The following is a 288,358-nucleotide window of genomic DNA, read 5'->3' as shown; positions in this document are numbered from 1 at the left end:
CTTTTAGATGAAATTCATCACTTGACTCAACCTTGGTACAAAAAAATTCCCGTTTATCTTTTACTTTTATAAGCTTTACATATTTTTCTTTATTATATTGATAACAACACATTGCCACTCGGAAAGTATTTAGCTGCAATCTTACTCAGCATAGGAAGATATATAAAACAAAATTATAGTGAAGCTCTCAACTTTAATTGAATTTAGAGCTGACAAATATGTTTTAAATAATAATTAAGTCAATAATTCCGAAAAAATGAGAAAACGACGAACCGATCGAACACACGGTCAGAAAACCGTCAGGACATCTTACTTCAAGAAAGAAAATTAAAAAAGCAAAGTGGTTTTTCCTCCTGCTGCTCCACTCTACACCGAAAGCTGCATGCTAATGATGGTGGGTGTGCAATCATTAATCATTTCCAATTGCTGACCCAGCCCCAGGCCGTTGCTTGGTATGCTGGTCGGTTGTTAGGGAGCGGCCATACACCAGCTACGTACATCATACCCCCCGACCTCAGCACTGTAGTGCCAACCAGAACGACTCAATTACCCCTCATCGAGAAATATATTTATCGCCAAAGGAAACGGAGAGAAATAATATTGTCCAGAGGCAAAGGATGGCGTGAGGCAAAAATATCAACCGAAATTAAACGGTGAATAAAAGTTCAATTAAAACGAGACGACGATTTGCAGCCTAATTTATCTTAATTCTTGTTCAATTTGCACATAAGTTTTTTCAGATAGAATGGTGCGCTAGACACTTTCTTTGCAGTTACCGCGATAAAGGACAATCGGTGAACAAGGATTGAAAATATCACATAGCAATAACCCGTCGATCTTCAATTAAAACTTTACACTATTTGGTAATTTGTAAACTTGAAGAGAATGTCATGCTGTTTTCCTGCATGACATAACCACTTATGGCCGATTAAAAAAAGCATTCAAGTTATTTCCATCCTAAACTTCGCGTTAATTTTGGTATAAATTCTAGGCTATCAAGTCAAGCTGATGCAGCAACATTTTATGACATTTTAATTAATGTTATCGCGTCTAGAAAAGTTATTTTCTTCGCTCGTGCACTTTTTCACGATTTCCACTTCTGGATGGCGCCATAATCGCTGCAGCATAATGAGATTTTTGCCCCGAGTGTATTTCCCAGAAAAGTTGCGGTATCTTCACACAACCTATCTCGTGTTCTCGTTTCTCGCCTCTAGCGCACCCGAAGAGAAAAGGCGCACGATACAATGAGGCAAATATCGAAAAGATTTCCAACAGCCACCCTCGCTAGCTCGAACTTGTTCTGTGACTTTTTTGCACCCTGCCAACGTCTCTTTGTAAAGCATGACTACTATGTATATAAAAACGGTAGCTACTAGTGAGAGCTTTGTGCAAGTACTAGCCAACAAGATCGCAGTCGAGAAAACGTGCTCCGAGGCGTCAACTAAGCGAGATCATTTATCGCAGCCACCACCCCTTCCGCTAGTCTCTCATGGCTTGCAATTTTCCTTGCGATTTGTACACGAAGTCACTAGCTGACACAGAAATCTCAACAGGAGTGCAAATGAATGACTTATCACGTTCGGTTGGTCAAAGACGAGCGGTGGATGGGAACGTTCAGAGAAACAGGAAAGCAAGCAAATACCTAGTAGAAGTGAAGTTCGATCGATATGCGCACTAACTACTCTAAAGACGATTGATTTGCATTTCACAACAGTCAAACTGTTGAACATCTACAGCACATATTCGACACCGGGATCCTAAAAATATGTTTTTTTTTTGTATCTCAATACATTTTTGCGATACTCGCTGTCTATGCTCTATAATCCAACTCTATCACACACTAGTGAGGTACCAGAGACAAACAGTTTCCATCTGTACCGACACGCACATAAACCGAACAACCAGTGCCTGTGAAATGAGCAGAGGATTAAGATTTTTTAAATTCATTAGTCCCTACAGCTCGAACGACAGAGCGACATCACAAGACTACTCGAACCAGCAGAGCAATCTAGAGCGATGTTCTTTCGATAGTGGTTCTTTTCCAGGGATGGGCAACTTCAAATAGGTAGTCATTGCTTCACTACGAAAGCAGTGATGCATTGTGGGATTTTCTCCGGTCGATTCTGTACGCTTTTTTTCTGCTAAACTTCACCTACTCTAGGGAGCCCAACCACGTTGTATTAAAAGCATAAAAAAAGTATAAGTAGATAGATATACGGGAAAATCTTTAAAATGAGATTGCTTCAGCTTGCCTGGCGAGATCTCCAGTTGGTTGACGCCTTTTTCCGCTTTTCCTGAGCCATAACCATATTCTTCACATCCCTTTATGATTCTCAAATGAATTTCTTGGCTCAAAAGCGACGGCAGCACCCGAATCGGACGAAGGACTTGCTAACCGATGCGTTGTTTAGCCTTCCTTTCGAACCGTTCATCCTAGCTCGGTTCAAGATTATCCCTCTCTGATTCATATTCAGAACATCTTGGGGAAAGAAAACAACAAAAAACAGCTTCGAATCCACTAGCGAACGAGAAACTGAAACCGTTGGTTTCGGACACGCCAAGATGAACGGAAGACGGGTGTTGACTAGACGAATTTGGTGTAGCAAAAAGTGCCTCATGATTCGTTCAGGCGAAGCGTTGTTTCTACTTTACGTTATTAGCTTGTGAGAAAAAGTTACATCTTAGCATTGAAGCTTTAAGTTATGTGGCAGTTTAGCTAGTAGCTTCTGGCTGAATACCCATTTTCCTGCTGTTCTATACGAATAAGCTATTTAACCTAATGAGCGTGGGCTTCTTTTGGATCTCTACATGCCTTCGACCGGTTGCCGGTAAAATAAGGTAATATCATGAGAGAGCGAAAATTTTAAATTTCTACAAGCAGTAATCAATATCTACATTTGCTGTGATGGTTAATCCGTTAGTTACTTTATTGATGATAATAGATATCATCCATCTTTCCATCTTTCCATCTAAGCACAAAGTGATAGGTGGAAGTGATAGAATTCTAAGTGCAGAAAACTGAAAGTATAATTTAAAGTGTGATGTTTTGCAATGTTTTTTTTTTTTGCAATCGTGTACTAACCTTGCAATTTTGCAATTTTACCCGCAACCATAGGAAGATATGAGTTTTTAAAAAAAAGGTCTATCAAATCGAAGATTTTTCAAACCACAGCAACTCAAAAAAGTCACCCTGTGCGTAGAATAAATTAAAGTTTTGCCGTAAGAAACAAATACCCAAACAAAAACGGTGTGTTGACATTTTTAATATCGAAGTTTTTTTAGAATTGTTCAAAAATTCAAATAAATTCAATTTTTACTTGTGCCTATATGTGACAAACAACATTTTTCATTCTACATTTTATTGTTCGATATTACTTTGAAAGCATCTTGAATCTTATAGGTATTTGATACATCTTATATAGAAGAAGTGTATATATATATATATATATATATATATATATATATATATATATATATATATATATATATATATATATATATATATATATATATATATATATATATATATATATATTTATTAATTTATTTCAATAAGATAATACAATTTAAACCAAAACTTTTTTAAACTATACACTTTAAATAAATTTCTTTTTGAGCGTCTTAGTAGAATGGAATTGAATATTGAGAATAGGTTATTATTCCATTTAATGCTACTACAAAGTAGAATTAAATGAAAACATAACCTATGCTCAATATTTAATACACTTTAAAGTTAGCTGTTCGAATTTCAACCTTCAGTGTATCAAGGTCGAGTTTTTCACCATTCAACTATAAACTTTAAGCTGCTTACCTTCACTAAAACAGCTAGTATGCGTTATTTAACTAATAAAATCAAAAAGTCTCATCGCAAAACTGTAGACAATAAGCGCTTCGAAAAATTGTGCTTACAATATAATATTGATTCGATCTTTTGAACTAGATTTAAGACACAACGGATGACAACAACTAATCAAGTTAAATTTTGCATAACATTAAATCGGTTCCAAACGAATGCATACGAAGAAACTTACTTCGATTCATCGAAAACAGTTACGTGGCTCTGACTTATAACTCGAAACAGTTGCAATTGATTTACTGGCATCCACAATGGAGACAACATCTCACATTACACCCAGACTAATTCGGAACATCTAACCTCACACGACACTAGCAAATACTCGGCTCTGTCGCATCTTGGAGCAAAATCTATGAGACACTAACCGGTGGTGTAAGATTTTGGATGGCGAAAAGCAATATAGATAAATGTAACATAATGGAAAGTTATTTCCGTTCTCGTGCTGCTGCCCGAGGAGGAAGGTCGAACGAAAAGTGCCATCGTCTCTAAAGTCAAGTCACCAGACGACGGAGACGGCAAAAAAGGGCTTCTACTGTGGTCACAGCCGGATTACGGGTAGATAGTCCAACTGGAGTGAACAACAGGAAAGCAATCAAGACTTCGGTCTTTCACTTGTCCTGGCGTGCTATTGGATCATTTCTTGGTATCCAACCTAGAAAATTGCACTTTATATCCTCCGGCTCCATATCGTGAAGCCAACAATCGAAAACAAACTGAAATCCGGAACAGTCAATGGGTGAGTTGATCGCTGGAGCACTGATTGCCAGTTTCGCTTCGACCGGTTAAACTTTCGCGGTCAGTGTAATTGATGATCTTAAAATTAGTTTCGAAAGAAAACAATAGTTCTTTTTTTTTTGAATTCCTACAGAAGTTTTGGAGACGAGACTTGATTCCTAACTCTTCCTAGTCCATAATTGACGGGAAACTGATTATGATGATGGAGCAAATGGAAGCGTTGAAAAAACATGTAATTTGAGGCAATTACCGTTCTCCTCCTGGTCACATTCGTTCCCTCCTGCTGTTTGATGCAGATATCAACCAAGCAAACAACAGGAAAAGCCCTCTTCGCCGTCCGCCTTGAATATAATGGTTTTCGGCATGGTTACGGCTGGCTACCGCTACGGTTGTTGGATGAACCTGGTTTGGTGGGTGGCAAAAAAGGAAGCTGCATCATTACTGTACACTTTACTTCAGCTGCTATATAACGGATGCTCTTAGTGTTCGCTCTTAACGAACGAAGCGTTGCAAACGAGCTGCCCGGACAACCAAGAGAGGGAAGAAACCCGTTAAAACGTGCTGCTTTCCGGTGTTGTTTTAACGGGTCGCTCGCCTTTGTTACTGGCTTTGGTTGTTTTTATTCACTACTCATACAACCAAACAACATCCTTTTACTACCGAAAGAAGTGCATGAGAAAAAAAAGGGAAAGTTCTTGCTCGGGGTGAAAAGTGAGACGATAAAAGCTTCTTTTATTCGCTCTTTTATTGCATTAGAACATTTTAACGCATTTATGGTCGACTTTCTCCCTACAAAACCTGCTTCAAAACAGATGGTTCTGCGAGTATAGATTCCTGCTTCTATATGACCCCGATGTTTAGTCTGTGTCTTTTTCTCACACACAAAAAAAGCACACAAACAAATTCAGAAATCTGATCCAGTGCTATAGAGTTATCGCGCAATGGATTAGCACACAGGTAAACAAAAGTCAATGATATTTTCAATTAGTTACAATATTTGCTTAATTAAACTTTTTTGGTGGAATAATGGGGCTTCCGAAGCTATCTATTGGCACAATCAGTGTTTATATGTAAATTTGATAAACATTAGCAGTGATATAATTATGTACAGCGTATCAACCAACAGTTACAGGCTGGACTGACTAAAAGCTTTGATTGGCTCTAATACAGAAATGAAAATATCAAATTAACTGCAACGAGGCATTGTCATCACGTGTGTTGTGTGTCATCAGCATTATTGAATATTAGTAACCGTTTGTTCCATAGTACAGATTTCTATAAGAGTCTAATGATGCAAACAATGTCTAATAAAGCGACCGTGAAATGGATTACACCTCGTACTGTCCCCGTTCGCCGTAGCAGCACGAAACGTTGTTGATATCATAGTTTACAGGTTGTGGTCGGCCCAAGACATAAATCTGTTTCGATTAGATTTTCCGAAACAACACTTGGATTTCCATGTCGACACATGTGTTACAGATTCACAAGTAGCAACAAAATAAGGTTCTAGCACAAGCCATCCAGCCACAAAAGTATCCCATTACTAACCGTCAGTGTCCAGTATCAACTGAGTTACATCAAATTATATTACACTCTGTTAGCTTTATAGATGCCAGTAGCTGCACCATAACCTCATTCATCAACGGGCTCAATATACCGGAAAGCAGGAATAGAGATTGAATCATCTTCTTCGTTCGATCAATATTGTATATTTTCTGGAAAGTATTTCTTCTTGCTACACTATTGAAGAAAAGCGAGATGACATACCCTGGTTCTTGAGGGAGACTAGACCTATGAATATATAATGTTTTGCAGTAGTGGCCGACGCAATTGTTGATGTCATTGCTATCGTCGGCAAAGCCCTGGTTAGCTGCACTTAGAGGTCCACCTCCGTTAAAAAAAATCAGTTGTTAAATGTTGCTTTTACTGTACAATTTATGCTCAAAAAATGCTTTCACTGCCGTCGAGATTGTAACTCTACTTTGCTAGTTCAAACAAAATTATATTCATGAATAGCAATTGATTTCTAGGAAACGAACTAGCGGAACAGAAGAGAAGAAAAATTGATGGATTACTAAACATTTGATCCCATTCAGTACTTGAATACCACCAACTGAATGGCGAGCGGAAATTGACCACCAAGTAGCTAAAGGAGCTAGCTAACGTCCTCTATTGAAAATCATTTATCTACTAACGATGAGAATGACGTTGACTTTCTGTGAAGAAAACAGAGTAAATCATCACTCAAATCGGACGCCGCTACAGTGCATACGCCTGCTTCTCAAGTTTTCCTCTATCCCCACCATCAACATTATTGTTATGACCAATTATGGTGGTTTTCGGTTAGCCCGTATGATGAGGTATGCAGAATTTACCATTAGTGGCATTATAATGACCATTACGATTGACAAGACCAACAAGACACGTTACTCATGATACTTGTGCACTAAAAAATGTAATTCAAATTGGTGAATCATTAAAAGCAATGAATGTAGCAAACAAAAACATTGAGATGCCATTTCATAATATGATATCTTAGTAAAATTTCAGTAAAGTTACAGAGAACTAACTGCTCAGGTAAAACCTCGCAGAAAATAAGTGAAAAGCACATTATTATTAGATTGGGGCACGGCTATATGGGTAGAAAGTGATGATGTTATATTTTTGCGCCTTTTTTGAGGTTTCACGCTGTTTCATATAGAAAAATCCACTTTTTCAAAATTACTTCTCCTGAGATGTCCAGCTGACTCCTAAAAATCTATCATTACATGATATTTGTAGAAATTTACTCTGGCCGCCGTAAGGCGTTACAATGCTTAGAAAAAAAGGCAGTAACCTCAAAATAATTGAATATCTGACGAACGGATCAACGTTAACATGGAGCCGTTCGTCAGATATTCAATCAGTTTGAGGTACATAACATTTTTTCACAAACATCGTAGCACAAACATCGAAAGATCGTTTTCTAGGAAAATTTTCTTTTGATATCATGCATTGCATTTTTAGTAATCAACTGGACATCTTTGGAGAATAAAATAGTATGAAAACAAAAAAAATTGGGAGAGCATGTGGTTTGGTCATGCCCTGTACACCGTGACGCCAGGTCTAAATTAATAGCTTCCCTGCAGGCCGAGGGTAGACAGCCGGCTGTTCCTGTTCGTGATGTCTTGGCGAGCCGTGACCTATCCTACATGTCCCTTATATACGTTTTCCTGAAATCCATCCACGCCCCAGTCTAGTCCCGTTCCCCTCCGTCTACACCCAACAAAACGACAAGAACACGTTTGAACCTTAAGCACAAAACCAGCAACCAGACCCCGCACAACAGAACCAGGACCCAAGGACTACGAGCCTCTGTCCCAACTCACGACATCGTGGCTCAGCAGAACGAATCCATACATGCCATTCGACGATTATCAGACGACCATTGAACAACAAAACACTGATTGGAAATCCCATGCTAGTTTTAAGTTAGACTTAATTTCACCTCGTAGTCGGCAGCGAGGATAAAAAATTTGCTTTAGTTTTTAAGTCATCAGATATAATTGGCGCCGTTAAACATTAAATTGTATTTGTGCCGTGTCAAATAAATGTTATGTGAAGAAAAAAAAAAAAAAAAAAAAAAAAAAAAAAATTGGGCACAAAAAATACAGTTCCACTGATCAATCTGAAAATTTACACAGTTGTTAAAGGACCCACAGGGAACACGAATAGTGCATTGGAGCTGGCATTTATTTTTTGTCCCACCCTAATGTTTATGCAACATATATATTAGGGATGTAACGGATATCCGCATCCGCATCCGCAAAGGCGGAACATCCGCATGAAAATTGACATCCGCATCAACATCTGCATCCGTAATCACATATTCGCATCCGCATCCGCATCTGCAGATGTCTGAAAAATCACATCCGTAACATCCCTGATCTATATACACAATATACGATTTTGTATTTTTGATTTTGATAACCTGTTGTTTTCTAACAATGGTTGCTATTATACTGTTCTATATACTTTAGTAAAGTATGAGATGGGTTTGATATTAGTAAAATCATTTCTATGACAATTTCTGTTATTTTAACATCTAACGGGATCAAATTGAGAACACAACCTGAAAGATTTTTCCATAACAGACTTACAGCTTCTGTTATATTATTTTCTGATCCGTGGACAATTTAATTCAGGTTGCACGTTCTTTTTCACCATTACCATGCAGTCCCCCAAAGTAGTAGCTTCAAATTTATCTGCGAGTCTAAACAATGCACTGAAACTTAAACTGCAGGGAAAAACCAAGCGCCACAAGTTCGTTCCCACTCGTTCTGATAACAAGCTGCACTGCCAAGCTTCAAACTATCATAATCCTACGTTAGCCATGCGGTTGTATCTAGGACACCACCTTCCTACTTCCTATGATTGTAAAGCATAACCCGTTCAGTAATTTTCAGCACATTTATATGAGCATAAATATAACAGTAAGATAAAAGATATTAAAATTTGAATTGTTCTGTAATGGAAACTTTTCTTATAACGCGCTGTCATATCATTATTCTACAATAATTACCGTCGAAACAAAGTAAGTGTGTAAGCGCACTGAGACCAAAAAAACGAAGAAACTGCTTCAAGAAACTCATTATATCTATCTTGTTATTGAAAAAGTTTTCTAATAATCAATGTTTTTCATGTTTCAATTTTCTGTTTCCCGCACTCCAGTTGCTGAGGTTTCCCATTTCAATTTCCTCCCCTTTCCCGAACGACTTTCCGATGTTTCTCCGCATCACATTCTTCGACGCAAATTGAGCGTCACTCACCTACCCAGGACTAACGTCGACGTCGACTGCACGACTATACTGATTTTCGTTTTTTTTTTTCCTCAATCAAAGATTTCGATCTTCGTACTTGGGCCAAGCTATTTACGATACTCGTGAAAAGTTTGCCGCCGACTTTTCCTACTGCGCCTTGTTTTGTACACGTGAACATTTTATCGAGTAATTCTTTGGGCAAAGCTCACGTGCTCTTAGGAATTCAAGAGCAAATCGCATTAAACTTTACTCACTGGAATGACTCTGGCAGAGCCGTAATGAAATCGGCGGTGTGTTTGTTGATTAGACAACCTAATTAAAGAATTAAATATTGCTCCTTATGGGTTTGCCAAATCTGTTTCCCAGTATAAAACAAAAACAAAACAAAATCTCTTCATCCTGAAATCAGTACAGTTGATGAATTAGAAGTTTAATTGTGAAGTTGGGGATAATTACCAATTACTCAGCATTTGTTAAAAACGACGGAATGTTTGCAATGTTTGCAAAACAAAAACTAACCATTATTTATAGTAGAATATTTTTGCTCCATTCAATATAGTAAAAGTTACACGAAAATATCTTTTTGTTTTTTTATAAATATACCACATTTAGATAAAAAATTGATACTTTGTTGTAACAATTCATAAGGTACTTTTGGCTGCGAAGTCGAAAATCCATTTATAGAACAAAAAACCGACGGGTTCAATTTTCGAACGAAAGCATCCGCTGAATTTTGTCGCTTATAAATTACGCATCTCCTGATAAATCACTCGTCATAATTTGCAATGGATAATAAATGGCTTTTGTTGGAAAACAACCTCGTGGTTTCGAGGACCACCCCGCTCTCTTTACACTCTTCCTCCCACTACCACTTCAAAAAATTCAGCAATCACTGCCTACACGGCGGAAATGGATGTTACCGGCCGAAAAACCACCCCTGAAGCGTTTTTATTTTCGTTTCCCTATGGTCGTGATTGCGTACAAGGGGCACACCATTTCAATGATTTGCAGCTTTTTGTGTAGTTGTGCCTGAAAAGTTGCGTCACAGTACCTAGAAAGCACAACCTTTTAAGTGCATTGGTCAAACGAGGGGAAGAAACAGCCGGACAAACGAAATGGAGATAAAATAGGAACGTAACTTTTTTATCATTTAATTTTTTTTTTTTTTATTGCTTTATTATGGTTCTGCTTCCGCGGTATCTTACTTGGTTGCATTCTCCCAGCAGACTCTCGAGAAAAAGGAAAAGTTTTTCATAAATGGCCTACCTTAGTAAGTTTGCATATTTTGCTTTTTTCCTTCGTTTCTCCAGACTAAGTGAGTTAATGACAAAGTAGGATTAATGGATCTAGCAGCAATGCTCCGGGTAAGTTTAAAACAAATCGCTTTTCACTTCTTTGTACTACATTGCATTAAATTTTGTTCAACATACCACTTGTTATATGAGCTACTTAGCTGAACTGTACAACAATAAGGGGCCATCCACATACCACGTGGACAGTTGTGTGTAGGGGGGGTTGGGTAATGTTCACGGTTCATACAATATTTTTAGAATTTATATGGGCAGTTGTCCACGGAGGGGGAGGGGGGGGGGGCAAAATCGTTAAGAATCTGGCCACGTGGTATGTGGATAGCCCCTAATTTTAAATGAAAAGTACTTTTTCTTAACGAAACGAATTTAGGTTGCTTCAGTAAAGCTCCTTTATGAATAACATTCAATGTGAAAACGATCGAAAAAAATACCGAAATGTTTCCGCGTGAATGATTGATGCACTTGACTCTCTCTCTCTCTTTTTTTCTCTCACAATCTCTATTGCTCTTTTTCTCTCTCCTTATTCCTGTCTACTTCTTGATCTGACATTTTTTGACAAAGAAAAAATGGAAAACGTTTGTTTCTGTGGTTTAGTTAGAGATTAAAAATAAAAAATGTCGGCAAAAGAATAACAAAAATATTTTCAGATCATTAATTTGTATTGTGCCGTGTAAAATAGATGTTGTGTGAAAAAAAAATATTTTCAGATTTAGCTTAAAACCACCTAGACCTGAAAGAACTGAGAAACGCACCAAAAGATCAGAAAAGAGAAAAGAAGAAAGAGATTCTAAATTTTGCCTGTAAATGGTTCCGAAGATGGAAGAGACTGAAAACAAAAATAACTTCCAAAAATATAAATACCGCTACTAATAGAAGAAAACACAAAAAAATACTCTTATTCTACCTGAAATTCTTGGAAGTCTAAATACGTCTGAAAAATCTTTCCAAAAAAACGCAGAGACCACAAATAACATGATTCCAAATTTACAACAACGGTTTTAAAAACTAGAATGTCTGCAAAAAATTTTGTTGTAACCAATGTACAGGGGATAGGCAAAATAAGTAGGATAGGCAAAATTTTGATACAATTTGAAGTGCTGTAGCTTTGCCAAATATTATTCGATTTTAATAATTCGAACACCATTAAACTGGAAAACTTTCATAGTTTCATTTTCTGACCACTAATGTGGCCAAGGTCACCGGATGCAGGAAATATTCCTGAGTATATCAAACCGGCTAATGTTTAGATGGATTTTTTTTTTTTTTTTGAGTGTATTAGGCACCTTTTAACTACTCGGTCATTCAGGTGCTTCGAGTATTCGTTATCTTAATGTATAAAATGTATAATAAGTTTCAATCAAATTAAATTTTTGTATACAAATTGATGTTTTTCATAAATTTTAAAACTGTTTCTGCCCTCTCTTTATCGTCCGCTAGTGCTTCTCTCAAGTTGTCCGACATTCCAACTGCCCTGCGTCCATTGTCAAGTCCTGGACAAATCGCGATGATATGCTTTACTGTCATATGTTCGTTGCAGTATGGACATCTGGGTACACTCTCTTAGATGGATTTGGTAATGGGTTACCTGATAAAAATGCTTATTTGCATCATTGGCATAGATGACAAAACCATTTCTGAAGCGAATGGTTCATCAAGATCCTGAATCGGCCAAGATCTCATCGATAAATGGCTATTTTTCATCCGGAAGTCCCCAGAAGAACCTGTAGTAGGGGACATTTACATTTTTGCATCAAATATAGCGTATGACACCTCTATCTTCAGGATATTTCATCAGGAATCTTTGGAAAGACATATTTTTGAACATGGGCTTCATTGGCCACTTCCAGAACAACCTGGATGCCGCGAAGAAACCTGTAGTGGGAGAAGTTACATTTCTGCATCAAAATATATGGAATGCGACACATCTATCTTCAGGATTTATCATCAGGCCTCAAAACATATTTCTAACTTAGATTGTGAAAGGTAAAGTTTTATATTATCTCATTTTCGGGACATTTATTATATCGCTATGTTTGCACCGATCAGAAAGCTGCCTTTGAAATGGCTCAGTTCAGATTAATGCGATACAGCTTTTTGGGTGGAGATTGATTCCCGCTTCTCGTTCCAGTTCATCAACTTGTACGATGTTCCTCAAGGCAGCAATTCAGGACCCCCACTGTTTATATTTTCCTTTATCGACGTTGTCTTGCGACTTGCGGTCGACTATAAATTTCTCGCGTTTTTATTTTTTCTCTGGCTCCTCCTTCTCTTTCCCCAACTCTCTGTTCTTCTCTTTTTATTTGTTGTTCTCTAATGTAAGTGAAGAATAATGAAGGTTCCTCCGATATGCCAGAACCCAGATATATGCTATGGGTCTCAACTAAAGGTTATAGACAGAACATACTCTTGGATGTTATTGTGATCAGTAGTTTATTTTAGAAGTTATCAATGATTTTTTTGTAGTAAAAACGGAAAAAAGAAACCTGCTTTTCAGGAACACATAATAAGATAATAATCACTTATTCAGAGCAGTTCAAGGATTTCAGCGTACTCAAAACTAAATTTGAGTTCTCGTCAATTTTAAGCATTTTCGCAATTTTCGTAAACGTTAAATGGGAAAATGGGACATGCTGAAGAAATTAAGTTACATATCAAGCAAATCAATTGAAAACTCAACACAGAACAGAAACTATGAGTATAGATTTCAGTGGATGCTGATTTTGAGAAATAACTACTGAGTTCAAAAGTTCTCATTATATATGAATGCAAATTTTCAACAAATGTAATTCTGTTCTGAACTGAGGTGCTGTCATGGTATACCAAAGGTACATATCACCGCTAGGTTAATTATTTCTAGCTAAAATGAAGAAAACATAAAATGAAAAAAAAATCTAGCAATCGTTAATAAGCTAATTAACTTTCAAGTGATAATGATCACTACCTAATTGCCCAGAACTGCAATCTAATTTCTGGAAAGCGGCCCGCTTTTGGTATCTCTCTTCAATTATAATCTGATTGCAAATCAGTAGCACTACAAATCCAATTACCACCAGCCAGAGAACGATTATCATCCTCGCCGTGTCAAATAGAATATGGTAATGATACGCGAGGAACCAATTTATGATAACCGACCCCAATGCGTACCCCCACCCCTCAATATCATCTTATTGTCTACTGATTCTGATCAGTGTCTGGGTTAGCAATACTTAGCATCTAAGCAGCTCTTAAATTGCTCTGCATCGCTGCAAAACACTTCACCCTTCATTTCTATAAAATCGTTGCAACCACAATCGAAATTGTCATTTCCGATACACAGCTGCAACATCGGCACAGCACCCGGCCTGCCTGTCTGCCTAGTTTGAGGTAGTGTTCATATGCCCGTACTATGTGTGCTATGACACGATTTGTGGTTCAGGAAGAAAATCCGGCAAAACATGAAACTTCCTGCCAACCTGCCCCAGCCGGCTGGTTAACCAACCAACAAATCCACTACTACCGGCGTTTCTCTCGTGCATCAAATTCTTGGCCTGTGCGGATAGTCGGCCGGATTAAATGGAATAAGCACCGAAAACACACTATAAAGCCAATTTAATGAACAAATTGGTGTCAGCTTGTATTTGTAATCAAATTCCCTCCACGCAATCACCACCCCACACCTGGCTCTTTGTAGCAAAACCCCTCGCGGAGGGTTGGTGGAAAGATTCTATGAAAGGCGTCGCAATTCCGCTCAGGATGTGTATGAATATAGGCTGACTGGTATCCCGGCTGCCAAGTGAGGTGCGAGATGATTTTGGTCCATTGCGGATAATCATAACAGCAAATATTAACATTTGATTGCTTGCGGGTCGGAAAATAAATTTGGAGGTTTTGCCCGGTACGGTCGAGTTCGGGTAAATTTTCCATCCAATTCCGTTTCACACCTCATTCTTCACACCCACCGTGTGTCATGTTTATGAAAATGACCATCGGTCACCTCGCGCGGAAAAATCCTACCCTACTTTGCAGTCCGGGCCAACCAATCCAGCTTACCTGTACAGTCTACGATCATATTGAAATAAAGTACAGCCAATCCGTTTCGAACCAGACATGGAGACCGAATAGAAACGAATTATATATGCGATTCCAATTACGGACCGGTCAGTCCGAGTTCGCCCGACTTTTCGGGAAGAAGGGTGCTCCGGAACCTCAAGCCAATGCAATTTAAAATCAATCGTTTAATTGCTACGCAATCATATCAATTTATTGACGATCGAATTATGCGGCCGGGATGTGACGGGGTTGCTACGGCTTCTCTGCGATTCGCTTTCTGAACATCGCGGTCTTTCGCAATAACGCTCGCATTGCTAATTTACGTTTCGCGCAATGTCCATATTGCTGGCAGGATGATTTTATCGACGCTGGGGTTCGGCCTATTTGTAGTTTAAGCCGATTAAGCTACGTAAAAGTGGTTATTGGCTTAACAAATCACCCAATTATATTAAATAATTTAATACAAGTTTTGTTCAATTTTAGAGTGAAAATAATTATTATGAATTGTTTCGCTCGAATCAGTTTTTCCCGTATGTTCTAGTTCCCTGAAGGGCGCTCGATCCAATTCGTAACGTCCTGAATCTTGACATGCCTCTGGTAATAATTTAATTCCAATGTCGAATCAAACATTTTTAAAGAATTTGACAAACCAAGCTGAAAAAAAACTGATACTTCAGGAAACATGTATACCGGTTTCAATAAAATTATGGTGGTTTTATATTATGTTACTTGTAAAAACCTGTTTACTAAATCTAATTAACCTACTTGCATCGTTGAGAATAATATAATAAGGTGAACGGTGAACCGTACTTCCGTGCCTGTTGGCTACCATCGGAGGCATCAATTACATTCCTGTGGTATCTTTCCATGGCTTTGGTCACAGTGAAGTTGATTAATTCATTTGCTTCTTCACGGGAGAAGCGCACGCTGAGAATCATGGGGTGGAAATTTATTGCAGTAGATTGCCTTACCATTCTTTATCGTTCTTAGCACTGAGGGAAGCCACCTCATTCCGAACGGGATAATTAAGACAGCTTCCAAGAAATAGAACAACAAATTGATCGTTTTGATTGACTCATCGGTAATAAAACAAAGAGGGTTTCACTATTATTTGCTTTCTATTACAAAGAGAATGTGGATGTTAGCATTAGCATTAAGGGTACTAAGTCTTTACATGTTAACGCTCACGTGAAATTTACTGAGTTGTCCTAAAATGGGAGATTTTCATGTATTTTGCCTTTCTCTGAGAAAGGTTAAGCACTGTGAAAAAGGAGTTCTAAATGCTATTCTATGGACCGGAAGACGTTATCCCCTCGCCTTAGTGCAACGCACTGAATTTCATTGTAATCGCACTTTTATTTTAAATATTGTGTATTGATATGAGTGAATAGTGAAAATATTATCTCATAGACTTTACGATCAACTCAAGCAAGATTAGTGTCGAATAGAGTTATTATTCGTATGGTGAAGTATTTACAAAAAGAACGAGACTTAAACAACGTTGCTGGTCATACATTTCAGGAACCCTGTGACCCTCTGAATGATGGAATACGATGATGGCTTTCAGCAAGAATAATGTGAAAATGGCTAAATTTTTAACAGACATTTTTTATTTGTCTGAATCCTGTAGTCTGAGTTAATGAAATTTTGAAGAGGGATCTAATTTCAAGTTAAAATAATATAATTTATTATTTATTTCTAGAAGGTTGAGTGCTTTAATTTCAGGTTTAAAAACCTAAATTAGTCCACCTAGCGGTCAGACCCAGCCTTTCTCATTCCAACTTTTTTTGTAAAAATAGATTTACACGAACGCTTCAAACCAATTCACTATTCACTCTTTAGTTTCTAAAATATTGATGTTGTTATCTATACATATGAAAATGCAGTCCAGTCTGTCTGTCTGTCTGATCCATATAGGCTCGAAAACTACCGCACCGATCGACGTGAAAATTTGTATGTAAGGGTTTTTGGTGCCAATAAAGATTTCCATGATTGTTTGAGACACCTCCCTCTTCTGGAAGGGAGGGGTCCCATACAAATACAACACAAATTACTGCACAACTCAAGAACAAACCAAGCAAATTAAACCGAATTTGGCATGTGGATGTTATAAGAGGTAACAAACATGTCCATAATAGTTGAACGCCCCTCCCTTTTCTGAGAAGGAGAGGTTTCATACAAATGAAACACAAATTTCTGCACAGCTGGAGAACTAATCAACTAAATGGAACCAAATTTGGCAGGTGAATGTTATTAGGGGTAACAAATATGTTCCATAATCGACCTCAGGCAACATTTCAGATTGTAAGATAACAACTTCCGGTTTCTGGAAAACAGCCCAAAATGGCCGATTTCCACCCAATATAATAATATCCGGATCTAGAATGATACACAGGAGCTAAAATCGACCACAGATACCATTTTGAATTCTAAGATGGTGACTTCCGGTATTGGGTGTTTTTCGATCATTTTCGGCTGTTTCCTAGGATCATGTGCTTCTAGAAGGGGGAACCATTATGGACATATTTGTTACCTCTAAAAACATTCAACCAGAATGACGTTCAGAGGCCAGAAATTATCTTAAATACCATTTTGAAATCCAAGATGGCGACTTCCAGTTTGTAAAAACAACCTAAAATAACCAAATACCATCCAATATTAGTATTTCTGGAACCAAAATGTTGCAATGAGCTAACAGTTGACCTCAGGCTCCATTTTGAATTGCTAAAGGGTAACTTCTAGGAAACAGTCGAAAATGAGCGAATAATACTCTATATGGATATTTCCGTAATCGAGATGATGCATAGAAACCAAACATTGACCCTTGACACCATTTTGAATTTAAAGACGACCACTGTTAGTTTCTGGAAAACATCCAAAATAACTAAATACCTCCCAATATGGGTATTTCCGGTGTCAGATTGATGCCAGAAAATCTGCTGAAAAAGACCGAATACCACCCAATATGAATATATTCAGAATTAAGGCGATGTACAGAAGCCAAAAGTCGAGGATATTGTCATTTCGATAAAACCAATCATTTTAAATGATTTTTTATTTGACTTTGATCCTATCCTATAGCCGATTCGTCGGGCATTTGCAGACTTTAAACAGATCGCAAGGAATCAATGAATACGATACGATACATTTAAAATCTGTTGAGACCACATATATCGATCAAAGCAGGTGTAGTTTGAAATAGTCTTTGAATTTCTTTTCTTTTCATAACTTTTGAGCCACATATCAAATTGTTATGAAATTTGTTATTTGTAAGTTCGAGAGATGACTCGTTCGTATGACAATAGTTATGTTCAAATAAGCTATGTAATCTTTGAGATAATAGACATTCGTTGTTTTATTAACAACTAGCTGACCCGGCAAACTTCGTACCGCCGCCTTGAGTTTTATTGACTGTTGTATTGCAAAAACTGAAAAATCTAACTGCTGCTAAAAAACATACCTACGATATGTTTCGGCTCTCATTTGTTTTTAGTTTTTTTTTTTTCAATCTTGCGCTCGTAAAATTCTACGTTTTTATTTCATTGAACATTATGAAGCACCTTTCAACCATAATCAAATCATTTCAATACATTTCTGAAAATAAACAGTCATTTTTTTAAATATTCTGAAGGAAATTATTACATTATTTTTTCAATTATTCAAAAGCTTGGCCTCATGCAAATATAGTAATACCATTCTGCCTGGCCAATCTCACTGGAACAGATTTTATAAAAAACTTAAAAATTCAAAATAATTCAAGCTTAAAATTCGGAATATACGAAACATGTGAAAGTGATCAAGGTGGCCTTAGCCACTAAATTCTATATATTCCACAATTTCGGGGTCAGGGTCACGTGAATATGCGACATAGAGCTGTCCATGTGAGAAGCATGAATACTCGGAGTTTATGCCACAAATTTTCAGTGACTGTCCTTGGGTTTTATCAATAGTCATCGCGAATGCGCGACGCACGGGAAATTGCAGACGTTTAAAATTTAACGGCAAATCGGTAGGAGTAATCGAGATACGCGGGATTATTACGACTTCTCCTTTGTAGTTTCCTGTCAGAATTGTCGCTTCAAGGACATTTGCTATCGGGTAGTGGCAGCAATGCCACTGTTCGGTGGTAAATTTGACCTTGAATCTATAAAGTAGTAGTATTTGAAAATATTTGATTAGCATTTTTCTGTCAGTTGAGTGTTTTAGTTTTGTTTTTAAATAGTTTATTTGACACGGCACGATACAATTTATGTTTAACTGAGCCAAGTACATTTTTTTTTTAATTCTAAATTAGCAGGGAAAAGAGGGAGGCCTTTTCTTTATTCTCGCGGCCGACTACGAGCTAGCGGGGATTTAAGGTGAGAGGAGGGGTGTTACAATTTAGTTTTTAACTATTTTATATTACAGAATGTATTCATTTGTACGTGGCTAACCAGTGATGTTCTATTTGAGCAGTTTTGGTCTGAGGTGTCTGCGTAAACATAGAGATGCCGAGTCTTCGTTTTAGTGTCTCCAGCCGGGTGTATGAGATGCGTGTTTAACGTGTAGTGATTGGACATAAGTCTGGACATCACGCGAATGAAGTCCCGACCTACATCCAACCCCTTGAACCATGCTTTCGTCGATACCTTAGGAAAAATGGAATGTAGCCACCGTCCCAGTTCATCTGAGTTCCATGATGATTGCCAACTGTTGAGTGTTCTCTGACGCAAAATGCTATAAAATTCATCATAAGCATTTGATCTTTCATAAATATCGCCATCAATAGCACCCACCTTAGCTAAAGAGTCAGCCTTTTCGTTACCCGGAATCGAGCAATGAGAAGGGACCCACGCTAAGGTAACCCGGTAATTTTTTTCTGTTAAAGCACTTAAAAACCGCCGTATTTTCCCCAGGAAAAACGGGGTGTGCTTCACAGGCTTCATTGATCGCAGAGCCTCAATGGCACTGAGACTATCTGTGAAGATGAAGTAGTGGTCTATGGGTAGGGTTTCGATGATTCCAAGAGAGTACTGAATAGCAGCCAGTTCTGCGACGTACACGGAAGCAGGAGCACCGAGTTTGTAGGAGGCGGTAAAATTTTCGTGGAAAACACCGAAGCCAGTGGACTCATCTAGATAAGATCCGTCAGTGTAAAACCTTTTATCATAACTAAAATGTTTAAACTTATTGGAAAAAATCTTAGGGATCTCTTGGGGTCGCAATTGATCCGGGATACCAGAAATGTCTTGTTTCATGGTGGTGTCGAAGAATATAGCATTATTAGAAGTAGCTAAAAGTGCGACATTGGAGGAATCGTATGAAGAAGGATTAATATCTTGAGCCATATAGTCAAAATATAAAGTCATAAATCTGGATTGAGATTGAAGGTCGACCAACCTCTCGAAATTTTCAATTACTAATGGGTTCATAACTGTGCATCGAATTAGCAACCGGTAAGAGAGATTCCAAAAACGATGTTTCAACGGAAGAATACCCGCTAACACTTCAAGACTCATCGTATGGGTCGACTGCATGCAACCCAAGGCAATACGCAAACAACGATATTGTATTCTCTCTAATTTTATAATGTGTGTGTTCGCGGCGGAGCGAAAGCAGAAACAGCCGTACTCAAGAACTGACAATATCGTTGTTTGGTATAACCTTAGAAGGTCTCCTGGGTGAGCACCCCACCAAGTTCCGGTAATCGTACGAAGAAAATTAATCCTCTGTTGGCATTTTTGTGTCAAATACCTAATATGACGAGCCCAGGTGCATTTAGAGTCGAACCAGACCCCGAGATATTTAGCTACTAAAACCTGAGAGATCGTTTTACCCGTTAGTAGAAGCTGCAGCTGAGCTGGGTTATGCTTCCTAGCAAAAACAACCAGCTCAGTTTTCTCCGGAGAGAATTCGATACCCAGCTTAAGAGCCCATTCAGACAAATTGTCTAAGGTATCTTGCAATGGTCCTTGCAGATCGCTAGCCTCGCTACCAGTAATGGATACAACGCTATCGTCTGCAAGTTGCCTTAGCGTGCATGAATTTGCAAGACATTCATCGATGTCATTGACGTAAAAATTATATAAGAGAGGACTTAAACATGAGCCCTGGGGGAGGCCCATGTAACTGATTCGGGAAGTTGTCGAATCGCCATGTGAGAAATACATATGCTTTTCTGACAACAAATTTAGCAAAAAGTTATTCAAATTTGGTGAAAGTCCCTGCGAATGAAATTTCGCGCTTAAAACTTCTACAGAGACAGAGTCAAAAGCCCCCTTAATATCCATGAACGCAGAAGCCATTTGCTCTTTTCGAGCAAAGGCTAGTTGAATTTCAGTAGAAAGCAACGCTAGGCAATCGTTCGTCCCTTTGCCCCGGCGAAAGCCAAATTGAGTATCTGAAAGTAACCCGTTTGTTTCGACCCATTTGTCTAACCGTAAGAGGATCATTTTCTCCATTAATTCCGGAGGCAAGAGAGCATCGCAATCGGCCTATATGAATTGTGATCAGAGGCAGGTTTCCCGGGTTTCCGAATAGCAATGACTTTTACCTCCCTCCAGTCATGCGGAACAATATTTAGCTCAAGAAACTTGTTGAACAAATTCAACAAGCGTCTTTTTGCAGAGTCGGGTAGATTCTTCAACAGGTTGAATTTTCTTCTATCTAACCCTGGAGCCTTATTGTTGCGCGACAGGAAAGCCATTGAAAATTCCAACATCGAAAATGGAGGCTCTTCCGTAGTTACTAATAACGCGTCGCGAAAGGTTTTCTGTTCCGGTACAGAGTCCGGACAGACCTTTTTGGCAAAATCGAGTATCCAGCGATCTGAATACTCCTCACTTTCATTCGAAACGTCACGGTTCCGCATGCGCCTGGCGGTATCCCAAAGAGTGCTCATTGCTGTTTCCCTCGACAACGCGTTTACGAACCGCCGCCAATACCCGCGTTTTTTCGCCTTTACTAAGCTCTTCATCTGCCTGCCCAGTGCCTCGTACTTTCGAAGCAGGTTGACAGTGCCGTACTCCCGGTAGTCCTTATACGCCGCGGACCTTCGCGCGTACAGCTCTGAGCATTCTTTGTCTCACCATTTGTTGGGAGGGCGCTGTCTAATCGTCACCCCGGGTATCGGTTTCGTCTGAGCTTGAGTCGCGGCGTCGATTATCAAGCCAGCTAAGAACGCGTATTCTTCCTCCGGAGGAAGTTCCTCGTGAGTCTCGATAGATTGCGCTATAATAGACTCATAACACTTCCAATCAATATTACGTGTAAGGTCGTAGGAAATATTGATTGGGTTCGGGGGAGTTGAACCATTAGCAATTGATATAACGATTGGAATATGATCACTACCGTGGGGATCGTTGATTACTTTCCACTGGCAATCTAGCGCTAGTGATGTCGAGCAGAGGGATAGGTCAAGCACGCTTTCACGTGCTGGAGGATTAGGTACACGTGTCGCTTCCCCAGTATTCAAAACTGTCATATTGAAGTCGTCGATCAAGTTACAGATTAAAAAAGATCGGTTGTCGTCGTACAGCGACCCCATAGCGAACAGTGAGAATTAAAATCTCCCAATATCAAAAAAGGCGCGGGAAGCAACTCTGCTATATCAGTGAGATGCCTCTGTTCAATCCGCGCGGATGGAGGGATATATAACGAAACAAGGCATAGGTCTTTTCCATTCATATTCGTTTGAATGGCAACGACTTCAATATGCGAGATCGAGGGGAGGTCGATTCGGAAGAAGGAATAGCACTTTTTAATCCCTAAAAGTACCCCTCCACCATGTGAGTCTCGATCTCGACGAATAATGTTAAAATCGTGGAAATTGAGTTGATCGTTTGAATTGAGAAAGGTTTCACAGAGCGCAAATGCGTCACAATTGTATGTATTTATTAAATGAGAAAATAGATCGAATTTGGGGATGATACTTCTGCAATTCCACTGTAATACAGTGATAAAATTCCTAACCTCTTTCGCCGTATTAGTCATCGAAAGATATGATAGCTGAAATGAGGGGCCAAGTTGCTGCTAGTTGCTTCAAAAAGGTTTTCACTGTAGGAAGAAGGGCAAGAAGAATATTTTGTAGGGGATCTGGTATGTTGAATGTTTTAAATATCCAGTCCACAATATCAGAAAATTTTATGAACCCTGTTTCTTTTTTATCTTCTGATCGAGAAAGGGTGCACGAGGGGTTTTTGGTGCCCCAGGAAGCGGTGGGTACTCCTGGTTTGATTTAAAATTAAAACCGGGAGGTACTTGCTTCGGTTTTTCCTCACCGCTTCCTTTTTGTGTTGGTTTATTGGTCGTTCCGCTAGGGGTTATCTTGCGACCTTTGCGAGAAAGATCAGGAGAGTTGATCATTCTCCTCTTCCTAGATCCTTCTGGCATGGCATAAGAACACCCTTCGACGGGATCGTCAGATGTACCCTCATCGGTTAGCAAAAAGGAAAAGATGTTTCCTGTCGAGGGTGGCTCAGCACTCTTCAGCATTTCTGCGAAAGAGCGCTTTGATCGTTCCTTGAGGGAACGCTTAATTTTTTCCTCGCGCTGTTTGTACGCGGGACACGCCGAAAGGTCATGCCGAGTTCCCTCGCAGTAAAGACACTTTTCAGTATCCTCACTGCAAGCGGTTTCAGCATGATTGCCTCCGCACTTGCTGCAGCGTGCCTTGTCGCAGCAGTAGGTGGCTGTATGACCACACTGCTTGCAGTTTTGGCAATGCATGACCCGCGGTACGAACAGGCGTACAGGCAGACGAACCCTGTCCAAAGAGATGTAGTTCGGCAGTGCGGATCCGGCGAATGTTACACGGAAGGAATCCGAAGGGAAGAATTTCTTCTTCCCTTCTTCGATGGATACTGAATGCAGTTGCTTGACATCCAGTATCTTTACATCTTGAATCATGGGGTTCTTGAAGCAGCCAACCCCGTGACGCAAAATGTCATCGACCGTGAGGCTTCCTTCGGTAACCACACCGTCGATCTCCACGTCCTTGGCAGGGATGTACACGCGGTACTCTCTCGTGAAGAGCTCGTAGCTAGCAATTGCGTTTGCTTGCTTCAAGCTACTCACAACACCTCGCAGTTTGTTCGGTCTAACCTTCGTAATTTCGGTTACGTCCGAAAACTGTTTTGCCAGGTCCTTGCCGATTTGAATTATATTTAGAGGCTTCTTTATGGGCCTGAAGTACGAACGGACCTTTCGAAGCATCTGGGTAAGCTTTCACCCGTGTTGCCGGTACCCTTGGTACGGGGCTAGGTAGCGGGGAAGGTAGAGGGGAATTGATGGGGGAGATCTCAATCTCTTCCCCATTTGTTTCCACATCCAGGAATAGTTGCACCTGCATGTCGTCCATTTTGCGGGAGCGTTACGCTCTACCGCACACAAACGATAAATATTCGAATGTGGGGGGGGGGGTCAAGTAGTTGCTATTAAATTTTAAAAACAATTTTTCAAACTAAAATGGATCAAAATAAAAAAAGGCAGTAATACTAATACTATAACAATAGTAATAATAATAATAATAATAATAATTATAATTATAATTATAATTATAATTATAATAATAACAATAATAATAATAATATTAATAATAATGATAAAAATTCTAAAGTGAATACTTAACCGAACGTCTAAGTCACGACCTCACGGCTGATAGAAGGATTAATCGAGCGTCTCCGCAGAACAAACAATGACGATCCAGCTTCGTGTTGTGACACAGTGGCCGTATCCTACACGCGACCTTGTAGATGCCACTTGTAGTTGACTTCCACTCGCTCGATCGTATGGTGGTTCGTGCTGCTAGCGGGGTAACAGCGGTGCGGGAGAATTATTCTTGCTGATATATCAGCTGCGTATCAGATCACTGGCGGGGTAGCCTGCCCCTACCAGTGTGCAGAAGATGTTTCTGCCGATAAACTGCCGGCTATTGTTATCGCGCAGCACAAGAACTAATCGACAAAAAAAAAACCCGTACGATAACTCGTGTATTGTTATTTTGCGAACTCAAACGGAGATGAACAATTTGCGTCTAATTGAGACGAAAGCAAAACAACGAATGAGTGTTTTAGTTATTATACTTTATTTTTCTATTGTTCAAGACTCGTTTAAAGACTATGGAAACTAAGTGTGTAACTGACGATTTTGAGATATATGGGGTGTCGAACGTCGTGCATTTCGAGCTCGTCTTGTTCTTAACCGATCAACTTTCCTTCGCGACTCGTATATTTCCTGGCTTTTTAATATTCTATCTTCAGTGTTGCGGAGCCTGACACATTTATTGACCTGCTACTACTCGTGTCTTAACTCGCAAAACTGGAACAAATACAACGAATTTAAATTTAATTCAACGGCATGTTAAGTATTTGAACATTCCACTTACAACAACTTCATCTGAACAAAAAACACTTCGACCACAGCAGAAATTTGTCAAAGTCAACTGGAAGATAAGCAAGAATCAGTTTGATCATGTAGATTAGGGAACATTCCTTTTATAAAATACCCTTAGCGGCATCTTCGTTAGGAAGCATTCCCACTACATGTGAAAGAAAATTATTCGAAACCAACTGAAACCAGTATGAATACTCCTCAGAATTCTTGCAAAAACACATTATTATTTTTAATCTATTATGTTTATTACGTACCGACAGTGTCTTCTTCTTTCTTGAAAAACAGTCACAGAACAAATTAACAGAAACCGACGTTGAATTTAAATGGAATCAACAGAAACCAATACGAAAATCGCATAGAACTATTCCATAAAATATTTAAAAAAATGAAGGCTATCGTTTAAGTACGCCCCGGTGATGAAAACTTGTTTCGAATTTTTCCGATCAAAGGCAAAAAAAATCGTTACTCACTAAAACTCACAGAAAACCTCTCAGAATCTCAGAAGGGCGGGAAATATCAAGGGTTGGTTTTTTATTTTATGGAATAGTTCTATGCGATTTTCGTATTGGTTTCTGTTGATTCCATTTAAATTCAACAATTATAGTTTTCAATTCAACATTCAACAATTAATTGTAAATCCAGAGATTTGTAGGAATGCAATAGTGCCTATTTAACGAAACATGAACAGAAATCAATGTTTTTTGAGAAGCAAAAACTACACGTTTCTTTTACCAGCTAACAGAATCATTGCAGCATGAGCAAATGTCAATGATCTAAGTCAGTGTGCATTTTAGAGAAAATTGAACAGATTGATTAGATCCGAGCAATGGAAAATAAATCATCGCACATGTAGTGTTATGCTTGTTTTTTTTTTTTTTTTTTGTGTGGACCCCACTGCGACCAGTAGTTGTTTGATCTATTGTGGCATTGTCCGGACGTTTTTGCTGTTTGCACATTTCTGTTTTTTTTTTACCATTTTGCAGTGCTATTTATTGAGAAGTAACCTGTTCCGTGTTATAGTGCTTTTTGTCTTCTCCTTCAGACTTAGTAACCTACTACCTTCCTTATCGACCTTATCATATCCTCCTGCAGGCTATCACTCTAAAAGCATATAACGTGCTATAGTCTATGATATTATCGAAGCTTTAGATCAGTGGTTATTAAGTCTGGAGGGAAGTTATAGTACTTTTTGTCTTCTCCTTCAGACTTAGCAACCTACTACCTTCCTTATCGACCTTATCATATCCTCCTGCAGGCTATCACTCTAAAAGCAGATAACGTACTATAGTCTATGATATTATCGAAGCTTTAGACGAGAGGTTATTAAATCTGGAGAAAAGATTTGTGTGGAAGAGCCTGAGAATAAACCGATACTTAAAGTCTTTTTTGCGAACGAATGGTTTGGTTCTACTAAGATTCGAACCTATCACCATTCGCTTGTCAAAGCGGACTCTGTAACCTTGCGGCTACGAAGCTCTAAAATTCTTGTTCTATCTTTTCATTTAACAGATAAATAAAACGAATAGAGTGCTTTTTCGATTTAATCACGGTCAAAAAAAAATTTACCGTGAATTTGACGAAACCATGAATTTAGCGAAATGATAAAAATTTAATTTTTTTGTGTTGGATTCAATTGAAATTTATGATATTTCGAGTAAAATGATGCACTTTTATGATTGAATGTAATATAAGTTTAAGATACAAATAAATAAACAAGAAAAGGCTAGTTTATGATGTTTCTCTCCATTGCATTTTCGCGAACTTTCTCACGGCTATTATACATGCAATATCAATATGATATGTACTGCCCATTCTTTAGCATAGCTAGCAGAGTCTAATGCTTGTTTAGGTGAAATTGTGGAACCGCTAGATTTTATAAAATTTAAATTCACGCTCTCCAAACCCAAACTGTAGGGCTATTTGAGTTGTTAACAGCTCTTTTTCTCAACTGCTCGAATAATACGTAATTTTTGCTTCAAAGTCAATGAAATACGTATTTCACGGTTCACTTTTCTCAAAATTATGACACAAATTATTTGTAACAGATATGACACTTGGTTGCCTCAGAAAATTGATCAAATCAATTGAGTTCATAAAACTATACAGATGCAAGGACACAAGGCACAAGTGAAAATGATGTTTCAAATACATTTTCTACAAATGGAAGTACATTATTCTTCATTTAAAGTTTTTCTTTAAAAAGTGTGATGAAAACGAAAAAAAAACGTGAGAAAATCGAGCGTGAATTTGGCGAGTAGTGAAAAAAAAAACGACTGTTGATAAAAGCGAAAAAGCACTGTATTTGGAACTTTACTCAAAAAAGCCAGAAATTATGCCCTTGAATAAAATCGAAGCCACGTTGAGAGTATTCACATGCTTGTCGAGTTTGTTGCTACCACGCTATAGCTCTTTTGCATAGAAAAGGTGTAGTGGGCAACGAAAACGAATATCACTATGTGAATCAATAACAGGTGCTTGTTTACTCAACGACGACGCCTCAATAACGACGCCACAACAACTTGTCTACCGGTCATAGCCTGCAATCATAGTAATCTAATGACGTTGTTCTTTGAGTAAAAGGCGGGAAAAACCGAAAATATATTTAAATTTTTTTCTAACTTTATCAGTTGATTATTGTTATTTTTATGGCCTATTAACTCGTCGAAGATGAAGACAAAACAAACACAAAAAGAATCAATCAAATCCGTTGATTCTACTTCGAGTCAAACGCCGTTATACAGACACCAACTTATTTTTATTTAATAGATTTAATACATAACGGTTGCTTTAGTTCGATTATAATCAAATGAAATGGAAACGTATAGGGCACCCAAACTTTAAAACTATGTGTTCAATCATAATTCATCAAATAACCCTTAACAAGCCCGCTCATCTGATAATGATATTGATCAAATCGGTTTTGTAGTTTCTGAAATAATGAAGTTTCGTGATTATCACATTTCGGTACATTACAGACGAAGTTACAGTTCGATTACAGTCACATTCAATGGGGTGTTATGAGGCAGCTAGACTTATTAATTGACACTAATTTCGTGGAAATCGGGTCAGCCATCTCTGAGAAAAGTGAGTAAGTTCAAGTAGTCTTCGGAATATGTTCCTATGAAAAGCTGGATTTCACATTTTTGAACATAACAGGCAAAGTAATAGTCCGATTGCAAAACAAATCAATAGGTTCTTATGGGGCAACTAGACCTTCCATTTGACATTGATTTTATGAAAATCAGTCCAGCCTTCTTTGAGAAACATGAGTGAGATTAAACAGTCTTCAGAACATGTTTCTTTTCATAACTTTTGAACAACAAGTTCAATCTTTATAAAATTCAAAAGTTAAAGATTTTTTAGGTAGCTCGTTCATTTGAAACCAATTTTGTTCAAATCGGTTGTGTAGTTTTCGAGATAATGATGTTTCATGATTTTTACAATTTGATACATAACCTTTAAACTAAAAATCCGATTACGATAAAATTGAATAGGGTCTTATGGGACAACAAGACCTTTCATTTGCAATTAATTTCATGAAAATCGGTCCAGCCAATCTTTGAGAAAAAGAAGTGAGAATAAAAATCTGCACATAAACACACACACACACACACACACACACACACACATACAGAAGATGCTCAGCTCGTCGAGCTGAGTCGAGTGATATATGCCATTCGGCCCTTTGGCGCACTTTTATACTTTCGGTTTTGCAAGTGATTGCTATACCTTTCTAGGAGAAAGGCAAAACTATGACTTTAAACTTTCCAAATAGAAATTGAAAAAAATCAACACTTTAGATTTTATTCAACGTTTGGTGTTTATTAGATTTTTATTAAAGTTCCCAACCAAAATGTCAGAACGATCCTAAGACAGGCACCGTTCACTACCATTTTCGTCATTCCACTGTTGTAATTAAAGACAACTTCTCAATCAATAAAAAAAACTCGGTGTGCAAATGCTCCAGAGTTACTATACCAACCTTCATTTGGCAAAAATCCCCAGTCCAATCAACCGAGGAGCCCGCATGGTACGCGATACGATCTATCGAATGGCGCTTCTCAATTGCGGTGTAACTGACATTATACTGACTGCTATTATCTTTGCTTAATGCGAGTAATTGCTTCAAGACCTTTTAAGCGGTAGCAACGCGTAAATAAATTAAAACTCAATTTCCTTTTTAGTGATCATCGCCTAATCATGCTTCCTCTGCCGCTGCTGGCAGGCTTCGCATTTATTGTATGGTGTATACAGCCTCAAACTGAAGCTCGTTTTTAGCGGAGCCCGATAACTCGAACACCACGAAGCCACCTTGCCGAAAAAATGTTTGTTTTCCCGCACATATGCAGCGAAGCGTTTCTATTTCCACAAATCGTTCCCGCTTTACGATTGGATATGATTTGAGTTAAAAGTGGAAGCAGTAGCAGTAGCAACAGTATTAAACCAATTCCAAGTCCTGGAACTGGTGAGCTGCAGCAGGCCGACTCACCTGTACTGGAATTCTGTAGTAGTCGACTAACGAACATCCCGAAGGCATCGATTGCAACCAGAGAACTCGGCGGTGAAGCGAGCTAGAGAACGTTCGCTAGGCAGCCAGTTTTCATCTTCAGCTGATGCTCATAGCTCGGTTTTCACATTCACACCGAAGCAGAACGGTTTTGCAGGATTAAACGATTTAACTATGGGAGGATACGCGTTCAGATTCGAAGCCACTCTACGTTGTCAGCTGCAATAATGGGCACGACGGGAAGGGAGTCAGAGTCAGCGTGGAGCAAGTAAGGTTGACAGGAAATCCCACTCAGCGGTAGTGGTGGCAGGTGCTTCTATTGCCATCAGTGTGATGTTCAATTTTAAACGCGTCGCTGGAGCTGATAGTGGCTTCAGGACGGGAATGGGAAACCGACAATCTAAAGGTAGATTAGTGGTACAGTCAAATTCGCTTCACTTGCTTTCATGGAAATTGAGTTGATCAAGGCATGAAGCTGTGCTGCATATGTAGCAATTCACCGCTGCCCGTGGGTTGACGTCTGGTAGAATGGACAGCATAACTTCCTGACTACTTGCATTAACCGTTTTGTGAGCATCTTGTACATATAATATGATATGATGATATAATAGCATCAGTTAAAAAATTGTACATCTCGTACCAAGGCCCATATTTGGTTCTATACATAATTTCAGTTTCTTTCGCACGAGACTAATTTTCAGTACCTATTTACCACATAAATGTGTATTGGTTTCTTGCATACAAAAAATTTGCGTTCGTCCAAGTATTAATAAATTTATTACCAAATTCAGAGCAAAATGGCATTTCGTTCGTCTGATTAGCAATCGAACTGGCTATCTGTACTAGATCTCGTATACTAACCAGTCAACAGGTATGAGTTTGAAATAAAACAAAAACTGATTTATTTTCTTTTGTTCTACGGAAAGATGCTTTGCAATAATTCTACTACACGCCATTTTATATTTTTGCACATTACGATCAGATAGAAAGTTGCCTTTTCATCGTAGTTGCCTCATGTGGAAAGAAAACGTTATACATACTCGGAAAAACGTGCGTAAAACAGCAGTGTACGTCATTCGCAATGCTTTTGGGGAGCTTTTGCAACTAAGGAAAAACACGATGAGTTTTTATCTCCGTGACCAATCGTCGTAGTTGGGTAATTGGTAAAGGAAGATGCAAAAAACTAGCAGCAAACTGTCATGTATAAAATGTAGCATTCGAGTATGCTGTTTGGCGGAACACTAAAAACTAACTATAGCAACCAAGTAATTAAGTTTTCATGTTTAGTCGGGTGAAAATTGTATCTGCTTTGTCAGCGAAAAGCGTTTTTGCTCTAGATGTTGATAACACCAAAACAAAACTGCAGATCATGACATGACTTAAGAAGTGGTATTTTTCCAATTTGAAAATAAGTTATTATTTCAATGTATGCCAAAGAAGTTTAAACAGGAAAATACATGACCTGAAGTTATGTTAAAAACTGCGTTTAATTAGTCGTTCCATTCCACTGTTTAGGGAAAAAATCTCGGAAAATTTCTAATTTCTGTTCTTGCTTCACTTGGAGTTTGGTCGACATTTTTCATAAACCATAAACTTACAAAACGGTATAAATTAATTTTAACGGTTCGAAACTTGCGAGCGTATTTGTCTTCAAAGAAAAAATTGAACTTAGCCGTAGCATCTTCTTCCGTTTAGTTAGGTATATTTTTGGGCGTGAATTGTACAAAGTTCATTTTACATAGATTCCATTGCCTATCAAAATATATCTGTTGTAGTTGATCAAAAAATTTTCAGACAGATTTCTTTTACGATGTTGGCAAGCACGTAGATTCACCGAAAAGTCATGTATGAAGCAGAAAACTAGATCCCGGATCTTCGCTCGTAGTCTCCGATGATATGTTTCCAACATCTCCTGCGTTCCATTCTTGAAAACTTTTTAACTAATTAATTTTCACCACTGAATAAACAATGCTTCCAGATCAGGACGACACAGGAAGTACTAAGCAGGGCAGACTTTACATAATCCACATTTTAGATTTGACATCTGAAAAAAAATCCTTCATTGTTGGGATTATTTTGTAAATGCATTGCAAATTTGAAAAGTTCTTCATTAGTTTCTAACTGTAATTGAGTTCGAGCACTTTATCAACACAAGCTGACATCTAATTGCTGATTGAATATTTCAAGCGCAGTTCTGCGTAGCGCTAGTGTGCCAAATCCTATTCAATCAACAACAGCTTCATACGACCCTCCGCACATCAACATCATCACCACTCCTGAAAATTTACTCGCATGCAGACCCAGTAAGTGACAAATACCGCAAATTTATTCCATGTTCAAATCGCCTAATTCGCTGACATTCTAGTAATAAAACAACACACCGAGTTTAATTATTAATTTCCGTTGTCGACAAGCACCTCTCCGTGATACACGCGCTTTCAAACGCTAATAGCACGGTTTGTTCCATACAAATGTGGTGTACACGAAAAATACCGGAATGGAATTCTTGTATCCGATCCGTCACGTGTATGTCTTAGTACCGGGTTTCACTGCGTCTCAGATTTTATTTCCGTTCATTTCGGACCACCGCTAGAGATGTGCTAGAGAAGTTGCACAGAGAACCACCTTTGGATGGTTAATTTGGGAATAATTTACCATCTTCAACGTTCCACAATTCATTTGCTTTGTATAGATCGATAACAGCGCCGGCTACGTCCTTATGGTCGAGTTAAGGAAGTGTTACAATCGTTGTTGCCAGAGACCGAGATCAATTTTTATACTGCTTTTGTTTACCGAGCGTGGTTAGTTACCCTGCCAAGTATCGGCAATTATAATTGTATTCATGTGACTGATTTTTTCTAAATAAGGCGCGAGGGGAATGGAATGGCAAGAGCCTGAGAATAAACCAATGCGTAAAAGGCTCTCTGACACCGGACAGTCTAATTCTACTGAAATTCGAACTCATGACAATTCGTTTGTCAAAGCGGACTCTGTAACCCTGACGCTAAGTGCTCCCTTTCTTCTTCGTCTTTTCGTCGTCGATGTCTCGTTCGTTTTCGTCGTCTTATTTTCATAGGTCTATATGTTTCATGAGTGCCCAAGATGCAACAAAATCTTGTACGGTAAAATTTTAGCGTGAACACGTACCAATCATTTTTCCGTTTCTGTTTTTCGACACTCAGCCTAACATTGCTAATGGCATATAATATCATCCGATTTTCCCGATATAGGCGGGAGTACGGAGGATGATAAGCGGTGAACTCCATCAGTGTGGGGTTACAGCTTAAAACTAAAACAGTAGGTACCACCAACAACCAATTGGCGAGGATAATGAAATTCAATTTTGCAACAAGCAAGCCACAAATAAAGGCGAAAATCGAATTGCCGTGGTGTGAGAAACCGACACACACGCGCACGCATGCTGTGATACGGATAGGAAACGGATTTACAATAACAGGGGGACAACACAAACAACAACTACTGGTGCACAAAAACACGTTCTGCTGCTCTGAACTAGGGATAAAAACATGTGTCACCCGAATGGGTGGAGGTTTGTTGTTTGTCCAAGAGTGCGGTACAGCAAACCAGCGAGGAGTGGAAATGAACCTCGTACTTAATATTCTAGTACATGATTTGTGCCTTTTTCCACCGTAAATTGAACATGGGGGTGGTTTGTTTCAACTTTGTTTCATTACCAATTTTCGTTTGCTGTCAAAAGTAGGAAGGGAAGAAGCTTGTGTTGAAACATAAAAATTAAACATTAAATTGATGTTAAATTGAAAAAAATTCACAGGTTTACCCTCGAGCAAGTCGGAACAAAGTGGAGTGCTCCGAGGGCTTAAAAAGGCAAATAAATTATCATTATTTGTGCAAACTACACCCATAAAACATTAACGCAAATGGATAAATCCCTGTATCTTATGGGCTCGTTGTCACATTCAACTTTAGAAACATAAGGCTAAAGAGAACATCTGTTTACTCATTACCGCCGTGATTTACGACCCACAGAAAGTTATGTAAATCGCAAGTGGTAAGTTTAACTCTATTTGAAATTTGACATCTTCATAGACCGTGCATGTTTAGAGTATTAACACTGAACTAAAGGCTGGTTACAAAGAAAAAATTTCAGTTTTACAAGATACTTTATTGTTTGAAACTAGTAAACATTTGAAAACAAAAACGTGAAAATTAAAAAACTTCTCGGCTTTGGTTCGAATGTAAGTCCCCGCATTCGTTGAAAAGAAAAGCTCCAACTACAAAGGACGACACAGGTAAACACTTCAATGCACGAAAAAATAATCACAAGAGACGGTTCATTTCAGCGGATATCCAATCGTGCGAGGCAGACCGGAATGAATAAAGTTATCAGCTTTTCGGAAACGCCAAATCAAATTCTATGACCGATGACGAAGCACGCTCGTGCTACATTCCCTCTGCTTCCACATCCAATTTTTGCTCTACAGCAGTAGCTCAAATGAGAATGGTCTTGTATGTTTGTTTCCTTTTCTTCTATTTAGTTCCGCCGCCTGGACATTGATTTTTCCACTCGGCGGTTTTCTGAACGCAAAATTTTATTGACAAGGTAACATTGACAGCAAAACGTTGTACAAACAAAGCTAATATTGCGTCGACTTCAAAAGAGACTTTAATCATATTTACTGTCCAAGTCCTTTTCCATCATCAATCCTGATTATCGACACTATCGATCAATTTACGCTTGCTTTAACTACATGAAGTCAGCTTTGAAGATGTAGACATTTTTCATGTAAGCAAACTACCGACCAAGCTAAAGACTGTTGAAACTCTCCCAAAGTTGATGGCCTACATTGTTGCAGATGTTTCAAGCCAAGCCCTGGCTCTGCATTCACTGACCGCCGTGACATACAAATTGTTACTATCTATATTATCGTCACCATCACCAACCAAACAAGGGTCGTGCTCCAAACCAACGCAATGATTCAAAGCAACTTGTTTGTCGCGAAAAATGCAAATTAACGATGTTGTTTATTTACGGGTGACAGTCAACATGTTTCGGTTAGTATCCTATGAAGATTCCCAGCAGGGTGGAAACTGAAAACGTTTGGCAGATGCTCTGCTACAGAATTTAGAATATGGCCGAGTTTTTTTTTTTGTGTTCAAAAGTTGCTGTATCCTAACACGAATAATTTTTAGTATCATTGTGAATCTTTATTTTATTTCTTCAAGAGTCTATTTCATTTATATTAATCAAACTCTCCGATGAGCAAAGGGCAAGTGGAGATGAGTCGTTTTTAACTGTCCTGCTGCGTTTAAGTCACTTGTTTGTACTGCAAAACAATTCCCCCAGCAGAGTTCATGCACAGTAGCATACATTCGCAATCTTTTCTCGGTGTGCGTGCCTTCGAAAGTGTACATTCGCATTTGAATTGGTAATTCTATTATTTACATACAAATGATAAAATGAGTTGTTTTTTCTCTGCCGTGCTCCTTTGCTGAGCCGCTTTTCCTTCCGTTCGACACGATGGCCAACGTGTGAATAGACTGATTTGCTGGTGTTTTACTTCCGACCCTCCCACCTACCCACATTTTCCGAAGCAAGTAGCGTCGTTTGTTTTTGTTTATTGGGTGCGCACAGTAAATCCAATCAATGCACCTCCGTGATTGATCAATTCATTTCTCTGTTTGTATCATTACAGGGCTTATTTGTCTGGTCCAACGAGCGTGATGGTGAGTAATTAATGCTATTGAAAAACGACTATATCGGTTATGTCGGTAAAGTGTCAGATTGGCTACTAACTAGTTCCGTATCATTAAGTTGGGACATTTGTCTAATTATTGTATTTGTTTGAAACAAAAATACGAAGATTATGTTTTAGTTTTCCATGCCACAGATTCTGAATTTATTTTACTTCAATTTGATCAATTTACAAGCAGTCATAGAGTTTACTAATTATGGCTCTTATAAAATATTGGAGATATTTTTATTTTAAAATCTGTTTGCTGTGCGGTCAACAGAGTTAGAACTTAAATGCCAAATAAACGGAATATAATACAACCCAAATTAAACCATCGCTCTACTGATTTTATTATTTATGAAACATACATGCATAGTTACACATCAATTCTGAAATTTTACGACCAGATGATATATAATATATTTTCTATTAATTTAATATATGTCTTATTCTTAATATAGAGAAAATGGATTCAAAATTTTTGTCATGTTCAGTATGCAACTTGCATCGTTTACAACTTGAAAGTTGAATAAAAATTTAATTGGAACTTCTCTTTAAAACATATAATTAGTTTGTGTGATTTTCTATGTTGGTCGAGTATTTCAACATTGTTTAGATCAAATGTGTGTTGGGTTCTAATACAGTGGTGCAAGAGTGCTGTCTTTTCACTTAGTGTTGCAAATTGTGGATCTTCTATGTAGGTGCCTGTGTCAACAAGTTTCTGCAGTGCATTCAAGTTCGATCTGTGTCCGCTAATTCGTGTTTTTAACTTATTTGTAGTCATGCCAATATACTCTTGCACCACTGTATTAGAACCCAACACACATTTGATCTAAACAATGTTGAAATACTCGACCAACACAGAAACACAACACTACCGATTCTGGAAATATGCCACATAGCAACGAACAACAATACAGTTAACAAGAAAAGTGATACAGACGGGTTAGGTTCTATTTATGCAGGTGTGTTTAACACAATTAAAAACAATAATAAACAACATAAAATTCATAGACGTCATGAAACTGACAATCATGCGCACTCAGACAATCTGATCTAGATAAAATTTCGACAACACACTAGTAGAAGATTAACAATTGTGACCATAAATAAGGTTTTTCCGAGTACAAGTTTTGTTTAATTATTCAATGACAAAAACTATTTAAAATAGTACCATTTTATGTGATAAACGCGAACAGACCACAGTTAATTATGTATTATATAAGTTACAAATAAAAACAAAACGAAAAGCTTTAGTAAGTAGACAGACAGACATACGAGAAAGGTTTAAAAATAGGGAAAACACATCTTTGGTTTTTTTTTTTTGTAGACTTCTTGATAAAGACAAAATATATTTTCGAAACGTTGAAGGAAAAGAAGCAGTACTTCGTTTAGTTCAGCTTAAAGACTGATGAGCCGAAAATCCAAGCAATAATAGATACACGTCACAGTCGATAGCATTCACATTATATTTATTATTATTATTGCTTCAGAGAAGCAAAGTTTTTATTATAACATTTATTATCGATGAATATCAATACAAGCATTCAATGAAATGCAAAGGTCTTAGATCTATGTAGGAAACCACAAAAGACTGTTCACAGTATCGCATCATCGATAGGTATCAATTCCATTATACTCAGTGCGACGCAATGGGTGACATAGCGGAAAAAACTCCCCCAAATGGAGCGGAAAATGTCGCTTGGCTCCATTCAACCGAAGCTGCGATGTCGAGAGTATCGCGTTGCAGCTGTTGGTGACGAAGATAAATAGCGGCGAAACACCTTCTGCCAGTTGATTTCACAGCGTTGTCGTCACTTTCTATTCGACACTATCGGGACACAGATCTGCATCTGTGCATATGCACCAGTGCTAACATTCAAATTGCTATTAATACTATCCTTGCCATTTCGCTTTATTCATCGCAGGTTTTTTTTTCGTGATCACACGTTCTTGAAAAGTATGCCATTTCCTGATGAAAAAATTGCCAACTCCAGCAATGGAAAATGCTTTGGAAGCCAACACGAAAAACCATCTCTACGAAGCACCTCTTGCATCCCATATAGGCCACCAGTTTCCATTCTTGCATTTCATTTCCTTTCCTTACAAACTGTTTCCGGTCCAAACCATGCAGAATAGCTGTGCTGAGAGCCTGCTGTTCAGAGCCTTATTTGCTGCTTCTAAGCCTTCAGCTACCACCCTTGAAAACTGCAGACAGTCAAACAGACAGCAGGCAATTTTTCTTATGCCCGCACTACGAAATGTCTCCTCCCTCTACCTGCCATAAACCTAAAACCGTGCCAGCATTCAGTGATGTTATTCACGTACGACTGGATGGAAAGCTTAGTTATCTGAAAGGGGTATCGCCTTCAAGCTTTCGTTCCATTCTCATCCGTGAGAAACCGACCGGGACTGAAACTAAGCTTCTAGACCCAAACCCCCCGCAATACCAAGAGATGTCGCAATCGAAACTATTAATATTACTTTAAAGCTTTTGATAAATTATGGCCTTCAGCTAATTCCTCGTTCATTCATTTTCTGCTCAGTTTGGTATTCACCCGAGCAACTGGCAGTGTTTCACACGCATCGCACAGACAACTCAAACCATTTGCATGATCCTCTTGCTGCTGCAGACAGTTTGGCACAATGATGCATCATTATTTCTATTGCCATTCAGATTTGGGTATAACTAGCTTTTTTCGGGAGACAACTTTGATTCGAACCTCTGAAACCTGTTTCATTCATGAAGCCCAAATCCATCACATAAAATTTGCTCACAATCACAACAACAGTGCAGCTTCCCTCAAAGCATGTTGAGTTTTTTTTGCGTCACCATCACTACTCCCACTAGAGCTACATTGAAAAGTATAGTGGAATAAAACTATCAATTTTGATCCAATATTTTCCGACAGTAAATGTTTGATGATAAGTTGGTCGCCTTTTACTGCTGCCCAATGCAGTTGGTCCCTATCTTCACCATGGTGATTGCTGGTGTAAAGAAGCTTCTGACTGCACGCTTCCCTTTTGATATAAAATCTTGTTCCAGGAAGAGAGCTGCTGAAAGCGGAATGATAGATGTGATACAAAATAGACAACTCTCGTCAGTTGCAAACAGCACACTTTACTTGCAGGCTACTTTCATCCAGTCAGCATGCTCTCTGATGCATAATAAAACCTCGCTTATCCTTCTCCATTCCGTTCTAGGATTTTATTTTGCTCTACCTCTTTTTGCCGTTGTCGGGCTCAGTACGTGCGATCTTCGCAACTAGAAATTAAATAAATGTCTCTTGAACACTGCCAGACATAGTGTTCTGTCTTCTTGACCTTCTGCTCAGCCTTAAGCCAACTTTTCCCTCTTATCACACTTTTCCCTGCTTAACCTACATACATAAGTTCCTCTCACAAGCATATGAAAAACGGAAGCACCAGCGGCGGTAAATTTATGCTTGCGATTCACAGCAATCATGTCGCAAATCAATTCTCATTTCATGCATCGTCAAAATGGCAAATTGTGTCCCTGGTGCACTGTTCGCCGCTTCCAGTACTAGTCTCAAGTGGCTACTAGCGCGCAAAGAGGCGGAAAGAATTTGCCCGTAGCAGAAGACACCGAACCAACCTACTGCCAACACACCGAAGACGACACTGACTGATGGAAAAGTGCTACGTTGGTCGTTTTCTTTGGCCGGCAAATATTTGTCTTCGTGTCTGTTCTGGGACAAAATCGAACCGAACACCAAATGGCATACGAAAGGAACCAAAGCATCTTTGACTTGTGAGTCGGGACCACTCAGTGGAAATAAGGTGAATAAGTATCTTCACCATGCTATACTACAACTTACGCTGACACTTTCTAGTCAAATTTGACTGACTGATGACTGCCGGATGATGATGCTGCTAAGCGAGAAAAGAGATGGTCAAAGAAATCCAACCGAAGCTGAGAACCAGCGTCTAATTTGAATATTTATATTGTAACTGAGATGCAAGAAAAATTTGCATAAACCTTTTTTGATTCCATTTTCGTATTAATCAGATCAGATGCTCAAAACATTTGAACGCTCATACTATTTAATTTAAAAGTGTTCGTTTTTTGTTGCTGTATTCGAATCATCCCAAGCATAAAACTTTTAGAAACTGTAACTGAATCGTATAATGAGGAAGTGCACAAATGATACTCTACACATCTCACCTAATTCAAGAACATTGAAAATATCTAGCAATTTATTTCAATTAAAAGTTATCCTGCGATTCATCCAAAGTCAATTCTGATATGATCCAGCTGAGTCGATGAACTACGAATAAAATTATTTATATCTGAATCGCAAAACTATTATTTTCATTAGCTTCTATATAGGTGAAAAGTCAGCTTCAAGGGTGAAAATCTAAAGCAGATCTTGTATCCCAGCCAAAATAGTTGTGATCGTAACACGGAATAGGGAGAACAAAAATAATGCAAACATTTTTAGCAATTTGCTTCCATACTGAAGTTTTGAGCAATCATTCGAAAGCACAGATAACCTCAAACATTCTGGAGAGATACACGCAAGTTTAAAAATGAATTTATTTCAGTTTGTATAGGCTCAACAAAAAGATGTGTCTAACTGAGTGGTAAAGTCGACACTAGCAACAGACACTAAGCTGGGATATTACACCCGTCCTAAATCAATTCCAACCAACGCCTCCACCCAACCGCTCACGGTGAAAGTTTGACAGGAACAGGTGTTGAGAATCTTACTGCCGTCCGCTTACCCTGTTGCTTTAGCTGCTATGCTAATCGCCCCAAGGGATTATTCACTCATCTTTAATTAATTTCTCCTTCTGCTTTTACCTGGTTCAACAGACAGCCTGTCCAAATCCTTTCGCAGGGAATGAAGCCTCGACCGCCAAGGCGTGCCGACAGCAGAAAAGAAATAACGCTCAGTAAGGGCGGCTTCACTGCCACATGTTTTATGATGTAATATAATTTCATCTTCTTTCTTCCATGAGTCTTCCTTCTCTTTGGGCGACGAAAGTCCAAAGGCAGATTGAGAGCTTCCTGTAGTCGTCCCTGAAAAGTCGGCCGCCCGGAACGACTGAAACCAAAGGAAAAATCGGAAACGAAAATCCAACACCACTTACAGCAATGTACACAATGCTATTGAGATAAGCAGGAAATTGAATTAAGGCCACATCTGAGATTCAATAGCGGTGACAATTGGGACCAGTGAAAAAGATAGTAAGAACAATACAGGGGGGACCCGTTTGTCCCCACTGTTCGTCGAAAGGAAATGACAAATTAAATCGTGGCAAGGAAGTGGCGGCACAGTTGTTGGTGAAAAATGAAGGCTAGTAGGAAGAGATATTGAAGGCTATTTTTCTTATTTACTCCCGATCAAGTTGCCGACAAACAATGGGTAGCACATCACACGAGCAGTACCAAATGGCAATGATTTATTTCAAACATTATCGCATTATACAAGTATTTGGGGAAAAAGGTGCCAGGGCCAAGATGATTAATAATAAAGTTTTCCCAAAACAAGCGATGTTCAACAATGAGATCAGACGTTTTTTCGGTTGCTTGTGGACTGGTCTTTGACTGCCTATAGCTTCAAAGTTTGTGTTTTGTCAGTGTGTCTTTTAAAGACTACCTGAAAGTTATTTCCCATCAGTCTTCCTCAAGACTACCTACTTTTGAATTTAACATTTGTTTTAACTTTTTTCGTATCACCTGAAATGGCTGGACGGAAAAAGAAACCTCGCATCGCTGCGGGGAGGAAAAGAGAGGCATCTCTTTCTGACACTTCGAGTGTCTGTAGTGACAATCCTTTTGATATTTTGCCTGAGCAAGAAGCTGGTGAAATGGAAGTTACCTATAATGAAACTATACAAAATATAAAATCTTTAAAAAAGGAGAAAGTTCCACCTATTGTGGTAACTATTTCTTCTGAATTTAATATATTCAAAAAGGAACTTTCAACGTTTGTTTCTGACGTTAAAGTTACCTATCAAATTGGCCGTAGAGGTGATTGCCGCTTATTAGCCACTCAGTAAAGGGTCGTGATCGTCTTGTTCAGTATTTAACTGACAAGATGTACAAATTTTTTACATATGACACCAAGAACGCCAAACCGTTCAAGGTTGTCTTGAAAGGTCTCACCAACGATCAAACCGTTGATGAGATCAAACTTACTTTAACAGAATTACTTGGCATAGCCCCTACCCAAGTAATTCTAATGAAACAAAAATCACGAGGCGAAAACAGTCAGAGAACTGGAATTTCCCTTGTTAATTATTTAATTCATTTTAACCGCAATGAGGTTAACAACTTAAAATTTTTTGAAAAAGCACATGCTTTGTATAATGTGCGTGTAAAGTGGGAAATTTATAGGAAGTATGGCGCAGGTGAAAAGCATATCACCCAATGCCGTACTTGCCAACGTTATGGCCATGGTTCCAAATTCTGTAACATGGACCAAAAATGTCTTAATTGTGGAGACTCTTCTCACAAAAAGGACACATGTCCTGTGAAAGAGAGTAAAAATTTTCGCTGTGCGAATTGTAACGGCAACCATATGTCAAATTTTTATCAGTGCCCAGTCCGTTTAGCAATTGTTAAGGAAAGGCAAGGTAAACAAAATTCAATTTCTCAATTAAAACCAACTTCAAAACAAAATTCTCCAAGCGTACCAGTGACGCATAGTTTACCTACTCCTTTGCATACCCGTTTAACTTATGCACAGGTTACAGGTAGTTCGAACATTATACCGCCTAATGTTGGTAGCTTGAAAATGACCGTTAATATGGGTAAGCAAAACACGCTAGAAAATAATTGTACACCTGTTACTCCAGCTAATATTGCTGCCAAAAATATTTTTTCTAATGTCAACTGCCTGGGGCCTATTACGGCAGGTAAACTTTCTTTTTTGCAACAGGCAATGTTCGATCTTATGAACGCCATGTTGCAGGCAAAATCAATGTTTGAAGCCATTCAAATAGGCACAAATTTTACTATTAAAATTGTTTCTAATTTAAAATTTAGCAATGATTTTAAATAAAACAATTAAAATATTAAATTGGAATGCTCGCTCATTGAAGGCCAATGAGAATGAGCTTTTTAACTTTTTAACAGTAAATAATGTGCATATTGCAATTATTACTGAAACATTTTTGAAACCTAACATAAAATTAAAATATGATCCCAATTACGTGGTTCATAGATATGATAGGATTCAGGGTTCCGGCGGTGGAGTTGCAATTGTTTTTCATCGCCGAATCAAACATCGTGCTCTTCCCCATCTTGAGACGAAAGTTATTGAAACTTTGGGAATTGAAGTTCAAACTGAACTTGGGATTTTATTTATTGCCGCAGCATATTTACCATTTCAATGCACACGCGAGCTCAAAAATTATTTTAAAGGTGATTTACAAAAACTCACCAGAAATCGTTCGAAATTTTTTATAATCGGCGATTTTAACGCTAAACATCGATCATGGAATAATTCTCAAAGTAATTCCAATGGCAAAATTTTATTCAATGATTGTTCTTCAGGATACTATTCTATTTTGTCTCCGAATAGTCCTACATGCTTTTCTTCTGTAAGAAACCCTTCAACAATTGATTTGGTGCTAACAGATCAAAGTCACGTATGTAGTGATTTGATCACACATGCTGACTTTGATTCTGACCATCTTCCAATAACTTTTTCTTTATCACATGAATCAGTTTTAAACCCTATGAGCTCTGTTTTTAATTATAACAAGGCTAATTGGGAAAGATACAAAACTCATATTGAGAGAAATTTCAATAATGAGCTTGATTTGCAAAACGAAGTGAATATTGATTCCGCTTTGGAAGCATTAAAATGTGCAATTGTTGATGCCAGGAATTATTCTGTTCCAAAGGCTCAAGTGAAATTTGATTCATCAATAATTGACGAAAATCTTCAACTTCTAATTCGTTTGAAAAATGTCCGCAGACGTCAATATCAACGTTCTCGTGACCCTGTTTTTAAAACTATTTATAAAAATTTACAGAAAGAGATTAAACATAGATTTACTCTTCTGAGAAATCAAAATTTTGAGACTAAAGTTGAAAAATTTAATCCATATTCAAAACCATTTTGGAAGCTGTCGAAGATTCTTAAGAAACCTTCAAAGCCTATTCCAGTTTTAAAAGATGGTGAACGTTTTCTTGTATCCAATGAACAAAAGGCTCAAAGACTTGCTCAGCAGTTTGAGAGTGTTCATAACTCAAATTTGAATTTTGTGAGTCCAATCGAAAATGAAGTCACACGTCAATTTGATTTAATTTCTTCCCAGAATTTTTTACCTGCAGAAATAATTGAAACTAACTTGAATGAGATTAAATCAATTATTAAAAATTTCAAAAATATGAAAGCACCTGGTGACGATGGAATCTTTAATATACTAATCAAACATCTCCCTGAGAGCACAATGGAATTTTTAGTGAAAATTTTCAATTGCTGCTTCAAAATTGCATATTTTCCCAAATTATGGAAAAATGCAAAAATTACTCCCATTTTAAAACCGGATAAGAACCCAGCTGAAGTTTCAAGTTATCGACCAATCAGTTTGGTTTCTTCAATAAGTAAACTGTTTGAGAGAATTATTCTTTACAGAATGATGTCACACATCAACGAAAATTCAATTTTTGCAAATGAACAGTTTGGATTTCGCCATGGGCATTCCACAACTCATCAATTGCTCCGAGTTACTAATATGATACGAGCTAACAAATCTGAAGGTTATTCCACTGGAGCTGCTCTTTTAGACATAGAAAAAGCATTCGACAGTGTTTGGCATAAAGGTTTGATTGCGAAATTGCAAACTTTTAATTTTCCAATTTTCCTAATCAAAATTTTAAAAAATTATCTTACTGACCGAACTCTGCAGGTTGTCTATCAGCATTCCTAATCTGATAGATTTCCTGTCAGAGCAGGTGACCTCAAGGTTCAGTCTTGGGTCCAGTCCTGTACAACATATTCACTTCAGATCTTCCTGATTTGCCTCCAGGATGCACAAAGTCATTGTTCTGCGATGACACAAGCATTTCCGTAAAAGGAAAAAGTCTTCGTGTCATAAGCAGTCGATTGCAGAAAAGTTTAGATATTTTTTCTTCCTACTTGCAGAAGTGGAAAATCTCTCCCAATGCTTCTAAAACTCAAATGATAATTTTTCCGCATAAGCCTAGGGCTTCTTTCCTCAAGCCAAACAATAATCACGTTGTCAAGATGAATGGGGTTATTTTAAGTTGGTCCGACAAGGTTAAGTACTTGGGACTAATTTATGATAAAAAACTTATTTTCAAAGAGCACATTGAGAGTATACAAGCCAAGTGCATCAAATATACGAGATGTTTATATCCTCTCATTAACAGGAATTCTAAACTTTGTTTAAAGAACAAACTTTTGATTTACAAACAAATTTTTAGACCAGCAATGCTTTATGCTGTACCGATCTGGTCAAGTTGCTGTTCAACAAGGAAGAAAACGCTCCAAAGGATTCAGAATAAAATTCTTAAAATGATTTTGAAGCGTCCTCCTTGGTTTGGTACACTCGAATTACATGACTTACTGGTGTTGAACCATTAGAAGCTATGTCAAATAAAATTATTAACAATTTTCGACAAAAATCGTTGCAATCCTCAATTGCTACGATAAGCTCTCTTTATAGCCAATAAGTTAGCAATTAAGTTAGTTGTAAGTTTACTTCCCCTTTTCTGACAAGTAGGTTTAAATCCCTACGAATGATAAGTCCTAATTGCGAAAGCAAACAAATCCTAACAATTAAAATTACAAATTTCTAACAGTGTTGAGAAGTCACCATTTGTGATTGGACACACATACTCATCATTTACTAATATTTATCATAAATACTTAAGCTACTAACAAATCCCCCCTTAAAAAAAATAAAAAAAAAGCGATGTTCAACAACTAGATAGTCCAGAAAAAAAAGTTGGTAGGAGAATCAGAACCTCTATGACAGTCTGTAAAATAAACGGGGGTTGTGACACCGAATGAGAATTATTTGCTTAAAAAAAGCACACTGATTAAAATTTATACTAATCACAAAAAATACCAAAAAAATGTTACCATTTTTGGTTCATTTTTGTTTATACATAAATATACTTATTATTCATTGATTGCGATGTCCAACGTATATAGTGGGCAGAGGCATCGGTGCCTCGATCTTTGGCAACATGCACAAATCGAAGTTGCGAACTCCAGCAGTCCCAACGGTTTCCCGCTGCCATGTCGGTCGATACAAACGGGAAAGCGAAAGAAATCTTTCTTTCCCAGACAGTCACCGGTGCCTCGTCCTGATTGTGTTTATTTATTCATACCTCCTTAGAAACTACGAAGGGTCAAAGTTGAATATTTTTCTCGGCAATACCAGATTGTCGTTGGCTCGAGTACAACTTAGGTGTTGGGAAAAGATTTGGATTGCTAACCAGATGGAAGTTTAAGACGTATCACACCTTTAGCAGTCACAATAATATCTCCCTACCGACTTCAAGTTACTTTTTCTACTAACAACTTCGTTTACCAGCACTTTTCGCTTTTCTTCCGGTTCCATTCCATGGCTTCTGTTGTTGCACTTTTTGCAATGAAGCGTTTGTTGATGTTATCAAATAGCTCCCTCCGGTGAAAACTGCAATAAAATACCAGCAAGTGCAGACCGAAGTTCAATGGAACTTGACATCGTTTATCGATTTCAATCAAACCCTTTTCAAACAGGCTTCAACCGGAAATCAACGACAGGATTGATACTGATGTTGGCCGGCCATTTTGCCACCAGTCCTCGTAATCCGCTTATTACATTCAACAGAAGAAAGACCATTTGCTTGTTTTGCCTGCCGAGTAGTGATGGACTCTAGGGACGATCGAAATCGTTATGTCTAATCCGCCTACGGATGCTTCTTTGTGGGTTTTCTACGTTACTGGAACTGATTTACCGTGAACGGGATGATGTTGGTACCGATCGGAGACGAGGAACCAAAAGTGACGGGGAAAAGCATTTAAAATCGTTTTTCCAAACACATCCTCCCAACCGACGCATTGGTATACGCACCAGGTGTAGCTGAATGCTGATGCTTCTGGGAATCACCGAGCTCCAATCCGGATCAACATTAGCCGTTGTATGGTTACAGTGATGGGTGAATATTTTCAAACATGCTCCTTGGAAGTAGATGTAAAACATGCTGCAATTACATATAGAAGACTCAGCTAAAACACCAAACTGATGCATCGTTGAGCAAACCAACATAAAGAAATTCTAACTGAACTTTAATTGTAAGAAAGTCGCAATAAATTACAGTTTGTAAAAATACACGATTTGACGTCTAAATTAGATAAAGTGACCAGACGTCCCGCGTTTCTATAAAATATCTCTGAACTGTTTTGAGTAGTTTTTAGAAAAGCTATAGAGTTAAGACAACATTCTCATGCAATAAGTTTTTGCCATAATATTACCTACACAAAGTTGCAGAGCATAAGCTAAAAATACTAGGACTAAAGATAGTACTCAAGTTCCAACCGTAACAGTTGAAGCGAGTAAAGGCGCTATATCCTTGGTTTCCAAACCCGAACATAAGGAGAATATACCTATGTTCCATCCCAGGAGATTGGTCAATAAAGGAGTATATTTTCTTAACTCTATCACTCCCAACGAATTAGATATATTGCTTCTTACATACGGATCGGTTGGTACGGTTTGTCCCCGTTCTTAGATTATATTGAACTATATTGCGCTACACGGTAGGCCTGGCCGTTGACAAGAAAAATGTATGGAAATCTTTTTTTTAACTGGTGGATATCATTTTTCAGGATTCTTTCAAGTACTGGCTGTGTTAGTATAGACTAGACTAGACTAATATTACCTACACAAAGTTGCTGGGCATTTTTACCAAAAATTACCAACTACCCTGTACCCTACCGAACATATCATGAACTTCATCAGTCAAAAAAGTGCAACTCTGCTCGCTTTGAGGTACCACTTCTCGAAATTCGATTGATCTGAACTTTTGTATAAGAACATGGCTCAAGAATACGAAACTTTTGAAGCTTACTGCTAAACGAAATTCGAAGGTTGAATTTTCCCCACACAAAACATTGCACCCTACTATGCACGTGCCATTTCGACAATTTCGAAGAAAACCATTAAACCCCCCTTACCCCCTTCCCTCATTACAAAATTAAGTTAGTGTCCCGCGCTTAAACTCTGACTATACGGTCACTTTAAAATTAGATATCCTAACTTTTGTTGGCCTCGCTGTAGCTCATATATCACTTTCAAACCACGATGCAGCACCGTACCGTTGAAAGCCTTTTCTGGTTCTCTGCGATGCCTACACGCACTACAGTGAGTATTTGATCGAAAAATATCACCTGTTGACTGCAAATAACAACGGCTTACCGTTCGTTCCAGCAGAAATTAACAACGGTATGCCCGTTCGAATGTTTTGCATTCGCATCAGTCACACATACACATATCTTCCTGTGCTGGAGGATATTCGCTTTGTTTACGACTAGGTTTCCCCTGACCCCACACACAAATAACCTTGTCGGGTCATTGTATTGTAGTGCTTTCGAGAACGCATATTTAGAAATTGCATCCTAACTATAGGTTAGATGAAAGTTCTACTAATAGGTGACATACAGGATTAAATCACGAACCTTGCGCTGCAGCGCTGTGGCAACCACAGGTGTACTAGGTCCATAGGATTATATTCCCAGAAATCCGTTTAGAAAAGCATAATCCCAGAAATATGTACAATTATAATATAGAGAATAAATTTTATCGTTCACAAAAGTTACGATAGATCTCTGATAATTATGTTTCTACCCGGGTAGAGTTTGGCGACCTTTGGACAATCGTAAATTTTAATAAATCAGGAACGCAAATTTTCCAGGTGAAATAAAATAATTTTCCCCGGTTTTAATAATGTGGATATAATGTATATCCATAGTTTTAACAACAAGGACCATTGCTCCTTGCTCTGCCGAAAAAAGAATCTAAAAAATGATTACTAAATTGAATGATTCAATTTAAATTTGCATTGAGAGTAATACAAAAAAGACTTTATTGATGGCCAACCAATTATACATAAATAAAAACTCAAGCCACGATAATGCTTTGAATTTTTAGCTATCTTCTGTGTATTAGGTTGCTATCTCACGTCAAGAAAAAAGCTCTCTATATAAACTAAAAAATGAAGAGGTTGGAGCGTTTTGGTCTGCATCAAATTTTCCTTCGCCCGGCCTTGCTCACGGATACACGCAGATTCAACATCAAGTAAGATGTTAAATGAAGCTAAATTGATGCTTAAATATGTTCTTTCACCATCACTATTAACATCATTATACTCGCACATCCTCAAGTTATCTGAGTGAAAATGAAATGAGACAAGTTTTGAGCGGGAAAGCTTCCCAAAGCAAATAACCCCCAATTGCTGATCATATCGCATGTGCTAGGACTATTATTTTCCTATAAGAAACAGTATTGTTTTTTTTTTTTGCATCCCTTGACCATAAGACACCCTCCGGTTTTGTTTTTGTGCGGAAACCGGAACCGAGAGCTATACTTTTTCCACCTGCTCCCCGCGTAATTGTTTGTGTGCACTTCTGAAGCACTCCTTCAGGGCTTCCGTGCTGGCGCACGTTATGAAAACATAATAAAAAGAGCAATATAAAAATTAACTTCTCCTTTACTACCTCGTCATCATAAACGGTATGCGGATAGATGACAGAGGCGCGCTTCTCGTGACTTTTTATATGTGAACATAGGTACGATGGTAACCAACAGCGAGGGCACCGACAATGACGAAGTCGTCGGCTGTGCTGACGATGATGATGATTATTTTCTCTCCCACCTCCACTGCTTACAAGGTAGGTGTTTTCGAGGAAGGTATTTTCCGTGAAGCAACGTCGCGGAAAAGTTGCGTCGCAAGTTGCCCTCCAATGCTAAGCATTCGTGTCCACGGCTTCTTCTTCTACGGAAGGAAAAGGAAACGAAGAAGGAAGTTGTAATAATTGTGATTTTCACGAGAGCTTTACACGAGGGACTCGTTGTGGCAATGAAAATTCATTGAAAAATATGAAGCTCACCTCAACGCGTGTTTCTACATGGAAGAACTTAAAGGTGCGAAGAAGAGAGGGTTATCCAAATAACGGTGTGCCTTATGTCGACGAACTTAAATTAAGTGTTGTATTCAAGAAATTCAAGAGTTTAATTATAAAATGGGTTAGTTTCAAACTAAAATTCACAGGAAGTACAGGAGAAAATTAATTCACACTCATATGCACTGGTCCACAACAATGTAAATACCGAAAGTCATTCTAATGAACTTTCTAATTCTTCATTCAAACATGAATCTTTCAGCGCTGTTGAACTGTAGCTCCAATTTGCAACTCACGAGCTAATCTCAGCAGCGTTCCTTCATGAAAGCACAACTCGAAATTTTGCCTCGTCAGCAGGAAGATCCTTCAATGTTCATTCGCTCTTGCCTAGCTCGCGAGGGGTCGTAAACTTTCCTACATTCGGGCACCACACGAACAGAACATTGCAGTCTCTTGCATCTTGCATCGTCGTCAGTTAGAGTGGTTTCTCCCACGATGCTCAGGAATTCTGCCACTGATCCATCATCATCGTCATCAGCATCATCATCATTATCATTATAGTCGTCGCTGATATCTTCGGTGGCATTCGAGAAAATGACAATCACTTCCTCTATGTTGCACCATGTGCTCGTAACGCGGTGTAAGAAACGGAGTGGCTGGTGTAACAAGATGAAATCACAGTGTGACAATGGCAGCAGCACAAAGTTCAGGAAGCACAAAAGCATCATGTCATGTGACTGAAACATCACGCGTCTGCCACATGATTCCGCCACCAATCCTTCTTGGTTTTCCGCTTACAAAATGCGATGACGGCAGACGGTAGCTCGGTCGGTCAGATGCATGGTTGGTTAGTTGGTCTCTTGAATGGGTGGAATTTTCCTCCTCCAGACACTTTCAGTTGCATAGTAGATACATAGCCGTGAAGTGTTTGCTGCATTAAGTTTGCACGGTGGAGAAAAGGGCAAGCGGTGATAATATTAAAACAACTTCTGGCGAATGTTGGCAGCAAATATTACGTACATATTTTATGTTTATTAAATGTGAATAGATGACACAGAAGTAGAAATTAACATTGTTGGTACTGCTTTCAACTGAGATTTGACCGGTTCTGCCACACTACTTGCTTCACAAGTTTTCCATCGTCAGGCAGCTCTCGGAACCGCTTGAGCTGAGTAGTGGATAAGCTACATTGTTAGAAAACTGTTTTGCGATGTGGGTATTAAAAACGGTGACAGATTCCTCATTATTTTCCTTCTGCTTTAACATGTGATATGTACTGCGTATCACTAGGCAAGCTATTAAAAATCGAATATTGGAAGAGATGAAGAGAGCGCGAAAATTCTCATCAAATATAAAAATTGAAAATATCTAAATGACGGGAACATCCTAGCTTTATAAAAATGAAACTTATAGCAAAAAATTGAATCCTTTTTGATTTTAATAAAAGAAAAGAAAAACTACATTACCTAGAACGCAGATGATTCTTTATTCGGTATCCTATAATTGACTCCACATCATATTCAGTGTAACATCGAACATTCACCTATCGTTTTAGTGTTGGTTACTCCTTCAATTAGTATATGTTTAATGAAAAATCCACTCTCACATGGAGTTATTATGAACTCATAAAGTCCACCTCAGTAGCCTCAAAGGAGTTAAACTTCATAAAGTTCTACCCATATGCCATCAATAAGCCACACAGGTTTAGTTGTATTCGTTAGTTTACTAAATCTTCATATCTATTGACCATTGTAATAACGATTCCATGAATGCCTAACCTGATATGAGACGGGCTTTAACTCTTCAAGCTTCGCGACGATAAATGTGTCATTAAATGGTTGAAGTTGAAGTCTTTAAGCGTCGAAGCCTACCATATCCGTTTTGAGTGCTCAAACCACTAACCTCTTACGATTGCTTCGAGTGTGACATGTCATTTTTAGGCTGCACAAATTTTTCGGTATAGGATAAATCATTCAGTTGAATACATCAAAGGATTCTATTCTTAAAACTAGATTTTTTTTCCTGAAGAAGCCACTAACTTGTGTCGAAACGTTGGACAAAATTAAATAACTTGGCTGTGGTAGTTTGGTAATAAACAGACTTTGCAGTCAACTGTTAATGTAAAGGACAATTGCGGGAGTGTTAAAATCCTTCTGATTCCAGCATTCTCTCAAAGTCGAGATTCGAACATACCCCCACTGGCTTGTAAAAGTAGTATTGTACCGCGAGGCCGTTTGCGATATCTGCGTTATTACATTTTACTAATACGATGAATAATAGTGAAGGACTGTTATAATTTCAGAATTCCAACATTCAGCAATCTTTGTCACTGTAATTGGTGTTACCACAAAATAAGTTTAAAATACGTGTCAGCTTCTTCTGGTAAACTTTTCACTCATTCAATAAAATAAACACAAACACCATTCAGAATGAACAATCCCGTGGAAATAAAAGCGCAAATCACTCGGAAGTTGGTCAACGAAAAAGCGTATGACCTCAGCTTAACACTTTATTCTCACATTCGTGACGGCTATTGTTTAAATATGAAACGTCAACAAAAGAAAAAAATCGAAGCAATGAGCTCGTGGCACGATGCCACAAAGCTATTTTCTCGTTCCTACCCCTAGTTTGAATGTGTTTAACGAAACAACTTTATCTGCCTTCATTTGCAGCGCACTATACTGTGCATAGTAAATGCGAGAACAAATTGCGGAATTGCAATGAAATAATAAACGAAGGACGTTTTAACGGGAAACAAAAAGCCGGAAAATGTACTTTCCATCGATAAGAACATTTACCGCTTACATCCGCAAGAAAAGCATGCGAGCAAAAATGTTTTGAATAATAAAAATAAAAACTAATAAATCAATTTGGGAACAGATTAATTTCATCCCAAGAATGTAAAAAAAAATTTACAAAGCCGCCAATGCCCTATAACGGCACCATATTGCATCAATAGAATCCCATTCCATTGAACGCGTTATTTTCAATGTTTCAATAAGCACCCACTTCCCAATCGGAGGCAGCTCATAAAACACTCAACACTCATAAAATATACTTCTCTATCATTCCAAGAGCCGGTACAAAAAATGTGATGATGCTTACTTTAAGCACGGACAGACTCTGCCCCGGTATATTCTATAAACTCAGCACTTAAGCTCCTACGTCTGTGATCACCAATTCCAGAGGCAGAACGAGCAAACGGGAGGACCCCATAAAAGGCAAATTAAACCTATTTTATACCGAAAGGCATTTCCTAACACTGTTCTCTGTGGCAGCGAAGGAGCGGTTTGAACAAAGAACCGAAACGTTCTTACTGTGCTCTTCTGGTCGGTGCTCACACACAAAACAATAATTTTCAAACGATAAACTTTTGAAAACGTTAAGTGATGATTATATTCACTTTCCGGCACCTCCGAGCGTAGTGCGACACAAACGTTTCGTCTTTGTATCGATACTTCTCTTTTCCTACTCTAGTTATTCCTGGAGCCAAATTCCTTTCAGCATTCCACAACCGACAAGTTGCCTCGTTTTTTGAATGCAACGCAGCAGAAATGATTTAACCTCAATGATGGACTACTGCAGAGAGAAAGTTGAAGTTTCTATCGTTGAAGTTTCCCTGCTCGAATACCGCCGGCACTCGTTGCCTTTTTACTGCTGAGTACACCAACCAAAAATATCGGCACAATTATGAGCTGGATGTTTTACCCAAAAGATACGGAGTGGATAGAAATTCTGATAAATTTTCCATTGATTTTCAGTGGGCAATTTTTCAGCACTGATAATGCAATTTACAATTTAAAGTTATTCTTTTTGATAATTATCTGTAGTGTATTTCAATAACAAGTTATGTGACCTAGCTACCCAAAAGGTAGCAATTATCCTTCTTACATTTGTCGTATGCAAAGAACTATCCGAGATAGAAACATACCATAATCGTCATTTTAGAACGACGGAATAGAAAATAACTCTCCAAGTTCCATTACATGCACCACCCTGCGTCGAGAAATCCGTTCGAAAACAACAGATCCTGTGTTTGTACAAAATATCGTGTTTAGACAAGTGTCTAGCATTCGAAGCGTGTTGTCATCCGCAAGGGGCGAAATGTCTAGATACTACAGCTTCGAGGAAAATGTGTTTATAATTGATCACATTTGCTCTATCTTCCTGCCGAGATATGTTTTATCCTCCTGAATACGGAGCAGTATTGCATGTGAGATGCTCTTTCTATGCATTCATTGCCATATTACAGGTCTGTAGCGAGGTCAAGGATTTCAAAATACGTAAATTGTTTTGCAGTATTTTTTTCTTAGTGAATGCATGCCATATAAAATTTGTTTCTTCCGGATAATATTAATATTCTGAATATTTTTTATACCTAGATCAACATTAAACTTATGAAGTATGTTTTAAATTTCTTTGAAAAAAAAAACTCGAATGATTTTGTTGGAATTTGATAATGACGAATGTTGTGATTCAAATATCTGTTATCGCCAATAAGTGGTGTTGCAGAATCATCAACATTATAGGATACCCTACAACCCTTTAAACTCCTAGCTGCGAACTTAACCGTAACATATATTACATCAAACCACATCAAGTTTGTAAACGCTGCACAGTAAACCAAAAATGTTGACTGGATGGAAATTTCCGAATCTGAACAAACTCGGTGCGGCAGGAATCTTTAATTTTGTATTTTCGAAGCTCTGGCACTATGTGTCAGTCAACAAAGAACTCAAGAGACTAAAGATGAGGTCTAAATTCAAAATTTGTTCGAAAGAAAATCACCAATCACGAAAGGGTAGAAGAAAAGACGTGCTATAAATTCACTTCAAAAGCGACCTGTCACGCACACGATTACACACATGCACATGCACATAAGTTGGGCGATACTGCAGGGGTATGAAATATCAGGACCTACAACCAGGAATCGGAAATGGCACATTAGAAAAGTAAAGCTTTAGAAAACGTATGCCTTGCGGTGGGTCATGCATTCGTATTCACTGGACAATTTTGTGGTGTCCATACCGAGCCTTCTCTATTGGGAACAAAGAAAAACGAATGACGCTCCACTTCAATTTAACTTGTACTTGTCTGATTTCTGTCTATCCGCACAAAAAGTCCCTGGCGTACCCAGGGTGCGAAACGATGAGGGAAGTATCACAATTGTTAGTATACTTAAATATCAATGTGCATTAAGAAAATCGTTCGACGTTTCCTTTTTGTCAATTCTGTTAATGGTTCCTCTAAACTTCCTATTTACAGTTTAATTTCTTGGATTCTAAGCTGCCAGTAATTTAAGTTGCCAGCTTCGTAATCGAATCTCTTAACATTGGTTTCAACCTAACCTGACCGAAAATGAGGTACTTGATAGTATCACTTTTTATCATAAACGACATCAGGCCAATAGAAAGTCACTTGAAATGCTTTAAAATTGATCGAAAGATCACCCAATCAGTAGTGGAAACGAAGGCTCCTGTTAACCTACCTACCTTTCTCTAGATGTTTTCTCTATGCAAGCATTCCCATGCAAGCATTTTAGCTCAAATCTTCAGAGTATTCGCATCGAAACCTCTCGCTTGACAGCAGCAGCTTCGCAGGTATGCCATTGTGCAATTTGTACGGAAAAGAAAACTGAATCCACCTAGAAGTGCATGTTCACCCTCGCAAATCATGGCTCAATATAGTTAATGATTGCCTTACCACAATACATAAATAAAAAAAACCTTTTTTATTCCCATGTATGATATGTGAAACAATGTATCGCATTACAAGTTTTCTTTCCAAGTGCTGTTCTAAAATCTTGAACCAAAAACATTTTGCTATTATTTTTGGTTATAGCAATAGTATACCCTTTTCTTAAGAAAGGATCTTCTCTATACACAGCAACAACGAAGCAGTAGCTGCTCTCGTAGCTGGCTCTCAACAAGAGAAAAGAAAAGCAAGAAATATGCACATAATATATTCATTTCTGCACAATAATGTTGAAATCGATCCGAACTAAAGCAAATTTTATTTTTATTAACTAATCGAATTGGAACGAGTCGGTGTAACAGAATGAAAAGAAGAGAATGATAGGCGGAAAAGTAGGTTTACTCATTGATATAGCAAAACAGAGGTAAATAAACTAAAACCTTTATCTTTCGGAATAGACCTATTTAAATCTCAAGTAGTGGGTCTCAAAATGATAGTTACTCAACTACTATTCGTACATGTAAGTATAATAGTATATGCCTTACTTTTACTTATAACGTGGAAGTTCCACCTCAAGTATACTGCAGCGAATTCTTCGCCAGAAATCGCAAAGGTACGCACTCAATTTAAAACGGTTCAATTGCTGTAGTTTTGATCAATATACCACAAAACGAAATCCCTGCAGGCGTATAAAACCATTAACTACCACTGCTGATCTGGCATTTAACATGAATCAAACATAAACTTTTAACTTACCACCCACTGATATTATGCCACCTCCAAGACAGGAACCCTCGCTGCAATACTGGCTCCGCTAGGGTAGAGCAGGTAAAAGTGATCATTAATTCATGAAATAATAATACACATGCCAACCAGAAATTGTTTCCGTACATCAGAGTGAGACTTTTGCAAACACACCCCCAAGGGTGGTTTAATGGGATTAAGCAAGGTTGGTTTTTGCGACAAGCTATTCCCTGTTCTGCTAGGCTTTCGTGAACACGACGAGATGTATGTCTGTCTGTTCTGGGCTGAGATTTATGATTAATTCGCAAGATTGATGATGAACAATAGCGCCTGCAAGCGGAAAAGTGTTTCCTCCGGTTTGAGTTTTGTTGGGAATCTATTAGACGGCGACGATTACATTTGCTAGCTAGGTCACGAGGTGTTTGAATCGTTACCGGGAATATAACCTTGATATTGGAAGTTTGTTATCATGCCAAATCGAGTCAATACAATGTTTAACATCTTTTGAAGGAACTGAAGACTGTTTCAGAAACTTTTTTACAACAACGGTAGGGTTTGAATTATTTTTGGTGTTCACTGTATCTCTTCTGAAACAAAATTGGCTGAACAAGAGAGGGGGATAGATTTACACTTCAAGTGTTTCGAATACTCCTTATTTCAGATTTTTGTGATATGAATGTTTTTCTCGAATTTTTTTTTGCGATTTCACTGCACCAGGACTACACTTTTGCACTGTAGCTTTTCGTTTTTACTTTTCGAGCTACACCAGAGCTATTTTTTCCATCCCGTATAATACGCGAGTGAAACAGAGTGTAGATTGAGAATACCAACAACAAATACAAACGCTGTCAAGTATCGTGCGAAAAACTGAATACTGAGTGTAGTTTCATTTGTCCGTGCGTATTTCAGTCGCCGAATCGGTTGAAAATGTCCAAAAAAATCTTTACGTAACTTGAGGATGACGCCCTAGCACGAATTCGACATATGAGTACTAGGGTGGCAATGGCGTGTCTGGGAAAAATGTCATCAACGAATTTAAAGAACCGATCACGTACATTTTCTTTGTTGGCCCAGAAAATGATTTGTCTAAATTTTCCGGTCAAACAGATATAATTTAGTGGTGCCTCAAAGCGCTCAAATTGTTATGTTCCGATCCTAGGAAATTGACGTCTCTAATGAAAAATCATGTTTAAGTTGTCTAATGCACATTAAAAGGGAACAAAGTTTTTTCATTTGGGTGGTTCATTTTCGAGGGTGAAAAGATCGAAGCTTTGATCGCTTTAGGGCGCCCCTAAATCGATTGAGTCCGATTGAGCTGAAATTTTGCAATCAACGCAATGTGCATGGTCGATTTTGGGAATTTGACATGACCATTTTCGTGGTTACCCTAATGAGAACGCATGATAAAATTTATACGTCGTCAGAATAATGTATATCCGTTGATCCGGCACATGCATTTCACTACATTTAAGTAACGTTCATTTGAAATTCGTCGTGTATGTTCTGCCTGTTGCCCGCCACTTTAAAGTGCTGCATATTACAATTTCAGCATCGACTTAGATGTGAGAAATATTGCACATCTGTGACTAGCATGAGTTACAAGGATGTGCTCGATGTATGATTTAATTTAAAAACCTAAATTAATCCACCTAGCGGTCAGACTCAGCCTTTCTCATTAAAACTTATTATTTGTAAAAATAGATTTACATGAATGCTTAAATGCAAAAAGGTATATTCACTCTTTGGGTTCTAAAATATTGATGTTGTAATTAAAGTATAAAATATGAAATTTGACGTAATGTTAGTGCTTCATAAATAGCGAAATATAAGAAATTACTCTTAATTTCGAACAATTTAATCACGAGCGATACCGGGAACGTTCAAATAGTACGATACCACATTTAAATCATGTTGAGGCCATATATATTGATCAAAGCAGCTATAATAGCTATAGTGAATTTTTTTTCTTTCCAAAACTTTTGAACAGTATATCAAATTTTTATGAAGTTTGTTATTTGTAAGTTTGAGAGATGACTCGTTTGTATGACACTAGTTATGTTCAAATAAGTCGTGTAATACTTGAGATAATAGACTTTCGTTGTTTTACAAATTAAAACATAACGGTTGCTTAAGTTTGATTACAATCAAATGAAAAGGAAACGTATGGGGGAGCCAAACTTTGAAACCACGTGTTCAATCATAATTCATCAGTTAACCCTCAACTATCCCGTTCATTCGATATCAATATTGTTCAAATCTGTTGTGTAGTTTCTAAGATAATGAAGTTTAGTAATTTTCACATTTCGTTACATTACAGATGAAGTTACATTCCGATTACAGCAAAATTCAATAGGGTGTTATGAGGCTATGAGCTAGACCTTTCATTTAATACTAATTCTGTGCAAATCGGGTCAACCATCTCTGAGAAAAGTGAGTGAGCCCAAGTAGTCATTAGAATATGTTTCTTTTCATAGCTGTAATAAAAAAATAAAAATAATAATCCGTTCGCAAAAAAAATCATTAGGGTCTTATGGGGCAACAAGACTTTCCATATGACACTGATTTTATGAAAATCGGTCCAGCCATCTCTGAGAAACATGAGCGAGATTAAACAGTCTCCAGAACACGTTTCTTTCTGTAACTTCTGAACCATATGTTCGATCTTCATAAAATTCAAAAGTTTAGGGTTTTTTAGTAGCCCGTTCATTTGAAACCAATTTTGCTCAAATCGGTTGTGTAGTTTCTGAGATATTGATGTTTCGTGTTTTTTACATTTTGATACATAACCTCTAAACTAGAAATCAGATTACAATAAAATTCAATAAGGTCTTATAGGGAAACTAGACCTTTCATTTGCAATTGATCTCATTGAAATCGATTCAGCCATCTCTGAGAAAATCGAGTGAGATTGGGATAGCGTTACACACACACACATGCAGAAAATGCTCAGTTCGTCGAACTGAGTCGAGTGGTATACGACATTCGGCCTTTTTGAGCACTTTTATACCTTTAGTTTTTGCAGTGATTGCTATACCTTTCTAGGAGAAAGGCAAAAAGTGAAATGATAGAAATGTATTTTTATTTCAACTTCAATCCTGAGCAAGGCCGCAAACATTGAAATAGTACAATGTCAAATTTAAATGATGTTGAGGCCACATATTTTGATCGTAGCTATAGTTTTAAACAGTCTGCGGGTTTCATTTCTTTCTATAACTTTCAAACCACATGTTAAAACATTATGAAATTCATTGTTTAAGGGTTTGAAAGCCCATTTATTTGAATTCAACTATGTTCATAGCTTCTGAGATATAAGAGCGTTTTTCACATTCTGACGCAGCGCCAAAACTAAAAGTTTGATTACAATGAAATTCAATAGCAACCTAAGCGGCGAACAGACCCTTCATTTGACACCAAGATAGAAAGAATCGGTCAGACCATCTCTGAGAAAAGTGAGTGCGAAAGAAAGGTGTACATACACACGTACACACCCACACACAAACATATACACCTATACATGCATATATGCAGAAAATGCTCGATTCGTCGAACTGAGTTGAGTAGTATATGACATTCGGCCGTTTCAATCATTTTTCTACCTTTTAATTAGCCAGTGATCGTTAGGAGAAAGTCAATATGTTTACTTTCATTAGTTGATTTCACATTTTTATGAACAACAGACACAGTTACAATCCGATTGCAACGAAATTCAATAGCAACCTATGGGGCAACTAGACCTTTCATTTGACACTAATTTTGTGAAAATCGGTTCAGCCATCACTGAGAAAAATGAGTGAGTTTAAACAACCTCAGGATAACTTTTCTCTACATAACTTTTGAACCATATATTCAATCATAACGAAATTCAAAAGTTAAGGGTTCTGGAGACAGCCCAATCATTTGAAACCAGTTTTATTGAAATCGGTTGAGTGATTTCTGAGATATTGATGATTCGTGATTTTTACATTTTGATACATAACCTCTAAACTAAAAATCCGATTACAATGAAATTCAATAGCAACCTATGGCGCAACTAGACCTTTCATTTGCAATTAATTTTATGAAAATCGGTCAAGTCATCTCTGAGAAAAGTGAGTGAGAAAAAAAAGTTGCACATACACACATACACACACACACACACACACACACACACACACACACACACACACACACACATACACACACACATACATACATACATACAGAAAATGCTCAGTTCGTCGAAAGAAGTCGAGTGGTATATGACATTCGGCCATTGGGACCACTTTTATACCTTCGGTTTTTCCAGTGATTGCTATACCTTTCTAGGAGAAAGGCAAAAAGTAGCACAGTTTAAGTCCTAAAACTGTCGTAGTCCAGAAGAAATCCACGGCCGGGCCTGTTAATGCTTATGGATATGGATAATGCTTATGGATATAATTTGTAGTTGATAATAATTAATAAGTATTTCAACAGTCCTTCCAATGCGGTTAAAAAAAATATGCTAATAGAACTATTACACACGTATTCTATCGCTTTTAGAACGACGTCATGTTAAAATCGTTTGAAATAATCGGAGAAAATGTACAATCGACCAATAATATTCTATGCTATTTGTTCTTCTGCACAAGGTCCTCTAGCAAATAGCAGCTCACTCGAAGAAGAAATGATTAAGCTCAGTTCGACTTTCAAAACAACCGCAGGCCAAACAAGTGATAGCACTTCCTATCGCAATCACACACATGAGTTCGACCGGCAGCAAAACTGGAATCGGAACCAGAGAGCAAAAGAGCATCAAGAAATCCATTCCGTTTAAACTTTATGATCCTTTTATTTGAATTTCCTGTGCATCAGTGCTTGCTCCCCCACACCGGAATCGACAACGTTTGCTGGTTGGTGGCAACGATAGCAGAAAGAAAATGTTTTTCATTGCTCTTTTTTTGTTTCTGTCCACCTCCGTCCCATTTTTTAGACTTTGCCAGTGAAAAGACTTTCTCATTTGAAATAGTTCAAGCTACATTCAGTCCTTCCACCGAATTGGATCTAGCACCAAGTATGTGCTACAAAGTCACATGTGTGGCTTATGTTGTTCTTTATTTTCCACCCTGGAGGGTACAAAAACAAAATGATTTAGAAAATTTGTCACCATCGTGCTCTGTACCTTTCTTCCTCGCAGTGAACACTGTCCTGGTGTGAGAAGGAATGAGGAAAATGCGTTCAACCAGAATCAACCAACACGATACGGTTTCGGTGTATTACTTCGTCTGGTATTGGGGGAAGTTAGTGCACCAGTCACCGACGGCCGCTAGCTGTAATACAAAAGTTAAACTGCAGCCCAATTTTCTCCGTCTTCCTTGGAAACGGATGGCAAAACCATAAGCCACATTCCACTTTGCGGTTACCGTTACCTTCTTCCTTGGTGAGCAGCTCTCATTCACATTAGCATAACATCATAAAACTTTATTAAATATTTCAGTTACTGCTTCTTGCTCATTTATGGAAATTTTGAACCAACAGCTCAACGGCAACGGAAGTAGAATCTATGACTTTTGCAGAACAGTAACCATAGAAGCAACGTTGCATTAAATTTATTATTCGATTGTTCACCCGTATAGTAGGCAATAAAAGCATGATAATACTGATCTACTCAGAAAAACTAAGCATATACTGTTACCTACACCCACAGTATGACTTCATTGAAGGAAGAACTGCACCCAACAAAAAAATATGAACAATTACGTATACAGTTCTGAGCTACCAGTTCACATAGCTGTAATATCGGTGTCAAAAATCAACAAGCATTCGATTAGTAGGACGATTTTTTTTCTTCTAAAGATTAAATCGAAATGCGTAACAAAAGTCGCAACTTCAAAGTCATTACGCTAAAATAAATCTTTCGATACCTACCGCATCAACTCTGTGATGTGATGGCAACGACACTACCGACGGCAGCAAAGTTATGCAAAACTATACTGCCAGCCGTCAGCCGAATACGTACGTGAGATGCAACCAGATCGCGACTGATATCGATTTGATAGTTCAGTTTAGTTAGTAAGGCGACACGCCCCAATTATGCAATTTGGCGAACAAGAAACTAGAGCTACTGACGTGCGGTTGGATTTGCATTAACTTGAGGATGTGTAGAATGACTAGTTATCGTTGCGTAATGAGAAAATTGAATTCAATTGTTTCCGAATGACGGTGGCTGAAAATCAATATAGAAAATAGTTCATTCATGCAGCTAGTATTCAATAGTTAGCGAAATGCAAAATAAGAACAAAAAATTACACTCTCGGTCACACGAAACAATTGAAGCCGATGGCGCACACATATAATAATGGGTTTCCAAGAGTATCGATGAACGGTAAATATATTGCGAATAGCTATGCCAATCATTTTTGATTTTGGCAAACATTTCCTCATTTTGAAAGTTTGGTTGGCCTTATTATTAAGCAATTCATTTCGTTAAATTCGTTTATTAAACTTTTCGTTGCCATGTAGAAAACTGGTATGAACACCAACCCGACAAAGAAATCCAAACCAACCAACCAAAAGTTTTTAACTGTACAATAAATTCAATTACAATTTTAATACTATTTTTTAATGAACTATGTGCTCCAAGGTTGCGAATCAGATACGATTTTTTATAATCAGTGTACGTAACATAGGTCGCGTCCAATGTATACGAACTCAATCGGGAACTCTCTCACAATTTAATCCCAATTTTCATTTTGAATTCGATCATGCCATGCGCCAGACTGGGGGGCAACGGTGATATATTTTATGCGGTATTTCCTAACGGTTAACAGGTTTGCTCCAGAATCGACTTTAAAACCCGTCGGAACAACACAACTCGGTGCGGACAAAATAATGATTAAAATAATTGTGATCATATCAACATGTTTTTTTTGTAATTTGAACCTACACTTTACTAACATTAGGCACACTTTTAAACTCAATATTTTACCTCAAAACAGTTTGTTCGTTATGTACTTTTTTGATCGTTTACATTTATTCACTTTTTTCCCCAGCAGAGTCATCTATTACGCGAATTTCAACATATTTATACAGCCTGCAAGCACTGAATTCATTTCTAAAATATACCGCTTCAGAAATTTCATCTGGCAATCTGCAGATGGGTTTTCTAGAATCAGAGGATTAATCGAGTGTCGAAAAGGACGAACATTCATTTCTGAACCCGTTGTTCGATGCACAACATGACTATACGGACCACAGCGGGTTGCTATGCGACTTAGTGATGCAGTGGTGTCTGTTTTAGGCCACATCGAGGACGCTAATGATTTCGAAACGAACATATGAAGCACAATATATTTATGAAGCAAATTCATTTCAGGAACACATTTATTGTCTACGACAAAATGCCGCCCGAAGTTTCCACTTAATACACTAAGCCGTAGTTGCTTTTAACGATCAATTTTAGATCTGCGTCTAGCCGAATGCCCGCAACATGTTTCAAACGAAACTTCTGCAAAAGTAAACGCTCTGGCTACTTAGTTGAACTAATTACGAACATTTCTAGTGAAACAGTTTTCGGGTTTAGAATCAAACATCAAATAGTTTCCTTTCATTATTTGATACAAGTGGTGTCTGTTATTCCCCACATGCGGTGGTGTCTGTTATGGCCTACACTGCCGTGCGATGACAAAGTGACGTAAGTGCCACTTTCTCGAATATGAGTTTTTCATGCCAATTTGTTCATTATTCGAAGACCTATCGTTTGGTATCTTTCTTTTCGTGATTACTTATTCGTTCGTTGCATAAAATCAAAAAAAAACAAAGTGACGTTGGCACACATTTCCATTCAAATGTGACGAAGAATTCTTTCGTTTTTGGGCCGTACTGAAAAACTGATCACTTGGATCTACGTCACAATGTCATCTCACGGCAGTACAGTGAGGACGCTAATTATTCCGAAACACACATACGAAGCACAATATATTTATGAAGCAAATTCATTTTAGGAATACATTTATTGTCCACTACAAAATGCCTACGCCCGAAGATTCCACTTAGTGCACTGAGCCGTAGTTTGCTTTTAGCGATCAATTTTAGGTTCCGCGTCTAGCCGAATGCCCGCGACATGCTTCAAACGAAACTTCTGCAAAAGTAAACACCATAGCTACTGAGTTTGAACCACAGAAAACAGACATCTTAGCTAATTTCGCTTCATGCGTAAAAAGATGCAACGATTTGTTAGCATTTCGTAATACGCAATATGGTAGCGCTAAGAACACTTAGTAATCAATGATTTGATAAAATCGATAGTTTTTCAGCTCTTATCGATATTATCCCAAGGAGAAGGGTTGCCGTTTTTTTATGTAGAAATTTTGAGCAGTCGTAATTTGTGCATAACCGACAATTTTATGCACTACCAGTTTATATTTGGGGGAAATTTAAAAACCCTCCCAGCTGGTCTCGTGGTACGATGCTGGCCTAACAAGTCAGTCGTCGTAGATTCGAGTCTCGGCTCGGGAGAGACTGTTAGTATCAGTAGGATCGTAGCGCTAGCCCCGCAATTGTCCTGTACACTTAACAGTTGGCTGCGAAGTCTGTGTATAATAAACAGGAGGTCGAGTTCCGAATTGGAATGTAGCACCCAAGGCTTAGCTTTTTTTTGAAAAAAAAAAATTTTTTTGAAAAAAAAAACTCAAACCATACAAAATCAGAGTTATATCATTGCAAAAACAGCGACTCTATAATCTGTGAGAATTTTTAATGCGTCTGGCAGCTTTTTAATCCAGCGCTGCCATCACTAAAGTGGTCAAAGTCGCATGTTGCAGAAGGACCTCGTTAGCATTCCAAACGAGTAAAAATTTGAAATCTTACACGCGATGCCTGGATTTTTTTGTTCTAGCTTGGTTATCTGTGGTTGAACTAATTGCGAGCATTTTTAGTGAAACAGTCTCCGAGCTTAGAATCAAACATCAAATAATTGAACATGATACAATGTTAACATCTCGCATATTATAAAATACTAGCTAACCCGGCAAACTTTATCCCGCCGATTGTTTTCTTTATTTAAATAATTTTAAACATTATAAATTGATTCGACGTATATCCTAAGATTGACCTTGCGATTTGTTTATAGTCTGCAAAACTCAAAAGACAAATCGTTTGAAATAATTGGTTTCATCCGGATGACAACATCCTCGTTTTTTGTTACGGTTCACCATCTTGATTCAGTCATTTTTGGTTGTTTTCCAAAACCGGAAGTCGCCATCTTGGGTTTTGAAATGGCGTTTATCATCACTTTCTGGCCTCTGGGTGTCAGTCTGGTTCCAGAAACATTCATATTGGATAATATTTGGTCATTTTCGGCTGTTTCCCAGACACCGGAAGTCGCCATTTTAGAATTCAAAATGATGTGTGTGGTCGATTTTTAGCTTCTGTGCATTATTCTGGTTTCGGAGATACAGTCAGTTTTTTTTACGCGGTTTTTTTATGAGGTTTTTTTACGCGGATTTTTGAATTAACGCGGTTTTTTTTACACGATACCGCGCTAATTCAAAAAAAATTTCACGAATTTCCGAATTAACGTGTGTTTGGAACCAGAAACGTTTAAGTGTTTATCTAGTAAAAGACATAGTCCAAAAAATACTCTCCGCCCTCCGAAAGATCCGGAATGACCGTCAAAGAGGACAATTTTAAATACTGGTTCTAGAGTGTCTCGGGTTTTTTCTAAAGCCCTTCTTGCTGGACTGCTTTACGCGGATTTAAAAATAAAACGTGGTTTTTTTACGCGGATTTTCGAATTAACGCGGTTTTTTTACGCGGATTTTTGAATTAGCGCGGTTTTTTTACGCGAATTTTCAAATTAACGCGGTTTTTTTACGAGGTACGTATCCCCCACGTAGAAAAAAACCTGTTCCAGGACCATCTTGGAATCCAAAATGGTGCTTGAGTTTGATTTTTGGTTTCAGTGCATCATTACGATTCCAAAACTACTCATATTGATGGTATTTGATCACTTTCGACTGTCCAGACACCAGACACCGGAAGTCACCATCTTGGGATTCAAACTGGCATTTGGAGTCAATTTCTGGCCTTCGAGCGTCATTCTGTTTTAGACAACACCCATATTGGGTAGTATTTGGTCATTTGAGCCGTTGAGAGCAAAAGTGGTACATGTGCCATTGAGTAAATTTTTCAGGAGACGCGATAAACGAAAACACTCTAATAGTAAATTATTTTCAACAATTTTTTCCAACATAACTGCACTAAATCATTGCTGGAAAGGTTTCATAAGACGGTACATGAAAGCATAACGAGTTCTGGTTGAGAAACTTACACAAACTTCAATGGAAAAACATGTACCAATTTTGTTCTATGGGAAAAATAATGACAACCAGAAAACGTTGAGAGCAAAAGTGGTACATGTCCAGTGTGAGAATGAAGGATGCATTATAGTTCTCTAATCTTGGGACGTAGAACATTCATGCCTTCAGCAGAGTTGTCCAAGGGATTGAGTACTATAGAATGATGATCTGTTTGTTAACGAATTCTGTCGCTTCGTGGCGCTAGTGTATATGTATTTGATAACAGCATACGAGTGGATACTGAAATAGGTGAAATGTTTTCTGTTACAAAATAGTCACGGGTACACTAGCGCCACGTAGTGAGAAAATTCCAAAGCAGACAGATCAATACTCAATCACTTAACAAACTTTGCTTAAGACATGATTGTTTTATATCCTAAGATCCTCGACTTAGAATTCATCTAACATGCACAGACTGGACATGTACCACTTTTACTCTCAACGAAATGGTGATTATGTTAATTACCGAAAATTGTTTTGGCTGTAACTTTGGTTTAGGTTATCAGATCTCGGTTTTTCTTGGATATTCTAATACATGATTGCGTTCTGCATCAATTTATGCAAAAAAACCAAAAAGTGTAAAAATGGCACATGTACCACTTTTGCTCTCAACGGCTCATTTGTAGCTTCGTAGCTTCAGTTCATCCTAATCGTTTTAAACTGTTTTCCGGCAAAACTGGTTGACATGGGTATCCGTTTAATTTGTCTGGGAGACCTGCCCCTTTACAGGGTGTCGAACCACCCTAAAAATGTGTATTTGATTTGTATAAGAGCCCTCCCATCCAGAAGAGGGAGGAGTGGCGAACAACCATGAAAATATTTTTAACCCCCAAAAACCAGCACATGCCAAATTTGGTTCAATTTACTTGATTAATTCTTGAGTTGTACAGAAATTTGTGTTTCATTTGTATGGAACCCCTGCCTTCCAGAATATAAAAGGGTTCCGAACTATCTTAGTCACCTTTCTCGGCCCCAAAAGCCCCTATATACAAAATTTCACACCGATCCGTTCAGTAGTTTCCAAGTCTATATGGATCAGACAGACAGACAAGGCTACATTTTTATATGATTAGATCTGGCGCTCAATCCACTGAAAATAAGTGCAATTAGCAAGAATTTAGATTTAAACTCATCATTAGTACACCTTGGTCGACAATGACATATTTTCATACGGCGACAGAGTTCGTTTGCAGAACGATTCATTATATGACCCCAAGCCATCGGTCGGCACTGACAAACCGTCCACATCCGCACCAGTTAGATGATAGACCGAAGCTATTCGCTATTCCAGAAAGAAAAAGCTGAACAGGGTCGACGATTCCACCTAGTCAAATTGCCGCAATATTGGTACCCTGGGCCATTAGTTCCAGATAAGAGATTGCAGGGAAGCCTATTCTGGTTTCGGTTGGGTTGCAGGCTGACCATTTCACCCAGTGTAACCACTATCGAATATAAAGTAAAAAGGAGGCAGCAGTAAAGGATCCTGCCGCCATTGTCCTGTGTGCAATGCAGCATTATTCTGGCTCACGGGGAGAGTCGCAGTCGATAAAGTTTCATTGCCACACAGACAGACCGTGCTTTTTTCTGTCGATTCCAGCGCGACGATGGCCGTCGAAAAGTATGAATCCTTTTCGTGTAGTCTGGCTGTTGCCACCAAGGAAAAAAAGGTTTTGAGAGAAAAATTTGCATACAGTCTGGTCGCTTCTCGAGAGAGAAGGGCATTTTATTTTCTGCACAAGTTGGGATCCAAACTAAATCGACTCTTGGAATTTTTATCAAGCATCGTTTTCATTTTCGGCCCTTTTGTGCCTGGATGTAATCTACCATTCGAGTGACCGCAGGCGATTTGGTGTTGCTCTCAGATCCTAGGTTTATTGGCGTAATAAAATTTTACCACCCAAACTTGATGTAAGCGTTGTTTTGTGGGAAAAACATTTTGACGAGGGGTTCTTTGGAATACGACGCTAATTCTATGACATGGACAAACTGTTGCTCGACTACGCGTTTTGTGACGAATTCTGCGTAAATATCGAAAGCAAATATATATATATATATATATATATATATATATATATATATATATATATATATATATATATATATATATATATATATATATATATATATATATATATATATATATATATATATATATATATATATATATATATATATATATATATATATATATATATATAGGAAAGAATCCTTTTTAACGCGATGGGGCGTCTAAAATATAATAAGCTTTTTCAATCAATATGCTTAGGAAACTGTGATGTGTCCGCATTTTCTCTTACGTCCCAGATTAGCCATATTCGTTGCCAAATATATACAGGCAAACTTCGATATAAGGTACATTTCGATTTTCAAGTTGTACTTTATATCGAATTGTACCTTATATCGAATCATGAAACATTTTCAACAAATATATTTTCAACAATACTTCATTTTATTGTCATTTGTCTACGTATAGTTTATTTTGGAAATAAAATCCAACTATAAGTGTGAACCAACTTGTTTCAAGTACAATTTGAAACACATAGTTTTTTTTTTGGCTTTCTAGGAGACCTTTAGCCGCGTGTGATAGTTTGTTTCCAAAACGTATGTCATCCAGAAAAAAAGGAAAAAATCGAGCCGTTACGTTATTATCACTCTTTTTTTTTCAACATTAATTTACATTCATACAGACTTTTTATTTAAACTACTTTTTTTTCCTTCTCGTTGTTATATATTTTTTGGTCCGATGTATAAAAACCAAGAATATCTGCTTACAGGTTGACAACTTTTTCAAAAATTTCCTCTTCCTTCAGGATTCTGCATTTTCTTCATAGCATTTAAATATGACCGTTTGAACTAACTTTTTTTTACACATAAGGGTGGCCTAAAGTTGCACTTTGCACACTGGTTTAAAACATGAAAAACGTGATCGTCAACCTTTTGACCGTGAAAATGTTTTTGAAATGCTATAGTGTATTCGACAAAGTTTCTGTTTATCTTAAGGGGAAACTTTCAATGCAAATAGATTTTTGATTAATCCGCCTAAAAGTGAAATGATTTTTTCTAATTACTTATCAAATCAAAGTGAAGTTTTTAGCAAAGTTGTAGGTAATCTTATGCAGAAAAAAATTCAAAAATACCAATCAACTTTTTTGGGTGTGATTCCAGAGGCCTACTATAATGTGAACATTTTTTCATATTTGAGAAATACACCATTCTGCCAAACATACCTCGAGGCGTCGTACACAAATGACGTAACGCTAAAAATCTAGATTTCAGACACCCTCCCTCCTCCATATGTAACGATAGGTAACGTTCGGCATGACTCCCCCCCCCCCCTAAAATTACGTAACGCTGATCAGCTTGTCCCCTCTCCGAAATTTTCAATTTCCAGCAAACATCACAGTTACGTAACTGTCTCTACTACACCCCCCCCTCCCACCTACGTAACAATAATTAACGCAAATTCAACCCCCCTATCCACCCCCCTTCATACGTTACGTTATTTGCGTACGACGCCTAAGCATATTTCCAACTTTTTCATAGGTTTTATAATGTTTTTGATGACAAAATGCGCTTTTTTTAAACATTTTTAGCAATTCGAGTTTTAATAAAATTTTGTCTTTTAAAATTTCAAACAAACCTTCAGGGATCAAACTTTAAGTTAAGTTATCAACTTATCCGTTTCAATCTATGTTAAACCACGCTATATCACGTTTTTTCATCAACAATAAATTTTTCTGACGGGTTTTCAAACTTCCGCTGAGTGTGGAGTATTTTATAGACTATCCCCAAATGATCATTAGTAACCAGAGACGCTGGCAAGATAACCAATATATTATTTAAAGAAGTTTCCATACCAATTTCTGAGTTATTTGCAACATAATAAAAATATGTACCTTATATCGAAGCAAAATGTACCTTATATCGAGTGACGCTATATCGAAGGTACTTTATATCGACGGTTCCTTATATCGAAGTTCTCCTGTATATGCAGTCTACGAAAGGGTGAGTGTGTGGAAGGAAACGAAGAATAGATTATGAGCAAAAAAAGGTATTCGGATGAGAAAAATGATAGGCATCATTAATATGGGGGTTATGGTTTGACACCCATTCAAAAGTTCAAAAGCATAAAACTTTAGATGAGGAAGTTTCGTTTTTATGACTCGAAATTCGAAATAAATCAAGGAAATTGTCGTACACAAACTTATGCACTCAGTGAAGCTCTGCAGTAAACCACTATACCTACTTGGAAACAATTAAAGCGGTATCAAAATGTTATTAAAGCACATTTTCAATGTACAGCTCCCCAGTGTGAAACACAATTAATTCCAACAAATTGCCCTGCAGACACAGTATTTTAACCGGAGTGAGTTTGGTCCACTTAAAATTACACTTCAACAATGCGGTTTGCACACGCCACATACCCCTCCGTTGCACAGCAAACCGAGGTATTTTGGTGCCACCAATATTAATGACATTCACTAGTACCCTGTCGGCAGCCAATCCAGGGCAAACACAGGACCTCACAGATGGAGTCCTTTATCGCCATGTGCTCGAAACGGGAAAAGTTAGGTGACAAAGAATCATCGCACCTAACTCAGCATCCGTCAGCGAAAGCCTATTGTTGTCAGTTTGCTCTGGACGTTTTCTTCTTCCGCACAGCTCCCACCGTTTTGTGGCCACAACCAGTAACCCCGCGGTGGGACATATTCGACGCTCAACCGAAAACTGGAAAGAGTATGTTCATAAGTGTTGCTGTTATTTATGCTCCTATATGTGGTGACGTGATTAATGATCAACTCCTATTCAACGGTAAGTCGGTACGAGTGACGACGCGGCACAGTAGCACCTTTTCGAGGATGATGACCACAAGCCTGCAGTGAGCTGGGCGCCAATGGAGGAACCCTCTACATGCCACGATAGTGATATGAGTGTATATTCAAACTAGAGCTTTATTTTGCGGAAATGTGCTTTAATTTTGCTCAACTGTGTTTTTTCTTGAATTTTTCTTTGTTTTTTTTTTCTTAAATTTATCAATAATGAACCAAAAAGATATATATATAATTAGTATATCTGTGTAGAAAACGATAAAACAATCAAATTGTCAAACAGAGCTTATTTAACTTAGTATGTTGGTCAACACTGCTCTGTTCTCTCATACACGTTCTAGTGCAATCAAACAGCACAAAGCGCGCGTTACTGGCTATGCAAGGACCGAGTGGGACTGCACAAAAAAGTCCATTAAATATATCGACCATTTTATGCACCGCTATATATGTTCCATAACGAAAGCGAAAACAAAACGAAAAAGAATGAAACACAAATGGTTCACTCGGGTACTGTATATGACCACCCATCGCCAAAGCCCACATTCGGAAACAACAAACCAGCAAATAAATCGCTTGAATTAAATCCAAAACAGGCACTGCCTGCCTTCTTGGAGTGCACCACCTAGCCGCTGCAGAATATGACCCTCCCTAGAAAAAAAAGACAAACAAAAGCGAAAAGCCGCCAGCCAAATCGAAAAATCGAAAAAAAAAACACACATACATTGTGTCCTTTAACCTTTTCATATCGTGTAGTGCTGTGGGTTCAACCGTTTTGAGGTAGTGAAATGCATGAAAACAAGCGCACAACAAAAAGCTTTAAACTGACAGGATAACGACATATTTTTATAAAGACTGTCATTCTGATAAAACTGATGAAAATCCATTGATACTACGCAAATGGACGATTCTCAGATGCAATTTACTGAAAACTTAAGTGATAGGTTCATTAACTGTCTTCTGCTGACGCGGTGATGTCACAAACAACACATATGTCACCTTCCACATGATAAGTAAAGCAATCATCCTAAAGTGATATTTATATACTGTGTTTTAATTAAATATAACTCTATTCTTCACTCTCTTCTGTGTAGGTTATGAGCCAAGCACTTCATACAAATCAGTCCCGATATGTATAGTGCGTGTGAAAAATCATTCTCGATCAAAGATTTAAATGAACAAATATAAAAAAAGTTAGTTCACACCTTAAATTTAAACGTCCCTCGTCCCTCGCATTTCTTTATAAAAAGAAAAACAAAAAAAAATAATTTTCTGAGAAGAATCAAACCGTTTATGATTGATAAAAAATATTGTTTACGTTATCTCACAGTGTTCTACACATTTCGCAATGTTAGCAGCTGAAGCCACGTGGTAATGGGTTTGTTTTCCACATATCACACGCAGACTCCGTTCCAGGTTAGGCGTACCGTCAATCCTGGGACGGTCAGTCAAACAAGCCTTTACCCGGCAACAGACACAAACAGCAGACGTGCTCTCATTAAAGTTTGATTGTTTTCGATTGCACTGTTCATCACTGGTTTGCACTTCCAGAACTACGCTGTAAATGAATAAAACACCGGTTGCTAGCAGAGAATTCGATCGATTCCCGGCTCGCGGTACGTGGTGTAATGAAAACTTCCTTGTCCCGGTGCATGTTGGAAGTTTAATAGCACATACAATTGTTAAACTTTTCGTACACCGAATTTATTTTCGATCCTGGAAAACTCTCACTAAATAATTGAACAATACATAGTCATACAACCTGATTCCATTTATTGATTTGAATATAGTGTACAAAAAATATCTTTTAGTTTCCGTGGTACTATCCAATCACAATTTTGGGACGGATTTTTCTCAGCCTCTTCTTCCACCCTTTCTCCGTCCTCCTCGTCCTCCCCAACCGAATCCAACGCTTACCGACCATTTGTACGGTGTAAGTATGGGACCACCGTTCAAGCACTTATCAACCGATGCTTTTAAATATGAAACCTGAGTCATAACCTGTCTCAACGTTGTCACCATACAGAAGTTGTAACGCTGGGCACTGTACGAAATTTCATTTCGAAGTAAAATCTGATAATTCGCCATCTGTTGAGTATAAACTTCTCGCTTTTGAAGGTACGATCGTGCGTCATTCAGACAAGAGGCAGCCTGGTATACTGTCATTTCCGGAGAGGTTCGTGAAACCATGTTCGTACAGCGTTCCACTGCTTGTAGTCCATTGTTCAAATCAACAAGAGCTAATTGAACCACATAATTCATATTAAGCGCAGTGGTAGTAAGATCCGAAGCAGTATCCCAAACACACGTGTATACCTGACTATAGGCATTGCGAGGTATTCGATCAAAGTCGCTGTTGTACCGAGAATAGCATGTGTCCGCGAAACGAAGCCGTTGTGTTATTGACATGGTCAAATTACGGCTAGCCTCCTTTAATAACCTTTCAGTTTCGTTCATTAGCACATAAGGCATTGCTTCATTCACTGTAAGCCCTGATACTTGCTGCAGTAGGATGTTCGCATCGTTGGATACTTTCTGGGCCAGTGCTTGGATCACTGGTATAGTTTGGTTTGCTGATGCACCTAATACATTCGATTGCATAATGAAATTTGAAAGGGTTACTGCTGCCCTAGAACTTCTGCTAACTACTTGTGACTGCAACCCCGTTAGACTACTTTGGAAACGACTAATCACATTCGATTGCAAATAGGGAACTATACGTGCCAATGTTGAGTTCAGATATTGACGTTGTTGATTAATTGTATTAGACATTCGACTTTGAAAATTATCGACCGATTGGACTCGATTTACAATAGACCTGATTTGGGGGATTGCTGCATCTCCAGTCAAAATATATTGCCGAAGAACTGCGTTCAATGCTTTGATGTCGTTATTTGGCAATAGAGCCCTAACAGCCGCTTGAGACTGCGAGTTCTGACTTTTAATTTCGCTTATCGCAATTTCAATATTGTTCAATATTTCCGTCATATTTCTCAGATTCGAAGCCAGGCTGTTCAAGATTCCACCAAAATAAAGAGTTGAATTAACTCCTAAAATTTGCATCGTCATATTCACTAATCGGACGTGTTCATCATTTATCTCTATAGCAATATTAACATCATCCTTGATTCCTTTGAAGGCTCGTGTTATATTTCCCGAAGATATCTTGGCGACTGTTGACAATGACTGGAATACAGGGTTCCCAACTTCAACCAAACTATCCATAACATAACGGAAATTCTCAGCGGCTTGACCAAGTTCCGGGGTCTGAATATAGTACAAACTTTGTACGATCGATTGAAACTGATTGAGAATATCCTGGATACGATCCACATTGGACACGATGTTACCGGATATGTCCAGACTTCCACTAGATACTCCTGGGATAGTGCTTGGGATTGTCAGATCAGGTCTCACAATCGGCAAAACCAACAGCAATGACAACGATATTAATTTCCTCATCGTGAATGTGAAGTTCAAAGAAGAACTGCTGACCGATTTACTACGAGACGAAAGTATTTATAATAACTGCCTAGTTGAAAACCGGAACATCTGTATTTAGTCCAAACAAATACAGCAAGACGCGGCGTAATCCAGCTACTGCACAAATTATTCAAACAAATAGCTGCACAACGTTTATCGTACGATCAAAGTAAACTGTTTAAAGAAAGTGTGTGCCATTGCCAAATCGATTCATAATCGATTACTTGTCACGGTAGAGATGCACCGTTACAAGGAGTGTATTTGAGCTACATATGTGATGAGGAAAATTGTATCTGGGGTTTAACAAGACGAATCGAAATAGCACATACGTACTAGTCAGGAGCAATTCAATGTAACATAAGACAACGATAATTGCCTATATAACTGAAACTTTGCACGGATGACTCTATAGCTTACGAACGTATACCGTTTTCATTAGAACATCGAACACTTCAGAATAAAAGTCGAATTATTATAGCTAGTGTACCACCAAATATTTTGGAAACTCCTGTACTAGAGTATTCCAGCAGGGAAGAGACGATTTCCAATAGATTTAAAAAACACTAACTGAACTGAGGTGATGTTCCAGGAAAAGTAAATTTCAAGTCCGCCATCATGACTAAAACAAATATAAATCTTCACTAACATATATTTATTCAGAATTTATATTGTATCAAGCAAATAATAAATAGAACTTAAACCCAATCTTAAACCTATTTCACTGATTATAAAGCGAGCTAATCGTTGTAATTGATTGTTGCAACGATTCATATCAGAAATTTTGCAAACCCTAATGGATTCGTTTGGTTATTGGGCTAGACATAATTATCAGATTCAATCTAAATAAACCTAAACTATTGTCTACTCATTCTATTGATTGTAAAAGTAAGCTTTTTTGAAGCTTGTTTGAATAAGTAAGGTAAAAACCTGGATTGAGGCTCAATTCCTCACTCTACTACTCAATCCGAAAATTGATGACATCCCGTTAAGCATACAGACACACGAGGCTTATGAACGCGAGGCCGAATGGATGCAAGGCCGAATGGATGTCAGGCGGAATACGATATTATTGACGATGACATTTACCCAACCTGTATTTCACATCAGAGTTTTAGAGCGATTACTGTTCTTACTCGCTACCGCTTGTTCAGACTTAACTGAGGGAAAGAAACTATGTTCGAGAAAAACCTAGCAAGCCATAAGTTCAGTCGTTTGTATGCGAGAGGCCGCGGCTTGTAACGGCGGGTCGGTGGCCGACTCAGATTGCTGAAACCACAGCGGCTTCGTGCTACCTCGGTTCCTTGTCCTCGATTCGTCCTCGATTCTTGTCGTCTTCGCCCCATGATTTGTGAAATAATATTACGCCCAACCTTAACTCCATATTTGCAGTTAAACTACATAAGCAAAGTATAAGATATCTATATATTATATATAATTCATTGCATGTCGCTTTTTGTTAATCATCAAACGTGTGAAATATTTCCAATAGACATTCTGGTGCAAAATGGATGTTACAAATCTGGGATACTTAGTTACGATATTTGGATCTCAGGCGATAATATGATATCGTATTCGACCTCTCGTCTTTTAGGCCTCTCGTTCATTCGGTTTCGCGTTCATTTGGCTTCGCGTCCATTCGGTTTCGCGCCCTTTCGACCTTGCGTCCATTATGCTTTATGCCAGTATGCCGCGTATCCATTATGCCTCTAGTCCGTTAAGCCTCGCGTCTGTATACCTAACATCCATATGCCTCGTCCTCCGTGAACATTAAGTATGTCGGTACGCGTACCCCAAGTTGAGAACCGCGGCTCTCTATCTTATTCTACATTTTATTTAACATATTCCCGGTTTTGTAAACCTGCGTTTAGAAATTTTGAAATTTGTAGAAAATTTTTCTGGAAGGAAAAAGTATGCAAAAACCTAAATTAATCCACCTAGCGGTCAGACCCAGCCTTTCTCATTCTAACTTATTATTCGTGAAAATATATTTACATGAACGCTTAAATCCAATAAAGGTATATTCACTCTTTGGGTTCTGAGTATTGATGTTTTAATTGATGTATAAAATATGAAATTTGACGTTATGCTTAAGAAATAGCGAAATAAAAGAAATGACTCTTAATTTCTAACAATTTAATCACGAGCGATACCGGGAACGTTCAAATAGTACGATACCACATTTGAATTACGTTGAGTTCACATATATTGATAAAGCAGGTATAGTTTTAAATAGTCTTTGAATTTCTTTTCTTTCCAAAACTTTTGACCCACATATCAAATTGTTATGAAGTTTATTATTTGTAAGTTTGAGAGATGACTCGTTCGTATGACACTAGTTATGTTCAAATAAGTCGTGTAATACTTGAGATAATAGACTTTCGTTGTTTCAATAATTTAATTAATACCGGTTGCTTATATTCGATTATATTCGAATGAAAAGGGAACGTATAGGGCAGCCAAACTTTGAAACCGCGTGTTCAATCATAATTCATCAGTTAACCCTTAACTAGCCCGTTCATCTGATATCAATATTGTTCAAATCGGTTGTGGAGTTTCTAAGATAATGAAGTTTCGTGATTTTCACATTTCGATACATTACAGGCGAAGTTACAGTCCGATTACAGCAAAATTCAATAAGGTGTTATGAGGCAGCTAGACCTTTCATTTGACACTAATTTAGTGGAAATCGGTTCAACCATCTCTGAGAAAAGTGAGTGAGTTTATGTAGTCTTCGTAATATGTTTCTTTTCATAGCTGGATTTCACATTTTTAAACATAACAGGCAAAGTGATCTTCCGTTTGTATAAAAAAATCAATTGGGTCTTATGGGGCAACAAGACCTTCCATATGACACTGATTTTATGAAAATCGGTCCAGCCATCTCTGAGAAACATGAGTGAGATTAAACAGTCTTCAGAACACGTTTCTTTCAATGATTTTTGAACCACATGTTCAATCTTCATAAAATTCAAAAGTTAAGGGTTTTTAGGTAGCCCGTTCATTTGAAATTAATTTTGTTCAAATCGGTTGAGTAGTTTCGGAGATATTGATGTTTTGTGATTTTTACATTTTGATACATAACCTCTAAACTAGAAATCCGATTCGACCTTTCATTTGCAACTAATTTCATTGAAATCGGTTCAGCCATCTCTGAGAAAATCGAGTTAGATTGGGAGAGCGTTACGCACGCATACACACACATACACACACATACACACACACATACACACACACATACACACACGCACGCACACACACACACGCACGCACGCACACACACACACACACACACACACACACACACACACACACACACACACACACACACACACACACACACACACACACAGAAAATGCTCAGCTCGTCGAACTGAGTCGAGTGATATACGACATTCGGCCCTTTTGAGCACTTTTATACCTTTGGTTTTTGCAGTGATTCTGATTGCTATACCTTTCTAGGAGAAAGGCTAAAAGGATTTCTTATCATTTGTTTATTTGACTTCGTAATAACGTAAGAGCAGTTTAACGATATGTATTTAGCCAAACAATAAAACATATTACAATCACAATTCGTCATCCACTGTAAATAGTTACACCCAACCGGCCGACATGGAAGGATTTTTTTCTAATTATTTTTTTAAGAAATATAAGTTTTAGTGTCTAGTTCAGTCTTGTTATCGTTATGTCTACTCTTGAGAGAAAGTTTCGAAACCGGAGGATTCTGTGGTGAGATGGTTCATCGCGAATATGATGAATCTCCATACAATGTGATTGCTACGAATTCTAACTACAAGCACAAGCATTTACCAGTAGCGTGGCACCGAATAATAGGGCTGGGAAAAAGTATTTTAACGGGAAGTACCGAATTTTCAGTTTAGAGAATAATGGCTTCAACTTAAGTTTGGTTTTTAATTTTCCTCATCTTATCATCATTTTTCGTTGAGTATTCGACCGTCTGTCGCCTTGTTTTCCTATTCAGTTTCGCCCTAATCATGAAGTAGTCAGCAATTTACAATGCGAACAAAACGTGAATGATGTGAATGATGGCAAACAAAGTATTTTACTTGTATCCTTATTCTTTCAATTCTTTATTCAAGATTAATTTTATTTTATTTATTTTTTATTTTATTTTGAACATGCTGTAGACCTTTGAAGCAGGAAATATTTCAACTCGGAGACAACTATAATAACCCGTGGATGTTATATCAATTGAAGTGCATTTGTTATACATAAATCGAATTAGAAACATAAGTATTATTCCTTAACCAGTTTCCTGTTCTCTTATCGGTTGCCACTAAACCTTTCCACCATCACTATTATCCTTTTCTACCACTTCCCCCTCTACCACTTCCCCCTCTGCCGCTTTTCCCGCCACTTTTTCCTCCTTTTCCGCTACTTCCTCCTTTCCCTTTATTTCCACCGCGTCCTGCCTTACTTCCTTTTCCACCAGCTTTCGTTCCACCCTTTCCTCCCTTAGTTTTTCCTGCATTTGCTCCTCTCGAACCATTTGATCCGAAACCAATACTCACAGATCCCGACCACCAGTAAGGTGAAACGACAGCGCCAACATTCAAACACTTGTCGACCGATGCCTTCAAGTAAGAAACCTGAGTCATAACCTGTCTCAACGTTGTCACCATACAGAAGTTGTAACGCTGGGCACTGTACGAAATTTCATTTCGAAGTAAAATCTGATAATTCGCCATTTGTTGAGCATAAACTTCTCTCTTTTGGAGGTACGATCGCGCGTCATTCAGACAAGAGGCAGCCTGGTATACTGTCATCTCCGGAGAGGTTCGTGAAACCATATTCGTACAGCGTTCCACTGCTTGTAGTCCATTGTTCAAATCAACAAGAGCTAATTGAACCACATAGTTCATATTAAGCGCAGTGGTAGTAAGATCCGAAGCAGTATCCCAAACACACGTGTATGCCTGGCTATAGGCATTGCGAGGTATCCGATCAAAGTCGCTGTTGTACCGAGAATAGCAAGTGTCCGCGAAAGGAAGCCGTTGTGTTATTGACATGGTCAAATTACGGCTAGCCTCCTCCAATAACCATTCAGTTTCGTTCATCAGCACATAAGGCATAGCTTCATTCACTGTGAGCCGTGATACTTGCTGCAGTAGGATGTTCGCATCGTTGGATACTTTCTGAGCCAGTGACTGGATAACTGGGATGGTTTGGTTTGCTGATGCCCCTAATACATTCGGTTGCAGAATAACCAAGTTGGAAAGGGTTACTGCTGCCCTAGAACTTCTGCTAACTACTTGTGTCTGCAACCCCGTTAGACTACTTCGGAAACGACTAATCACATTCGATTGCAAATAAGGAATTATACGTGCCAACGTTGAGCTCAAGTATTGACGTTGTTGATTAATTGTACTGGAAATTCGATCTTGGAAATTATCAACTGATTGGACTCGACTTACTATAGACCTGATTTGAGGGATTGCTGCATCTCCAGTCAAAATATATTGCCGAAGAACTGCGTTCAATGCTTTGATGTCGTTATTTGGCAATAGAGCCCTAACAGCCTCTTGAGACTGCGAGTTCTGACTTTTAATTTCGTTTATCGCAACTTCAATATTGTTCAATATTTCTGTCATATTTCTCAGATTCGAAGCCAGGCTGTTCAAGATTCCACCAAAATAAAGAGTTGAGTTAACTCCTAAAATTTGCATCGTCATATTCACTAATCGGATGTGTTCAGCATTTAACTCTACAGCAATATTAACATCATCCTTGATTCCTTTGATGGCTCGTGTTATATTTCCCGAAGATATCTTGGCGACCGTTGACAATGACTGGAATACAGGGTTTCCAACTTCAACCAAACTATCCATAACATAACGGAAAGCATAACGGATCCATAACATAACTCAGCGGCTTGACCAAGTTCCGGGGTCTGAATATAGTACAAACTTTGTACGATCGATTGAAACCGATTGAGAATATCCTGGATACGATTTACATTGGACACGATGTTACCGGAAATGTCCAGACTTCCACTAGATACTCCTGGGATAGTACTTGGGATTGTCAGATCAGGTCTCACAATCGGCAACACTAAAAGCAATGATAACGATACTAATTTCCACATCGTGCAGCGAAAGATCGATGTTAAGTGAAGAAACTTTCTACGAAATTGTTTTTATAGCAGTCTATGGAATCAGAACAAACAACACTAGACAGCATGTAAACATGCCACATTAGGAATTATTCAAATAAATAATTGCACGAGCTCAGAGTGAATATATTAAGAAAGGCTGTATGACAAGTTATTGTATCTGACTATTTATAAATTGGTTATTGATTCAGCTGAACATGTGGAAGGATGATAACCAAACATTTACATCCATTATTGTACAAAGTAAGAAGTTGTAATTTGGTACCGTAAAACCGGGTATCATTGATCAGCGGGGTAACATTGATCAGTTTTACCCTTCTCATGAATAGTTGGAATTAAACTGCTCCGTGATTACTTTTGCTAAAATTGAGTATAACATCTTAGTCTTGTGTCATTCGAGGTCTGAACAATATTGTATAGGTTGAAACTTTTTATTGTTTTGATGACCAAACTTTAAAATTAATTCGATCGTTATATTTCTTACTCTCAGTAAGTGCCAGAAAAAGCACTTTATACTAGTCGAATATTGAACATTTCGTATTCATTGACATGTTTTCCGAATTCGTTATTAAATTTTCTCAATCAACCAGAAAAAATTTTAGTCAAATTTATTACATTCAATATTAACTAGTTTATATTTGTTAAGAAAGTTTAGTTTCATGCTCTAGCCAAGACAACATCCTGCCCTACGCCAGGATGTTGTCTTGGCTAGAGCATAGAACGTAAGAGGCTAGAGCTGGCCTATTGATACTTCCGTTGTTGAAAAGGCCTTGCATATAAGATCAACATACGTTTTCTGAACACAAAAATTTTACAACGATTGTTGACTCATAAAATACTTCTAGCAACTTTCGCGACCAACGTTTACGTTTTTCATCATCGAAAGGTAAAATTACATATGGCATAAAAATGCCTCGCAGTACATACCGCGGCTAAATGCAAGGACAGGACTATCCTCCGCAGTAGAAGCAGTCAAGGAGAACGGGAAGCGTCTCTAAACATGTTATCAAAGCATTATCTAACATTTTTAGTTCAAAAAGGTTTCAAAACTATTCAAAATTGAAACTGATTAAAGTTACCCCAAATAAGGAAAATTGAAACAACGTCGAAAAATAAATGTTTCACGATTTTCGAAGGGCTTTGAAAACTAACTTCTCAAGTTCTAAGGATGCCAGTACTGGTTTTAAAAATATGAAACCTGTAATTTCAGTTGTAAAATATATAAATACTCACGAAAAGGTGAAAAAAATGATCAATATTACCCCGTTTTACGGTACTAATTTTTGTTTCTCAGTTCAAACCCATTTCTCTGCACTAGAAATGTTATTTTTAGTTTTTTATTACATCTACAAAAGCAGAAAAACATATTATGAAAAAAATTGAGCCTGGTGTGTAACTCAACTCCAGAGTAGTCGGGAATCGTACATATGATGATTGTATTGTTACTTGAGCATCGTACTTCGAAACCAACAGCAGTAACTCCTATCCACAATAAGTTTAATCGTAAATAAATGAAGGTTTGACTCCCTCAAGACTTATCGTCATGTAGTTTCTAGTTCAATTGTTTTAGCTCCACGAACTACTATAGTTCGATCTACATGAGAGAAAAAAAATCTAACGATAAAATTGTGTCTCCGGAATGTGCCATAAATCCATGCAAATTTGTCAAATCATTTCCGCTCGATTTGTTAGCGTACAAATTTCCGCCCTCTGTTCAGTGGCGAAAGATATGCTGAAGCTTTACGCTTATAAATTAGGCGCTGAAATTTTTGATTGATTAATAGGATAAAGTATTCTCGCTCGTCACCTTCATCCTCCAGTCAGCGAGTGGCATAAGCTCTCATGCACCTATCAACAAACGCGGCACCCGGAATAACAGGGAAAATTTGTTACCGGCACGGTTTATTTTTTTCTCTTTGCTTGTGCTTTTTTCTCTTCACTTGAACAGTGCACTTTCCAGCATCCGTCGACATCGTCATCTCGTTTCGTCAGCACATTTTGCTCAAAATTTATATTCTAGCCAGTCGTCGTCTTCTTCGTCCCCCAATTTTCCGTTGCCACTTACAAGCGATCGCGCGCAGAGCAGACCATCAAACTTGTGGAGAAAGAAATCCGCACGCCGCTGAAAGTATACACAACTATAAGAAGACACGACGATGGAATGACAGGAAACTTTTTAATCCGGCTTCATAAATAACGCTTACGACGCTGCATGGAACGGAACGAGTCATCATTGCCGCGCTGGATTCGTCCTAGTGCGCCCAAAAATTCACAACATCATGCCACTAGTGGTAGGCGCGAGAAAAATATTTGTCATATCCTCCGGGCGACAAGCTAAAAGCATCAAAACTTGGTCTTTCGAATGGGTTCAACGGGAAAATTTGCACTTTCGAGGAGTCAAATATTGATAAACGCTCAGTCATTTCCGGCAGCAATACAACGATTACTTTGCCACCCTATAAAAATACATTAGGTGTAAATACTTGATTTGGCAAATTATTGTTAATATCATTTCAATTGAGATAAATCGCACTATTGCACACCTTGTCGTGAACTGTTTTTCTCTGCATGTACATTGACGACGTTCGTCAAAGACAATTAAATCAGCTTAAAAATGAGAGTTCTACCTGTCATATGTGTACCTACTTCCCAAACGGTACTGGCCAACACAAAAACTGTCATAAACAATACTTTATTCCAAACTTCTAAAATACCCTGTTTTAATTACAGACAAACTCGCACGAACAGACAACCAAACTTTGGCCAAATCTATCCAGACGAAAGAAATTGTTGGTGGTTGTGCATCTGGCGGCACGGTAGCTACTACTTCGCAGTGGTTTGTAGAAAAGTGTAGAAAAGTCCAGTATTTTTCAATCTCAGAAAGTGAAATGTAAGCACTTTGAAGCTTGTGGTAAATTGTTTTTCATTGTTTTCGAACTAACATGAAAAAAATACAGCTAAAATAAAAAAATAACAAATTTTCTCAGAAATTAAGGCAATTTTTTTCTGTGGTACCTACCCCTATTTACTCTAGAATCCGTAATCTCTCTTTCATTGAACTTTATTTTCTGCGCCATCAACACCAGCCTGTCTAGCTTTTGTTGTTAGAGAACAATTTAGTTTTTGTACCCTCCGGCACAAACACTGCACTGCAAAAATAAAGCTCACTTTGATGTCAGCTGAACTACTTTGCGCTTTTAATTCTAATAAAATAAAACTGTTTTGTAATCCAATTATACTCAAAATAAATATAGTTTGTTTATTCACACTCTCAAGACAAACACTCCCTCTACAACCCGATTGATTGACTCAATAACAGTAGTCAGTTCACATAAGTACGTGCATCATTCCAATGCAACAATACTGTTTAACCACGTACCCAAGCCATCAAAATCACCGCCAATCACAATTAAGCGGAAAATAGCATAGCTTAATCCACTACGATCAAGGATTCCAGGATTCGTTCGGAGTCCCACGAACAGAACAATATGTGGTAATTTTAATCGGTTTATCACCATTATTGCCAAGCCTATAACCATATAATCACGCAAAACACATTAAACGGAGCGTGCAGTTTCAGCAAACTGACACATACGCAATAAAACCACCAATGAAAAACGTTAATAACTGATGTAATCTCTTTTTCCGTTTGTTTCAGATTCAGCAGGGGCATCCGCGTGATAAAAACATCTGTCAACGGGAGATAGCTGCCTTTGATGGCTCACACGGTTGTGTCGTTCGTGCTGGAAGGACAAGCTGGAAGGTTTCGTCGTACGAGCGAGGTTGTAAGTTTCAATTATTGATAGGCTTTTAGCACCAATCCCTCTCGAGAACTCATCAGCTACTGCCTGCCCGCTCCTCCCCTTCGCTGTTCCCTACCATTGCACAGTTCGTGGGCAATGATAGCCAAACGCATCAGCAACAGCGAATATCAATTACGGGTAAGTGAATTTTCACTAAATCTATAATTAATTATTATTAATGTGTTCATAAATTTATAATGATCGCAAACTCGGCGACCCAGCGATAACGATAGCCCAGAAACAACATGTATGAACGTGGTTAGGTTGGACCCACTGAATGTAGGCCACGTCCTCAGTACGACGCGTGGGTGCTTTTAATAGCTAAAAGCGGTCCATAAATCGATTTAACCCTACACATGAACCAAACACTAACACAACCCAAATTCACCGCGAAAGTGCAAGCAGCCGAAGCACTCGCACATATGCATATATAAATATATTTTACAATTCATTCACTATTCTGTGGCTTTTGATTAATTTTTATTTTCGCCATAAATTTTCTCTCCGGTTATATGTTCATCCTGGTCAGAACAGGAACAAGGAAAAACTGCACCAAAAAAAGTCAACCTGTTCCTCTACGGGTGAAAAATATTTTTAAAAAAGCAATTCCACGAAATATCGTGCCGTTGATAGTGGGTAATCCCTACCCCGCCCACTAATAGAAAATGTATGCAACCGGCACATAAATATTGAACGAAATTGATCAGCTTCCGCCCGACGTACGGTCAAACGTTCGGCAATTTTTCGGATCGAATTAAAATGTTTTTTTTCTGAACTCGATAACGACAAAACAAACCTCATTATACAGACTTTGAACGGTTGGCATACAGTTCGAGTTTTGACTTGTAATTTGGTGCATGTGTGAAACTGATCTAGCAACTGATATTTTTGCTTTTACTTAAAGTAATCGAGAACGTTTATTTTAAAATTGTATAACGATTGAAGCACTTGAGCTAAATGGTGGTCAACATGTTGATAAAAACATATAATTCTTTTGCAACCCACGTATAGAATTGAACTGAAACTTCGAATGATCATTTATTTTCGTTGAACACTATATTTAATAATTACTAACAATAATACTTTGGCGAATAGGTATAGCTGGAAAACCTATAGCCGGAAGTTGCTTATTGAATGGTCTGGTTATGTGAAATTTTCTTTGTGTTTGTACTCGAACTTTTCATGAATCTAACTAAGCGTGTTCAAAAATAACAACCTGTATTGTGGAACATTCAAGTTGAATAAAACATAAACTATTTAAATTAAAACCCCTGCTTAAGCATACAAAACCTGACTATCAGGATATCTGTGTGTAATTCGGGTGGGCTGAGCGCAAACGGGGGAATCTCGTTTCCCGAAACCACAACAACTAAGTGAATCGGCTTCGATGCTGTGCAGTTTACGCCGCTTCGGGCAAAATGGAACAAGTTTAAACCGAAAAATATTACAAACCCCGCAAATGCGATCGAATGCATTCACTCACTGTGGCACCACTGGCAAAAATAAATTACACCACACCATCCCTCGGTGGTGCACTTCGTTCCGTTTCCCTTCTTGCAGGAATACTGGTGAACGAACGACCCACACCCTACTTATTCGCTCTACATTTTCCCACTCTTGGATATAGTATATGTAAAACATTCACTTTGTTTTCAAATATTAATTCCTATTCAGGAGAACAAAAATTTAATTTCATTTCAACAATGTTTTTCATTTAGATTGTTTTGATTAAGTGGTGTAAATGGTCATATGTGGTATTTGCCAGTTGATGGTGGGAAAATTCAATTCGTGCAGAAAGCTGCGGGCAATTGGTCTTCGCCGCTTTCAACCACAGTGATAAGGTAATTACAAAATTGGTAACAAAAATGAATTTATTCAGTCTATTTTGGAATCGATTGTACTAACCAACCCTCTTGAACGATTGGATAAATTTAACCCCAAAAGCTCTTCTTGTGCTGCTTAATGTGAACCGTGATAGGGACGGCCTTTTCAACGTACACTGGTTTGCTGATGTACACTGGGACATGTTTTTCAACATGCACTGCGTATGGTTTGGGCACTTCGACATACTCTTTTTGGATCACGGGGACCTTCACTTCGACGGGATAAGGCACTGGCCGGTCAATATGTACGGGAACCTTCTTCTCGATGTAGACCGGTACATTTTTCTCCACGACAACTGGAACTTTCTTTTCTACTTCAACCGGATAGGGGACCTTCACCTCGTAGGGGACATGCTTCTCAATTGTCACATGTTTCACTTCTGGCACGTGCTCTGGAAAGACAAACGGTTCATGATGTTCCAAAAAACTACGCTTGTCCTTTTTCGAGCTGTCGACTGCGGAACTAGCGGCAATTGCCAGAGTGATGGACAACACAATAAACGCCTGAAAGGCAAAGCAGTTTAATTAAAGAATTTGGATATGTAAGAGCACTTCTTTCTAAATTACCTTCATGATAACCTCACTTCAAAATTGCCCACACAGTGTACACAAGTTAACACGAATTGGCGGTACTGAACCGGAGAGATGAGCACTGGTGAATGATGGTTTTCCCTCGGCCAGCCAGAGGTTTTATACTTACATCACCTCGGACTCTCACTCTAAAATCTACAGATCTAAGTCAACTTATTTCGGCAGTGTTCCACAGCCATTACTTGCTACTTTTGCTCGCATACCACATTGTGACCATGGTCGTCATTCGTGCGCTCTGTTGCACCAACCGAACCAAATTACCCACGCGTCATAGCACTCTTCTGGGCCGCACAAAGCGACGCAGGCTGATTCCTTAGGGGTGGGAAACGCCATATGCAGAGCATTTGCGTTGGAAAGCCAACGATAGAAATATAGTATGGCAGTATAGGAGTCGCCATGGTGGCTAATCTATCTCCCGAGCTACGATTTGTTCGAGAAATCAAGAACTTTTGCCATCGAATGCAGCTGATTTTACTTTGTGGGGGTTTCTTGGCTAAAACGTACCAGGTAACGAAAGCAGAGTTTATTCTTCTAAAGCTGACATATAAAGCTAATATTATATACTGATCAAAATATCAAATTCCCTTCAACGACTAAATATGTTGAACCTCGCATCAGGTGCTGAACATTATAAAAAATGCATAGCACACGTTTTTCAAGTGAATGTAATAATTTGAAAAGGTCACTAATCGAGGCAAAATTCACTCTTGCTAGGGTAAAATGCACCTCAACAAAGGCACAAGAAGCACCATGAATATCAGGTAAAATAAACCCTTCCAAAGTGGCAGAATTTACTACCATAATGAGGCGGTATGGCTCATTTTGTCATCTAACAAATAATGATAAAATGGTTTTCTTTGGAATTCCATACATTCGAGCGGCATGGTTTTTTGAAATACCGTTTTTATTGCCTCTAACACGGACCGTAGCTGTTCAGCGGACCATGACCGCCGATTGGACTTCCGGAAATTGCTGGAAACGAGATGCAATGTGAGCAAAAAATTGTTTACAAAGAGTCCTTTTGCCTCAAGCTACGGGAAGCGTTATGCCCCGAACGTAACAACAGAATGTTTCAGGTTGCATAATGGTTATGCTCATTAAAACTTACCAATATTTCATCATAAAAATAATGCTCGACGTTTATTCGATGCAATAACACTTTTCGTTAGTGGAAACTCGTAATCAACGAAAACTTATTTTGTATTCACTTACATTTTCTGACATTGTAGTGCTGCCAAATTGGCAGGGTGATTGAAGAAAACATAGATTTAAATAATAGAATTGTTATTTTGGTAATTAAGTGTTTCTTCGTTGATCCCTATAGGAAAAATAAAATATCATTCTACAGAATTACACCACTTTTCACCAAAGGTATACCGGCACTTACCCTTGAATCGTCTACAGAATCGTCATTGAAGTTTGTTTTTGTTACTTTCCAAATGGCAGGAAGGCATCGTTATTCAACTTTTCAGTTTCCTCTCGTGTTAACATCACTGTAGTCAACCCAGTATTGTTCAAAAGCGTAATTCAATGCTAACTGTGAAGAAGTATTATACATGCTGATATTTTTCAGAAAATTATGTTCAGTGCTAGTAATTTTACGAGCAAGATTCGAGTATTTTCCATATACCAGATTTTCAGTTTCTGGTTTCGAACTGAAAAATAATTTGCACCGACAGTTATGAACCAATTAATTGAAAAATCTTGTAAAATTGCTGATCCTACAAACGGCTAGAAATGTTTGTTTTTTATATTTACCAAAAACGCCGAATGTTTTTCCTTTTTTTACTGCATTTGATTTATGTAGTAAAATAAAAACTCGATCATATATTACAGCACAACCTAATCTATAATTTTAATTTGTTAAACGAGTTAAAATTACATACATTGCCCGCTTTACTAAAACGAAAAATGACGTCCAATCCTTTTACATCATGAAAAATTGGCCCAAAATATTCCGAGTGGCAGTATCACTTGGTGTCCAGGACAATCGTCGTACTATTTTTTCTAGCAAGTTTGACCATAATAGTAAAAACTTACCAATTTCTAACTACCACACTATTCATTATAGATACAAAATAAACAAAAAAGTATATCTACCGGCAGGCCAATAACCTAAAATGGCACCTAAATGAGAGATTAGTCCCAACATGCGTCTGATGCAGTGTTGTATCAAATTACAAACAGTCGGTCGCTTGACTTTGCCTGAGACTCCCAATCCGATCCGATCGCTCAAGATCGAAGTTGTTTTTTTTTTCTATTTTGGTTCATTTTTAAGTTCGCCATCTCTGGTGCATATTGCATCACGGTTCGGTGAACCATGATGGAAGTTTTTGTTGGTCACGGTCACCACAACGCACCTCTGTGAACTTTCCATTTCGCTTTACAGCACTGCATCACATCATGCAAGCGTACAAAAGTCCATTTGCACCTTCTTTTTGTTTCATTTTGGTCTCCCCTGCTTCAGTGTCAAAACTCACAGAACCAATCAATTTAGTGGAAGATTGAATCGTCAAAATGTTGCCTTTATCCGCAACAAGAGTAGTAGCAGTTCATGTATTTGTTGCTGTCTGAGCATGAACCATCAGCATACTGATTGCTCCACGCGTTGGCCCATCGAATTTGAGTCAAGAAACTAAGAGTAAACAGCAGACGGATTTTAGTGGCACACGCGCTTGATTCCACCGTCCAAAAAAACTTTATTTGTTGGACGCAACCAGTTTTACCAATTGCTTGTGCAGCAATAATTGCATGTTTCTGAAGGTACGCTACGATCGTGATTGGAAAGACTTAGCCAAAACAGGTAAATCGAACGAATTTGACAGGTTGTTATTGCGGAACAACTTTTTGAGTGGGTTAGTTGTTCTTTGTGATGCAATTGGGAAACAACCAAACAACAGGTTAACTCCATTCTGTGCCGAACACGCATCAGCATCGGTTGTGCTTCGAAATCGCTCCGATAAATTTCAATACGTGTGTGCAAGTGGTGGCATTTTTTGACTGGTGTCTTTTATCTAGATTGCTGTATCGCAAGGTCAAGCGCCTTTGTGTTACTGTGTCGCTTTGTAGCTGCCTGCTGTCGAACGATTTGGTGGTGAGTGCAGTGCACTCCAACACGAAGGAGAAAAAGAAAGGAAGGTACGTGCTTCTTGTCTGTCCCATCGGCGCGCTAGGTTTAGCGCGATGGATGTAGACCCCCCACCTCCCGCACCTCCATCCTCGAATCCCCTCGACCCTGTCCCTCCTGCCCCCCCTCCTAATATTAATTCCTCAGCTCCCCCACGTGTCAGATTGTATCCAGATGGATCGACTCTTCCTGTGGCAGTTTACCTCAGGCCTAAAGCGGGGCCGAAATCGAAATCTTTAAACATTCTACAGATTTCGAAAGACCTGACGTCACACTTTAAAGCTGTGACTGAAATTTTAAAAATCAGGCCGAACAAGCTCCGTGTTGTGGTCAATGACCTTAAAGAGGCCAACGATATAGCTTGCTCCGAGCTTTTTACACGAGAATACCGTGTCTATGTACCCGCTAGAGATGTGGAGATCGACGGTGTCGTGACCGATTAGAGTCTGTCCGTCGAGTGTATATTGAAAAGTGCTAAAGGGTGTTTTAAAAACAACACATGTCCCGATGTGAAGGTACTCGACTGCAAGCAATTGCGGTCGGTATCGATCGTCGGTGACAAAAAAGTTTACACTCCGTCAGACTCGTTTCGAGTTACGTTCGCCGGGTCTGCACTACCAAGCCACATCTCGATCCACCAGGTTCGTCTCCCTGTGACTCATTGTGCACTCATTGCAAGCAGTTAGGCCATACAGCCGCCTACTGCTGCAATAAGGCACGTTGTGGCAAGTGTGGGGGGACTCATGCGGAAGATTCTTGCAGTGTTAACGCTGTAAAGTGTATTCACTGCGGGGAAAATCTGCATGAGCTCTCGACATGTGCGGTGTACATGCAGCGCAGGGATAAAATAAAACGGTCTCTCAAAGAGCGTTCAAAGCGTTCCTACGCTGACATGCTGAAGAAGACCGTTACCACTTCTCCCGTTACTTCGAACCCCTTTGATCTGTTGTCCTCTGATGAAACCGATTCTGACGATTCACCAGCGGGAACATCTTATGCCAATCCTGGGGAGTCTAGAAAGAGGAAAAATATTTCCTCTCCTAAACTTCCCCGAAAAGGTCCTAAGATTTCCCAAAGTGAAATGAATGGTACAAACAAACCTAAAAGTGCAGCGGAAAAACCGAAGCAAACCCCTCCTGCAAATTTAAAGTCCCAGAGGGAGTTCCCAGCACTTCCTGGAACATCTAAAACCCCAGTTGTTCCTTTTGCACATCCAGTTAAAAAATCAAATGCTGGACTGGTGAAGTTTTCTGACATTGTGGACTGGATTTTTGAAACTTTCAATGTACCCGATCCAATAAAAGATTTTCTTACAGCATTCCTCTCAACAGTTAGAGCATTTTTGAAGCAGTTGACTGCTCAATGGCCCCTCCTTGCAGCGATCGTATCCTTCGATGCCTTTTTGAAACTTGATTTTTGAAACTTTCAATGTACCCGATCCAATAAAAGATTTTCTTACAGCATTCCTCTCAACAGTTAGAGCATTTTTGAAGCAGTTGACTGCTGAATGGCCCCTCCTTGCAGCGATCGTATCCTTCGATGCCTAATTCATCTGCTTATGTGAAGGATTCTATCTCTGTCTTACAGTGGAATTGTAGAAGTTTTTTACCAAAAATTGATTCGTTTAAAGTTTTTATAAATAAAAACAAATGCGATGCATTTTCTCTTTGTGAAACTTGGCTAACTTCGAATACTGATCTAAACTTCCATGATTTTAATATTATTCGCCTTGATCGAGACACCCCATATGGAGGAGTACTTCTAGGGATTAAGAAGTGCTATTCTTTCTATCGTATTAACCTCCCCTCGATTCCAGGCATCGAAGTTGTCGCATGTCAAATGACAATACAAGGTAAAGAGCTTTGTATTGCCTCAATATATATTCCTCCCAGAGCACAGGTTGGGCAACGGCTGCTCTTTGATTTAATAGAACTTCTTCCCTCGCCACGCTTGATTTTGGGAGACTTTAACTCTCATGGCGTGGCTTGGGGTTCCCCTTCTAATGATAACCGCTCCTCTTTAATTTATAACCTTTGCGATAACTTCGACATGACTATTCTAAACAACGGTGAAATGACACGTGTCCCGAAACCTCCAGCGCGCCCAAGCGCTTTGGATCTCTCTTTATGTTCGACGTCGCTACGGTCCCATTTGCTACGGTACCATTTGCCTATTCTTATTTCAATTACCAACGGGTCAACTCGCATGCGGCCAATTGACATTCCGTATGACCTCACACGGAATGTTGATTGGAAGTTATACGAGGAAATGGTTTCAGAAGCTGTCCAGTCGATTCAACATCATCCACCACTTGAAGAATACAACCTCTTCGCGGGCTTGATTCTCGACGCCGCGTTGCAAGCCCAAACGAAGAAATATCCCGGCGTAACGATCAAAGAACGGTCTCCCACTCCGTGGTGGGACCAAGAGTGCTCCGATGTCTACACGCAAAGATCCGACGCGTTTTTGGCCTATCAGAAGAAAGGTATACCTGGCGACTATATACGGTATTCGGAGCTTGATACTAAGCTTAAAAGCTTGGCTAAAGCAAAGAAACGCAGATATTGGCGTCGATTCGTGAACGAGACGTCGAGGGAGACATCGATGAGCACTCTTTGGAACACAGCCCGAAGAATGCGGAATCACGTAACGGTCAACGAAAGCGAAGAGTCTTCAAGTAGGTGGATATTTGATTTTGCCAGGAAAGTATGTCCGGACTCTGTTCCTGCGCAAAACTTTGTTCGCGATGCGTCTCCGGGCCACGACGCGATAGAATCACCTTTTACAATGGCAGAATTTTCAATTGCCCTCCTGTCCTGTAACAATAACGCACCTGGGTTAGATAGAATCAAATTCAACTTGTTGAAGAATCTACCCGGCAATGCCAAGAGGTGCTTGTTGAACTTGTTCAATAAGTTCCTGGAGCAAAATATTGTACCGCAGGATTGGAGGCAAGTGAGGGTGATCGCCATCCAAAAACCGGGAAAACCAGCCTCTGATCACAACTCCTATAGGCCGATTGCAATGCTATCCTGTATCCGGAAATTGTTGGAGAAAATGATACTCCGTCGTTTAGACCACTTGGTCGAATCAAATGGTCTACTGTCAGATACTCAATTTGGTTTCCGCCGTGCCAAAGGGACGAATGATTGTCTTGCGTTGCTTTCAACAGATATCCAGCTGGCGTATGCTCGCAAAGAACAAATGGCGTCTGCGTTCTTGGACATTAAGGGGGCTTTTGATTCCGTTTCTATTGACATTCTTTCGGGCAAACTTCACCGACAAGGATTTTCTCCAATTTTGAACAATTTTTTGCACAATTTGTTGTTCGAAAAGCACATGCATTTTACGCATGGCGATTTAGCAACTTTTCGAATTAGCTACATGGGTCTTCCCCAGGGCTCATGTTTAAGCCCCCTTCTTTACAATTTTTATGTAAATGACATCGACGAATGTCTGGCAAATTCATGCACGATAAGACAACTTGCAGACGACAGTGTAATCTCTGTTACAGGAGCCAAAGCTGCCGATTTGCAAGGACCATTGCAAGATACCTTGGACAATTTGTCTGCTTGGGCTCTACAGCTAGGTATCGAATTCTCTGCGCAGAAGACTGAGCTAGTAGTTTTTTCTATGAAGCATGAACCTGCTCAGCTCCAGCCACAATTAATGGGTAAAACGATTTCTCAGGTTTTGGTACACAAGTATCTTGGTGTCTGGTTCGACTCAAAAGGCACCTGGGGTTGTCACATTAGGTATCTGATGAAAAAAAGCCAACAAAGAGTGAATTTTCTTCGTACAATAACCGGATCATGGTGGGGAGCACACCCGGGAGACCTTATAAGGCTTTACCAAACAACCATATTGTCGGTAATTGAGTACGGGTGTTTCTGCTTCCGCTCCGCAGCAAACACACATTTGATCAAACTGGAGCGAATACAATATCGTTGTTTGCGTATCGCCTTATGTTGCATGCAATCGACCCATACGATGAGTTTGGAGGTCTTAGCTGGAGTTCTACCATTGAAAAACCGCTTCTGGAGCCTGTCTTCTCGTATTCTTATCAAATGTGAGGTCTTGAACCGTCCTGTGATTGAAAATTTTAAAAGCTTAATCGAACTTAATTCTCAAACCCGTTTTATGACATTGTATTTCAATCACATGTCACAAAATATTAACCCTTCTCCGAATATTCCAAATCGTGTCAACTTATTAAATACTTCTGATTCTACTGTGTTTTTCGATACATCCATGATAGAAGAAACTCGTGGAATCCCGGATCATTTACGCGTGCAGCAGATCCCCAAAATTTTTTCCAATAAATATCGAAACATCAACTGCGACAATATGTTCTACACTGACGGATCACTTATCGATGGGTCCACTGGCTTCGGTATCTTCAATAACAATTTAACCGTCTCCCATAAGCTCGATAATCCTGCTTCTGTTTACGTCGCAGAATTAGCTGCAATTCAGTACACCCTAGGGATCATCGAAAAAATGCCCACGGACCATTATTTCATCTTTACGGACAGTCTCAGTTCCATTGAGGCTCTCCGATCGATGAAAGATGTTAAGCACTCTCCGTATTTCCTGGGGAAAATACGGGAACATCTGAGTGCTTTATCCGAAAAATCTTTTCAGATTACCTTAGTGTGGGTCCCTTCTCACTGCTCGATACCGGGCAATGAGAAAGCGGACTCTTTGGCTAAGGTGGGCGCTACAAACGGTGAAATTTATAAAAGACCAATTGCTTTTAATGAATTTTTTGCATTTGTGCGTCAGAATACGATCATCAGTTGGCAAAATGCTTGGACCAGAGGGGAACTGGGAAGGTGGTTACATTCCATTATACCCAAGGTATCGACGAATCCGTGGTTCAAGGGGTTGGATGTAGGTCGAGATTTCATTTGCGTGATGTCTCGGCTTATGTCCAATCACTATAGGTTTGATGCGCATCTCCGTCGTATTGGGCTCGGAGAAAGCGGTATCTGTGCCTGTGGTGAAGGTTATCACGACATAGAGCACGTTGTTTGGTCATGCCCTGTCCACCGTGACGCCAGGTCTAAATTAGTAGCTTCCCTTCAGGCCGGAGGTAGACGGCCAGCTGTTCCTGTTCGTGATGTCTTGGCGAGCCGTGACATACCCTACATGACCCTTTTATACAGTTTCCTAAAATCCATCCATGCCCCAGTCTAGTCCCGTTCCCCTCCGTCTACACCCAACAAAACGACAAGAACACATTTGAACCTTAAGCAGAGGTTTTGGAATCAACAACTGCACCCCACACGAATTCACCAGGACCTGAGAACCCGAGGCCTTCAGTAATATCTTGGCTCAGCGGCACATACCATAGGCCACTTGAACACCAGCGAACAACAACAACGAACCATAACCAGCAACTAGCCCCCGCACAATACCTTCAGGACCCGAGAACTACAAGCCCCTCTTCCAGCTCATGACATCGTGGCTCAGCAGAACAAATCCATACATGCTGCATATTCATGGCCATTCGAAGAGCATCAGACGACCATCAAACTACAAAACAGTGATTGAAAAATACATCCTAGTTTTAAGATAGACTTAATTTCAGCTCGTAGTCAGCAGCGAGGATAAAAAAATTGCTTTAAAATTTTAAGTCTTCAGATATAATTGGCGCCGTTAAACATTAAATTGTATTTGTGCCGTGTCAAATAAATGATATGAGAAAAAAAAAACAGGTTAACTTCTAATTTATTTTTAATTTTTGTTCGCTCTGCCCTCGGATTCTGTTTTGATTTTCTTTCACAGCCAACTAAGTTAAAAAAGTTTTTTTTTCTTGAAATTCAATTAGTACGATACAAGCAAGAATCGTTGAACGTAAATCACTATCGTCTAGCAAATTATCGTTAACAAAATCATGTAATTACCTGCTGAAGGAAATCTTTGAGACGCTGTCTTTTATAACAATCAAAGCTCCAATTCAAGCAAAAGAGTCGATAACATCGCTTCTTCTTTGCTTCCCGTCGGAAAACGTGTTGCTACTCAATCCTTTATTGAATGTATAAATCCGTTCAACGTCACGCACACACAGACCTTCACTGCTGAATACTTCCACTAAGCTCGTGATGAAAAGGTATCTTCACCAGCAAACCAAGGACCTTACCACACGATGAATATCATCCAGCTTTGAAATAACGGTTCGGCGATGAACTAAAGGTCGGAGCGGGTTATATTTTCTTTAATAAAATTACAACCCGAATACGTGCTCCACGTGCTTAAGGCGGATAACAAGCATCACTCGCCACAGGATTTCTGTTCCAGTGGTCCCTTCAGCGCGGTGGTAATCACCGTGAACTTTTTCACCTTTCCTTTCTCTTTTCATAAACTCAAGTAACATCCGCCAGTTGGACTACCTACAGCGAATAAGAAGATAGAAGCAGACACGATTTGCTGCACCGTGGTGTGGTTGAAGCGAAAAAACCAACCACTTCCGATTCCGATCACGCACGCCACCTGTATATGCCCGTTATAAGATTGTTACTGTATACAAGCGCCCCGCCAAGCGACAAAGAAGACAAACACCCGCTCAAGCCATTTTAGGAAAAGATATATCTAGAACGATGTTGGATTATATGCGGAATGCATACAGGGATCGCTGTAAGATACCATCGACTAGCTACTAACTACTCACAGGCGAAGAAATATCATAAGCGGTGCAGATTTTTCCCCCGAGGGGGCATTCAATTTTCCCCGATTCAACTTTTCGCTGACATGGTGAAGAAGTGTGCCTCAGAGACCGGCATGATTGTTCTATTTGCACACAACAAGAAGCATATGTGAGTCATGATAGTAAGCGTTAAGCCCATGAGTTTAAGTATAACCCCAAGCCTTTGATACTGATTGTGAACATCTTAAGCAGTAAACATTCGGAAACCTACATTCTGCATACCTTGCAAGTTACATTTCTGTTTGTATCATACATTGAGTTTCTTTCAGTATACAATTATTGCCAGAGACTCATCCTCAAGCAGCTCATTCAAATATTTTGAATCCGATTGGTTCTACCTCAGCAGTGCAATCACATTGGTCAACAGACCTTACCTGGTCACTGCACTTCATGAAACGCTAAATTATCCTGTTTGTTCCACTAAACGCTGTACAATCAACTATCCAGTTCAATTTCACACATATAGCTTTCACACCATGTCGACCACATTTTCCGCTCAATCTTGATAATAAAGCGCTTAGTAATTTCTCCTCGTCGTTCCTTCAGCGCAATATCCTACCTACTTGTCCAACCAAAGCTCAGTCAGGTTCACGTGTGAAAAATCTTTCAACATATGTACCTATTAGCTTTCTGCCCCCCTCTCTCTCTCCTAGTTAGAGCAGTCAATAAAGGTCCTGCAGAAGGGAATAAACCGTCCGCAATCCCGACAGTTGAAGCATTTAATAACGTGACCAAGTGTAATTTATATCTTTCACCTCTTGATTTTTATCTCACCTTTCTTACGAGTTTTTCCTCCTGCATTTCTTCCTGCACTAGCAACAACAGAATTGTATTGCTCACCGGACACAATCCGACGACCGGTAGCGAACCCGAGAAGCACTTTAGCTCAGGTGTTAAATGATTTGTGTGTCCCCTTGACTTGGCTCGGTATTTGGATATAAAACAACACGCTGTCGAGGCTCTCTTTATCCTAACCAACAACGGAAGGAAGTATGACAATAAAGGTAAGGAGGCATTTACACGACGCAGGACCTTTTGTAAGGCACGGTTTATTAAGTGAGCTGAGATTGACTTTTCGGCTTTTTCGAGCTTGAAATGGAAACGACAGATTCGGGGGAAAACGTTGTTTCACCTGAGAAGGGTCAACTTTCCGAAAGGACGCACGATTACTGCTTTTGTTTTTGGTGTTGGTAAGCGAAATATAAGAATTAACGTCTTAGTGTGAGCAATTCATAACGCTTTGCCTAGAAAGTAGCTTGAATTATTCTACTTTTAATTATTGTTTTGTGTTATTTTTCAAGCATTTTTCAGTTCCGCTTTGAAATATGTATATATTCTTTTGTTTATGTTTGCGCCTCGAATAATAGGCGTCAAAGAAACTTTTCCGGAAACTATCCTCTAGTCCACATAGCTACATTATTGTCGTCGCTACGAAAATGTACGAAATGTAAATATTTTGTCTCATAAAGATTTATTATTTCAACAATCTTAAATAAATTCCCTAATTGGTGTCTTAGTAGAATGGAACTGAATAATGAGATTACGTTATATTTTCATTAAATTCAACTACAAACTACACTTTTATAGTAGAATTAAAAGGAAACATACCCTGTTCTCAATATTCAACGATTTTGCTTAGAGAAACTGATATGTCTAAAGCTGTACAAAACTGAAGCACTTTCAATTTGTGCAGTTTGTTTCAACAACGGCGCTTACGAAAACGTTTTTCAAAATTTGTTTGTCATAATTCATAACAGTTTCTTAATTCGAAAATATCGGTAGCCTTCTAGCTGGTCTCGAGGTATGATACTGACCTTACAAACTAGTCGTCGTTACGTTGATACTTATAAAATAGTTGGCTGCAAGATATGTCTCCTATAAACAGAAAGGCCTAATGTAAAATGTTGGTACACAAGCTTTATTTTGATTTCCGGTTTCCTGGTTTCTAAGCTCGTCAGAGGAATGAGATATTGAACATATTATAATATACACTAATCGCTGCGCTATACGTTACATAACGTTAAAGCGACGAACCCGTCGAGCAAATACTATACGACACTCTCACGTAAATTGACGCGTTTTGGTAAGAGTTTGAGGCACCAAAATTTATAGGAATGGTTGGATAGGTATAATTTTTTATTTTTTACCGGTTTAAGTTTTTGGAATGCACTTTTTTTTATCTTGCAAGTAAAAGAACAAGACTGAGCATAGGGTGCCCCAGCCATAATGGTTATCTCGAATTTCAACAAAAAAAAACCCTATACAAAATGTTCACCTGCTCAAAAAAACACCCTGTGCAAAATTTCAGCTCAATCGGACTTAAAATGGGGTGGCGCAAAGCGATTGAAGTTTGGCTTTCTTGAAAACCGAAAAATCACCCAAGAGGGGGGGGTACGTGAAATTTCGGTTTTCGAAATTTTTTTTTGATGCCAAATGACTTGAAAACGCATGAAACGTCGGGATTGGTGTCATCTGAAATTTTTTTTTTGCAAAAATTTACTCTCTGGGACTTAGTCGTTTTTTCAATTGTGGAAGGCGGAGTTCAAAATGTTTAAAACTAATTTTTTGAAATTGATCACTAGTCTCTCGAAATAGCTTGTATAATATAAAAAATTACACTCAAATAATTATTCGTTCAAAAATTAGAAGAAAGATTAAAAATTAATTATTAAAAAGGGCTCCTTTTTTAAAAACTTGATTTTTTTAAAAAAAAACCTACGAAAGATTACCAAAACAATGAAACCAGTCCGATCATATAGAAATCAAGAAAAATAAGTTATCATTTTTTGAAAAAAAAAATTTTTTTTGAAAAAAAAATTTATTTTCAATTATTTTTTTTTAAATGGCATATTTTTTTGGAAGGACAAAATATTAAATACAACTTTGCCGAAGACACTATGCCGTTTCGACTGTAGACATATTTTTTATTTCCAATAGAGCACTCTATGACGAATCAAGAATATTTCTACAGTCAATACGGTTTATTTGATTGGCATAGTGTATCTGGCAAAGTTGTAAATAATAACTCCGTTCCTTCAAAAAAAATGTACCCTGCGAAAAAAAAAATAAATTCAAAAAATATATCTTTTTTTTCTGACTTCTCCATGGCCGGTTTCTTTGTTCAGGAAAACTTTCGTAGTTTAATGGGCTGTTTTCGATAATTAATTTATAACTTTCTTTTATTTTATTTTAAATTAGTAATTTGTTTTTAGAGTGTATATTTTTTTTGAAAAACAAAACTATTATCTACAGCTTTGCCGAAGATGTCACACCGCTCAAACAAACCGTGTTGGCTCTAAAAATTTTTGTTATGATCAATACCTATCCGAAATAGCATTTTCCAATAGCTTTTCAAAAATGAGTTGTGTTTCAATAAAATAAACCAATAGCATAAAATGGCATCTTTTGCCTATAAAAACGTCTATGCAAAGTTTCAGCCAATGGGCACGTTCACGTTCTGATGATGTGAACTTGACAGAAAATGTATAGTCGAACTGTCAAAACGACGCAAAACCCAGAAACAACGAGTCAATTGTGTTGCGTATCTGATTGAGATTCCTATACTCTCATTATCACTGAATTACCTAGATACAGTTTATTGTCCAACTATAAAAGCCAGAGCACTGTGTGTTCAATCAAGTGTTGGCAAAGGACATTATTGTGGTAAATAAAACAAATAAATTGTCTGGTACAACATTCGAAAGACGAGCGCAAGTGTCTTAGAGAGTAGATTTTTCAAACAAAGTGATATAAGTCGCTACAATAACATATTCCATCAGTTTCCACCGTTTCATTTAAAAGCTTTCCCTTGTAGGAGCTTATGACCACTGCTACCATTAGTTAGATATATGTGGTATTTAAAAGCTTAAGACACTTGGAATCGAAAACATTTTTCAAATAATAAAATTCCATGTACCTCCGGTGTGTGATTTTGCAAATGACATGAAAGCATTCAACATTTTCCACGAGACACAATCTTAATTTTGGTTGAGATATTTTTTTTTTTGCACAGAGTAGTTTGATACATTTTGTTTGTAAATTTGTTTTGTAATATTTTGCCATTTTACTCATAATTTTTCCAATTCAACATTGCCACCCTAGCGACAATGATATAACAAATAGTATATTTTCAGGAATTTTTGTATTGGTATTCAGAGAAAAGTTATTTTTTTCATTTTATACTCATTTTTACACAATATTATGAACCACCCTATGTCGAATAAATAAACCACCCTAATGAAACATAATGTATTCGATGCTAGTTATAGTGTATATCATTATACAAGCTATTTCGAGAGACTAGTGATCAATTTCAAAAGATAAATTCTAAACATTTTGAACTCCGCCTTTCACAATTAAAAAACGACTAAGAGAGTAAATTTTTGCAAAAATTAATTTTTCAGATGACACCAATTCTCGACGTTTCATGCGTTCTTAAATCATTTGGCATCAAAAAAAATGTTGGAATACCGAAATTTCACGTACGCCGCACCCCCCCCCCCCCCCCCCTAAGGTGATTTTTCGGTTTTCAAATAGCCAAACTTCAATCGCTTCGCGCCACCCCATTTTAAGTCCGATTGAGCTGAAATTTTCACAGGGTGTTTTTTCGAGCAGGTGAACATTTTGTATAGGGTTTTTTGTTTTTTTTTGAAATTTTCTGGTCACTTTTTTTCCATACGATGATTGGCGCCCTACTGAGCACGAAATCAAAATTATATAATTTTATTGATCAGCATAATTTGTTCCTGCGGCTATACCGTTCAATAATAATCCTTTTGGGTAGTGTTCCATGACACGCAAGGCATTGCAAAGCTCAATTCTGTTTATCAGTAGAGCCTTCAATAACTAAATATGTCTCTCAATAACCAGTTGGTAATTCATTCACAGAATAGAGCAAAGTATTGAACAGTGACACAAAAACACCATCGCCCACACCAATAATAATTTATTAGATTAAAATAGATAAATAATAGTGATCTGATTTAACTTTCTTCGGCATCGATTCGATTGCATGAGCTCGATATTTTGCATACAAAGACCACAACCAAGAGAAAGACCCTCCGCTCGATTCCGAACCACACCCAGCAAATCTCACCGATTCTCTCTGTGTACACACCGAACCGGAGGACCGCTGCGCCGTTATTTGCTTCTCCTACGATAGATGATTTAAATGCACATCGCGTCAAACGGCTATCGGCCGACGGTAGAAATGAACATCAACCGATCGACCTAGTCGAACAATTCGAATCAAGCACAAACCATTGGAAATGGGTTTAAGGAGGAATTGTGCGGTAAAGCGAGATTGAAATTGCATTTTAATTTTATTTATGGAGTGAATCCCAACAAACCACACGAATTAAGATACATGAAACCTGAATTCTGCATCTTATATAGTTTTGTAAGTTAGCAAGAACCAAACTCATGTCATTTTTAACTGATTAATGTTATCTACACATAACTCAAACTAACCTTTTGAACATTGTTTTGACAAACAATAAGTGTTGTGACCTGTCTCGGGTCGCGTTCCTCGACTTATCGGTCGCTGGCACAAACCAATAAATATTGTGACATGAAGATGTTTGTCTTCTCATTTTATAAAACGCTTGTTGTTTAGAGCACGTTTGAAAAAGATTTTTTCTCTGAAAATTTGCTGTATCGAGTGACAAATAAAATTTAAGATATCTTTTTATCAAAAAAATGTAGCTATACTCGAAGCGAAACTAATCTTTTTTTCAAAAAGATACATTCAGTTTTAACAAATTAGAAAAAAAAGAACATTTATGAAAGACCCGTAATCGACTCTCCGACGAAGCGACGACGATGATACCGGAATATAAGCGGTATACGGCCTCTACATCGACTTTACGAATGCATCTCTTGATTCTACCAACAAAATGTTTGCAGTTCCTTGCTGTCCAGTTATTTTTGTACACTAAAGAACTCAAAATCCCATGGGAAAAGAAATCTTCGATTGGGCGACTTCGTTGGGTTGCGTTTTTGGGGTACAAATGGAGTCGAGTGGTTGTTCGGAACGCTTGTGTTTTTTAACGTAATGTGATGATGTGTTATCTGGCCAAAACACATACCTTTCCTCGGTACGGTGTTTTTGAAGAAATGGAATCAAAATCTTGTTCAAACATTCCTTTTGGTATACTTCTTGATTGATAGCCAAAATGTCCGTTTCTGTCCAATAAGCTGACTGGTCTTACACTACTTTTCTGGCGTATTATTGTTGACGTTTGCAGGAAATTATACACAGTCGAAACCGAAAGATTTTCGCATTCCAAATGGTTTATCGTGAACTTTTTACCATAATTTTTGTGCACTTCAGTTAGAACTTATAGTGAAATAGTGTATGCAAGCAGCTTACTTCGGTGGACAAAAGCAATTTGTACCTGGCGGTGAATGGTAAGATACCACACAACAAACTACTCCTAATGATGCAGAGAGCTGAGGCTGCCGAATGCGCTCATTTTAATGATCATGCAGAGGACTCAATGAAACATTAATTTTGTTCCTGCACTCGAGTTGGTCCATCCTGGGAACTCCCACAACAAAAAATCACCACTATTTTGAATGGATGGAGACGATTCCTTTTCGACGACCTAATCAAACTAGGCTTCAAGGAGGATTAATCAAAGAAGAAAAGAGAAAATCATGAAAATTTTTATCAATTATTTGTACTATATTAACGTTTGTAGTAATGATATAATTATAAATTATATAAAAAAAAACTCTACACACTATTGACAAATAACACTACCCAAATCTACAAAGAAAACTGTACAATGCGCTTACGCAACACTTGCTGTTTCGACGCCATTTTAAACAGAACTGTGCATGCATAAACAAAACAAAAATACTGGCATGAAGAGGAGAGAGAGCTTTCATATTAATATTCTCAATTTTCTCTGAGCGTGTTTGTTGTTGAATAGGTATGAGCGCTTCCAAAAATTCCAAATACTTAGTTGTAATCCGTTATTTTGCAAACAAATGAGGTTCAGTCCTAAGCAACCAGGAACGTTTGCGTTTTTTTTTTTTGCGTAATTAGATGATGGTTTATCTTGCCAAAACACATACCTTTCACTGGCAAGGGTTTTTTGAAGAAAAGGAACCAAACTTTTCTTCAAACATTCGCGCTGGTACACATCTTGATTAATAACCAAACCACTGGGCTTGAACTATGACTTGAACAAGAACAACGAAGTCCTTTTTAGTTCGTTACTATGACCCACTACTTTACTTGCGATGCTTGCGAAGATTTTTGATTTAAAAACTGGGTAAAACTGACGAGAATGCTTCCCAATATTAATACTTCCGGAACTGACATGACACCAAGAAACAGCGAATTCATGTGTAACGTCATTTTAAAACCCAACTCGCATCTTACGAAAAAGCTATAATCTCTATTTTTGATCTCTATCAGTTTGATCTCTAGGGCAAAACTTGTGTTTACCAGTGTGATCGTACAATGTTGAAGGCCTAAAATCAAAAACAAGTCCATCGTTTCCCTTTTCCAAGCCGAGCTGAATGTAATTAAAATTTATTGCCGTCAAACCACTCACCTAATTTACTACGAGTGCAACTGTCACCCGTTTGGGTGGTTAGTACATTTAAAATCCATTTATTACATTCGAAGAATTATCGACAAAATGCGCAGTACTGTGATTAACTTTTCAGTACTGATACCGGGAGAGAATGATTTATGAGAGCAATTATAATAATTCAGGTTTATGTAAGTTTCACGCGAGCAAACACCAAATAACTTTGTCACTTGGATGAACTATTCATGATTTGAAAGCTCTAGCATTAGTCCAATCAAAATCGTAGATCATGAAACACTTGTAACATTCGATTCTGGATTCACATTATATTTCTGGTTGCCATGCGATCCAGCGTGACAGTTTCGAAATTCAATTAAACTAGAACTTAATAAACGAATAATTGAAATTAATTATATGCCAAAATACTTGAGGCAGGTGGCCTTTCCCTCCATGAGAGCCAACAAATAACCCCGCCGAGACGCAAACCAACGAATCGATATCACACTTCTGACGGAAACGACCGCTGGGAGAAGAATTAGTACAACTGCGATGATCCAACCGAGGACAATTTGAACGGCCCTTGCCTGACCACTAACAGCTCAAGTAGCAACCTCACTAAAGAAACAGTGGAATGTTTTATCTATTGTCGGTTGATTGTTTTTTATTATACGTTGCGTGGTATAAGCCTTAAAAAACAACTGATTGGATGTAAACAATTCTATTTATGCTTCCAGTTAAAAAAAAAACACACAAATATAAAGCAAATTAAATTGTTTGAAAAAACCGGAGGAACACAATGCACAAATGCACCAAAATCGGACCCTCAATTTGATTTTTTTTTCTACTAACTAACAAAATAACATTTTAAATTGTGTTCTTCTAGGCACAAGCATTTTATTTCACCCCAGCAGCGCCCATCTAACGCAGCGTGCCAAATAAATGATGGTGGATGCTTTTGTACTCACTTAACGCGAAGCCTTCACACGCGCAATGCCTAGGTACGTGTTTCGACGAAGCACGATGCCGTCAATGGAGGTGCAGGGTTACGGGTAGAAATTTATGAGGATCCTTGTCTGATTCCTGGCTTCTGTGCAGCTACCAAATGCCCATTGCTGCCGTGTTGGAAAATAGAAGTCGAACCCCGTACCCACCTCCGGCTGAGCGTGTTTTATGCGTGTTGCTGTAGCAGTTCGCTTCACAATTCCAGAAACGCCATGGACGACATACAAAAGTTAGCTGTATTACAAATTGGGATATGGAAATTGTGATTCGGGGACAACTATAAGCAAGCAGAGTGTCATGTACAAAGCAGCAGGACGGCAGCAAAGGCGTGCAAGCGTGGATAATCTCGCTTCCATCAAAAGTTGTATTTAAAAGTTGGTACTGAAACGAATAATTCTCACAAGAAGTTCTTTCGGTGCTATTTGTATACAATAACGAAGTGCGAACATGTTGCAGAAAAAGTTTCTCCTAATTGAGAACTTTCACATATAATATGGAAATAATAACTACACCACAGCTCGTGATAGTTTATAACAGCAAATTTTAAATTCCGACAACAACCATAGATACGCGGGATAACTCATTCTGTGGAATCTGTTTTTAAATCCAACTGAGAAAGCACATTCTCTGCAATTTATTCCCGACTATTTGTGCAATAATTAAAATGAAAAATTAAATTAAAATTTTATTGTTTTTATTCCACTCTGCCATCTTCGGTCTCAGCTTAACAGTGTCTAGGAGATGTAATCGCTCTCTGACCGAGCTTTTATTTTTCCGACAACTAATGCAACAAGCATACGGTAGTACAGTATGCACCCGCAGCTCAGAGTGGGTCACTGCCGGTTTCTCTACCGATTCATCGTTACTCGGTATTCCCAGAAGTTATTTAACAGTCACGGTTTATGCCAACAATCACGATCGACGGGAGCATTGAGCCACCACCGATGGAATAGTCAGGTTCAACTTTCGCAATTATTTATGCACAGTTTTATTATTACTTTCGCATCCTCTTCTCCGCCACTGATGTCACGCACAATTGATCCTTCCGCGTTTTTTAATTGTCTCTCCCAGTGCTGTTAAAACTAGTTTCTATAGTTGCTTTGGGACAAAAAGCTGTAATCTAACTGAATAACGAAAAAATGCAGATTGTCGTCCACTTCCACATAGCTATCCTTATTTTAATTGCGAAACTTTCCTTTATTTACGCTTTGCTTTTAGCTTTTATTTAAAGTACAAACTCAAATCAAAATTCCCAACAAATTTGCTCACTGACATACTATACCTATGCCGAAACTACAGACTGCAGTTAAAGGAACAGCTTCGTTTGAGTTCATCGTCTGGAAGCTACGACACAGGAGAAAGTCTTCGACTTCTTGCTCCCTCAGTCTATGTAAATAAAGTGTATGTACAGCATGTCGAATTTGCATAATCTGTTCTCTAATCCCTTAGGCGATGCAATCTAGCTGAACACCGCACAACATTATATCATTCATTGAGCCTCGACTCCTTCCCGATCGTATGCTGAGCAATAAAATGTCACCAACGCTTGGCCGATTGGCTCATTTTCCTTATTTGCAGCAGGTTTGAAAATTTCAGAGTGAAGAAATGCATTTCTAATGCAATATTTATGTAAAATGACATCTCGTATCAGAGTATAAATTACTTATTGAAACCAGTCAGGCATTATTATAGATTTTTTTTGCTCAGCTGATATTTGCATAGTTTTAGGGTACGGATTTGTAACGTTAAACTACCGGAGGTTGTAAAATATTGTTTAAGATCCGTTATCCCGTATTTACGCACCCATCCCGTAATTGTTTGCATCGTTCGCGAATAAGCAAGCATTATCATGCCGAAATCTGTACAATAACACTACGAGAGCAATAAAATATTAAATTGTGATCGACCAGATCATAAACTCCATGGAAGTGCAGTGAAATTGGACCAAAAACTGCGCTCTCGTGTGCACACAATTGTTGTTCAAATAAGTACATTGATAGGAAACAAGAAAATTTCAAACAAATAATAATTTGTAACAACTATTTGAACAAAAATCATCATTGAAACTTTTTCCATTTTTTCTAGGCTACACCCTTTAATGTACGAGTTGGAATGAGGGAGATAAATATCATCACCCAAATCCTACCAAACACGGTTGCGCAGATTCAACGAGCAACGCCCTGACAATGCCATCGTGATATCGCCTGCTCAACGCTAATCCAGGCCCGGGATCATTAGACGTCATCTTCACCGGAGCGTGAAAGACAAAGTGAAATTTTCAAATCCTACATATCCCACGATTGACGCACATTTTACTTACTGATGCAGGCAACTGTTCTTGCTGATTAAAGGGTTTTGGTTTGATGCTGGATCCACTGCTTCACAAAGTATGTAGGATAGGAAACCTATTTTAAGCAGCCGCTCCATAGGCCGGTATATTGAGACGAAATACTCGAAATGAGTAAGGTTAAATACAAACATAAGTAAATCACTTTGTTTACTTGCTTTCTCTCTGTCAGCACTCGTTTTCAGATTGTCGAACTGATTTAGCAAACTTTAACAGTAAATCAAAGTTTTCGTTCTCGTCAGTGAAATTGTCGATATTGAACGAAATTCAGTAGTTAAATAGGCACCATTGCTTAGGCCGTTCCTTACCCTATATGTATCTTTGAGCGTTACGATTTGTTACATAGGAGGATGGGGGAGGTAAGATCAGCGTTACGTAACACCAAAACTTTGGAGAGACTCTCCAAAAGCGATCACTTTTACAAGGAAAATTCTTCTACAGCGTTACGTAATTTTTATGGGGGTTGGCGTTACGTTCCGTTACGGGGGTTCAAAATTGGTTTTTTGTGTTACGTAATTTATCCCAAGCAGCAAAATTTGTTTCGATTAAGAACTTTGTGCATCACAGCAACAAATTCTTATGCGAAATTAAGTTGCAGTTACATCTCAGTTTTTATACAATGACAAAAAAGCGCAAGAGGTGGAGCCAATTGCAACATTTTCGTTGTTTCAACACAAGTTTCAAGAATGAAACCGCAATGTGTATGAACTAATGCATGGAACTTAATAACAACATGGTAAATGCTGCATGGTAAAATTTTAGCTACAAACATGCATCATAACTGCAACAAGGGCGCAATAGAAACTTCATGGCGTTGTGGTAAGATTGTGAAACGGCAAATGGTCAGAATGGAAAGAGATTGTCTGTATAGCGATTTATCTTTGATTATTTCCAGAGATTTGAGAATTCAACTCCAGTTATCAATTTCTATTCACTTTTCTCGTTTGTACTATTTACGTCATTTGCTGTAGAAACACTTGCAAGTTCATGGCTCAGTTTTAAATATTGCTTCCCTTATCATGCTAATGGTCATTACCAGTTTTAACTTTGCTTCTTCAATTCATCAGTACCTCAGCATGATAATGAAATTCAAAGCAATTTATCACATTTCATTTTAGAGACCCACACTTTTTGGACGACTTCTAGTCCAAGTACCCAAAAGTTACAACGCAGTAAATAACCTCATCTCAAAAACAAATATAAGGCGAACGATCGAGCAAAAGTTGCTGTTACATGGCTTCAGAACATGACAGCAACTTTTAGAAGTATTATTGTGTGTTTGTTTTTTGTATCTCGCAAGCATCACGTTGGCAACCTATATGCTCCACCCACTAGATCTATTCAGTGAAGGTTAGGTTTTCAAATGCCGTTTACACGTTTCAACAACAAACCCAACCTCGCGAATTACGTTGTTGATGTTGAGATTTTTGAAGCAGCGATGCAACTTTAGTTGTTGCTTGTTTCTTTACAATTTCATCGTAGTAACAAAAAATGTTTCTTAAAACCTCGGAATTTCATTACTGCAACAAATGATCACAATTTATTTTTTTATTATGTTTCAATTGTTGCTTGGGATGGATGGCGCCTAAGTAAATCTTTAACTCATGTGTTTACACAATATTATTCTGTCATTACTATTCGAGGAAGTCATGGGTGGATTCATAAAAACTAGTTTATTTAAAAAATATTTGGAGTTGAAAAAAGGGATACGGAGAAATAGTTTATTGCATTTATTTAATTATTGGATATTGGATGGATAAAAATTTTTCGATCGGAAAAAAGCAAAACGGTAAATGCACAGACAAACAGACATGCCTCTTCGAACGAAAATCCTGAAAAATCTTCGTCCTTATTCGAAACGTTACACTCATTGCCACCATGTGAGCTTATTGCCTACTAACTTATTTTCGTAAAACGGTTTTTGTCTTTGATAATGGGTGTGCACGCTTGCTTAAATGAACACAAGCGGCATTACTGATGGTTTTTGTCTTTGATAATGAATGTGCACGCTTGCTTATAGCGACACTAGCGGCATTATTGCCTACTAAGCAAAATTTCAAAATTATCTTTATTTTTTTGGTCGATGAAATCGCCATCGAGTGGCACGTCTGTTTGTCTGTGGTAAATGTTTTAAGAATAATCTACGGCAACTCGTCGCTAACAACTCAAACTGGTTAAATAATTTACGATTTTCTTGTCACCTGTTATACATAATAAAAAAATCATATTCGGGAGGGTCTTCCACATATAATTATACACTTTTGTCAAAAAGTAATGCTCTATTGTCACTACTTTTCACAACAGAAGCGTTAAAAAATGTTTTAAATTCATATTTTCAATAAATCTGGAGGAATAGTTGTGTATTTAAACTACACTGGTAAACAATGAAAAACTTCAGCTTTTGAACATTTTCTGTGAATTTTGGTCTCTAAGGGGCTTTTTAGCGACTTAAATGAGTTTTCCCGTAAGCCATACCATAGGAGCGACGAACCCGACCAGTAATTACTTTGTAGCCTTTTGACGCACCTCTACATTTACTAGGGGCATCAGAAATCACAGGAATGGTTAAAAAAAAATATAATCTTTTTAGGGTAACATGATAGTCAGAAGCATCTCTTAGCAATTTGATAAATGAAGAAAATTATCACAAAACTATAGTCATATCACATCATCCCCTATCCTACAATAAGTGTTGTAGGTATCAATTGTCTACAAACCATTTTTGAAAACTTGTGTAAGTAACTTATTATAAGTAAGCAGTTCCAAAATTCCAAACATGTACCGGCAGTGAAAACTAATTATAAAATGTGTGTGTGTGCCTTCTCGTCTGACATTTTCTAGCTCTGATTGTCCAAACGCAATTCTTGTTTCATAACGATTCAATATTCAAGAGTTGTGACTGGACATCCGTGGCTCGGAAAACAGGAACCAGCGGAAAAAAGAGGCAACAAGTCTGTATTGATTTTAGAAAACTGTGTACTTACGTCTACCAAATCGATAACGGAAATAACAAAAAACAAACTTCGGAATGGTATTGTCCATGACAACTCGATTTTGATTAATAATAAAAATCCAAACAATTAAAAGGTTATGAGAGAGTTTTTATATTTTTTATTCGTACTTACTTTACTTTTACTTTATTTGGCTAACGGACCGTTCACTGGTCTATGGCCAAACGAATTAAAGATGTCCAGCTTCTTCTGTGTTGGGCAGCCGTTCTCCAGTCTTCTCGTACACCAGCAGATCGTGCATCTTCTTCCACCGCGCACATCCACCGCGTGCGAAGCCTACCCAGAATCGACGGCCTCTTTCTGATTCTCTACTGAAGATAGTTTTACTTGGTACAACTCGTGATTCATGCGTCTGCGCCACACTCCATCTTCTAATTTACCGCCAAGTATCGATCGCAGAACTTTACGCTCAAAAATTCTGGGCACTCGTCGATCAGCTTCCTTCAGCCATTCATGTCCGTGAAGGGCCACCGGGAATAGTTTTGTGTGAGTTTGCAAACTACGGGACCTTAGCGGGTTACGTAGTCCTTAGAAGGTCCTGTTGGCAGCTACAACTCGTCGTTTCACTTCACGGATTATATCGTTGTCACATGTCACAAGCGTACCAAGCTAAACGATTTCGTCAACCACTTCAAATCGTTCCCCATCTATCTCCACCTCAGCACCGACACCAAAGGAACTCCCACACTTCCTGCCAGCTACGATGTATTTCTTTTTTAAAGATAGTTAATGACGAATCCCAATCCACGGCTGATGTCGTCCGCAAAACCAAGAAGCATGTGAGATTTCGTGATGATCGTACCGTTTCTTTGCACGTTTGCTCTTCGTTGAATAGTAAGTTAGAGAGCGTACCCTCCTGCTTCAGTCCATCCAACGTTAAAAACGAGGGTGCATGATTCCCAGTTAACAATTTGGTCCGTATATTAAAAGATATGCAGATATATATGCAGCATTTTTCAATCGCATTAAATGCAGAAAATGTCAATATGCGAACCAATTTGGAGGCCATATACGTACTTCATGAGCTCTGTTACAAAAGTATCGATTTCATATGATATCATATATGATTGATCGTGTCTATTTGTAAAGCGATACTATATCACCTAAATTGCGATTTTTTTAATTTTCGCACTATGGTTAATTCCAACATCAATGTGGTATTATTTGCGACTCTAGTTTGTTTTATATAAAATAAAGGTAATAATGTGTGTTGCATTTCTAGCAATGATGCCAGTTGTTCTAATAAAAAAATTAATTTACTTTTATGTTCTAAAATGCTAAATAGTTTCATGTATAAAACAATCCGAGATTTAAAATTAGTTGATCTTCCGAATTACTTGCTTAAATTGAGCAACCAAGTGTGTCGATAATCACAAAAGGAATCTCAACAAAAAATCTCCGAAAATTCGTCATAACTAATTTCAATTTATTAAACTGCCAGCACTGACGCAATACAGTAAACAAAACAAGTTACATACGAACTGCGGCGGCTGAAATTGTTAGTTCTTTCTTCAAATCTATTCAAATTTTGTTCCAAAGAGGTAAGCATTATCACTGATTCCAGCTAAAATGTAAATTTATTTCATTTCTGTACGTTTCAGATGTATACTGTTGTGCAATTTATCTAAAACCAAAAGTTTAGGGTGATGGCTGTACCGTCAGGATGGGTGAAGAAAAAAAAATTGTTTGTTTTGGCCCAAACTACCGAACGTGAAGATAGAAGCCTTGCGTGTTGGCGGGAATTATTATGAAGGTCTTACGAAGAAAATAGCCGTTATAATTTACAAAAAGTATAAGAAACGGGAAGTGTCTGATATAGAAAATAAACGAAAGCGGCTCAAACCGACTCAAAAGATAAAGCTTTCAAACACGAAAGACTACAACTGGATGGCGGAAGGTAAGATACATTTTCTATAAGAAAAGTTTGATACAAAACCAATATTTTGTGTAGAGTACAGCAGCAAGAAACAAGAGGTTAAGAATGATATAAAATCATCAACAGAAACCGCAAAACCGAATGTGCAACCTCTGTCTCACAACTCAGCTAATGCTGTTGCACAACAAGAGAGTCCTTCTGTGATTTCGCAAATGCCTATAATTTCAAATGTTGAACTGAGCGACGATTGTCATAATACGGTGGAGCCAATTGCTACTTCCGCGCATGCAGATGGCGACACCCTTCACGGTCAAATTCGATGCAACCACCGCTCCAATCTGCCCAACCAACAAGCCAAAATAATATATTGACAAGTATTGGGTTGAATAATCGATTTTACAAATGCAAGCTCAAGGTTTTTTCTCATCAGCAGAGTACGAAACTGAGCCTATGTATGTGGATCATAATGGAGTCATGTACTATTCATCAACTGTCGAAAACGAAACCACGGACAACTTTCAGCGGGTACACCAATTATTTATACTTTGTGTTTTCTCTGCTCCCTATCATCTCAAGACGCAAATAACGACGCGAATTTATACGACTATATTATTTTTTCAGTTTCACTCTTTGCATAAGTGTTATGTTCACGCATTTCCTGTCATAGTAGATGACAATGCGACAGGCGATATAAAGTTGTGATAAATGTTTTATTTTGCAGAAACAATGAGCTACGACCAGATGAAGGCTGACTTGAGGGAATTTATTGAATCGGCTGTCGAGCATGTTGGAGAAAAATGTTTTCAAACCAACTTCGCTCGTTTTGCTGCGTTATTGGAAATTCAAAAAAATGATGATTTCTATTGTCCAAAATCCGATGATACGGTAGAAAAACATTGTCGAATCAATACAGAAGAAGAATTAGCCGAATGGAACATAAAGCTCAACAGTAAAGCACTACGTCGAAGATATGTAAGTAGGTGTTCCTTTGAAGAAATCACCGTTTTTAATTCATATTTATATTTTAGTTGGAATATTTCTCAAAAATTATCATTCCCAATGCCTATTGTGAAAAAGGCGATAATGCGTGTTACACTTTAGTAGATTGCCTGTTAACTCGAGACTTTTGGACGAAGATGACGTGGACCGGAATAAGTCGTCGTGGCAATAAGGCAAAACGAGGATTCCGTGAATATGGAAACGTGACCCAGCTTCTGTGCAATATTGTACAGATTGGAGATCCATCATATACTGCCTGTAAGCTGGAGGTTTTTTGTCGAAACCGTCTCTTCATATATTGTAAATCTCGTTCGACTAATCGTCAACTTAGAAAGTCTGCCTGCAGAAATCAACGTAGCTCCAAGTCGCAAGCACTGAAGGAAAAAAACGAACACCAAACTGAAGATCAGGGCACATTTAATTCGAATGAGTCGGACATTTCCGAAAAAATAGAAAAAGATGCTGAACTCAGTTCAGATGATGATAACGGAGATGATGAAAATGACTCAATCGACGATACAAATGATGATGAATGTAGCACTGCAGACGTTTAACTTGGCAATAGATTTTATCATACTAGAACTGTTATTCAACATGAGATTAATTTGAAATGTTACTTTTTAAACCTAAAACGATTAAAAATAGGCAATTTTTCCAATGAGATATATCTATCAACAGAATTAAAACAAAAAATAAGTCACAGGCAATCACATGCTGCTATTTGTTTATTTGAGAGGTATAAATATAATTGTTTCTGTTCTAACAATTGGAACTAGCTTACAAAAAATATCATTACATTTAAATAAAACGGACGACTTTGTTATATTTTCTAAATTTAACTTTGCTACATATATATTAAGAAACGATGATCGGAATGGCTTTTGGAAGAAATCACTTTTTAATATTACTTTTTGGCCCTCAATTATAAATTCTCCATTTTGCTGCACAGCTCCTAAAAATTTTATTAACTCGAACTGTTTTGTCAGAAACCACATGTCTTTAAAATCAGTGCTAAGTGAGAAATCTAAAAAAAAAATTAATCTTGAGCCCTTTTCTTTCAATTGACATTTGAATCGCTATCTTCTACGCGTCGTACCTACCACCTCTCTCGCAGTCGTTTCGATGGCACCGTGGATACTGCTCCACAGCCCATTCATGTCTTCCAGTCCTTCCTCCTGTTGTTCTGCGATCCGTTGATCCAGCTTACTGGCGTATTCTGCAGGCTGCCACGTTATTAGCTTTTAATCGCTGAATGTTTAAACGCGTCGTCCTTTCTGTGCGAGATTCCAGCACGTTCGACAACCGTGCGCGGATCTTACAAACGACGAGATAATGGTCAGAGTCAATGTTTGTTCCTTGAAAATACCCAACATCAGTAACATCCGAAAAGTGCCGACCGTCAATCAGTACGTGACAGATCTGGGAGCAGGCTTCTCCATTTGGATACCTCCAGGTGTGTTTTCGAATATTCAAACATGGGAAATAGGAGCTACATATGGCCATTCCTCTGGCTGCGGCAAAGTTTATCCGCCTCAGGCCGTTATTATTGGTTGACGAGTGGAGGCTATGCCTTCCAATGACCGGACGGAAGAATTCCTCCCAACCTGTGCGTTTGCGTCTCCGATGAAGACTTTTACAACATGCTTTGGACATTTGCTTTTGCATTGCTTTGGACTGTAGTTTAAGAATTTGCCCTTAATCCTTAACACGCATATACGGTCATCTACGGGCCTTCACCGGATGACTCTCGTTCTCTAATTTCGCTGCGATTTTGACTCCCTGCCACTGTAGTTCTCGAGCAAGCAAGCCAGCCCGCGCCGGTTCATGGAGAGATCGGACGTTCCAAGTACCCAATTTTTCAATCGTTTACCTCAATCTTTTTCCGTGTTCGTAGGTCTTTGCCGATTGATCCATTCCGTATATCTAATTTCGTTGTTCGTGGTTGAAGAAAGGTTTCGGTATGCTACCCTACCAGGGTCGCGATACCTACATCCTGCTGATGGGGCTGCCATATTAGGTGTAGCTGGCGGGTGTCGTGACGCTTGGAGGCCATCTCTCTTCCAAAATTTCTACGTGTGACTGCTCGCTCTGAAAATCGTACAAAGAATGAGCCTGAGGCATCGAAGATCTTTCTTTAACCACAATCAGTCGCGATGGCCGTATGGAATTGTCTCTTTTACTCTTTTTGATGGATCTGAGTCTTTCTCAGATAGCAGCACTGCAGTATCTGCATAACGGATAAGAAGAGCCATTCGATCTCTCTCTTTTGTTTCAGCGTGTTACATCACTCTTGTTTCAGCTCTACACATTATATTTAACTTAGCAATAAATGGGTATCTTTAACACCCCCAGTGTTGAGTTTATGAACTTATTAGGTGACAATCGATCATGTTCTTATTATATCCCACAGCATTCCATAGTTCAGCTCCGGGTCAGACGCTGTTGTACGCCGCCCTTATTATGGGGACACAGCCGCGTACGACCCCCTTCCCAATCAGCATACGACCATAATTTCCACTCGTATCCCAGTCTGCACCTAGTGGAGGTTGGGATAGGAGTTGCTGGACAGAGGTGAATGACCACATTAGGGTCTCAAGTTACGTGTGTCCAACCATTTGCCAACCCCCCTGTACCTTTTTATTTGTAACGTATTTAATTAATGTACATGGTGGCTTCAGCTATTATTCAGGCCTTTTTTTATATACAGTAACTGTTCGCTAACTGGGCGACGAGCACTCCCAGTTATTAAAATCAGCTCGCTAACTGGGATATCATCTCAACGCCGAGGGGGATTTCGATGAATAACGCTGCTTCGCGACAATTTCATAAAAGGCTTTTGTTCTCAAGTTTTTTTTCTTCACATATGACTGTTCCCAAATTGATCAACAAATAGGGAAGCCACACCTACAAATTTATCTCTCAAATTAAGCTTTTTAACTTTAGTTTTTTAGGATGTATTTTTCTTTTCGAGGATTCCCATTGACCTATCAACCAAATAAGTTAAGAGTAATTTTCTGAGAGGTTGTGTGCATTTTAGCTAACTCTTTGTTTAAGGCATTGAATCCCAGATACCCTTGGATGTATAGAAACACTATTTAAGAACAAGTGAAAACGCTTTTTAAACATATAACTACGAAAAAAATTAGGCCGTTATCACTGCATATCGAACACTTTTAAATTACAAAACATGTGCTGTTTTTTCTTTATGTGATAATTCGGTCGATTGAAATTGGCCTTTCGTTAATACTAATATAATTCGACCGTTTTAAATTCGACCGTTAATGTTTCGGTCGTTTATATTTGGCCATTTGAAGCGATCCCAAAAATTTTGGCAGACAATTCAGTATTTGATGTCGTTATACAGAAAGACATACACTACTTCGCTACATATCTTCGGGAATCGTATGTTTATCCAAAAATATTACAGAAATTGTTTGAATGAAATAATTTAATAATTTTAAAGCATGTTTTAGTTATACTTAACTGTAAATCAAAAAAAAAATAATCGCGCACGGTAGAAGACCCTACGTTGTATTTTAGTCCAGAGGCAATAAAAGCCTAGTAAAGTGCTTCTTCGTGAAACTACGACACAGCACAAATTTTCACTATACTGCCCCTGTTTACATAGTTGACGTAAGAGCCAAAATGACCGAAATGCACTTTTTCGTTGATTCAGCTTCCTTTTCTTAAGATACATACACTACAAACAAAAAGAAAACCATTTTGTTCTGAAACTTTTGAGAAATTTTGGAAAAACGTTTTGGCGTAACTGCCAATTGGTTGCAAAAACTGGCGTCACTCCATACAAGGTGCAATTGTTTATGTTAAGTCGTTTAATTCGACTGTCTAACTACTGTCTGTTTGTCTAAGTTAAGTCGTTTAATTCGACAAATATTCCATGGAAAGGGGTAAAGGTGAAAGTGGGATTGAATAATTGTATTGTAATTGTATTGTATATTAATATTTTCACAAAACACTCAGCCTCAGGAAGGTGTGAAGTTACCGTGTCCTTTCCCCCTACTAATTGAAACGTGTGTGTAAAATACGGTGGGTAAACTTAATCGATTTGCCAGAACGTTTTTTAGGTTCTATTTGGGGCCCCAAACAATCATGACACTACCGGAAGTGAATTGATCGATAGCTCTCTGTAAAGAAACATGCGCAAAAGTTTTCCTATACTAATTTTCATACAAATTTATGTACATGCATATATAATGCACCAATCAGAGGCACGAGAAATCCATATTCGGCAGGTTTAGAATTGTCTGGGGGCCTAAATTGAACCAAAGAAAAACTTTGTCCTGGCTCTGTGCTGTCAAGTTTGCATTTTTCCTTGTAACGATTACCCACCTTAGCGTAAATGTAAGTCTTTATGCATGTGTTTGTGTGTGTGTTTGTATGTGTGTTTGTGCGTGTTTGTCTAATTGAAACTGCCGATGGACAATAACTGACGTTTGACCGAAACACGGTTGATAAAACTGAATCAACTGCGAGGCATAGTAGGAAGTAGTCAAGTTTTTACGCCGAGCTATGCGAACGACCTGCGAGAAAAATACATGTTTATTCGCATAAACTGGCGTAGCGGTTTTTCTGGATCAATTACCACGGGCCAACTCATATAATCCATGGGGCCTCTTTTCAAACATCAATCTTCATAAAATTGACAGACTATTTTATTGAAATTGTATCTCAATATAATAATTTGGGTTAAAATAACAAAAACTCGTTTTTCTCGCAATGATGGTGTTGGTTGTTACGTCAACTATGTAAACAGGGGCAGTATACTACGTTACATTTTTTCTAATTCATATACTGCCCATAATCGCATATTTGTAACATTTGCAAAATTGGTTGTTCGAGCAAATCGCACTTTTATATTTTGACCTTAAATGCATTGTTCCTAATATATTCTTGCAAATAGACACTTTAAATTAACTTAGTATCATGAAGAAAGCACTACTTTACACTATGTATACATTGAATATTACTTTTGAAGTCAAATTGGTTGAAATTTTTGCAATGATACATTTATGCCGTCACTTTCAAGCCACTTTTGGAATATATCACAGGGAAAATAAAGTTTTTCATGTATTCAACAAGCATGAGCTGAACATCAGAAACGGATCACCGGTGGTTGATTACCGGATTAGAATAACTTCCGAGTGTCAAAGAATGCAGATGTGAATTTGGGTGGAAACTTTTTTGACAAAGAAGTTGAAAAAGTTAAGAAGTGTGACAATTATGCGGTTATTTACGCTATGGAACAAAACAACTTGGTATTTTTTACGACTTTTTTCAAACAAACATAAGCATATTTTTACAGATGTAAAAAGGACATACTATTCTAAGCATTTCTCAATAAAAACCACGAAATCCATAAAATGTCGAATGTTACAATTATGCGATTACAGGCAGTATATACAACAGATAAAAAATAACAGGGTATAATTTGAAGGAAAATCTCCACTCTGCTGCCGCTCTTCGCATACCTGCCCCATATCGATTTTCGATGATTTTGACTTTTTCGTGGGAATCTGTTTAAAATCATCTCAAGCTTTAAAAAAAATGATAAAATAGTAAACTTTGTTCGTGAAATATGAAAAATCAAAACCCGTTTGAGTTGTCCCATGTCGAAAATATTCGCATAACAGTCACGTTCATTTTATTGGTCGTGGGGGGGCTAACTGATGTTCTAAAGTGTCCTTTTTTGAACAATACTATGCAATGGAAATGCTTATTATTCTGAGTTAAACTCTAATCATACTCATTTAACACAATAAATTTAATAATTTACTTGCATGCCGCGCTATTACTAGGACAAGCTATGCGGACACGAAATAACCGAAAGTTGCTTAAATAATTCAATCGACGTTTTCTCCATTTGAGTTTTTTTGCCATGGGACGGACATGCGAAGAGCGACAATGTGATATTTAAATAATATGAAACTATATATCTCTGGGTTCTAGTAACTAACTAAACATTTCATTTTCATTTTCATTTTGCGGTGGATGGTGGGGCAGTTAGAGCCAAGTCTGTCCAGCCCCGATAATTAAGGAAGGATAATGGCTGACTGCCACATGCGGGACTATATGAATGCCATTGGAAGGGATTAGGGAAAGATTGGGAAGGTTTTAAGCGTTTAAAATAATAATAATGCTAATAAAAATGATAGTAATAATAGTAATGATAAAAATAGAAATCGATATATAATTAACAAATAGAAGAGAAACTACATACATGGTTTTGATGATACTTCCCTCTGTTGTCTGTCTTGGATCTGGTGATTGCTTGGATTGGTTATGGTTGGTTGTGTTGTCTCTTCTCTCATTTGCCTGTCCTCCTGATTTGTTGATTATCGAGGAAATTCCATATTGTATGCACTGAAGTAAATCTGTGAGTGATAAAACTGTTACCTCTCAACGATATCAAACTCAAGTTGTCGTGTTAGAGGTTGGAAATAAATCCGAAAAATAATAAGAGAAAAGAAAAGAAGAAGAGAATAATTAGTATAATGATCGATGGGAGGCGTATGATTATGTCAATAGTAAAATGTTATGGCGCGGTTTTATATGTTTCGACTACTCAATAGTATAAAGATAAATAGACTAAGGTGGGATGCAAAGAAAAAGGGATAAAGGGCAAGTCAGAGGGGATATAAAGACATGTCATGCTTAAATCCATTTACTCCGCATCCACTGGTAATGTCTTATAGTCGTTTGGTCAGGTAACTTACTGCTTTTTTCTATTATTATTATTGTTCGTCCAAAAATCCTTCAAAGATTGAAGAGTCGTCGCTTGATAGACCTTCGAAGTCCAAGGGAAGCAATTCATCGTCAGTGTTATTGTCATTTAGTTCCTCGTCTTCGCTGTCGTCGTCGTAGTCTGAGTCCTCGAGTTTTTCGAATAGTTTTCTGGTCTCTGTGTGCATTTTATTTTTGTCAGATGCCCAATCATGCCATGTTTCGTATGGAATTCCGCTCCTTTCAATATCTTGTTTTAGAAAAGTTTTTCATGTGAATGATGGTCTGCCAATTTTCTTCTTATCGTTGATTTTATGTCGGAGGGCTGTTCTAAGTATTCCTTCGTTTTGGCTTCATATTATGTGTCCATAGAATTTTAATCTTGCGATTCTTATCTTATTGTTAATTGTTTTGCCCTCCAACATTTTTGGCACTGTGAGTGACTCGGGCAGTTGGTTTGGGTTGGTCTGTTGATTCTTTTCTCGATCAGCATTTCTTGATTCTTCGTTGTATTCCTCCCATTCATATTGCTCTTCCGATATTTGTTGGATATCACTGCTTATTCCGTCGTTTTCTTGTGGTGTAGTCTCGTTATCGTTTGATGTCTCCTCATTTACTCTAGGGTCCTCATGTTTTTCCTTACAGAGTGTTAGTTACTTTCTAAGCATTTCCTCCTCCATTGTGCGCAGATCATTACGATTGCGTTTAAGTATTGCTGATGTCTCCATACGTCGCTACTGGTGTGATCAGCGTGTGGTATAAACGCTTGACCACCTCCCAATTCAATTTATGTTTCTTTAAGGAGCATAGAACATAAAAAGCTTTTTTTGCTTTTTTTATTCGTTCAGCTGTAATCTCTTTCCGTATCAGATTGCTCGTTATATAGGCTCCTAAGTATCGAAGCTTTTGTGTGACCATGAGCTCATATTTCCCGAATTTTCGCGTATTTTCTGGATCGGAGCAGTGGGTGTTAAATGGGTTTCGTATGAGGACTTTAGTTTTGCTGGTATTGATTTCCAAACCAACCGAAACCAGTAGTGGTTCAAGGATTTCCAAGAGTCTTTCGATATCCTCTTCGTTTTCGCATATGAGCAAAATATCATCTGTAATGCTAGGATGCATGGTAGTTTCAGGTTTGTCCTGTGCTCTAAGTTTATTTCCGGCATGAATTCTTTCATTGTCATTAGTACATTATGGAGAATTAAGATGAATAGGTAGGGGCTGAGAGGACAACCTTGTTTTATGCCTCGTCCTTTAGACATCGTTGGGGTGCGTTGACCAAACCATTGTAAGGATGTCCTCTCCACCAAGCAGGCTTCAATGATTCTGTTGATGAGAGCTGGTGAAACCCCCATGTCGAGTAGGATTGTGCCCAGCTTCGAGACATCTATAGTGTCGAAGGCTTGTTTGAGGTCTATTGATAAAAGTATTGTCATGCGACCCTTTCTCCTGTGGTAGATGGCTCGGATAGCTGCGCGGTGTGTGGCGTGTAGTTCGGTCGAGCAAGCGATGGTTCAGCGTGATATGCCGACGTAGGCGTAAAGCGACTGTACTGCCGTCATGCGATCGAGCACTTTGCTGACCCCGCGTTATGCTGCCGGTCATCGCCAGTGGTAAAGTTTAAGCGAAGAATAGAAATAAAGAAGTGAGTCAGTCCCGTCCAGACGGGCACGCGAGAAGGAAGTTATTAACTCTCTGTTGTGTATCACAAAATCCGAACCAAATACAACATGGCGATCCTGCCAGGAGCTAGTGAAGCTAGTGAAGTTCATCGTGATGAAGAAAAATCTATTTTAATGGTATGAAAAGCTATCGTTTTGGCAAAAAGGAACGAATTCTTGGGAAGCTATGTTGGCAGTAAAATGGCAGAAAAATACACTAAGATTATCAGTTTTAACATCTGCTAGTGGTAAAAACTCAGAGTGCAAATGGTGAACCAATAAAACATTTCAGTGTTACGAACAGTTAAAATGGGTTGGTTTTCGGCCGATGAAATTATCGCGCCAGTAACCAACACTAATAGCAGCGAGCGTAACGAAACCGCGATCGCTGTAGCCGCCTGTGTGTTAGCAGCCGTCGCCGTGAGCTATATCGCGGTAAAATTGCTAGCCAAATTGCATCGGCAGCAAACCGAGCGGGTAGCTGACCGTGCGGTGCGGTTAAACAATACTGTCGCGCAAATATGAACAATAAGTAATAAGCCGCGAATATACAAACAATAAGTGAAAAGTGACAAAAAACAAAAAAAAAAAGACACACAAATGAGCCAAATAAGTCGGCACGACTCAAATGTGCGAGTGCTAGAACTCGCATATCGAAGAACAAATGGATAAACAGCTGCATGCACCAGGGTCATCGATTTCGGCTGCCCGAAAGACACCGTTGAAAAGGCAATCATGAGCATTAACGCCTACGAAGACATCCTTCTGGGTTCGTTCGCGAACTTCCCAGCGCTGTCGAACAAAATCGGAGGAGACGTTGCTGCCCAAGCGGAGCTGGTCAAACAAGCCTTCAATGCCCTGTTCTCGTTTGTGCGGACTGCAGCCGAATGCAGCGCGCCGTCCAACAATAGTGACCTACAGAACCTGCTCAAGCCGACCTCGGATAAGATTGCCGCCAACTGAGCTAAGTATTTCGAAGCAAGGAAAAATAATAGACACTAAAGTATATTTTGTTTTAGGCAGAAATATAGCTCTCCAAATATTAAAGTACCACAGAGTACCTCTCAAAATATTAAAGTAGGCAACTGTAAGTAAAAAAAAAAATATAATAATAATAAAATAACAAAATAAAATTACTACCTATATACAATAAATATTTGATAATACCTATATAATAATCAAATAGCCATATGGAACAAATTTTCTCATATGGAAAAATTCTTCGAAGCGGGTGACACTTTAAATAAGTTGCTTGTAAATTTGAAAAAGTTTAAAAAACTAACAGCCCCGACAAAGAGGGAGAAGGTAATATTAATTAATAGAACACTAGAGAAGATTAGAAGGATAGTTCTGGAGTCTGAAGGGACTCAAAACTATCCAAAGTTCAGAAAACAGTACAAAACCCTAAAAGAAAAGGCAACGGAGTGCCTAGAAATACTTCAAGGCAATTTAGAAGACACGACGACTAGTGAATCGGAAAATTCCGATTCTGACGAAATACAAATGGCAGCAAAACTCGACCTTTCGCTAGCCCTGAAGGTTGTATCCATATTCACAGGAGACTTCGCAGAGCTAGGTCATTTCCTAGAAACCGTAGACCTCCTCAAAGCGTACTCGGAGAATGTTCCCGAGACAGCTCTATTAACCTTCCTTCGGACTCGTTTGACTGGGGCATCACACGGAGTGATCGAGAAAGCCAAGTCGATCGACGAAGCGAAACAAATATTAAAGGACAAATTTTCAGTCCGAATCACCCCGAAGGCGGTAGAGAATGAACTAAACCAAATGAAACAAACTAATAAAACTATTTCCGAGTTTGGTGCGGAAATAGAAAAGCTAGCTACAAACTAGCATCGACGCACGTTTCGAACGACACATTCGCAACGGAAGCAGCCGCAGCTAATATAGTACAGCTCATTGCTGTACAAGCATTTATTAATGGATTAAAAATCATCAATCAGCTTTTTTCTTAAAGGCCAGAAACCCAGACACCCTAACAAAAGCAATTAGCGATGCACTGGAAGTGAATGATACCAGCGACGAATCCATAATGTGGATTCAACCCAGGTTTCGGAGGTATAATAACAACCCTCGCGGAAACTGGCGGGGACGAGGCCGTGGTTTCCGGAATAGAGGTAACCGCGGTAGAGGACAATTTTACCAAAACCAAGAAAATCCAAATAACAGAAACAATAACCAACGAGGAAATTACAACCAAGGAAACAACAATAGACGTTTCAATAACAACAATAATAATAACGAAAATAACGATGGCGCAAATAATAGAAACAATGACCGCGGACGACAACAAAATAATCGTCACGCAAATATGGCAGAACAAGAAAATGGAAATAACGAAGAGGTGAACGTGGCGAATCTTTTTCGTGAATAACGCAAACAAAGGATTGCTGCGTGCCAAATTTTATTTTTATCAAAGGGACGTAAATTTCATAATCGATAGCGGAGCCAGTTGTTCGCTTATATCAAAACAGTTGGTACCCAGAAATGTTAAGATCAATTACCATAATACTATTACTATAACAGGGATAAACGGAAGATCACAGTCCTTAGGGGCAATAGCCACTGAAATTTGTTTCGGCGACTATTGTTTCCCCGTAACGTTGCATGTATCGGAAAATTTACCACAGAGCGTACCGGCACTGCTCGGTACAGATTTTTTGAGAAAGTTTGAAGCTAGCATAGACTTACGAACGATGCAACTAAAATTAGCTCACCAACAGTGTAAAATTACGATTCCTTTCAACAATTATCATAGTTACCACTGCGTAACTACCAGCGTAACAATACCAGCGAGAACTGAGATCCTAACATTCGTTCCAACAAAGATAAAAGGTGAATGCGTGATTTTAAACAAGCAAATATCACCATTCGTTTTTGTAGCTAACTCGGTTGCTACTCCAATTGAAAATAAACTACCAGTACGAATATTAAACGTAAATAATAAACCTGTGAATGTTGCAAATTTGCAAGTGGAAACCAAACCACTAACGGATTATAACGTCATTGAAATCACAACACTCAAGCATGAACAAAGCAGGATTGATAAACTGTTCAAAGAATTAAAACTAGATCATTTGGGGAAGGACGAGAAAAAGACGATCTCCGATATTTGTAAAAAATATAATGATATATTTTGCCTAAAGGATGATCATCTGACGACATCTCGAATTTATGAACCTTCCATAAACATAAAAGAATGTTCTAAATCTTCATACACAAAACCATACAAAATACCAAACTCTCAAAAAGATGAAATAAACAAACAAATAAAAACTATGCTGGAAAACGATATAATCGAGAGTGCACAATCTGAGTGGAACAGCCCAATATTATTGGTACCGAAAAAATCGGCCAATGATACCAAAAAATGGCGTTTAGTCATAGACTATAGAAAGGTCAACCAAACGCTTCAAGATGATAAATTTCCCTTGCCAAATATTGAAGAAGTTATCAACTCATTATCGGGCGCAAGATATTTCTCACACCTTGATCTATCACAAGGTTATTATCAATGCCGAATCAAACCCGAAGACAGACCTATAACAGCTTTTACAACACCAACAGGTCAATACCAAATGAAAAGGGTTTGAAAACGAGCCCATCCTCTTTTTCTAGGTTAATGACAATTGTTATGTAAATATGGAGAAATGTTTAGTCTATCTGGATGATCTGATCATCTTTGGACAAACGATTGAGGAACACAATAGAAACCTCATTAGCACTTTCGAACGTTTAAGGAAAGTTGATTTGAAACTGAACCCAGAAAAGTGTAATTTCTTCAAAAAGGAGTTGGTGTACCTAGGTCATTATATCTCTTCGGAAGGAATCAAGCCTGATCCCTCGAAGATCGAAGTGATCAAAAGCTGGAAAACACCAACTACATGCGACGAAGTTAAAAGATTTGTAGCTTTCGCTAATTGTTATAGAAAACACATTGAAAACTTCGCAAAAATTTGCATTCCGCTCAACAAACTAACGAGAAAAAATGGGAAGTTTGAATGGACACAGGTGTGTCAGGAATCTTTCAAACTTTCAAAAAATATATTCGTCAATCCTCCAGTATTGGATTATCCTAAATTCAACAAAAAAAATAAATTTATACTGCACACTGATGCTTCTGGTTGCGCTATAGGTGCCGTTTCATCAAATGGAAACGGAAGGCCGGTGGCGTACGCCAGTAGAGCATTAAACAGTGCAGAATATAACTATTCGACAATCGAGAAGGAACTTTTGGCCGTGGCCTGGGCGATCAGACACTTCAGACCATATTTATATGGAAAAAGGTTTTCGATCCGCACTGATCACAGGCCTTTGGTTTATCTTTTCTCGATGAAGGATCCTTCAAGCCGTCTAACCAAATTCAGATTGGCGCTTGAAGAGTATGACTTTGATATCACCTACATACAAGGAAGTCAGAATGTGATAGCGGACGCGTTGTCACGTATTTCGTCTTCCGAGTTGAAAGATATAAATAACAAAGTCAACAAAGATATTCTGATAACAACAAGAAGTAATAAAAATAATGAGTCTAGTTTGAAACAAGTCAATGAAATGCCTGGCCAACATTCTAAAGACGGAACAGACATCGAAATAATAATCTGCGAAAAACAACAATCACCTGAAGCCGAATATTGCTCAAAAAACAATCAAATAATTTTGAAACCAGCGAGCACGCTTATCCAGCTACGGCGGATAGTTATGAAGCTGAAAGAGATATGCCAAGAAAAATCAATTGTTGAGCTCATATTAAAAAATAATGAACGCGCGAAAAAATTTTATAATGAAGTGTACACTAATAATTTAATGAAAGGCATGCCACCAATAAGATTGGTAAATAATAAAGTAAAGCATATCGTAGATCCAAAGGAACAAGAATTGATAATAAATGATTTTCATTTATTTCCAACGGCAGGGCACGCAGGAATAAATAAAACATTAAAAAATATACAGAAAAGATACTACTGGAAGACCATGTCGAAAGACATATCGAATTACGTTCGTTCATGTGAAATTTGTCAAAAGAACAAACACGTAAAACCGAACAAGACACCCATGATGCAAACAACAACTGCAACAAGTGCATTTAATAAAATATATTTGGATTTAGTTGGTCCATTGCCACCAAGCAACGAGGGATGTCAATACATTCTGACAACCCAGTGCGAACTGACTAAGTTCGTAACTGCAACACCAATACAAGATAAATCCACAAATGTTGTAGCAAGAGCTTTCGTCGAGAATGTTCTTTTAAATTATGGGATTCCTGAGGAAATATAGCAACCGACAGAGGAACAGAGTTCATGTCTGAGCTATTTCAAAAAATTTGCAATCTTCTAAGAATTAAAAAGCTGAATTCCACGGCATGCCACCATCAGACAGTGGGAGCTTTGGAGAATTCACACAAAACGTTAGGCAAATTTCTAAGAATATACGCATCAGGAACACCAGGAAACTGGGCATCTTGGATATAATACAACAACATTTACATATAATACAACAACACACTTAGAAACGAATATGACGCCATATGAATTAGTTTTTGGAAAATTGTGTAGATTACCATCTAATCTGAGCGAAAACGACAAGGCAGATACCTTATACAACGTAGAGGACTATGCAAAACTTCTGAGATATAAATTACAAAAAACACAAAAGGAGACAAGAGACAAATTAATAAACTCTAAAATGAAAAGAATAACCAAATATAATGTCAATGCAAAAGATATAAGATATAATGTAGGTCAACTAATTCTTGTAAAAAATGAAACAGGATCTAAGTTGAGTAAAATATATTTAGGACCATATCCAGTAACCGCAGATAAGGGTCCTAATGTAGAAATAAGAATAGGAGACAAAATAGATATAATACATAAAACCAGATGTAAACCTTTTATAACCAATAGTGAGTAAGGATTATACAATTAATAAGGCGTGTGGTAGATGGACACGAATTTTCGGATATAATATCATTAATTGTTCAATCTGAAATTATATATAATTTATAACTATAGTGAAAAATTTTATAAAAAATAAATAGGGCGTGTGGTAGATGGCTCGGATAGCTGCGCGGTGTGTGGCGTGTAGTTCGGTCGAGCAAGCGATGGTTCAGCGTGATATGCCGACGTAGGCGTAAAGCGACTGTACTGCCGTCATGCGATCGAGCACTTTGCTGACCCCGCGTTATGCTGCCGGTCATCGCCAGTGGTATAGTTTAAGCGAAGAATAGAAATAAAGAAGTGAGTCAGTCCCGTCCAGACGGGCACGCGAGAAGGAAGTTATTAACTCTCTGTTGTGTATCACAAAATCCGAACCAAATACAACACTCCAGCGTTCATCAGGTATTCTTTTGAGAACGAAGATTTGGTCGGCTGCGCTTCGGGCTTCCTGGAAGGCCATTTGGTAGGATAGCATCGGAGGGATTTGCTCACGCAGTCTATTCAACAGGATGCTAGCATATATTTTGTACGCTACATTACAGAGGGTAATTCGCCTGTAATCCTCTACTCCTTTAGGGTTGTTGATCTTGGGAATGGGGACTTGGAGGGTTTCTGTCCATGATTGAGGGATTTTGTTTTCGTTGAATACTTTTTTGATTAGTTCCAAAAATTCCTCCAACAGTTTTTCTGAACTATATTTCAGCAGTTCAGTCGGTATCGAATCTAGACCCGGAGCAGCATTGTTTTTCATGAGTTGAAGGATGTTTTGTATTTCTTGCTTTGTAGGTGTAGGTCCTGGACAGCTTCCGTTTTCGTCAACCTTTTCGAAGCCTTTTTTATTCAGCTCGGATTCCCTCAATTTTTCTTCCCATTTCTGGATGTTTATGTATCCTCTGCTCTTTGGAGTTCTAGTAACTAACTGAACAGCAGAAAAAATATTTGTTTTCAATTCAGGAAAATAACTACACCGAATTATTCAACTTTTGTATCCTTCCTTCTTTTTAGGTCCACTTGATTGAAATTCTACCGGATTTGAAGATATACTATAATGTTGGAGATGAAACCGAAGTACCTGCTGTGTCAAAACTAAACAAGACGTCAAAACTTAACATACCGTCTTGGTAATGATGCTAAAAATAAGTAACGCTCAAGAATTCAAATTTCAATGTAAATGATAAGACTATCAAAAAGAAAAAGTATACTGCTATAAAACGGAAACAAAAAAATTTATAATGTTTTTTATAATGTTATATGTTATATTGTAATTTATAATCCCACTTAATTACTACAAATAAAAAGGCTATAAAATGAATAAATATAATGAAATGAAACACAACAACAGTATTCAACTATCAGTTCTTATTGCCTCAATTCAACAATAAAACAGTATAATGAATCGCACTGACATACAATTTAAAAAGACCTAAATATGTCCAATATAAAACATACACATTACTCGAAATCACTATCAAATCCACTAGGAGATACTAGTATTTGGTTGTATCGCTCAATCAGCCTCTGCTGAAAGCATTTCTTTTTCGGAGAAGACTTTTTTGCACTGCTAGTGACAGGTGCCGATTTTCGTCGATTAACACTCGTAGAAGCACGAAATAAATCCTCCAGTTTTTTGCGTTTCAAACTAGTGGTATTTGACACTCGTTCTGAACTTCTATTTATACCAAAACCAGGAGAGGAAATCTTTTTCCTGGCAGTCGGTGTCTTTGGTGATCCTCCTCCTGGGGAAGCATTGTTTCTACCCTTCGAAAGCCAACCGAGTCGCTTTGCTGACGTACCTTCTGACTTAGGCGTAGCTTTCTTCAAATCGACAGGATGCTTGTTTTGACTTTTCGAATTACAGTTTTCCGTTTGTGAGTCAACAATTTCAATTGGCGAATTATATGGTTGTTCTTCCGCAACAAATTGAACACCAAGGTCTTTATCAATAGGAGACATGCTTTTCCTTTCAGCGCAAACGCGGACCCGTTTTCCAAAAGCATCATTATCAGTAATTTCGAAAACATTTTCTGTTCGATTTGGGCTGACTGTTTGTTTAAAAGTACTTTGATCTGCAAAAATATCGTCTAGCGACTCTTCATCTGGTGATTCGTCTTGAATTTGAGCATGCATTAGTTTTGAAATTGGTGTGCTCACGTTCGACTGGACTAATTTTGGTCGCGTAGTTGATGGTTTAGTTTTTATAATTCTATCAAATACTACGGGGCTTTTAAGCAGAAGGTCCAGAAAAGAATCCTGGGAATTCATCTTAATTGTTTTGTTGCTCTCATCGTCAGTATCGCTGAATAAATCCGGCGATTTCTCCCTCCCTACACGTTTATCACTGTTACTCGAACTGGACACCACAATCGCGTTTGTAACTTCTTTTGAAACGATCTCAACATCGTTCGAAGACGAGGAGGGGGTGTTCCTCCGTAATGGTCTATCGATTGTAAAATAATACTTTTCTTCAACAAATGGAGGCGATTTCATAATTATAGTATCGGCTGAACTTCTTGAATTGGAGTTACCACAAACTAACGCTTGACCAAGTTCCAAATATTCCTCAGAATCCGTATGGTTTCCAGCTACTTGTGATGATCGTTCCGTTTCAGGAATCTCTATGTTCTCTTTCAAAGGTAATGATAATATGTCTGAAATAGAAAAAAAACTGAAACAAGAGTTTTTGATTTATGTATAAAACATTGTAGCTACCAGTCACAAAGATTTTTGATAAAACGTCGTCTGTTGACTTGCTTTCAGAATCTGATATTTCTAATTTCGGCATATCTTCAGTATTGTTCTCGATGTCAAATAGTGGTTCACTTTGTGTACGTTCAACAGCGAAAGCTACCGTATCGTTTTCTTCTGAGTCGCTTTCAAAATTAATAATTTCCAAATCACCAACAATCGCCTTGTTTAAACTACTTTCTTGTGCTGTTTGGTTGATGAAATCAAAAAGTTCGTCACTGCTACTTTTAGCGACAGCAACACACCCCTTCTGCGCATAATGGCATGATCCTGAATTTAACTTAGATTGTCCCTGTAAACCGTTTACAACTTTCCAAGACTCAAAACGATCAGCAAATTCCCGGTTATCCACCAGAGGGATTATATCGTAATTGTGTCTACAAAGTCTTCGTATCAGCACACTTCTAGTCAAGAAAAACAACTTAAGCTTTTTTAAACTCTCCTTTTGTTCAAAACGGTGTACATCGCCAGCGAAATCATCAAGCACACTTCCAAAATAATTAAATTGGCACAACTTTAATCTAGCCAACAGACGATGCAAATCGTCTAAGAGATCACTTGAATAAAGAAATATTCGTTTGGTATTGCTCAACTTCGAAAATATCCAGGCCAAATATAAATCAACATCCACCATTCTGGTTTCATCTATTATCACTAATTGTACTTCGATTTCGGATACCATTTGCTTCGTAATGGTAGCAAACTCTGTTAATAAAATCTGATAATTCAAGCTCGATGTCTCTAAATTATTAGGAGCGCATTTAACCATTAATGTAAAATCACACATCAAATAGTCAGGCTTACCACTTTCAGTCAATATCACAGTTCGAAGATCAGTTAGCAGTTCTAAATGATACAACCAGTGGTGTATTCTATCAATATTGTTGCTTACTACTAAAACCTTATCTGTCGGCCCTATTGTAGCTGATAAGTAACCGATAACCTGATGAATCTTCCCCAGTCCTGACTCATCATTCAAAATTACTCCCGTGTGCTGCAAGGAAATTTATCATAAGTTTATTGAGAAACCATCTCGCTAAGATATCAACCTGTGCTAATCCTCGATGAATAGAGCGGATGCCTTCTAGCTGGTGACAAGCCAAGTACTGCACAACAGAACCGGGTATAATCGTTGTACCATCCAACTTCAGAGATTCATTCAAAGCAAATCTTTGACGCTTCATGACTTGATCTGGATATTGATCTTGATCTAGATTTTGATGGACAGTAACAACTAATAGCACTTTTGAGATAAGGCTGACCCACAATACGAATTACATTACGAAACCAAATATAAATAAATAAATTAGTCACGAATATCTCACTTCATCACCAAAAACAATTAAATTTTCATTGTGATTTCATTTTCGCGGTGTTTTATATTATAGTTACAGCTGTTCATGAAATGTCATGAATATTTACAAATAGAGAGGAACGATTGACAGAAACACGGGAATGGCAACGCTGTCAGCTACCATACACGCTCGTGAAAAGTAACACGGCGAATGAATTAGTTTTAATTCAGTTTCATAAGTTGCATGGAAACGTCAAAAAATGAATACCGCATTTGGTGATTCTGTGTAATTTTTACACTGATTTTAGATTAATCTAGAATAACTCATTTTTGAATTTACCACTATAACTCAATTTTGAGTAGCAAGCCTGAAAAAACGACACCATTATTTGACACGAGTGAAAAGGCGGCACCATGATTCAACATTTGTGCGCCATTATTTAGCCTTTGCGGCCGTGTTATCTATTCTTGTGGCTGTTTGAGTGATTCCAAAAAATGAGAAAATCGCTGGGAAGGTGGTCACGGACATTTTAGAAAGCTTTAAGATACACATATAAACCTTTTTTCATTATCATTCTAAAGAACCAAAAGTTTTCAGGTTGTTCGTGTCATCAGGAAAATTGTGGGAGAGTAAAATATCGAGTGATTATGCATCACAAAAAAAGAGCAAAATATACTTAAAAAATAAATATAATTAGACACCGTTCAGATTTTGTTTGTTTTGTTCTGACTGTTACCGGCACAAACCTCCCTCTCTCCGCTAACATCGCATTTCAAACTGAGTGGTTTTCAATTCTTAAACTGAGTACTTTTAAATTCTGAAAATGGTTAGTTTTAAATTCAAAAATGAATATTTTTCTATTCAAAAATTTGATAGTTTCAAAATCTAAATCTGTGTAGGTTTCAATTTTAAAACTGAGTAGTTTTAAATTCAATAAATGGATAATTTTGTACACATAAACTGATATTTTTTAAGAACTAAATGAGTTTTATTAAACACAAAAAATGAGTTCAATTGTATACATCATTCTGAATAATAAATACACAGTATTTGCCCATACTATGGTTACACAATTTTGAATAACAACAGAGTTACTCAATTTTCGTGTTGTTTCACTTTTTATGAAAATGAATTGTTTTCTAATCCTTTTTGAATTCATTTTAGGGAGCGTGTACATTCAGAGGGGATTCACTGCTGTCAAATTTCATATATGTGTGCGTTATCGCAGATCAGCTCTGGTCCATGACGTTTGTTGGCCCGTGACGTTTGTAACTATGAACGATAATGAGGAAAAAATCACTACACAACACATTCATAAAAGTTTTCCGCGGTTTCTCGAGTTTTGATAAAAAAAAACGTTCCAATTCTACCAAAACAAACACCATGTTGCCGAATATGTTGGTTACACGATGTTTGACAGATAGATCCCCCCTGCATACATTTGACGCGTTACCAACATCACTGGCACTGGCACCCGAAAAATGGACAATTTAGCCTTTTCTTGTGCCGATTCGGGCAAAACAGTCAAATAATGACTGTTATTATTGTTTGCATTTCGAATAATTTTCAGCAATTTTCACAATTATGCATATTATTTAAAGTTAAATGTGATAGTTTGTACCTATATTTAGTTTGTTCGAAGTAAATTTTGCTGGCAGTTAAAGCGGTTTTCTGATACATGGTACTAAAATACATCTTTGTTACGCCAGAAAACTGCCGTATCAGTCCCTTGGACAGAAAGACAGATTGAATCAGAGATGCCAGGTGTGTTTGGATTCGTGCTGCTCGAAAACCGATAAAATCTATAAAAACTTATTATTAGCTTAGATTATTGGAACATAGATATCCAAATCAACCAACAATACGGGCAACAAAAATGTGGCGCCCCTTCGAGTATGATGGCGGTTGGGTGAACTACATTTAATGAGCACACACAGAAAAATATTAAGGTAATTGCTATCTTTTTAGGCTTGGTCAGATTTGTGCGGTGTTTTTAACAGACTAATCTATATGGTCTAGATAATAACAATAATTTATTACAACAGGACTAAAATAAATGTCAATGTGTGAGATGACCATTGTATAAATTATTTATTTTGGTGATAGTATGACTAATCATTCATAGTCGTTTCAACACTATGTTTTTAAGCATAACCAAAGATGACTAGTACACAATACGTTACTCTTGCGGTATGCAGCGGACACGAATTTCGCTACGCGTGAACGAAAATTGAACAAATTTGTATACTGTTCATTTGGTGATGACGACAAGGTGGTGAAAGGTGAAGCATGTTTTTCAATATCATTGTATGGTCCTATCATCTAATTTTCAATATCCTTATACGATATTGCCATCTTGTTTTTGTTTTCATCTAGCGGATTGAGCATGATAAATCGATTTTGCTAATAATCACAGTTTTAAGGTCATCAGATGGCACCGTTTTAAAGGTGTTGCAAGCAAAATGTATGAAGTCAGGTATCTTGCTCTAGTCATCATTAGCATAACTCATTTGTTGTTTGTACCAATTTTAATAGTCGATTGAGAACCAAATCATATAGATTATATTGTAAAGTCGATTGAAAACCGCCGTACAAATCTGATTGAAAGTAACATGATATTTTTCTGGGTGTGAGAATCTGGTCAAGCTCACTACTGAAATGATAAGGAATACCATGATATTTTTCCGAGTGGATATGCTTTAGTTCACCCAACGGCCTACAGATGGCAAGTTCAGAGTGTTGCCTTGAGATTATATGCAGCGAAGCCCAACTTGGATATCTATGTCTCTTTAGTCTATGATACAAGGCACAAGGACCATAGATGTGACGAACAGACCGATACGTACAAGAAAATTACCAAGCAAATTCGATGACTTTGTTATGGATGACTGATTATTTTAAAAAGAAGGGAAGATGTTAAAGTAGTTTTATATTCAGTGTATATTTCATGTTATATTAGCCTTGATTCCCAATCCCGATGATCATTACAATAAAGCTCTTTGCTACGAACAGACGCATCAAGGTTTTCACTCTGAACCATATCCGTAACAGTTTGAGTTGTTTTTTAGCAGCCCTGCATTTGTCTCGTATTTACTCGAAAAATTCTGCATTGATTTTGTAAATAACTTGTTGACAGTTCCTTATGGGATTTTCTTTGGGGCTCGATAAAGCCGAGAAAAAGAAAATTCATTTTGTTCATTATTTGTCGAGCAGTTTGACAGGACGAGGTACGGAGTACTATGGGACAACGTGTACCAGAGAAAAACGCCAGTGATTGATTGATTTTTTTTATTTCAAGCAAATTTTTCCATATTTTTGGTTTTCGTGTAGTTGCAGACAGGCTTGTAAACGGTCGCCATTTTTATTTGATCTCGTTTACTTAGCGTGCGTCACAGTCAGCTTTCGCTCGTAAATGTTAAATAACCAAACCATCGCCGCTCAGCTCACAGAAAGAAAAAGATAGTCAAACGACACTCGCGTATCGAAGAAATGCACACTGTCAATCTTTTAGCGATGTTATTTCGGCCTTTTTCTGTCTACTTCGTTCATTTATGTTGAGAAATATTACTACAAGATCAATGATATAAATAATTTCTAGAATACACGCACTCAACGTGCGTAATTCTCATTCTAGAAAAAATGTCAAAATACGTTTGAGGAAAATAACGTCGTGATGGCGATACTCATTTGACATTTTTGTTTGAGAATGCTTTTGTTTAAGCGAGCCTTGGTAGCGTCAGAGGAAGAAGAAGACGATTATCGCAGTGAAAAGTGGTTCTACCGTGAACATTTCGAAGCCTGGTTGCAGACATTTAGGAGTTTAGGTAAGTTCCTTAAATTCGGAAGAGATGCAGTGCAAATTATTATGTCGAAATTGACTTTGCGATGGTGCTAACACAGTTTCTGCAGAATCTGTATCTGAAAATTGAGAATTTCATGAACTAGTACGTGCCCTTCTTTATCGATCAAAATCTCGCCAACTGCGTAGTTATTTGAGTCTAACGATGTCGAAGGCAACTGGGGAATAGTATTTTTCAAAGATAAAACTGATTAAAATTAGTTGGCGTACGACTATTAAGAAAGAAAAGCTGCCAAATTTGACATTGTTATGTTGTAATTACGATATTACAAGCTGGAAGAATAAGGCATTGATTAAACGATTGTAAATGTAACTGTTGATGTTCTGTAAATTTCTAACCGATTTTTTTAAGTTTTTAAAGACAAATAAAGGCTTCAATTATGTACGATCAAAAAAACGGTGTTGTTTTTTTTTGGGACCCACAGTCAAATCTGGCTATGAGTGTAGGAGTACTTGATTACATTTTATTCTGCTTAAAATGGAGGTTCAAATTGGCCATGATTGCTTTCCGCTGAAATTCAACCTCCCGAAAACAAAATTGACCGAATAAGAATGGACATTGATAGTGAACAGTTTCCTGACAAAACGTATCTTCTTCGTTTAAATAGGAAATTTTAAATTCGCCTTTAGAATTCACTAGAAGATATCAAGCAGTACATTAGTAACGACTCCTGATAATGATCAAAGTAACTTACGACAGAAAAGTCCCAAGAGAAAGCACGTCCTGTGCGTTGATGCAACAGAGTACTGGCCACCCTCCGACTGCGGCAGCTTCCGAACCGAATAGTGACCAACAGCAGTGTTTCTGATATACGGCCAATGCGAAAGCTGTTCCGTATATTCCACTGAATATTTCCAATGATCCAAATTTCCATGATCGGCGACAATGTTAAAATCCAATCTAAACCAGAACAGTCGTTTATTAAACATTCGTTGCCATGCGATAATGACATTCACTTACATGGTAGGATTGAGTTTTTTCATTTTACTGAAATCAGCAACATACTCCCAAACGACTTCCGGTTTTGTGCGATAAATGATCGTATCGGTCTTATATTCACTGTACGATGATGATAAAATATTATAAAGAACTATGATGGAAACGGTTATAATCACAATACGACGACGAGAAAAACGGGCAACCATATTCATTTCAAAAACTTTATTTATACGAATCAAAATTGAATTTCAAATGATGAATACGAACTGTTGTAGAAACACAGCCGCACTAAAGCAACTCAAAATGCACTGCTCTCGAGGTGAAGCTTCGAGCGATATGTACATATCACGCAAAGCAAACCAACTGAATGTTTACACCACGCCCATCATGGAATCAAAGGATAAGCATAAATAATGAAAAGAACGACAAGCGTGTTTTACATATGGTGATCGTTGCTCTAAAATTATCTTTCTTACAGCAAGCTTAGTAGAAACATAAGAAAAATCAGACATAATTTTATTGTCTATAAATTCAAAAAAACAGATTTCTGTTATGTACATTTAATTATCCCATCGAACTATTATTGATTTCCCCACTACTTTGGATAAGTGTAGTGTCATCTCAGTACAGAATATTATTGATTTCTTTTTTTTTTTTCATATGAACTCAGTGAGAAAAGTTCTGATTTTTCGAACAACCGAACAGGAAATTTTTATCCTTTTCATTTAACCACACGTATCTGGGCACAGGTACTGAATAAGTGAGACGAGCAAGCGTGTTTAAAGGTTTAAAATAATGCATTATTATTGTACACCAAGAAAAAAAGGTTTAATGAGGTGAGTCTATGAGAGCATTGTAATTGTATATGCAAGGAAATGCAGAAAGGAGCTCTGCCTGTTTCTGGTACACACCTAAATAAATATCGATATGCAAATACGAGAAAAGAGGACATGGACAAGATTTTCTACGCAAAGTAGGAAATTTAGAGATGAGATCTAGAGATTTACTACGTTACACATGGATTATAATGGTTTATAATTTTTAGGCATTTTTTGGTAACAAGTTCTTAGTTTAATGTTTTACGCATGGCTACATTCAGAACATAGTTCTCACCTAGTGAATCTTTCCGAAATTGCATCAGACAACATAGATGCAAGAATACAAGCTCAACATTTCTAACTCAATGTTAGGTCACTTACTAAAATTATTATTTATTTGTAACCTACAGAAATAAAAAATAAATAAATCGCCAATTTTGAACGACCACCACTTTAGAAATTTTTTAATATCTACTTGAAATATCATACAACATGGTAGCACGAGACATGAGAAAGACATAATCTCATCATTAGATGAATTAATATATTTTAACCGATTAGTTGAAAGTTTTAAATATTATTAGTCAGTTCGTACTTATGAGTCAATACCGGATGGAAAATATTCAGATTTATTTTTGAATAAGAAAATATAAGCGAATGATAAATAATAGCGCATACATGTAGTTGAGGCACAGTTATTTTCTTAACTATAGAGTATTTTTGTTTGTTATTTGTCCACACCAGCCAATTCAACCTTTTTGCGAGTTAACTGGTACTTTTGATAATCCAAGTCAGCTTTATTGGTATTCCACGAAAGGTACATGTAAGCTGTCCACACAATAGCCAACAGAAGACGATCCAAACTAATTCGAAAAAAGTCAATGTTAACTATTTGATGAAATCGGTGAAATATAAAGCTTAAGCGCCTTTTTTAAATTACGGCATCCTACCTCATACTATTTGTAATCCATAAAACTACAGAAAGTCCAACAAAAGAAGGATGACGCAGTCTCTCGTAGAAATGACGAAGTTCAGATGATTTGTAGCTCATTGGTGGCGCAAGATCATTGATATCATAATAAATTTGTTTGAGTCCGACCAATTCTGGCAAATCCATTAGCAAACTCCCACCGTAAATGATTGTCCACGCAAGAATATGAGCGGATGCAAAAGTCCACCATAGCGTAGCGCTATGTTGGACATCTACATGCCATAATGGATAAGATTGAGTCGTCTTCCAATTTTTCAAAAGAATCTAAAAATAAATTAATTGAAGGAGGATTTCAAAAGCCTAGACACAACTTACCAGAAGGCAATACGAAGATGCGATATTATAAATGCTGCGTTCAGCTAATTCCAGACCTAGCTTTTGCCAAATTTTCTTTATGACTTGTGCCTTCATGGCACTATGTTGCAATACAAAGAGTACTATCCAGATAGAATTGAACATCAGCGAAAACAAAGTGGCCTTTTGCAGTGAACGATCATCAAGCAAATTCTGCAGCAAGACATCTTTAAAATTACGAGTCACTGGAGTAGCTAAAAAGACGCCTAATTTTCCAACAGAATAAAATACTGATATGAATGATAGTAGTGACAGAACAAAACAAAGTATTTGGCGAAATGAAAGCATTTTCGATTCCAATTTTCTTAAATAATATTAAATTTCATTAGACAATCAACTGTAAACTTCTCACAAATCTTAAACTAGAATTTAAACTGTGCGGCAAAGAAGCTGTAGCGTTTACCGACGCCAGAGTAAACATTAACACCAGAGATGCCAGATGTTTTTGAAAAATGTCTGCAACTGCTCGAAAAACCGGAGAAAAATCTGCTTGCAATCTGAAAAAAAATCTATCCGAGATTCGAAAACATTTCGCTCATGCAGGCAAAAATCTGAGAAAATCTGCACACATGTGGAGAAAGTCTGCGTAAATATAAGGAGACTCTGGCAAAAATCTGCAAAAACTATTAAAAATCTGCAAATATCTGCGAATCAATAAAAATCTTCACAAATCTGCGTTTTGCAGACAAATCTGCACATCTGGTTTCCCTGAATTAACATAGAGATGCCAGATGTTGTTGAAGTGTCTACAACTGCTCGAAAAACCAAAGAAAATCTGCTTGCAATCTGAAAAAAAATGTATCCGATCAAAAAAAAATTTTTGCGCAGTCTGCCAAACCTGCACACATTTTGAGAATGTCTGCCCAAATAAAAAACACTGACAAACATCTGCAGAAACTATGAAAAATCTGCAGAAAGCTGCGAATGAATAATAGTATGCACACGGACTTTGAAAATCTGTGTTTCACAGACAAATCTGCACATCTGATATCCCTACCTGAACTGGGAATATGACGTTTAATGAATATCCTGTATCCAATGTTCAGAGGCAATATGGCGTCATTTGTTTTAAAACAATTTAGAACTACACGTTTGACAGTAGGCAACATATCGAGGCTTTATTTAAAAATAAAGCCCCGAGGCAGGCGCCCAGAAAAAGTTCTATATACACTAAGGTCGTTTTTTACGCGGGGGATGCGTTTCAAATTTGTATGGGCCCGCGTAAAAAACGACTTTTTTGAGTTGCAAATATAACAAAGAAAACCGTCCTAAAACGTTTAAACCTCGCTTGAATATGACAGTGGACAATCTAGAGACCAAAATGCAATATTTTAAATTGAGTATTTACACCAAAAATTGTGAATTTTTTTGAAAACTGATATATGATCACTCGTGGCCTAAAACGGAAAACGTGATTGAAATGAGGTCGATATCTTGTACCGTTTTTGAGTAATGGAGGAAAGCAACCCGCGTATAAAACGACCTTACTGTACTTATTACTTCAGTCGAGAAGACTCTTCACTCATTCAAGATAAAAAGAGATATCATGTAGCCATTTCCCTGCGAGAGCCACATAGCGGGTGCATTACCACTTATGGATGAAATGGCATTTCAAGTTTTTACACATCCTTTGAAAATAAAATGAACATATGTTCTTTGTGTGCGAACTGTCATTCAGGGAATTGGGTTGTTAAGCTATATCAGTTTTTTGTATAATCTGAAAGAGCTGCATTTTTTAAGCAAAACATGATTTTCAAAAATTTTCTATCGTTGTTCTTCGATTTTAAAATCACGAGTCAAAACTCGAATTCTGCTCAAGATCGCTACAATGACAGTTCGCCCATATACCAACTGTCATTGTAGCGATTTAGAGCGATTTTTTATTCTTCATTTAAAAATCGAAGGGCAATGATATAAAATTTTTAAAAATAACGTTTTACTCAGAAAATTACACTCTTTTAGCTGATTTATGATCAGCGTGCGGAGAAAAAAAAATCGCTCTAAATCGCTACAATGGCAGTTGATATTATCCATTTAGTTGAAAATTATAGTTGTCGACTGGCGACAATTGATTTTACTCTCATGCCGCACATTATACCTTACGTCGCGAATAGTGCGCTGTATAGCGCATCTGATGTGCTATACAGCGCACTACTTCCCACGTAAGGATATTTAAAGTCGCAACGAAAAGTCGCGATTCCGATTTAGTGCTGCGACGTTAATACATGGATGAACTGTCATTGTAGCGATTTAGAGCAGTTTTAATTCGTGATTAAAAATCCAAAGGACAACGATAGAAAATTTTTGAAAATCACGTTTTGCTTGAAAATTGGGTTGTTTAGCTTCTCACGGATTTCTGATTTTTATATATCAGGTAAAAGAGTTTAATTTTCTGAGCAAAACTTGATTTTATAAAATTTTATATCATTGTGATTAGATTTTTAAATGAAAAATAAAAAACGCTCCAAATCGCAGCAATGACAATTGGTATATGGGCGAACTGTCAATGTAGTGATTTCGAGCAGTTTTAATTCGTGATTTAAAATTTTTTAGCAAATGCAGCTTGTTCTGATGACATTAAAAAAACTGATATAGCTAAACAACCCAATTGCAGCTTTTTCAGATGATGTAAAATTTGTTGTAGCTAAACAACCCAATTACACGCCTTGCGAATATAAATAAGAATTTATCAACGATGGCAACCGTCAAAATGAGATAACAATATCAATCTGAAATATCGAAACACCGATATCAAATGCACATTAGTCAAAAATATCGAGAAAATATCGACAACATGTTAACAACCCTAATTTAACCAGTCATTCGTCGTTTCGAGCAGAGGTGCAGTTTCACGAAAAGAAAGATTTATGTCGCTTGTGTCACGGTCCAGAAAGTTATTTATAAATTCTCCAATAGTTGTCCAAATTGTAATGAAATTGTCCTTTAGAGTGTAGTTATTTGTAGTTATCGTGCATATAGAAAAAGGTGAAAATTGGTCATATTCTGGATTCAGTTGTTTCGTTGTGTGCTGAAAAATTTCTGCCATGTAAGACACCTTCACTGTGTGCTATTGGCAAGAAGATCATTATTTTGCGTGTCTGTCTGTGCTGCAACCGCTTACTAATGGTATTGCATTTTTAAATTTATTGTTCAGAGAAATTGAAAGTTTACTTCACATTTGTTCACTATGAACAACCTTAAAACAATACCCAAAACTTGAAGATAAAGCAACTCAAGGGAAGATCGAGGACTTGGCCACCTTTTCTAGGTTTCTGTAGTGTGTGCGTGGGTATTCGGCCATTATTCGTGTTGTGTTTACATACCGTAATCAGAAACGTCAAAAGAATGGATATAGTTATTTATGTGTGTGTGTGTGTGTGCACACGCAGTTACTCAATGAAAGAACCGTTTTCCACCGACGTCGGCGTTGTAAATAGTTCGTACGGGTACAGGGAGTGAGTAAAAGTCATGTGTGAGGACAACGGCGTAAAAAAATCTCAAATAGATACAGCTTGGAACACTGTATTGGAAGACAAATTGAGGAAGTGACAATCTCGCAGAGTATTAATTTTCCTTGATTCGTTTGTGATCATGGAAAAATTGTGATGTGTTAACATTGAAATACATTATCAGGCTAGGTGAAGTATCCTAAAAACACATATATTAGTTTTAAATATTTTATTGGTCGAAAACAAAACAAAATGAGATTCCTGGAAACTGGAATCTGAACATCTTCACAATATCTATGTTTTCCGTCTACGATCAAATCAGATGTACCGAAAAGTGAGAAATTTATTATTTCTTACACTGTTGCTTGAATCAACGTTGGTCAGTTGTTTTTAGTAATGCAACTGGTGTGTAGTTTTATAGTTCGGCGTAAGTACCTTTTCTATATAAGCTTATCTTCCTGATTCTTTCCGTCACCTAAACGCCCCGTTTCATGGCGACTGAACCACAAACTGTTGATCACTGTATTAAAGTTTTGCCATCACGTTTCCGATGTATCCTTGAACATGGCCCCTACAAGGTTTAATTAAGAGTCATGGGTAAAAAACTGATGCTGAGCATTTTGCTTGGAACGGCAAATATCCATACCTTCTCTACATTGGACACTTAACTATGCGACTTCATTTCGATGATACTATCATGGTTGTTTTTCTTGTGTAAGAAATCTTCAACTAAGATTATAGACTTGTAAACAATGATTTTGCTTTTACCTAGCTTCTTGAGCAGATGTGGGTTGCATATGTAAAGTGGTGGATTTTTGATCGCTCTCTTTTGCTACCTCGCAACACGCTAGAAAGATGTATTGGAAAATAAAACATTCATAAAGCGCAAAATTTGTCGGCTAGTAGCACGGTCGGATGGCTTAGGAATGGAGAAAACCGGTCGTCGTGGTATTACTTTTTGAATCAATCTATCAAACTCTGGACAGACACAGACTTAGTTTCATGAGTGGTTTCAACAAAACAAACGCATATGAAACTCAAGATGCAAAAGTTTTTAGTTCATGATCCGAATTAAAATTGATATGTTTTTATTTCATAATATAAAAAAATTAGCTGCTAAAGTAGACAATGTATGTGGTTTTTCGAGGCGTGATTTTCGTGTAATTTTCGATGCGAAAAACTGAACAAGGACTGAGGGTGTGATTTGAAAAAATTTCCCTCGTCCAGACGGGGCTCGAACCCGCAATCTCCGATGTTCAGAGATTGCAGCTTCGAGTACCGTCTGGATGAGGAAAATTTTCCCTAAGTCTATATCACTAAATCATGTTCGGATATCGCGGGTTCGGTTCCCGTCTGGACGAGGGAAGTTTTTTCTAAGTCTAAATAACACCCTAAATCCTTGTTCATTTTTTGCATTCTCGATAAAATTACATACATTACCTACTTACTAAAACTGAAAATGTAAGTCATGAGACAAAAAATGTCATTAGTTCATGAAGATATTAGCTACTGTTGAAGACACTGAAGCCAATTCTCTCCAAATTCCACTTTTCATGTTATACTTCATTTAAGCACTAAAGGTTTCGAGTGGAAACCGAAACACATATCTGTTTACTGGTGTGAAAAGTGTAAACGTAGACAAATCTGCATCTGTGTAAACGAAGCTAGATAAGAATTTAAAGTGAAGTGTATGATATTTTATTAAAAGCTTAGTAAAACATACTGGATCAACTTTTTCTTTACATTTAAAAAAACAACAATATTGTTTGGTCAGTGTCACAACTACTGACTATAACTGGTTTTTTAACGAACGTCTTATTTCTAGGTGCAATTTCAATAATGGAAAAAACTACCCGTAGAAAGCGGCCAGTTTTAGCATAAGAAAGACCTAAGGACATTTACGGGGCTACTCACATCTACTCCGCGAATACCGAGTAATGATACAAGGTAGAATATGTATCTTTTGCAAAAGTCATGTAGGAGCTGTCGCTATCTGAAATTAAAGTTTCTAACTGGGAATAATGTGCAATCTAGCAACGACATAATGGTCGCAGTGATTCGGTCTTCTACAGAAGAAAAAAAAAAGGAAATTTCATAACGCATATGAATGATATTGCTAAAGAATAGACTAGAACCCCGGCGATGCTAGTATAACAAGTAATTCATTGTATGTTCAACTCCCTACTTGGAAGAGAATATCAGTGTTACTAACAGTTGGCTGCGAAGTCTTTGCCAAAAACAGAACTGTACAAGCCACTTGGATTTTAGTGCTGATTAGCTTGCAAGCAACCTGTTCTTTTGACGTTACTCATCTCTTGATTAATTTCGAAACATGAAACTATTCTTGAGCTCCATCATCGTCATTGCAAATGTTTATTAGATAACGATAAGATAAGCTTATCAAAAAGGTGTATGTAGAATTCCAACACACAATTCAACAGTTAGCCTGTACGACATAAAAAGGAACATCAACAGTAGAGGAATAAAAAGAGATATTTTTTAACGAATTCACTCCCCATAACAACAAAGAATATTACGCCAGGGTGTCATTAATCCACTTATAATTAGACCTATCCGACGCAACGCAACAATTACGCCACGTGTATCCTGACCACAAGCTAAACCAGGTCCAGAATTGGCGGCAAAAATTTGAAAGTTTTAAACAGATTCAAATAATGTTAACCGGTTACCGAACAAAAACTAAACAAACGGATGCTCAAATGGATTTCGCCCACGTCAAAGTTGAAATCAATACTTTTCCTTGAAACACTTGCCTTGCATGTAATCAGCAATGGTAAAGCAGCAATGAAGTCTGCTCTGCAGCACATTACGCAAACAAAAACAACGTCATTTGTGAGGTTTCATTTGTCAATGGAGATGCTTGGCAAACGCTTTGTTATAGCATTATGGTTTGGCTTTCTTTTTCAGCATTTGGTTAACTAAAATTTGCTTTGTCAATGGCTGCACGCAGTTAAACTCAGAAAACAACGACATGCCTCAAACATTGGTGAAAAATGGATCCGAATGAGACACCCAACTGAAACAGTCTCCGATCAATATAACCGTCTTTATAAATTACCCTTTAATATCGCGAGAAGTAGGAAAAAAATATATAATTGGATTACGTTGGCAGTGAGGAAGGCCGTTTACCGGAATAAATGTTAGTGTTTTAGTTCAAACAGACGCGTATGACAGGACACATTCTGGTGCTTTGGGTTTTTTACTTGAACAACCGATTATTTTGAGTTCATTAAATATACCGTGCTAAATAAAGATTCAAATAGAAAAGATATATCGAACACATTGAGTTGGTTTATCGACCTTTTGAGGTGAATCTCACTTTGATGTAAATAAAAGATAAGTAAGATAAACTTTGGAGTTAACTGTGATATATCTTGACATAAAAGAGTGCATTTTGTCTGGTCTATTTTTTTATCTGAAACCAAACTTGATAGAAGTGTTAATATAATAAACAAGCAATTTTCTGTTACGAAGAGTTGACTAAGTTGCTAAAAACAAAAAAAAATGTAATGTTTACCTTCTGTCTTCGAAGTAAATTAGTGTCATTGAAAAAACTAGATTTTTAAAGGAAAGTGCGACCTTACCCGCGATGGTTATGTTGCGTGAGTGTCAATAACCTGAATCTCGCAAAGTGATAATACTTAATGATAGCTTATCAAACATGAATAAAAATCTTGGAAGATAGCGCAAACATTGAATCGGTTTGAAAATCTGTCAGGTTGTACCATTTTAACTAGGTCGAAAAACACTATCACCAGATATGTGTGCAAAATGACCTGAAATGTACCTCTTGAAATACATAGTAGCGGTCCTACACTTAAAACAATCTTTCGATTTATATAAGTACATACCTATTAAGTTCTGTGTATGAAGGCGGTACATTGCTATGACCTGTTTCTGCCTTCATACACAGGACTGTTTTGTTTTTTTAATCTCCCAGCTGGTCTATCAAGCCAGTCGTCGTATGTTCGAGTCCTGGCTCTGGAGAGAATGTAAGTGTCAGTAGGATCGCTATGTAGCGCCCTTGCCCCGCGAATTGTGTCCTGTACGCTTCACAGTTGGCTGCGAAATCTGTGTATACATAAAAACAGAAGGTTGAGTTTCCGATACGGAATTTGTAGCACCAAGGCTTTGCTTTGCTCTTACTTACGTCTTGTTCGACTACTAATATCGTGTGCAGATCGTATTGATTTTTTATAAAGGTTTTCCAAAGTCTTAATCCTGTCCAACTTGTGCGGCTTATATTTCTATTTCCAGTACGCTTTTTTCGCACGAGTCACTGTTTCCATTAGTCAGCATTTATCAGACAGACGTCGGACAATTGGAATTTTCTTTTTTTTTAATCTTGAGCCTTTATGTCTCATGGTATTTCTTTATACCATATCGATGTTTTTCATGTTTTTATATTGCACAGTGTATTTACTCTTGTTTTCAATTTTCTCTAATTTCAGCTCCGAACACCAAGTGATCATTTTATTTTTGATTTTCATATATTTTGAAAATTCGCCTTTTGCCTTAACAAATTAGTGTGAAAGCTTGACTAAAATCGTGCATTCCTGTGTTTGCTAAATTAATAATCAATCAACGTGGTCCGAAAACAAATTGGAAGCCTGATCTAGGACTCGAATGACATCTGTACCCCTACAACCCTGCACATAGTATCCCACCTACCACATTTACTACCAGATTAAGCAGTGATTTTCTTTGTGCGTGACACTACTACCCACTACTATCATCATTCATCGACTTATAAGTAGCAGTGTAAATTAAGTCACGAGTAAGTCCCATTCTAGATTTTGGCTATTTTAAATCATGTGAAACTAATTTTTACTTTCTGTATTCTAACTTCTTAGTTTGATACAATTCTGTTTGTTTCTATGCTATACTTTTAATAAACAAATGGATTTATTTTTTAACGAATAAATAGTCTCTCCAAAATAGTTAGTTTACACCAACTTTTTATGTTTTAGTGAAGCGAAACGATACGCAAATGAACGTGGCTGGCATACGTAGGAACATTAAAAATCTTGCACATAACTACTCGGATGCCCAGGTATCAAAACATCATGAACGCATAATCCCAAATCAAATATTCAAATCACTAATTTCACTTTTCCAGATCAAGGTCCGTGAAGCTACCTCCAATGATCCATGGGGTCCGTCGTCTACAATTATGGCCGAAATTGCCGATCTCACATACAACGTCGTAGCATTCTCCGAAATTATGCAAATGATCTGGAAACGCACTAACGATCACGGTAAGAACTGGCGTCACGTTTACAAGGCTCTGCTGCTACTAGAATACTTGATAAAAACGGGAACGGAGAAGGTGGCTCAGCAGTGTAAGGAGAATATTTATGCTATACAAACGTTGAAAGATTTTCAGTATATGGAGGAAGGTAAAGACCAAGGAATGCATGTTAGAGAGAAAGCCAAACAGCTAGTACAGTTGCTGAAAGATGATGAGCGCTTAAAGAATGAACGTGCCAGAGCATTAAAAGCGAAGGAACGTTTTGCTCGAACTGCCAGTGGATTTGGTTCCGATGGGTCTATTGATGGGCCTACGCAGAAAGATTCTCGCGTAAGTATTGATTTTTGCTTTGAAACACGGTTCATGAAATGTGTTGGATGTGTTACATAGCCTCCTAACTGGGGTGAAGGTGAGCCAACAGGAAAGCCGGTTTCAGAGATAGAATTCGTAAGACCACAGACCGTGGGCGAAGAAGAATTGCAACTCCAACTGGCGATGGCAATGTCACGAGAGGAGGCCGAACAGGAAGAACAAAAGCGGAGAAGTGATGACGTACGATTACAACTTGCACTTAGCCAGAGTGAACAAGACTTCAAGTATGACGGATTCAACTCATATTTCAAGTTGTTGTTAACTAGTTTACGATTACAGGAAAGAACATACTACGAAACCGGCCGACAGTGCGTTGGTCGATTTGCTAGACATTTCGTTTGGAGCCACTAGTATTTCTAACCCTGTGCAACAGCCTGGACCATCAACAAGTAGCGATCCGTGGGGCCTACCCGTTGCTGGCGGATCCAGACCACAGGTAAGAACATGAGTTTTTTGTATTCAATCGCTTTTACAAAGAATATTCAGTCATTAACTTTATTGCAAAGTGCACATTCTGCGGCATTACTAATAGAAGCCCATGGTATATATTTTCAAATTTATCATATTCTAGACATCTGATCCCTGGTCACGAACGTCTTCACCACCGGTAGTGGATCCTTGGCTAAATAGTGCCTCAGCTCTGCCTCCGCCTTCAGTTAAAGTTCCAGTAATGGTTGGTGCTGTTGGTGGTCAACTAGATGCATGGGCCCCGGTACGAACACAGTCACCATCAGTAACATCCGGTTCTTCCGTGGAAGGATGGCTGAATAATGGTGCAAAAGTATCAACAACGGCACCCTTGGCAACTAATGGAAATATAGACCCGTGGCAAAACAAAATATCTCTACCCAGCGCGGTACGAAAAAAAAATTATTACATTTGTACTTCGAGTCACTCGCGATATCTTTACAGCCTTTAACGGACGCGTGGCAACCAAAACGATCCACACCAGTGCCTACGGCTGATCCCTGGCAGCCTAACGCAAACCCCGTTAAACATGATCCTTGGGCGCCTGTTACTGGAAGTGCCGATGGAGCATTCGCTGTATGAGCGTTGTTAGTTGTATTGAGCCAAAATTATCATTATTTTATTTTCTTTCGAACAGTTTCCTGCGAACCGTCCATCGCCAGTAGGAGCAATTACCTCACCAACCTCAGACCTTGATGAGTTCGATATAATTACCAAGAGAAGCAGCACCAGTAATGCCGTTAATAATAATTTGAATAATAACGGTAGGAAGTTTATGCGAGGTTTATTATCGTACTATGAAAGTATTGAAAATGATTCTTGCAGGTTCTCTGTTGGATGATCTAGACCCACTGTCTTCAAGCAACACATCCAGTTCAGCCAGCAACTCCGCCTCAGCTTCAACGACAGCAAAAAAAACACCAGCATCGTTCCTGGGAGAAAACTCCGCATTAGTAAATCTGGATAACCTGATCAAACCCGTATCAACGACCACAACAGGTTCAAGTAGTGCTCCAGCTTACAATCCTTTTGGCGAGGCAGTACCGCCACAGAAAAACCTATTCCAACAGAATCAACCACAGGTGACAAAAAATTTTCAACATATACCAGTGGAGTTAAACTTTAAATCTCGACCGCAGGTTCCGTCCATTAATCAATTGAAACAATCACCTTTCCCAGTGACGTTGAATCAGGATCCTTGGGCACCAGTAAACCCAGCAGCAGCGACACAAGTAAGTAATTCCGAGCTAATCTTTTATATAATCGGTGTAAAATTTTCACTGAATTATAAACGATGGAAGACATTTTATTAGCTGCATCTGAAATCTATTTATAAACCATTTCCCAGATGAACATTTTTCAGAGTTTACCTTTGCTCAGTTTGGACTTTTTTTAAACATTAAAAGCCTGAGCCTATGACGATCTAGTAACTCTGCAACGGTTGTCGAGTGACTTAAAAAAAGATTTAGTTCTTGATACTTTTGACTCTTTTGAGATCATTAAAAATCATCGACGATATTTTGATGACAATTACTTTAATTAATAGCAAGAACAGCTCATTCTTCAAAGAAGGAGAAAGCGATTATGCGTTATTGACTTTCGTCAGTAGCAACTATGGGAAAATAGGTTTTTTTTCTAAGTGAAAATGTTCAACTCAAAAAATAACGTGAAACAATATGATGAAAGCTGCTTTCCTTTCTGAAAATGCCTTTTTTCTTTTTTTGTTGTATTAATGGATAACAAAGATTGATCTATTCAGAAAGGTGACTTGAAAGCTGTTCTTGTGATGCTATTACTGCGAAATGGTTTATTATAAAATTATCCTTTGTTAACTTATTTAATAACAACGTTACCTCCAACGCATGTCTGGCAAGTTTGAGGAAAAAGAAATTAATTTTGGAGTACTTCCTGTGTTCGACACAACCAACCGGACTGACGTCAATAACAATACTGGAGATGCTGCTACTGACACGTGTGATAAACCGTTAGACAATGAAGACGAAATTTTGTTCAACACTGATTTTTTTTCGTCTAATGCCCCCGCTATCAAACGACAATACGACGATATTTCTTTAAAACAGACTAATAACCAGCAAGTTTGCGCTCTCGTTACTCCTAACAATAATACAGAATTGAGTAACCTGTACGATTTTGGTTTTTCTATTGATGATCAATACGACTCTAATAATACTAATACAAATCACGTGAGTGCTTTAGAAAGAAAAATAATCATTTGAAGGTTTAATACTGTATACCCTTTTCTGCTAGTTGGCTCTAGACAAAATATTGCTCATGAACTGCTTTTCCTCTCACTACATAACATTTATCTCTGTTCTTCCATGCCGCTCGTCTAATGTTGTCCTAAACACTACACCCCATCACTATTGCTCGACATAATACCCAAATATTCACAACAAATTTCGTTCGGTCCCGCTATCATCTGTATTGTGGTGGCTGCTTTATTGCTAATGTGCTCGCAGTCGATGGGTGCTTGGACGCTAAAATAGAGCCTAACCGAATTGAACAGGTACGCCTACTGACTGAACTACATTCAGCTTACATAAAAACACTTTTCGATGCTTTGTCACATTTGCGAAACTTTGAGCGGTTTGTACTATTGACTTACGAAATGCGTTGTAAAAAGGTTTCCCCCTTTTTTTAGTTTTTTTTTATTATTATCATTTTTTATGTAGGTACTTTCGAAAAGAAGATCATTCTTTTCTTTGTATTGATGAGTGTTTTTGAAATTAATAATTCTTGCGAACTGTAGCCGTGTCACCTTCTTTTGAGCATGAGCTGTTCTTTCAATTAGGAACGGGTTTGTATTTACAGTTTTACGCAAGCCACATTAAAGTAAGCCAGAGAACGAATTCCCTTTGAAAGTTCATCATCAAATGTGATTTTAGAGAACCCTTCCTAAACGATCATCATTGAGTAGAGTACAAGTTCAGCATTCGTTAAGTTATCATATATTTTTAATTCTTCTTGTTTTAACGTAACAGCAATCTGTAAACTTTTGAGAAAACAAATTTATTCACATCTCTTCAGCAACTACCATTTGTTTCGAACCATATATCTTGACAGACTCATTTAAGTTTTATAATTTACAGAGTTAGGGACGTAGGTTGCAATTACGATAAGTAGTTATAAAATACGATTATAACTTATTTTTTCAAATAAAATGAGTTTGAAATTGATTTCTTATTTAGTTTCATAGGTATTGTTTAATTTTTTTACAAGAATAGAAAAGCAAAAGGCGAATATAGCATATACCATATCTCTTTCCATTGTCTGCTTATTGGGCTTACTATTTTTATCGTAATTGTTAGCGCTACTGGGCACATTGGCGAGATCGCCGTCAAGCTGTACGGAGAAAAAAACAAACAAGTAATATTTCTTCGTTACCGGGCTGCCGAACTTTGTATTATGCAGCAGGTACAGGAGATAATAGTCCAAGAAAAAACTCGCAAAGTTTATTGTAAAAATGTACTAGTACTAGTTATTTCGAACATCGTCTTGAAAATTCTCTGTTTGAACCGGTTGTTCATTAGAAGATCCAATCTTGCTCACGTGAGTAAATCATACATCCAAGCTTGAAAGTTACATCTATTCATTCATTTCTAGTATGCGTTGAGCTCTGGGACAACAAACAAGCATTTGATTAATTAATTAACTTAGTCAGTCATTCAAAGTGAGTAAATATGAGAATAATTCTACAGGAAACAGATAAGCAACTGTCCGATTTTGTTCATTTTTTGTGCATTTGTTCATTTTGGTAAAATTTAGAACTCAAATCGTTCTTTTCATATGGTCGAAATTTCGACAGCAAATGAAGAGTAATTTAATTTTTTTTTCTGGAAAAAAAGAATTTTTTTTGTAGCTTATAAAAAAATCCGAGGCGCAGTACACTTTGTTTTAAATACATTTTTTTAAATCTTCAGGTATGATTGGTATTTTCATTTCCGAGATAGAACGCGATAGTAATGACAATTAGATACATCTGCATTTCGTTACAATATTGAAGCTAAAGAGAAAACCTGGAGAAATAGTGCAAAAAAATCCAAGTCTAATATTTTGCTAAAGAAACAAATACACAAAGTTCAAACAAAATTGAAGTGTTTCTATATCTTGTTTCTGGGGAGTTGCTAAATATATAGGAATCAGATTTAATCTCGAAGAACATGATATTAACTGCATGAACATTGTTACAGGTTGCAGAGAATATTGCTTTTTTATAGTCTTTGTTAGAAGAAATGTATTGCAAATAATCGATAGCATACATATGAGTTTACCAGGATTACCGTACTCTAAAACAGTACAATGAATTAAATTTAAAGACAATATATGCGCGCAATTTTACTGCTATTTCTAGTTTCTGAGACACATTTTGTGAAAGTCGTGTTTCTGAATTTCAAAAGATCAGCTATTTCACAAAAAGCCTTTTTAATTATCTCATAGTGCCAAGAATCACGACAACTCCTACTCGTAAATAACACTGTGTCGACACAGTATTCGTGAACATCGCTGAGGTTTCTTCTACTATTTTTGGTGCGTTTCGGATTAAAACTTAATAAGGTCTAGATGTCAATTTCAATTCAAACAACTACGTAATATTGTAATTCCTTTCTTTTGACATTGACTGTATTGCAATAATATTCACATTATTTTTAATTTATCGTTGCTGTTGTTAGTTGTTGTACTTATTCTATATACTTCATCACTCATGTCTTTTCTTTCATGATTGCTTGTTTGTTAATAAAAATTACAACGTTATAAAACAAGTAGTTCTTGGAATTATTATTAAGGTGGTCTTTAGCCACAGGCTGGTTCACCAGCGTGCTCCGTTTCGGTTCTGTATACTGGAACTGTGCAACGAATTCAAACAGGTTATAGAAGTTTGTCATTACTGTTATTACTATAATTTCTCTGGTAAATTCTTACCAACGTTTAGAGCCTTCCTGATTCAATTATCAGTTAACCGTGCCCCTTGTTTCGCAATTCTAATGATTGAACGTGATTTATTCTATTTTTATAGGTATTTATAGTATTTTGACAAGCTAACAGTACAAACCGCCGAATGCATTTTCACGAAGTGATGCTCCGATATTAACATAATTTCTTTCATTGCATACTTTTTCCGAATTGAGCCTTATTTATAACAACGTGCACTTATCATGGCATAGATTCATATTAACTTTATAGTTATCTTTAATGCTAGTATTTCTTCTACTTAGTATGATTGTATTTATATGATTTAAAAAAAAAAAGATTTATTGTTCTAATATTGAGTTCCTCCAAGATACACCATTTGAATAATTCAATAAAATAAGATTCAGTAAATATTCATAATTCGCTGGTCATGATGGAAGTCAGTATTAGAACCAACATATTAAAGATCTAAACTAATCATAACATAAATGATAAACGTTTTTAACAGTATTTATATAAAAAAAATCCCCAAATTTAGCGCATGAATAACCCTTTTTATTGTTTTTTTTGCCTAATTTTAAGTAATTTTATAAACTTGATTCTCTAGAAATGTATGAATGCGTAAACATTGCTTGAAGCTATTGTATACAAATGTATCATACTCATTTTTCCTTTTATTTTGCACTTTTCTTTTTTTCGCTGTGACTATTAGCGAATTTCCTTATTCCACCAGCTCACCTCGTTTTGACCTGGAAGCGCACTAACTGCTTGTCAGCTTCAACCCACCACCGCGCGTGCTTAGTTCGTAAATAATTATCTGGCATCTCTTTCTTACTTGCGTCGTAAATCGCGATGCTGTTGTTTTATTGCTCGGCAGATTTGCCCGGACGCAGTGGAATAAAGAAATTCGCTATAAGTGTATTTAAGTGTTTGGCTGAAACATATGTTTTTTCATACATCACTATGTATTGTTTAATCATCTAAGCTACAATTAAGAAAGTTTTTTTTATACAGCTTTCGTAAATCATCGTTTTATTGAAAGGTTATTACCTAATGCTAAAAAATTATCGTTACAGAACAATATTAATAACAACAACGCTCCTTGGATGAATCCTCAGTCGTCGAACCCATTCTTGTCATAAGAATAATTGGAAAAAAATGATAAAACAATTAATAGCAATCCGGTTACACTATTGACAAAACAAAGTAGCGGAAAAGACCTTTCTTTCTTGTCACGAGTAACTACAATTGTATACAAACTTAATAAACGAAGTCATTCTCTAGTAGACCGGTTCCTTCTTCGACACACGCCTAATACGACGTTTTTTAGTTAGCCGAAACCAATTATTATGTTTACATAAACAAAACCAAATAATCAATGAAACGTAAAGAAGGCATCATTGAAATTTTTCAATTTTTTACTACACAGATAGCACCCAAAGTCCCGCTATTAAAAGATAGAACAAGAATGTAAGGAAATCAACAATGCCTTATTAAATATCTAAAGATAAACTACTACAACCCGATACACGCTATGCGGACAAGAGACACACAAGAGAAACGTTTCTATATTACGACATGATGAAAATGAGCTAAATGGGGTCATCCCACGACATTAAACGTTGACTAATCTAGAACGTCACTACCGATGATAGTTTTTTTTTGTACTGGTTAGAAAAGATAAAATCAATTTTGAAAATTTTTGCCTCATAAGCAGCGAAACAAAACTAGTGGGTTATGCACCTTTCGTGAATGTGATAATTGTTACCACACATTATTTTACGGAAAAAATGACTCGTATAGTACATACGATGCTGGGAGCAGTTGAAAGGTGTTCCTGACATCGCAGAGTGGATATATCAAATATGTTCGCGATCCGATAAGCAAACGTAAGAACCTAAGCTTGCCGTTGGAACTCCGATCCGTACGAAGATTTTATGTGATGGTTTCAAAAGAATAACGACTTTTTGATGTGTATAGCTTAGCAGAATGAATCCCGCTGGACAACGAAATCCAAAACCTCTAAATGTGCTGCTATTTAAAGAAACATGAATTACTTCGCCTTAGTGTCCATTTGTCGAGATAGAATTTTGTTACGGGACAAAAATAATGTACTCACCTGCGGTATGTATATCTTAAAACAATGCTTGAGTAATTGTCCCTTAGAAATAATGGTGGTAAATGATCATACTTTCGATTCTTTGTTTTTGAAAAATTTGATGTTTTCGCTAGTATTTATTTAATGCTATAACCATTATTCTTACTATGAGTAAAATAATATCTGAATGAAATGATGGTAATATAAAATTTTGTTATAATTTGGCTTCAAATTGTATACCCAACCAATTTGGACAGTGAACAAAATAAATATTAATTATATAAAGACGTTTATGTTTTCATCGGTAAGGTTTACAAATAGATGTGGAAGCAAAAAAAAAAAACTATTTTTACAAACGTTAAATTGATTGATTCTAAGAGTAGTTTCAATTCCAATTGAATAATGATCAATTGCAAAATTTGTATAACATGGAACTTATTATATAGAATGAAAGAATGAAATTATATATTTTTTAAATAAACTGAATTGATTTCAACAATCGTTCACTGATTATCGTATCATCCGAAACAACTCCGTCTTTAGCATAAACGAGTGCCAGTATAGTGGAAGCTTACCATAATGTTATGCGCTTGCAACCGAAACTACAGACGATACACTGCTCAATATCAAAGGGGCATACATTGTTGGAGCTGCAAAAAATGCTGGTACATGAAGCAACACTGATGACTGTTTGCTGCCCACATTTAAGACTACAACAAGCTTGTTTGCTCCAGCAAGGTTACTTCATATTCTGCAATTCCAATTTTCAACAATTAAACTATTAAACATTCTACTCACGTAACATTGAGTAATTTAACTATCTAATTTAGGGTATACTTCTCCATTGCGATTTAATGCGCGAGGAGAAAAAGCCAAAGTTCGCAAGGCGCGTGGGGAAAATTCAATAAATGATTCGAAATACGTACAAAATACGGTGAAGATTCATAAATTTTGCTCTCATTTATAATAGTTGGAAATGGAACAGCAAATGAAAAGTCATCGAGCGTAAGAAAAATTGTAAGTCTGGAGGAGTATTCATGTACTAGCGCCTAGCGGAGTGTCATTCCTTACAGTATCATTTTTTATAAATTCTCTCATATGGAGAACTACCCGATAAAGTGTGCCTCCAAACTACCGCAGTAGGGAAAAATTGTGCGAAAGAATAATAAACTGTAGGTTTGAATTGGAGTTTGAATCAAAAATTAAAAATAAGATTTGAATTTAAATAAAAACAAAATTTAAATTAGGTACATTTCAAGTTTAAATAAAACTGAATTTCAATTTTAAATTTAAATTCAAATATTTGAATTCAAAATTTTTTAATTTCAATCAACGAATTTTAAGTTTCGATATAAATATTTCTAATATAAACGTTTCAATTCCAGATTTTGAAATTTGTATTATTGGATTTGAATTTCTTTTTTTAAGTTTAAACTCAAATTAAAATGGAAGCTCAAATTTAAAATGAAATCCAACTTACCCAACAAACAAACTCACACAAAAATTACCTCTGTGCAGGAATTAGATACCGGATATGACTTTAGCTGGTTCTTGAAGTTAAAACCGAGGTAGCTGTAGAAAAAATATGAGAGACTCAGCTTGCTCAACAGAAAATTTGGGAATAGATTTTACTAACTTGAGCCGTAGTTATATTGTACAAGTTGCCCTGTGAAGATTTCTGTAAAACGATAGCTTTGGGGCCTATGTCAGAAATCTTACCATCATCTGCAAGCTATCTAATAGGGCATCTATTTACTTAACAATCATCAATATTATTTACATAAAAATTGTAGAACAGTGGACTTAAGTATCCTCTCTGATAATGAGTTATGTAAAAAATAATGAAAGAAGTCCTTGTTGCATTTGTGAAGAAAAAAAGTCCTTGTTGCTGAAACTTATCTGAAAGGATATCAATAAATATAAAACTAAAAGTTTCTTCAATATCTATAAACATAGGTATATCTAGAAACAAAGCATACACAAGCTGGATTTCTGTTGAAAGCAACGTAGATGTTCATTAAAAATACATCTTTTATAGCCTCTGTAATGGTTGCATTTCGTTTATTTTACATACGGACATATTGCATGTATGCATGTATTTCATTTAAGGGGTTATATACCTTTTTGGTCGAGAAAAATAAGGGAAGTTTGAATTTATTTTTAAGTGCATAGCACCATTTTCATTGCATAAAGTGGTATTTTTCTGAAAGTACAGTTTATCAACAACAAGAAAATACGTTTGATTTTGAGATACACCAATTATTACTGGAGTAATGGCCGTTTCCCCGAAACGCTATTTTTTTGCAGAGGCTTTCGGTGATCCTGATAGAGACTCAGCGGATCAACCGAAATCAAAAAACTCATATAATTTCGTTAGTTTAGCAGTGTGCCGGGTCCTTGAATGATCGCTTTTATGAGTATTTTGTTTTCAGTGCAAACGAAAACGTTTTTCCCAATAAATGGACGTTTTGAGCGCAAAAAATTGCATTAAAAATTTTTTTGCGGCAAAATGTAACTGTATGTTTCAAAAAGCGATCGTTCAAGGACCGGCGAATTTGAAAACGAAAATTTAAAAAAAAAGATGAAGGAAATCGGTTCAGTAGTTTTCCCGCAATCCGGATCACGGCAAAGTCATTTTCCGGGAAAAACTATTCCGAGATAATCGCGTGTAAAGTTTCAAGTTTAGCTTATGCGGCCGTGGCGAGGCGCGTTGCAAATCGCTCTAACTTTCTTCCTATTGCTCAGATCTTTATGAAAATTTGGAGGAATTTTCTCAAGATGTTGTATTTGAAGATAATGTAATAAAAATTTTTCCGGTTTTTTGAAAACTAAAAAGGTATATAACCCCTTAGAAAACTACTAAAATATATATTTTCATCGCTCGTCCTTAAAGATTGCTTGTATGCAAGTTCTTGTACGATTTTTGCCAACGCATTTACCTAAATTAAACGCATTTTGAAAAGGTCAACAATCAAAATGATTTTTATTGCTTGATCAACAATTTTTATAACACAATTAGAATGAATCTTCAAGTATAATTTTAAATACTGTGAATTTCCTGATCAGTACATTTCGGAACATTTCATGAAACTCACTGTCTGTAAATATATGACATATTGCAAAACGAACCTCTTCATATTGATCTTTTCATGATCTCAGAGAAAAATCACCACGTTGAAAGATATTCCAACGAAAACATCTTATCGCACGTGCCTGAAAGTTGAGAAGTGTATAATTTATCATTCGATTCGTGTTTTTTTTTTTTTTGCGTACCGGTTATAATTTGGTGGATCCTTTATCTTATTTGCAAATTCTGTTTGCAGTGCCCTCCATAATCAAACACATAATGGATCAGAAGTGTGGGTAGGTTTGTGTGGATCGACCCTCATGTATAAAAGAATAGTCGTTGACGATTACCGTCGATCAGTTTCGGCTAGTACTCTACAGTGCACTACAAGTACTTTAAGCGCACGAACGCCGCTCCCTCCATCGACTGCGATCACAGCAACAGCTCGAATCGGAAACAATTAGCCCCTAGAAGTGTGCTCGTATGTAATAAGAGCAAACAGGTTTCTGTTAGATTATAGATGCCTTTGTGATAACAATGTACCTTCGTGTGATCAGTGCGTGTTTTGTTTTGTCGATTATTTTAAGTAGTGCTCTTGGATTACGAGCCCAAGCATTTATCGACTACGTCGCAGGAATCGATGATGAAAGTACGAATAATAATTGTATGATAAGTTTTATAATAAAATTTACTAGTGTTTCTTGTGCTTTACTACAGTACATCCACCGCCAGCCAATTTGGCCGATAGAGAAAAACCGCGCCAAAAGCGTGTAATCTCCACGTCAGATTACGAAAAAACTGCTAAATTCTGGAAAGTTGGCGCTCAACTGAAACTAAAGGAACAACTGTTGAAGCGCTCTAATCGAAATGTGGCCAAGAACGTTATATTCTTCCTGGGTGATGGAATGTCCATTCCGACACTGGCTGCTAGCCGTATGTATCTAGGTCAACTACAAGGACAATCAGGCGAAGAAGCACAACTTTCCTTCGAGGAGTTTTCTGATGTTGGTTTAGTCAAGGTTAGTTTCGAATCATAACACCTGTGCACGGCAAGTGATAGTTTCTCACTGTAACAGCTAACTTGCTGCAGCAATTAGCATCGAATATAGCAAGGTAAACAGTTCACCAGACCAGTTGAATTTAATTACGGTGATGCATAGCATTCATTTCAACTTCTAGTGAATAAAGAAAGTTACAGTTAGTGTACCAAATTATTGCCATACTTTAAAAATTACGTAAGGTAACGAATGGTAGGTATCTCCACAAATAGAAATCGTTTGCAAAACTGGTTCAAATTCATTTACCTGCCAGTTAATATTTATCAGGTAGCTACAGACCAGTACAGAACATAACTGGTTAACAAAAACCCGATCTTGTCATTAATAGGTTTCAATTCAGCATGCTGCATTTGTAGCGATATTTAAACTATTTTGTTAAAAGTTTGAGACTATTTCTAAATTCTACCAAGCAAATAAATGTAATCATAAATAATGATAATTCATAATTCATCAAAACGTTTCGCTTGTTTCAATTTTCAAAAAAAAAATGCATTGTTCTGATGCACTCTCAAGTTAGTCTTGCAGGTTTAGCGTTTTACTATATCAATTTTTGAGTATATATTGCAGTTATATTTAGTGAAGGTTACAGTAGTAGCAATTAACTTTATATTCATGATTTTTAGGAAAAATGTAGTGAAATTAGGGATACCCTTCATATATTTAAATTGTTTAATTTCGATGGGCAATTAATGCCTCAAGCATGTACTGATTGTTACCAAATTGCACTCTTTCTGTTTTTTTTTTTTATAAAAGTCAGTCTTATTCATTGTGCGTATTGTTACTATCGAAAATTCTTGTTGCTAGGAAGTTTTGAAAACAACAATGTATTTGAAACTAATATTTTCCGAATTTTACATGTATATTGCCATAAAAATTTTTTCATGATAATCGAAGCTATTTAATAGAACTGATCATTGAACTGTGATATAACAATTATTGAATGATAGTAGGAGCCTATAATTTTCTAAAAAAAGCACTAGTGATTCTAATTTTTTGAAAAAAATTTTCAACGATGTCCTAAGCACATATTTATTCTGCAATGAGTTACCCGCTGCTGTATCACTTCATTTTATGAACTTCAATGAAGCAAATACTTGAACCGAAAATTATTTCGTGTTTTGAATTACAATCACCTTATCGTTTAGGTTTCCGCTTTGAACGATACACATTAACCACAAATATAAATCGTTAACGTTATTTTTCTTTCATTCTCTCGTTCTAACCGTTCAGACTTACTGTGTGGATAAACAGGTCGCGGATTCAGCCTGTTCAGCGACCGCTTATTTGTGCGGGGTGAAGGCCAACTACGCGACAATCGGTGTGACAGCGGCGGTTAACTACAATAATTGTGCCGGGAGCAGCAACCCAAAGAACCACGTGGATTCTATTATGAGCTGGGCCCAAGCAGCCGGAAAAGCTACCGGTATCGTGACCACGACGAGGGTAACGCATGCTAGTCCAGCCGCTACTTATGCACATGTGGCTAGCCGAGATTGGGAGTGCGATGCAGATGTGTCTGCTAAACATGGAAATCCCGCGCAGTGTCAAGATATTGCAGCACAGTTGATAAGAAACGATCCAGGAAAGAACTTCAAGGTCATACTAGGAGGAGGGCGGCGAAAATTCATACCTAAAGGTGAAAAGGACCTGTCAGGAAAGTCCGGTCAACGTTTAGATGGCACAAACCTGATCTCGGAATGGTACTATAGTAAACCTCTAGGCTCGGCCAGATACGTTACCAATCGGCAAGAACTGCTCGGGGTCAACTTTAACGAAACCGAATATCTGATGGGACTCTTTCAACCTGATCATCTCAAATATAACTTAGATAGTGACTACAATAAAGATCCAACCTTAAGTGATCTAACGTATGCCGCCATCAAAACCCTTGAGAAGAATCCCGCAGGTTATGTTTTATTTGTAGAAGGTGGCAAAATTGATTTGGCACACCATGAAACAAAGGCACGAAAATCTTTGGACGAAACCATACAACTGTCGGAAGCTGTTCTACTTGCAACGCAAGAAACCAATGCGGATGATACTTTGATTGTGGTCACAGCAGATCATTCGCACACGATGTCTATGGCCGGATACTCCAAACGTGGCCATGACATTTTGGGAATCAGCAGCTCCGCCAAGGATAGCAATAAGAAACCTTATACGACGCTAGCTTATGCGAATGGCCCTAGAGGTCCCCCACTTAATAAAGGAGGAAATCTGAATGATTTAACAGAAGAAATGGTTGCCGATAAGGATTTCCAATATCCGAAGCTGATTCCCATGAAGTATGAAACGCATGGTGGCGATGACGTCGCACTATTTGCCTATGGTCCATGGTCACATCTGTTCAGAGGGATGTATGAGCAGAATGTGATACCGCACCTGATCGGGTATGCAGCTTGCATCGGCGAAGGTTTAACCGCTTGTAAGGCTTAGTTAGTTACATTTTACCTTATGTGATTCATTTTTATCTGCTTGATGTTCTAGTCGAAAATAAAATTTCGTAACAAGTGTTACCAATTTTAAAATGTTTTGGAAAGCAGAGAAATATTAGAGAAAAAAAAACCTCTGTGACAGAGCTACGTAGTTGGATTGTATGTTCGCTCCACTATCCTTTCTCGTGTTTTCAAAAACTTGTATCGTGAAAATCATAAATGATATAATCCTTTTTCGAGGTTTCTTTTAATAAGGCCAACAAACTTAACTAAAATATCCATAAGTAACATTCAACGGATTTTATTTCCATAACATAATATGAACAGAAATTCTGCTTCAGGTGAAGTTTAGAGGTATTATTTTTGGCATGTTCGTTTGTGATTCTTAAACATACAAATTCAAAACCATTAAAAATAGTCTTAAGAAAACAGTTTCATAGTTTTTTTTTTTTAAGTACTATACAACTTTTTTATGAATAAGAAGTCCATGAAAATGCTTCTTCAAATGCGCGGGTGGTGATCTGAAGTCTTCTGTAAACGGCCCTTGGTTTAAAAAAAACACAAAATTGGACTAGAAATTGAATATTCTTACTAAATTTTCACTCGTTTCATATTAGGGCAATTTGAAAAAAGTATATCCTAATTTCAATTTTTTATTGTCATTTTTGATTTGGCAATTCATTTATACAATTGTTTAAATAAATTTATACAATTGTGCTTATAGGCTAAAGGCAAAAACATTATACAGTCCCCCCACGATTATGGATCACTTGAGAAGCTGTATGAATTCTATAAATGTTTTCAGTCACAGAAATATGTTATCTTTCACTTCATTGAGTATTTCTTTCCATGTTTCGTGAATATTTCTCAGAAAATATGTTTATTTCATAAGTCACCAAATACACAATTATGGATCACTTTTGAGAGCGGTTTATGAATTATGAAACGTTTCGCTTCATATTATGGATCAGCATAATAAAAACAACTTTTGACAACGAATTCATTCAATAAACCTTATTCAAATTATGTAATTTGAAGAAATAACATATTTCAAATCGTATTATAGATTCCGCATGGCCTGGCCACATTTTATGTGGCTTTTGAGGTTGCAGTTAGATCAAGAGTCCACGTCTGTCGTGCCTTGGAAATAATATTTTTCAAAGGCACAGCACTGTTTAGCTTCTGTTTAGAGCTCAATAGAAGTTGAGAGGGTGTTTTGATTGGTGAAAATCACATTTGAATCGGAGTGATCCATATTTATAGAGAACTATCTTGTCTCGATCCCTATTATGGAACACTTAGAAAATAACTAGTTTTTACAGAAAAATCGTTATCAACCTTCAACATTTTGATGAATCGTGAAGAACTTACCTTGATCTTCGTGTTTGAGTTATTTTTTGCACGAGAATATGCGATTATATGACATATGAACCTTATGAATGATGAGCGTGCTACTTACGCTGATTGAGAAAAACGAACAATATATTGATAGATTCTGAAAGACAATATTTCACGCCTATAAAAAACACATCAATCTAGGAATAAGAAGGATGTTTTCTGTGTTTCAAGCTAGCAAATATGGCATATTTTATTGCAAAAATGTTACATGCCTTCGAACCGTTAGTTTAACTGAGTTAAATAACATGAGATACAAAAGTGATCCGTAATTGTGGGAGATCCATAACTGTGGGGGGAGTGTATCAAGACGACTGACCACTGCTACAAATCGAGCAACAGTTTTGTCAGCGCAGTCTTTTGAATAAAGGTGGAACTGATGCACACTAGAGTGTTACCTTTACCCTTTTTTATTTCTCCATAATCGGACAACCATAAATTGTCGTAACGTTGAAGTTTCATAAAAAATAGATGTTTAAAAAATGAGCTCGTTTTAGACGTTTTTTCTTGAATTTATTTTTTTTTTTTTGCTCAGTGTATATTTTTTCCGTGTGAATCACTTGTACACTAGCACCGCATGATGACCTTATTGATAATCATCAGTGCTCATGTGGGCTGTTGAAGATATTCAAGACATTATAATATCACGCAATAACAAAAAAAAAATAGGTTCGCACAAATTTTATTTTACTTTCTCTGTGCGTTGTGTGCAGAGTAAATTACTTTCCACAATATTCATCAATTTAACTAATATTTAATATTCGGCAAAAGTGATTTTTTTCATAACACTCTGCCGGCTTTCTGATGCAAATGTATCCGTGGCATCTGTGTCAAACCGGTTACATCAGTATGTGTAGACCGCGAGCAAATTTTTCGCCGTCTGCTCAAAAGCCACCCCGTTGTAGTTTGCTGTTCTCTTGTGGTTTGTGGTGTGTCATTATTTTACGGCTAGTCTTAATTTTTCCATCGGAGTGCAGAAGTTCGCTCAGATTCTCAACCCGCGTGTGTAACCAGGTTTGTTGGGAAGAATACCTTGTCTTCCACTTGTCTGAATACAAAATCAGTACCAGAAAAAAATCAGGTCGTGCTGTGCTCTAGGTCTTGTGTGGACGCGATTGTTTACCGCGTGTGTATTGCAATTTTTTACATAGCTCATACAAACTTGTGAGCAGTGGAAAAATAACGTAGCAAAATGGATAACACAAAAATTTGCGAGCTGCTGCGGGCAACAATTGAACCAAGCCAGCGGCTGCAAGCTGAGGAACAATTAAACCAGGTAACTCATTGATAACCATGTGCTTCCTTCGTCATAGCGGAAGCTGGGAGGAATGCTAGCACTCGAGTGCAACTAGACTGTTCCAGTAATTATTTTGTGCTATTCGTGTTCGAGTGTCTTGAATAAGAAGAATCCAGATTTTTTTTTTCATTATGGCAGGGTCTTGGAGAAGTGGGGATCGTAGCAAATTTTAAATCATGTTACGGCTTTTAGCCATCTTTTGTCATCCTCGTTCTGTATTCTATGCGTTTGTGTTTGTGCAATTGCTTGACAGGAAAGCTCACAAGGTTATTTTGACGTATATAGGTTGCATGAATGACAGTGTTGCTAGCTAATGATATTTCGGGGTTCAGTTGCGAAAATTCCGCACCGATTTTTAAAATTTTTACACTTGAATGTATTCCATTGTTTCAGTATAACTCTATTTTAATTAGCGAACCTATACATTAGAGAAATGACAAGACACTCACCGTTAAGGCAACTGTCAACATCAAAACGGGCGAGTTGTATCATTTTGCATTGCCGTTATCTGTTCTGATGTTGACAGTTGCCTTAACGGTGAGTGTCTTGTCATTTCTCTAATGTATAGGTTCGCTAATTTTAATAGGTACTCACCGATCCAGCAATATCATTGCAAAGAAAATATCAAGATCAGCAAATATATTAAATATATCAAGCATACTTAAAATTGAAATCCGAGCCAATTAAGTTTATACGGCCCTAAGACGAAATGTAAACACACTGATTTGTTTTGTAATATTGATTTTTTCAACTTACACCGGTAGTTTGAGCATAACATATTTGAAAATGTTTATGTTTATTTTCATCACTTCAAAAAAAGTTTGTAATACCCCCCTAAATCTGTAACTAGATGCTATTTAGATAGGTTTAGTAGTGATATTTAGCCAAAAAAAAAAACAAATTATGCCAACTATGCCCTTCTCTAGCTTTGAATGCATTAATGCCAACTAAATTGATCAAACAACGGGAATCTTAGTATTAGAATAGCATGTATGCTATGCTACCATAATATGGATACCGGTGATTTAAACAACACATTAGCTAGATAAGCTTTTTTTTCTCAAAAGCCATGTCTATGAAATCTATAAACACCTTACAATTTTTTTCACAATGGGGAAATACTAGTATAATATTGCTTCAAAACTTTTAATTAAAATATGTATACGTGCTATGGTGATTGGTTTCGTCAAAAACTGCAGTGGACATAAAGAAAGGCGAATTATCTAAAATATGAAAGCCTTTTTTTATAAAGACATAAAAAACTGCAGTGTAAAATTAATTTCACTTAGATTTTATTTGTTGTAGATAAACTGACAGTATAAGAATAGCTTGTTTATTCATAAACATATATTTTATTACTTGTTTCATTATCATAGGTACACAAAATCATTGGTTTCCTGCCAAGTTTGCTGCAGGTGATAATGCAAAACGACGTAGAAAGTCCCGTTCGCCAGGCTGGTGCAATCTACTTGAAGAATTTAATCACGAGCAGCTGGCAGGACCGAGAAGCGGAAGCAGGTAATCCAATCCCGTTTTCCATTCACGAACAAGACCGTGCCATGATCCGAGATACGATCGTGGAAGCCATTGTTCATGCTCCGGACATCATCAGAGTACAGTTGTGTGTTTGCATCAACAATATTATCAAAAACGATTTTCCCGGCCGATGGACGCAGGTGGTGGACAAAATTAGCATCTATCTGCAAAATCGAGATGTTAATGGTTGGAATGGAGCTTTATTATGCATGTATCAACTAGTTAAAAATTATGAATACAAAAAATCTGCGGAGAGGGCCCCACTAACTGAGGCAATGAATTTGCTATTACCTCAGATGTACAATCTGATGTTGAACGTTATCAATGATCCATCCGAGCAGAGCGTACTTATGCAAAAACAAATTTTGAAAATTTATTACGCTTTAACGCAGTACGCCTTACCCTTGGAAGTCATTACAAAAGAAATATTCGCGAACTGGATGGAAATTTGCCGTCAAATATTAGATCGCCCTGCTCCAGATTCCTCTAATATCGACGAGGACGAACGGCCTGAGCTGCCTTGGTGGAAGGTTAAAAAATGGGCTTCTCACATTGTGCTACGCATGTTTGAACGCTACGGGAGTCCAGGGAATGTTGTCTCGAAAGATTACAATGAGTTTGCGGAATGGTTCCTGCAGACGTTTACAAGCGGACTGCTTAACGTACTGCTCAAAATTCTGGATCAGTATCGAAACAAAATCTACGTCTCGCCGAGAGTGATGACCGATACGCTCAATTACATCAAACATGCGTAAGTGAATCTGTTTCATTTGATACCTTTTTTTATTTTGTCTATATTTCATTAGTTTTGGTTATTCCTCCTTTCAACTAACTTCATATAATCTCTTCCAACAGCGTCTCTCATGCACACTCGTGGAAAATGTTAAAACCTCACTTCATTGCTATTATCCAGGACGTGATTTTTCCGTTGATGTCGTACTCTGAAGCCGACGAAGAATTATGGGAAGCTGACCCAATCGAATACATCCGTCAAAAGTTTGATGTGTTCGACGATTACACCACACCGGTTCCAGCCGCCGAAACTTTGCTACACAATTGCTGCAAAACTAGGAAAGGTGTCTTGCCTCAGGTCATGCAGATTATTATGCAAATTATCAACGCGCCGAATCTTAATGCAAAGCAAAAAGATGGTGCTCTTCATATGGTCGGATCACTGGCCGACGTTCTACTGAAGAAAAGAGTATTCAAGGAACAGGTCGAAAACCTTATTATGCAGTATGTTTTTCCAGAATTTAATAGTCCACATGGACACCTTCGTGCTCGGGCCTGTTGGGTGTTGCATTACTTTAGTGAAATCAAATTGAAAAATCAGCAGGTCTTGGCGGAAATCATGCGGCTTACTTCGACCGCATTGCTTAATGACAAAGAGCTACCGGTCAAGGTAGAAGCTGCAGTTGCCTTACAAATGTTCCTCATCTCACAAGACAATGCGTCCAAGTACTTGGAGAATCAAATCAAGGAAGTAACAATGGAACTTCTGAAGATAATTCGGGAAACCGAGAATGAGGACCTTACCAATGTACTGCAAAAGATAGTGTGCACATATTCTGACCAGTTGTTGCCGATTGCAGTGGATATCTGCCAACACTTAGCAACTACTTTCAGTCAGGTACTTGAGGCAGACGAAAATTCCGATGAGCGAGCCATTACCGCTATGGGTCTATTGAATACAATGGAAACACTCCTAAGTGTAATGGAAGAACATCCGCAGGTGATGTTATCCCTACATCCGATTGTTCTGCAAGTAGTTGGCCATGTTCTACAACACAATGTTAACGAGTTCTACGAAGAGGCATTTTCTCTGGTGTACGATTTAACCTCCAAGTCTATATCACCCGACATGTGGAAGTTGCTTGAGATTATCTACCAGGTGAAAGACGTGAAATCCGATTTTCTAGCATGGTTTATTAAGTAATGTTATACAAATTGCAGCTTTTCCAAAAAGATGGAATCGATTATTTCGTGGATATGATGCCCGCACTTCACAACTACATAACTGTCGATACGCCTGCATTTTTGTCGAATCAGAACCACGTCCTGGCTATGTTCAATATGTGCAAAACAGTAAGTTTAGAGTCATCATTTGTTGTCAAACTCTCAGATTTTTGTAGCCTGTAATGTTATCGAGAACATAAACATGTTGCAATACCGCTTAAAAATGTTCTGTTTCACGTCAAACATAAACTCTAATTCGAATGAAAATTTGGTCTATCTTCTTACAGCTCGTTATAGTTATTGAACCAACGGTCTTGTACAATCAGAATTGTGAGATTAGTCATACATACTCGAAACATTTCAGAAAATCTTATGATTGCTAAATGATTAAAAACGGACGTGCAGTGATTATATGCCTTTATCCTAATTCGTATTTACAGATATTGACTGGTAACACCACAGAGGAAGCAGAGTGCAGTGCAGCAAAACTGCTGGAAGTAATCATTTTGCAGTGCAAAGGCCGCATTGACGAATGCATTCCAAGTTTTGTAGAATTGGCTCTAACACGGTTGACGCGCGAAGTCAAAACATCCGAGCTGCGAACGATGTGTTTACAGGTGAGTAGCGCTAACACTAGTTGCATAAATCAGATCACTTATTCGGCAATATTTTTAGGTTGTTATAGCTGCGCTCTATTATAACCCACAGTTACTGCTACAGATTCTCGAAAAAATCCCTCTACCTGTGAGTAACGAATCGATAGCTTCACATTTCATAAAACAGTGGATACATGATTCGGATTGTTTCTTAGGGTAAGTTGATTGAACGTAATATCGACTCCAGAGAAACATTTCTTTTTTTTTAACTATAGAATTCACGATCGTAAACTGTGCGTGATTGGTTTATGTACGCTGATGACCCTTGGAGATGGTAAACCGACAGTGTTGAGTGAATTGAGTGATAAAATTATTCCTACACTGATACTCATATTCGATGGGTTGAAGCGTGCATACGCGGCCCGTGCCTCTGAAGGGGAAGAAGAAGAAAGTGAAGAAGAAGACGATGATCTAGAGGATGGCATTTCCAGCGATGAAGACGAGGTGGATGAAATGGGACCTTCATATTTTGATCGTGTAGCCAAGATGGCCCAGGATAAAGCAGCGGAGCAGGGTTTCGAACTAACGGCGACGATCAAGGTAGGTTTTTCTGTTTGACACAATTACAATTTAGGTAATTAATTTGGTTCTCCTAAGGACGCCGATTCCGATGATGAGGATGACGACGACGACGATGACGACTCTGGTGACGAAATTGATGAAACGGCACTAGAAGGATTCACCACTCCATTAGATGACGAAGATAATCCAGAATGTGTAGATGAGTATATTGCTTTCCTTGAAGTTATGTCCAGTAAGCAGAAAACAAGATAAGGTTCACGCAATTCGCATTACAAATTTATATCTCTATTCAGATCTACCAAATGCCGATCCCAACTGGTATAACATGCTTACCAGAAATTTAAAACCAGAGGAGGCGAAGTCTTTGCAAGAAGTACTTGTGCTGGCCGAACAGAAGAAGGCTGCCAAACGTTCTAAGGAAATTGAAAACAGCGGAGGTTAGTTCAATTTATCTTTCATTTGTATAACCTCTTCCTATCATCTATTTTTATCTATTTAATTCTCGTTATGATTTAAAGGTTACCAGTTCACTCAGCACCAGATTCCAAGCTCGTTTAATTTCAGTGGACAACAGTAACGGTATTGTGGGTATACATCACTTCTGAAGATAACACGGAATCTTAAAAACAATAAACTGAAAACTACTGTAAAAAGATCGCTACACAACATTAGGAAAAAAGCAAAAAAAAAAAACTAAGCATTAGATTTACTAGCATATTTTGTATTTTTTTGTTTCTGAAGCGTAAAATGAAGAACCATCATTGTACAACTGATACAAATTTCTTTTAAAAAAGGCAGGGATGAGTACCCGATAGTGGAACCGAACCGAATGTTGACATCAATATTAGTTATTTTCGCTGCATTGTTTCTCACAAACTATTTATGAGAGATTGTTTCTGTTAACTTTGAAAGAAAACAAAAAAAAAATATTAAATTGCTTCGGAAGCACATGTTGACATTTTTGTTCCGTTCTGAGAGTGTTCTGTCTGTAAGACCGAGGATTAGGAATGACTGTATTTTAGCATGAAACGCTGCTTACAATATCAGGGATAGGCTTGCATTAAGCAGTTTAATGTTGACGAATATGCATGCAGAATATCGTCAAGTATTAAACTATGCAACACACACACACATGTACACCGTATATTAATTCGAATCAACGTCTTTATTTGACTCATGAATTTGTTAGTGTTGAATGAATCAAAATGTTTTTTTAAACCAAAATTGCATGATCGGAAAACAAATTTATTATTAGGTTATTTTTGCCTTTCAACAAATAAATTCAGTCCTAATTCAACTACTTTGATTTATTACACCATTTTCAATATCCCAGCCTTGATCGACTTGAATTTGTTACTTCATATATCACATAACCTATCGATTGTATGATCGAAAAGAATTTTTTTCTGAATTCTGGTTTCTACACGACGTTTGCAAAATAAATCTGTGAGAATATTTGATTACTATTACTTTGATAAGCTGTTATGGTTTGATATAAACTCTTTTACTCTTGTTTACGACCGCGTCCGACATTTCAGTAAAATCAAGCAAGCTTATCCGGATCCAAACAGATTTGGTTATTGCTATAAGCAAAAAATTTTAATTCGAAATCTCAAAATTGGTTGATTTCTGAACGAAACAACATACGGAGAATAACCTAACCTTTTATAGGGCAGTAGCAACTATATTGCAACCAACAAAACATTTTTTTTCGCTGCATTAAAAATACTGTTTTTAAATATAGCTTAACCAAAGGTGTCTTAGAACACTTCAGTTTTTCTAGGACTACTAGAAGTGTACAATACTCATTCTGGGATCATGTTTATGTGAATAAACCGCGATTTTAGAACGTCTTCAGGATATTCATTTTTACTCTGGTGAAAATCCAACAAATTGGTAAGTTTTTCACCAGAAACTTTCTATTTAGGACCTACTGTGTTAGGTTATGCAGTTTTTTTTTCGTTAAAATGCAGGGTGTATTGAACGACAAATTTCAAATTTTTCTCAATTTTTTTTTTTCAGAATTCCACTTGAATAATTCTTTGCTTCGATATTTTCCATGCAAAATAAATGATGTCCTAGTTACATTCTAATTACCAGGATGTTTCATTTTTTCAAACAAGCAAGCTCACGACGAAGCAGCAAAAAAAATATGCTTCTATCGTTTTTGGGGTGAACAGGCAGTGGCAACTATATTGCCACCAATGTTTTTGGGGGTTAGTAACGGAAGGCTGAAACTCGAAAGGATGAAAAGTGTGTATCATATACGAAAGGCAGAATTCACAAACAGCTGAATGCACGAAAGGCTGAATCATAAAAGGCTGAAAGTTTTGTGATTTGAATCAGAATTAAAAATTTTGGACTCTATTGAATTCATAATTTTCCTAAGGTGACAAAGTATATGTAATTGTTTTGGTAGCATCTTGATAAACCAAAGAGTAATTTGTTAAAATACATGCTTTTGAGGCAAATAAAAGATTAATGGCAATGGAATAGATTAAGGGAAAAGTGGAAACCCTCAACAAATGTGTAAAATAGCTAGTTTTTTCGTTGAACATACTGATTGAAAACCATAGCCCATGCTCGTCCCATATAGGTGTAATACCTGATGCGGCTCTGCCGCATAATCGAAGGCAAGGGACTGTGGCGGGCCCCAAAGCTGGCACTGCTCCCGCAGCCCGAGCCGGCCGTCGGAAGCGGCGGCCACGTGCACTCAAACAACTGATCTGTTGGATTTCCTAGGTCTATTCCAAACATAGGGGTCATCCCCTAGTTTACGTCCGAACGAGCGAGCGAGTAAGGACAGCATACACCCCGGACAATCGAGTTGGCCAAAGGCCACGAGTGTGTTGCATTATATGTAGTTTTTAATACAGTGATCACCCGATTATATCTCACCCTGATGATTTTTGGCGTGATAAAATAGGGAAAGTGATAAAATCGGGAAATTTTTAAAATTTTATTTTTTTTATTGAAGATGTTAAATCAATAACTAAATACTGTACTGAAAAAAAAAATTCAAAAACAAAAAGTGACTATAAAAAATCGATCATCACTATTTTTTTAAAACATTTTTTTTGGATAGATAATTCAGTTGCCTAAAACTTTTCTGAACAAACCTTAAAAAAATAAAAAAAACCTAAAAAAATCCATGAAAAGTTGCAAATAAATTACAATTAAGTTTTTTATTCGTTCATGTTTTTGTTTGAATTGGTAAAATAAATTACTTTCTTTTTTGTAGCGCAGTACCATAAGCAAAATATTAGATGTTCTCACAACACTAAACTTTGCCGAAGACAGCATGCTGATATCTCTCACATATTGCAACCAGAAAAATCTTAAAATGTATATAACGATTTTTAATGCCTTCTTTTAGAAAACTTTATGTTGCTTGCAATATGTAAGAGATAGAAACATGATGTCTTCTGTAAAGTTTCTTGAGATCACCTAATACTTTGTCTAAGACACCAAGCGTCTATCTTTATCTAATGAAAAAGTAAATATTCTATCTCACTTTTAGGAGGATTGATCACCCAGCTTTCTACATCAAAAGATGCGTTTTCAAATATTTTTAAACTTCTCCGAACATAGTATGCGGTTATTATGAACATTTGTATCACTATTCAATTATTCGCACGATAACAGCAAAATGTAACATTGTGCATCGGTTGAATTTTTAATGTAAACTGCATCCAGAATGATACACAGAATTATAAAAATATCTTAAATATTGAAGCGTAATAGAAAATCAGTTCACCCTGACATTTTTTTAATGAAATGTTTTATGATGATAAATTCGGGTGAAAAATGTGATAAAATCAGGGGCTGATAAAATCGGGTACAGATATAATCGGGTGATTACTGTATAAACTTATGTTGCAGAAATTGTGCTACTGAAATATCTCATAGACCGGAAGATTTTCGGTGGTAAACATCGCATGAAAATATACAGACGTTGGCGACTGTCTGATAGTCAACACAAATAGTTCACACAAATGATGAAATCGAAAATAAGAAACTTTTTGAATTTTTAGTCTTATGATTTTCAGCCTCTCTTGATTCAGCCTTCCGTGTTTTTCAGCCTTTTGTAGTTTTGAGCCTTTCGTGTTTCACAGCCTTTAGAGTTTCAGTCTTTCGTAGTAGACCCGTTTTTGGGGTTAACGTGCAGTGGACTATATTGCCCCCAATTTTTTCAATTTATTCAACAGTGAATTTTTTTAATTAACTTTCCTTACAGAAATACGTTTTCTGAAGTGTATGTCGATTCCTTGCGTAGTTTCCTTGGTTATATGAAGGATTAAACGCTACAAACGATAACTTTCAATCAATAGATTAGGTATGTTGAAAAAACAACAAATATATATGAAATTATTAGAAATGATTGTATAACAATTCCTCGAAAACCATTCCCCAGAAAATAAAACGCCGAAGCTTTCTCCCCAGAAAACAAAATCCCAGAATGTACCAATCACCAGAAAACTGCTACCTAGAAATTACTAATCCCCAGAAAGTTATTATCCGGAATGAACCAATGCCCAGAAAACTATTTCCCAGAAAATACCGTTTTCCAGAAAACTGTTATCCAAAAACGAAGAAATATGCATTTTTATTTTTTAACATGAAAAATCTGTTAAAACTGAGTTGTTGTATATCTGAAATGTATAACGATTCTATCATTTGAATCAACTTATTGTCAACTAATACATTTGTTCTTTCATGGAGTAAATAAGTCAGCGCTTGACACCAGGCCATAGTCATAGAATAAGAAAACTTTCAGTAATCGTTTTTGGCTGAATGAACATCACAAGTCGACCACAAAAACACAGTAGCGAATTGATTTCTGAGGCTCCTTGACCAAAAATCTAAAATACCCCTTCTTATTTTAATTCGGTTAATCTAGTTCACATGGGGGGCAGCCCCCTGCAGAAATTACCTCTGTTGATGCAACATCCACAAGTATATATTAAACGAGCGAAAGGGAACCCGGTTACAATTCCGAAGCCTGTTGAGTATACGTTTGCATTGGCGTGCTCACCGGAAACGGTAGCGCCTTTGTAATCATGGCAACATGAATCCTTTCCTTCGAGAAGCCAACAAGAGTTATCGGAAGAGTTTTCTTTTCTGTTTAACAGTCATACTAGCCATGGAAGTCTTTCATAGAGAGATATGGTTGGACAGGCTGGTAGAGCATGGTATTAAATTGCTGTGTCGATATTATCTTCTTAAACCTTGAAAATCGAAGACTGGGGCACGCAAACTCTCAACAGCTTGTACCGAATCCGCAGCAGGTCTCCAAGGTTTAGAGTCTCTAGTCGATAGATCAATGTAGGTAAGGGAAGTCGGCAAATTAGATCCGCAACTTCGGAATAAGGATTGGCTCTGGAGACTAGGATGACTCGGGCTAAGGGGCTGCCGGGTCACGGGTCTGCGGTTGTTCTCCCGCTTCGCGCGGGTGTCGCGTCGTGGGCCTGCCAGCGCTCCTGCCTCAACGCACTCCGGGGCGTCCGGCCGTGTGGTGGTGTGGGCCACCCGTTCGTCCGCCCCGCGTGGGTGTGCGGTGCGCTCGCTTGCCCGCCGCGCTCGGGTTCATACGCTTCCCGGCTTGGGCTGCAGTCATCGATAAACAGTCAACTCAGAACTGGCACGGCTGAGGGAATCCGACTATCGAAATGCAACAAAGTGGCGAAATACCGATCGTTAATAGTGTTGTTTTGTAAAAACCTAAAGCTTGATACGTTGAAGCAAGGTTTCGCTACCATTTTCAATTTAGCCTGTGTCTCTGGAAGGGTACTTATCCCACCGTTCCCCTCGATAAATCCGGAACAAATATCCCCTACCGTCCCAAAAACTATGATAAATTTGTGATCCTTTGAAAAAGGTTTGATCAAATTCGGTTCGGCAGGTAAAAGACTTTCATATTTTCGGCTCTGGAGGGGTCAGGTACGCAAGTGTTAATTAAAAATGTCAAATAATTTAGAATGTTAACAATATAATAACTGAATAATAATGTTTTTATCTGGTTACGGTGATGCTGGAGAATAGTTTTCTGGGCATTAGTGCATTCTGGGAAACGGTTTTTTTGGCAACTAGTGCTTTCAGGGGTTTAGAATTCTGGTAACTAGTATATTCTGGGATTTGGTATGCTGGAGACTGGTTCATTCTGGGGAAAATCCTTCGACACTTTATTTTCTGGGGAATGGTTTTCTAGGAAAAGTCGGACAACCCTTAGAAATCAATCACTAAAAAAACAAAACTTGATTAGTTTGTAAATGTTTGTATTAATTACACAATAAATGGGCCATGTTCAAGAAGCTGCGACGAGCAACTCATCTTATTTGAAATGCATGGTCGAGCTGAGTCGACTCGTCTTCTATAATAGGGCCCTACTTGTTCGGAAAATAACTCCCCATTTTCTAATTCGGTCTAAAATTAAACAATGACAATATAACCCAATATAATAAACGTGGCAACCATCGGAACAATTGTGTTTAAGCTGCATAATTGTTTGTGTTTCAATGATTTATTCACCTATAAACTCTGTACATGAATCACTACCTCGGAACAGCGTTTTCAATTTTTCGTACATTACAACGTCATCCTAAACCTGTCACAAACTTAAATTCGTGCTAACCAGCTATCCAATTCGTGTATGAATTATTTTCAATGTTCCACTCTTACCAATTTCAGTACTTCTGATGTTCGACTGTTGATTTCCGTTGATAAGTTATGTAGTTGTCAACTTACAACTTACTGAAGGGGCGATATATATCCCTGCGCACTATGGACTTTATTTCGATAAAATGTAGGTGCGTATAGCTATCCGGAGTGGGTAAGCTTTTTCCTTATTGTTTAGGTTCTATTTTATCAATTTCTCAAGGGTTATTAGCTCAATTTCAAAAGTTAATCTAAAACGAAAAATTGATATTTTCCCCAGACGAACAGAGCATCACTGATTGATGTTAATATGTAACCTAATCATTAAATTGTGTATAAGTATCAATCGGGATTACTCTATTCGTGTTCCAATTCCTATACGCTCCGTTTGGCACACCTTTTAGATTCTAAAGTTTTCAAACAGAGAAATTGGAAATGCCTGAGATTTATTTCAGTTGACGGATTTTCGCTGCGATTGTGTGGTTTGTCGGAATATTGAAATCCCATCTTTGGTTTTGATCAGAACTCGTGTTTCAAACAACGTAGCGCATGTTTTTCTTTCATAAAATTACCGATTTTTTTTCATATGTTCACTTGTAATAATGACTATTAATCGGTTCAACATCTTAAACTTATTAGTGTTTCTGGTTTAAAATTCTCGATCGCGCTTATATTTACATTCACGTGCTAAAATTCTTCATACTTATCATTAGTATATAATTAAAGAATGTTTAGTGGTAATAACACAAGTGGTACACATTCAATTCAACCTGGGTTCTAAACGGAAAATAACATTTTGTGCTCACATTCAACATCTCGCACATCAAATCAAACGGATCAGCACAAATGCATAACAAAAGTAAGACGTCGGAGTAAAAATAACTTTAAACACAACTAAACTTAAATCAGCCGCTGTTAATCATAGCCTCCATCCTTTTTGTTGATATCGACAAAGTAAATATCGTCCTGATTCTGAAGTACGAAGTCGATGAATGCGTTGATCGGCCCAATCTCGTCCAGTGACATCTGCGCTTGCTTTGGCCAAACCAGGTTGGGACCGAACACAATCGCCAAATTTGAGGATGTCATTTTGTTGAAATCTTTTCGCTCCATAATCTTACCCAAAAACTCGACAATGTACTTGAACAGTTCGTAGTTTTCCTCTGGCAACTTTTCACGAAGAATTTGTTTAACATTACGTGACCGCTGTTCCTCGGTGGTCCATTCGGCAAACTGAGCAATGTCTTCGTACAGCTCGTATGTTAATAAAGGCTCTTCCAGTTCACGAAGAAATGTTTTCAACAATGCTGCTACCACATGAGTGTCCTCGTTGGAAAGATTCACCTCTTCGCCTTGGTTGACCTTTTCTCGCAATTCCTTTATTCGGGTGTAGTTACCCGACCTTCGGAAAATGCCTTCGGTGTCAATTACTAGAATACATAATGCAGCATGTTACTTTTCGGCTAGATGAACAAATGTTGGCTCATTTTCTTACCATCTGAAAGTGACAGATGATCGACACATTTGCGCATGATCGGTGGAATGCAGTTCAGGCAGGCGCTGTTCTCGATGATAAACTTAAGCGAAACTCCAAACTGGCTCGTCTTCGGGATATGTTCCATTGAGCGACTGCTCTTCAGACTAGATTTGCTGCTTCGTAGTGCATACCGAGTAGTATTGTTGATTTTCTCATCGAATCTAATCGGGTAAAGATAGAAATGGAAATGCTTACTATCCGAATGGAGATACTTTTCGCGTTGAGTAACTTACTCTCTAACGGGATCCGGTACTTTGAGCGCATGTAAACCTAATGACTGTTTCAGCTCGTCGAGACTGGATGTGTAAATTAACTTACTCTTGAATTTTTCACTGATAACAGGTTTAAAGAAAAACCATACCATTTTGATAAATGTTGTTGGATGCACCTAAAATCAGTTCGTTGAATTAAATTTGCTACTAACTTTGTAAGACTAACTTACCACGTATAACTTTTTTAAATTCTTTTTAAAACTTCGATCCAACTCCTTGTAAGAATTCCACAGAAACTGTAGGGACGGTTTGCTGTTATCTTTCATGCCCTGATGAAAGTACGCGATAATGTAATCGTTTTGTACAAACTCTTCCATCGACTTGATGATAAAACTGTTACGATTAAACGGAAATAGAAACACATTTTAGTAATTAAGCTCGTTCACATGTTTCTGGACGTTTCACACACCAGAATTAAAAACATTGATCATTACCCAGAAAATTAATCTCAACAACCTTAAACTACACACAAAAAACAGGTACCCTGAATCACCGTGTATATTTGGCTAAAATGACATGTTGGTGGTTACTAATACGATTGAGATCTTAACGATACGGTGGCAGATTTGCGTCTGCTTGTTTCGCTTTAGCTCAGAGGGTAAAATCGTGTTTTGCGCGGTGGGAGAGCGAAAACCAAGTATACAAGCGACTTCTGACTAAGCGCAGCCGCACGGTGATCATCTGTTGTCTATATTAACCTGAGAATATGTTTGATACACGGAAATTTGATCAAACCGAAAGTTTCATGATCCATTTCCATGAAATATCAAAAGCGTCGCAAAAATTTCAACATAGCCGAAAGTTTTTCAGAGATATTTTAGGTTTGATATTTTTTTACATTATAAATGTATCAGAAACTTCTTGTAAAACGTTCTACAACGTTCTAAAAGCACGAAGGAATCACAATGCGATGTTAGAAAAACAGGAAAACACTCTTTGAAAAATAATTGAACATTGTTCCCGAATTTTTAACTTACTAAAATCGGCTGTTCAAGTTTCACTAAAAAAAAACAGAAGAAATAATAATTTACGGTCTGATAAATTTATCACGCCGTTTCTACTGGCTGCTGAATATTGAAGTTTTTCATTCTCAGACGCAACTTAACATAATGCACTAAGGTATCGATTTACAAGACATGACGCACGTGGGAAGCTCTCGTCAATGGGGCTACATCTCTTCACGTCTCGAATCGAACTTGGTTTAAATCGAAACACCAATTGATTACGCAAATGACGTTACTGGACACAGGAGAGACCTACGGAAACGCAATCGAAGTAAGAAACCACTACTTAATTACCAACTCTGCTGACAGAATTAATGCTCTGATCCTAACGAAACGGTATGTTTACCTTTTCAGAGAAATTTGATTTTCTTGCGAAACACGCATCATCAAAAAAAGAGGGAGAGGTAGTTCAAACTTTGTGCTCTCAGCGTTTTTAAATTTATTGTACTCATCTTGATGTTTTCCCCATGCGTTCTTCGATCTACGAAAAGCAATGTAATCAACTGACTTATTGTTTTCTAGTGGAAAACAGAACCTATTGGGGTCAAGATCCCAGATTGGTTTGTGTCACTGGCATCAAACCAATCCAAGCGAATGTAAACATTGCTCAATTACAATTGAAATTGGAATATTGTCAGGTTTGTATCGAAGAAAATTTCTCTGCGAATAAGCATCTCAAATTCGAGTTCGACTAATTAAAAGCTAGATGATCTTCGACAAACCAAGTTTTGAACCAGCGAATGACTATTGTACTACATCGTCAGACAAAAATTAGGAGATACTGCTAGAGCGAGTTGAAGGTAGGTGATTGAAAAAAACATTACATTTTAAGGTACAGTATTTTTTTTCTATGATCAACAACACTGAAAAATACGTGTTTCAAGTAAAATAACTTGTTTTGTGTGTACAACTTTGAATAGTGAAATTCATTTTCAGTTCAGTCTAAGACATACTGTGAACTCAATTCAATGATGGGTCCTCAACTTAATATTATAATCTAATCAATTATAAATCGGCTTAATAATCGGTTGAACTCATAAAATAGTATTATCATATTATCGTCTCGTGTCATAGTTTTTAGTTAATAATCATTTTGAAAATTATCGGATGTACCAAGGTGTGCTCGATTTTATGCAAGTCAAACTAATAATACAGGTATAACAGCTATCACTGTGCTGATAACAGAAGCATATGCGACGTTAAAATATTATCACAATGATGACTCACTCAATGAAAATATTCGTGTTCAGATCTTTTCGTTCTGGCAAACTGCATGCATAGATCGCAATAATTGGTTGACCATGTTTGTCTGTCCCAATAAATTCTATGAATTTTCTTCGTTTGAACTCTTTGCGAATGGCATTTTCGTCGGGCTAAAATAACATTATAAATGTTGATATTAGTAACAGATACGCAGCTAATCCATTGGCACAGCGGAAGACTTACCTCAATCATTTTAAGTTGTTCTTCGTAGTTGTCCGGGTCGAGTGTAGTTTTGATAATTTCGTCTGCTGACACTTCTTCGAATTCAGCTATAAGGATGAATGATTTATATACAAAAACAAAATGATTAGTTGTGCTTAAGTTCTTCATGAATTTTAGGATTCATGGGCGGCATTACGCTGTACGCTAGCCGATAGCGAACCATAAACTGATTACTTGGAATTGGTGTTATAGAGTTCCCTATACTCCATAGGTACCTTATCAGCTCTGACAGACGATAAAAACATTGACATTTAACATTCGCTTGTACTTGTCACTGACTAAGTGGCTACACAGCAAGAGTTACACTTTTGTAAAGGTTTTATTCATTGCAGCATAGTTTTTCGCCATTATTGATTAGGAAAAACGCTTGAAAATAGGTAGTGTCATTCAACCAGACCAGTGGTTCACAACCTTTTCGGCTCCGCGGCTCCTTTTGTCAAACACAAAGAGCTCCGCGGCCTCCCTCACGAAGCACAAAGAGCATCGCGGCCCCTCAAAAATATTTTTGATACAAGTTTTGCAATACGAGGCTGCGTTCATCAGTCTCATATCGTCCTGCAAGTCTAATTTGTTTCACGTCTTGGTCCTAATACGCAGAAGAGTTGAAAATCCGCTCTCACAGAGATATCTAGGAAGAATTTTCAATTGCCTATCAAATTTACAAAGAGCTTCGCGGCCCGCTTAGAAATAAAAAAAATAACCCTAGAAAGATGATCTTATTCTGGCACTAAATTGATACATGAATTCAAATCATTTAAAATGCAAGTTTATTTTAATTTAATAATGAGTAATCATTACGGTGGTAACACATCGATACATAACAAATACCAGAATTCAGTTTTTTCAAAAAGAGAACAAATTCGCACTGTTCGAAAAAAGGGCAATGTCACTAAAAGCGAGGTGTCAAATTGACGCGGACTATCGTTCTAGGAATGATCATAATAAGATGAATCAATCGTGTCACAGTCACCTGAACTACGTGAACTACGCAGCCTATAGCACAAAATGCATCAATTTCGTATTTCTAAATAAAATCGACCAAAAAAAAACGTCACAAATGTAAATAAAATCCAAAATTCATGAGAAAAAATATGACTCCGTATAATCGAACCATTTGCTCCGTATAATCGATTTTGAACTGTATCAATAAAAGCATTTTAGATTACATGAATCGAGGGAAATCTCAAAATAACGAGGTATTAAATTCCTACGTATACTAAAATATCATTTACCTTCGTTTAGCTATAACATGCAAGGAGGCAGTCAACAACAGTCGTAAAACATAAAACTATTTGTTTTCAAGAAGTTATTTAAAAATGCAGTCGTTCTAGCTGCAGTTGTTTGGTGGTAAATTATAATGTGAACATGCTAGTTTTTGGCAACCCATGTCAAACCACAGTTTACGAGTTGCTTCTCCCATTGCTTTGCTTCAAATTCTCCATTCTACTGCAGTTTAACGATATCTGTGGTTTACCTGCGTCCAAAAAGCAACTCACCGGAAAAATTATCTTCATCAAAAATCACTGTACCCGCGGGCTCAGGAGCCGTTTGCGAAAGTTCTGTGTCGTCAAATTCGAGGTTTGGTTCGTAATCGTGCCAATCGGACAGGCTGGGATGTGGATCCTCACCAGTGTCTGTTAAAGGGGGATTCATTGGAGCTCCTAAAATAAAATAAAATAAAGTAAAAACAAGTTTTATTATTCTTTATCCCTGAGATGAATTTCTTATATTTCTAATTTTTTATATTTATCCTGAATGACATTCTGAATGCTCTAGAATAATTTTCTACAATCTCTGTAACAGTAAGGTACACTAAGGTCGCTTTTTACGCGAGTTTTTTTACGCGGCTTTTTTTACGCATATTCCGGAATTTACGCGGTTTTTTTACGCGGATTCCGGAATTTACTATGTTTTTTTTACGCGGATTCCGGAATTTACGCGGTATTGCCTGGATTTCGGTTTCCCTTCACTCGGAATGCAAAATTAACGATGGTTTTTTTTTTGTATAAATTCTGTATCCACTCCACTGTGTTTATTTTGTAGTGAATAGCTATTATTCGTTTCATCAGTATAATTGAACACATTGTTTTCAATCATAAACATTATACATGAAAAAGAGAATTAATTTTCCTCTAATTCCATAATTGTAAAAAAATTCTCATGGTAACTGCAAGAAAAAAAACGTTTAACATACTCGGTGCGCACCTTCCAGCAACAGCTGACTTGTCGGTGAAGTTAGATTTCTGTTATGTTCCGTTAGATGCACCTGTTTCATAATCGATTACTTCTTCAAATTATTCTCCAACATTCCGTCCGGCCGACCGAAAGATTGGCATCATCTGCCAGATGAAGTAGGTACCGATGATGCGTTGCACGCAAACACTCACGGTTCAGTTATCATACCATGTTTACCCTTAGAAATTACTTTTTTGCTGTGCTGTTTTTCCTGCTTTGTTAGAAACGACCTACAGAAAATCGACATGTACTCACTCTCACTCTTGCTTTGCTGGCGGCATTGAAGGCGATAATTTTTATATATAATTTAACACTTCCATTTGTGGCGCACTCGATGAAAGAGAAAAACTTTATTGCAGTTTTCCAGATATAAAGAGAGCCTCTAAGAGGTGCGCGCAATGAGAGGCCAATATAAGCATAAAACCGAACTCGGTACCTACCTAAAGAAACAACGAGGCAAGGAATGGTAAATTATGTTCAAGTTAGATAATCACTTTCCACGTCTGACTTGAGCTATTGCATTTTTATTAACAACATTCGTAACTTTTTGTCCAGCCTGACGATAGCGGATTAGTAATTTAATGGTGTGGTAACCGTAGCTCTTGATAGAACGTATTAAATTTAATACGATTCTACACATTTTTTGACAAGCTACTTCCAGTACAGCACAAATATGAAGCATTCTTCATTTTGAAGTTTTTCACAATTTTAAATAATAAGATCATAACCAATCACTCCGTTAAAGTTGTCGTTGAGTTGGTTAAGTGGTTCTAAAACACCAAACTTTTTTAGAAAAATGGGTAAATCATTGCTTATACAAAATAATGGATATTAAAACAGCATTCAGGTCGATTCTGTTTCGCCGATAGATATGAAAATATGATTCCTATTCCTAAATTCAATTCAGAAAATTGACGTCAGAACAAACACGTAGAAACCTGCGCTCTTTCTTTTCTGGTATCACATTACACATCGATTAGTGGTATTTTTATATCGCAGCTACAGTCCCTCTACAATTATGGGTCAGTCAACGTGTTGTCTGAATGTTCAAAAATGGATATAAAATCGAAAAAATCATCAACTACGAATGTTTTACTATCTATCTCTGTGTTCTGATGTGTACTTTCGATCGACAGTTAGTTTCACTGCAGTTGATGCGTGTGAATCGGTTGGGAAGAAAAATAACATTTACTAGCCAAAGACACTATTATGGGTCACTTTTGACATTCAAAATCATTTAGTCTATAAAATCATCAAAATACATAACGCAAGTTATTTTATTGTTATAAAAACTTTATAATAAGTTACTTTATTCAGTCTTGTCGCATAATCATGTAAAAGTAATAAAAATAGCCAAAACTGACCCACAATTGTGTACCGCAAGATGTAACATTACTACAATTATGGGTCACTTCACTTACTGCACCGAGCAGAATTATAGTTTTTCGTGACATTTTCAACTTTAAATCATTTTAATCGTATGAATGAGATTACAAGTGAGTTACAAAAAACACCACTGCTAATGAAAATTGTTCAGTTTCGTGAGAATAGACGTATTTGCGTGAAAGTGACCCATAATTGTAGCTGACCCATAACTGTGGAGGCACTGTAATTACATTCTGTCGTAGGACGCGAGACGAACAAGAAATTTAATTACCAGAACATAGCGAGTCGAAAATATATTGGCATGCGTTTGCTTGAATTCGGTAAACAAATTGCCGACACAATTCTATTTAACAATGTCGCTAAAACGATTACTGATTTTTAAATCAACCTTCTCATAAGCAGGGAAAATATTTCAGTTTACAATAAAACAGCTATGGTGAAAGTAATAGATACATTTGAAACCATTATCCTAACAGCAGGCTAGACTCTATATGGATGCGTCCTAGAAATCCATCCGTCATTGTCATACAATATACTTGAGCACATAAAGCCGTTTACAGTGGCGATGTGTCATCTGTTACTGTTCTTCAGAGCAAAATTTGAGGTTATTTTTCAATTATGGCATCACTATAAAAACCGGTGAAGAGCATTTCCTGTGATTTATATTTAGAGCAATTTTTAATTTGGCTGAAACTTTGCATAGACGGTTCTATAAGCAAAAGTTGCCATTTTGAGCTATTGGTATTTTTTTAATCACGAGTCACGACTAGTTTTTGAGAAGCTATGTGAAAACGCTACGCAGAATAGGTATTGATGATTATTATTATTTTTAGAGTCAAAACGGTTTGTTTGATTGGTGTAACATCTTCTGCACAGTTGTAATAATAATTTTGTCTTTCTGAAAAAATATACCTACATTCTGATGTTTTTTTTTTTGAGAAATAAAGGTTGAAAAATATTTTAAAATCAATTATCTAAAAAATATACACCGTGACATTGACCAAGTACCGTAAAACGGGGCGAATAGAAACAGTCTGCGATATATCTTACAGTGTACAAAAAATACTATAATGTATAGAATGAATATAAAAGTTTTAAAACATGGGTCTTGTAATTCATTGTTTTATTGAAAAAAATGTTGCATGTTTCTATTCACCCCGCAATGGGGGGATAGAAACACTCGCCAATAAAATACGTTTTCCTTGTTCTGAGAGAAAATTCTAGTTTCAATTTGAAGAAAACAGAGCAATTGCATCATATTTATTGATATGAGAGGCAAGGAAACGATATAAAATATCAAAATACTAGTGGAAATGTTCGGTCTATTACTTCATGTTTGTTATCTTATGGATGAATATGTTCTATTAGAGTTCTTATTAGGAACAGAAGAACTTGGGGTTGGGTCAAGCATTTCCACCGGTCTGGCATCTTCCGGTGTTTCATCTAGGACACGACATCCGGGAACATTTTGTCTTCGCGGAACTGAAACCTTGATTCATATCTCTCGGGTCAGTCCATGTCGAGCATCATGCAGCAGATAGATCAGACTTTCAACACGTTTTTGGAAACTAGCATAGTTGTCTACTGGATTGAAGTCTAAAGGTAACATCCGATTTATTTATCATCCGATATCTATATTTCGTAACCGCTTGACAAGGAAACAGTTTTCTTGCGTAAAATCTCAACAGCAACAGGCGGAGCAAATACGTTTTTAGACTTTTTTGTTGGTAAGCCCTGACCATGATGGGCTGAAAATGCACAAAACATGTTCCAGACATCATTTTACATGTGAAACATTATAGCATTTCTCAAATCCACATGTTTTGGTACAAAAGAAAAGCCGCTACGGCGTTGTTTCCATTCGCCCCGTTAATCTGAGAACCGCGAGTTTTCCATGAAACATAGGTAACGTGGTGATGAATACCTTAAGGCAATCCTTTAATTCACCGTAAAAACTTGAAATGCTTAACTACCGACCCAGTATATCACACGAACAAGTTCTAATGAAGCAGAATGGCTTCCACAGACAATGTTTTTTGGTACTCGGAAACGTTCAGAATTTGAGCCCCCATTTTGCATTTTTTTTTAAGCAAACCGACAGTAGTGCTGCTAACCCAAAAATGGGTTTGCAGGACTTGTTTACTATTGAACTATCCAAGAAAATATTTCTTGCATGGTTTTTAAATGTAATCGAAGACTTAAAATCGCATTTTTCAAGTTCGGAAGTTTTGTTTCTATTCGCCCCCCTGTTTCTATTCGCCCCGTTTTACGGTACATGAGAGGAAGAAGTTTCAGAGAAGACAGTACAAAACCTCCCGCTACGAATTTATATTAGCGGTGATGAAATCGAGGTGGTAGGCGAGTTCGTGTATCTGGGCTCACTGGTGACTGCTGACAACGACACCAGCAGAGAAATTCGTCGACGCCTTATGGCTGGAAATCGTGCCTACTTTGGACTCCGGAGGACGCTCCGGTCGAATAAAATCCGCCGCCGCACGAATTTAACCATCTACAAAACACTGATCAGACCGGTAGTCCTCTACGGCCACGGAACCTGGACAATGCTCGTGGAGAACCAACGCGCCCTTGGGGTTTTCGAACGGAAGGTGCTGCGTACCATCTGTGGTGGAGTGCAGATGGAAGATGGATCATGGCGGAGGCGGATGAACCACGAGTTTCATCAGCTGCTGGGAGAACCACTCATCGTACAAACGGCGAAAATCGGATGACTACGGTGGGCTGGGCATGTCGTTAGGATGTCGGATGACAACCCGGTGAAAATTGTTCTTGATAACGAGCCGACTGGAACAAGGCGACGGGGCGCGCAGCGAGCAAGGTGGCTCGATCAAGTGGAAGGGCCTCCGCAGACGACATGGCTGGCGAACTGCAGCCATGGACCGAATTTAATGGAGACGACTTCTTCGAACAGCAAAGGACACTTCGGCCTGTCGGCCTGGAGCTGACTGGTACCGTGAAAGAAAAAAAATACAAATAAAACTATAAATTAAATATCTAAGAAAACTCATAAAAATATGAATATGACTTATATAAAAACTACACATTAAAGGCTGACCAAAAATAACTGAACTTGGAAAAATATAATAAATAAAATTTGTCAAAAAACTAATTTATTATTTACAACTTGCCGAAGACTTTAAGCCGATCGAACAAACCGTTAAGTTACTAAAAATGTTTTTATCATTATAAGGCACTCGGCGCGGGAAATATTTATTATACATATACTTAATTTTTAATTATATTTTTATGTTTTGTTTCAGTGGTGGGCACCATTCCGCTAATTCGCTAATTAGCGACGCTAAAATTCAGTTAGCGATTTAGCGATTTTGCTAATTTCTGAGCTGGTTAGCGAATTGTTAGCGTCGCTAAAGTTTTGGCCTTCGAAACGCTAATCGTTAATTCGCTAAATTTTGTAGAGAAGCGACAATAGAAATATTTAGAAAAACTGTGAATTGCTGATAGCGTACGTAAATTGATCCGAAAGATGAACATACTTTACTGCGAATTTTACTTTTGTCAGTTTTTTACCCTAGAATGGAGTTCCAGTTATCGTACAAGCCACAGGAGCATTTTGAAGAACAAGCACAAGGTCTAGATTAAAATTTCAGCACACTAAGAACTTTGGTAAATTGCAATGCGCTTGAAATTATGACAACTTTGGTTCTACTTTTTCGATTCAAATAATAATTGAATTTTTATGAAAACATTCCTAGGAGTATCTATTTTCAATGCAAGCTAAATAACTTTTAAGTTTAGTAAAGCGGGCAATGTATGTAGTTTCGCGGGAATGCGAAGATGAACGGGAATAGAAGGTGTGACTAGAATTAGAAAAAAATTTCCCTCGTCCAGTCCGTGATCATTTCTTGGCGTGAGTACGTCACGTCGATGATCGACTCCTCTTCATTTCTGCTGAATGTATTTTTGGTCCCAACGTTGGCCAGATCTAGGTTGAGCTTTGCCAAAGCTTCCAACACGATCTGCCTGCTCTAAATACGTACAGTAGAGTGATGAAAAAATTCATTCGGGTCAAAATCAAATTCCTCGATTTTCCCTGATATTTATTGAAATATAACATCAATTTCCCTGATATGTTCCAGCATTCGGCACATGAAAGTGCAACGTAGATCAGATATGAAACCGAAACGGTAACGGTCCTGAATTAGCCTTCTATGCTTAAAAAAATCAGTTTTTGCGCTAAAAAGCCGTAGAAAGAGAAACGCGTATCGGTTAAAAAAACTTTCCTGATTATTTTTCAGTTTTCCCTGATGTTCCCTGATTTCTCTTATCGAAAATTAAATCCCTGACATTTCCTGGTTTACCAGGTTTTTCCAGGTTTTCGCTGCCCTGGTGTCCCGTTTAATTTGAATTGCTTCAAACATGAAATCTGATCGAACATTGCCTGTTGTAGAGAAGAATAGTCGTAAGGCGTCGTACACAAATTACGTAACGCGAAAACCTAGATTTCAGACCCCCTCTCCCCTATGTAACGATAAGTAACGTTCGATGACTCCCCCCCTAAAATTACGTAACGCTGGACAACCTGCCCCCCTCCAAATTTGCAATTTTGAGCAAACAACACAGTTACGTAACGGTCTCAACTAAAAAAAAATAAAAACCACTTTTTTCAACAATCTGAAAGCTGTGAAAAAGACCAGATCACACAGCTAAAACTCTTGTTTTTTTTCCTTTGGTTATCAATACAAAGTCAGAAATTATTCGTTTAAACTTAGTTTTGATTACATAGAAAAATCCTCGAAAATTATCTCCAGAAAATAAATAGCCCAAGCCTTTTCCCCGGGTAACAAAACCCTAATTCAGAAAACCCTTGACTAAAATGAATCAATTCCCAGAAAATTATCTCCCAAACGAAACCAATTATCAGAAAACTATGCTCGTAAAACAAAAAAAAACATTTACTCGAAATAATAGAGCAAATCTTCTACAAATAATAATTGTATTAAACTGGATTTTTTAAGTCATCATAGTTTTCAAAAATTCATACCGATGTTCAGGGGAAGATTGTGTATTTTTAAAAGAGACATTTCGTAGATAACATATGCTAGCACTGACTCTTACTGGTCCCTCCCTATCGAGATTCAAACATACGACGACAACAGGCTTGTTTGACAAGCATCTAACATCGAGACCAACCGGAAGGTTCTTTATGACAAGCATGGTTTAATCACTCTACACAAATGTGGTGCATTGCGCCACAAAGAAGAATTGGACTGTAAAATTAAATAAACAGTCGAGACCACATACACTTTGTATCGTAAGGAGTAATAAACCTAGTGTTGTTTTAAAATTTCAACGTTCGATACACCGGCGTGCACTTTTCTTTTCTCTTGCTCATCTACAGGCATGAGATACAGCGATATGAACTAACTTACTGGCGTCTTTGCACCCACCAGAAAACTCTTACCCTATTTTGGGGCGTAGATCTCGATCTTCATTCAACGCTATAGGTTGATGAATTTTAATGAGTCTTCCGCATTTCTCACTTCAAACACGCTAACTTTCCTGATTTCCCAAACAGCGTTTACTAGAGCGCAGCTATCGCCGCAAGTGTTTTAGTCTTGACTATATCAAAAATCATGTTATTATCTGACACAATTCAGCTTTTGGTTGCTCTACCCTTTTGGTATTTTATTAGTTTAATTATTTGTTATGTTATAAATAACAATCAATAAATCATTGCTCAATCGGTCTAGCTCGTGAAGAAAGTAAAGTTTCTATTTTTGTGAGACAGTTTTATCACCATTCTACAGTAACGGTAAATGCTCTTGCTGCCGCTATTCGCATAACAGTCCTATAGGATATGTAAAAGTCCTATGTTTTCTTGTTTTTTGCGGAAATGGGTCCATTTTGGCATGCTCTACAAGAGTATCCATTAAAATCGAGGTTGTGGGAATCAAACCTCACTTTTTTAATGGCTATTCTTGAAAAACATGCCAAAATGGACCCATTTTCGCAAAATTTACACAGGACTCGCAACTTTTACATAGGACGATTATGCGAATAGCGGCAGCTTGGTACTTTAAAATTGTAGGAAAATCACATAATTCAAAGGACTAATTTCAAACAGCAGCATAAATGTAAATAAAAAAATAGTTTTAATTTCTCGAAGAGAAAAAAAGGTTTTGCTTGAACTTGTTCAACACCGGTTGCCACTCCGTTACTGACTAGGGTCGACCGGAATTGCCCATCGAATTTATCAATTATTTGCTTGGGATTAAGAAGCTATCAATGTATCTCTAATGATCCCTCTCTCTGCATGCTGTTAAGTACCGACGCTTGCCGGGTCCAAGAACGTAGATCAAAGAAAGGAAGGAAAGGAATATATCGCGGATTTAATACTATTCAATTGCTGGAAAGCAACGAAGCGCGCGTCCCTCTACCCACAGCTCAAACCCCAGAGATATATAAATGTTCACGCCAGTTATTTCTTTATGAAAACCGAGAGAAGGATGTGCGTATCGCGCGGTTCTAGCGATGCGACAGCGATGTTGTTTCAAGAAGCCCATAAGTAATGTTCTCTACCTCACCATGAGAAGAAGCAAACGGACTCGACAAAACGGGTGGGTGGTGGTGGTGGTGATGAGGAGCCTGAGAATAAACCCACCCTGTGAAGTCCTTTCATAATTAAAAATGGTCTGCCTCTAACAAAATTCGAACTCACGACAATTTGCTTATCAAAAGCGCACCCTGTTATCTTGTGGCTACCAGCTATCACGAAAAAAAGTAGGAGGGTGGTATTCAAGACACGACCGCATGACGTTGACTACCGTATTCTTGAAAAAAAAAAAATATTCCATTGAAGCAAATAGTAGAGGGAATTGCAACGCTTCTTTTACAAAACTTCTGTAACAAAATTTCGAGGCTCCAAAAGGTACCAGTTTCCGATTATTCTCGTCCAGAATTCCAGCCATTTTAGTATTTTGCAGTAGCCATTTATTACTAGAAGCCACCAGCATAACGGGTGAAACCGGCACGAGATGACCGGTACTATTTTGTCTTTCCTCCTTTCAGCTGCTAACACCTAGCGCTGTCGTGAAATTAACATCAACATAAACATGCATTTTTGCAAGGTTTTTTTCCGCTAGCAACAGCAGTTGTAAAACATAAAATTCAACTAACCTCTTCTATTATAAAACTGCGAGGCACCAAAAGGTGCCAGTTGCCGATTTCTTGTTTACTGGTTTCCGTCCAGAATTCCAGCCATTTTAGTATTTTGCAGTAGCCACCAGCATCACGGGTCAAACCGGCACGAGATGACTGGTACTATTTCGTTTTTCCTCCTTTTAGCTGCTAACACCGAGCGTCCGTATGTACCCGGTACGGTTTAATAATGAAACTGATGGGGTGAAATGTTCGAACGATACGTTTTATACCAAGGCTTCGTCAGATAATTAGAAAGAGGGAGGGGCTACATAGATGATGGAATGGTAGAGACAAATGTTTCTTGAAAGCTGCGCCGGCCGCTGTCATAATATTAACACCAACACAAACATGCATTTTTGCAAGGTTTTTTCCGCTAGCAGCAGCATTTGGTAAAACAGAAAATTCAATTAGCCGCTTCTGTACTAAAATTTCGAGGCACCAAGAGGTGCCAGTTGCCGATTATATTGTTTTTTGGTTAGTTCGTCCAGAATTCCAGCCATTTAAGTGTTTTGCAGTAGCCATTTACTACTAAAGCCACGAGCATTACGGGTGAAACCGGCACGAGATGACCGGTACTATTTTGTATTTCCTCCTTTCAGCTGCTATCACCTAGCGTCCGCATGTCACTGGTGCGGTTTTGGAATCAGAATGATGGGGCGCCGGCCGCTGTCGTAAAATTAACACCAACAAAAAGATGCATATTTGCAAGGTTTTTTCCGCTAGCAGCAGCATAAACATCGGAAACAGAAAGTGACAACAACAATAACAACAAAGTCAGATCGATTGTATCCGTTAGTGTCGACTGTGCTTGGGAAGAGAGGTAGTGATTGGCTGCGCGGTATGATTTAGACAATCGATATTAATTACCAATTTTTCAATAGTGTATCTCAAACAATAGTTTGTTTTTGTTACATAAATTTAACCGTAAAAGAATTTCTGATCGATTGATGCCAAAACCTCGAAAACCTGATTATAGATGACTGCAAAATAAGCGCTCAAAACCTGACCACTTTTCTCTGGTTTTCCCTGGTTGAATTACTAGATTTTTAAATTCAGGGGCCTAACTTCGATATAGACGTTAGTCAACGTAAAAAAAATGGTTTTAAAATAAAAACACTTCTAACTTAACTTCTTCTTTTAAGTATAGTCTGTATACTATAACAAATACCGGTATATTTTTATATACACAGATAACACTGGTCGACAAAATAAAAAAGTGCATTCCAAAAGCTCAAACCGAAAAAAATGAAAATTATAGCTATTCAACCATTCCTATGAATTTTGGTGCCCCTAGCCATTATCAAAACGCGTCAACTTACGTGAGAGTCCTCGCTTCAACGTTATGTTTACGAGTTAGTTTTAGTTAGTGGCTGGAGACACCAAAATTCACAGGAATGGTTGAATAGCAATAGTCTTTCATTTTTTTCGGTTTGAATTTCTGAAGTGCTCTTGTGTTGACCAGTGTAATCATTTCAATACTGCTAAGGTGGCACGAATAATCTGTTTTATTTTTGTTTGTATTCCTAACACACTCACCTGGAAACTTAACTGGCAAGTTTGCATTGGCCTTTTGTTCGATCGTCTCCATTATAATTTAATGAAATTCGGTATTGAAACAGAAACTTCAGAATCGTTGTTGGACTAATATAGTTTCGTATCTTTGTATTCCACAATTTTGACGATTAAACTAATTGAAATTTATTGGCTCTATACTGAAATATCACCTTTATAAAAGTATTTTCGAGCAAATACTGGAAAAAGCACCGTCAATATTTTACTTTCCGTATGGCGTGTTATCATTTGTTATCGTCAAGCTCAAATAATGTAGCATTTGTATAACCTTTTTTTTGTTACGCAAATCGTTTAAACTTTCATAATTAATATATTAGTCGTAATCACCATTGAACGATTTAAACACTGATTCACTGCAAATGTTCTACAATTTTCAATCTCCGAAAAAAACACTGACACAAATCAAATTTTAAACTACAAAGGAAATATTTTTACAAATTCACTGCATTTTAATCTTCTTTATTTAAACACCATCTTCCCAGCGTGATCAATTTTCTCCATCGACTCATTTGCTTTTAGTAAGTGATGGAGGTCATCCGAAAAATTGTTTCGTATCGAGCGAAGATATGTAGTTATGTGCTCTATAGAATATTCCGCCCACAATTGCCACTAAAACTCAAATTTAAGCATTTGCGTGTTAAACGCAGTTTTATTTGACTATGGAGCACTTTTATCAAAATATGTTTTTTGTTAGATACAATAATGAAAAACTATATCTTCTTTGTAAAAACCACTTCATTAGTAAATCAAAGAACAATCTCAGACACTAGCACTACAGGAAGTAAGTAAACAGCACAAGTTTTTTTTCACTTCAATCCGTAGTTTAATTGACTTGACTCAACGAAGTGGATGGGTGTTGTACCTTTGCGATAACATTGAAATGATGACGGAGCTCCCAAAGATGCAAACAACCTCGTTGGAAGTAAAAACAAGTTTTGAATCATGTTGCGATTCAACAATAGTAAAATGACAGATACTTGTATGAGCGTGTGTGTATGCGCGAAAAATTAGTAGAGTAAAAAACTTTTGACAGATATTTTGCATCGAGGGTAGGGATGCCAGGTCATTTTTTCAAATGTCTTCAGGTTCCGAGAAAAAATGTCTTCACATGTCTCCCAACCCGAGATGGCTCCATAAAACCGACCGAAGGCTGGAAAATTTACCGAAAATTGTCGAATTTTCGAATATTTTTCAACGTCTTCCATTTGTCATCACAAACAAGGATGTCTTCACTAGCAGTACTCAGAGGCAGAGTCTATGTTTATAATAAGAGTCCCGCAAAGATGAAACCAAAGGAATCAAATCAGTGTCAAACGAGGGTACCAATCGAGCAATAAGGCAATCCACGAGACAGTTGCGATGAGCTGATTTCAGTATGTTTTCAACTTATGACAGCTTTGTGTATGCTCGATCGGTCTCAACTTGGAAGCAATCCGGATCCAGAAGCGTGAAAAACAAATGTTATCCGATCGGTAGCTCTAGTATCGCGAGTGCCAATCCTAAATACAACAATATAAAATTACTTTTGATATTATTGCCGACATTAAAAGATTTCGGTTTTGGTCGTGTTTTGATTTTGCAGCTTGAAAAACAGCAACAATAACAAACGTACAAGCAAAAAAACGTCACCCGTGGATTGCCATATGTAAATAAACAAGGTGATAATGTTAGGAGTGGATGAAAAGTGTTGTAATTGAGCGTAATGAAGAATATGTGTTTTTCCGAAGTTTTACTCACACATTTCAATCCAACATTAAACCTGTACACTGGTTCACTCAAATTTAACAAAACATTACCGGTGTAATCTTTCAAAACTGTGTACCTTGTGAAGAATTTCAAAAAATAATATTCGCTTATGCATGGTGAAAAACAAAACTGTACACGCTCACTCTGGATAACCCAAAACCGAGTCAAAACCTAATCAGTTTCGCTAAAACCGTATGAACTCAAAATTGAGTAGAAGTTGTGGTACTCATTTTTGAGTAACACCGAATGTTATAAAAATTGAGTATCCATATTATACCTGATGCGCGATGCGTAAAAGTTACTCATTTTCGACTCAAAAATGAATACTTTAAGCTTCAATGAGGGAATTTCGAAAAAATTATCATTATTGACTCGATATTATTATATTTTGCATTTTAATTGAATTTTATTTTAAAAAAGGCTTATTTCCAGAAATTTACCTTTGTTCGCCGGGACACGGGAGATCTTTGAATTTATTCGCCGTATATCCAACCAACGAGTCCTGGTGAAAAAGAAAAATTGGCATTAGTTGCAGTCAATTATTTCAAATTATGAACTACCTATCGATAACAACTAATTTCAAACATTTCTATTTCCTGCTTTTTTTCAGACGGTTTGCTTGGTTTGCTGTTTGCTTTTGATCGCAAAAAAAAAAAACAAAAACAACACGCAAGCACCAGTTACCCAATTTTGAGTAAATTTGCCGCCATGATCAATTTAATTCTACTCATTTTTTGACATCTTCGAACAACTGAAAAAAATGATTAAAATTCAACTCAGCCGCTTAGTAGCCCAGAGAGTTCTCCAATCGAAAACACACAAACACTACGACACGGCCCGCTTTACACTGTATATTGAAATTTGTGAGAGTGTGAATCAAACTCGGTAGTTTTTTATGCTCTCTTTCAGATGACAGTTCACACAGGTGACAATTCTTACAGCTAACAAAAAATAAATCGTAAACATCGCACTAATACGAAATAATGCCTGGAGAACTCTAGAGTGGGCGTGTATAATTCTTGGCAACACACGGCACAAAAACTGTGTTGCCGAAACGATAGATTTTCCTCCGCGCGACTATAGAGTTCTCCAGGTGCGTTTGTATTAGTGCGATGTTTACGATTTATTTTTTATTAGCTGTAAGAATTTTTTGTCACCTGTGAGAACTGTCATCTGAAAGAGATCATAAAAAACTACCGAGTTTGATTTACACTCTCACAAATTTCAATATACAGTGTAAAGCGGACCGTGTCGTAGTGTTTGTGTGTTTTCGCTTGGAGAACTCTATATGCACATATAGAGTGCCTATAAACATCTTGTCTTATAGCGAATTTCTTTATTCTATTGCCCCGGGCAAATCTGCCGAGCAATATAAAACGGCATCACGATTTACGAGGCAATTTCTTATGTGTGGAGATATTTTTTATGGAGTGTGAAGACATTTGAAATATGACCTGGCATCCCTGTGTCATGATTTCTTGGTGGCAGGGTTTGTCTTAAAACCACTTACAGTTGTTGAAATTCGAAATCGATTTTATTTCAATAGTTCTGCTGTTTAAATTAAAAAAAAGTCAGTAGAATATGAATTTCTTTGACATTTCTAATCAAAAGAAAATATAATATACATACCCCTAAAACCCCCAATTGTCGCGGGTTTGTTTACATAGTAAAATTATCGGCTCGAATAAAAATGCGGAGGTGTCTAGTTAAAAATTGCGTTTCCAAGAATAAAATAAAAAGATTACAGTAATGAATTCGCATAGGTGGAGAGTTTTCCCATATTTTTCGTACTCGTATCATTCGTTTTCACTCCTATCACTAAACAGTGAATGGAAAAAAAATCTAAAACCTTGTAAACAAACCCGTGGGAAGTGTCAGAAAAGTGAGGTTATTTTTCGTCATCAAGACGAAGTCAAGTTTCGCCTTTTACTAACGTAAACAACAAAAAGGGCGTATTCCTCATTCCATTTCGTTTTGATATAAAGAGGATTTCGCCCTTAACAAACATCGTACTTTTTTAAAGGTTAGAAAAGAGATACATTATTTTTTCGAAGTTTGAAGGTAGATAGTAGCTCACTTCATACGTTTTCGGTAAAATCTCTATTTGTTTACAGTTTGTTTGATCCGCCCTTATCACGAAGTACTCCGGAGTTATTGACATCAGGGGTACCAAATGTGCAAATTTGTCTGCAAAACGCAGGTTTTTAGAGTCCGTGCGCAGATTTTTAATGATTCGCAGCTATTTGCAATTTTTCCACAGGTTCTGCAGATTTTTGTCAGCGTCTTCTTATATTTTCACAGATTTTCTCAAAATGTGTGCATATTTTTACAGACTTTCGCGAGCGAAATCTTTTCGAATCACGTATAGATTTTTTTTTTCATATTTCGAGCAGATTTTTTCGGTTTTTCGAACAGTTGCAGACTTTTCTCTAAAACACCTGGCATCACTGATAGACATGTTTTAAAAACATCTGGCAACTCTGATCCCATTCATTCTTATTTTTCGTTCTTATTTTGGACTGAAAATGGCGATCTGGAGTTCTCTCGTGCGTTCTTCGCAGTTTTCGGGACGGAATATTAATATGCTCCAGAGTCTAGTGCTTCTAAATGTGAATAAAAAAGGTAGGTATAATAATTGTTGTAATGAAATGTTTCTGCTTGAACTTACCAAAGCAGCAAAATCGTATTGTTTTTGTAAAAAAAAGTTATGCAATACTGTCGAAACAATAACAAAACTAAATTTGATACTTTGCAGCATTAGTGCCGGTTCGAATGATGTCTGGTGGTCATCGCACGTTTACTATCACCCCTAGTCGTTTCCAGTGGCATAAATTCAAAGATATGTTTCATTATTACATTATGGTTGGTTTGATTCCAGTTCTCGCAGTAGTCTTCTATGCCAACGTTTTCATTGGCCCTGCCCAGCTGACTGAAATACCGGAAGGCTATGTACCGAAGCATTGGGAATACCATAATCACCCAATTACACGTTTTATTGCACGTTACATATTGGACAATCCGCAGCAGGATTATGAAAAGATGCTTCATCACCTGTACGAAGAAAGTGAACGAATGCAAATGCGAGCCTTGGAAGAAAAGGTACGTGAAAAAATGGCAGAACGGAACGATTACCAGTCATATTACTATCGTCCTGCCATTGGTAAATACCACCGTGTGGCGAAAGAAGCAGCGGATCATTTGAAATCGATTCGTGGTGATTAGAATACTTGTTATAGCGTTACAATGTAGCCGTTTGAGAAATAAACTGAACTGTCAAGATGCAGAACAACTATATGTTTAAACAAGTTTTATGTCTCATAAATCTAAGGACTTAGATCGATATATTTTGAAAAAGGTAAGGATATTTGCTCTACATGAACAAATGGATTGGATCTAGCCCCAGGCTTGACTTTTAGCGTAGTGCAAAACAAGTTTTCCATTAGCTCCGTAACATTCATATAAATTTTTGATAATCTGATCCGGGGAAGGGGCAAACGTCTGATTGATGTACAGAAACTGCAAAAACATACACTCAATCCTCGGCAGCTTTGATATTTTATTTACTTACCAGTTTTTCACCAGGTTCCAGCTTTAAATATTTATGAATAAACTTGATGATAGCACTGATTGGTTTTTCCTGGTCAACAGCCCATTTCTTTTGTTTGAGAATCGGTGCGCTTCCCGTTGCATGTAGAATGATGTCGACTAATATACAAGAAAAGAGAACTAAATGAACAAGATTTTAATTAAAAAAAAAAAAAAATATACTTTTCTTAGTCTCCTGTTTTTCAAGCTTTTGCTCGGGTCCAAGCGATATATTTTCCACATTTGATGTAAGTTCTTTATCAATTGTTTCAGCAGCTGTTTCGGACATTACTAATATGATTGAAATTTTAAGAATAAGAGAAAAAATTTATAACAGACAACGGGTTTATATCCAAAAACAATGTAAACACTATCTGTGATTATGGGCAGAGATGCCAGAAGTTTTTGAAAAATGTCTGTAACTGTTCGAAAAAAATAATGTATCTCTTTTCTAACTATAAAAAAGTACGATTTTTGTTAAGGGCGGAGTCTACTTTTTATCAAAACGCAATAGAATGAGGAATACGCCCTTTTTGCTGTTTACGTTAGTAAAAGGCGAAACTTGACTTCGTCTTGATGAATGGGCGAAATCAAATAGCGAATTTCTATATTCCACCAGCTCACCTCGTTTTGACCTGGAAGCGCACTAACTGCTGTCAAAACCCTTCTTTATTCGCTCGGGTTTGACCCAGTTTTGACCAGCCGTGCTGCCCGAAGCGCATTGTAAAATTTGTCAGCTTCAACCTACCACCGCACGTGCTAAGTTCGTAAACAATTATCTGGCATCTCTTTTTTACTTGCGTCTTAAATGGCGATGACGTTTCATTATTCCTCGGCAGTTTTGCCCGCACACAGTGGAATAAAGAAATTCACTAAAAGATGTCAACAAAATAAATATTAAAAGCAAAGGGCGTATCCAATAAAATAACGTAAACACGGCGTATAGTAAAGGGCGTTACTGTCGAGCAAATGAAAATAAGGCGCATAGTAAACCCGCATAATCAATAACCATAAAATGTGCCTAACAACTAGTTCGGGATATAGTCCCGACTGTATGGGGTATCGTTAAACCATAGGGATTATCATCCGTTTATGGTTATTGATTATGCGGGAAGGGCGATCTTTTCTTTTTCTTTTTTTGGCTAACGGACCGTTCACCGGTCTAGGGCCGAACGAATCAGAGATGTCCAGCTTCTTCTGTCTTGGGCAGCCGTTCACCAGTCTCCCCGTACACCAGCAGATCGTGCATCTTCTTCCACCGCGCACAACCACCGCGTGCGAGGCCTACCACGGAGTCGACGGCCTCCTCCTGGTTCTCTACTGAAGATAGTTTTGGCGGCTCTCTCGTCAGGCATCCTGGCTACGTGTCCAGCCCACTGAAGCCTGCCCCGCTGTATTACCTTAACTATATCAGCATGTTTGTATACCTGGTACAACTCGTAATTCATGCGTCTGCGCCACACTCCACCTTCCAATTTACCGCCAAGTATCGATCGCAGAACTTTACGCTCAAAAACTCCGAGCACTCGTCGATCAGCTTCCTTCAGCGTCCATGCTTCATGTCCGTAAAGGGCCACCGGGAGTATCAGCGTCCTATACAGCGCTAGTTTTGTGCGAGTTTGCAAACTACGGGACCTTAGCTGGTTACGCAGTCCGTAGAAAGCCCTGTTCGCAGCTGCAACTCGTCGTTTCACTTCACGGCTCATATCGTTGTCACATGTCACAAGCGTACCAAGATAAACGAATTCGTCAACCACTTCAAATCGTTCCCCATCTATCTCCACCTCAGCACCAACACCACGGGGACTCCCACGCTCTCTGCCAGCTACCATGTACTTCGTTTTGGCAGAGTTAATGACAAGTCCCAATCTCGCTGCTTCTCTCTTAAAAGGTACGAAAGCCTCCTCCACGGCCTTACGGTTGATACCGATGATATCGACGTCATCCGCAAAACCAAAAAGCATGTGAGATTTCGTGATGATCGTACCGTTTCTTTCGACGTTTGCTCTTCGTACTGCACCCTCAAGAGCGATGTTAAACAGTAGGTTGGAGAGCGCATCCCCCTGCTTCAGTCCATCCAACGTTACGAACGCGGCTGATGTCTCACCAGCTATCCGCACGCACGATTTGGATCCCTCCAGTGTCATACGACTCAGCTTTATTAGTTTCGTAGGGAAACCGTGTTCCAGCATGATCTGCCACAGCTCATTTCTTTTCACTGAGTCGTATGCCGCCCTGAAGTCCACAAATAGATGGTGAGTCGATAAGTTGTACTCCCGGAACTTATCGAGGATCTGTCGCAGGGTGAAAATTTGATCCGTCGTGGAACGCCCTTGTCGAAAACCAGCCTGGTATTCGCCAACAAAGGATTCCGTTAGCGGTCTCAATCTGAAGAACAGGATACGGGAGAGCACTTTATATGCGGAGTTGAGCAACGTTATCCCTCGATAGTTGCCACAATCCAATCGATGGCCCTTCTTAGAGATAGGGCATATGAGGCCTTCCAACCAGTCGTTCGGCATTTGTTCGTCCGCCCAGATTTTTAGTATTATCTGGTGGATCGCATAGTGCAGCCGCTCGCTTCCCGCTTTTAGAAGCTCGGCCGGGATACCGTCCTTCCCAGCGGATCGCATAGTGCAGCCGCTCGCTTCCCGCTTTTAGAAGTTTGGCCGGGATACCGTCCTTCCCAGCGGACTTGCGGGAATATACAATGCAAAGCGACTGAAATCCAAGTTTTAGGTTTATCATGTACAAAGCTAGAACAATTTTGCATTTATGAGAGTATTCGGATGACAAATATATTGTTCCACCCTTATTTAAGATTTGAATTGTGTTGTTCAGCTTTTCATGGATTTCGGATTTTTTTATACCAGCTAGAAGAGAGTAATTTTCTGAGCAAAACGTGATTTTTTAAAACTTTATATCATTATCCTTCGATTTTTAAATGAAGAATAAAAATTTGCTCTAAATCGCTACAATGACAGTTGGTATAAGGACGAACCACAGACAAATAGACGTACCACTGCATACAAAATTCTAAGAAAATTATAGTTCCGACTAGCTTGTGGGACACCTACAGGGCATATTCCGCAAAAGATAAACTTCCAGCTCTTCTGCTGATTTTGGCAGCACGATGCTCGAATACTGTCAACTGAGTTCAAAGGAAAAGGCACATCAGCTCCATCACCGCTGCGCCGAGAATATTCCGCATAACTGAAACTCATTTGAAATGACCGTTATTTTGATCCACGGAAATAAATCTCGTCAGAGATGAACCACCCTAATGGTTGAAAGCCTCTTTAATTAAGACAAAAAAAAATCTCGTGGTACGTCTGTTTGACTGTGATGTATTTTTAAATTGTATTTAAAAAAAGAAAAGATGAGAGGATTTTTATGCCTGTTTGAGGAGGAACAGTCGGGATACAGGCTCTACTCAAGCTGGCTTTTCCTTAAGGCCCAAACACAATGGATACGTTTGCGTTGCGTTGACGTTAATTTGACAGAAAATGTATGGGCTAACTGTCAAATTGCCGCAAACGCAGCCGCAACGTATCCATTGTGCTTAGACCTTTACTCCAAAAGATATTCAGCCTTATTATGCTTTGAGGTTGGGCAGAAATAAATATTAGAGTTTGAAAAAAAAGGTGTCAAATGTTTTTTTTTTTCTATTCACCGTTTAGTGATAGGAGTGAAAATGAATGATACGAGTACGATCCGTAACAACCAAACAGTAAAAAGTGCTTAGGGATCATTCAAATAATACATAAAGCGCTCAGGGGTGAGGGGGGGGGGGGTATTCAGCGAAGCGTTATATTGCATGTGGCAAACATGTAAAATTGCGTTATATGGTGGTGGGTGGGTATAGAAAATTGCCGAATTCCGCGTTATGTAATATTTGAATGGTTCCTTAAGATTTTTATTGATTCGCCAAAATATGCAGTGTTCCCATAGTTTATAGTTTCTGCAGATTTTTGTCAGAGTCTCCTTATATTTGAGCAGACTTTCTCAATATGTGTACAGAATTTAGCCTGTGCGAACAATTTTTTTTTCAGTTATTAAACAGACATTTTCGATTTTTCGAGCAGTTGCAGGTGACATTTTTCAAAAACATCTGGCATCTCTGAAGCTAATTTCGTCATGGCAATCGGTTTGACAGTTTGCCTATATTTTTCGTATTTGTTTTGTAAATAAACGTGCTTAATATTAAACATTCTGAGTGAATTGAATTTAGGAATTTTCCCATTGTTTGAGTCCCCAGAAAAGTGTGAAAAATATAATATGGGAAAAATTCAATTATTTCACGAGTCTGACCAGGAAGATAGCGAATCCTTTAATTTCAAAACTAATAAAAGCTATGCCAAACACTACGACGAGTTTCGCAAAAAAGAAGTTTTAGGCCAACGTACGCTCACTTTCAAGTTAATTAAATCATATTTCAACTTATACGAGTTTTATTTTACATTACAGTTAAAAATCTCGAATCAGATACCGATTCGTCCAGTGATGACGAAACGACAGACGAGGAAGTTGTAGATGCTCATTTTGACAAAGAATTTTTTCGGACACTTGCTTACCTGAAAAGGCGTGACCCATCCAAATATGAGGAAAAACCTTCTTTTTTCCAAGATGTTAAGCCAGTTGAAGAAGTTGCATTGGAGAAGCGCAGAAAGAAAGAAAAACCTATGACTCTTAAAGATTACGAGCGAAAAGTCATAGTGGAAAAGGCTGGTATCTTCGAAGACGAGGAAGATTATAGTGCCTGTCGCGATGAGCGAGCTGAGTCTCCCTCACTGATACAACAGCAGAAAGACATCAAAAATCAAATTAAACAAGCACTTAGTCAGATCGATACGGACGACGAAGAACTAGAACAAGATAATCGGAAAGAAGGGTTGCTGCAAAAAAGAACTAAAACTCAAGAGGACCTTGAAAAGGAACAGGCAGACTATTTGAAGTGGCTGGCTGACAAAAAAACGAAAGATCCCCTTACAGATGATTTCAAGCATCTTAAACCGCTAAAAGATTACTGGAGCAGTAAAACACTTTCGAAGGAGGAAGCATTTCTGAAGGACTATATTTTGAATAAAAGATTCGTTGATGGCTCTGGAGAGGTTCCATTTTACGAAGATATAATAGCAACATCCGAAGATGAGGAAGAACTAGAGAAACAGGAAGATTACGAACGGCGATATAATTTCCGGTTTGAGGAACCCGATTCAGAGTTTATTAAACGGTATCCCAGAAATGTTGAAGAATCTATACGTATTGAGCGAAACAAGCGCAAAGAACAACGACAAGCTGTGAAAGAGAGAAAAAAACGCGAAAAAGAGCAGAAAAAACGAGAACTGGAAGAACTAAAGGCTATTAAACTGCAAGAAATTAAAGAAAAAATTAATAAATTGAAGCAAATCGCTGCGACAGACAATATGGATATCGACGAAGAGCAATTGGAATCTGATTTTGATCCTGAAGAACACGATCGACGTATGCGTCGTATGTTCAATGAGGATTACTACGAAGTTGATGAAGGTGATCAAAAACCAGAGTTTCCCGAACTGGATGAAGAACTTGGTATCGAAAATTATGATCGAGAGAACGCTGAAACTAACGATCAGCTACCTTATTGTGAAGATCATGATTTCGTAATGGATGCCGATTATAAAAAAAATCTTAAGGATAAAAAAATGGATGTTCAGGAACAAATGCTTCAGGCGTCTGCGCACAAGAAGAAGAAAGGGAAAAGGATTTCAAAATTCGCCGAAATGTTGAAAAAGGAAAAGCCTATTTTTGACCCGGAGGATGAAAAAACTTATGGAGAGTACATCGACGAGTACTACAAGTTAGATTATGAGGACATAATAGGAGATACACCATGTCGATTTCGATACGTAGAAACTGTTCCAAATGCTTTTGGATTAACTATAGAGGAGGTAAAACATTGAAAATGTATATAGAAAAGATGTGAATAAAGCTATAATAGCGGCCCCAGTTGGTTATAAAGTTAGAAATAAGCGTATAGCTTATCGATAAGGAGGATAAAAAATTTACTGAATTTCTGTTTATCTCATTTTCAGATATTAATGGCCAATACGCGTGAACTGAATCGTTGGGCAAGTGTAAAGAAAACAGTTCAAATTCGTCCAAAATATGCAGAGCTCACTGAGTGCGACGTTTACAAGAAAAAGGCACTAAATGAAGAGCTCAAGAAAAAAATGTTACCTAGCCTTTACAGAACACAAAATGACAGGTTTAATTTTTTTTTCATTATTCAGTGCATATTAATGATAGCTTTTTTTTATTTCAGTGATCTGGAAGAAGATCAAGAAATCATGCGAAAAAAAGAAAGTAACATTGATAAAAGTTTGAACATTGCTGATGACATCGATCAACATAACACTGATATAAACAAGAAAAATAAAATTAATCAGCAGAAAAAAAGTTCAACTGTTGGTATACGTCTTCCACATGGTCGCGACAGAACCACTCAATTCGACAGAAAATCACCAAACAAGGAAAAAAAATTAAATAGTAAACAACATAATATCCGTGCTGATATTAGTGGTAAAATAAGTAGCCCGGCTCAAGCACCTAATGAAAAATCGAAAAAACGAAAACTGTTGACCGTTGAAACTTCTACACAATCTTTTAAAAAATCGAAAAAAAATCAGCAATCCTCGGTTTCCACCGTAAGCGAAGGTCGCCTGCGAGCCTTTGGAATTAACCCGAAGAAATTCCACAATAAACTTAAGTATGGCGGCAAAGAAAGGGAATGTCATGGCCAAAATCTGCACAAAAAGGGTGAAGCAAAAGCGTCACATCAACAGAATAAATTTAAAGGATAGTTTAAAAGTAGCAGCAGCCAAAATTAAATGTTGAATGTTACGATAAATAAACCATCAAATTTGCAATGCTTGAGTCCTAGTGTCCAACTTTCCCTAGAAAGCTATTCCTGAAAAAACAAATGGTAACCGAAGAAAATTCTCCGAATATCACACATTTCGATACCACTAGAAACCCCGTTCCCGAAAATGCATCAAGGTTCAGAAAAGGTTTTCGAAATCAATTTATAGCAGAAATTATCATTCAGGGGGCTTTACTCGAAACCTAATTATTTTATTATAAATTATTTTCTGTCACCAAATGGTGACTACTCATAACTATTAAAGATGTGTAATTAAAACAGTAAGGAAGGGAGGGGTGGCGAACAAAGCCGAGGGACAGAGTATCATTTTGCGTATTATCATAGGTTTTCGAACAATTAGGTTGTTTAGCTTTTTATATCATCTGCATTTTCTTAGCAAAACGTGATTTTCGAAAATTTCATATCGTTCGCTTTTACTTGTGTCAGGGCCAATTGTGGCTGTAAAAGATAAATCTCATTTTGCGCTACACTTACAATGTTTCAGACAAATATTTTTTTTCGGCGTATGTATGACTGCATTTGAAATATACTGGCAGCTCTGGTTGTTCACTTCACATTCGATCGTGGTTTGTAAAGTGTGATGTCTTTATTTTGTAAATTTTGTGCCACAATTTTCACGATTTCTTTTGACTGCAGTAAAAAAATGGATTTTGGTCATACTATTTAACACAACCAATAAGAAATAGCGGAAAAAATCCTCAAAAAAGGTAAGATTTCCAAATTTTCATTTGTCTAGATAGAAATCCAGCGCTAGCACTAAGAGACATGGTATTCGCTTTTCCATAATGGCTGACATCCACATTTCATATAATGATTGAAAAATCGAATAAATTAATTTTCAGCATAACCCAACTTGGTTAAATGAGACAGAGTATCTCTGTTTTATCTTAGAAACGTAAGGGAACGGTCAGCCATTTTTCAAAGAAAATGTAGATGCATTTGCTGTTATTCGGGCTTTTACTTATTTGGATAAGCTTGTGTGAGAGCAGTTGCGCATTACGAAACAGGGTTGTCAATATTTTTCAGGCTAAAACCAAAAAAAAAAATGATTTTGAATATACGTCTTGAAAAATGATAGGGAAAAAATTTATAACATGGATATAAAGTGATCACCCGATTATATCAGTATCCGATTTTATCGGCCCCCGATTTTATCACCGTTTTCACCCGATTTTATCGTCATATAACATTTTATCAAATAACATGTCAGTGTGAACTGATTTCCTATTTGGATTAAATATTTTAGTACTTTCGCACAGCTTTGGGTAGAATAACATCATTCTGGATGGGTCTACTACGAAAGGCTGAAACTCAAAAGGCTAAAACACGAAAGGCTGAAATTCGAAAGGCTGAAATCACGAAAGGCTGAAAACTACATAAGGCTGAAAACACGAAAGGCTGAATCACGAAAAGCTGAAAAATCATAAGGCTGAAATTCACAAAGTTCATTTCTAGAAGAACACTCGCGGCCTACGGCCGACTCGATTGTCCGAGATGTATGCTGTCCTTACTCGCTATCGCTCGTTCGGACTAAACTAAGGGATCACCCCTACGAGTCAGTAGACCTAGGAAAACGAACGAACCTATACAGAGGTGATTTCTGCGGGGGGGCTGCCCCCCCGCAGTGGCCGGCGCTTCCGACGGCGGGTCGCCGGCGCACACTCGCGGCCTTCGGCCGTCTCGCCCTGAATTATCTAGGAAACGTGTACAAGAGTCAAGTGTGTATAGATTCAAATGTTGCCGAAAATTAATTTTCCATTGCACAAACCAATTAATACTCAAACATTGAACTCTGTCACCTTATAAAGGTTTGTTATCCATGTGTCCGAATTTTTCAATGATTATGATTCAAGTTACAAAAGTTTCAGCCTTTCATGTTTCAGCCTTTTGTTCATTCAGCCTTTTGTGGTTTCAGCCTTTTGTGCATTCAGCCTTTCGTTATGAAACATACTTTTCAGCCTTTCGAGTTTCAGCCTTTCGGGTTTCAGCCTTTTGAGTTTCAGCCTTTCGTTACTAACCCATTCTGGATATAGTTTTCATTGAAAACTCAACCATTGCACAGTGTTTTATTTTGGCGGCCTCGTTCGATTTATTGAATAGTGATTCAATCCGTTTTAAGGCTATTTAACAACGCATCTTTTGGTATAGAAAAATGGGCGATCAATTCACCTAAAAGTTAGATAGAAAGTTTGAGATAGACGCATAGTGTCTTCAGCAAATCTCTTACATATTACGAGCCATAAAAAGTTTTTTTTTCAAAAGGCACTAAAAATCCCAATTTTCGTTCGAACTTTGTCCCACATTTTTCCGAATTTTTAACTCTTCTACAAAGTTATCAGCCTTCCAAAAATGTATGTTTTTGCAAAAAAAAATATGTTTTATCTATTAAAATAAACAAGCTATTTGCCATATAATAATATTTTAAGGGGTAATTGCACGTCCACCATCTCCAAATCTAGCAATTATTTACAAGTGACAGTTTCACTGTCAAGATACAAACTTTCGTCTTTTAAAGTCTGTAGAATGAATCCGAGATTAATTTTCATTTTTAAATTCATCGGTGTTGTTTCAACTACGTCATCGATTTGTTTCCTTCTGTTTTCCGCTCGTGGGTGAATGCAGAAAAAGTAAAAATAGTCGCAATTTTCATTTGTTTTGAAATGTATTGAAGAGATATTTTGTGAAAGGGCTATAATTAAACCACGTAAACACATTCAGGGTCATTTTTGATCCCTCTTCCGTTACCTGAAAATCACGAGAAATCAATTCTTTAAGCTGCTTGAGATGTGTATGACACTAACAGCACAGCTTCAAAGCTTCATTCAAACACTAGTACCTAACCTACGAGCTAGTAGTGAAATTTATGTTTCACTTATATGAGAGCCCTCCCTTCCAGAGGAGGGATGGGTGTTAAGTTACCATTGGTATGTTTCTTACTCCTAAAAACCTCACCATGTCCAATTTGGTTCCATTTGCTTGATTAGTTTTCAAGTTACGCAGAAGTTTGTGTTATATTTGTATGGGAGCCCTTCCTTTAAGAAGAGGGAAAGGTCTCAAGCTACTCTAATAACCTTTTCCGGCGTCAAAAACCCCTACATTAAAATTTTCACGCCGATTAGTACAGTAGTTTCCACGTCTATAAGGATCAGAGAGACAGACAGACAGGTAGAACTGCTTTTCATTTGATATGAAATTATTGGTTTACTATCTTTTATAAAAAAATATCAATAAAAAAAATTAACGATTTTATCACTTTCCCTATTTTATCACTCCAAACATCATCAAAGGGGTGATGTAATCGGGTGATCACTGTATTATGTTTAATTTTTGTTTTTATTACCGAAAACTCGTTCAAGACACACTGATGTTAAGGCTGCATTTGGTAAGCGAGGTTATGTTGTGTTGCACACTCTTAATATAATTAACTACTTTCGGCAACTAAACGACTCGTGTTGTAAATGGACAACTTTTTTCACTACATACAATGTACAATAATTAGTTACCATTATACCCGTAAATCAATTTCAAATTTGATATCGAAAGCATCGCTAAATTATCTCAAAACAGTTATGGATTGCACGAAACCAGGTTTGGATGTATCAGCACTGTAATCTGTTTTTCGAATGTATTTCATTCGCGGAAAAAAACGTGAATGTGTTAATCGGTTAGCTGCGTTGTCATCCATGTGCGTCATCAATAAGCGTGATCTAACCATTGTAAAAATGGTAATATTGTAATATAAGTTTTAGGAACTTTTCGTTGTGTATTATAACTCAATGAGTTTGACAAGTTTGTTTATTCAATAGCCATGCTTTCATGACATGATCACTTATGTCTAGATGGTTTAGATCCAAATTGAAAAAAAAAAAATTTTTTTCAACATTCCTTATTTTCGTTGAGGTGGTAAAAACACTCGTTTGTAATAATAATCAGTGAAGTGTCCAATGTCTTATTGACGCATAGTTTAATGTTATATTTTATCCGATCTTTTCCATCAAATTTCTACACTACATTCACTTAAATACAGACGCATAACTCCTGTAATACTACATTACCACGTTCGCTGTTAACTGTTCTCATTTTAATTCTCTGTGCATTCCAACGTTTTCTTCTGCGAGAAGGTTTCAGAACTGCTGCTGATCGCAACGAAGGGGTCAAAAGAAACTTGCAAAAACACAAGATCACCGCTGTTATGTTGTTTTCTTTATTCCTTTTCACTCTACCTATTCTTTATTCAGTGTGGTCTTTTTACGATCCCTTGGAGGTTTCCAAAATAGGACCAGTTAAGCAGTCGGGCAACCAAGATGGTGTATTTCAATGGGGTAATGGAAACAACTATGGGCTTGGTTCCTTTTGAGTGTTTAACATATTAGGTTATTTTATTACGGATTTCAGCTTTTTCATTTATCTTTCAGAGCGCTTTCATAGTCGAAAAGTGAATGTAAACTACACTAATTTACAGGCCAGCGGTGTTTTGAAAGAGAACTATTAGAGTACTTCAAGATAAACCAGCAATCGTCTGAAATAGTGTTGGTTTGAATTTTGGATATTTTTATTTTTCTTTTCGGTACATGCCTTGACATAAAAAACACGAAGGAAAATATTTAACTTCATATTTAAAAGCTGTTTTAACAAGCCATTGATAATGTGTTCGAATCTGGAAAGTTACTGTTATAAAATAGTAGAATCGTAGCACTTATCCTGTAATTGTACGACAGTTGACTGTTTTAAGTAAACAGAAGAATAAATTTCAAAAGCAGCATGCGGCCTTCAAATATCTCATAACATTTGTGTCAATAAATATAGTGTATCTATGCATCATCGTTGAATGATCGAAGCGGTTTGTAATATTGTGATAGCAATGGTTTATCAAACAAATACAATACGGTTGTAGTATCGAGTATGAATATGTATCCTCCAGAACGATAGGCTTTTACCCCATTACGTTGGAATGCATGTTGGGTAAAGATAAATGGTTGATTCTTTCTTGCTTCACCGTATAAAAGCCCCCTCGAGTAGTTTCAGCTCAATTATTGCATCGATGTTGATGCTGAGGCAAGTACATCTGCACCGGAATGACCGAGCAAATGAGGAGAAAACGATGAGAGAGAAAGAGAAAGATTAGGTCGGCAGACTTGGGCTGGGAGTTACAACCAACTTGGTTCACACCGATCACTATGAAGTAGTTGGTGGTCGTTGCATTCCAGAGCGCTTTGCCACAGTGCTGGCCCCTTCCGGCTATCGCAGTTCATACAATAAGAGTTGCGCGATGATGCCTCAACATTCAGTTCACTCGAACTGACAGAGACACTAAAATGAATAAATAAATATGTATATATCGGTTTCTCTCGGTAGTTTCCGCGCCAGTGTTGCAAGGAAAATGTTGAATGGAATACAATTGCTCTGCGATAATCTCGTGTATTATGTACGTTCGTAAGCCCACAGAGAAATACAGTCATTTTTCTACACGGGGGATGGGTTCAAAATTTGCATCGAACCGCGTAAAAAAGACTCAATTTAGTTGGAAAGAAATAACGTAGAACTGTACCAAAACGTTTGAACTTTGAGTGAATATGATAGTGGTCAGTCTAAAGCCCAAAACGTAATGTTATTAATTTTCAGTATTTAAACCAAAAATTGAGATTTTTTTTAATACTGGTAGGGTATCGGTTCTATTATCGTCAGGTTTTACCTATTATCGTCCGGGGAGTGAATGATGTCCAGAGTATTAATTTTTTGCATGAGTGTTCTTCACAATGCAGAGCATCTTCCTGCAAAAGATTAGTTCTTTTGTACTTCATTAACCCTTCGGACGGTAATTGGACAAACCTGACGATAATAGAACTCATACCCTATATGATTATTTTACTCCTAAAACGGAAAAGTGGTTGGAATGAGGTCGATATCTTGTACCGTTTTTTAGTTATTGAAGAAAGCAAGAAATTACCTAGAGACCAGAAATCTAATGCAGACGTCATTTTGTGATCCAAGAGATGACGATTTCCGGTTTCCAGAAAACAAATGACTGAATACCAACCAATATTGGTATTTTCGGAATCACGATGATGTCTAGAGACCTGAAATCAACTCACGACACCATTTTGAAATCCAAGGTTACAGCAAATGACACAGTATGACTATTTTTGGAATCAAAATAATAGCCAGCAACCGGGAATCGACTATATAGGCCATTTTGAATTTCAAGATGACGACTCCTGGTTCCACTTAAACAACCTATACTGTCCGAACACCACCCAATATGGGTATTAATGGAATCGAAATGATGTCAAGAGATCTGAAATTAACTCAAGACGCTGTTTTGAAATGAAAGATGGTGGCTTCTGGTTATTCAGTAATCACCAAACACCACCCAAAATGAGTATTTCCGTAATCCAGATAATGTTCATAGGCAGCATTGCCAACCCTCCAGTTTTTCTTGGATATCTCCAGTTTTTCCGGGCACCACAGCGAAACAGCTAAAGGTTGCATATCTCCAGTTTTTAATAAATTTTTCCAATTTTATCCAGCTTTGTATTCGTCACCTTATTTGTTGAATTCATTCTCCTCGAACGTATGATCTTTTCAATATTTCGTGCATTCATGCTCTTCAGTTTTGTGGTTTGAATCAAATTCCAGTCGAATCTTCAAAATTTCGAGTACTAGACCATAAAGCTAGACTTTATGCCAAGTGACCTTAATCTTCATCAGTGAAAAATCAAAATGGCAATGCATTGTTTCTAACATCCTTTTTGTTTACATGAAATAATACGGTGCAATATATGTGTATAATTGTTATTTACGCAACACTTTTGTACCGAACATCAAACAAATTTCTACAGAAGCTTCAAATTTTTATATCCAGTTTTCTCCAGTTTATTATTTTGAGTTTTTCCAGTTTTTTTTTAAAGGTTGGCATCGATGTTCATAGGCCAAAAATCGACCCATGATGCCATTTTCAAATCCGAAGTTGCAACTACCGGTGATGGGAAAAGGGCCAAAAGTATTCATTCAAGTATTCATTAGTTCAAGATGGTGATATCCGGCTACAGGAATCTACCAAATACCACCCAACTGGGCTTAGCACAGAGGCTAAAAATAGACTACAGAAGTAATTTTTAAATCTGAAATTGTAACGACAGGTTGCTGGAAAACAACCACAAATGGTTATTCCGGAAAAGATATGATATCCAGAGATCGGAAATCAAATCCCGACGCCTTCTTTAAAACCCAAGATAGCGGCTTCCGATTATCGAAAATAATCGAATATCACCCAATATGGTTGTTATTGGAACCAAAATGATACCCAGACTTCCGGTTTCTGAAAAACAGCCAAAATGATAAGTGAAAGTTATTGACATAAACATAGTGATACAAGATAATCCATTGTTATCTTATCGACTGCCATACAAAGAATTATTTGAAAGGAAAAATTTGCTTCGAATTTGTTTTTTGCGATCGTTCTCGAATGCAATAATGCAACTATGTAACAAACAGGGGAGCAGCGTAGCCGCAAGGTTACAGAGTCCGCTTTGTCAAGCAAATGGTCGTGGGTTTGAATCTTAGCAGAATCAGACCATTTGATGTCAAAAGGACTTTAACCCTTTATAAGATAGTGGCAACTATATTGCAACCAACAAAATTTATTCTTTCGCTGCACTTAGAATATTGTTTTCAAATTTGACCTAACCAAAGACTTCTACAGGTGTCTTAGAATACTTCAGTTTTCTAGGACTGCTAGAAGTGTATAATTGATTTTGGAATCATTTTTATGTCAACAAACCGCGATTTTAGACCGTCTTCAGGACGTTCATTTTTAATTTGGAGAAAATTCAACTAATTGGTAAGTTTTTCACCAGGAACTTTCTATTCAGGACCTACTGTGTTAGACTATGCAGTTTTTTCGTCAAAATACATGGTGTGTTGGACGACAAGTTTAAATTTTTTTCCTTAAAATCTTTTCTGGATACCACTCGAAAAACCCTTTACTTTAATCTTTTCCATGCAAATTAAATGAAGTCCTACTGTTACATTCTAATGACTGTGATTTTTCATTTTTTATAATTACAATAAATCAAGCTTACAATGCAGATGCAAAAAAATGCTTCCATCGTTTTTGGGGTATTACTATATTGCCACCAACATCGTGACGTTAGCGGGCAGTGGCAACTATATTGCCATCAATTTTTTCAATTGATTCAATAGTTAATTTTTTAACAAAGGTACATTTGTGTTGTTCCTTCTGTAAGGAATACGTTTTATTGAAGTTTATGTAGATTCTTTGCGTAGTTTTCACGGCCTTATGAAGGGTTAAGCATGGGTTTATTCTCATGCTCCCTACCAGTTACTTTTTCTTCACGCTGAAATCTACAATACCTTTGCGTGACCTTCTCTCAACAAAAATAAGTCCCTCATATCAGTAAAACTGACCAGAAGGACGCACGTCGAAACTTCTCCAGGGAATTGCAATTGGTGATTGCTAATAATAGAGGTGGGGGATCTCACAATAGATCAAAGATTCTGGTCGCAGTGAGGGAGTCCATACAGGAAAAAAAGAAAAAAAATGTAACAAACAGCTTTATGTAGTTCTACGTCAGATTTGCGGTCGTGACTTTATAAACAGCATTACGAAATAAATACCTCATTAGAATTAAATTCAATTGTACTTCTACTAATACTATTAATTTAGTTGATTGAACCTTATGAAGTTTATCTTATATTGACGGAACTAATTGGTTACTACCCAACATTAACAGTTCACGAGACAATGTTCTACTTAAAGACTTGAACCTTTACAGCCCAGAGCCTATCAGTATAGGGTTGAGGTAGTTATCAAAATGAATGAATATGCTTATTGTTTGTAAAACAAAAACATTTTTTGAGTTGTTTTGATTCGAAAGAACCGATTTGCTTGTTAAACTTTCGCTCCTCTGTCTTTTTTCAAGTGTTACTTCATTCAGGATTAAGACGATATACCGACGATATATAAATATACCGGAATTCCGAGAGTTCTTTTTAGGTACCTTCTAATATAACAATTCCAAAAAAAATTTATTAATTTATCTCGGCAAACTTCCTAACAGCTGATTGAGCTCGGTGAAGTTTTCAACAAATATCAGCAATATATTCCGACGAACACTCAGCAAATATATCGATTTAGCGTAAACCAGTACAGTCATATCTCTATATAAGGCAACCTCGATATAACGTAACTTTTACCTCGATATAACGCAACTTTTTAAGTATTGAAATTGAAAATAAATGATACAGCAACTGTTTTTGGGGTGTAAAATTTCTTCAAAAAATGTTTGTAGCAAATTTTGAAACCAATGCGAAAATTGTCTCAAATGGGCATAAGAAAGGTTTAAAAATACTAAGAGGCGATGGGAAATATGTTTTCACGCATCCTTCAGTAACAATTCACAGTCATGCATCAATAAAATAAAACATTTGTTTTGCTTGTTGAAATTTTTTCTAAATGGGCATAAGAGAGGTTTAAAAATACTAATTGGTGATGGGAAATAGGTTTTCGCGCACCTTTGAGTAACCATCAACAGTCTTGCATCAATTGAAAGAAATTTTTTTTGGTTATTGAAAATTGTCCTAAAAGGGCATAAGAATAGTTTAAAAATACTGATAGGTGATGGGAAATAGGTTTTCACGCATCTTTGAGTAACCTTTTGCATCAATTGAAAAACAAAATTTTTTTGCTTCTGAAAATATTTCTAAATAGGCATAACAATGGTTTAAGAATACTGATTCGCGCATCTTTGAGTAACCATGAACATTCTTGCATAAATAAAAAAAATTTTTTTGCTTCGATATTACGTTACTCGATATACCGTAACGAAAATAAAAATAAAGAATGACTGTATTGACATTTCATTTGCCGAAGTTCTTGAAAACTCCGCCGAAAACTTGTAGAACATTTCGCTGAATTTATCAGCTGTTGAGTTCTCGGCAATAAAATCTAAGTGTGTTTTATGTGTATGTGAGCAAATGTAACTTTCATATCATTTTTACTGCGTGGTAATGTTAATGTATGTTTAAAATTATGGCACATTTAAGAGGCGCAGCAACGCGGGCTGGGTATCAGGTAGTGTAAGTAAAACTCAACGGCTAACCGTTTTTCAATATTGATGGGGATATCATTTCCAGTATTTATTTGTGATCAATTTGAACCCAAAAAAACGTTTACAATTTTTAAACGTACAAGCACCAAAAAGTTTATGGGTGTACTTTTCCAGTAACAATCGTTTATATTCTGTCGATTTGAGAATTTGTCGGTTATTCTCTTATTCGGTTTTCTTTTATGAGATAACTTGCTAGGTGTGTTATGCTACCAGCCGCGAGTCATTTATTTGGAAAACTACCAAGAGGTATTTCCACCGGACAAGACAGCATATATCCCAAAAACACATCACCGAATTGAGTTTAGAGGTTCCTAGATTAAAGGCCTTGACGGCTTTGACACACTAAAATAAAAAAAAAACATAAGACAACAAATTTTACCCCCTTCCAAAGTAATGATTTTTTCCACTTTTAAGAAATTCAAAAACGTGAATTTGTTTCCTTAGTGTGGTTTTATTGTTTTTCTAAATTAAACACTTTCTGGACTTGAGACAGTTTGACGTTTGACGATTTTTTCTTCATTCACTTCATTTAACATAAGGTAATGTTTACCTTATGTTGAATGAAATTAAATAAAATTTACCGTAATCGCCATAATTAGATATGAATCCCTGCACTACATTTAGGTTGTTTAAACACTTGGAAAAGTTATTTGTTGATTATAATTATGACATGTCTGAATGAAGACTTAGTCACTTTTTAACACGACTTGTAAAAACGATTTTTTGTATATTATGCTATTGATATGCTAAAGTTCTCAAATCGCTGTTTACATGATGAGTTTATGTTCGGAGCGAAGCGTTTGATTATATTAGTAATCCAACACTCAACACTTATGATGGCAATTTTCCTTCTTGGAGCCGCTCAGTAGAGATGGTCGGGTTTCGGGTTTTCAAACCCGAAACCCGAACCCGACCCGTACCCGTCGGGTTCGGGTTTGTAAACTTTTGAAAGTGTCGGGTTCGGGTCGGGTTCGGGTTTGGAAATTTTTGAAGGTGTCGGGTACGGGTCGGGTTCGGGTTTGGTGGGAAAAAAATTTTCGGGTTCGGGTTGGGTTTAGATCTGAAAACCCGAAACCCGACTATATCATATAAGCATTTTTGTAAGATGATGATGTCTAATTTCATGCAACTGCAAAAACACTAACATTTCAATACCATTCGAGGCCCAAAGTTTCAGGGCAGCCTCAAATTGGTACAAAAAATCTACCCCTCAAAAAAAATCTCGGGTTCGGGTTTCACAGTTTCGGGTTCGGGTCGGGTTTCACAAAAATAAAATTTTCGGGTTCGGGTCGAGTTCGGGTTTGATCGAAAAAAAAAGTTTCGGGTTCGGGTCGGGTTCGGGTTTCAACCGAAAAAAAAATTCGGGTGCGGGTCGGGTACGGGTTTGAAAAATGCCAAACCCGACCATCTCTACCGCTCAGATGTCATCTATCCTTCTAGGAATTTTGTCTAGAATTTCTGTTCTGAAATGTTTTATTTTTGTCTTTTGTTCACGTCCTATATGCATGCATCATCATTTCTTATCAGGTCTGTTGTTCTGTTTTCGTTTGATACCCATCCTTTTTCGAGTTGTTTAACACGAGGGATCAATCGACAATTATCGCAGTAAACAACTTCTCCTAGAATGAGGGAATCGTTTGTAATGATTTTACCCTTATTTGAAAATAGTTGGTCGGTAAGGTTATTTTTTGTTACCGCTCAATATTGGTTATTGTACATAACTACAGCATTCATTCAAAATATTTTTTACGTTATAGTGTAACGTTTGGCCCGCTTTAGGAAGTGATTACACAATTAATTGAAAAAAAAAACATGGTTTTTTAAACATAAATACCTGTTTTATCATTCCATTGTTAGGAGCTATATGTCTACTTTGCTACACATCGTTCAACAATGCAATTTATATCAAAATTTCTACGAAGTGCTACATATTTTTGTTCACCAAGTATTTTAGTCCACCTCTATATTTTAAATCGAAATGTTCAAAATATTTCGGACTGATCATTTAGATCATCATCGATCTTTCTAGAGTAGTGGATTTGACGAGAACATCTGTCTGCCTTAAATTTTTCGCAATTTGAGGTATTTGAAAATGAAATGTAATAAATTAAGAAATAATTGAATGTAAATAGCTACAAGCAGCTTCTGCGTTCAACGCGCAACGGCCGAATGGTAAACAGAGTTGTCAAAACTTGGCATGGCTAAAATGTGGTGGCTTTAGACAGAGACAAACATTTCCGTTATGCCTTAAACTATTATTTCAATTTTTTTCCAGTTGTTAAAGTATAAAAACTGCTTATATGGAATTTTCTTGATGTTACTATAACAAAAAGTTTCAAAAGCATACATAGTTGTTACAATAGCTTGCGAAAGTTGAGTTCAATATTATCACTTGCTCTTGACTGTGCTGCCGTGAGATGACATTGTGACGTAGATCCAAATGATCAGTTTTTCAGTACGGCCCAAAAACGATTGCATTTCTTTGCACTTTTGTATTGAAATGGTGCCTACGTCACGTTATTGTTTTTTTGTATTGTATGCAGCGTACGAAAAGGAAAATACCAAAAGAAAGGTCTTTGAAAAATGAACAAATGGGCATGAAAAATTCATTTTCGAAAAAATGGCACTTACGTCACTTTGTCATATCACGACAGTTTGGGTTGGCATGATTTTGAATATTTCTGAACTGAATCCTAAATAACGCTACCTTAAGTCAATATTTTTCCGAAAACTATATGCTACATGCTTCTTCAGTTTGTTATTTTAATGATGCTTACATTATTTTTTTCCACTCAATTTTTCTTGTAGCTCCCACAAAATATTATTACTTCATTAAACATTACCGGGCTCAATGTGTTTCCCAGGCTATGTATTCTAATACCATCAGCAGTTTTTACGGTGAAACTATCTGCCAGTAATATGATGTCTATAAAAAAATCTATTAAAGTTTACATTTGTTTTTTTTTTTTTGGTAACTTAACAATATACACATCACAGAAGATTGTTTGTAAATCAAAGCATTTTGTTTAGTTTAAATAGTTATAGGAATGTTTTAAATAATCCGGTTTGTTGACTGGAATCAGATCGCGAATAATTCAACTAGATTAGCATTAGAACTGATGCTAACTGTTGCGGGTAACGTCGTACAGTTAAATCGTACAGTTACGTCGTACAGTTCAATCGTACAGTCGTACAGTTAAATTCAGATTCAGTTGAAAATTTCTGGAAAATGCTATGTAAAAATGTGTGCATATGGGCCACAAACTATTACTATTGCTGTCTTTCATATATTTCACCACAATTAAAAAGTTCTTGCGAATAATAGGCGTTCTGAATAACATTGAATTCTACAATAAAAGTGTAATGATATTAATATAAAATTTGATAAATATTTTGAGTGTACGATTTTTGCTTAAAATTCACTATGATAATAAAAAATAAATCTTTCAAACCATCTGATTGTTCGTGTAATTTTTATGTGGTTATTCTGCGTTTTGTTTGTCAGGTTCACGGTTCATTGTTTTAATGTAATTTCGACATCACATATATCATGCGTAAAATGACAGTAAATTTGCAAAGTACAGGTTTTTTTTTACCGAAACCGGCTGTGTAATTTTTATGTGGTTATTCTTCGTTTTGTTTGTCAAGTTCACGGTTCATTGTTTTAATGTAATTTCGACATCACATATATCATGCGTAACATGACAGGAAATTTTCAAAGTACTGGATTTTTTTTCCGAAACCGGCTTTCCGCATTAACCGGTCCGGATAGTTCCGTACCGGTCCAATTCGAGAAAAAATCGGGCTTTGAAAGTTCGTCTCCGATCGGACTTTGGACCGGGCCGGACTTTCCGGGCCCTCCTCGATCCGATGTCGAACACTAGTTGCTATGTTTCTCTTTAATAAAAAATGGTTTCTGTGACCAATCGAACTCAGAATCAGTTATCCTAAGTGCAAATTCAAAAATATGGATCTAAAATTTTGCCAAAAGTAACCTACTCATAATTTGAATAAAATCGGAGAGCTCACCCTCTATGTACACGCAATCTGTTTGTCATCTATAGCAGAACATAGCGAATAAATCCACGTTATTTCATTTCATTCATTTATGCGATAAGGCGTAAAATGTTGGTACATTCAGGCTTTCGTCTGTGCGAACGTTACTTTAATCATAGAGAGGGTCCAGTTATATTAGGCAACGACTGAAGGTCATACTCCTAACAATCATCAGAAAATAACTAACCCTGCAATTGGATTTCGAATTACTACGCTGGGTGGATCACACAAACATTTTCATTCAACTATTTCAGCGCTGAATGTATGTTTTCCTGTATATGTTTCCATTACAAATACATACGTATCAGTTGCTTACTCTTACTTATTCTATACTTGGCACTAATTACTAATACAAACGAACGAAAGGAATGTATTCACGGCAGAGTTTCATCGTTCGGATCGGTCTGTTTGAACCGTGTACGGCCATCAGCCTGTGCAGTTTTACTCTGTCTGTCCCCGCTTGGAGCTCGGTTAACGCGTAGTATTATTATTTTTTACGTGGGAATCAACTGTGTGCTGTTTTAGAGTTTTTTTCGATTGTTAATATAGGGGAAACTAGTGTTATTACGTCATTGTCAGAACCCCTAGCCATCTCTTTAGCCTATTTGTTTGGTTGTAAATTCGTAACCCTTCAATTTATTAGTTAATTATGAATGTTTCTAAGGTAAGCTCAAACAGACTTTATATAGATAGTAACAAGCAATGTGTTGTGGATGTGACTAATAAGAAATTTTTTTTATATATTTCACTTGAAGATGCTTTTAAAAATAGTGTAGTGATGACACACACAAAATTCGTCTATATCGATGATACTTGAATAGTTTATCTTTTGGATAAAATCTAGTTATGGTTTCAACCAAATTTGAAACCAGATGGTGGTGACGCATGATAAATTTAATAAAAAGATTTTACTATGTGCACTGTTCCGCCATTACGATTCCATTTTCTCTCGAATTGTTGCAACGTAGTAACACACTGCTCTACGCAAAATTGTTTATATGTGTGAAAGGTACGTCCAACTGTATTGAAGTGTGGCACTGATAATGCTCATAGTTCGGTTTGTGAGTATTTTTTGAATTACCACAGATCTAGAGAAAATGTATTCCTTCTACTCTACCATTTGAACATTTGGTTGAGATTTGGTGAAGATATTTATAATTTTATAGTATTGCATACTATTTGCTTTGGGTGTTCCAGGCGTTCAAAAGAGTGTAATGTAGTTCGAACATTAAAAATGAATAATTTCAATGCAAAGCTACTTATAACTTATGCTACCTATGCTTTTTTGCTCATAACTTCTCAAGGCATGTATGACTGTGACGTACAACAATATCATCCCTCCATTAGCTAACTCTAACACATGCCGAGAGAAGAACAGCCAAGTTTATGAATATAATGTCAAAGTGGAGGACAACATGTAAAAGAGCCGGTAGTTCCGAGTGGTGTCTTCCTTTTTCTATACACAACGCTTAATTTTCATGCTTGCACAAATAAACCTAGAGGCAGCTGGAAAGTATCTTTTCATTGAATTGGAGTGGCCCGTTACCTATTCTCGGGTTGGAAGTGAATTATAACAAAAATAAGAAATATCGTGACACATGGCGTTTCTGCTCTATTCTTTGTAGTTTTTTTTATCTATAATACTTGTTTGGTACAGCTGATTTTGGGCAGCTGCAACTACCAGTTTTGTTTTGCTTGAAATTTCTAGGGTGGCTGCATTTTTTATTTCTGATTTTAATTCAGGACTGTAGACAGCTGAAAACCTTGAAAATCAGCAGATGTTTTTGTTTTCACTGTAATCTTATTCCTTCAGTGAAGTGGATGATCGAGGCACAAAATCTAAGGCAGCTGCGTTATTGAAGCGTGCTGGTAATGCGAGTATGAATTGAGTTGCATGAACCTGCATTATTAAGTAGGTGTCATATACATAGTCAAATTTGGGTGGGGGGAGGGGGAGAGAGGGTCTAGGAGGAGCTTCCAAGCTTTGGGGGCATACACGAAAAATTAAAAATCCAAAAAAAAGGGTTATTTATACACAGACTTCGCAGCCGACTGTTTAGTGTACAGGACAGCGGGGCTAGTGCTACGCTGTGTAGAATACAGATTGGAAAAATTAAAAAGAACAGATTGGTACAGATTTTTCTACTGTCATGAAGTTGATGCGAAATTGAATAATAATACAATCCTTGAAGTTGAGTGGTGCTGAATCTCAGAAACTTTGCCAAGTTGTCGGGCATTAATATGACATTTCATCGATTTAGATACAGCAACATGTATACTCTATTTCTGGTGAATGATTAGTAGAACGATTAGTAAAATTTCCAGCATTAATTTCAACGACTTTCATTCAAGAAACTTGTAGCGCAAGAACTGGCTAAAGATCACACGAGTGAAAAAAAAGTCTACACGAATAACCCTTCATTGCCTTCATACAGTGTTTCTCTTTTCCTTCGTGGCGAGCTCCGGAATTTAAACTGCCGGTTCACAAAAGTTGCTTCGGTATTTCAGACGGCCACGGGCTACTGCTGTGGCGAACTCAGAGCATAATTATATTTTATTTATAACATTTCTTGCGTTGTAGGCTGCACGAATCTTGCAGCCCAACAGAGAATTGCTGTACATTCATGCAAGCCCAACACAGGCAAGGGAGAGTCGAGATTGAGAGATGAAGCCCGAAGATTGCTGTTCTGCATTCCATTCCCAGGCTCTGAACACTGCCCTGGTAGGCATAAACCGGTGCGGTTGGGTGCGGAGAAGAGCACCGCTAGTAAAATGTTTGACGTCCGACAAAGACAGGCTCCGTTCAATCGAGAATTTGCTTTGAAACACAGTACACAGTACCTAGTAGAGGGGTTTATAACTTGTTGGTAAAGTTGTTTGGTGGGACAGTGCAACATACACCGAGTTGCAAATTTTAGCGTTCAGTGATGAATGGTTCACAATATTTTTATCAGAGGTGAACCAGCCAGGAGGCTTAAAACCTCTTCTAGATGATGAAAAAAAATCATACATACTTCTTCAAATTTAAATGAACTTAAATTCACTAATTATAGCTTGCTATTATATAGATACTTGAAACCCGTATTTTTCATAGTACGTGTTGGAAAAATACGGCCAGTAATCGTTCAAAGTCAAGATAATTTGTAGCACAATCTTATCAGTGTTTACACTTTATGCGACATTTCATGATAAAATTTCACAATTAATCACTGGAAAACGTATGTGATCAGTGTCATTTCTCGAGTATGCCTTGTGGTTCAGCCAATAAATAAATGTGTTTCAAAAGGCGCCACATGTAATCTTATGAGACGAGTAAACTTATATAGCGCAATTGAATAAAATAACACAAAAATACATGTTATTTGCGTTCACGTATCACATGACATTCCGAACTAATTTTCTTGGATACAAAACTGTGCTATGATTAGTAAAATATTTTATCAGTATATTGGATCATCAGTATCAGTATCAGTATATATTGGATATCAGTATCAGTATATATTGGAACGCTCCAGCTAAGGTTATTTGAAAATTTCCAGGATCTATGTTTTACAGTAGACTCTTTTCGAAGAATTGTGACAGTCCAATATCTTATCTGTAGTCTTGATGCAACAAATTTGTAGTCGTTAGTTAAAAATATCTTATCATGAATTTTTCCGTCGATATCTGTTCGGTATATAAACGGAAACTTCCAATCTATCATTAGTACAGTGTGTTGAAAAATTCAAACCATAAGAAATAATTTGCGGATGCAAAGCAACGCAAGCATGGTGAGTGAGTATTTTACTGGGTTTCCTTAAATTCTTGTGTTGGTACCTACCAAGCTGATAAACCTTTACTCGAAATTGATGTGCATTCATTGATAAGACACTAATCAATATTAAGCACAGGCAATGAAAGCAGTACGAAATATTTATTTCGAGCTCTGGCGCAACAACAGGCGAAAAATGACAATATATTTTAATTTTAATTTCCAATTCAAAGTTTTCAGGTAAACATGTTGAGAATTGTAGATGAAAAAAAGTTCCTATCAGCTATATAGAGTTATATTGAAATTAGTTTTCGCATTATGTTTGCGAGTGTTTGATAGTCCAACATTATCTAAAAACTTCCATAAAACAATTTGAATTGTTACAAATACCTTGAAGTTTTTTATCGAAACAGAAAAATTTATGATCCTTTATTTATTTTTCTTTTACAGATCGTCTATACCTCATCTGATTTAAAAAATCGATATAATCGTCAACATCACCATCATCGTCAGACTCACCATCATCATAAGTGTGCTTACTAATTCTGAGAATAAAAACGATAGTTTGCGTACGTGAACAATACTTCTACTGAGCGGGACAGAGAAAAAAGTGTAAACATAAAATTCAGAGAAGCGTTTGATTGCACTTGAACGAAAAAGGCATTATAGCAACTGCATCCAACTACAGTCAGGAAACTCTGGGACAGCGAGAAGCCTTCAGTCACCGTCCAACCATTGCGGCTAGAGCACGTTCGCCACTCTTTCATTTTTCCTTCTCGCCAGTCTCAATTTACAGTTCTCAGCAGGCAGAAAACTGAAAACAGTGTACCTCACGACAGAGAGAAATAAAATGACTGCGCAAGTTCTATCGATACCTTCAATACCACAGGATTACACGGATAATAAAGTAAAGGATGATTCGTCGTACTCATTGACCGAACCAGCAGTGTCATATCATGCAGAAATTACTAGGTTGGAATCTTTTCGCGATTGGTCGGTTTCATTCATCAATAAGGCAGAACTCGCTCGGTATGGGTTTTACTACGTAGGACCAAACGACATGGTTAAGTGTTATTTCTGCCGGGTTGAAATCGGCCTGTGGGAACAGAATGATAATGTTTTATCTGAGCATCTGAGATGGTCGCCGTACTGCCCGTTGTTGCGAAAACGTCAAACCAATAATATTCCGGTTGATGGGAGTTTTCTAGATCAGCTACCGGAACCTAGTTATGACACTTGTGGCATTAGGATACGGGAGAATTCTGTTGCGGAAAATGATCGGTCTTCATCAGATAGGAGTAGCAATGGATCACTGTTATCGCCACCTAGTTCACTAACTTCCGAATCTAGTATGATGTCTACCGGTTCAGTTAGTCATGAACACCATTTGCAGCATCATCAGCAGCTTCAAGAACCACAGCAAAAACGGCCTGAGTATCCAAACTACGCTATAGAGGCAAAAAGGTTGGAAAGTTATGACGATTGGCCGAAGTTCATGAAGCAAAAACCAAAAGAACTTAGTGACGCTGGGTTTTTCTATACAGGCAAAAGTGACCGAGTAAAGTGTTTTAGTTGTGGGGGTGGACTAAAAGACTGGGAGGCTGAAGATGAGCCCTGGGAACAGCATGCCATGTGGTATAGTCATTGTGAGTACCTGAAACTAATGAAGGGCGAAGATTATATTGCCCAGTGTTTGTTGAAAAAGAATGATCCCCCTGCTGCATCAGAACCTCTTGAAATTCCTCATCATTTCATTCCGTCATGTTCGCCACAGCCTTCTACATCGGGAGTGGCTTCGTCTGCAACCACCTCGCTTCCTTCATCGCAGTCTTCCAGTTTGAGCACGTCAATGGAAGAGACTAATCCTAGCGGTAACATTATCTGCGGTATCCGTTCTTCAATGGCCCATGCGTCATCTAGTAGTGGTGTCGATGAGGATGAAGACGAACCGAGCCGTAAGTTGGATACGAACCGAACATGCAAAATCTGCTACGTTAATGAATACAATACGGCATTTTCACCTTGCGGTCACGTGGTAGCATGTGCTAAGTGTGCCTCCTCGGTTACTAAGTGTCCTCTTTGTCGAAAACCTTTTACAAATGTGATGCGGATTTATTTGATGTGAAACTTTAAAGCAAAACAATTCACAGAATAAACCTACAACTTTTCCGGAATAAACTTGTCTGAAAAACAAGTGGAAAGCGTTTCAAGTACGGGTTCGACCCACAAAAGGTTCCATTGAGACTAACATGATCTCGACGGATAAAGTTTATCGATAGATGGCATTTTCGATCTGGCGAAATGACTGCTTGCATCTGTCACCATGTATGCTGCATTGCAAACTCTATATCTATTGCGCTTCGCCTTTAGTAACACATCAGATCCTGTACGAGAAGTACTATATAGTACTAAATTTAAATTTACGAGCGATAAAATGTTTAATTTAGTGTACATATTTATAAATTGACTATAAGTATATAAACTATAAGTATCTATTACAGTAAAAAATGTGAATAAAAATCGGAAAAAATGTAACTGAAATATTGGTTGTTTGATGCGTGTATTTTATAATTATAGTTGAAGAATTGTGTCCGTTTTACAGAGGTGAGATAATCAAATATGATAACAATATTGAACCGATGAGTGATTAATATATCGATTTAAAGATGTTGAGTGGGAGAAGACGACGGTGGAAGCTAATTGGGATATCAGAAGCGAATTTATACTAATTGCGGCGCCTAACTGAGATAAATCGCAATCAAGTAACAACACCGACTCACCGCATAGGGATGAGCATGCCCGTATGAACTTAGAGTAAGCTAGAGCTTATCACAATAAATCAAATAATGCTCAGCCTTCTGAAAAAAAACGAGATCGATTACTTTTTGGTACCGTCAGTGAGGACTTTAAATGAATTTCGTATGACACATCACGATTCACTCAAATGATAAACAAAACAAAATGCCAATGCATTATACTATTTCGAGGTCGCTAAGGTTGTTGTGTTCCTGTTACCTTCCATTATAAAATGTATTCTGTTGTTGCACCTTGGTTTTGAGGTAGATTTGATAGCTTATCTGCACCTAGCTTAGAAAACCAATCCTTCAATATCTTCTAATTAGGCTGATACAAATTTCGAATTCTTTTTATGTCCAAGATTATCAAACTTAGCAAACGGGGTGGCAAAAAATAAATAACACCGAGACGAAAAAAAAAAAAGAAATATCTTTGATAAAAGTATGTGTGCAAGTTATGACGTTTGTAACTTGCATTCAAATAAATGTTGAAAAATAACACTTTATTATTATTACTATCTATTTCGCTTGCCTTTTGACGACACTCTCTCTGTCACTGGACTTGTTCATTGCTAAATTAAGCATTAATGCTGTCGAAAAACAAAATGAATAAAACGGTATGAGCTTTTTTTTTTCTTCCCCTTCCAATATTCAAGATTTTTGAAGGTTGGGGGGGGGGGGGGTGACATGAAATGGAAATAAAATTTGTAACGGCCTTATTGAAAAAAATATTTGGCTCTGCTGTCTTCACTCAATACACCGGTAATTGAAACACATTTTAGTTATCTCTAGACAGATGGAGTTTCATCATGTGCACTGATGCTACACTGGTACATAGGAGTGTAGGGGTTTGAATTATGTTCGAGTTATGATTTTTTAGACATTTTCAGATGCGGATTTGATAGCTGATGATGCGGATATTGGCGAAACGATTGCTTGTAGTGTGGTTTGTACAATATGCAAATAAAATAATTGCAATGCGGTCATTTAAATTTGGCTACGGGGACAGATATCGAAATTCGGATAAAATATAATCGGAGTTTGCTGAAATGGATATCGCGGTCTACAAAAAATACTAATAAATCTGCGTGCCTTGCCACCGTCAGGGGAAAAAGAAGATGTTTATCGCATTGAAAAGTGGTTCTACCGTAACCATTTCGAAACTTGGTCCTTTAAATCTACCTGTACATACCTCATTAAACTTTAAGAATTATTCTTGATTCAATAAATTTCCATGGACGATCAGTTTTACGCATGTGCGCAACTAAGAAAAATTTGTAGGAGCTTAAATTTGGTTTGGGGTTTGTAGGTGCTTAAATAAGCACATTTAAATTCTTTTTGCCTTTCTCCTAGAAAGGTATAGCAATCACTTGCAAAACCGAAAGTATAAAAGTGCTTCAAAGGGCCGAATGGCATATATCACTCGACTCAGCTCGACGAGCTGAGCATTTTCTGTATGTATGTGTGTGTGTATTTGCAGATTTTTATTCTCACTCACTTTTCTCAGAGATGGCTGGACCGATTTTCATGAAATTAATTGCAAGTGAAAGGTCTCGTTGTCCCATAAGACCCTATTAAATTTCATTGTAATCGGATTTTTAGTTTAGAGGTTATAGTTCAAAATGTAAAAATCATGAAACATCATTATCTCGAAAACTACACAACCGATTTGGAAAAAATTGATTTCAAATGAACGGGCAACTTGAAATACCCTTAACTTTTGAATTTCATAAAGATTGAACGTGTGGTTCAAAAGTTATAACTAGAATCGTCTTTTGAAGACTACTTAATCTCACTCATGTTTCTCAGAGATGGCTGAACCGATTTTCATAAAATCAGTGTCAAATGGAAGGTCTAGTTGCCCCATAAGACCCTATTGATTTGTTTTGCAATCAGACTATTACTTTTCTTGTTATGTTTAAAAATGTGAAATCCAGCAATGAAACGGAACATATTCCGAAGACTACTTGAACTCACTCACTTTTCTCAGTGATGGCTGACCCGATTTCTACAAAATTAGTGTCAACTAATAAGTCTAGCTGCCTCGTAACACCCTATTGAATTTTACTGTAATCAGACTGTAACTTCGTCTGTGAAGTACCGAAATGTGAAAATCACGAAACTTCATTATCTCAGAAACTACACAACCGTTTTGATCAATATTAATATCAGATGAGCGGGCTAGTTAAGGGTCAACTGATGAATTATGATTGAACACGTGGTTTCAAAATTTGGCTGCCCTATTCTGTTCCCATTTCATTTGATTATAATTGAACTTAAGCCATCGTTATGTATTAAATTGTCAAAAAAACAACGAAAGTCTATTATTTCAAAGATTACATGACTAATTTGAACATAACTAGTGTCATACGAACAAGTCATCTCTCAAACTTACAAATAATAAACTTCATAACAATTTGATATGTGGCTCAAAAGTTATGGAAAGAAAAGAAATTCAAAGGCTATTTAAAACTATACCTGCTTTGATTGATATATGTGGTCTCAACATAATTTAAATGTGGTTTTGTACTATTTGAACGTTCCAAATTCATAGATTCCTTACGATGTGTTTAAAGTCTGCAAATGCACGACGAATCGGCCATAGGATATGATCAAAGTCAAAAGACAAATCGTTTGAAATGAATGGTTTTATCGAAATGACAAAATCTTCGACTTTTGGCTTTTGGCGCTCTAATTCTGAATATATTCATATTGGCTGGTATTCGGTCATTTTCAGCAGATTTTCTGGCAACAATCTGACACCGGAAATACTTATATTGGGAGGCATTTAGTTATTTTGGTTGTTTTCCAGAAACTAACAGTGGTCGTCTTTAAATTCAAAATGGTGTCAAGGGTCAATGTTTGGTTTCTATGCATCATCTCGATTACGGAAATATCCATGTTGAGTATCATTTGGTCATTTTCGATTGTTTCCTATAAGTTGCCATTTAGCGATTCAAAGTGGTGCTTGAGGTCAATTGTAAGCTCATTGCATCATTCTGGTTCCAGAGATACTCATATTGGCTGGTATTTGGTTATTTTAGGCTGTTTTTCACAAAGCGGAAGTCGCCATCTTGGATTTAAAAATGGTATTTAAAATAATATCTGGCCTCTGAGCGTCATTCTGGTTGAAGAAACACCCATATTGGGTGTAATTCGATCATTTTCCGCTGTTTCCCAGGAACCGGAAGTCGCCGACCTAGAATCCAAAATGGGGTCTGTGGTCGATTTCAGCAGCTGTGTATCATTTGTTACCACTAAAAACATTCACTTGCCAAATATGGTTCCATTTAGTTGATTAGTTCGCGAAATGTGCAGAAATTTGTGCAGACACATGTGCTTCCATAAGAGGGAGGGGCGTCGAACCATTATGGACATATTTATTACCCTTATAAACATCCACAAGCCAAATTCGGTTTCATTTGCTTGGTTTGTTCTTGAGTTGTGCAGAAATGTATGTTTCATTTGTATTGGACCCCTCCAGACCCCTTTCCAGAAGAGGGAGGGGTCTCAAACTATATAGGAATCTTTATCGGGACCAAAAAACCCTACATACAAATTTTCACGTCGATCGGTTCGGTAGTTTTCGAGCCTATATGGATCAAACAGACTGACAGACCGGACTACATTTTTATATGTATAGATTACAACATCAATATTTTAGAACCTAAAGAGTGAATATACATTTATTGGATTGAAGCGTTTATGTAAATCTATTTTTACAAATAAAAGTTTGAATGAGAAAGGCTGGGTCTGACCGCTAGGTGGATTAATTTAGGTTTTTCTTTTTTTTAATGACATCTAACTCATAAAATAGAGCCGTAACAATAGAAGAAGATGTACTGAATATCTTGATAACAGCGTCAACGTCCACCTCTCTCAGCAACACTGATTCGATATTGAGGAGAGCTAGGCTTGGTAAACGACTGGACAGTGCTTTCCAGCAGTACACTCGTACTAGTTGGCATAAAATAGACGCCAGTGTTGGAACACACTGCATAATGTTCTATCCCTACCTCCACATTGTACCGACTGGGATACGAGCAACCAAGTGAAGATCGATGACTCGGCTGGTTCTTGATCGTATGCTGACAGGGAAGGGGTAATTGTTCTGTTTGGAGAGCAGCTTGTCTAAGTGTCTGTTCCCTAGGTTAGGGGCGGCTCAAACAGCGACTAATCCGGACCGGACGGTTAAACTATGAAATGCGGTGTCTCGCCAGCTACACCCAAGATGGCAGCCCCGTTGCGAGTCTAGGCATCGCAGTCCTAGTAAGGGAGCATCCTAAGTTAAACATACTACGAAGAATTAAGTATTCAAAACGAACCGGAACAATCGGCAATGACCTAGCCGACAAAATAAGGACTACGATTACAAGCTCGGTACATGTAACAGTAGATCGCTGAACGCCCCGGGTGCCGACCGGATTCTGCTGGATCAGCTAGAACCCCGCCACTTCGCCATCGTTGCGTTCCAGAAGCTTTGCCGGAAAGGAGAGAAGGTACGGTGGATATGTGGACGCAGGGCACAGTACCACCAGAGCGGCGGCACAACCAATGAGGTGGATACCGGCTTTATAGTGCTGGGTAGGATGCAGAGACGTGTGATCGAATGGAGTTTACCTGACTAACGTACAGCAAATCCTGATATAACCGGTAGTCCTCTATGAAATCGATATAACAACACTTCTCGCGGAGGGCCTCAACGCTCTTGGAGTTTTCGTACGGGAAGCGCTGCGGACTATCTATGGTGGAGTACAGACAGACGACGGACAATGCATGAACCATAAGCTGCACGCACTGCTTGGGGAGAACCCCATTGCACACCCGACGCCGGTCACGTCGTAAGGATTGCCCCATTGCAGTGGGCCGGTCACGTCGTAAGGATGCCGTATGACAACCATACGAAATCACATCGCGCAGCGTGCACGATGGCTCGACCAGATCGAAAGAGACTTGCGGGTGATGAGACTCTACCGGGAACTGGCGAAACAGCTTAAAACCGAGCAACATGGTGACAACTTTTTGATATAGCACGAGCCACTACAGCTGTCGTCTGATTGATAATCGAAATTAACGCGTTTTTTACCCGCTGCGTATCCCCGTGTAAACAAAGACGTCTGTATACATGCTAGTGGACCATTTTACGAAACGTTTCTGAACTCAATTCATGAATGAAGTTTTGACAAAATGCATGAAACCGCTGACGTGAAGCAACATCAACATCAGCAGGTTCTGTGACACCTGTCAGTTCGCAAAATGGTCTTTTGTTGATGAATATCAATGTGAAACGTTTAGTTACGGGTAGGTACTGAGTAACTTCAACCAAACACCATGGTCTATAGCGTTTTCAACAATTCAGAATCTCGGTTGCGACCATATATATTAAACACATGAGTGTTTAATGTATTTGATAGTGTTAAACAAACCTTTATTTTGATTTATTATTCAAAAATGTTCAGTGAAATTTATAACAATACTTGAGAAATTGGTGTATTCCTTTGCATAAAGCTATTCATAGGCGTAATAGCAGGCACGATAAGTTGCAACGTGCTGCACCATTTATAAGCATGTTCTTATATGGTAAGCGACCTCGATTATCGAAAAGGTTTAGCGCAGAGTAGCGAAAAGTCAATGTCATACTACTGGTATATCGATTAAACATGAAAATACTCAAAATCCCGCTAACTATGAAACAAGCATCAATGAGTAGGTACTTCAAAAAATCCCAGCTCTGGTTTAGCTTAAATGCAATTAATCAAGCCATGGTATAGTCTGGTAGCAAAACGGGAAAATTAGCAGTTGCAACAGTTGTTGTAATTAAATGAATTAGTACTTGAACAGACAAAAGAAATTTTCTCGCAGGCTTGTTATTGCATGTTTATCCGATGAAATAGTTAAAGTTTTACAAATACCACATAAAAAACCATCAGTATGTGCATTGCTAAACGATATGAATTACAATTCAATAGATTAGGCGCTCGAAGAGTTGTTTACCCTTTCATGCGATGGAGCTGGAAAATAGGGTTTTGAAAGTGAAAACCAACGTGAAATGTCGCCAACCGGGACTCTTAGTCAACGACTCAAGGTTCACAAACGCGTCATTGTTTGTGTACAATTTAGCTAGAAGGCAGTCATCATTGCAACACAAGTATTCATCAGCGAGCTGTATGTGATAAAAACTGTTTTTTCCGGTCACATGGTGGCGCCATACCGTTCTCGTCTTATTGCGGATATGTGTTGTTTATCCTATATTATTACGTTCAACATCAAGCCAGTCATAAATAATACACATGGATATTCAGAGTAGTTAGAATAGTATGACTGTATGTTGTTTTTGACACGTTTTGTTAAAAATTATCATTAAATATAAAAAACCAGTTTAAAATACTCAGTTAATGCTAGTACAAAACGATGGAGAACTAATTAAATAGCATAACCAAGTAGTTATTATAGAGGTGGTGTACTTAGGTGCACTGTATGATATTGTAATATTAAAGAATGTACAACAAGTTGATAGTACAATTCAGCAAAGATCCATTATTTGAATAGCTTTTTTCGCAGAGCAATACGTTTATGTGTTTTATTCATGAAATTATAACAAATTCAACAAGATGGAAAAATTACACATAAACCATACTAAACGAAACAATGGTTATGATAGTGGAATTTCCCTCGTTTGGCCTGCTAACAAACCGTTTATTATCAACCACATAAAAGTGTTGCACCTTAGATCGACAAATTCCAATCATTTGTTTTGTTCCTACCAAGAATCTTCGCCACAATAAACGTGTGAAGATTATGTAATTAGGTACAATAACTGTTCCAGAGTGACTCAATCTTGTATCATTCTTATATTACTCATCGGGTACAGGCTTCATTTCGCTTAGAGTTCTCAGAACGAATTATATCAATCGACGCAGTTTTAGCGATCAATTTCATAATGAAAGTCCAAGAACCCGGTCCAAGAACCCGGTTTTGAAGTTCGAATGGAAGTCCGGAAGAATCCATAAAGTTAAATTGTGCTAGAGATCATTTGCACCGGGACCTGATTTAATGTCTAATGTGTTAACGGAAGTGAATAAATGCAGTGCTTGAAATTAATTGATTGAGCATTCTTGAATTTTAAAACAAAAATCTCACTCACATTACTTTTATGGCGACAGGTCGTTAACGGCCCACTGCCGAATCTACAGTACGTCTCCACATCACTCGAGCTTGGACTAGTCTTCTCCGATCGCCCCTAACCCCCGCCAATCGGGCGTCTCCATCCACAACACAAATCCAACGAGTATGGGGTCTACCACGGAGTTGCCGACCTCGGACTCTCTGCTGAATATTATCTTCGCTAATCGCTACTCCGACATTCGTTTCACGTGCGCAGCCTGCAGCACTGTAGCCTACCGTATTTTAACAGCTCGATGATATTCACGTGTTGATATGCGAATGAAGGATCGCCGTCGACCTCCTTCATCGACCAACACTTATGGCCGTAGAGTACCACCGGGAGAATGCATGACGGGAGATTTCCGATAGCTACGTAAACCGTAACCGTAAACCGTCCTGTTTGTGGCTGCTATCCTTCGCTTCGCTTCGCGATAGATACCCCCATCTATCACAATCTCAGTACCAAGATTCGTCGAACTACCACGCTCTCCACCAGCCACCATGTACTTTGTTTTGGTGGAGTTGATGATAAGTCAAACTGCTCTGCGATTAATACCGACAATATCAATATCATTCGCAAAACCAAGGAGCATATAAAACTTTCAGATTAGAGTACCGCTCTTTTGCACGCCAGCTCTCTGTACTAAACCTTCCAAAGCAATGTTGAATAACAGGTTCGAGAGCCCGTCACCCTGTTTCAAACCGTTGAAAATTACGCCCGCTATCCTGACACATAATGAAAAACCGTCAAGGGGACACGAATCAGCATAATCAGGTTGGTTTGAAAACCGCGTATTCAAGTATAATCTGCCATAATTCGTAGAGCTCAACTGAATCGAATGCCGCCTCGATGTTTATAAATAGATGATGAGTCTGCAAGTTTATTTCACTGAACTTGTCGAGGATTTGACGCAAGGTAAACATTTAGTCCGCTGTAGATCGCCCTTCTCAAAAACCACACTGGTACTCTTCGACAAGGACTTCCTTTAACGATCGTTAAGTCTATTAGACAAAATGCAGGAAAGAATCTTGTAAGCAGAATTTAGGAATGTTATGCTCGATAGTTACTGCAATCTGCCTTGGTGGCCCATTTTATAGACTGGGTAAATGAATCCGTCCATACAGTCCACTGGTAGTTAGTCTTCGGCTTTAACTTTCAAGATGAGCCAATGGATTGCACGCAACAGCTGCTCACTCCCGGCTTTGAAAAGTTCGGCTGAGAGGCCGCCCTTTTTAGCTTGTTGGATTGGCACCGTCCGGCTTCTGATTCCGAGAGGCTAGCTCCGCCTTCGCAAGAGATCGTAGATCGCAGTGCTCACGTGTCTTGCGTTAACAAAGTCTCTTTCCGGCTGCTCTAGCCTCTCGATAGCTCTTCCATTTAATTTGGCGAGTCACGCGATTTGTTGCTACCGTCGTCCGAGCACGAGCCCGGTTTTTTCGTCCGTCACGCGTTGCGTGTGGTTCCTGTGCGCTGTGCGCCTCTTGCGCTGTATTTCTTTCCGTTTCTTGGTTGTGCCTTCACTGTTCGTTCAGGTCTCCAGGTTCTCCAATCCGCTCATCAACTTTCGGAATGTACTCAGCAGACAACTTTGCATCTGGCAACCTCTGGATGTACAACCGTATTCTCCTCGAAATGATCGTCTTGTATACATTGGCCAGCCGGCCGCGAATCGTTCCTACCACGAGATGATGGTCTGAGTTGACGTTTGGGCCTCGGAAGGACCGATGACATCTGAGAAATGCCGACCCTCAACTAGAACATGGTCGATTTGATAGCAGACTTCACCATTGGGGTGTTGCCATGAGTGTTTCCGGATATCTCTCCGTGCGAAGTATGTGCTACAGATTTCCATTCCTCTGTCTGCAACAAAGTTCACCAACCTCGTGTCATTCTCATTAGTGGTAGTATGGGAGCTGTGTTTACCAATAATGGGACGGGAGAACTGCTTCGTCCAACCTGTGCGTTTGCATCCCCTATGACGATCTTCGTACCAAGTTTCCAATCATTGTCCCTTTTAGTTCGCCTGGATCGATGCCGATTTGTTCCGATTCGTATGACAATCCAGAAATTGTTCGTGGTAGGGAATTTTCGGTAAACTGCCTTACTGGGTCCACGATGCCTAGTCTCGCGACGAGCTGCTTTCTTAGACAGCATTTTATAATTCAGCAATCTTTTCCAGATTAGTCGCTGTTTGAGTCGCCCCTGACATGAGGAAGAGATGCTCGGAAAAGCTGCCCACCAAGAAAAACAGCCCTCACTCCCCTGTTAGCATACGATCAAGTTACCACAGGTTCACCGGCTGCTTCCTTGATTGCTCGTATTCTAGTACCACGTGGAGGGATAGGAGTTGCTGGTCTGTACTTTCTTCTGTCAACTAGTCAACTAGTACTTCAACGCTCTGCCCAGCCATTTACCAACAAAAAACATAGTTTGCCTTTTTATTTTAATAATTTATTTAATATTTCACTTAATTCCTTCATTATCATTTTTCATTTTTTTTAGTTTAAAATTGGATAGATTTCACTTTTTTTTTGAAAACAGAATTTAAGTAAAAACTAAATAAAATAATTACAATGGTCAAAAAGGATAATGCACTAGCAATCTTTAAATACAAAGTACTTTGGAAAAAAAAGGAAGATAAAGGGATAGTAAGCAACATTGAAGCACGTCCGATTTTTCGTATGGGAAGATACTGTAAACTTCTCCAATCTCTAAAACAAGTTTGCTTCAGTTGTACTCATTTTTAGATTTGAACATCCATTTTTAATATTTGTTATTAGTATGTATTTGTTACAGTGTCATAAGAAATAATTCGGATGGCATGGCTATACTGAGATCTGTTAATTTTGCAAACCGTTTACTACACCATTGTAGTTTTATTACCAGCTTTAGAGCGTGCACTACTCAGTCTGTGTAACGACATCCGGGAGACAGAACATTTTATGAATGGTAAATAGGCTTAAATTCGAGATTTTTCCTTCAATGTAAGCTTGTTAGCTGTCTGATGCAAAATAGCATACAGCTACAGAATAATTATACATTGGGCGGTGGGGCAAAACCACTCACGATTCCGCGGGCCGCAAGTTCTAATCTATCTACTAACGGTTCATGTAATCCGTTTTTTCGTAAAACCTCTCCAGTGACCAGACATTGTATACTACATAATAATAATCACCAGGCATTGTATATAAAGCGAAAATAATAATGTTCTGTACGAAATGAACATGTATTGCTGTGAAATTATCATTGTGATCTACTTGCCACGGATCTACATGGATCTACTTACCGACTTCTCGCGTTTTTCTTTTAATCAATTCAACCTGGTCGGCTGGGAAAACCGTGAGAAAAAGTTATTTTTATATAAGAGTTTTACTAACATCCTGATTTAAATTGTATTCTATACGAACGCATAAAAAGCAACAGTGTTGCCACATTTTCATCTGTACTGAAAGCTCAAAAAATCTTTTTATCTGTGCTTATCCCAGATGTAACTGTACAAAAATCTGCACCAATGAACATAGCTTTGTATTTTGTGAATTAAAAAAAATCATAACGTTTGTTCATTATTTGAAGAGAACTGTCTATTACTCTATTATTATTAGTTCGAAACTACTAGTTCGATTGTCAATAAAACTTTTGCACACTTAAAAATGATTTTCTGGCTCGGTAATGCATATTACCGGGTCATCACGGCTTTATCTCATTTCGCAGAGAATTCACCAAAAAAAAAAAAAAAAAAAAACAATGTCAACCATGATTCGGATATTTTGTGTCGAAATTTCAGTTTGGTTGAACCGAGATTCTCAAAAAAATAGAACAGCTGCAATTTTTTTAAGTGAGCACTCACTGTTGCCGTTCCGGGTAATAAACTACCGAGATTTGGCAGTAAATTCTAAGTAGGTGGATTGCAAGACCGCATTCTTTGTATCGTCATAAAGTCTGTTACAAAGTGACTAGCTGAGCGTTTTCTGTATGTTTGTATGAAAGTAACACTCTATAAAAGGTGAGGTGAGGTTGAATAACATGTGAAACACGTTAAACATGTAAAATAAAAAAATGACCCTTCACTTTTTGACATACATGTAACAAAAAAGGTAACCCTTTCAAATGCAACCAAATTATCAAAGTTTTCCATTTCTGCCGAAAGCAATTGACGCTTAAGATGAAACTGGACGGTGGTTTTTTACCATATAATTTTGAAGCTAGGTTTCTTTTCACTTGACTATTTCGAGTGTAGGAATCTCACCTTCAGTGTTTTGAACTCAGCTTCGCTGGCACAACTCAAGATTTTGCATTTTTAGGTTTTTGATAGCAAACGATGCCAAATAATGTAAATTTGCTTCACACAAAACCCCGAAATTCACAACAACTCCAGAGTTATGAGTAGAAGTGCCTTTGCTGCACAAATCGAAATTTCCCTATAACGTTAGTAAAAATAAGGTTTAAACTTGCACAACGTGCTCGTAATATGTGCATGATAGTCCCAAAAGTGTTGGCTAGAAATTGAAAATCTTAAAATTTAAAGTTTTCTTAAAAATTAAAAAATAAATTGTCGACGTAAATTTATTGAACGCGTTTTTCTTGAAACTATGGTTTTTGAGTTGTGCCAGTGTTGCACGAAACCGACGATATGTTCGCTGATTTATATATTTCGTTGATGTCAGTGATATAATATTGTGTTTTCACCAGACAGTGTAGTATCATAGAGCTTCAACATTCCATCGTTTGGTTTTGCGGCTCGACCTTCAATTACTGACTGATTGTCGAGTGCTGCCGTGTCCGCTACCGCTACAAACGGCATTCTTGGCATATTTATCAACGCGATTTTATTTTCATTACAACAATTTAAAAACAAAGAAAATCGAGAAGAGAAGGTTAAGGTATTCTACTGTTTTAACCTTTTCTTCTCGATTTGTTAGTTTTTAAATTCTTTTAAGTAGAGTAAAGTATTTATAAAATTAAACTCATTATGTTTTCCAGATGGTATTAATTTACAATGCTGGTCTTAGAAAACAAAATTTTATGTTGCATAATTGCTCTGAAAACACATTTTGTGCCACAAATATATCTCCCCCTTTTTTTGTTTATAATAATAGCTTTTGGCTCAATAATAAATTTGATAGTTATATTTATTATTATTCTTTTATACCTCAATTCTAACAGACGAAACATGCAATTGATAATTGGTTATGCGTCATCGGCAGTGTGGAATGAATGTTTGCGTGTATTTCAATGCCGAGTTTGTCTGAGGTTCTAACAACAACGCAAGTTGAATCTAACTAATATTGGCAGGACAGAGTATAAAGTCTGTGCTGGCGTGATATGAGTGTATAACCTAGACGTCCTCGATTGGAATGTGGTTCTTTAGTCGTGTTTATTGCTATGTCATACGTGTTGGTATCGATAGCAGTTACTAGTAATTTAAACTTCTGGATCGACGGTATTTTACACAAACAATAATTTTATCTTCCAATCGAATTACAACGTTGATAACAAATTTAACAAATTTAAAGTTAACGAAAAATTGAACTGCGTAATAGTTGTCTCTGATAGAATGAAACAATAAAGGAGTTAGATTATTTGACTAATCATACAAAAAACTGTAAAACCGTACGAGTCAGTAACCTCTTTTTACTATTGTATATCCAAAACAACTGCTTCGTTGCTCATGCTCTTGAGTGTTTTGTACCGATTAGTGTGTACTGCCATATCAACGAGGTTTGTGTTGGTGAAAAAGTCTAGTAACACTGCATTAGCTCGTAGGCTCCAGGGTCCACCAAGCATGGTCATAAGCTTCGGGTTAATTAGATTAGCGCGCTCTTTTGGCAGCCGATATGTTTCGTCAGGATCCTGAAATTGAAACAATAAGGAGGATATGATCTCAATGTGTATCGTACATTGTACATGTGGTGTGTGTAGCTCATTTTTTTGTAATGCGTTTGACAGTATTTTTTTTGGTTGATACTTTTAAACTATACTCTGCTACATTCATGTGATTTCCTTTTTCAAGTAGCGCATAAAACGTATGGTTCAAGTCTAGCTCGAAAATCAAAAACCAACAATTTAATTGCAAAAATGACACATCGGTCTAGCGCCACTACAAAAAAAAAACGAAGTCGATATTGTTTAATCTCATACATAGCTGCTTTGCAATCCCTGAACGCCATAGAAACCCCATCCAATGTCCTTCGGTGCATCCGGATGTTTCTGAGAGAAGAGATTCTTCATGAATTCTCCTAGTTCAGTGTGTTTCAAAAACGAGCTGGAGTGTTTCTTCCATGGTGCCCATATAAGATCAGACTCTAGAATAAAAATACAACAAAAATTGATTAGCAAAAACCTCTTTTTCTGCCGTAATTTTTACATTAATATTATAGTGAAACGCAAACTGAAAATGCATTGTGGCGTCATCTGCATCTCAATTCAAATATGGTTCAATCCAATCTTTTGTGCAAGTTTCACTTGAAAGCTTTCTACAGACGCGACTACCAGATACAGGACCTACTTTTTCTTTTGAGGCAGGGGCCTAGTGCAGTAATAACACCAAGGGGATGGCAGCCCAATCTAAACTCTACACGTTTGACAGTAGGTAACATATCGGGGCTTTATTATTACCGTTAAAAATAAAGCCCCGAGGCAGACGCCCAGCAAAAGTTCCATATGCTTATCACTTTTGTCGGGAAGACTCTTCACTCATTCAACATGGAAAGAGATAGCATGTTGCCATCCCCTTGAATATCACAGAGAACAGACAATCATGTTCATATGAAAAAAATCAAAATCGTGTGTAAAAATTTGAATCAAATTACATGGAACCTGTCTTATGGTGCCTCAGTTGCACTGCATAATTATTACCGTATCGATATTTTATCGATATCAGTGCTTGGTTTTTCAGTGACGCGAGTGCCACATAGCGGGAGCATTACCACTTACGGTTAAATGACGGTTTCAAGGATATTTAACATTTAACATTTATTTACTTAGCAACATCGGACAGCATCATCGGTAGACCCTCTACATGAAAAAAAAAAAAAACTTCAAAACTAACAAATTAAAAAGAGCTTCGGCTACGCAATCGACATTTAAACGTTTCACAGCTAATATTGAAGTCGAACAAATGGAATACGGAATTAAAAATTTTACACATGGCAGTAATTGGTTCATTTTGACCATATGCAGTCCGATGAAAAGGGATTCTGAGAAAGTCAGTTGTCTGGAGAATTCTGGAGGGCGCGTTAACATTTATATTGGCTAGAATCCATGGCGCATCTATTGATCCACAAAGCACCTTTCCAACAAATACAGCACGCATGTCATCTCTTCGTTTCTCTAATGTGTCCATATCCAGCAACCTGCACCTATCTATATATGGAGGAAGCTCCACAGAATCTGTCCAAGGGAGACCTCGAAGTGCATATCTGATGAACCTTCTCTGTACCGATTCGATTCGTGCAGTCCAAAGCCCAGTATAAGGACTCCAAACAACTGCCGCTGTTTCAAGGACAAAGCGTACAAGTGTATAGTACAATGCTCGTAAGCAGTACGGATCACGGAACTCATTAGCAATTTTCATTATGAATCCCAGGTTCTTGCTTGCGGTAATGATACTGCTGTAATGATCGTGGAATCTGAGTTCGGTATCCAGCAGAACACCGAGATCTTTTACAACCGTAACTCGCTCAATATCCTGACCGTTAATAGAGTAGTTGTATTCGATAGGGGATTTTTTTCGGCTGAAGCTGATTACGGAGCACTTGGCAACACTGATACTGAGACGGTTACAAACACACCATTCATGGATTATATTCAATCAATTTTTGTAACTCAATACAATCAGTAACTGAGTGAACTACGAAGTAGATTTTAAAGTCATCAGCGTATACGATTCTACATCCTGGAGGAAGTGCCAAGCAGACATCGTTGTAATACAGCGAGAACAGTAAAGGTCCAACATTGCTACCTTGAGGTACGCCTGAAGTACTCCGGAAACCGCGAGATTCTGCGTTCCCTAATTTTACAGATACATAGCGGTTTTCAAGGAACGATTTCAACCACCGGACGAAGGTAGTAGAAGCTCCAAGATGCTTTAATTTGGCTAACAGTATATTGTGATCAACGCGGTCAAACGCTGCCTGAATGTCAGTATACACCGTGTCGACTTGTGCTCCATTTTCCATATTTTGCAGACAAAAAGAACAGAATTCAACTAGATTTGTGCTAATTGAGCGACCAGGAATAAAGCCATGCTGATCCTTTGAAATGTATTGCGTAACTCTCCTTTGCAACGAGCCACCGATCAAAACCTCAAACAGTTTTGACCCAGCACAAAGCGATGTGTTCCCCCGATAGTTTGTAACATCACTTTTGTTTCTTTTCTTGAACACAGGAAAAATATAGGATCTTTTCCAGCATTCAGGAAATGTTTCCTGATGAAGCGACTGGTTGATAATTAACTGTAACAGTTTTGAAAGAGCAGATGCGCAATTTTTCAGTATGATTGATGGTATTCCATCCGGTCCGGGGGTCACTGATGATTTTAACTGCTTCAGAGCCTCTACAACTTCATTTTGTGAGAAACTAGTTAAGTTTATATCACATACATTTGCAGGAACGAACTTTAGCGCATTTTGTACATCACGAATTGAGACACTACTGGTAGCGAAAACACTAGCAAACTGCTGAGCAAAAAGATAACAGATGTCTTCACTATTACTGGCAGATTGATCGTGAAGTGTCATTTGAGCAGAAAATCCAGTTTTCTTGCGTTTCTCGTTAACGAATGACCAAAAACGTTTAGGATTTTGTTTAAGGTTACATTGCTTTTGCCGCACGTATCTCGAGTAAAGGAAGCGATTATATGTTCTGTATTGACGACTAGTTCTAGCAAACTCTCGTTTTGTGAAGGCGTTTCGAAAACGAGAATACTCCTTTAGCGCAGTGGATCTCTTACGTTTTAGACGACGAAGCCGTAAATTTGACCAAGGTGGCTTCAGCTTTGGCCTGGGTCGAGGAACGAATTCACGAAAGAGTGACAAGAGACGTTGGTTGAAAAGTGTTACAGCCATATTAATATTATACTTATTTTATACTTATACTTTTTTCGACCAACCCTAGATTTTTTTGGTCAAGCATGTACTATCAGTTCCAGGCAGCATTGAAGCGAAGATCAACGAGCAGTGCAGGTTCAGCTTCGCAGCAAGCTAGTCTATTTTAACAAACGCGAGACAATAACCGCCTGGAGAATCACTGGTAAAATGAAAGTGTTGATTACACATTTAAGTTTGTTTATAGTGATAGGCTTTCTGACAATCATCGGTTGCTCTAAGAAAGTTGAACGTTCAAAGGAGGACACTGATGTACACAAATATGAGCCTACGTGGTCTAGTTTAGACTCGCGTCCGTTACCAAAGTGGTATGATGATGCTAAAATAGGAATCTTCATTCATTGGGGAGTGTATGCGGTTCCAAGTTACGGTAGTGAATGGTTTTGGATTAACTGGGAAGGTAATTCTTGTTTAAATTAATTTCATCTTAATCATTGTTACTTCTTTCGTAGGTTACAAATATGACGATTATGTGGAATATATGAACAAGAACTTTAAACCAGGTTTTACGTATCAAGATTTTGCTAGTGACTTTACTGCCGAACTGTTCAATGCTACCGAATGGGCTGAACTTTTTGCGCAATCCGGTGCAAGATACGTAGTTTTAACTAGCAAGCATCATGAGGGTTATACTCTATGGCCGTCAAAGTACACATACAGCTGGAATTCTGTAGATGTTGGGCCCCATCGAGATATTATTGCAGAGCTGTCCACTGCTATTCGAAACAGTACTACTTTGACTTTCGGCGTGTATTATTCACTTTTTGAATGGTTTAACCGTCTTTATCATGACGACAAGTTACATGCCTTTCTCAAACATGAGTATATTGAAAACAAAGTTTGGCCGGAGTTAAAGGAGTTGATAAATGCTTACAAACCAGAGGTTCTGTGGAGTGATGGCGACTGGGAAGCACCGGATGGATATTGGAAAGCAAAAGAATTTTTTACTTGGCTATATAACGAATCTCCGGTCAAAAATACCGTGGTGACCAACGACCGCTGGGGAATGGGAACACTGTGCATGCACGGAGACTTCTATACGTGTTCAGACCGTTATAATCCAGGCAAGTATCAGGTTATCTTCATTTTTTAACTCGTGATTGACAATGAATGCATTCGACAGGGGTTCTTCAAAAACATAAGTGGGAGAACGCTTTAACAATCGATAAGAAAAGCTGGGGCCATCGACAAAATGCGAAGTTGGAAGATTTTATGAGCTCATCTGAATTGATTGGTGAGATAGCTAGTACGGTGAGTTGTGGAGGTAACATTCTTATCAATGTAGGACCTACCAAGTACGGAACAATTGATCCCATATTCTCTGAACGTTTGACTGATATGGGCAGGTGAGGAAAAATTAGATTTTGTTTTTTTTTTTCCTAATTTCAACAGATATATTGTTTCAGATGGCTCAAAACCAATGGGGAAGCGATTTATAAATCAAAACCATGGATTTTTCAAAATGATACTATAACTTCCAACATTTGGTATACATCAAAGCGCTCTGCGACCTATGAACAAGACGCAACATTTTCTAACGTCTACGTTATTATCCTCAATTATCCTTACAAAACGAATAACGTACTGCTGGGGGCACTTAGTAATTGGTATCAGAATATAATCCAAATAACCATGCTTGGATTTAATACAAGTTTACACGTAAGCCATACCTCCGATCTAAAATCAATAGCAATTTATTAAAATTACAAAAATTATACTTTTCGTTTACAGTGGAAACCAACGGAAAAAGCAATCCAAGTGGAATTTCCCCCAAAAAATGAAATTGATCGTCTGAACTTAAACTTCGCCTGGACACTAAAAATTGTCCTATCTTCCAAGGAGAAATAAAATGTAACTAAAAGATGAGTTGCAGCATTCAAGGTTGATTCCAGATAAATATAAACACTCTGCGTCAAAGACTAACAGTGTATTTTGAACTGTATGGTTTTTTATCAGTATAAACAACCTCAAACAGTTTTGACAGGGTTATAATTTTATGATATTACTGCATAATTGAGGATCATAATTTGAAGAGTAAACGTGTACTTTCCCGAAAATGGCTCTGGTGAATAAAATATAAAATTTGTTGGAAAAATTGTGCGTTTGACTGAAACTGTGACTTGGAAAAAGTTGTAAATAGTATAATTGCAGTTTTGAAAAAAATGCAGTCATAGTGACAAAAAAGGAAAACCAAAAATTTAAAACAATCTAAAATTAATAATTAGTATATTTTTAGTTGTGAATTACGATCTAAACTGTAACGATACATTTTGATGCTGTTTCGTAAAGTAATTTCTTAAATGTTAAAAAATTTCAAATGTGTTTCTGCAATACAGACTACAATACAGACCATTTGCGTTGGCTCGTCCTTAAACATCATAAGCAACTGTGCAATCGGAACAGATAGAATAACATCAAAGTCACGCTATAGTATATGCGCTGCGCTTATTGCATCGTTTCTCAGTGCTCAGATTGATCACTTTTTGCAAATTACAGGTCGGACTCGATTATTCGGAGACTCGATTATCCGGAAACTCGATTATCCGGAATTCGATTATCCGGAAGTTTATTTTTTTGGTGTCCGTTTTTAGTTTTAATTCCGAAATTTTGTCTTCACCTTCCCTTCTGGCGTATTTGTTACCATTTAAGTCATTTGCGGCATGTTTGGGCATGTTCAAATTTAGTGAAAATAATCAATGCCCAATTTATTTTTTTTGCTCCTCAAGATTTTACCCCCTTTCGCCTCAGAAATAACTTCTGGTTACGCCACTGCATCATAGAAGTAAAATAAAGAAAAGAAATATATATTTTGTGTACGTTGATCGCAAAATTTCAGTTTTTTTTTGTGTGAATCGATTATCCGGAAAACTCGATTATCCGGAATGAAAATTTTTTTGATGTGTCGGATAATCGAGTCCGACCTGTATAGCGAAATCTTGGCTGCGGTTTGAAGATCACATGCGGTCTGAAGGTACATCGTTTTTGGTAGTAGGTACTCCTTTCAGACTGTCTCCAATCGATGTCTTCCAAAGCAAAAGGATTGTTGTGTTTTTCTGTAGAGTACAGAGTAACCAGCCGGCAGATGATGGTTCAACGGGAGAGTTTTGGTGTTAAATAGTGATGTATGTGCAGGAAATGCTTTGGTTGGTTCATTTTTCAACAAACATTCAAAAATCTCCTACCATATACCGAATATTTATAAAGTGGTAAAACATGCCCGAATGCAGGAACACAGTATTTTGGACCTATATTCTCTACGTAAGAGTTATCAAATAACATAAGCTGCTACCGTCATTGGTTTATCTACCCTAACACAGTTCAGTAATGTGTATATGTTGAAGCGGTTGTTCATAAATTAAATAATGACCGTGGTTTTATTAGTTTGACGATTGGAAACTGCTATGACTACTGCCAAATTGCACTTACCACTCAAGCTAGCCGCATGGTTATACGTGACAAGAACGTACTTCCCTTCTTGACGCATCTGAGAGATCGTAAGATGATAAGATTCGTTTTCATCATCTTCCTGGCTGCCGAAATAGGGTCGGCGATAGATCAGATCACCCAATTCTTGTTCCAGAACCTGCAGAAATAAGAGGTGTTGTTCGGGATGGTTGTGGAATCCTAGAGGAAAGCGTCGGAAGTCCAGAAAAATAGTTTCCTCTGAGATGATAACAAAACGGCGTATATCTTGTAAAATGGGATTGATTGGTCCCACTCGATAACTCTCGTTCATTACCCAGAAGTTACGAGATCCATTGTGCGACGGATGAAAACCAACGGAAAAATCCAGATAACGAATACCGAAAACTAGTTGTGTCCAAATATCTAGATCCTGCCGGAATCCAACACGCTTCAGGAAAATATTGTTTACGTTCGATTTTGTTTGATAGCATGCTGAGCAATGAGTGCCGGGAAGAAAGAGGTTTTTCAGTGAAACATTTCCAATATTGGCCTCCGTAAACATCCAACTGGGCTGTATTTTAATGCAATCGAATGATTGCAGTTCGTTTCTTTTATCATAACTAACTAAATAAAATCCGAAACAGAGAGGCTTTGATCGACGTTTGGGTATGTGTCTCAGGACTTCATTGAAATTCCATCCTCCCGGTAATTTTTGCTTCCCAAATTTTTGATCACTGACAATATTTCCAGACGTTTGGCCACTGACGATTACTTTGACTATGGGAAGTACGTCGGTTACTACTGGATTTACCGTGTACAAACCTATCCAGTCTGGCGGAGTTTCACAATCCGGACCCCAGTTAATTACCACTGAAGCATTTTCAATATGCCTTGATAGCGATGAAAGGGTTAAATACACGGGACACGTGTCACTAAGAACGCAAGAGACACTTATCACGATTGTTAAGAAGGATGTGAATATAACACTAGTGACGTTCATGATTGTTTGACGTTTATTTTGCAAATTCGTAAAAAAGGATCTGATAATTATCAGTGTTCTTAAGTCGATGCGTCTAGCTGACTCAAGCTCATCGCGAAGACTGATACACATTTGATCGTTTGGACGTCTTGTTATATGCTTGCACTCGTAATACTGAATCGACGTTGTGCTGACGACGATGTATATCAGTTCTGGGCTGAAGATGGCAGTTTGAGGAGTTTGAGGAATGTATCTCGTCACGTGATTTCTTTTAGTGTGACATGTAAATTGAACAGCATGCAATTATAATTTCAAACATACCTAGTTCGTACGTAGCATGCCAACTAAAACACTCCTTTCAAAACTGTATTTGAACAGCAACAGTTGATAAGAATAAGAAATCTTATATAAAAAATATTTTCAATCTGCTTAACTACATTCAGAACATTCCATAAACCATAAACATTTTAGTCATATCATCGCGGTGTATCATTCCGTTTGAATATAGGCCGGTGGCATCTAGGCCGCATTCAGCAATGCACTATAACGTACATAAATTAAGAATTTATGATACGGAAAAATGCATTAGAAATAGAACTTACACAACCACGCGGTATTCCCTCTAATTTCATCTGACGTTTGGTTTGCTCTCCATACTGTTTGTAGCAGTTCATCATAATTTCCTTATCAATCAGAACATTCCAGCTTTCCCGTACTACAATAGCTAACATGAAAGCAATTTCTCTACGAACTTTTGACGTACATTTGCGTACAATAGGGGCATCAAATGCCCCTACGGCGTTTGATGCCCTTAGTGTAACGGAACGTTAAAAGGCTATGATCTTTTTTTCGGAATAGTTAAAAGGCTACAATCTTTCTAGGGCAACTATTTTGAGTTTTAGGGATGGTTAAAAAGCTATAATCTTTTTTAGGCAACTAAATGTTGTAATGAACAAAAACGTTGCAATTTTTGTTTTTTTTTGCGTGTGTTTCTTGTGAGGTGAAGGAAACTCCCATTTTCTAGCACTCACAAAACAATAATAATTTTGGTTGTTTTTTTTTTGATTGATTCGGATGAACGGTAAATATTGGTATCCGTAAGAGAGCTTTTTAATCACAGTTTTTGTTCCCATCATTAAAATTTATATTTATAAAAGTTCAGGAATTTGAGGCCCGTTTTCTGCGATTGATGAAAATAGTGGACTGACTAATCCTTGCCCTATTTTAAATCCTTGCTTGCTTTTTCCTGTTTGGAAAAATTCTTGCTTCTTCGTGTTGTACTTGTTATATTCATTCTTTCGTCACTTACATATGTTGTCGAATTCGTAAATGATAATACAAAATATTTTGTCACCTCTTGCATAATTTGCAGAATTAAAAAAAATAATTTTTGACAGTATTTGTAAATCAGTATTCGTATAAATAACTCAAAGTTTTTTCAGTGTCAAACACGAAATTTTTAAAATGACTTCTAGAAAACATTTTCCAACAAAAAATGTTGGAGAGCTCCTGTTGCAATTACAGAACAATTAAATTTGAAGTAAGTTTGAGTAATATTTCCTTTTTTTAAATAAGATGTCGAAATCACTAGGATGCAGCGTGTACTTTACTGAAATTGCTGTGATATACTCTCAAAATTTTGCGTCTTCGGATTCTCAAAGCGTGCTGTTGTCTCTTCATAATAAATCAAAATGAATGGTAAACAGTGGTCTAATCATTTCTTTTAAGTCTTATCGAGAGTAGTGATAAATCTGGCACTACATTTGATAGTGTAATATTGCTCATTGATGACTTCCAAATACGACTCCAATTTATTTTTGATTTAAACACCTGGCTCAAAACGCTCGACAACTCTGACGATTTGTTCACAAGTGGCGCAATCCAACCAGGTGTTCTGATAAGAGTTACCATCAGTTTCAATGACTTGGGCGCTGCTGCTATGTTTCATAAAATTTTGTCGGCACTGAAGAAACTTTATTTCGCTATCTCAAATATTGTCAAAAGACTTCCTGTTGACGACATAACGATAATGTTAGTCCCTTTATTAGGATAATTTCTCACACTTCAAATTAACCCATCTTCGCCTTTGTTGCTGAATTAAATAATTGCAACTGCAGTTCTTCGTTGTATATCAATGGAGTTTTCGGAACAGAAAGGGCTGAACCTCATCTGATTGTACCAAGTAAAATTGTATAGTTTGCAACAAGTAAAGTATTTATTGACTTAAATTTTCTATCCTAATACAGTTCTAACAATTTTTAACAGTATATGATTTTGTACATCAAAACTTTTCCATCTTTAAATGATTGGACACATTTTGGAATATTCTCGCAGTTGATTGCATTCATCACTTTCTCTGTAAACTCCGGGAGGACACTTGACAAACATATTCATTCCCATGCAGCGCATAATCGTTCCGGAGATTGGATGACATATTTTTTCCCCTTCGAAGCTAGGCTCAAGCTTCGCTGCGGCTTCAATCTGATCCATCATCGATTCCGCCATCTTAAAGCATTCATCAAGAGTATCTTGTACAAGCATCTGCCACTGTGGCATATCCTTGACAACATCCATAAACATTTTAGTCATATCATCGCGGTGTATCATTCCGTTTGAATATAGGCCGGTGGCATTTAGGCCGCATTCAGCAATGCACTATAACGTACATAAATTAAGAATTTATGATACGGAAAAATGCATTAGAAATAGAACTTACACAACCACGCGGTATTCCCTCTAATTTCATCTGACGTTTGGTTTGCTCTCCATACTGTTTGTAGCAGTTCATCATAATTTCCTTATCAAGTAGCATTGGAGTATCGCAGCATTCTCCTGGATTCTATGAGATCAAAAAACGATCATAACCTTATTTCTTAGATAATGAAAAATGGGAATTCGAACAAATTTTTCCCTTCGCGTGATATAGGTTGAATAAAACAAAATACGAATTGCCACATTTTGCTCGGAATAGCCCAAGAAAAAATTTCATTGGAGCAATTCCAACCGAAATGTGGTAATTTTAATATATTTTGATTGTCATTTTCGATTTCGCTGAAGTTTTGCACAAAAGCTTCCATAAATTAAAGACGATTCTACTCGTTCAAACTGTTAATAATTTTTTTTATTCACGACTTATTTTTAGAAAGAGCTTGTGTAAAAATGGTATTGACTAAAAATATTTTAAGAGCCAGACCGGATCACATGGTTAATGTGACGCATTCGGCAAAGTTGTATATGGTTTGTTTTTCTTCAGAATGGAGAAAATTATTGTTTTACCCTTCTTTCCCGAAGTATATTTTGTTGAGTATATTCTTTTTCCTGGAAGGACAACACTGCTATATCCTATCTGGCCGATCCCACAAAATTGTTCAGGTACGTATACAATAGTGTGGGCTCGGTCGGAAACGGATATTAAATTTTGTTGAAGACATCACAACAATCCGTTCTGGTTCTAAAATAAAAAAAAATCGGGAAAATTTACCTTTTATAGTTGTAATTTATCTATGTTTAAACAACTCAAGTAACTTTTTGAGTTTTTTATAAAAAATTGATTTTGAAAAATAACCTCCCTGATATTCTTATTATAGCATAATTAATATTTACAACTTTGTCGAAGACAACACACCAACCGAACAAACTGTTCTGGCTCTAAAAATATTTTTTTTATCAATACCATGTTCATTGTTCACACAAAGACTTAGATATGTCGTGATTCAAAAAATGTGGTGCAAAATGTCTCTAATAAACAAAAAACAACAACATTTGAAGCCAATTCAGTCAAATCAAATATGTTCGATAAAAAACGCTGCCCTTTTTTTTACATAGGCTCCTTGGTTAAACATCAATAAATTTAGTAGTAAACTGAAGGCGATGACTATTGGGTTGAAAATTTCTGAACATCTAAAATTGAATTTAAATCTATATCGTCACGTATGGCACGTTTCTCCATTATGCAAAAATTGCCTAAATTTCAAACACAGGTGTCATGAAAGCAAGGAAATATACACCGATTGCACTCAATTTATCTATGTAATCGACATAGTGTTTTGTATGTAAGAAAACATTATAAACATTGTAAGTATGTATATCGGTATTGCAATACGACGACAAAAATGAATAAATAAACAAATCCGTGATAATATGTAATGCAACTCTAATAAGGACTTATTTATTAACTAGCAGTATTTAAAGCAGTCTAAAGCAAAACCTCGGACGTCGAAATAACAATGGTAACCGGATGGACGTGACCAGTTCTGTTCTTTGATCTTTACTGAGTGGGATGCTGAATTGTTACACATACAAGATAATTGAATTTATATACATCACGGAGGTATGTAATTACGATGTGTTAAAATTTTTATTTTTTCTCCAGCATTGTATAGACGTTCTATCGTTGGTTCTAAAAAAATTTTCCCACTATTATATTATCGACATTGAACCAGCATGTGATGTTGAGTTTTGAAAAACAATTAACCACCTTAGAGATGGAGACTAAACTAGTAAAGGTCTCATTGTGCTGTTGGATATCTATATGTACCTTATTCACGGGTGGTCCGTTGGCGCATGGGTTGTCGCCTCCGTAAACTACACTCTGGAGCAGCACCACAAAGGTCACAATCGCAAACACAAATTGCATCCCGACTATTTCAAACATAAAGTGACAAAAACAAAGTTTCAACTAAATCATATCACTGTCATCTACGTTTATATATATCTGCGTCGAAGTTTTTCAGCTATCATTGCTAGCAATCGCAAGCACACACTCGCCAAATAGCTGTAATGAAGCGGAGGGAAATTACATCTTGCTTGTAAGTGAGTACGAACCTAATACGTTTATTTCTAATCCATAACACGTGGGTTTACAGTAAATCTCTGGTTTAAACGGACTAAATCACTAATTTTTCTAGTGTTTTGAGCATTAGATGATTGATGACAGGTCTGAGAGTGTTCGATAGATCGCTGTAGATGAAACATTGTTCCTGAATACTTCTTCAAAACTATGATCACAAGATTGTTGAAATATAATAAAATGCTACACTGTTCTGCGTCTGACTGTCATATGCGTGATTTCATCTAGTCTGGTTAGAATTACATGTATACAAAATACAAAACTGATCCGCTATTGTATGTCACAACAATAAATAGTAGTATTCCATTCATTCATATGTAGTGTGCCATTTGTCTGCTTAATGAATTGTATGAAAATGAAGGCTAATTATTTGTCGTCATTGTGGCATTATCATGAGACATGATGTTACGAATATTATGCTTGAGTTTGAAAAATGTACCTATTGATGTTGTTAATGTTGTCACTTAATGAGAATATAATAGTGAGAAAACGGTAGTCTGTTCAAATTTATTTTGGTGAAAGGCACCTTCGTCTTTATCGTCGTTTATTACCACAGAAACCTACACCTTCTAGGAAGCATGAAAAACCCAATTTTTTTTATTAAAACTCTAGTTGAAACTCGCAGTTGGCGGCGAGAATGTATTTGTAGTTTGTCAGATATAAAATAAACAAGCAAATAGTTCTTGTTCGAGTCTTCCTCAAGTCTCTTGTGAAAGATGTAAAATCAAAAGACGAAAGCATGAGCAGTAGAATCACCTAAGAGAGAATATATGTGTCACAAAATATCAAAAAATTGGTCGCAGTGACGAAAATACCCAACACGGAAAAAAAGAGAAAATATTCAAATTGGCAGAATCACGAGAAACAGATTAACAGATGCCACGAAAAGCGAAATTCCAAATAATATTCTCTTTCATTCTCTTTCTTCAAAACGATAATTCTTTTTTTTTTCAAAAAATCTTATAGAAGGTGTCAACGAACAAAACTGAAAACATGCGCCAGCCTAAAGCGCTATGCAGTCAAAAAAGAGTTGATTGAAAGCAAAAGTACTATTAAAACGATTTTCGCAATTCGAATTAGGAAAATTTTGGAAAATTATTTAACATGATTTAAAGACAATTATGTTTTCAAAATGCAGATATTAAATGAAATAACTTAAAGTTCGCCTTAAGAAAAACTATTTTTAATATTTATCTATTTTGGACTTTTACAGAATGAATATTAAGTTGTAATCATGTTCTACATTAAAATTTTGTGTATATGTTAAAACTTTGTATAGAAAAAAAACCTTTTTTTGGTAGTGAATTTTTTTTTGCCTATAATTTATTTTCTGACAGGCATCCTGTACAAATAAAGGCTGAGCTTTAATACTATGAGCATAAACTTGATTGATTAATACTGGTTGCCACTTTGTTTCTGACCAAAATCGTTCGGAATGGTACATCGAATTTAATTATTTCTTACGATTGGATATTCGATGCGTATCTGCAGTGATTCCTGCATGCTGATTAGTACTAGCTTTGGTTGTTACTTTAGAATCTAAATTTTGTAAATAAAGAACCTAGTAATTTGAACCACAGTTTTTTTAATTACACAGTGCAACAAAAAATGACTTTTTTTCTGCCTTGGTTTTTATATATAATTATTTTGTGTATTTTGATGTAAAACCAAATTTCCCCGAGTTTGAACCTATTTCAACTTAACGGGGCACCAATGACGCCATTTTGAATTTTTGAGAAACCGGATATTTTCGATGTTTTTTCGACGCCATTTTGTTTTAAGACCAAATATCAAAATTCTAAGAGTTTGTCCACATATTAGCATCTTTTTACCCATCTTTTTAAAAAAAACATCTCAAATCGGACAAAAACTGAGCTCAAAACGGTGAATCTACGAAACCGGTTTTGGCATGGTTTTAGTATATTTCCCAAAGCAAAATAATATCAAGTATGTCTGAGCATCAATGGTAATGCGCTAATATCTAATAGTGGTAGTCAAATTATGTCTTACATCGAGTAAAAAAGTCTCAGGAATTGATTGGTTGGTGTCAGATCGACGTGAAATGTCAGCAACATATCAACTTTGCCCCAATTACCCTACAATACTAAAATAGGTTCTCTCGACGTTAGGTTCTCTACAATACTAAAATAGGTTCTCTCGACGTTAGATAAACTTATTTGAAGTCTGTTCAATGTTATATCAAGAGTGTAAGCGATACTCGAAGAAACAATAACAATATGTCTTTACATGATCCTCCCCTTTTTTCGGGAAAGGAGTTGCATTTTTGGCTGTTTTTTGTTGCTGACATTTTACGTAGATCCGATACCAACCAATCGATTTCTGAGACTTTTTCACTCAATATAAGATATAATTTGACTACCACTTTGAGATATTAGCGCTTTACCATTAATGCTCAGACATAGTCGATATTATTTTGCTCTGTGAAATATATTAAAACCATGCCAAAATCGGTCTCGTAGAGTCACCGTTTTGAGCTCAGTTTTTGTCCGATTTAAGATCTGTTTTTTAAAAGATGGGTAAGAAGATGCTAATATGTGGACAAACTCTTTGAATTTTGATATTTGGTGTTAAAACAAAATGACGTCGAAAAAATATCGAAAATTTCCGGTTTCTCAAAAATTCAAAATGGCGCCATTGTTGCCCTTAAGTTGAAATATGTTCAAACTCGAGGAAATTTATTTTCGCATCAAACTTCATCAGAAAATCATGCATAGAAGCCAAGGCAAAAAATTGCTGCACTGTGTTATCAAATAACGAAACTACCCAAGAAATAGTTGTTGCACAGTTTTCTCGCGCAGATACTTTAATTACTTAGGGGCAAACCGATTCATTGATTAAGATTCTTCAGTCTCTTATTCTGTGAGTTTTAACCAACGGTTAACCTGAAAAAATGTTGCAATTATTTTGTCTCATATTTTAGGTTTGTTTCTATTTTATCGTGAAATTGATTGCCATGCGTTGCCTAGTATTATGTCAGCGAAAAACCTGATCTTTTGGAATAGCCTAGTACCTATTACTGTGAGTGCTAACAAGGTACACTCGCTCTTTAACTGTTTTGAAAATATCAGCTTTTTGTTTTTCGAAAATACTTGACAGTTTGTGTAAATTCAATTGGCGCATGCGAAATAAGCATCTCAACAACTTCAAGTTTTTAATTGCTCAATGCAGTGTTTGGAACTGTCAAAGCAATTCCGAATCTGTGACAAAGAATCACACTATTTATAAGCGCAAAAGTGTTGTTTAGTCCACAAACTTATAATCGACGAAATGTGAAATCATTTTAAATAGTAGTTTCTAAAATTCTGCTGCAATTGTTCTATTTATTACACAATTAAATACTGGTTTCTGGTGCTACACAAACTTGGTGCAAAATAGATTAAGTCTACGACAAGAACCTTTTGTAATCAGCTGATACTGTGGATTTCCTTGCGAACACCAGTTCTGTTTTAATTCATAAACAATATAAATTAGACCGCCCGAGTTACGGTGGTTTTAAGTTGTTCTGAAAAACCTCGAAATGAGGAAACATAACTCATTCTTAACTTATTCTACCTGCATTGCATGAACAGTAGATGCAGCAAACCGAGTAATCATCATTTTACAGCACTGCTGGTTTACGTTAGAAAAAATCGATTTTCTATGCATATTTATTAGCAGGATAAAAACGATTAACAGCCAAGATGATATGTGTCGCGGCAGGAATTACGATGGGATGTATTGTCGGACTCTATGCTCTCTTTGAATTGCATTACTTCCTGAGAATGTGCCTGTGTGTAGTGATCGCGCGCTGTTTTAAGAAAAAAATGCATATTCTCGACTCTACTATTGTTGGGGGTAAGTGTAACTACTGTTATGTCGGATGTAAGGAAAAAAAATATTTTTATTTTTCATTTTATGTCTTTCTTCTCAGTGTTATTTATTTTTTGCCCTCCCCTTAGCTTACTTTGATAACCGTGGACATAAAAACTACCAGCCTTATTTTGAAAAAAAAAAAAAAACTGAGATGACTGTTTTTTTAAAAATCACTTTCTATTTTGAATATGATTTTTTTTTCAGTGTAGGATCTCAAATTCAATTCAGTCAATATTTTACAATGAAAATTCAGACGCTTTTCTGAAAGTCATGCTATCAACATCTAGTCTAGTTGGCACGAATTCATTTATTATGTTTATCGTTTTTGACTCTAGTTTGATAGTGAACAATTTGTTTCAGTCCAAATTTAAAGTATAGATAACAAAAAAAAAAAAAACAATCATTGAAATTATAATTACAGTATTTACAGTTACAATTTAACGACGCAATATTACTCAATATATTTTTCAGCTAGTTTTCTTAATATTTTCCATGTTATCTATAACGGAAAATAGTATTGCTGAATATTAAACATTGATGCAATAACGAAGTCTCGAATGAGCATCTAATGTAGTTTTGAGTATTCCTGTTGATATTAAATCTGATGATACTAAGTTATCCTTATATTAAATATCGGGCTATCTTCTACCCGGTAGAACACAATATTATCATTGAGTTGAATTGCAGTGAACTACAGAATCTAGAATTCGGTTCTAATTCTCAGTTAAATACGTGGTGTCTCTGATTTAGTGTCCAACTAAACCATCAAAGTGATTTCAATATATATGTACTTCTCGTCAGGTATGATAGAGCAACACGATTTTTTTTCATGCAATTATGAGTTCCTGTTTACATGGTTTGGGATTCGGAAAGCGAATTTATAAACAAAAACCGGAAGAGCTTTGACTTCCGCTAAGACGATACAGGCTGCCGCAAAGCGCAATGATGAAGGATAACTGAATTGTCCTTCCGAAATAGAAATGGTGAATTTACCGCACACTCTGACCAACTTACCCCACCTGAGAGGCTAGTTGGTCTATCTGACATCCACTCAAAAAAAAAAAAAAAAAACTTAAAATATCCGCAAAATTGCAAACTGTTTTGAGTACATAGTTCATATTTTTTATAGGAGATATAGAGTTAACACAACATTTTCTTATAATGAGTTCTTGCCATAATATTCATTACAAGAAGTTACAGACCAAAAATAGACAAATAGTTACAGACCAAAAATGACCAACAAGCCCCTACTAGAGATGGTCAAATTCGATGTTTTTTAAAACACGCACCCGACCCGAACCCGATTTTTTTTCGGTTGAAACCCGACCCGAACCTGAAAATTTCATTTTTGTGGGACCCGAATCCGATATTTTTTAAGTGACTGTAAGTGATTTTTAGCGTAGCATGCTATTATACAGCATTATCTTATTATTCTGCTTATTTGAGATAAGTGATTTCGGGGGTTCAAACCTGCAATAATGGTGTTTTATATCCAACCCAGTTTTGGGTTACATAATAAACTTAATATCACAATAGCCGAATTTTTATTCTATGTAGAACCAGCCATTAAATTAGGTACATATATTTTACTGTTTATAGGTATATGCCTCACGAACGATATCGATACTTTGCTGTACCATATGAATAATGCTCGCTACTTACGTGAGATCGATTTTGCCCGAGTTGACTTTTACGAACGAACACTACTCTATAGGACAATACGTAACAAAGGTGGTTCAGTTGTGCAAGGAGCAACCACCATCCGTTATAGAAGATTCATACGTCCATTCACTCGTTTCACGATAAGTTCCAAGGTGGGAGCTTTTTCTTTTTTCATTTATTTGTGTTTTGATACTTTTGTGTGTTTTTATCATGATTGCAGATTGTCTATTGGGATGACCAGTCGATTTTCATGGAGCATCGATTCCTTGGATCATCAGATAGGTTCATTCATTGCATCGCCTTATGTCGCCAGCGTGTCATCGAATGCTCGGTTGAAGACGTAATGGCAACACTGTTGAAGTCCAGCACCGCCCACATGGACAAATCAACAGATTGTTTGGATAAATTAGAGAGTGGGGTTTATTCAAGAGGAGACACCGTGGTTATGAACGGGACCAGTAGACTGAAGCCGCAGTTGCCTATGGAGGTGGCGAAATGGTTAGAATGGAATGACATTTCCAGTACCAATTTACGAAGCGAATGCTAGACAGACATAATTACGGCTTTTAAACAGAAGAATTGAATTTTTATTGACACTGTTATGAATAAGGTGCTGTTAGAAATTTATGAATCAAATTGCTTAAAAAAAACAATTTAAAAATATTTTCAGGACTTAAATTAAGTAGGATTTTCTGAAAAAAATATTTTTTGATTTACATTAGAAAAACAATACAGGATAATAAATATAAAGTCGAGCGGGGGCCTAGTGTGGTTGGTAACGTCTCCGCCAACCACGCTCGACGCCTGGGTTCGAATCCCACCGCCGACATAGGTGTCGATGGTTGTGAGGTGGCGTGATCCACTCACAACCAACCCAACTGGTCTAGATTCAATCCTAGCCGACACCGGGAGATTTTCTGAGGCGAAAAATCTCTGGGATCACGCCTTCCATCGCATGAGGAAGTAGAGCCGTTGGCGCCGGTCCGTTAATAAACGGGTCGTGAGTTAGGGTCCTGGGTGTGGAGTCGCCTCCCTGGGCGTCGGTGATTGGTCACAACAGTGGCGGAGCTAGACCGACGGAAAATAAGCGAGAATAAAAAAAAAATAAAAAAATATAAAGTCAATTTACTTTGTGTTAATTTATTATGTTGTCTTGCAAAAAATAAGTCTGGAATTTCATGTTTACCAGCAGTCCACCACCAAGTAATATGTATTATTAGAAACGAGACTTTAAATTTTAAAATCAATTTCTTCTTGCATTTTTGTCTGGAAAAAATTGTGAAGAATGGACACTGAGCTAAATGCTTCTTGATAGCTGCACAGCCATTGTCACTGCTCTTGTAGATTTTGGCAGGGCAATTCTGAAAAATAAAATTAATCCATATCGTTTAAATTCTTGACAGTGATAAGACTTGTCGGTTAACAACATGTACATATATTAAAATATTCTTCTGGATGAAGAAGTCATTATTGAGTGGCACGTCTGTTTGTCTGTAGTTTACCACTAAATTGAATGAGTTGATTTTGTTTTGATCGATAGCTTCGTACACCGATTGAAATTCTATATTTGAAACTCGATAAAGACCTATAACATTACATACCTTGTAAACGGATACGTGTACGCACTCCATAATAAATCCTGCTGCTGGTGAACAAATCCGTTCGCTACCAAACCGTTGTTTAAGGTCCTTCATATCGGATTCGAAAGATTGTTTGCGAGAATCCGCTTGATCGAGACATTCCTTTACTGCATTTTCCACCACATTTACCCAGAGGGAATTATCTTCCAGATTATCGGTGAATACGTTCATAGCTTTTTCGTCAACGACACTTTTCTTTCGGTTGAATATGCCGGTTCTATTCATCACACACTCTGACATGCACTGGATTGGATTAAATTAAAATTGCGTTTACGGTCCAATAATAAACTGTTACGACTTACATCCGGTTTGATGTTGTCCTTCTGTTCATTCGATGGTGGAAACAATTGTATGCATTGCTGACAACATCTTCATCTAAGAGTGTTGGAGTTTTGCAGCAGTAGAAAGGGTCAACATTAAAAGTTTTTCCTAAACAATCCGATGGAACGGTTTCTTCTGTAGCAGCGTAGATAAGTTGTAAAGAGCAAGTTAATGCTGTGATAATCAAGCTCAACAATTTCATTTTAAATCGATTTTTCAGATAAATTTAGATGATAGTGTTATTTTGCTTCACTTAAAAATTTTAAAGTAATCCAATTCTCTGGTGGTTATATATACTAAGTTAACCGTTTTAATGATCATTCAAACCAGCTGCTAATTTGAAAATAATCACCTTTCATTTATTTTTGACGATTCCATACAAATTCAAATTTTCAACCTTCGCTCTGAAACACCATGTATATTGATGTGATTATAATTAGTACAAATCCGATTAGCATTGTATTTTGTGTTGCACTAACTACAGTCTAACGTTGTCTTTTCTTTTCACATACACAAACATTCCAAATGGTCGAAAGGCAATAGGAAAAGAGTAAAACAAATAGGTACTGTGTATGTGTATGTAGCGCTCTTAAATCTCACTCAGAGATGGCCGGATCGATTTTTACAATCTCAATGACAAATCTATTTAGTTACCCCATAAATCATTCAATTCAATTACAGTCGGACTTTTAGTTTACACTGCATGAAATGTAAAAAGAGCGAAACTCTATCGAAACATTATCTCAGCGATTTCGTGACCAATCTCTCAAACCTTCAACCCTTTAACGGCAAAAAAACTCCGCCAAATTTTATTGTTTATTTTTGATCACTGTTCAAAACTCATAAATCATAACAAACAGAATCAAACAGAAAAACAATGGCAACATAAACAAAAATTACACCTTGATAACTTCTGCTGGATTTATTTTTGACTCTTAAAATAAATTTTTTGTAGCCAGCAGCACAACTATACCAAACATTTAAAACTTAACATTCGCACACAATACGTTTCAAATATATCACGCTAAATTTTTTTGATAGTGGTATAATCGAAACGTCACACGGGTGACAACTAAAAATTCGGATTCTTGAGGTGCTTATATTTAACAATAAACACGCTCAGAGAGTGATAAGAACATATGAAAGCTCTCTTTCTCCTATTCATGCCAGTATTTTTTGTTTTGTTTATGCATGCACAGTTCTGTTCAAAATAGCGTTGAAACCGGAAGCGTTTGTATAATTTCCTGCAAACGTCACCCAAGTAACACACGTTGGTATAGAATAGTTGACGTTACCTATTCCATGACATCTCAATCACCAGAAAAGCGCAAAACATGAAGGCTAATAGAACAAGTACCGATAACAGCATGAAAGCAAGCCAACTTGATCAACTTGATAGAATTAAGTGGCAAAATACATCTCGAGTACTAATACGGCAATGCGCAAATCTGTTGCTATGACAACTGTTAACCAGCGCATGCGCAAATGTTTTGTGTCGGCGCAGTGCAACTAGATCGACAGTAGCTTTTATCAGTGGCAGTTTTAATTGATTATAAATTGATGACAAAAAATAATTTTCAACCTTTCAAAAAAAGTTGTTTCTTCTGCTTGAATATTAAAATTGTTTTCGCATAGTTTCAACGTTATCTGAATATAAAATATAACAAAACTAGAAAACGTTGTTAGATATACAATAACAAAAACTGAATTGATATTGGTTACACTGCAAGCGTTTTGTTTATCTATTGATGGCACGTTTGGACCCGCTTCGAATAAATATAGAAATCGTTCATATAATTTAAACATTAATTTGATCAAGTATTTTTAAGTTGAGTGTTGAATGCTACGACTGTTGTACTAAGGAAAAGCATTTTACAGGTACGTAATGTTGTTATTAGATGGTGTAATGTCTTACGAAAAGACCAAGTGATAGTGATTGTTATTCTTGAACTCATGTTATTAAAAAACATCTCCAAAACCAGAAAAAATAAGCTTGTTTTCGAAATGCGGTTGTATTACTGATGAAAACAACCTCAAACACAATATAATAACACAAGTTTTTACTTGCGCTTGTAGTACACTTATATGACTACTTTCGTTGTAATCTATTTTTTAACATGTTTTGTGTGTTACTTGGGCAACAATAATACGCCAGAAGAGTAGTGTAAGACCGGCCAGAAAATGGACGAAAATTGGTCTAAATCAAGGTTCAAGCCTAGTGGTTCGGTTATCAAGCAAGTAGTATACCAGAACACCATACCGAAGATAGATATGTGTCTTGACCAGATAAAACATCATCACATTATGGCGAAAATGGCGGCATTGTTTCTGAGCAGCAGTCCAAAAGTCATCCAATATTAGTATTTGTGGAAACGGTATAATACCCAGAAGCTAGAAATCAACTTCGTACGCCATTTTAAATTTATAAATAGGAGCTTCTGGTTTATAGAAAACAGCCCGAAAGAGTCAAACATTACCCAATGTGAGTTTTTCAGGGACGACCAGGAATCAACTCCAAAATTCATTTTAAAATCCGATTTTGCGATTTTGCGGTTCGTGGAAAATATCCTTGGATTGCTAAATACAATCCAATAAAGCTATATCCATTCTTTGGGAATATTGATGTTGTATTTGAAGGAATAATTCAGGTATAAAAAAGAGCCTTTCGGATGGTCTCGAGGTACGATGCTGGCCTAACAAATCAGTTGTCGTAGGTTCGAGTGTCGGCTCGGGGGAGACTGTTAGTAATTTAGGTATACTATGTAAAATTTGTCGTAATATTTGTGCATTTGGAATTGTGATATGACTCTTAGTTTAGAACAATTCAATCCCGAGCAACGCCGGGAACGTTCAAATAGTTCTAACATAAAACTCAAAAAACGTCGAGGCCACATATTTTTTGATCAAAGCGGCTGGTTTTAAACAGTCATTGGGTTTCATCTCTTTGCGTATTCAATAATGCAGATAACTAAAAAAAAGTTGTGAAATTGTACATTTTTATTACCCCGTCAAAGAAGCAAACGAGCATCCCGCTGATAACTTCTGTTTTAATTGTTTACACTCTGAGATATCGTCCCATACAGCAACCGGACATCGCTGCAATTGTTTACAAAGAGAAACATTTTATCAAAGAAAGTTTATTAACTCCTACCTGAAACAACGAAGATTTAACGCAGTCAAAAAAACCCTCTGGAATAAAGCTACACCCTGGTCTACCGAGAACTGAAGACACCGGAGTCGCTTTGAACACGGAGTTGTTATTGATTACGTTGGAACAGTCATCAATTGTGTTATTGAACAGCGGGGAAAAATTTCGATCAATACCATCAGCAACCAAAAATGACTTTTTTAAAGCCGCTCGGTCAACTGTGTCGTTTTCAAGGGCATTCAATGTGGTTAGTACACATTGTGCTATACACTAGAAAAATAATGCAGTTATAAAAATTAGACAACATGTAATCGAGGTGAATTTTGTACACATCCTTCCGTTTTCTTAGCACTTGGGGAGATCATTGTTGGATTCTCTAAGGCACATCGATTATCAATGCTTTGGTCTACTAACGATGGTAGACGGCAACAATCTTTCTCGGTTTTGGTAATTCCTTTCATGCATATTGGATTATCAGGCGCTGGTTGAGATATTATCTAGTTTCATGCAAAAAGTAGAATTATTATTTATTAGAATGACTGATATTAAAAAACTTCACATTTCGTATAAAGAATATACTGAGCGATTCGTTGTTTTGCTTTCGTCTCGATTAGACGCAAATTGTTCATCTCCGTTTGAGTTTGCAAAATAACAATACACGAGTTATCGTACGGGTGTTTTTTTGTCGATTAGTTCTTGTGCTGCGCGATAACAATAGCCGGTAGTTTATCGGCAGAAACATCTTCTGCACACTGGTAGGGGCAGGCTACCCCGCCAGTGATCCGATACGCAGCTGATATATCAGCAAGAATAATTCTCCCGCACCGCTGTTACCCCGCTAGCCGCACGGACCACCATACGATCGAGCGAGTGGAAGTCAACTACAAGTGGCATCTACAAGGTCGCGTGTAGGATACGGCCACTGTGTCACAACACGAAGCTGGATCGTCATTGTTTGTTCTGCGGAGACGCTCGATTAATCCTACTATCAGCCGTGAGGTCGTGAGTTAGTCGTTCGGTGAAGTATTCACTTTAGAATTTTTATCATTATTATTAATAGTATTATTATTATTGTTATTATTATAATTATTATTACTATTATTATTATTATTATTATTATTATTATTATTATTATTATTATTATTATTATTATTATTATTATTATTATTATTATTATTACTATTGTTATTAGTATTAGTATTACTGCCTTTTTTTTATTTTGATCCATTGTAGTTTGAAAAATTGTTTTTAAAATTAAATAGCAACTACTTGACCCCCCCCCCACATTCGAATATTTATCGTTTGTGTGCGGTAGAGCGTAACGCTCCCGCAAAATGGACGACATGCAGGTGCAACTATTCTTGGATGTGGAAACAACTGGGGAAGAGATTGAGATCTCCCCCATCAATTCCCCTCTACCTTCCCCGCTACCTAGCCCCGTACCAAGGGTACCGGCAACACGGGTGAAAGCTTACCCAGATGCTTCGAAAGGTCCGTTCGTAGTTTACTTCAGGCCCATAAAGAAGCCTCTAAATATAATTCAAATCGGCAAGGACCTGGCAAAACAGTTTTCGGACGTAACCGAAATTACAAAGGTTAGACCGAACAAACTGCGAGTTGTTGTGAGTAGCTTGAAGCAAGCAAACGCAATTGATAGCTACGAGCTCTTCACGAGAGAGTACCGCGTGTACATCCCTGCCAAGGACGTGGAGATCGACGGTGTGGTTACCGAAGGAAGCCTCACGGTCGATGACATTTTGCGTCACGGGGTTGGCTGCTTCAAGAACCCCCTGATTCAAGATGTTAAGATACTGGATGTCAAGCAATTTCATTCAGTATCCATCGAAGAAGGGAAGAAGAAATTCTTCCCTTCGGATTCCTTCCGTGTAACATTCGCCGGATCCGCACTACAACTACATCTCTTTGGACAGGGTTCGTCTGCCTGTTCGTACCGCGGGTCATGCATTGCCAAAACTGCAAGCAGTTAGGTCATACAGCCACCTACTGCTGCAACAAGGCACGCTGCAGCAAGTGCGGAGGCAATCATGCTGAGACCGCTTGCAGTGAGGATACTGAAAAGTGTCTTTACTGCGAGGGAACTCGGCATGACCTTTCGGCGTGTCCCGCGTACAAACAGCGCGAGGAAAAAATAAAGCGTTCCCTCAAGGAACGATCAAAGCGCTCTTTCGCAGAAATGCTGAAGAGTGCTGAGCCACCCTCGACAGGAAACATCTTTTCCTTTTTGCCAACCGATGAGGGTACATCTGACGATCCCGTCGAAGGGTGTTCTTATGCCATGCCAGAAGGATCTAGGAAGAGGAGAGTGATCAACTCTCCTAATCTTTCTCGCAAAGGTCGCAAGATAACCCCTAGCGGAATGACCAATAAGCCAACACAAAAAGGAAGCGGTGAAGAAAAACCGAAGCAAGTACCTCCCGGTTTTAATTTTAAATCAAACCAGGAGTACCCACCGCTTCCTGGGGCACCAAAAACCCCTCGTGCACCCATTTCTCGATCAGAAGATAAAAAAGAAACAGGGTTCATAAAATTTTCTGATATTGTGGACTGGATATTTAAAACATTCAACATACCAGATCCCCTACAAAATATTCTTCTTGCCCTTCTTCCTACAGTGAAAACCTTTTTGATGCAACTAGCAGCAACTTGGCCCCTCATTTCAGCTATCATATCTTTCGATGACTAATACGGCGAAAGAGGTTAGGAATTTTATCACTGTATTACAGTGGAATTGCAGAAGTATCATCCCCAAATTCGATCTATTTTCTCATTTAATAAATACATACAATTGTGACGCATTTGCGCTCTGTGAAACCTTTCTCAATTCAAACGATCAACTCAATTTCCACGATTTTAACATTATTCGTCGAGATCGAGACTCACACGGTGGAGGGGTACTTTTAGGGATTAAAAAGTGCTATTCCTTCTTCCGAATCGACCTCCCCTCGATCTCGAATATTGAAGTCGTTGCCATTCAAACGAATATGAATGGAAAAGACCTATGCCTTGTTTCGTTATATATGCCTCCATCCGCGCGGATTGAACAGAAGCATCTCACTGATATAGAGTTGCTTCCCGCGCCTTTTTTGATACTGGGAGATTTTAATTCTCACTGTTCGCTATGGGGGTCGCTGTACGACGACAACCGATCTTCTTTAATCTGTAACTTGATCGACGACTTCAATATGACAGTTTTGAATACTGGGGAAGCGACACGTGTACCTAATCCTCCAGCACGTGAAAGCGTGCTTGACCTATCCCTTTGCTCGACATCACTAGCGTTAGATTGCCGGTGGAAAGTAATCAACGATCCCCACGGTAGTGATCATCTTCCAATCGTTATATCAATTGCTAATGGTTCAACTCCCCCGAACCCAATCAATATTTCCTACGACCTTACACGTAATATTGATTGGAAGTGTTATGAGTCTATTATAGCGCAATCTATCGAGACTCACGAGGAACTTCCTCCGGAGGAAGAATACGCGTTCTTAGCTGGCTTGATAATCGACGCCGCGACTCAAGCTCAGACGAAACCGATACCCGGGGTAACGATTAGACAGCGCCCTCCCAACAAATGGTGGGACAAAGAGTGCTCTGAGCTGTACGCGCGAAGGTCCACGGCGTATAAGGACTACCGGGAGTACGGCACTGTCAACCTGCTTCGAAAGTACGAGGCACTGGGCAGGCAGATGAAGAGCTTAGTAAAGGCGAAAAAACGCGGGTACTGGCGGCGGTTCGTAAACGCGTTGTCCAGGGAAACAGCGATGAGCACTCTTTGGGATACCGCCAGGCGCATGCGGAACCGTGACGTTTCGAATGAAAGCGAGGAGTATTCAGATCGCTGGATACTCGATTTTGCCAAAACGGTCTGTCCAGACTCTGTACCGGAACAGAAAACCTTTCGCGACGCGTTATTAGTAACTACGGAAGAGCCTCCATTTTCGATGTTGGAATTTTCAATGGCTCTCCTGTCGTGCAACAATAAGGCTCCAGGGTTAGATAGAATAAAATTCAACCTGTTGAAGAATCTACCCGACTCTGCAAAAAGACGCTTGTTGAATTTGTTCAACAAGTTCCTTGAGCTAAATATTGTTCCGCATGACTAGAGGGAGGTAAAAGTCATTGCTATTCGGAAACCCGGGAAACCTGCCTCTGATCACAATTCATATAGGCCGATTGCGATGCTCTCTTGCCTCCGGAAATTAATGGAGAAAATGATCCTCTTACGGTTAGACAAATGGGTCGAAACAAACGGGTTACTTTCAGATACTCAATTTGGCTTTCGCCGGGGCAAAGGGACGAACGATTGCCTAGCGTTGCTTTCTACTGAAATTCAACTAGCCTTTGCTCGAAAAGAGCAAATGGCTTCTGCGTTCATGGATATTAAGGGGGCTTTTGACTCTGTCTCTGTAGAAGTTTTAAGCGCGAAACTTCATTCGCAGGGACTTTCACCAAATTTGAATAACTTTTTGCTAAATTTGTTGTCAGAAAAGCATATGTATTTCTCACATGGCGATTCGACAACTTCCCGAATTAGTTACATGGGCCTCCCCCAGGGCTCATGTTTAAGTCCTCTTTTATATAATTTTTACGTCAATGACATCGATGAATGTCTTGCAAATTCATGCACGCTAAGGCAACTTGCAGACGATAGCGTTGTATCCATTACTGGTGGCAAGGCTAGCGATCTGCAAGGACCATTGCAAGATACCTTAGACAATTTGTCTGAATGGGCTCTTAAGCTGGGTATCGAATTCTCTCCGGAGAAAACTGAGCTGGTCGTTTTTTTCTAGGAAGCATAACCTAGCTCAGCTGCAGCTCCTACTAACGGGTAAAACGATCTCTCAGGTTTTAGTCGCTAAATATCTCGGGGTCTGGTTCGACTCCAAATGCACCTGGGCTTGTCATATTAGGTATCTGACACAAAAATGCCAACAGAGGATTAATTTTCTTCGTACGATTACCGGAACTTGGTGGGGTGCTCACCCAGGAGACCTTCTAAGGTTATACCAAACAACGATATTGTCAGTTCTTGAGTACGGCTGTTTCTGCTTTCGCTCCGCCGCGAACACGCGCATTATAAAATTAGAGAGAATACAATATCGTTGTTTGCGTATTGCCTTGGGTTGCATGCAGTCGACCCATACGATGAGCCTTGAAGTGTTAGCGGGTATTCTTCCGTTGAAACATCGTTTTTGGAATCTCTCTTACCGGTTGCTAATTCGATGCACAGTTATGAACCCATTAGTAATTGAAAATTTCGAGAGGTTGGTCGACCTTCAATCTCAATCCAGATTTATGACTTTATATTTTGACTATATAGCTCAAGATATTAATCCTTCTTCATACGATTCCTCCAATGTCGCACTTTTAGCTACTTCTAATAATGCTATATTCTTCGACACCACCATGAAACAAGACATTTCTGGTATCCCGGATCAATTGCGACCCCAAGAGATCCCTAAAATTTTTTCCAATAAGTTTAAACATGTTAGTTATGATAAAAGGTTTTTCACTGACGGATCTAATCTAGATGAGTCCACTGGCTTCGGTGTTTTCCACGAAAATTTTACCGCCTCCTACAAACTCGATGCTCCTGCTTCCGTGTACGTCGCAGAACTTGCTGCTATTCAGTACTCTCTTGGAATCATCGAAACCCTACCCATAGACCACTACTTCATCTTCACAGATAGTCTCAGTGCCATTGAGGCTCTGCGATCAATGAAGCCTGTGAAGCACACCCCGTATTTCCTGGGGAAAATACGGCGGTTTTTAAGTGCTTTAACAGATAAAAATTACCGGGTTACCTTAGCGTGGGTCCCTTCTCATTGCTCGATTCCGGGTAACGAAAAGGCTGACTCTTTAGCTAAGGTGGGTGCTATTGACGGCGATATTTATGAAAGACCAATTGCTTATGATGAATTTTATAGCATTTTGCGTCAGAGAACACTCAACAGTTGGCAATCATCATGGAACTCAGATGAACTGGGACGGTGGCTACATTCCATTTTTCCTAAGGTATCGACGAAAGCATGGTTCAAGGGGTTGGATGTAGGTCGGGACTTCATTCGCGTGATGTCCAGACTTATGTCCAATCACTATACGTTAAACACGCATCTCTTTCGTATAGGGCTTGTAGACAGTAATCACTGCGTTTGTGGCGATGGCTACCATGACATCGAGCATGTTGTTTGGTCGTGTACCGAATACTGTGGTGTTAGGTCTGAGCTTATAGATTCCCTTCGGGCCCGAGGAAAACAACCGAACGTACCCGTTAGAGACATTCTGGGAAGCGGTGATCTCCAGTACATGACAGAGCTATACGTGTTCATAAAACACGCTGGTATTAAAATATGAAACTCTTCTATCTATTTGTTAGATTACCATTCCCGCTACACGCTGAAAGAAGATGATACACTAAGCTGGAGACACTCAAACGAAGACTCGGCATCTTTATGTTCACGCAGACACCTCAGTCCAAACTGCTCAAATAGAACATCACTGCTTAGCCATGTACAAATAAATAAATCGTATAACTCAATATAGTTAAAATCAAAATTGTAACTCCCCTCCTCTCACCTTAAATCCCCACTAGCTCGTAGTCGGCCGCGAGAATAAAGAAAAGGCCTCCCTCTTTTCCCTGCTAATTTAGAATTTAAAAAAATGTACTTGGCTCAGTTAAACATAAATTGTATCGTGCCGTGTCAAATAAACTATTTAAAAACAAATATACTGAGTAAGATGCTCAAAATCTGTCTAATCATTCTATTTTAAACGAGTTGCTAACGTAGACTAACATTGAGTTGATATAACATATATTCCTAATTTTTTTCCACTTTTATAGCAATTTTCTTTTTTTTTCCACTTACCATTACATTATACCACGTCAAATTTCCTCATTCAGTAAAAACAACATTGTTTTCAAATGGAAAACTCAGACGGGTTTTACTGTTACATTGTGTTACACTCAATTATATTTGATTTTAGTGCATTCACATGTGTAATGAACAAAATAGATTCGTAAGTATGGATAATACACAATAGATCAACGATTCTCGTTGCAACGTGTAAGGCCAAATAGGAAAAAATGAATAACAAATCTAAGCGCGCCGTGTTCGTGGCATTGAAAATTGTTGGGTAGATCAATTAACTTTTTTCTAACGTAACTAATGAAATAACCCGCATAACACAGTTCTATTTAGAGAACCTTACCATATAACCATGAAAAACATTCGTATTTGGTTTAGTAAATCTACTTAGCCTAGTTTAGGAATGCACAAAAAGGGCATATTACAAAGTGCTGAACTGAGAGATTTCATTTAGGAGCTCCTAAAATATGCCGAAAAGAATCCTGAATATCGTATTTAAATCATTGTGCTTTTAATTTATGCACAAGAAGCAGTACAACAGTATTTATGTCTATTTTTATCTTTATTTTTTATCTTTATTTATTTTATCTTTCTTTGGTCACAATAAGGCCACAAAAATTGGTTTTATGTATTATTTACCTTTATAACAAAAAAAATCTGAAGAACTTGTCATCCAGTAATATTGTCATCCAGAGATAGAGTCATCTCATCCAGTTATATTTCCAGTTATTTCATTTAAAAGGACAACTATATAAAATTTTCAAAAATCAGAATTCCGTAAATAGCTAAACAACACAATTGGGGATTGATTCACCATCTTTAATGTAAGAAAATAAAGTAGTAGCTTTCGCCTTGTTTAGATCGATAAAGGCACCGGCTACGTTTTGATGGTCAATAAGGGAAGAATAGAAGAAAGTGTTACAATCGTTGTTGCCAAAGACCGAGTTTACATCTGCATTGCATCTTTAACGATTGTTATGGAAAGGAAGAGAACTTTTGCCACCGTAAAAAGTGAAAATTTTTATACTTTCACCTCCATCCCTCTACGCTTAACTCTACTGCACTTCTTCACCGAGTCTCGTTAAGTACCATGGAACGGGATGAAATTGATCAATATTCATAATATTTTCCAATCATCTCGTTTCATGTACATTTTTTTCGCTGTATATTTCAAAACTAGTGTGGTATGTGCTCAAGAAAACCTCTATGGCTATTGGTGAAATTTCTATTGTTTACTTTATGGAATAAATTCGAGAATTGTATACGGTACTACGAGATAAATCGGGGTGAAATTGATCACCCTTAAAATCCATACATTTTACTAGAATTGTGCTATTATTCGATAGGATTATGATAAATGATGATTTATGAACTGAAAAATATCAATCATAACTAGCTTGGAAACGAAAATAACGATATTTAAGTTATTCATTTTGGTTCCCGAGCCGCAGTTCCTCTGACACCGATCGATCTGATTCTACTAAGACACGAAATTATGACCATTCGCTTGTCGAAGCCAACTCTGTAACAAATAAATAAAACTTGTGAGAAAACTGTACGGTGATCAAATTAACAAATTTTCACACGTCCACACATGCAGAGAGACTTCGTACGTCCGAATTATTCTTATTGTCTACTGGGATGAATTTTGATCTATTTATATGTAGTCCCCCATGTTGTCTCGAGGTACGCTGCTGGCCTTACAAGCCAGTCGTCGTAGGTTCGAGTCTCGGCTCGGGAGAGACTATTAGTGTCAGTAGGATCGCCATCGCCTAGCCCTGCAATTGTCCTGTACTTCTCACCTGTTGGTTAAGAGTACAGAAGTTTGTGCAAAATGAACAGAAGTTACCGAATTACCGAATTGAATTGGGGCACCAAAGTTTTGCCAATTAGATTGAAGAATTGAGGTGAAAGGCATCCTCTGGAAACACTTAGGGTTGTAAAATGAAAATGTCTCGGCTCTACCAAATGCCCTTCAATCAATTGATCGTGAATTTCTAATGTTTCTTGTCAATCACTAAGTGCGACTAGCGAAACTCATTCATCATCACCGTAAAAAAGTGAGGGTGAAACCTGTGAAAAACAAGCTACATTTCTTATAATTTACTGGCATATTCTTGAATGAAGAAAGTTTTGAATAAAAAATATTTCTGGTCTAAAGCAATTTGTTTAACCAGCTGTAACCATTCCCCATTGTCCTTGAGCTGACTATTCAGATATATTTCACCAGCAGCTTTTTTTTTTCTTCATCTATAGTTTATTTGACACGGCACAAATACAATTCAATGTTTAACGGCGCCAATTATATCTGGTAGCTTACTTTCTAAAGTATCTTAATAACTAAAAGCAAATTTTTTATCCTCGCTGCCGACTACGAGCTGAAACTAAATCTAAATTAAAGCTAGAATATTTTGCATTGAAAGCACAGGTTTGCTGTTTGATGGTTTTCATTGCCATAGGTAAGCAGCATATTAAATTTGTTCCGCTGCTGGGTCAAGATATTACGGACTGGCATATTGGGTTGTTTCCATCGGGCCTTGAGAGTATCGTGCGGGTCTGATTGCTGTTTCCGGATCCGGGGTCTTAACGTGTTCTTGTCGTTTGGTTGGATGTAGGCGGAAGGGGATAGGACTAAACTGGGGCGTGGATGGATTTCAGGAAAACGTATATAAGGGACATGTAGGATAGGTCACGGCTCGCCAAGACATCACGAACAGGAACAGCCGGCTGCCTACTTTCGGCCTGCAGGGAAGCTATTAATTTAGACCTGGCGTCACGGTGAACAGGGCATGACCAAACAACGTGCTCTATGTCGTGATAACCTTCACCACAGGCACAGATACCACTCTCCCCGAGCCCAACACGACGGAGATGCGCGTCAAATCTATAGTGATTGGACAAATTCCACCATTTGTTGCGCCCACCTTAGCCAAAGAGTCCGCTTTCTCATTACCCGGTATCGAGCAGTGAGAAGGGACCCACGCTAAGGTAATCTGAGTAGATTTTTCGGATAAAGCACTCAGATGTTCCCGTATTTTCCCCAAGAAATACGGAGAGTGCTTAACATCTTTCATCGATCGGAGAGCCTCAATGGAACTGAGACTGTCCGTAAAGATGAAATAATGGTCCGCGGGCATTTTTTCGATAATTCCTAGGGTGTACTGAATTGCAGCTAATTCTGCGACGTAAACAGAAGCAGGATTATCGAGCTTATGGGAGACGGTTAAATTGTTATTGAAGATACCGTAGCCAGTGGACCCATCAAGAAGTGATCCGTCTGTGTAGTACATATTGTCGCAGTTGATGTTTCGATATTTATTGGAAAAAAAATTAGGGATCTGCTGCACGCGTAAATGATCCGGGATTCCACGAGTTTCTTCTATCATGGATGTATCGAAAAACACAGTAGAATCAGAAGTATTTGATAAGTCGACACGATTTGGAATATTCGAAGAAGGGTTAATATTTTGGGACATGTGATTGAAATACAATGTCATAAAACGGGTTTGAGAATTGAGTTCGATTAACCTTTCAAAATTTTCAATCACGGGACGGTTCAAGACCTCACATTTGATTAGAATACGAGAAGACAGGCTCCAGAAGCGGTTTTTCAATGGTAGTACTCCAGCTAAGATCTCCAAACTCATCGTATGGGTCGATTGCATGCAACCCAAGGCGATACGCAAACAACGATATTGTATTCGCTCCAGTTTGATCAAATGTGTGTTTGCTGCGGAGCGGAAGCAGAAACACCCGTACTCAATAACAGACAGTATCGTTGTTTGGTAAAGCCTTATAAGGTCTCCTGGGTGGGCTCCCCACCATTGTCCGGTTATTGTACGAAGAAAATTCACTCTTTGTTGACATTTTTTCATCAGATACCTCACGTGACAACCCCAGGTGCCTTCAGAGTCGAACCAGACACCAAGATATTTGTGTACCAAAACCTGAGAAATCGTTTTACCCATTAATTGTGTTTGAAGCTGAGCAGGTTCATGCTTCCTAGAGAAAACTACTATCTCAGTCTTCTCCGGAGAGAATTCGATACCTAGCTGTAAAGCCCAAGCAGACAAATTGTCCAAGGTATCTTGCAATGGTCCTTGCAAATCGGCAGCTTTGGCTCCTGTAACAGAGATTACACTGTCGTCTGCAAGTTGTCTTATCGTGCATGAATTTGCCAGACATTCGTCGATGTCATTTACATAAAAGTTGTAAAGAAGGGGGCTTAAACATGAGCCCTGGGGAAGACCCATGTAGCTAATGCGAAAAGTTGCCAAATCGCCGTGCGTAAAATGCATGTGCTTTTCGGACAACAAATTGTGCAAAAAATTGTTCAAAATTGGAGAAAATCCTTGTCGGTGAAGTTTACCCGAAAGAATGTCAATAGAAACGGAATCAAAAGCCCCCTTAATGTCCAAGAACGCAGACGCCATTTGTTCTTTGCGAGCATACGCCAGCTGAATATCTGTTGAAAGCAACGCAAGACAATCATTCGTCCCTTTGGCACGGCGGAAGCCAAATTGAGTTTCTGATAGTAGACCATTTGATTCGACCCAGTGGTCTAAACGACGGAGTATCATTTTTTCCATCAATTTCCGGATACATGATAGCATTGCAATCGGCCTATAAGAGTTGTGATTAGAAGCTGGTTTCCCTGGTTTTTGGATGGCGATCACCTTCACTTGCCTCCAATCCTGCGGTACAATGTTTTGCTCCAGGAACTTATTGAACAAGTTCAACAAGCGCCTCTTGGCATTGCCGGGTAGATTCTTCAACAAGTTGAATTTGATTCTATCTAACCCAGGCGCGTTATTGTTACAGGACAGGCGGGCAACTGAAAATTCTACCATTGTAAAAGGTGATTCTATAGCGTCGTGACCCGGAGACGTATCGCGAACAAAGTTTTGCGCAGGAACAGAGTCCGGACATACTTTCCTGGTAAAATCAAATATCCACCGACTTGAAGACTCCTCGCTTTCGTTGACCGTTACGCGATTCCGCATTCTTCGGGCTGTGTTCCAAAGAGTGCTCATCGATGTCTCCCTCGACGTCTCGTTCACGAACCGACGCCAATATCCGCGTTTCTTTGCTTTAGCCAGGCTTTTAAGCTTGGTATTAAGCTCCGAATACCGTATATAGTCGTCGGGTATACCTCCCTTCTGGAAGGCCAAAAACGCGTCGGATCTTTGCGTGTAGACATCGGAGCACGCTTGTTCCCACCACGGAGTGGGAGGCCGTTCTTTGATCGCTACGCCGGGATATTTCTTCGTTTGGGCTTGCAACGCGGCGTCGAGGATTAAGCCCGCGAGGAGGTTGTATTCTTCAAGTGGTGGGTGATGTTGAATCGACTCGACCGCTTTTGAAATCATTTCCTCGTATAACTTCCAATCGACATTCCGTGTGAGGTCATACGGAATGTCAATTGGTCGCATACGAGTTGACCCGTTTGTAATTGAAATAAGAATAGGCAGATGGTCGCTACCGTGAGGATCGAGGATTACCTTCCATGTGCAATCCAACCGTAGCGACGTCGAACATAAGGATAGATCCAAAGCGCTTGGGCGCGCTGGAGGTTTCGGGATACGTGTCATTTCACCGTTGTTTAAAATAGTCATGTCGAAGTCATCGCAAAGGTTATAGATTAAAGAGGAGCGGTTATCATTGTAAGGGGAACCCCAAGCCACACCATGAGAGTTGAAGTCCCCCAAAATCAAACGTGGCGAGGGAAGAAGTTATATTAAATCAAAGAGCAACCGTTGCCCAACCTGTGCTCTGGGAGGAATATATATTGAGGCAATACAAAGCTCTTTACCTTGTATTGTCATTTGACATGCGACAACTTCGATGCCTGGAATCGAGGGGAGGTTAATACGATAGAAAGAATAGCACTTTTTAATCCCTAAAAGTACTCCTCCATATGGGGTGTCTCGATCAAGGCGAATAATATTAAAATCATGGAAGTTGAGATCAATCTTTGAAGTAAGCCAAGTTTCACAAAGGGAAAATGCATCGCATTTGTTTTTATTTATCAAAACTTTAAACGAATCAATTTTTGGTAAAATACTTCTACAATTCCACTGTAAGACAGAGATAGAATCCTTCATATACACAGTTGAATTAGGCATCGAAAGATACAATCGCTGCAAGGAGGGGCCATTGGGCAGTCAACTGCTTCAAAAATGATCTAACTGTTGGGAGGAATGCTGTAAGAAAAATTTTTATTGGATCGGGTACATTGAAATTTTCGAAAATCCAGTCCACAATGTCAGAAAATTTCACTAATCCAGAGTTTGTTTCATCAACTGGATGTGCAAAAGGAACAACTGGGGTTTTAGATGTTCCTGGCAGTGCTGGGAACTGCTTCTGGGACTTTAAATTTGCAAGCCCAGGAGGAGTTTGCTTCGGTTTTTCCGCAGCACTGTTTGGTTTGTTCGTTTTTTTTCATTACACTTTGGGAAATCTTAGGACCTTTACGGGGAAGTTTAGGAGAAGAAACATTTTTCCTCTCCCTAGACTCCCCAGGATTGGCATAAGATGTTCCCGCTGATGAATCGTCAGAATCGGTTTCATCAGAGGACAACAGATCAAAGGGGTTCGATGTTATGGTAGAAGTGGTCACGGTCTTCTTCAGCATCTCAGCATAAGAACGCTTTGAACGCTCCATAAGTGACCGCTTGATTTTATCTCTGCGCTGCATGTACACCGGGCATGTGGAGAGCTCATGCTGGTTTTCCCCACAGTGAATACATTTTTCAGCATTAACACTGCAAGAATCTTCCGCATGGGTCTCCCCACACTTGCTACATCGTGCCTTATTGGAGCAGTAGGCGGCTGTGTGGCCTAACTGCTTGTAATTGGTGCAATTCATAACACGGGGTACATACAATCGCACAGGCAGACGAACCCGGTCGATCGAGACGTGGCTAGGGAGTGCAGATCCGGCAAACGTAACGCGAAACGAGTCTGACGGAGTGTAAACTTTTTTACCGCCGACGATGTAAACGCGATACTCGCGTGTGAAGAGCTCAGAGCAAGCGATAGCATTGGCCTGTGTCAGATCACTGACCACGACACGGAGCTTGTTAGGTCGGACCTTGGAAATTTCGGTCACGGCCTTGTACCCCTTCGTCAGGTCTTTAGAAATTTGCAGTATGTTTAATCGCTTTGAATTCACTCCTGCCTTTGGACGAAAATAAACAGTATAGCTGCCCTGTTGAGATCCGTCCGGGTAAAGCCTGGGGCGAGGGGGGACTGGAGAATGATGGATTCGGCATAGGATCTTAATGATCTGTCGCCATAAAAGTAAAGTAAAGTAAAGTAAGTAAGTAAGCTTCTTTAGACAATTTGATCCAGTTTTTTTTAGCAGTTAAAAATGAGTGAAAGTGATTTGGCGTTCAATGTAACAAATTTTATACACACGTTTTAATTGATTTTGGAAAATAAATGTTTGACAAACATGCATAGTTCATTCGGAAAATTAATGCTCACTATATCTAATGTAAATGTATGTGTAATAGGCCCGGACTGATCGAAAAAAGTGTCATGAGCTCAGTCTTTAACATATTCTTCTTCTAAAATTTTAGGTTCATACTAAAATTTTAAGTAGCAGTATTAATGTGTAGTACTTCACTAGTAATCCTAATAAATAATAATTTATAAGAAAACATTCAATTTTTCTTGGTTCCGATTTTGTTTACTAAACTTGTACATTATGAAAGTCACCTTGAAATATTCACAATCATATTAGGAAAGAATAATCAAAATTTTTTAATTTTATATTTGTTTACAAAAAAGGTGATGAATGATAAAACGTAAATTGATGGTAGAAACAATTGTTTGCGAATACACCGTTCTTCCATTCACTAATTGTGATTTTTATTGAGAATAGCAAAACTGACAGTTTTTCAGAATTCGTGCAACTTTACACCACTGCTATTCGCTTCCATCATTACTATTAATTCGTGCTTATGATCTTCTGGCTTCAAAAATCCACGCTTATTGATTTTCGTTTTGATACCAAGCATGTGTCCAGTTTAGCAGAATGCATAATTTTATATGATTAAGTATAATATATAATCATATATATAATTATGACTGAGAGAAGCAAAGTATGAGAAAATGACTTGCGATACGATCATTTTTCCTATTTTGTCCTATGAGTATGTATCGTGCATTTCAAAAACTGCCAATTTGGCAATCTCATCACTTCCACCGATTGTTAATAGTTTTGATAAATAGTTAATATACATGAAACAGTTCCACATGATGTAACATCCAAGTTCTTGTCAACAATGAATTCACGGTCATTGCCTACGCGTGTAATTTTAAAGCTGCTGGTTTGCGTTGAATCCAACAGATATCTTCTGACCACAGGCCAGTACAAACATCAATCATGCGATCTTTCTTAGCTGCACTATTTGTGTCACATCTGGTTGTTTCGGTATAATATAATTGTTTTCAAATATATTCTGCATAACTCCCCATTTTATTTCCGCAGGTCTTGGCACAAACACAATGTTTTCCACCTCCAAACAATAAAAACCCCAAGGAATGTTGTGCAATTCCCCATGTAATGCCACCGAGAGAACAATTCGCTGCATGTATGCAGAAGTTTCCATCGTTGACACCGCCAGCTTCACCACCAACTCCAGGAAGTCCACCTCCGGGTGCTAACGTAAGATAAAATCGTCAGTAGAATTTAGTTTGTAGTACCATTTCTGAATTTCGTTGCTTTTTGCAGTGTATCGCGGAGTGCATATTAACACAACAAGGTGCAATTTCGAATGGAGTCATCAACAAAGATGCTGTTTTATCTCAGTTGCTTTCGCTAATCGGATCGTCTAACGATTGGAAAGCGTTAGCCAAAACTTCGGTTGATACCTGCTTTTCACAAGTGTCTTCATTGGGAACGCAAAAGGACAATAACGGATGCAGTTCAGCTGCTGGAGCTTTCCTTGAATGTCTTCCAACCGATATGTTCAAGGTAAGTTTAATATATAATTATAACTCAGTTGATAATATGATGTTGTATTACTTCTAGAATTGCCCACCCTCTTCATGGACAGCGAGTGCCGAATGTGATCAGCAGAAAGCTTTTCTAGCCAAAGGCTGTTCAGTAATGGCACTAATAAGTCCACATAAGTGACGATTATGATTATGATTCACCGAAAGACAGGAAATAAATGGTATCTGTATTCAGTAAAGCTAGCTTATGAGAGAAAACTGTTTTTTTCCTCCACGAAGAAAAGAATTTGCACTTAAGTCTTTTTCATGCGGGGGATACGTGGGGCGTTAAAGAACACGATAATTTTGTTATAAAAACACAAAAACATCAAGCAAGGCAAAAAGTGCTGCACTGCTAAATTATGAGCAAATTTCAGTGAAAGTGTACTATACGATTTTAATGTTACTCGTTTCAACGATCACATATTGAGTGTAACAGAGCAAGGGGGAGTAATAAATTGTTTGTCATCGTTCTGATAACGTTGGAAGTACTAGCATTTTACTTATTTCTATTTATTTGTTTCTTTTTAGTCTCCGCAATTTATTTCCAATCGATCACAGTTTCGCTCATCCTCTTCATTCCAGTTTATTAGCCGGAACATGGGCCGACTAGGTTTCATGAAAAATGATTGTTTCTCATTGATCTTAACTCTGGAAAATTTGTTCTGTACAACAACTTTCGTAGCTGTTTTTCGCAAACGATCCACAGGATTATCCGTACTATTTGCCGTCCGTAGTCTAGACTCTTGCATCATTTTGCGACCATAGACTTTCGGTACCCGATGGTACCCGACACTCTCACAAATTTGCTTTATCGTTTGATCGTCATATTTAACATTCTTCGGAAAGCACTTCGAATGCCAAATACCAAAACTTTGTTGCATTACCTCTCCATAATTGCTGAAAAACAAATATGTTGCTTCATACTATATCATATTATGGAAACTAGATAACCCTACGTTTCTGCTGGATTCTGTTGCAAAGCGTAGCAGTACCGTTCATCTTCTCCTCCAGGACAATCAATTTCACCATCACAGACAAAGTCATGCGCGACGCAAGTGTTTGTATCGCCACATCGGAAACGTGATTCCCGGCACTTGCAAAGTCGTGGATTTTCATCCGACTTATCCCAACAGTTACGTATTCCGTCGCATATTTTCGATGGTTCAGTCACTCTGTGAATTCATTATTAGAACTAAATTATAAATCATACGATGTTGTCTTTACTCACTTGATATACGTGTAACAAGAACACTCGTGGGGTTCATCTGACAGATCACCGCAATCATTTCGGCCATCACAGAACCTACCTTTTTCCACGCAACGTCCGTTTTGGCAGCGAAAATGTGTTGGTAGACAGGCAGTAGTCAAAGTTTCATTTTTACCAGTACACCAATCATCGCGTTCATCTGAACCATCACTGCAGTCCAACTTTCGATCGCAAACTAACGAGTGATCAACGCATTTCCCGTAACGGCAACGTTTACCCACGCAAGTTGGCGCGGGAAATTCGTAATCACATTTGTGATGACTCAGTACATGCTGAATGTCTTGAAAGTATTCCTTCAAAGAAATCATCCGCACGATTTCATTGAACCCGCAGAGGCCGCGTCTATGTTGATAAAATCCTACAGGATACCAGCCTGACAGCTTCGTTTTACAGACCACTACTCCGGACCGAGTTGCAGCTTCCGAATAGCAATGCTCAGCGTGATAATAATCATGCTCCGGATCGCGCTGATAGCAGATGTGCTTTTCTGTTGTGCAGTTGGCTGTGTTAATGTGAACTCGTAAGGTTCGTGTTCTTCCTAGTTTGTCTTGAGCTACAGCTAGACACTGGTTGTCTTCGATTTTACTATCTCTGAAACATGAAACATGAAAATGAATAAAATTTGCTTCATCATATTTAAAATCAGCTTACTTTTCTGGAATAAATGTCGGTAAAACGTGGCGAGTAAAACTCAACTGCTTTTCTAGATGCAACATAACAACCCGTGCATCAGGTATAAAATGATAACAATCCACTCTAATGACTTGTTCGTAAGGTCCGGTGATTTTCAGATACGATTTGGCTCCTCCAGCGACTATAGAAAGGTAGTCGTTTTTCAGGTTGATCAATCGCATATAGGAGCTTTCCACAATGACCCAACTAACGTCGACGATTATGGCACTGCACAAGAACTTCCCTTCAAGATAGATATCCACGTTCCAAGGCCAATCGTAATCGTCACCAAAGTTTTCAATCAGCTCTATGTGAGCATTTTCATTAAAGGTAATATGCGCTTGATTATGCGGTTTTTCGATTGGATTGATTGGCTTGATATTGACTTGTACTGGAATTTCCTTATGCTGATTCTCAAAGTGACTGATTTCATGTTCGGTAGCATTAATGTAGGGAACGCAGGAGATGTGAAGAGCTTTACAATTGTCTTCCGACGATATGTTACGATGAAATTTCACTAATTTTGAAAGCGTTTCGGAAAAATTCATCGATGAGTTGTAGTGCGGATCGAGAACGTGTTGGGAGTAATTTTTGTAGCCTCTAGAATTTCAACATTATTGCATTTAATTCGAAAATCCAAAACTAACCGACTTACGCAAATCCCAAAAAAGAACAGATTTTTCCAGCAGACTCAGCCGTTAGGTTGTTAACCTCTACACCACATACTACATGCCATGACCCATTTGTATTTTTTGTTACCAACCCGTCATATCTGAACAGTGACAAGTTGTTGGCATCGAAGTAAACTTTATGCCCATCGGTCAACGCAACTGTAAGATTTTTTAGATTTGAATACTAAGCTTGGTAATGTTACCAATGATATTTACGGCAATCCAATTCATCCTCGTGCAGTGGACAATCTGGATGGTCATCGCAAATTTGTTTCTCATTGATACACTTTCTGCTCATTCGACATGGCTGTTTTCCGGGTTCACATTTGACTATAAAAATAGATTAGAGAGGGTAAAATATGGCAATACTACATGATGTACGGATTTGATAAAAAACGAATCGTGAAGTTTTTTTTTGCTTATAAGGGAAGGAGACGAGGTACCACTAACAACAACCTATTGTACTTTTAAACATGCCGTTACATCTCATCCCTACACACTACTTACAGCAGCCTTGTTCATCGGTCAGATCCCAGCAGTCTGTTTTTCCATCGCATAGTAAAAAGTTATATTTGTCTTGTAAGTAATCGCGGCAAGTACAACCGATCTCATCTGACCCATCCTCGCAATCTATGATGCGATCACATCGATGTGCAATGTTAATCGTTTGCCGAAATCTGGAACAGCGATAGTGTATTATTTTACCTTGATTGGTTAACATTCAGAGAAACCTACTTTGCACAGGTAAAACGCTTGTAACGGTAGGTTTGATTGACAGATATGTCGGAGATGTTCTGTAATGAAGTATGCAAATTGTGAGCTGACAGATGAAACGTATTCAGTCGCTTATATTTTTCGTCATGCAAATCGACAAGCTTCCTGAAAAAGGGATGGTCGTTAGCCATAACGACTGCATCTCTCAACTCTGATGCCATTTGCTGCATTTCAGTTGCATTTTTCTGAAGTGTGAAATTGTTATTGGTGGATTTTTCCGGCCAAAGGACAGTGGAAGTTTCATAAAATTCAAGCGGCTCACTCAGTGCTCTGAAAGTCGATGCTTCATCTTTGTGTTTTTGAATACCTGGCAGCTCGGATGTCGTTTTTTCTTCCCAATCAGTGACTTCTGATATAACTGGGACAGGAGAAGCTGTGGAGGAAGATTTCATAATAAGAGTAGAAGTTTTTGTGATTTCAACAGTTGTTGCTTCCATTGTGTATGGTTTAGTGGTCATTGTGTAGGTCGTTTGCTCTCTGCTACTCGTTTGTGGATTGAAAGTAGTTGTCGGAAGTTTTCCATATTCCACTGTTGTTGATTTTTGTGGGTGATCTACTAGAACGGATTTTTTGGAAGTATCCGATATCGCGTCACTGAAGTTAGTCATAACCGTTATTGTTGTAGATCCATCATATTTTATACGTCCCGAAGAAGTTCTGATTTCTAATGCCACTGTTGTTTTTTCTGGTTTGGAAGTAGTAGTGTTTTCAGTACTATTCATAATACTTCCGAGTAGATTATCCAAGGGACAGTTCGCTTCATCCTCTCCACCAAGACAGTTAACCCGGCCGTTACAACGTTTTGATAGTGGTAAGCAGATGGTGGTTCCCCACAAACATTGGAAGCCAGGACAAGTCAACAACGGGGTCGCGTCTGAAGGTGGTTCTTCGATTTTATTTTTTATCCATTCTATATAGAGAGCTGTTCGGGTATAGACTCCCGGTTCGTTATGTCTGGCACATCCTTCACCATGACTGACTACACCCGCAAGGTACCATTCGTTTGGGTTGGAAATACTTGGACATACGAAAGGACCTCCGGAATCTCCCTGACAGGCATCGTGGTCACCTTCGGGATCACTAGCACAAATATACAAACCATCTCGATCATTCTTGTGTTTGCAATATCCTAGAACTGGCACCGTCACATGTTTGAGATGATCAGCTGCAATGGAAATGACATAGAATCAATGCAGTGTTAATTTGGAGATATTGATATAGCCATACGTGCTGCTCCACGTTCATGCAGGGCTCCCCATCCTATCGCTGTGCATAATGATCCAGGTTTTGGTCCCCACAACCAATCGCGATCGCCTGTTGTCCGATGATGATCTGGCAGACAGATGGGGCGTACCCAGCGATTCCAGTGCAGTGCTCGATCCGTGCGCATCAAACTGATATCGTTTGCCATTTTTTGAGCACTGTATCCATGGTGGACAATGATTTGCGTAATTGTGGCTATTTGAACTTGTGCAGCGAAACTGCGTTTTCTTAGCATTCCAGCACGAAGCTCAAAATAATGATTATGATAATGATCGCAACAGTGAGCTGCCGAAATTATCTAGAATCGAGAATTTTTTTTAGCTCAAGTATTAATAATAATTTTTAGTGAATAATATGTATGTGTGGCCAATCACAAATGGTGACTTCTCATCACTGTCAGGAATTTGTAATTGCAATTAATTGTTAGGATTTGTTTGCTTGCGCAATTAGGACTTATCGTTCGTAGGTATTCAAACCTACTTGTCGAAAAAGGGAAATAAACGTTCAACTTACTTTATTGCTTATTTATTGGCTCTAAAAAGAGCCTATCATAGCAATTGAGGGTTGCAACGATTTTTGTCGAAAATTGGTAATAATTTTATTTGACATAGCTTCTAATGTTTCAACACCAGTAAGTTTATATTATTCGATACACTATCGAACGCTTTCTTCTTAGATCAGAAGAGCAACTCCAGCTGAATAACCGTCTGAACGTAAAGAAGCATTCGGCAGTGTATGGAATAAATGTACAAGGAGCTAGAATTTAAAATTCCACTTTGCCTCATTACATCTTAAAAATGATGCAAAGTTATTTGGCCGACCGCACTCTTAAAAATAACTATGTTAAGAGTAAATTTGATATATTACCTGTTAGGGGCCAATGTTATATAATATTTATAATTTATTCGTTCGAATTAGTTCTACGTAACTGAGTGATGTAATGCAAATCAAACTGCTCAACCATCATTCCCACGTTAATGATTCTTTACCAGTCGTTATTTCAATTGCGAATGAACCAATTACACCGGATTCAATCAATCTATCGTATGATTTCACACGTAGTATTGATTGGTAATATAAATAAGGAAATGTTTACAGTATCAGCTTTACATCGACATCACGATGAAAACGAACCTGGGGTAATAGTTAGACGGTGTCTTCCCACCAATGGGAAGAGGTAAAGAGTTTACCAACCAATTCGCGTAAATGTTTTCGGTATTTAAGGACTCTCGGAAGTACGCTATTGTTGAGCCGAATCGGAAGGGAAAAGTAATGTAGATTGTACTAGCCATATGTTATTATTACTTCGAATTATTTTCAGAAAAAATACAGGAATTATTCTTTGTTTACTTACCCAATGTTCGTTGAAGATACTCCCACCACAATGAAATTTTCCATCGCGGAAAATAGCCACAATGAACGGAAAAGCCCCGGCTTCAGCATCTGAGCCGCCGACTATTCGAACACTTTCTACCTTCTCATCCGTGGTATTCCGTTTTGATCGAATTTTTATTCGCGCACTAGGAAACTCAGTTAATTTGGTTGTACCGCACTTTGGTTGAGGACACTCAACATAATTGAATTTTCCATTGCACGTGTCAGTGAAATGAGGCTGGAAGACATGTTGACTAGAGCTTTTTCCTTGAATAAATGGCCCTGGTAGATTGCCGTGCATTTGTGTGACCAATGGTTCGTGATCTAGTGGACCTATTTCTGCCTCACATGCTTGGCGTGCCAGTGCAGCAGGACTTCGGCAAACTGGATACCATTTGCCTTTGTAGTTCCGGTGTAAAATTCCGGCTGAGTGACCCACGGAAAAAGCTTTTACTTTGCCCAAATCTTTTACTAACATCGTGCAATCTTGTTCATCTTTATGATTAAAACAATTATCGAAACCATCGCATTTTTCAATAGTTGTGAAGCACGTTGCTCCCGCTTTGGATGCACTTTCATATTCGAAAGCACTATTAAAGCATGAGAACGAAAATTTGTCGCACCCGAAACAGCCTATTTCATCCTCACCCAACGGACAATCTTGATAACCATCGCAAATTCGTTTCGGATGAAGCCGTGAAGGACACGAACAATGGCTTTCATCACTACCATCCAAACAATCTGTCTTTGCGTTGCACCATTGGATGTTTCGTACACACTGTTGTCCACTGGCACATGCAATCCAGCCTCGGTTGCAATTCCCACGACGATTTGTGCGTACTCGAAATCTGTCGATTTCTTCTGTTTCGTTCGACGATGTATCGTGAACTTGTGGTGTTACTATGGGTTTATTTTGTCGGTCAATAGCAATAGGCTCAGTTGCAATATCCATTTCTTGCGAATAGCTATCAGTGCCTTTTCCTCCCTGAACAATACTGCAGAGTAATTGAATATTTTTTTCTCCATCTTCGACTCCTGCTGCATCGCGACGTCCTTGCAAGTTGTGAAAATTTACTGGTATGTTAACGAGTCCTGTAAAGTAGAAACACAAGAGATTAGTGGTAACTGTTTTGCTTGATTGCTTGAGCATGAACCTCTAGGATCTGTTCGTGGTGCAATGATGGTTGCGATGCTTGGATCGTTCAACAGGTGAGACGGGATGGATTGGGGCAGCGCTTTATGGAATTATGGAACTTGAAATAATATGAACTATATATTTGATGGTAAACTTACCCCCATGGTGACCGTAAACAGGTCTATTGAGAGCACCATAAGGTGGCGGTACCTGATAAAAGCAAAAATGGTTTGGTGGATATCCACCATAAGCTGAAGTAAATTTTACATGGGACGTCTCTCCGGATACTGGAAATCCGCTTTGACCGATTCCTCCAAACTGTTGCGCTTGGAAGTTATGATGATTGCTAACGGTAGTTTTGATAGCTCCTTGTGTGTTCTGATTTCGTAACTGATCGCAGAGATTTAGAAATGGCCCACTGGCTGCCACCGGGGACATCTGCTTGGTAGACCGTGCATCCGTAGATTCTACTGTAGTTGGAAACCGATGGTCTATATAGTCGTGATTGTAGTGCAGTCGATTTCTAGAGCGATTCATAATGAAATCATGCATATCTTTAGACTCACTCGAATGGTGATTCAAATCTTCATGGATAGGATGTATAGACCGACCAGAATAGGTACTAAGAGCATCCATTGATGTTTTAGACATGTTTCTATGTTCTATGTTAATTGCTGGTTTTTTGGTTGTAGTAATGCTGGATTTCATACAATTTTGAGATGACTTGCGTTCGGTAGGACCTAAATCAACTAAGGCCAATAGATCGTCCAGATCATGAACACACTCATTAACGATTGGGCGATGGTCTTCTGGTTTATACACAGCTGGGCTGACACTAGACTTATTAGTAATCTCACTTGCATTAGCGTGTTTGAAGGCAGAGCCAGGCATTAAAGGTGCCATTTGTGTTGTAAACTTTTTAATAGAATCGGATGACAATGTGCGATCCTCATATCGGTTGTATCCGATATCTGATTTGTTATCATTTGTTTTATTGCTGGATAGATCAGTTGTGACCGTGTGAAGTGATATAGTTGAAGAAAGATCTGTTGGTGAAGTTAGTGTAGAAGGCTTAGAAGTTGGTTTATATGTTGTACTATAGATAGGTAGGTCAGGACTATCTTTTTTTTTAGTTTTTCTCTCTTTGCTGCCATCTAACTCTTCATCGTTCAGGTACTTTCCAGCACTCTTTGAATATTTATCATTATTTTCGGCAACTGATTTTTGTTGCTTAAAGTCATGTATCAAATTAGTCATTTCTACAAAATTTTTGTTAATTTCGTCTGCGAGCCGTTTTAACTTTTCCAAGATTTTATCACAATCTTTAGCATCGGGATCTTCCTCTTTGCATCGAGTGTACTCTGACTCCAATGTTTGGTACTCTGTTGCGTATCGCTTATCTCGCAAAAGCATGTCCACGGGAGTACTTCGTTTACGTCGTTTACTTATAGAACGAGTAATTTCATTATGTCTGTTGAAATCATTTCCATTCGATGTGTAAACAATTGGCAACATACTGTGATCTTTCGATGCTTTTTTATAAATTTCTTCGTAAGTCAAATTTATATCTAGAGCACTACCATGATCCTCAACTGAATCTTGATCTTTGTCCAGCCCGTTGTTATTTACCATTAAAAGGCGATTTTCTCGCTCCAAGTCACGTTTTTGTCTAGACTTATGTATGTTTTTCAAACCAATATAAGACATGGCATTAGCGACAAATTGTTCGATTGGATTGACAATATTATCAGGGAAACGGTCAGATTTTGCGTCATTAGTATTTTGGTAACTAATGTATAACGATCTTCCTCTAGTGTGTATTGTGGGCTCTGAGGCTGTGTATAACTAGGCATTAGAAGCGTAAAGTTATTGATCAAAGTTAGAAATACTCACGTGTTAGGACACCAGTCAGAAGAATGATTACATACATGAGGCCCACAGCAGTAACCAAAATCAGGCACAACAGTAGTAGTCTGTGATATAGTAAACGACTTTTGACGTGCCTGTGGATCCCATCTGGAAAAATATGACCTACTGTTTGAAAGTATATATAAACCGAAAACAAGAACCAGAACATTGAAAGTATGCAAGTAAACTGTGTTAAATAATATAATATATGAATTATTTTATAGAATAATTTTAGTTGTTTAACAAATTAACTTTAGAACAAACCAATTTTGATACCAGTAATACTTTATGTAGTGCCATTCTGGTCAATTTTTTGTTTGATAAAGAGGAAAATACTTCAAAGAAGTACTTTTTTAAACATTAGAAACTATGTGAAAGCTATCCTCAAATGCTACTATCAGCTCTTTTTATAGTCAGTAAGATAGTAATTAGGCCAGTTGTAAGATTATTTCCTCTCCTCTTATTCTGCTGAACGATAAGAACCTTTCATCATAGTCACAAATCGTTTATGGTTCGAGCCCGCTACAATCACTTTGTTCACTTCAATAAAAAAAAAAACATTTTTTTTGTTATTACATGACATGTTTTACATTGTCTTTAAATTGAATTCAGAATTTTGGGCACCTTCAAGCTAGGCGCTGGCAGTCTGAGGTGAATGATGGCTCGCATTTTAACAGTTGTAAATATTGTTTGATTGTAGCAGTTTTGTGTTTTGTTATTATGATTGCATTGCAAGTCGAGTCGCTGTGTTATAGTTTACAATGCAAGATATGCAAGAAATGCAGACCGTTATCCAAAAGAGGGTCAACAGAAAATTCAAATTTAGGTTGTCTAGCCGGTTGAAACCGGGTTGGGTTTCTAAATATTTTGAACTCACGCCTTTTCAACTCGTTTATTGATTAATCACTAGATTTTATTTGACGATCACACACCAAAATGAAACTGTTTTAATGATCATATTTTCACCTTGCGAATAGTCATTAGTACTAGCGATGTTTCTGATTGGACATATTTTGCACTTTAATTCATAGGGAAAGGATAAATGCCTATAACTGCTATCTATGTCTAAAACATCATCATCTTCGACTAGTCTTGTCTAGCTAACCCATAAAAAGTTAAACACTAGCTTTATATTTAAATTATAAAGTGATGTTATTCGATTCCGTCAAAAATCCCTGGATGAAACAACCTTACCAAAGAACTTTAAGTTAGCTTTCAGATCGGATTAAAATTTCTTAAAAAAATGAAATTGAAAACTTTATATACTGCCTTTTCAAGCAGTGAACATAAGCTTCTGTCCATTCTTTCAACTATTTGTAACGATATTATGTCTTTTTTCTGTTTGTGTCAGTAACTTAATTATGAATTGGATTATTGTTATTGCTTGAATTCCATTATTTTTGTAATCAGAAATAACACTTCGTAATTCTACACGACTCATTTGATTGTGCAAAAAATAGTACAATGTTAAATACATAGTTGCTCACCTTTAAACTGATTTTTCACTACGCTCATTGCTATTTCGCTTTGCAATGTTTCAAGTAAATTCACTGTA

General features: G+C 37.7%; 22 protein-coding genes, 1 long non-coding RNA gene and 1 pseudogene across 49 annotated transcripts; 10 read left to right on the top strand and 14 right to left on the bottom strand.

Annotated features, from left to right (window-relative positions):
• Positions 1-72,762: 72,762 nt before the first annotated feature.
• Positions 72,763-74,507, bottom strand: LOC129723464 (uncharacterized). Its single transcript, XM_055677697.1, has one exon. The coding sequence runs from the start codon at positions 74,472-74,474 to the stop codon at positions 72,867-72,869; it is 1,608 nt and encodes a 535-aa protein (XP_055533672.1). The 5' UTR covers positions 74,475-74,507; the 3' UTR covers positions 72,763-72,866.
• A 4,108-nt stretch (positions 74,508-78,615) lies between these two features.
• Positions 78,616-80,607, bottom strand: LOC129723465 (keratin, type II cytoskeletal 1-like). The gene has a single exon (XM_055677698.1). The coding sequence runs from the start codon at positions 80,372-80,374 to the stop codon at positions 78,812-78,814; it is 1,563 nt and encodes a 520-aa protein (XP_055533673.1). The 5' UTR covers positions 80,375-80,607; the 3' UTR covers positions 78,616-78,811.
• Positions 80,608-86,281: 5,674 nt separating this feature from the next.
• LOC129723466 (mantle protein-like) lies at positions 86,282-87,031 on the bottom strand. The gene is made up of 2 exons (XM_055677699.1): positions 86,879-87,031; positions 86,282-86,815 (listed from the first exon to the last, which is right to left on the bottom strand). Exons 1-2 carry the CDS (start codon positions 86,882-86,884, stop codon positions 86,360-86,362), a joined length of 462 nt encoding a protein of 153 aa, XP_055533674.1. The 5' UTR covers positions 86,885-87,031; the 3' UTR covers positions 86,282-86,359.
• A 25,012-nt stretch (positions 87,032-112,043) lies between these two features.
• Positions 112,044-119,695, top strand: LOC129725157 (uncharacterized). 3 transcript variants are annotated; one of them, XM_055680648.1, is made up of 6 exons: positions 112,044-112,183; positions 112,244-112,539; positions 112,594-112,892; positions 112,952-113,043; positions 113,240-113,490; positions 113,547-119,695. In XM_055680648.1, the coding sequence occupies exons 5-6, from the start codon at positions 113,245-113,247 to the stop codon at positions 114,069-114,071; spliced, it is 771 nt and encodes a 256-aa protein (XP_055536623.1). In that variant the 5' UTR covers positions 112,044-112,183; positions 112,244-112,539; positions 112,594-112,892; positions 112,952-113,043; positions 113,240-113,244; the 3' UTR covers positions 114,072-119,695. The 3 variants fall into 3 exon arrangements, with proteins under 3 accessions (XP_055536623.1, XP_055536624.1, XP_055536622.1); XM_055680649.1 differs by having other exon boundaries at positions 112,949-113,043; XM_055680647.1 differs by lacking the exons at positions 112,594-112,892; positions 112,952-113,043.
• Positions 119,696-127,923: 8,228 nt separating this feature from the next.
• LOC129724694 (uncharacterized) lies at positions 127,924-132,045 on the bottom strand. 2 transcript variants are annotated; one of them, XM_055679810.1, is made up of 4 exons: positions 131,671-132,045; positions 131,426-131,615; positions 130,586-131,362; positions 127,924-130,524 (listed from the first exon to the last, which is right to left on the bottom strand). In XM_055679810.1, exons 1-4 carry the CDS (start codon positions 131,803-131,805, stop codon positions 129,329-129,331), a joined length of 2,298 nt encoding a protein of 765 aa, XP_055535785.1. In that variant the 5' UTR covers positions 131,806-132,045; the 3' UTR covers positions 127,924-129,328. The 2 variants fall into 2 exon arrangements, with proteins under 2 accessions (XP_055535785.1, XP_055535784.1); XM_055679809.1 differs by having other exon boundaries at positions 130,586-131,615.
• A 3,967-nt stretch (positions 132,046-136,012) lies between these two features.
• On the bottom strand, positions 136,013-137,097 carry LOC129723001 (uncharacterized). 2 transcript variants are annotated; one of them, XR_008727694.1, is made up of 4 exons: positions 136,737-137,097; positions 136,471-136,676; positions 136,115-136,411; positions 136,013-136,048 (listed from the first exon to the last, which is right to left on the bottom strand). XR_008727694.1 is itself a non-coding variant. In XM_055676916.1 (3 exons), the coding sequence occupies exons 1-3, from the start codon at positions 136,925-136,927 to the stop codon at positions 136,233-136,235; spliced, it is 576 nt and encodes a 191-aa protein (XP_055532891.1). In that variant the 5' UTR covers positions 136,928-137,097; the 3' UTR covers positions 136,013-136,232. The 2 variants fall into 2 exon arrangements, 1 of the variants encoding a protein (XP_055532891.1); XM_055676916.1 differs by having other exon boundaries at positions 136,013-136,411.
• Positions 137,098-138,063: 966 nt separating this feature from the next.
• LOC129722546 (nurim homolog) lies at positions 138,064-139,292 on the bottom strand. Its single transcript, XM_055676058.1, has 3 exons — positions 138,840-139,292; positions 138,484-138,788; positions 138,064-138,396 (listed from the first exon to the last, which is right to left on the bottom strand). The coding sequence occupies exons 1-3, from the start codon at positions 139,164-139,166 to the stop codon at positions 138,261-138,263; spliced, it is 768 nt and encodes a 255-aa protein (XP_055532033.1). The 5' UTR covers positions 139,167-139,292; the 3' UTR covers positions 138,064-138,260.
• Positions 139,293-141,697: 2,405 nt separating this feature from the next.
• Positions 141,698-155,967, top strand: LOC129721532 (epsin-1). Of its 14 annotated transcripts, none has more exons than XM_055674220.1 (14): positions 142,580-142,754; positions 144,153-144,274; positions 146,800-147,125; positions 147,319-147,401; positions 147,468-147,929; positions 147,990-148,195; positions 148,251-148,407; positions 148,543-148,827; positions 148,884-149,015; positions 149,077-149,203; positions 149,265-149,521; positions 149,579-149,671; positions 150,314-150,643; positions 154,445-155,967. In XM_055674220.1, coding segments are annotated over exons 3-14 (2,199 nt in total). In that variant the 5' UTR covers positions 142,580-142,754; positions 144,153-144,274; positions 146,800-147,124; the 3' UTR covers positions 154,511-155,967. The 14 variants fall into 14 exon arrangements, with proteins under 14 accessions (XP_055530187.1, XP_055530190.1, XP_055530193.1 ...); XM_055674216.1 differs by lacking the exon at positions 142,580-142,754 and adding an exon at positions 143,947-144,096; XM_055674212.1 differs by lacking the exons at positions 142,580-142,754; positions 144,153-144,274 and adding an exon at positions 141,698-141,863.
• On the bottom strand, positions 142,569-146,413 carry LOC129721533 (uncharacterized). 2 transcript variants are annotated; one of them, XR_008727425.1, is made up of 3 exons: positions 146,200-146,413; positions 142,974-143,174; positions 142,569-142,898 (listed from the first exon to the last, which is right to left on the bottom strand). It is a non-coding gene; the product is annotated as an uncharacterized LOC129721533 (long non-coding RNA). The 2 variants fall into 2 exon arrangements; XR_008727424.1 differs by lacking the exon at positions 146,200-146,413 and adding an exon at positions 145,018-145,099.
• Positions 155,968-158,878: 2,911 nt separating the features above from the next.
• LOC129722535 (alkaline phosphatase-like) lies at positions 158,879-162,111 on the top strand. Its single transcript, XM_055676041.1, has 3 exons — positions 158,879-159,182; positions 159,251-159,552; positions 160,822-162,111. The coding sequence occupies exons 1-3, from the start codon at positions 159,071-159,073 to the stop codon at positions 162,025-162,027; spliced, it is 1,620 nt and encodes a 539-aa protein (XP_055532016.1). The 5' UTR covers positions 158,879-159,070; the 3' UTR covers positions 162,028-162,111.
• Positions 162,112-164,293: 2,182 nt separating this feature from the next.
• LOC129722898 (importin-7) lies at positions 164,294-170,720 on the top strand. The gene is made up of 10 exons (XM_055676738.1): positions 164,294-164,697; positions 166,095-167,005; positions 167,110-168,145; positions 168,208-168,339; positions 168,651-168,827; positions 168,886-169,022; positions 169,082-169,406; positions 169,464-169,620; positions 169,682-169,825; positions 169,907-170,720. Exons 1-10 carry the CDS (start codon positions 164,614-164,616, stop codon positions 169,963-169,965), a joined length of 3,162 nt encoding a protein of 1,053 aa, XP_055532713.1. The 5' UTR covers positions 164,294-164,613; the 3' UTR covers positions 169,966-170,720.
• Positions 170,721-175,889: 5,169 nt separating this feature from the next.
• Positions 175,890-193,681, bottom strand: LOC129723657 (rho GTPase-activating protein 68F). Of its 2 annotated transcripts, XM_055677994.1 has the most exons (9): positions 193,575-193,593; positions 192,677-193,126; positions 181,837-182,001; positions 180,302-180,387; positions 180,083-180,228; positions 178,022-178,184; positions 177,813-177,967; positions 177,538-177,740; positions 175,890-177,472 (listed from the first exon to the last, which is right to left on the bottom strand). In XM_055677994.1, the coding sequence occupies exons 2-9, from the start codon at positions 192,726-192,728 to the stop codon at positions 176,958-176,960; spliced, it is 1,485 nt and encodes a 494-aa protein (XP_055533969.1). In that variant the 5' UTR covers positions 192,729-193,126; positions 193,575-193,593; the 3' UTR covers positions 175,890-176,957. The 2 variants fall into 2 exon arrangements, with proteins under 2 accessions (XP_055533969.1, XP_055533968.1); XM_055677993.1 differs by having other exon boundaries at positions 192,677-193,681.
• Positions 193,682-196,920: 3,239 nt separating this feature from the next.
• On the top strand, positions 196,921-197,747 carry LOC129722256 (NADH dehydrogenase [ubiquinone] 1 beta subcomplex subunit 5, mitochondrial). The gene is made up of 2 exons (XM_055675567.1): positions 196,921-197,080; positions 197,214-197,747. Exons 1-2 carry the CDS (start codon positions 196,984-196,986, stop codon positions 197,678-197,680), a joined length of 564 nt encoding a protein of 187 aa, XP_055531542.1. The 5' UTR covers positions 196,921-196,983; the 3' UTR covers positions 197,681-197,747.
• On the bottom strand, positions 197,732-198,432 carry LOC129722257 (autophagy protein 12-like). The gene is made up of 3 exons (XM_055675568.1): positions 198,227-198,432; positions 198,027-198,163; positions 197,732-197,974 (listed from the first exon to the last, which is right to left on the bottom strand). The coding sequence occupies exons 1-3, from the start codon at positions 198,330-198,332 to the stop codon at positions 197,852-197,854; spliced, it is 366 nt and encodes a 121-aa protein (XP_055531543.1). The 5' UTR covers positions 198,333-198,432; the 3' UTR covers positions 197,732-197,851.
• Positions 198,433-202,185: 3,753 nt separating this feature from the next.
• On the top strand, positions 202,186-205,145 carry LOC129721929 (protein KRI1 homolog). Its single transcript, XM_055675046.1, has 4 exons — positions 202,186-202,445; positions 202,511-203,973; positions 204,118-204,290; positions 204,348-205,145. Exons 1-4 carry the CDS (start codon positions 202,322-202,324, stop codon positions 204,883-204,885), a joined length of 2,298 nt encoding a protein of 765 aa, XP_055531021.1. The 5' UTR covers positions 202,186-202,321; the 3' UTR covers positions 204,886-205,145.
• Positions 205,146-205,494: 349 nt separating this feature from the next.
• Positions 205,495-225,443, top strand: LOC129721931 (death-associated inhibitor of apoptosis 1). Of its 3 annotated transcripts, none has more exons than XM_055675048.1 (2): positions 205,495-205,672; positions 223,353-225,443. In XM_055675048.1, the coding sequence occupies exon 2, from the start codon at positions 223,753-223,755 to the stop codon at positions 225,025-225,027; it is 1,275 nt and encodes a 424-aa protein (XP_055531023.1). In that variant the 5' UTR covers positions 205,495-205,672; positions 223,353-223,752; the 3' UTR covers positions 225,028-225,443. The 3 variants fall into 3 exon arrangements, with proteins under 3 accessions (XP_055531023.1, XP_055531022.1, XP_055531024.1); XM_055675047.1 differs by lacking the exon at positions 205,495-205,672 and adding an exon at positions 219,556-219,815; XM_055675049.1 differs by lacking the exon at positions 205,495-205,672 and adding an exon at positions 222,901-222,921.
• Positions 225,444-237,407: 11,964 nt separating this feature from the next.
• On the bottom strand, positions 237,408-246,513 carry LOC129721220 (uncharacterized). The gene is made up of 3 exons (XM_055673529.1): positions 245,393-246,513; positions 239,001-239,164; positions 237,408-238,712 (listed from the first exon to the last, which is right to left on the bottom strand). Exons 1-3 carry the CDS (start codon positions 246,480-246,482, stop codon positions 238,497-238,499), a joined length of 1,470 nt encoding a protein of 489 aa, XP_055529504.1. The 5' UTR covers positions 246,483-246,513; the 3' UTR covers positions 237,408-238,496.
• LOC129721221 (putative alpha-L-fucosidase) lies at positions 242,022-244,061 on the top strand. Of its 2 annotated transcripts, XM_055673530.1 has the most exons (5): positions 242,024-242,366; positions 242,419-243,030; positions 243,090-243,312; positions 243,373-243,625; positions 243,698-244,061. In XM_055673530.1, the coding sequence occupies exons 1-5, from the start codon at positions 242,117-242,119 to the stop codon at positions 243,812-243,814; spliced, it is 1,455 nt and encodes a 484-aa protein (XP_055529505.1). In that variant the 5' UTR covers positions 242,024-242,116; the 3' UTR covers positions 243,815-244,061. The 2 variants fall into 2 exon arrangements, with proteins under 2 accessions (XP_055529506.1, XP_055529505.1); XM_055673531.1 differs by lacking the exon at positions 243,698-244,061 and having other exon boundaries at positions 242,022-242,366; positions 243,359-243,528.
• A 2,025-nt stretch (positions 246,514-248,538) lies between the features above and the next one.
• On the bottom strand, positions 248,539-251,078 carry LOC129721223 (general odorant-binding protein 67-like). The gene is made up of 3 exons (XM_055673532.1): positions 250,888-251,078; positions 249,067-249,189; positions 248,539-249,005 (listed from the first exon to the last, which is right to left on the bottom strand). The coding sequence occupies exons 1-3, from the start codon at positions 251,002-251,004 to the stop codon at positions 248,649-248,651; spliced, it is 597 nt and encodes a 198-aa protein (XP_055529507.1). The 5' UTR covers positions 251,005-251,078; the 3' UTR covers positions 248,539-248,648.
• A 3,295-nt stretch (positions 251,079-254,373) lies between these two features.
• LOC129721926 (protein THEM6) lies at positions 254,374-257,600 on the top strand. Of its 4 annotated transcripts, none has more exons than XR_008727513.1 (5): positions 254,374-254,806; positions 254,878-255,054; positions 256,672-256,886; positions 256,955-257,344; positions 257,405-257,527. XR_008727513.1 is itself a non-coding variant. In XM_055675042.1 (3 exons), exons 1-3 carry the CDS (start codon positions 254,901-254,903, stop codon positions 257,279-257,281), a joined length of 696 nt encoding a protein of 231 aa, XP_055531017.1. In that variant the 5' UTR covers positions 254,374-254,900; the 3' UTR covers positions 257,282-257,600. The 4 variants fall into 4 exon arrangements, 1 of the variants encoding a protein (XP_055531017.1); XR_008727512.1 differs by having other exon boundaries at positions 254,875-255,054; XR_008727511.1 differs by having other exon boundaries at positions 254,374-255,054.
• Positions 257,408-258,987, bottom strand: LOC129721927 (uncharacterized; annotated as a pseudogene).
• A 1,238-nt stretch (positions 258,988-260,225) lies between these two features.
• Positions 260,226-277,951, top strand: LOC129723334 (general odorant-binding protein 67). Of its 2 annotated transcripts, XM_055677512.1 has the most exons (5): positions 260,226-260,573; positions 277,090-277,173; positions 277,231-277,407; positions 277,474-277,716; positions 277,774-277,951. In XM_055677512.1, exons 2-5 carry the CDS (start codon positions 277,126-277,128, stop codon positions 277,876-277,878), a joined length of 573 nt encoding a protein of 190 aa, XP_055533487.1. In that variant the 5' UTR covers positions 260,226-260,573; positions 277,090-277,125; the 3' UTR covers positions 277,879-277,951. The 2 variants fall into 2 exon arrangements, with proteins under 2 accessions (XP_055533487.1, XP_055533488.1); XM_055677513.1 differs by lacking the exon at positions 277,090-277,173 and having other exon boundaries at positions 260,277-260,573; positions 277,774-277,945.
• Positions 261,696-270,651, bottom strand: LOC129724764 (uncharacterized). The gene is made up of 4 exons (XM_055679916.1): positions 270,583-270,651; positions 262,173-262,340; positions 261,847-262,113; positions 261,696-261,791 (listed from the first exon to the last, which is right to left on the bottom strand). The coding sequence occupies exons 1-4, from the start codon at positions 270,649-270,651 to the stop codon at positions 261,696-261,698; spliced, it is 600 nt and encodes a 199-aa protein (XP_055535891.1).
• Positions 277,952-278,261: 310 nt separating the features above from the next.
• LOC129722389 (serine protease nudel) lies at positions 278,262-285,552 on the bottom strand. The gene is made up of 11 exons (XM_055675792.1): positions 285,054-285,552; positions 283,741-284,852; positions 282,351-282,684; positions 281,085-282,288; positions 280,857-281,026; positions 280,566-280,679; positions 280,334-280,508; positions 279,658-280,278; positions 278,968-279,597; positions 278,696-278,911; positions 278,262-278,636 (listed from the first exon to the last, which is right to left on the bottom strand). Exons 1-11 carry the CDS (start codon positions 285,544-285,546, stop codon positions 278,264-278,266), a joined length of 5,442 nt encoding a protein of 1,813 aa, XP_055531767.1. The 5' UTR covers positions 285,547-285,552; the 3' UTR covers positions 278,262-278,263.
• Between the last annotated feature and the right edge of the window lie 2,806 nt (positions 285,553-288,358).

This window comes from Wyeomyia smithii, chromosome 2 (assembly GCF_029784165.1).
Source record: "Wyeomyia smithii strain HCP4-BCI-WySm-NY-G18 chromosome 2, ASM2978416v1, whole genome shotgun sequence".
Classification (NCBI taxonomy): domain Eukaryota; kingdom Metazoa; phylum Arthropoda; class Insecta; order Diptera; family Culicidae; genus Wyeomyia; species Wyeomyia smithii.
The sequence above is the reverse complement of the archived record's forward strand: the minus strand, read 5'-3'. Positions and strand labels throughout refer to the sequence as shown.

What these genes read in the sequence shown, in the direction of transcription:
- LOC129723464 (XM_055677697.1), bottom strand. Translation starts at nt 74,474, where the DNA reads ATGAGGAAATTAATATCGTTGTCATTGCTGTTGGTTTTGCCGATTGTG.
- LOC129723465 (XM_055677698.1), bottom strand. Translation starts at nt 80,374, where the DNA reads ATGTTATGGATCCGTTATGCTTTCCGTTATGTTATGGATAGTTTGGTT.
- LOC129725157 (XM_055680647.1), top strand. An exon ending in AAGCACTACGTCGAAGATAT is followed by an intron (nt 113,491 to 113,546) that starts GTAAGTAGGTGT and finishes TTTATATTTTAG; the next exon opens with TTGGAATATTTCTCAAAAAT.
- LOC129724694 (XM_055679809.1), bottom strand. Translation starts at nt 131,805, where the DNA reads ATGAAGCGTCAAAGATTTGCTTTGAATGAATCTCTGAAGTTGGATGGT. An exon ending in TTCATCGAGGATTAGCACAG is followed by an intron (nt 131,616 to 131,670) that starts GTTGATATCTTA and finishes ATTTCCTTGCAG; the next exon opens with CACACGGGAGTAATTTTGAA. An exon ending in ATCAAAAATCTTTGTGACTG is followed by an intron (nt 130,525 to 130,585) that starts GTAGCTACAATG and finishes TTTCTATTTCAG; the next exon opens with ACATATTATCATTACCTTTG.
- LOC129723001 (XM_055676916.1), bottom strand. Translation starts at nt 136,927, where the DNA reads ATGAATATGGTTGCCCGTTTTTCTCGTCGTCGTATTGTGATTATAACC. An exon ending in AAAAAACTCAATCCTACCAT is followed by an intron (nt 136,677 to 136,736) that starts GTAAGTGAATGT and finishes GTTCTGGTTTAG; the next exon opens with ATTGGATTTTAACATTGTCG. An exon ending in TCTCTTGGGACTTTTCTGTC is followed by an intron (nt 136,412 to 136,470) that starts GTAAGTTACTTT and finishes GATATCTTCTAG; the next exon opens with TGAATTCTAAAGGCGAATTT.
- LOC129722546 (XM_055676058.1), bottom strand. Translation starts at nt 139,166, where the DNA reads ATGCTTTCATTTCGCCAAATACTTTGTTTTGTTCTGTCACTACTATCA. An exon ending in CATCTTCGTATTGCCTTCTG is followed by an intron (nt 138,789 to 138,839) that starts GTAAGTTGTGTC and finishes ATTTATTTTTAG; the next exon opens with ATTCTTTTGAAAAATTGGAA. An exon ending in TGGATTACAAATAGTATGAG is followed by an intron (nt 138,397 to 138,483) that starts GTAGGATGCCGT and finishes TTTTCGAATTAG; the next exon opens with TTTGGATCGTCTTCTGTTGG.
- LOC129721532 (XM_055674210.1), top strand. Translation starts at nt 146,313, where the DNA reads ATGTTCGAGTCCTGGCTCTGGAGAGAAT. An exon ending in ATAACTACTCGGATGCCCAG is followed by an intron (nt 147,402 to 147,467) that starts GTATCAAAACAT and finishes TCACTTTTCCAG; the next exon opens with ATCAAGGTCCGTGAAGCTAC. An exon ending in CTGGCGGATCCAGACCACAG is followed by an intron (nt 148,408 to 148,542) that starts GTAAGAACATGA and finishes ATCATATTCTAG; the next exon opens with ACATCTGATCCCTGGTCACG.
- LOC129722535 (XM_055676041.1), top strand. Translation starts at nt 159,071, where the DNA reads ATGTACCTTCGTGTGATCAGTGCGTGTTTTGTTTTGTCGATTATTTTA. An exon ending in CGCAGGAATCGATGATGAAA is followed by an intron (nt 159,183 to 159,250) that starts GTACGAATAATA and finishes GCTTTACTACAG; the next exon opens with TACATCCACCGCCAGCCAAT. An exon ending in CTGATGTTGGTTTAGTCAAG is followed by an intron (nt 159,553 to 160,821) that starts GTTAGTTTCGAA and finishes CTAACCGTTCAG; the next exon opens with ACTTACTGTGTGGATAAACA.
- LOC129722898 (XM_055676738.1), top strand. Translation starts at nt 164,614, where the DNA reads ATGGATAACACAAAAATTTGCGAGCTGCTGCGGGCAACAATTGAACCA. An exon ending in TTTCCTTGAAGTTATGTCCA is followed by an intron (nt 169,621 to 169,681) that starts GTAAGCAGAAAA and finishes ATCTCTATTCAG; the next exon opens with ATCTACCAAATGCCGATCCC. An exon ending in GGAAATTGAAAACAGCGGAG is followed by an intron (nt 169,826 to 169,906) that starts GTTAGTTCAATT and finishes TATGATTTAAAG; the next exon opens with GTTACCAGTTCACTCAGCAC.
- LOC129723657 (XM_055677993.1), bottom strand. Translation starts at nt 192,728, where the DNA reads ATGGAGACGATCGAACAAAAGGCCAATGCAAACTTGCCAGTTAAGTTT. An exon ending in CTTGCCAGTTAAGTTTCCAG is followed by an intron (nt 182,002 to 192,676) that starts GTGAGTGTGTTA and finishes ATTTTATTTTAG; the next exon opens with GAGCTCCAATGAATCCCCCT. An exon ending in ATTTAAAAAAGTTATACGTG is followed by an intron (nt 177,968 to 178,021) that starts GTAAGTTAGTCT and finishes AACTGATTTTAG; the next exon opens with GTGCATCCAACAACATTTAT.
- LOC129722256 (XM_055675567.1), top strand. Translation starts at nt 196,984, where the DNA reads ATGGCGATCTGGAGTTCTCTCGTGCGTTCTTCGCAGTTTTCGGGACGG. An exon ending in TCTAAATGTGAATAAAAAAG is followed by an intron (nt 197,081 to 197,213) that starts GTAGGTATAATA and finishes GATACTTTGCAG; the next exon opens with CATTAGTGCCGGTTCGAATG.
- LOC129722257 (XM_055675568.1), bottom strand. Translation starts at nt 198,332, where the DNA reads ATGTCCGAAACAGCTGCTGAAACAATTGATAAAGAACTTACATCAAAT. An exon ending in AAAACAGGAGACTAAGAAAA is followed by an intron (nt 198,164 to 198,226) that starts GTATATTTTTTT and finishes CTTGTATATTAG; the next exon opens with TCGACATCATTCTACATGCA. An exon ending in TGGAACCTGGTGAAAAACTG is followed by an intron (nt 197,975 to 198,026) that starts GTAAGTAAATAA and finishes ATGTTTTTGCAG; the next exon opens with TTTCTGTACATCAATCAGAC.
- LOC129721929 (XM_055675046.1), top strand. Translation starts at nt 202,322, where the DNA reads ATGGGAAAAATTCAATTATTTCACGAGTCTGACCAGGAAGATAGCGAA. An exon ending in AAAAGAAGTTTTAGGCCAAC is followed by an intron (nt 202,446 to 202,510) that starts GTACGCTCACTT and finishes TTTACATTACAG; the next exon opens with TTAAAAATCTCGAATCAGAT. An exon ending in TACAGAACACAAAATGACAG is followed by an intron (nt 204,291 to 204,347) that starts GTTTAATTTTTT and finishes TTTTTATTTCAG; the next exon opens with TGATCTGGAAGAAGATCAAG.
- LOC129721931 (XM_055675048.1), top strand. Translation starts at nt 223,753, where the DNA reads ATGACTGCGCAAGTTCTATCGATACCTTCAATACCACAGGATTACACG.
- LOC129721221 (XM_055673530.1), top strand. Translation starts at nt 242,117, where the DNA reads ATGAAAGTGTTGATTACACATTTAAGTTTGTTTATAGTGATAGGCTTT. An exon ending in CGTTTGACTGATATGGGCAG is followed by an intron (nt 243,313 to 243,372) that starts GTGAGGAAAAAT and finishes ATATTGTTTCAG; the next exon opens with ATGGCTCAAAACCAATGGGG. An exon ending in GATTTAATACAAGTTTACAC is followed by an intron (nt 243,626 to 243,697) that starts GTAAGCCATACC and finishes TTTCGTTTACAG; the next exon opens with TGGAAACCAACGGAAAAAGC.
- LOC129721220 (XM_055673529.1), bottom strand. Translation starts at nt 246,482, where the DNA reads ATGTGTATCAGTCTTCGCGATGAGCTTGAGTCAGCTAGACGCATCGAC. An exon ending in CCATGCGGCTAGCTTGAGTG is followed by an intron (nt 239,165 to 245,392) that starts GTAAGTGCAATT and finishes TTTTTATTCTAG; the next exon opens with AGTCTGATCTTATATGGGCA. An exon ending in AGGGATTGCAAAGCAGCTAT is followed by an intron (nt 238,713 to 239,000) that starts GTATGAGATTAA and finishes TTTCAATTTCAG; the next exon opens with GATCCTGACGAAACATATCG.
- LOC129721223 (XM_055673532.1), bottom strand. Translation starts at nt 251,004, where the DNA reads ATGTTTGAAATAGTCGGGATGCAATTTGTGTTTGCGATTGTGACCTTT. An exon ending in ACGGACCACCCGTGAATAAG is followed by an intron (nt 249,190 to 250,887) that starts GTACATATAGAT and finishes TTGATCTCATAG; the next exon opens with AATCCAGGAGAATGCTGCGA. An exon ending in AGGGAATACCGCGTGGTTGT is followed by an intron (nt 249,006 to 249,066) that starts GTAAGTTCTATT and finishes TGTACGTTATAG; the next exon opens with TGCATTGCTGAATGCGGCCT.
- LOC129721926 (XM_055675042.1), top strand. Translation starts at nt 254,901, where the DNA reads ATGATATGTGTCGCGGCAGGAATTACGATGGGATGTATTGTCGGACTC. An exon ending in CGACTCTACTATTGTTGGGG is followed by an intron (nt 255,055 to 256,671) that starts GTAAGTGTAACT and finishes TACTGTTTATAG; the next exon opens with GTATATGCCTCACGAACGAT. An exon ending in GTTTCACGATAAGTTCCAAG is followed by an intron (nt 256,887 to 256,954) that starts GTGGGAGCTTTT and finishes TCATGATTGCAG; the next exon opens with ATTGTCTATTGGGATGACCA.
- LOC129724764 (XM_055679916.1), bottom strand. Translation starts at nt 270,651, where the DNA reads ATGCCTTTCACCTCAATTCTTCAATCTAATTGGCAAAACTTTGGTGCC. An exon ending in CTAAGAAAACGGAAGGATGT is followed by an intron (nt 262,114 to 262,172) that starts GTACAAAATTCA and finishes TTATTTTTCTAG; the next exon opens with TGTATAGCACAATGTGTACT. An exon ending in TTAAATCTTCGTTGTTTCAG is followed by an intron (nt 261,792 to 261,846) that starts GTAGGAGTTAAT and finishes AAACAATTGCAG; the next exon opens with CGATGTCCGGTTGCTGTATG.
- LOC129723334 (XM_055677512.1), top strand. Translation starts at nt 277,126, where the DNA reads ATGCGATCTTTCTTAGCTGCACTATTTGTGTCACATCTGGTTGTTTCG. An exon ending in TGTCACATCTGGTTGTTTCG is followed by an intron (nt 277,174 to 277,230) that starts GTATAATATAAT and finishes TTATTTCCGCAG; the next exon opens with GTCTTGGCACAAACACAATG. An exon ending in GTCCACCTCCGGGTGCTAAC is followed by an intron (nt 277,408 to 277,473) that starts GTAAGATAAAAT and finishes TGCTTTTTGCAG; the next exon opens with TGTATCGCGGAGTGCATATT.
- LOC129722389 (XM_055675792.1), bottom strand. Translation starts at nt 285,546, where the DNA reads ATGTCTAAAACATCAATGGATGCTCTTAGTACCTATTCTGGTCGGTCT. An exon ending in AAGCGTTTTACCTGTGCAAA is followed by an intron (nt 281,027 to 281,084) that starts GTAGGTTTCTCT and finishes TCGCTGTTCCAG; the next exon opens with ATTTCGGCAAACGATTAACA. An exon ending in TCTTGTTACACGTATATCAA is followed by an intron (nt 278,912 to 278,967) that starts GTGAGTAAAGAC and finishes ATGAATTCACAG; the next exon opens with AGTGACTGAACCATCGAAAA.